The sequence below is a fragment of the Rhinoraja longicauda genome, chromosome 4 (genome assembly GCF_053455715.1).
Source record: "Rhinoraja longicauda isolate Sanriku21f chromosome 4, sRhiLon1.1, whole genome shotgun sequence".
NCBI lineage: Eukaryota > Metazoa > Chordata > Chondrichthyes > Rajiformes > Arhynchobatidae > Rhinoraja > Rhinoraja longicauda.
This window is the reverse complement of record NC_135956.1, coordinates 12,592,188-12,859,443: the sequence shown is the minus strand read 5'-3', so window position 1 is coordinate 12,859,443 and position 267,256 is coordinate 12,592,188. Positions and strand designations below refer to the sequence as shown.

The window sequence follows — 267,256 nt, the reverse complement described above, 5'->3', positions numbered from 1 at the left end:
TTAAAGATGTGAATTAAATGACTTTCCCACGCAGTTATGTTTCTGAAGCTTCGCAGTGGAATATTTATAAAGGTCATTCAATGTAAGTTAATTTTAGAGTGAAACTGTGAAGGACATTTCCTCACATAATCTTCTGAAATCTGAGCATTAAACCAATATTTTGGGTAGTGCTAGTTTTAAAAGTTCTTTGAGTTAAGTTTGATTTTAGCTTATTGTCATGTGTACCGAGGTACAGTGAAAAGCTTTTGTTGCGTGCTAACCAGTCAGCGGAAACTAAGACAGTACATGATTACAATCGAGCCGTCCACAGTGTACAGATAGATACATGACGAGGGGAATAACGTGAATAACATTTAGTGCAAGATAAAACCGGAAAAGTCCGATCAAAGATAATCCGAGGGTCTCCAATGTGGTAGATAGAAGCTCAGGACTGCTCTCTAGTTGTTAGTAGGATGGTTCAGTTGCCTGATAACAGCTGGGTAGAAACTGTCCCTGAATCTGGGGGTGTGCGTTTTCACACTTCTATACCTTTTGCCCAATGGGAGAGGGGAGAGGAGGGAGTGGGCAGGGTGCAACTCGTCCTTGATTATGCTGCTGGCCTTGCCGAGGCAGCGTGAGGTGCAGATGGAGTTAATGGAAGGGAGGTTGGTTTGTGCGCTGGTCTGGGCTGCGTCCACAATTCCAGTTGTCAAATGATAGTGATCTTCGCATACAATCACTGTGCAGCAAAAGCAGGCGTGGTTTTTGTCTGAAATGTTGCCTTTTTTGGAGACTGATGTGCCCTTTGAAAAAATCATCCATTGCAATTTCCCACAGCTGGCAGCAGTTAGTTACACAGCTGTGACCTCGGGACTCCAACCCTTCCAGGAACCCACACAACACACCCACAGCTGCAACTTGTAAAAATGCGGTATTGTGCTAAAAAAAAAAAAACAGCTAGGGGGAGATAATGTGAGGCAAGGAGCCTCCAGACTCACGGCTTGAAAACGGCCAATTCTGATAGAGGAGATTCCCAACAGAAGCATACAGTGAGTGGCACGATGGCGCAGCGGTAGAGTCACTGCCTTACAGCGCCAGAGACCTGGGTTCGATCCTAACGGTACTACTTGCTGCCTTACAGCGAATGCAGCGCCGGAGACTCAGGTTCGATCCTGACTATGGGCGCCGTCTGTACGGAGTTTGTACGTTCTCCCCTTGACCTGCGTGGGTTTTCTCCGAGATCTTCGGTTTCCTCCCACACTCCAAAGACGTACAGGTTTGTAGGTTAATTGGCTGGGCAAATGTAAAAATTGTCCCTAGTGGGTGTAGGATGTGCGGGGATCGCTGGGCGGCGCGGACCCGGTGGGCCGAAGGGCCTGTTTCTGCGCTGTATCTCTAAATCTAAATGTAACTACGGGTGCTGTCTGTACGGAGTTTGTACCTTCTCCCCGTGACCTGCGTGGGTTTTCTCCAGTATCCCTGGTCACGCTCCAAAGACGTCCAGGTTTGTCGGCTAATTGGCTGCGGTGAAATTGTAAATTGTCCCTAGTGTGTAGGATAGTGTTAGTTTACAGGGATCGCCGGTTGGCGCGGACTCAGTCGGGCGAAGGGTCTGTTTCCGCGCTGTATCTCTCAACTAAACGTAACAAAACAGGAAAGAATAGGCACAACGAACTGCAGATGCTGGTTTGCAAAAAGAAGAGACAAAGTGCCGGAGTAACTCAGTGGGTCGATTATCAATATGAGCAATCCAAAGCAGGGAGTTATAGGGAGAGGATAACCTTGATATCTACAGGCAGAACAGGACAGGCAATCATAAGTTCATGTTCATATGTGATAGGGACAGAAATAGGTCATTCGGCCATTCATACTCCACCATTCAATTGTGGCTGATCTATCACTCCCTCCTAACCCCATTCTCCTGCCTTCTCCCCGTAACCCCTCACACCCGTACTAATCAAGAATCTATCCATCTATGCCTTAAGAGTATCCATTGACGACCTCCAGAGCCTTCTGTGGCAATGAGTTCCGCAGATTCACCACCCTCTGACTAAAGAAATTCCTCCTCATCTCCTTCCTAAATGACCTTCCTTTAATTCTGAGGCTGTGACCTCTAGTCCTAGACCTGCACGTGGCTCCCGGGGATCTGCGGCGGCGAAGTCTCGTGGGTCGACCCGCGGTCGGTCGGTCGATGAAGGCGCGGGGGAACCATTGTGAGGGAGGGAGGGGGAAGAACAATGGAGGACCCGGCATGGGGGGGGGGGGGGGGGGGGGGGGAGGGAGAACGGGGGGGGGGGTGAGAGAGGAGAACATAGGAGGAGCCAGCGGGGGGTACTTTGTAACTTTGTCAATGCCCTTTGTGTGATGACTATTTGCATACCTTGGTTATGCAAGCAAAGGATTTCACTGTGCCTTGTCACATATGACCATAAAGTATTGCATTCCATTCCTTTCCACTTTCCCACTAAGTGGCTCATATTCCGAGATGTTCCCACCAGATTCCGGAATAGAAATTCCTGGGAAATGTCCGCCCTCATCATGTGCCCTTGTCAGCGTTCAGATGTTTGCATCAAATTAATAACATCTTCGCAAAGTCTCTCTTCTCTGCACTTCATCTGAATTTATTATTTGAAGAACTATTAAGTAGATACAAGAGCAAACTCCAAATTGAAACGGAGTGGAGGAGGGGGGTTGACGTTTGATCATCTATCTCCTCAGCGAGGCCAATGGGCAGTAGACCGAGTGGACCCGTTGGGCCCAAACCTCTCCTGCATTGGTCCAGCACCCTCTCCTCCCCCCATTCCCCTCCACTCCCTCTCCACTCACCCACTACATCCCCCCCTCAACCCCCCCAAACCACTCCTGCATTGGTCTAGCACCCTCTCCCCCCCCCACTCCCCCACCCCCCCACTTCCCCCCCCCACTCACCCACTCAATCCGCCCTCAAGCCCCCAAATCTCTCCTGCATTGGTATAGCACCCACCCCTCTCCCCTACTCACCCACTCCTTCCCCCCTCAACCCTCCCTTATCCCCCCCCCTCCCCTCCCCCCGCCCCACTCACCCACTCCTGCTAAATTCTAGGGATGACATTACAGTTTTTGCTTGAACAATCCACCTGAGAATATGAAACATGGCAACAGGCGTCCGAGGCCAAGATCAGTCCTCACTCTTAAGAACTTCAAAACTGCATTGAAACCAAAAACATGGTGACTCCTTGTGTACTGTCTCAGTAAAGTCTACTATTACGCCACAATCGTTGCACTTTTGTACTTATCTGCGCTGGTGCTTATCTGTTGTGTGATTTCACTGGATTGTATGCAAAACAAAGAATTTCACTGAAGATGGACACAAAAAGCTGGAGTAACAGTGGGACAGAGTTACTCCAGCTTTTTGTGTCTATTTTCTGTTTAAACCCGCATCTGCAGTTCATTCCTACACAAAGAATTTCACTGTAGCCAGGTACATGTGCCAATAAGGTATCGTTTTCTACCTTCTTCAATGTAATGTTTCATCTGCAATTTAAATGGAGATTAAATACCTGCCCCTTACAAGATGCTAACGATGGTTGGCACTAACAGAAGGATAAAAATCTATCAACGTTTTCACACTGCCCAGACAGCAAAGAGCCAGGTCCAGGTGTGTGTATGTTGGAGGAATGCCAACAAATATGTTGCAAAAATAATTCTCAGCTGCAGAATTCATTACTCCAATTCTCCAGACTCATAACTCCGTTCTACGATCTGTCTGCCTCAGCTTTCTCGGTAACGCCTTGTAATTTGAAGATCAACTTATCCTGGGCAGACCGTGCCTGTAAAAGCATTAAACGTGGAACATCATTGTGACTGGTCTCAGAGTAGGTTCAATGGTTCTTTATTGTCATGTATTCACAGTGTTGCAGGTACTATCGCAATGTTGAAGAAACATTTAGACAGGTACATGGATGGGACCATTTTAGAGGGATAAGGGTCAAAAGCAGGCAGGTGGGACTAGTGTGGCCAGGACATGTTGGCCGGTGTGGGCAAGTTGGGCCATAAGGCCACACTGTATGACTATGACTCTGAATCAGATGGGCTGAATCCACCTGTAGACACAAAATGCTGGAGTAACTCAACGGGTCAGGCAGCATCACGGGAGACAAGGAATGGGTGACGTTTTGGGTCGAGACCCTTCTTCAGACTGGTCAGACTAGCTGAATTCACCTGTTGGACTGACTTCTGTGCTGTCATTTCAAAGTCAAGATCACATTTATATTGCGCAGTTACTGCAATAAAATAGTCTTCAATTCATCATAGGTATATCATAAATGATTCCGAGAAATGGATTAATAATTGTAAAAATTGAAAGGGCATGATTTTTAAAATTATTGCCCAGAGTTCTCTCTCCTTCACTGCCCATTTCTTTGTGGGTATTGGAGTGGAAGGGGAATTAAAAGGCTACCACATTGAAGAAACATTTAAGGGCTTGTTCCACTTAGGCGATTTTAAGGCGACTGCCGGTGACTAGGCTGTCGCTGACAGTTCGCCGGGGTGTCGCGGGCAAGATCGTGAGGAGTCTTCCAAGAATAGTAGCGGATCTCGGCGCTTCGCTGAGAAATCATCCGGTTTGAAATTTCTCAGCAACAGCTGGCTTGTCGCCAGGTATCGTTGCTTATTGCGGGCGCTGTCGCATGCTGTCCCCAGGTTTGCTAGGTTCTCTTAGATGCAGTAGAAGCACATAATATTAAAATTAGTAAAGTCATTTCCAAATACCATAAAATGCTTGTGTTTAACCAGTTTATTTACCGTCAGGACATTTGACAGGTAGATTGGAGGCGACAGTTTGACGGTCAGGTAAGCATGGGAATTTTCACGATGTTTATGGCCATCAGCGATTACATTTAAAGTGGGCTCCAAACCCAGATATGCAACCCAGAAACCAGATATGCATCTCCCATACACTTTCAAAGAATGCCCACACACTTTTCACAAAAATCCACTGAACCACTTTAAAAAAAAAGTTTTTAATACTGCTATTAGTAAACTGGAAGTAAATCCAGTTTATGCCTTGTTACAGTGAAGCTTGGTTTTTAAGTAACCCATACGAGACGTTATAGTTCAAAACTCTCAAGTACTTACCGACTTGTCAGTGATTTCAGCGGAAATTAGGACGCCGGAGAAGCATTGACAGCGTGGGAATTTCCCGTTGTTTCCGAAGACGCTGTAATCTCGACCTGACTCGGCATTGTCGAGGTCATTGTCATCGGGAAAAGAACATTTTGGCGATCTGCTACGACTTTGACAGTCGCCAGCAGTCGCCTAAAAAATCGCCTAAGTGGGACAGGCCCTTTAGACAGGTACATGGATGGGACAGGTTTAGAGAGATATGGGCCAAATGCAGGCAGGTGGGACTAGTGCAGATAGGGCTAGTGTAGATGGGGCATGTTGGTCGGTATAGATGGGGCATGTTGGTCGGTGTGACCAGGCTGAGCCAAAGGGGCTGTTTCCACGCTGTAAGACTGTGACTCTATGACTCTATGACACAGTGAGATTCTGAAGTATGGAGTTTGCACATTTTCCCAGTGACCACGTGGGTTTTCTCCAGATGCTGTGGTTTCCTCACACATTCCAAAGACATAGAGGTTTGTAGGTTAATTGGCTTCTGTAAAATTGTAAACTGTCCCAGCTGTGTAGGATAGTGCTAGTGTACGGGGTGATCGCTGGTCGTTGCGGACACATTGAGCCCAAGGGCCTGTTTCTACGCTTTATCTCTAAAGTCTAAATATTTTTGAAGGCGGAAATTGATTCTTGGTTAGTACGGGTGTCAGGGGTTATGGGGAGAAGGCAGGAGAATGGGGTTGAGAGGGAGAGATAGATCAGCCATAATTGAATGGCGGAGTAGACTTGATGGGCCGAATGGCCTAATTCTGCTTATGGAACTTATGAACTTTATGTATGAAAGAGCACTTGAGTCATGATGTGCGTGTACATCGTGAAGACAGAATGTTTAATCTTACGGTGTGCTGATGGAGATTTCACTCTGCATCTTACCTCGCACTTGGAGTCCCATTTGCAGTCACTGACAGACAACTAGTAATTTGCTCGTTCCAGCGACTGTAATTATAGCTTCATGATGACAATCTTGCCATTTTTTCAGATCTTCAATTAACATTTGTTCAGCAAAATTGTCACAAGAACGTGACCGAACGATAGCAAGCGCGTCTCATACTCGACAACCGAAAAGATAATTTAGAGACAGAGGGCGGCATTAAGAGCGGCACGGTGGCGCAGTGGTAGTTAGTTGCTGCCTTACAGCGCCAGAGACCCGTGTTTGACCCTGACTACGGGTGCTGTCTGTACGGTGTTTGTACGCTCTCCCCGTGACCTCATGAGTTTTCTTCGAGTGCTCCTGTTTCCTCCCACACTCCAATGTCGTACAGGTTTGTCGGTTAATTGGCTTCTGTAAACTGTAAATTGTCCCTTGTGCCTAGGTTAGTGCTCGTGATCGCTGGTTGGCATGGACTCAGTGGGCTGAAGGACCTGTTTCCACGCTTTAAGTCTAAAGGCTAAAGTGTATAGGCTCATCCAGCATGGAAACAGGCCATTTGGCCCCAATTGACCTTGCCAATCAAGATGCCCCATCTAAGCTAGTCCCATTTACCTGCATTTGGCCCATATCGTAAGATCATAAGAGATAGATTAGGCCATTCGGCCCATCGAGTCTACCTCGCCATTCCGTCGTGGCTGATCTATCTCTCTCTGATCATACTGAGAAATGGATTAATAGTTGTAAAATTTGAAAGGACGTGATTTTTGTATTATTGTCCAGACTTCTCTCTCCTTTACAGCCCATTTTTCTTTTGTTTAGTTTAGTTTAGAGATAGTGCGGAAACAGGCCATTCTGCCCACCTTGTCCGCACCAACCAGCGATCCCTGCACATTAATACTATCCTACACACACTGGGAACAATTTACAATTATACCCAGCTGATTAACCGACAAACCTGTGCGTCTTTGGAGTGTGGGAGGAAACCGAAGATCTCGGAGAAAACCCACGCGGGTCACGGGGAGAACGTACAAACTCCGTACAGACAGCACCCTTAGTCGGGATGGAACCCGGGTTACTGGCGCTGTAAGGCAGCAACTCTACCGCTGCGCCACCGTGACGCCCTATTGCGGTTATTGCCGTAGGAGGAGAATTAAAAGTCTACAACTTTACACACTCCCTGCGGCTTCTGGTGAAGATAAAACTGACAGAAAGATGATAGCGCGTGGATAAAAAATGCTGCTTAAGTGAAGAAAATTCATCAGCTGACATATTTTTCTTCATAGGCATTCATCAACTCGATAAAATAGATCTGTTGTACAGTCCTGTCTTGCTAAAGAGGCAACAATTGAGGCCAAATTTTGATTGGAAGATTGGTGTGCAGGTGGTCACAAGAATTAGACACAAGAAGCACAACTAATTCAAACTTCTAAAAATTTGCAAACACCTACAAAGCCGCAAAACCACTCTCCAATTCCAGGGTTAGCATGGCCTGTGAAAATGCTCCTCTTATTTCCCCCGCTCGGCCTCAAGCAGTAATGTTCGAAATTTCTAAGAACGCTTCTTCAAAATACTATTGCAAGGCACCAATGTGTACTTTACTTGAACATTAAATTCTTCACTTTCAGGTAACTAACCAGGGTGGCGCAGCGGTAGAGTTGCTGCCTCACAGCGCTAGGGTCACGGGTTTGATCCTGACCACGGGTGCTGTCTGCGCGGAGTTTGTACTTTCTCCCCGTGACCTGCGTGGGTTTTCTCCGGGTGCTCCGGTTTTCTCCCACACTCCAACGATGTACAAGTTTGTAGGTTAATTTGCATGGTAAAATTGTAAAATGCCAACCAGCGATCACTAGTGTGTGTAGGATAGCGGGAGTGTACGGGGATTGTTGGTCGGCGCTGTATCTCTAAACTAAACTAAAAACTAAACTAAACTAAACTAAAATAGTAGCAACAACCCGTCTCCCCCTGTTTTCCCCTTCCCCCCTCCTTCCCTGTACCACACCTGGATTCACACCCATTTTCCCCACCTCCCTGTCCCCTTCCACCTATATTCATTCCTCTGGCTTCACAATTCGCACCCTTTCTATCCTTCTCTCACACTTTGTCCCTTCACCTCCAGACTACTTCTTGATTAGTACGGGTGTCAGGGGTTATGGGGAGAAGGCAGGAGAATGGGGTTAGGAGGGAGAGACAGATCAGCCATAATTGAATGGTGGAGTAGACTTGATGGGCCAAATGGCCTAATTCTAGTCCTATCACTTATGACCTCATGATCTTATGGACACCCAAGCATCTACCTATCAACCACCTCCCCCACCTTCACCTATATCGAATTATCACTTGCCAGAGATAGACACAAAGAGCTGTAGTAACTCATTAGGATAGGGAGCGTCCCTGGAGACAAAGAATGGGTGATGTTTTGTGTCGGCACCCCTCTTCAATTCTTTGTCACTTGCCAGGCTTTGTTCTGCCACAACCCCTCTTCCAGCTTTCTTCCCGGCCTGAAACGTCACCTATCCACGTTCTCCAGAGATGCTGCCTGATCCACTGAGTTAAGGGTCTGTCCCACTTAGGCGATTTTAAGGCGGCTGGCGGCGACTAGGCTGTCGCCGAACGTTGGCCGGGGTGTCGCGGGCATGATCGCGAGGAGTCTTAAATGAATCGTAGCGGATCTCGGCGCGTCGCAGAAACATTTTCCAGATAGAAATTTCTCGAGGACTGCTGGCTTGTCGCCAGGTATCGTAGCTTATTGCGGGCGCTGTCGCATGCTGTCCCCAGGTGTGCTAGGTTGTCGCAGATGCATTTAGAAGCACGGAATATTAAATTAAGAAAAGGCATTTGAAGATACCAGAAGATAGTTTTGTTTAACCAATTTATTTACCGTTAGGACATTTGACAGGTAGATTGGAGGCGACAGTTTGACGGTCAGGTAAGCGTGGGAATTTTGCGATGCTTCCGAAGACGGTGTAATCTCTTAGCCAGGTGCTAGTTTCACAAAAAAAAGTGACTTGTATCGACCTGACGTGGCCTTGTCGTGGTCATTGTCGTAGGGTAAAATAAAATTTCGGCGATCTGCTACGACTTTGACAGTCGCCGGCAGTCGCCTTAAAACTCGCGTAACTGGGACATCTTTTAATACTTCTACATGGTCAGTTTATGAAATCTCCACAATGCCAGTCAGGGATCATACGCAGCCACAGTTCGTAGGTTTACTACTAAAGATGACAACCTTACCCCATGCTTTGGAAGAGTTTTAAACAAGGGGGGCAATTTTTTCTTACTCTAATAATTGTAGGCATGCAATTATTATTATTATTATTATTTTTTTTTTTTCATATTTCAGAATTATAATCAAGGTTTGGAAATTGCACGAGAAAATGCTGCAAAATACTCTGACATTTAGGCAGCATTTGTGGGTCAGAGAAAGAAAAGATTAATATTTCAAGCCAATGTCCATTCATTAACATAACAATTATTTAATGGCTGTGTTTAATACAGATTGAGAGGTTTGCCAATATTGAACTGAGCGCGAAGCTTGGCATATTTGCTGTACAGTACACTTTCTTTGCACAAAATGCTGGAGTAACTCAACGAGTCTGGCAGCATCTGACCCGCTAAAGTTACTCCTGCACTTTGTGTCATTGTTTTGTAAACCAGCGTCTGCAGTTCCTTATTTCACTGTAAATATGTATAGGATTCCCATCTACCTTAGTACAATTTTTCCAATAGTGTTATTATTTAACAGCATTTAATAGACACTTGGACAGGGATATGGGCCAATGTAGGCAAATGGGACTAGCTTAGATGGGGCATCTTGTTCAGCATGGATGAGTTGAACCAAAGGACCTGTTGCTGTATGAATCTTTCAATCTTTTTCAGGTGTAATTTTCTCTATTTCCTCTACTCAGTTATGATGCTATTTTTACGCAGGTCAATTAGAAATATCTGATCTGTACACCCGACACTGGAAACTCAAAGTGATTCTTTATTAACCTGACAATTTCCGATCAATTTGTAGATGCAAAGAACTGCAGATGCTCATTTACAAACAAGAAGACCCAAAGTGCTGGAGTAACTCAGTGGGTCAGGCTCAGCATCTCTGGAGAAACTAAACAAAATCAAAACCAAAACCATAACTTAACTTAATTTTAGTATAACCTTGGCCCCATAGCAGAAGTGTCCATGTCGCGGGGCTGGAAGCTGGAAGTGTCTGAGCTAATTCTGCTACCACCATCGTCTACTGTACAAGTGATGGCTCCCACTGATTGTTCCGGAAGCTTGCGCCCTTTTCAGGACGGACGATGACAGTGATGTAACATTTGAATGATGGACACGAAAGAAGAAGCTTAACCTTAAGCTTAACTTTAACTTAAACTTAAACTAACATTTCAGGTCAGGATCCTTCATCAGCCTGATGAGAAATGTCACCTATCCATGTTCTCCAGGGATGCTGCCTGACCCACTGAGTTCTTCCAGCACTTTGTGTCCTTCATCAATCAATATGTAATTCTCAACTAGTATGAGGTACAATTATCAATTACATATGTGATAATCAAATATGTATTTGAGCCTCTTTTTCTACAATGTCTGAACACGATTTGGCCAAATGTTGGTTCCATAAATAATTCAAAAAACAATTTCTGACACAAATACACGACAAAATAATCATGGTTTGAACAATTTATAGCCTGTATTTTCCAGAAATATTTTTGAGTATTATTTCTGAGAAATATTAGTCTAATGCTAATGTTATGCACATATCAAATGTGACAGGACGGCACGGTGGCGCAGCGTTAGAATTGCTGCTTTACAGCACCGGAGACCCGGGTTCGATCCTGACTGCGGGTGCTTGTCTGTATGCAGTTTGTACGTTCTCCCCGTGACCTGGGATGGCGGGACTTTCATATGAAGAAAGACTGGATAGACTAGGCTTATACTCGCTGGAATTTAGAAGACTGAGGGGGGATCTTATAGAAACATAAAAAATTCTTAAGGGGTTGGAGAGGTTAGATGCGGGAAGATTGTTCCCGATGTTGGGGGAGTCCAGAACCAGGGGTCACAGCTTAAGGATAAGGGGGAAGTCTTTTAGGACCGAGATGAGAAAACATTTCATCACACAGAGAGAGGTGAGTCTGTGGAATTCTCTGCCACAGAAGGTAGTTGAGGCCAGTTCATTGGCTATATTTAAGAGGTAGTTAGATGTGGCCCTTGTGGCTAAAGGGATCAGGGGGTATGGAGAGAAGGCAGGTACAGGTTACTGAGCTTGATGATCAGCCATGATCATAGTGAATGGCGGTGCAGGCTCGAAGGGCCGAATGGCCTACTCCTGCACCTATTTTCTATGTTTCTGTTTCTATGACCTGCGTGGGTTTTCTCTGGGAGCTCTGGTTTCCCCCCACATTCCAAAAACGTACGGGTTTGTAGGCCAATTGGCTTGGTAAAAGTTGTAACTTGTCCCTAGCGTGTGTAGTGTAGTGTTAGTGTACGGGGATCGCTGGTCTGCGCGGATTCGGCGGGCCGGGGAGTCTGTTTCCGCTCTGTATCTCTAAACTAAACTAAACTAAAATCTACTATTAATTGTCCTCAGACAAAAAAAAACAATGCTGAGCCTATTTTGAAACATTTCATACCTCAAGATAGCATCCTTTCCAGGCAACAGTTCCATTCTCTGTAATTAATTCAACTCACCTTCCATCACCACACGCAAAATTTTCGATTTATTGTGAGTGATGTTTGGTTAGTTAATCACACCCTTTACCACTGCTGTACCTGCTAACATCTTCCAGTATTTTGAATTTCTGCCTCATCCCACTGTGCCTCAGCACGGTGGCGCAGCGGTAGAGTTGCTGCTTTACAGCGCCAGAGATCCGGTTCAATCCTGACTACGGGTGCTGTCTGTAAGGCATTTGTACGTTCTCTCTGGGTGCTCCGGTTTCCTCCCACACTCCAAAAATGTACAGATTTGCAGGCTGATTGGCTTGCCGTTAATGTAAATTGTCCCCAGTGTGTGTAGGATAATGCAAGTGTACGGAAGTGTCTGAAGAAGGGTCTTGACCCGAAACGTCACCCATTCCTTCTCTCCTGAGATGCTGCCTGACCTGCTGAGTTACTCCAGCATTTTGTGAATAAATACCTTCGATTTGTACCAGCATCTGCAGTTATTTTCCTACACTACATGCAAGTGTACGGGGATCGCTGGTTGGCGTGGAATCGGTGGGCCGAAGGGCCTGTTTCCGTGCTGTATCTCTAAGACTAGAACTAAAATTAATACTAATCCAAGACAGTGTTTTAAAGTTGACAATTAGAACTTCTATTCTGCTCTTAACACCAATGAAATCCCACTTTAATCAGTGCTTCAATGAGTCTAATTTTATCCAGATAGAAACTCAGTATTTCACATCAGAAGGAAGCTGGATTGATCCATAATGTGTGATGAATCCAATAATCACCATGCTCTTAAAACAGGCACCGGCATTTTTGCGATAGTGAGATTAATATCTAGCATTTCTAATCACTGTTCAGTCATTCATGCCTGTGTGCATGGCCATTGTTTAAAGGCAAGTATAAGACTTGCCTATGTAGTCAACCCTTAAAGTTTAGTTTGGTTTAGTTTAGCATGGAAACAGGCCCTTCGGCCCATCGAGTCCACGCCGACCATTGATTACCTGTTGACGCCAGTTCTATGTTATCCCACTTTCTCATCCCCTGTTTACACACCAGGGGCAATTTCACAGAGGGACAATTAACTTCCAAACCCACACATCTTTGGGATGTGGGAGGGAACCAGAGCACCCGGAGGAAACCCACGCAGTCACAGGGAGAATGCGCAAACTCCACACAGACAGCACCTGAGGACAGGATCGAACATGGGCCTCTGGCGCTGCAAGGCAACGACTCTGCCAGCTCCGCCACTGTGCCATTGGGAATAATGACTATCCACTCAAAAATCCAGTTCCACAGCAAATGGTGCTGACAGAACAAACTTTAGACTTTAAGTTTTACTTTAGAGAAAAAGGCCCTTCAGCCCACCGAGTCTGTGCCAACCAATGATCAGCCCCCTACACTAGCACTATCCGAAACACTAGTGACCATTTACAACTTTTACTGAAGCCAAATAGCCTACAAACCTGTACGTCTTAGAAGTGTGGGAGGAAACCAGAGCACCCGGAGAAAACCCACACGGTCACAGGGAGAACGTACAAACTCTGCACCGACAGCACTCTTAGTCAGGATCAAACCCGGGTCTCTGGCGCTTTCAGGCAGCAACTCTACCGCTGCGCCACCATGCTGAGCCTGGACTGATTCTATTTTCTCCGGGATGCTGGAAGTTGCTGCGAGACCTGACAGAAATATATAAAATTATGTGAGACATGCACAGGATAGACAGTCAGAACCTGGTGCCCCGGATGGAAATATCATCGAGGGGATAGATTCAAGGTGGGAGAGACAAAGTTTACAGGAAATGTGCCGGGAAAGACAATAGACAATAGACAATAGGTGCAGGAGGAGGCCATTCGGCCCTTTGAGCCAGCACCGCCATTCAATGTGATTATGGCTGATCATTCTCAATCAGTACCCCGTTCCTGCCTTCTCCCCATACCCCCTGACTCCGCTATCCTTAAGAGCTCTATCTAGCTCTCTCTTGGATGCATTCAGGGAATTGGCCTCCACTGCCTTCTGAGGCAGAGAATTCCACAAATTCACAACTCTCCGACTGAAAAAGTTTTTCCTCATCTCAGTTCTAAATGGCCTACCCCTTATTCTTAAACTGTGGCAAGATTGTTTCTTTGCACAGAGGGAGGTGGGTGCCTGGAATGTGTTGCCAGGGGTGGTGATTGAGACAGATATGATAGTGGCATTTTGGAGATTTTGGATATGCAAGGAATATGGAGGGATAAGGATGATGTGCAGGTAGATAAGGATTGGTCTTGACACCATGTTTAGCACAGGCACAGACACTGTGGGCCGAAGGGCCTGTTCCTGTGATGAATTGTTCTAACCTGGAGAAGCAGCTCCACAGAATCTCTGACATCATCCCAATTAGCCATCAGTGATCCTTCTCCTAAAAGCTTTATGACTTTTTTTATGGATAGGAGAGGGGGGGGGGGGGGGGGGGGGTGGGGGATGGAGTGCAGATGGAGGTAAAGGTCTACTACCTTGGAGGTAGTGGTCCATGAGTGCAACCACGGAGTGGAACCACGAACAGTAGAGTTGCTGCCTTACAGCGCCAGAGACTCAGGTTCGATCCAGACTACGGGTGCTGTCTGTACGGAGTTTGTACCTTCTCCCCGTGACCTGCGTGGGTTTTCAGAGATCTTCGGTTTCCTGCCACACTCCAAAGATGTACAGGTTTGTAGGTCAATTGGCTTGGTATAAATGTAAATTGTCCCTAGTGTGTGTAGGATAATGTTAGTGTGCAAGGATCGTTGGTCGGTGCAGAGTCGGTGGGCCGAAGGGCCTGTTTCTGCGCTGTACCTCTAAACTAAACTAAACTAAAATTGCTTCAGGATTTCCTTAGGCTGCAATTATTTTAAAGAGCTGTCCACTGCAACATAATAATGAAGGGTCTCGACCCGAAACGTTACCCATTCCTTCTCTCCCGAGATGCTGCCTGACCTGCTGAGTTACTCCAGCATTTTGTGAATAAATACCTTCGATTTGTACCAGCATCTGCAGTTATTTTCTCATACTGCAACATAATAATCAGCTGTCAAATTTAACACTTGTCAGAACTAAATGGAAGGCAAGACAAGAAGTATCACACAGTGTATCAGTATGGTGTGAAGTCGTTCAGTACACAAACACTGTGCCATTGTTATAATTCTGTATTCAACACTAGTCTACGACAGACTGGGACACAAGGAAGTGCAGATGCTGGAATCTTGAACAAAACACAAAGTACTGGAGGAGCTCTGCAAGTCACACAGCATTTGCGGAGGGAAGGGGCAGGCAATGTTTTGGGTTGGGACGCTTTGAGAAGAACTTTAGTTTTGCTCACTGTTCTGTGACAGACGTTATGTACATTTTACCCTTTTTTCTACCCACTAAAATACAGATCTTTGAATAAAAGATGTCATCACTTATATCTTGAATAGATGGACACAAAAAGCTGGAGTAACTCAGCGGGCCAGGCAGCATCTCTGGAGAGAAGGAATGGGTGACGTTTCAGGTTGAGATCCTTCTTCAGACTCGACTCGATAGGGTTAAACCAGTATCTGCAGTTCCTTCATACGCATCAATGTATATCTTAAATGATTATAAAATAATCAGTCTGAAGAAGGGTCTCGACCCGAAACGTCGCCCATTCCTTCTCTCCTGAGATGCTGCCTGACCTGCTGAGTTACTCCAGCATTTTGTGAATAAAATAATCATTAATCTTTATCTTCCTAATCTGCCCCGATTGTTCTTCCAAAGTCCTAACGCATTCCCACAGTCAACCATATCCCTATTTCGTGACATCTGAAAATGATAATACTGATAACTGTTTATACTTGAGTCAAGATTATATACATCAGGAGTAATAGTCTCAACAGTATTAATTCACTGAGTGGTAAAATCAGCCATTAAGAACTTTTTCTTTTTTTTATGATCTTTTTGCATTGTGCTTTACTTTGGTGTATTGTCACGTGTACCAAGGGACAGTAGAAAACCTTTTGTTGCATGCTAACCAGTCAGCAGAAAGACAATACATGATTACAAATGAGCCGTCCTCAGTGTACAGGTACATGATAAAGGGAAGAGCATTTAGTGTAAGATCAAGTCCAGTAAAGTCTGAGTAAAGATTGTCCGAGGGTCTTCAATGAGTTGGATAGTAGTTTAGTTTAGAGATGCTGCCTGTCCTGCTGAGTTACTCCAGTATTTTGTGTCTATCTTCGGTTTAAACCAGCATCTGCAGTTCCTTCCTACACAGTAGTTTAGTCTAGTTCAGTTTGGAGATACAGCTCAGAAACAGGCCCTTCGGCCCACCGTGTCCTTGCCAACCAACAATCCCTGCCCACTAACACTATCCTACACACACTAGGGATAACTTACAATTATGCCAAGCCAATCAGCCTACAAACCTGTACGTCTTTGGAGTGTGGGAGGAAACCGGAGATCCCGGAGGAAACCCAAGCAGGCCACGGGGAGAACGTACAAACTCCGTACAGACAAGTCAGGATCGAACAGAGTTATCTGGCACTATAAGGCAGCAACTTTACCGCTGCACCATCATGCCTCCTCTAATTTAAGAGTGAGAAATAATCTGAAAGCATTGCCTGGAAAGTTTCGTTTTATACCAGGTTACAGTTAAATTGTAGACAGTCATGAATGGTGCGTTATTTTTGTTTTGGTTCACAACCCTGGTCTTATGGTGGAGCAATTTAAAATGCTGCAAATAATCCAGACTATAAAAGACATATTAGCCGCCCTGGAACTATGTGTGTTGGACACCACTTCAGAATCAAAGCTACGCAGATATGCAGCTAACATTTCCAAATGCTCCATCTACCATAGCTTGAAGATAGACACAAAATGCTGGAGTAACTCAGCGGACAGGCAGTATCTCTGGAGAGAAGGGATGGGTGACATTTCATGTGGAGACCCGTCTTCAGATCTGCCATATCTTTAGAGCTGGATATTTTATTAACGGCAAAGGGAGATTCTATTTCATGGCAAGAGAAAATGACACTAGGCACTATCCAAGATGTGAGGCATTTAGCTTTGGGTGGTCGGTTTACCAGATGCCAAATGCACTCAGTACATGAGTAGCGTTTATGGTAGACCATAGGGTTTAATTACCTCCTTGTGCGAAGGTGTTTTTCTTGATCTGCTGGATGTCAAACATGATGAGAAACCTGTGACAATGATCAAGAGCTGCTGAACAAAAAAATAACCTATACCGCTGCCCAGCTTACTCTTGTTTATAGAGTCATAGAGTAATACAGTGTGGAAATAGGCCCTTCGGCCCAACTTGCCCATACCGGTTAACATGTCCCAGCTACACTAGTCCCACCTGCCTGTGTTTGGCCCATACCCGTCCAAACCTGTTCTATCCATGTACCTGTCTAACTGTTACTTAAACGTTGGGATAGTCCCAGTCTCAACGATCTCCTCTGGCAGTTTGTTCCATACACCCACCACCCTTTGTGTGAAAAGGTTACCCCACAGATTCCTATTACATTTTTTCCCCTTCACCTTGAACCTATGTCCTCTGGTCATCGATACACCTACTCTGGGCAAGAGACTCTGTGCATCTACGCGATCTATTCCTCTCATGATTTTATACACATCAGATTTGTTTACAGACATAGCATGGAAACAGGCCATTCAGCCCAGCGAGTCCACGCAGACCCGTACACTATTTCTATGTCCTACACACTAGGGTAAATTTACAGAAACCAACACGTCTACAATTAATCTACAATTAACCTATCTGCACGTCTTTGGGATGTGAGAGGAAACCTGAGCAACTGGAGGAAACCCATGTACAATATTATCCTGCACACACTCGGGACAATTTACAATGTTACCAAATCCAATTTGACCACTAACCTGTATGTCTTTGGAGTGTGGGAGGAAACCGGAGCATCCGGAGAAAACCCACGCAGGTCACGGGGAGAACGTACAAACTCCGTACAGACAGCACCCATAGTCAGGATCAAACCCGGGTCTCTGGCGCTGTGAGGCAGCAACTCTACCGCTTCGTCACCTTTGCCGCCCAAAAATGTAATTTCCCCAGCTGCCATGGTGAGATTTGAACTCATGGTCGTAGATCAATGGCCCAGAACTCTGGCTGCTGATCCAGTGCCTTAACCACTATGCTACCTCAAGCCTTTTAATTCACATTTCTTCTAAAACAAGCCACCTCAGATTGTAACTAAAAACCATCCGGGTTTTTGTGTTCAATGCGGTCAACCTACAACCTTCTTGCTTAGAGTCCTGATTTTCTTGCTTTTAGTTTAGTTTACAGATACAGTGCGGAAACAGGCCTTTCGGCCCACCGAGTCCGCGCCGACCAGCAATCCCCGCACATTAACACTTACCAAGGACAATTTTTCCATTTTTATACCAACTCAATTAACCTACAGACCTGTACGGCTTTGGAGTGCCTTCTGGGAGGAAACCGAAGATCTCGGAGAAAACCCGTGCGGGTCACGGGGAGAACGTACAAACTCAGTGCAGACAGCACCCGCAGTCGGGATTGCCTCTGGTGTTGGAAGTGCTGTAAGGCAGCAACTCTATGGCTGTGCCCACCGTGAAGCCCTTTTCTTGCCTTTCTCCCGGCAGTTATCAGACAACGGAACCGTCCTACCACAACTAGAGAACAATGCTGAACTACTAACCACCTCATTTGGAGATTCTCAGACTGTCTTTGATCGGACCTTACTGGCTGTCCCTTGCACGAACTGTTACTCCCTTATCATGTACCTGTACACGGCTCGATTGTAATCATGTATTGTCTTTTCACTGACTGGCTAGCACGCAACAAAAGCTTTTCACTGTGCCTTGGTACACATGACAATAAATTAAACTAAATAAGAGTCATAGATCCCTACTGCATGGAGACAGGCCCTTCTGCCCATCTTGTCCATGCCGACCAAGACATCCCATCCATGCTAGTCCCATTGCCCTCTTTTGGCCCATATATAGTAAAATTCTGATTTATTTAATAACTTCAATTTAAATTCTCTGATGGGTCCAGTGGGACGTGAACTCATTACCCTATCTATACCTCTCATTATTTTACATACTTCTATTAAGTCTCCCCTCAACCTCCAGCGTTCCACAGAGAACAATCCAAGTCTATCCACCTCTTCCTGTAGCTGAAACTCTCCGATCCAGGCGGTATTCCGGCAAACCTCCTCTGCACCCTCTCCAGAGCTTCCACATCTTTCCTGTAATGGGGGCGACCAGAACTGCACATGATATTCCAAATGCGGCCTAACCAAAGTCCTACAGAGCTGCATCGTGACTTGAAGGCAAGCGTACCATTTCCCTTCTTTGCCACCCTATCGACTTATGTTGCCACCTTCCGTGTGCTATGAACTTGGACTCCAAGATCCCTCTGCACATCGATGCTGTCAAGGGTCAAGTCAAGTTGTCACATACATATACAAGATGTGCAGTGAAATGAAAGTGGCAACGCCTGCGGACATCAGTCTGAAGAAGGGTCTCGACCCGAAACGTCGCCCATTCCTTCTCTCCCGAGATGCTGCCTGACCTGCTGAGTTACTCCAGCATTTTGCGAATAAATACCTTCGATTTGTACCAGCATCTGCAGTTATTTTCTTAAACAGAATAGAATTTTTTTTTAACACAAAAAATAAATTAATACAGTAAATTAAATTAAATTAACGGTCTTGCCGTTAACTGTGTACTCTCCCCTCACATTCAACATCCCAGAGTGCACCAGCCCACACTTGTTCGGGTTAAACTCCATCGGCCACTTCTCCGCCCATTTCTGCAGTCGATCTATACCCCGCTACAGCCTTCCCCACCGTCTGCAGCTCCTCCAATTCTGGTGTCGTCAACAAACTTACTCGCCAACGCATCTACATTTAAGTCTAGCCATTTACACACATAATCACAAAGAGCAGATCCCTGCGGAATGCCACTGCTCACAGACCTCCAGCCAGCATATCTACCTTCCACCACAACCCTCTGTCTTCTACGACTAAGCCTTTTCCAAATCAATACGACCAAGTCATCATGAACCCCATACATCTTAAAATCCCTGTCCTTTTAAATGGGCAGGACCCTCCTCATGGGAACTGGTTGTGGATCTAATTCATTTTGCATCCCTGATACCCAGTTACGTTCGTATCTGTGTAATTCCAAATACTACGGTGAGCAATCTTGGGCCCCATATCTGAGGAAGGATGTGCTGGCTCTAGAGAGGGTCCAGGGGAGGTTTACCAGAATGATTCCAGGAATGAGTGGGTTAACATTTGATGAGCGTTTGACAGCACTGGGCCTGTACTCGCTGGAGTTTAGAAGGATGAGGGGGGAACCTCATTGAAACACACCGAATGGTGATAGGCCTGGATTGAGTGGATGTGGAGAGGATGTTTCCACTAGTGGGAGAGTCTAGGACTAGAGGTCATAGCCTCAGAATTAAAGGACGTTCCTTTAGCAAGGAGATGAGAAGGAATTTCTTTAGTCAGAGGGTGGTGAATCTGTGGAATTCTTTGCCGCAGAAGGCTTTGGAGGCGGTCAGTGGATATTTTTAAGGCAGATAGATAGATTCTTGATTAGTACAGGTGTCAAAGGTTATGGGGAGAAGGCAGGAGAATGGGGTTAGGAGGGAGAGATAGATCAGCCATGATTGAATGGCGGAGTAGACTTGATGGGCCGAATGGCTTAATTCTTCTCCTAGAACTTATGAACATACCCAGCTAATGATAACATACAGGAATCCTGGTAAAGATGCCATCTGTGACAGCTCATGCCATGTAATGTCTAATAAACTGGGTAATCTGTTTTGCTCCTTAGTTCTAATTCTAATTGGTTTCCTCACGCAAATGCCTACTGTGTAATTTCTTTCCATTACACAAAATTAAATAAGTTATTCAAAACCACAAAAAGGCTCTGTTGCTTGGTATCAATTTACAGGAGCTGGGAAGTTTCACAACTTTATAACACATTTGTTTGCAAATGCCTTCTTCATTTTGGCTCGAGAATATGTAACAGAATATCATGGTTGGACAAGAAGAAGGTTATTGTAAGGAGAAGTGGAAAGAAAAGTGCTTGGATTTAGAGATACCTCAGTACTATACCACAGACAGAGTCTCTTGCCCAGAGTAGGAGAACCGAGAACCAGAGGGCACAGGTTTAAGATGAATGGGGGAAAGATTTCATAGGGCAGCACGGTGGCGCAGTGGTAGGGCTGCTGCCTAACAGCACCAGAGACCTGGGTGCTGTTTGTACAGAGTTTATACGTTCTCCCCGTGACCTGCGTGGGTTTCCTCCAACATCTTCGGTTTCCTTCCACCCTGCAAAGCATACAGGTTTGTAGGCTAATTTGCTTGGTATAAATGTAAATTGTTCCTCGTGTGTGTAGGGTAGTGTCAATGTGTGGGGATCGCTGGTCGGTGCAGACTCGATGGGCCAAAGGGCTTGTTTCCACGCTGTATCTTTAAACCAAAACTAAACTAAAAAAAAACTAAAGGAACCTGACAGGTAACTTTGTTTACAGAAAGTGTAGTGGGTGTATGGAATGAGCTGATGGAGGAGGTAAATGAGGCGTTTAGGTACATGGATAGAACAGGTTTAGAGAGATATGGGCCAAACGTAGTCAGGTGGAACATGTTGGTCAGTGTGGGCAAGTTGGTCAGAAGGGCCTGTTTCCACGCTGTAGGACTACACCAGGGGAGATGCAACTTTGATTTTTTTAAACCATTAATTTCAGTGAACGTTTGATAACATAATGCAATAAAGAAGTTTCTATTCTATGCACAAAGCTTGTTCGCATGCACCACCAGGCTCAGGGACAGCTTCTTCCCCTGTTATCAGGCTTCACAAAGATCCTTCCATACGTTTATGGTATTCACTGATTCATCTCCACCCCATTGCGGACATTGGAGTTTGTCTGTGGAACTATTCACAAAATGCTGGAGTAACTCAGCAGGTCAGGCACCATCTCGGGAGAGAAGGACTGGGTGACGTTTCGGGTCGAGACCCTTCTTCAGTCTGAAGAAGGGTCTCGACCCGAAACGTCACCCATTCCTTCTCTCCCGAGATGCTGCCTGACCTGCTGAGTTACTCCAGCATTTTGTGAATAAATCGATTTGTACCAGCATCTGCAGTTATTTTCTTATACTACTTGTCTGTGGAACTGTTGTGCTACAAGCTGAGAACTATATCCTGCACTCTGTACCTTTGCTCTACCTATTGTAGTTGAACTTGACTTGATTGTGTTTATGTAAAGTATATCTGATCTGGCTGGATAACATGCAAAAGAAAGCTTTTCACGGTACCTTGGAACACAAGACAGTAATAAACCTATTCCCTTTTTCCCTATCATTTATCTGTACACCGTGGACGCACGATTGTAATCACGGGGCGTCTTTCTGCTGACAGTTTAACACGTAACAAAAAGCTTTCCACTGTACCTCGATACACATGACAACAAACTAGACTCACTAAACCTAAACCTAGTCAGCCTCCGTTTAGCATTTCTAACACAAACCTTAGATTGTTTGTAAACAAAGACAAAATTCAGTTCATACTGTAAGTTATAGGAGCAGAATTAGGAATATTCAGGCCATCAAGTCTACTCCACCATTCATTCATGGCTGATCTATCTTTCTCTCTCAACCCCATTCTCCTTCCTTCTCCCCATAGCCCCTGAATATTAGAAGTTCCTTCTAATATTCATTTTTTAATTGACAATTGTGCTTCAATATTTTTAGTGAGCTGCAATTCAATTTGGAGGTGATATAATCTTCAGAGTAAACCAATTGGATGTGTTTTGAAAAAAGATACAGAAGACGGCACGGTGGCACAGCAGTAGAGCCGCTGCCTTACAGCGCCAGAGACCTGGGTTCGATCCCAACTATGGGTGCTGTCTATACGGAGTTTCTACGTTCTCCCTGTGACCTGCGTGGGTTTTCCCCAGGAGCACTGGTTGCCTCCCACACTCCAAAGACGTACATCTGTAGGTTAATTAGCTTCTGTAAAATTGTCCCTAGTGTGTGTAGGATAGTGCTAGTGCACTGGGATCGCTGGTTGGCGTGGACTTGGTGGGCCAAAGGGTCTGTTTCCGTGCTGTATCTCTAAACTAAGTTGAAACGGGTACAGCGAAGATTTATGAGGAAGTTGCATGGGATAGAGGGTCTGAGCTATAGGGAGAGGTTGAGTAGGCTGGGACTCTATTCCTTGGAGCGCAGGAGGATAAGGTGTAATCTTGTAAGAGGTGTATAAAATCATGGGAGGAATAGATCGAGTAGATGCACAGAGTCTCTTGCCCAGTGTAGGTGAATCGAGGACCAGAGGACATAGGTTTAAGGTGAAGAGGAAAAGATTTAATAGGAATCTAAGGGGTAACTTTTTCACACAAAGGGTGGTGGGAGTATGGAACAAGCTGCCAGAGGAGTTAGTGGAGGCTGGGACTAAGCCAATATTTAAGAAACAGTTAGGCAGATAGGACAGGTTTGGTGGGATATGGACCAAATGCTGAGAGGTGGGAGTAGTGTAGTTGGGACATGTTGGCCGGTGTGGGCAAGTTAGGCCGAAGGGCCTGTTTCCACGCTGTTTCACTCGATGACTAAACTAAACCTAAAAAAATTAAAAGTTCATCAGCCAATATTAAATTAAAACAATTAGCAGTTTCATTTCCTCAAACAAGATATAAATTACACTACATTAGAAGCGCAGGTAACAAATAAAATTTAAATGTTAAAGGATTGTTAGCCAGCCCTCCAGGAAGAGAGAATCCTCCCAGTTGGATTTTAGTTTTGTATGTCGATTGTACCTCTGTCAGTATACAGTGCAATTATTGATGTATGTGACCCAAAAGGGGAGTCATTATTGTTGTGACATTCAAACCTCTGAAGGCTGCAGAGAGAGCTTGGAAAGGACAAGATTCTCCTTCAAACCTTCGTTTCTAATTAAAAACCCGCGGCAGAAATCTCAGGCGACTTTTGTTGCTACTTCGAAATTTATTGGAATACCAATTAATATGCAGAAGCCTTTAGAATCCATAAACGGCTGGCACCTTACCTGCAAGTGGACCACAGTGTGAACAGTTCACCTCAATACGCAGTGGGGGGGAGGGGGGAGAATCACTAATCCCCACAAAGAAGTAAACCCTTTGGGTGAATACAGATATTAAATTTTTTATTACACAGTTAGCAATACAACAATACCTGAATCATACTTTAAAGATTCACAGGTTGACAGACCATACAATACAGTCCAACTAAAGAAAAAAAAAAGATAATCGAGGAACCACAGTTTAGACATAGTAGACTTAAAAGCTCAGAAATATGCTGACAAAAAAGCGTGATGTCTAGACACCCCCCCAAAAAGTTAGTCTACCGTTAACTTGTGGTACATGTCGGAATTACGTATTGCACAACAACTTTCACAACAAAGTTGAGGAACCAAAAATCTTACTTAAATCTGCATTTCAAATTCTCCACTTTTCTGTCCTTTCAGAAACCAGACAATATGGAGTCCCTTTCTTAAGTATTCCAGGCATAGGCATGCTTTGCATAAGTTAACTGGCCTTTGCTTTTTATTTTTTTCTTCCACCCCCCCTCCCCCGTTTTTTTTTTGTTCCACAACATGCACCTACACAACAAAGACAGGTTGTTGTCCTGTCACAAGTACGTCTCACAACAGAGAGGGCCCTCCCACCCCGTTTCTATCGGCAACCAACCTTTAAACTGTAATTAATGAAGTCATTTTATTTTTCCTCTCAATGCGTTTATACCTACAAATTATACTCTCACATAATCTGTATAAGTGACAAGCTTAAAAGGAAACTAACAAAAGTTCAGATATGAGGTCTGCATTGTTACCAAGTAGTGATATGGTTTGCAGCTGTATGAGCCTACTTTTGGTTTCCTGGTTCTTTTGTGCCCATTTGGTTTTTACTATTACCAGTTAATTTTATAGCTACTGGTACATGCTGTCAGAGGTAGAGTGAAACTTTGCCACTGAGGAGTCTGTAGCAAAACAGGAGAAAAGAGAAGAACTCTGAGAAATTGGTTTACAACAGGGTGCCCTGAAATAAATGTAAGTGGATCAGTAATGTGATGCACTAATCCTTTCACACACTAGTGTTAATAAAACAGTGCTGTTTTCACATACATCACAGCATCCGATATATACGAGTATGACATCTGTTTTTTTGGATTATACAATGAATTTACTGAAAGTTGCTGAAATAGTTTAACCTGCTAACTGCTTTGAAACAATTACTGGTGCTTTTTTTTCTGATTTTGGTCCATCTGGTTGACTTTGGCTGACTTCCCTTTGTTTTTTTTTTAATACTGTTTAATATCTGGCATTCAGCAGTGTTAAAGCTGTCAATCTACACCTCAGCATTTTGGAGTTTTTTTTTTTTTAACTTATCAAGATAAAAGTTTTAAAAAGTTTTAAAATCAGCAATACTTAATGACTTCGCAGTGATATGCATGCACTGTCCTCTTGTGTGATCTCGTCATATAAAATGCCACCCGTCGGAAAATGGCCGGTTTATCAAAGAAATGAATTTGACAGCTACTCTAATCTATAGCTAACTCTGCAAAATGGCTCTAGCATATTGGGAGTTTGCCCAAACAAGCATGCCTCAGGGAGTCATTTATGACAGTGCAAGGTACATTTACGTACATCCCCTCTTACAAAACACCAATATGGTAGCATTCCGTGACGCATGCTAAGTCTTATAAATCTTAAACAGAGTGAAATAGCAGCTCAGATAGATAGCTTTTTTTTTTTTAACCTTTTTCTTTTGAGGACAACAAAATAATCCCATTGTGTGAACTACCAGAGAAATATCACTAATACATACAGATATAAAGGCAGCATAGAAAGTTACAGGTCTATCACCAACTAGGAATAATAGCCTACATGTGGGGCATGGTTAGCTACAATGGGTCTTCACATTTTTCCAACACATTTACAAGAACATCATAGGGAATCTCACAGGACAGAAGTGTTTTAACACCAAGAGAACTACTTCAAATCTGAACAGATGGATGGGAACACGGAATGGGCCAGTGTTGGAGCTACCATTTTCATTATCAAAAAAATGAGCAGGAACAGACCTGATTGTCTTACTATGTGGAACCTTCTAATAGTGTAGAAATGCTCTATTGAGGGCAGTGGGTAGACAAGAGTCTGCCGGAAAAAAAAAAGTAAATCCATTGCAGGCTGTTTCTCGTTAGGATTGAAAGCCTCTTATTATAGCATTTTCTTTGTTGTTGTATTCATGTATCCCACAGCAAAAAAACAAAACAAACCACAGATTCAATTCTTCATTCTGTTGACCTGGATATTGTTCTTCTGGAGGAGCGGATGAACATCTGTGCTTGCTTCCAATCTGCTACACAGCTGTGCATTCTGTCATAGGTCTTCAGAGTTCAATCCACAGCCCATGGACGCCATTCATCTTCTTGTTAAAATGTCTCTGCCGTAGCCAGCATAGCCCGTGCCCTTGAGGGTTTTTGCGAGGGATCTATTTTTCATCATTGCAGGAAAGAACAGCGTGCCCTTTAATATTAGCATTTCGCTTTGTACATTAATTAGCAATCCCTTGGTCTGTCGTCTGATAAAGCATCTGTTTATGAGGTTACCTAGTTTTAATCCCAGCTACTGGAAAAATAACGAGGGAAGAGGTCAAATCTACTTTTGCGATGCTCTCTGCCTTCTCCGCAGATTACAAACAAGAAAAAAAGATGAACAAATAATATCTTTGTTTTTTCATAGTAAGTAAGTGTGACCCGTTTTATGGCCTTCGTAACTCACTACTACTCCAGATTAGTTTCTCCTTGGATAGTGTAAGAGTCTTGTTTTTTTTGTTTTATTTTCCCTTTTCATCTTTGTGTGACTGAGCCATTTTGTTATTTTTTTAAAGTTTTTTTTTGAAAAAAATCTTTAGCGAGGGGTCGTTTCTATTGTGGATGGAGTGGCCGGGGTGGTTGACCTGGAAGTAGTTGCTGGTGGTGTATCGACTGGACTTCCTGCGCCACTGCTGGGCGTTGCCGAGGAACCGCCCGTGGCCGCCTCGCCCTGTTGCTGGGCCTGAAGGGTTTGTCCGCACACATGGTGGTGCTTTTCCCAGTCCTTATGCTGGCAGAATGAGCCACAGTATCGCGCCGTATTGCACCCACTGCAAGTCTCGCTCGCCTTGCGTCCGCAGTTCCAACAACTCTGTGGGGGGAAAACAAAACAAAGCAACATTAACACAACATCAGAAGTTTGTACGTTCTACCCGTGAACTGTGTGTGTTTTCTCTGAGATCTTCAGTTTCATCCCACACTCCAAAGACGTACAGGTTTGGAATTTAAATGGCTGGGTATGAATGTAAATCGTCCCAAGTGTGTGTAGGATAGTGTTAGTGTACAGGGATCGCTGGTCAGTGCTGAAGGGCCTGTTTCCGCACTGTATCTCTAAACAAAACTAACCTAAAAGCTATCAATGGATACTGTCACACCTAATAAATGTAAACCAGGAAAAGATTACGTGAAGCCAAGAAGTTGAGACTAATCTGTTCAACTGCATCTTGGTAGGTGATCTCTTTTAAGTAGTGCATACCTCGGCTAAAATTTCAGCTTCTGACATGTCCAGACGGAACGTAGAACAGTACCGCACAGAAACAGGCCATTCGGCCCACAATGTCTCTGTTGAATACAATGCCTGTACGTGATCCATATGCCACCATTTCCCCATGCGGCCATCTACAAACCTCTTAAATGCCTCTAGCGTATCTGCCTCCACCACCCACCCCTGGCAGCGTGTTCCAGGCATCCACCCGCTTCTGTGTTAAATAAAACTTCACAAGTTCATACGTCATAGGAGCAGAATTAGGCCATTCGGCCCATCAAGTCTACTCCACCATTCAATCATGGCTGATCGATCTTTCCATCTCAACCCCATTCTCCTGCCTTGTCCCCATCAACTTTGATACCCTTACTAATCAAGAATCTGTCAGACTGTGCCTTAAAAATATCCATTGACTTGACCTCCACAGATTCACCGCCCTCTGACTAAAGACATTTCTCCTCATCTTCCTGCCACGCACATCTTCTTTAAACCTTACCCCTCTCACCTTAAAGTGAGACCTTCTCATCTTTCACATTTCCAGCATGGGAATAAGGTTCTGACTGTCTACCCTGTCTATGCCTCTCATTATTTTATATACTTCTATCAGGTCTCCCCTCAGCCTCTGACGCTCCAGAGAAAATAATTTAGGTGACCTCTAACAACCCCCTTCCTTCTTCCCATCCTCCCCCCCCTCCCACCAGGACACACCTAGACACATCTATTTCTCCCCTCCCCCCTCCACCCACATTCCTTCCTCTAGCTTCATAATTCACAACTCCTCAATCCCTTGGCCTCGTATTTTTTTCTTCCTATCTGGCCTTTGTCCAACCATCTATTTGTGAAACCCCCCCTTTGGATGTGATCACCTGTTACCTGTCATGCTTTGTTCTGTCCTGCTAGCTTTCTTCCACACCCCTCCCCCATCAGTCTGACCCGAAACATCACCTATCCATGTTCCCAGGAGATGCTGGGAGGATGTTGCCAGGACTAGAGGGTGTGAGCTATAGGGAGAGGTTGAGTAGGCCGGGTGGAGCGCAGGAGGATGAGGGGTGATCTTATAGAGGTGTATAAAATCATGAGAGGAATAGATCGGGTAGATGCACAGAGTCTCTTGCCCAGAGTAGGGGACTGGAGGACCAGAGGACATAGGTTCAAGGTGAAGGGGAAAAGGAATCTGAGGGGTAACTTTTTCACACAAAGGGTGGTGGGTGCATGGAACAAGCTGCCAGAGGAGGTAGTTGAGGCTGGAACTATTCCAACATTTAAGAAACAGTTAGACAGGTACATGGATGGGACAGGTTTGGAGGGATATGGACCAAGCGCAGGCAGGTGGGACTAGTGTAGGTGGGACATGTTGGCCGGTGTGGGCAAGTTGGGCCGAAGAGCCTGGTTCCACACCGTATCACTCCATGACTCCATGCTGCCTGACCCGCTGAGTTACTCCAGCAATTTGTGTCTTTTGTCCAACCTGTCTTTATTGCTAACACCCTCTAATCCAGGCAGCATTTTGGTAAACGTCCTCTGCACCGACTCTAAAGCCTTCACGTCCTTCCTGTAATGGGACGACCAGAACTGCCCGTAATACTCCAAATGTGGGCGAAATAAAGTCCTATATTGGCAGCAAATTCCTGTGATTTATATTGGCCGAGAAACAGATTTGGAGGGATATGGACCAAGCGCAGGTAGGTGGGACTAGTGTAGCTGGGACAAGTTGGCCGGTGTGGGCAAGTTGGGCCACTGTATCGCTCGATGGCTTGTAAGTGAGCTTCAGGCTTTTTTTAATATTCAACTGAGCACAAGTCAATTGTAACAGAACAATGTTAAATAATTATTTTACAGTTATTTAATAGTTGACTAACCCAAAACCTCAGTTCACAGGTATTTAAACACTTGAAAGCGCTGACTAATTCTGTAAGGGAACCTATCTGTTACAGACACAGACTGGTGCACAACTACTCTGGAATTACGCTGATGATGGCAGTGTATAAACGAGTGAATACTTGAATTAATTGCAAGCATATCAGTTTCTGTCAGATTAAATGCAGATGCATGGTAAAACAATTAACACAGAAAGATCCAATTACAGTAACCCCTTCAATGTTGGAATTTTAGATATGTCCTGAAAAATAATACATTCGGCTAGATTCACTTGAAGGGGATTTCAGGGTGAACCAGGATTAAAACAGTGTTACTCCTTCTCCATAGTGTCAATGCATAAGTCCATTTTGTTGGAACTTACAGGAGGTGGATGAGGCAGGGACTATCGAAAGGCTTAAGAAACAATTAAGACAGGTACGTGTCAGGGGTTATGGGGAGAAGGCAGGAGAATGGGGTTAAGAGGGAAAGGTAGATCAGCCATGATTGAATGGCAGAGTAGACTTGATGGGCCAAATGGCCTAATTCCTCTCCTATCGCTTCTGAGCATGAGATACATGGATAGGAGAGGTTCAGAGGGATATGGGCCAAATGCAGGCAAATGGGACTAGTGTAGATGGGACGTGTTGGTCAGTGCGTGCAAGTTGGGCCGAAGGGCCTGTTTCCACACTGTATGACTCTGTGACCCTGTACAACAGTCCAGCACAGGAACAGGCCCTTCGGCCCACAATGTCTGTACTAATCATGCTGCCAAGACCAAGCCTTATCTGCCTGCACGTGATCCATACACCACCATTCCCTGCATCTCCACATGTCTATACAAAGGTCTCGTTAATGCCATTGTTGTATCTGCCTCCACCACCATCCATGGCAGTGTGTTCCAGGCACCCACTACCCTCTGTGTAAAAAAAACAACTTGTCCCGCACATCTATATACTAAAACTCTCGTTTGTTATCTTGTTTGTGACTGAACGTCAGCCAAAACGGCACACGATAGCGCAACACTTCTAGGCCCACCTTACTCACCATTGTCACTTTAGTGATAATGCAAGTAGTTTTATTGAAATCGGTGTTATATTTTTCAAGTTATTCACATTTTAAAGTTTAAAAGGAAGGGAGGGGGAGGAGAGGAGGGAGGGGGGGAAGGGGGGAGGTTGAGGGGAGAGGGGAGGAGAGGGTGCTGCACCAATGCAGGAGAGGTTTGGGCCCAACGGGTCCATCTTGTCTAGTCTCCTTTAAATTTGTTCCTCTCACCTCAATGCTGTGCCCTCTAGTCTGTGATACTCCGACCTTGGGAAACAGCTTGTTCTGGATGCCCGCCCCTCCAAGACCACAATAGAATTAATTTTCTTCCCCTCGCTATTTATACTGGAAGATTTATATCAGGTTTGCTCAAGCTAATTCAAATCATATAATGATGGTTTAAAACACTTTTCTCTGAGAGCCTGCACCTTTTTTATAAACGGAATTACCAATTGGGAATGCACATTAAAGGAGTAACGTCGTAGAAAATTTAGCAACACCTGGAGCCGAGTGACCTTTTCCAGTAAGATTTCATTCATATTCTGTAGCGGGCTAATTTACACAGGATGAAAAGAAGCACACTTTATTCTCATCTCAGATTGGAAATAAGGAATTGGGTAATATTTTATAAAAGCTACTGCTCCCCGAGTCGTACAAATGAACGTTGTTCGGATTGAAATGTGCCTTTACTTTAGTCTTTAGAGATTTTAGTGTGGAAGCAGGCTCTTCTCCCACTGAGTCCGTGCCGGCCAGTGATGACCCCGTACGTAGCAACATAGAAACATAGAAAGTAGGTGCAGGAGTAGGCCATTCGGCCCTTCGAGCCTGCACCGCCATTCAATATGATCATGGCTGATCATCCAACTCAGTATCCTGTACCTGCCTTCTCTCCATACCCCCTGATCCCTTTAGCCACAAGGGCCACATCTAACTCACTCTTAAATATAGCCAATGAACTGGCCTCAACTACCCTCTGTGGCAGAGAATTCCACAGATTCACCACTCTCTGTGTGAAAAAAACCATTCTCATCTCAGTCCTAAAAGACTTCCCCCTTATCCTTAAACTGTGACCCCTTGATCTGGATTTCCCCAACATCGGGAACAATCTTCCTGCATCTAGCCTGTCCAACCCCTTAAGAATCTTGTAAGTTTCTATAAGATCCCCCCTCAATCTTCTAAATTCCAGCGAGTACAAGCCGAGTCTATCCAGTCTTTCTTCATATGAAAGTCCTGCCATCCCAAGAATCAATCTGGTGAACCTTCTCTGTACTCCCTCTATGGCAAGAATGTCTTTCCTCAGATTAGGAGACCAAAACTGCACACAATACTCCAGATGCGGCCTCACCAATGCCCTGTACAACTGCAGCAGAACCTCCCTGCTCCTATACTCAAATCCCCTCGCTATGAATGCCAACATACCATTCGCTTTCTTCACTGCCTGCTGCACCTGCATGCCTACCTTCAATACGCTAGCACTATCCTACACAATAAGGACAATTTACAATTTTACAAAAGCCAATTAACCTACAAACCTGTACATCTTTGGAGTGCAGGATCGATCCTGACTACGAACGCTGTCTGTATGGAGTTTGTACATTCTCCCTGTGACTGCGTGGGTTTTCTCCAGATGCTCCAGTTTCCGCCTGCACCCCAAAGATGTGCGGGTTTGTAGATTATCGTTTAGTGCAAGATGAAGTCCAGTAAAGTCCAGTTAAAGATATCTACCATTTAAACTCGAGCACTTTGTGTCTATTTCTAATTCATTTCTCCCTCTGCCAATTTACATGTAGCCTAGCATAACAGTCTTGAGGTTATAATCTTTGAGGTTATCGTCTTTAATTTGGCTTCTGTATATTTAGAATGCCTCTCTCAGGACTTTCAAAGAGAGTTCAATGTCAGCAAAATTATCCATTAGATAATCTAGTTTAGTTTAGAGATACCGTGCCGAAACAGGCCCTTCGGCCCACCGAGTGCGCACCGACCAGCGATCCCCGCATATTAACACTATCCTACACACACGTGGGACAATTTAGGTAACGTGCTGAGCTACCCCCTAGTCACATTGTTTGAATGATCAAATATGGCCAGGAAATGGAGGTAATATCTGACTCTTCCTTAATAGGTGGTAGTGGATCCTCTTCGGATCGTTCACCTTGTCGTGGTGAAGAGGTTTGCGTTCCCCCATGATTCAGAGAGCGATGCCGTGGGAAGCACCAGCTTCTGGTGGGGCCACCCATGGCGGTAAGGTCGAGGATGAGGGTCCGGACTAAGAACGATCCAACGTACAAGACCTCAACGGCGGACAAAGTTATCTTGAACTCAACGGCTGTGAAGGCGGATGAAGGCTGCAACAGATCCATCAGCTCCAATCATCTTGGTTCCCTTGCCATTGGAATTAGTTGATTGATTTGTGAAGGGCCGTGTGCTTCTTGGAGTGTAACATCAAGTACACGTTAAACAAACACACGCACAGGCGTCTTCGTTCTGTGAGAAGCACAAAACTTCACTCAAGACGGTCGGTGATCGGGGAAGGGCGAGGGGAGCAGGATACGTGATGTCTGGAAGCTCCTCGTCAAGAACCGGCACGGAAGCGGTGAATACTTGATTCAACCGCTACGACGGAACGTAGACCATCATCCTCGACCTCGAGGGATAGCCACGACAACGGTAGTGGATGTTGTTCCATACTCCCACCACCCTTTGTGTGAAAAAGTTGCCCCTCAGATTCCCAAAATCTTTTCTCCTTCGCCTTAAACCTATGTCCTCTGGTCCTCGATTCACCTAGTCTGGGCAAGAGACTCTGTGCATCCACCCCGATCTATTCCTCTCATGATCTTATAGACCTCTATAAGATCACCCCTCATCTTCCTGCGCTCCAAGGAATAGAGTCTCAGCCTACTCAACCTCTCCCTATAGATCAGACCCGTGTGCTTCCAGTTGAATGGTTAGCTGAAGCTTTGCGTTTTAACAGCTCTTCCAAGAACTGCCATACTCATCCCCAACCCGAAACGTCTGAAGGGTTCTAACCCAGAGCATCACCTGTCCATGTTCTCTAGAGTTGCTGCCTGACCCGCTGAGTTACTTCATCACTTTGTATCCTTTTATATTAAACGTTACTCACGTTGCAGCTGGCAATTTACTGCACAGAAAAAGGTCCTTCTTCAATGCTGACCAAGATGCCCCATCTATCTAAGCTAACCCCATTTGCCAACATTTGGTTCGCATTCTTCCACACCTTTCCTCTCCATGTACCTGTCCAATCGTTTTTCTAAAACTGTTATGGTACCTGCCTCAATGACCTCCTCTTGTAGCACGTTCCATATACCCATCACCCTCTGAGTCAAAAAATTGCCCCTCAAGTTCCTATTAAATCTTGCTCCTCTCACGTTAAACCTATGCCGTCTGACTCGATTCCCTCTACCCTGCATAAAAGACTCTGTGCATTCACCTGATTTATTCCCCTCATGATGTTATATCTCCAGAAGATCACCCCTCATCCTCCTGTGCTCCAAGGAATAAGGTCCTAGCCTGCCCAACCTTACCTGATCAATTCCCATCATCATTTTATACCTCAGAACTTTAAGATCATTAGGAACATACGTTTTCCAAAGCTAATGCCCCTTTCATGATAATATTCATTTCGGGCAGCACGGTGGCATAGTGGTAGAGCCCTACAGCGCCAGAGACCTGGGTTCGATCCTCACCACGGGTGCTTGTCTGCACAGAGTTTGTACGTTCTCCCCATGACCTGCGTGGGTTTTCTCAGAGATCTTCAGGTTCCTCCCACACTCCAAAGATACACAGGTTTGTAGGTTAATAGGCTTGGTGTAAATGTAAAATTGTCCCTAGTGTGTGTAGGGTAGTGTTAGTGTGCAGGGATCGCTGGTTAACGCCGACCTGGTGGGCCGAAGGCCTTGTTTTCGCGCTGTATCTCTAAACTAAATTTAATGCACCTTTCAAGACACTATTCATTCCGGGCAGAAGAACATCCTTCATGAAACTATTGTTGCTACTTGGACATTTTCTCAATTTTTAAAAGTTTTTTTTGTTTTAGAGATACAGTGTGGAAACAGGCCCTTCGGCCCACTGAATCAACACCGACCAGCGATCCCCGCACATTGACACTACCCTACACACGAGGAACAATTTACACTTACACCAAGCCAATTAACCGACAAACCTGCACGTTTTTGGAGTGTGGGAGGAAACCGAAGATCTCGGAGAAAACCCACGCAGGTCACGGGGAGAACGTGCAAACTCCGTACAGACAGCACCCGTAGTCGGGATCGAACCCGGGTCTCTGGCAATGCAAGCGCTGTAAGGCGGCAACTCTACCGCTGCGCCACCGTGGCCGCTCAATCTTGCCACTTGGTTCCAGTGTGTCCCAGGGCTGTAGGAAGTCACTTTTCCTTATGCCTCAGATGTCTGAGCCATGACCGAGGGCTATTTCAGTGGATATGGGCTGAACAGGCACGAGTGACTACACAGTCACAAGACCATCCACAGCCATAAACGGGGGAGTTTTGTTTTAATAAACATTTATAGCATCTCTGTGACACAATCAAGCGTTTCAGTTCAGTTTCGGTTTAGTTTTGTTTATTGTGACGTGCAGTGAGGTACAGTGAAAAGCTTTTGTTGTGTGCTAACCAGTCAGCGGAAAGACAACACATGATTACAATCGAGCCCTTTACAGTGTATAGATACATGATAAGGGAATAACGTTTAGTGCAAGGTAAAGCCAGTAAAGTCCGATCAAAGATAGTCCGAAGGCCACCAATGAGGTAGATAATAGTTCAGCACTGCTCTCTAGATGTGGTAGGATGGTTCAGTTGCCTGATAACAGCTGGGGAAAAAACTGTCCCTGAATCTGGAGGTGTGCGTTTTCACACCGGTACCTTTTGCTCAATGGGAGAAGAGGTACAAATCGATTACAAGACCTCCTTGTCAAACATAATTTTACAACTAACAATCAAATTGGCTATAAAGATCGGCAGAGTTTAGTTTAGTTTAGAAATACAGCGTGGAAACAGGCCCAATTAGTCCGTGTCAACCAACAATCACCCCTACACTAGTTTCAGATCCTGCACACTAGGGGCAATTTACAGAAGCCAATTAACCCACAAACCCGTACGTCTTTGGAGGAAACATGGAGCACCCGGAGAAAACCCACACAGTCAGAGGGAGAATGTACAAACTCCGTACAGGAAACACCCGTAATCAGGATCAAGCGTGCCTGTTGGCAATGTTAGGGCCACAAATTCAAACAATTCCCAGTCTCCATTGTGTAAGAAGGAACTGCAGATGCTGATTTACACCGAAGATAGACACAAAATCTTCGGTGACTCAGTAACTCAGTGGGTCATGCGTCATCTCTGGAGAAAAGGAATAGGTGACATTTTGGGTCGGGACCCTTCTTCAGATTGAAGTCAGGGGAGAGGAAGATACATAGATAAGGAAGTAAAGTGTGAAAATGGGACAAAGGGGATGGAGATCAAGGAAAATGTAGAATAGATAGATTCTTGATTCGTACAGGTGTCAAGAGGTTATGGGGAGAAGGCAGGAGAATGGGGTTATGATGGAGAGACAGATCATCCATGATCGAATGGCAGAGTAGACTTGGTGGGCCGAATGGCCAAATTCTGCTCCTATTCCTTATGACCTTACATTGAGATTGTTTGTTTTGCATACAGTACAAGTATGCAAAGGGTCGCCAGGTAAAGGGCACCGACAGTTACAAAAGTACTCAATATCGTCAGCATGTGAATATTTGACCCCTTTAGTGGAAAAACTGTTTTGAACTCAGTCTGAGCAGACACAAGTTTATACAGTTAGAAATCTCAACCCCTGAAAGTTTTGCCTGGTGCAATGCATCAAAGCATCCTTTAAAGAGTTTTTTTTTGCAATTTCACCACCATCTTGACAAGTCACAGCGAGCTGCAGTAATTATGAATCAACTCTGCTGCATTACAAAATAATTTTCTTCACTCCTGTGCAGCTGATATTATTAAAGGTCTTCTGGGGAAGAATGATAGGCAACATATTAAATGCTAATGCAAGGCAGATAACTGCTCTCCAGTCACGACAAGAAACTTTCATTAGCATCAGAGAGTCACAACTCTAATTGTTCATTTTCACCACGCACCTAATCACCCTGCACTGTCACTAACAGCTACTGGGCACCCTGCTGTTGTTGGTTGCTGGCTTTGCAGCGTCGTAGCTTTGAGATGCACTGAAAGAATGATTGTAGCAATGGTTACCGATGTTTATTTAAATAATGTAAATCGTAATTTTGTGTACAAAATCGTGAGAGGATTAGATCAGTTAAGGAAGGGCCTGTTTCCGCGCTGTATCTCTAAACTAAACTGAATGTAGACGTTGGAGTTTAGTTTATTGTCACATGTACCGAGGCACAGTGAAAAGCTTTTGTTGCTTACTATCCATTCAGCGGAAAGACAACACATGATTACAATCAGGCCATTAACAGCGTATAGATACATGATAAGGGTCTAACGATTAGTGCAAGGTAAAGCCAACAAAGTCCGATCAAGGATAGTCCGAGGGTCACCAATAAGGAACAGATAAGGTAGACACACAGAGTCTCTTGCACAGAGTAGGGGAGTGAAGAACCATACAAAGTTTAGTTTAGTTTAGTGATACAGGGCAGAAACAGGCCCTTCGGCCCACTGAGTCTGTGCTGACCAGCGATCATCCCGTACACTAACACTGTACTACACGCACTAGGAACAATTTACAATTTTACCCAACACAATTAACCTACAAACCTGTATGTCTTTGGAGAGTGGGAGGAAACCGGAGCACCCGGAGAAAACCCACGCAGGTCAAGGGGAGAACGTACAAACTCCGTACAGACAGCGCCCGTAGTCAGGATTGAACCTGAGTATCTGGCACAGTAAGGCAGTAACTCTACCACCGCCACTTTGAAATAAGAATGAGGTCTTGCCCCAGAATGCCCTAGCGGTTTTTGCCGCTGCAAGTAAGAAGTTCATTGTTCTATCTGGGACATGTGACAACAAAACACTCTTGACTCTTGACTTGACAGCTCGCTGGCACTTGAAGGCTTTCGAAGAAAGTGTCTGAAAGCTCTTCCATTAGGTAAGGGAACAGAAAAGTCCAGCATTGCATGCTGTGTCCCTGTCCCGGCCATCTTGTGCCAAGTCTTTAAGGTGCTAGTGCAGACATAAGAATCTGCAGATGCTGCTTCACAACAAAGAAAAACACAAAGTGCTGGAGTAACTCTGTGTCAGTCTACTTGATTCCCATGTGTAGGAAGGAACTGCAGATGCTGGTTTAAATCTAAGATAGACACAAAAAGCTAGAGTAACTCAGCGGGTCAGGCAGCATTTCTGGAGAGAAGGAATGGGTGACGTTTCGTGTCGAGCTGAAGAAGGGTCACCCATTCCTTCTCTCCAGAGATCCCGCTGAGTTACTCCAGCTTTTTGTGTCTATACTTGATTCCTATTGCAATTTAAGATCTTCCAACACATTTCCAACAGGAATGTTTTTGAAGTAATGTCACTAGAGACCGAGTATTAAATTCAGTTCATCAGTCATAGCAGCAGAATTAGGCCATTCAGCCCACCAAGACTACTCCGCCATTCAATCATGGCTGATCTATCTTTCCCTCTCAAACTCATTCTCCTGCCTTCTCCCCATAATCCCTGTCACCCTTACTAATCAAGAACCTGTCAATCTCCACTTTAAAAATATCCATTGAATTGGCCTCCACAGCCGTCTTGGCTTAGAGATACAGCACGGAAACAGGCCCTTTCGGGCAACCAGGTCCACGCCGACCAGCGATCCCCGCACATTAACACTATCCTACACCCACTCGGGACAATTTTTACATTTACCAAGCCAATTAACCTACAAACCTGTACGTCTTTGGAGTGTGGGAGGAAACCAAAGATCTTGGAGAAAACCCACACAGGTCACGGGGAGAACGAACAAACCCTTCCGTACAGACGGCACCTATAGTCGGGATCGAACCCTAGTCTCCGGCGCTGCATTCGCTGTAAGGCAGCAATTCAACCACTGCGCCACCTGTAGCAATTCCACAGATTCACCACCATCTGACTAAAGAAATTCCTCTACATCTCCTTTCTAAAGGCACATCCTTTTAGTCTGCGGCCGTGGCCTCTGGTCCTAGACTCTCCCACTGGTGGAAACATCCTCTCCACATCCACTCTATCCAGGCCTTTCACTGTTTGGTAAGTTTCAATGAGGTCCCCCTCTCTTCCTTAACTAGTGATCATTGCAAATCTAGCCTCTAATCTTGAGTGCCTGGTGTCAATACTAGGCCTACACCACAAACAATTGCCCACCTTCATTGTCAGAGATCGATGGTGCGCATTTATAACGATATTTGTTCAGAGCCCACACTTCCTGCATTTGAGTTAAGTGAAGAAGTGGTATTGAACTCAGTTGGAGCAAGCACAAGCCCACGCAGTTAGAGATCCCAACCTCTGAAAGAAGTTTGGAAGGGGAGCGTTAATTTGCCCAGATTACGGCACGTCAGGCTTTTCCAAGGTGCCATGGCCGCATGGCGCGCCCGAAGGCTCGTCGGTCAGCGTTACCGGGAGGGGCTGGAGATGTCGGGCGAGAGGAGCAAGGGCCGGCAGGAGGGAGAATGGGGGCAATACCTCCAGCGCCTTCAAGGTCGGCTGCAGGAGGCGCCACCGGGACACAAAGATGGCCGGGCGAGGAGAGAGACGACTGATCCAGTACATTGAGCGCGTTGGCCAATCGGACCACGCACTTTGAATAATGGCGGCAAAACATGGCGAACCCACGTGTGTGATACATGCAAAGAGAACTTCACTGTGCAGTTGAAATGTGCAGGAAGGAACTGCAGATGCTGGTTTAAACCAAGGATAAACACAAAATGCTGGAATAACTCAGCGGGACAGGCAGCATCTGTGGAGAGAAGGAAAGGGAGACCTTTCCTCAGTCTGAAGAAGGGTCTCGACCCGAAACGTCACCCATTCCTTCTCTCCAGAGATGCTGCCTGTCCCGCTGAGTTACGCCAGCATTTTGCGTCTATCTACTGTGCAGTTGCATACTCGACAAATAAATCACCATTGTCTATTGACTATTTCTCAAGAGAAGAATTGGAAATAACGGGAGATTCTACCTCACTGGAATCTTCCTGCTGGTTGATAATGGTCAGCGCGTCTTCAGCAGCTTGCCGCTTCGCATCGGCCACCGTGCGCTCCATCTTGGCCCTCTCCGTGGCAATCATGTCGTGGGCCTTCCTCTCCGCTTCCGACACGGCTTTCTGAAGCTCCGACATCGCCTGCCGCTTCACTTCATTCACCGCCTCCTCTGCAAAACATGGAATGCCAAACAGGTTACACACAGACCAACCTCCTTTCCGTTGACTCCATCAACACCTCAGGCTGCCTCAGCAAGGCCAGCAGCATAATCAAGGACGTGGAATTCTCTGCCTCAGAAGGCAGTGGAGGCCAATTCTCTGAATGCATTCAAGAGAGAGCTAGATAGAGCTCTTAAGGATAGCAGAGTCAGGGGGTATGGGGAGAAGGCAGGAACGGGATACTGATTGAGAATGATCAGCCATGATCACAGTGAATGGCGGTGCTGGCTCGAAGGGCGGAATGGCCTCCTCCTGCACCTATTGTCTATTGAGTCGCACCCCGGCCACACTCTCTTCTCCCCTCTCCTCGGGCAAAAGGTACAGAAGTGTGAAAACGCACACCTCCAGATTCAGGGACAGTTTCTTCCCAGCTGTTATCAGGCAACTGAACCATCCTACCACAACCAGAGAGCAGTCCTGAACTACTATCTACTATTTGATGACCCTCAGACTATCTTTGATCAGACTCTGCTGGCTTTACCTTGCACTAAACGTTATTCCCTTATCATGTATCTGTGCACTGTAAATGGATCGATTGTCATCATGTATTGTCTTTCCACTGACTGGTTAGCACGCGACAAAAACTTTTCACTGCACCTCGGTACACATGACAATGAAATAAACAGAACTACGTTGAAAGACTGGAGCGACTAGGCTTGTATACTCTGGAATTTAGAAGGATGAGAGGGGATCTTATCGAAACATATAGGATTATTAAGGGATTGGACAGGTTAGAGGCAGGAAACATATTCCCAATGTTGGGGGAGTCCCAAACCAGGGGCCTCAGTTTAAAAATAAGGGATAGGCCATTTAGAATGGAGATGAGGAAGATCTTTTTCACTCAGTTGTGAATCTGTGGAATTCTCTGCCTCAGAGAAGGCCAATTCACTGGATGCTTTCAAGAGAGAGTTAGAGCTCTTAATGATAGCGGAGTCAGGGGATATGGGGAGAAGGCAGGAACGGGGTACTGATTGTGGATGATCAGCCATGATCACATTGAATGGCGGTGCTGGCTCGAAGGGCCGAATGGCCGACTCCTGCACCTATTGTCTATTGTCTAAGTGAACTAAAACTGAACTGAAGCGAAGTTAACACATCTGGCCCAAAATTACGGGGGAATTGGCTAAATAAAATATTAACATTAATTGGTATAGTTACAGTGATAGCACACTCACTTCAGTTTCAGTTTAGCATTGTCACGTGTACTGAGGTACAGTGAAAGAAAATAACTGCAGATGCTGGTACAAATCAAAGGTATTTATTTCACAAAATGCTGGAGTAACTCAGCAGGTCAGGCAGCATCTCAGGAGAGAAGGAATGGGTGACGTTTCGGGTCGAGACCCTTCTTCAGACTGATGTCAGGGGGGCGGGACAAAGGAAGGATATAGGTGGAGACAGGAAGATAGAGGGAGAACTGGGAAGGGGGAGGGGAAGGGAGGGACAGAGGAACTATCTAAAGTTGGAGAAGTCAATGTTCATACCACTGGGCTGCAAGCTGCCCAAGCGAAATATGAGGTGCTATTCCTCCAATTTCCGGTGGGACTCACTATGGCACTGGAGGAGGCCCATGACAGAAAGGGCAGACTGGGAGTGGGAGGGGGAGTTGAAGTGCTCAGCCACCGGGAGATCAGAGCGAAAAGCCTTTTTGTTGCGTGCTAACCAGTCAGCGGAAAGACAATGCATGATTACAATCGAGCCATACAGTGTACAGTGTATTTAGTACAATGGGAATAACGTTTAGTGCAAGGTAAAGCTATCCCCACAATTGCTTTTCTCCATTATAAATTCCCTCACTTTCCAGAGCAAAGTGACAATGATGAATGTAATCTTTAATAGGACCTAATTATTTGGCTTGAATATTGCACAAATTAACACTCTAATAGAACTGATTATGCTATATTTTTATGGATGTGATTCACTATCTATTTAATAATTCTTGTACCATTTTATTGAATTAGTAAAACAAATGTATGTGAGAATTACTCGAATACCCTCAGTACAGAAAGTCTTGCTATAGCATTGCGAAAGTATTCAGACCCCTTCACTTTTTCCACATTTTGCTACGTTACAGCCTTATTTTTAAATGGATTCAATTGATTTTTTTAATCATCAATCTACACACAATACCCCAAATAAAAAAGCGAAAACAGGTGTTTAGAAATTTTTGCAAAGTAATTTTTAAAAAAAACTGAAATATCACATTTACATAAGTATTCAAACCCTTTACTCAGTGCTTTGTTGAGGCACCTTTGGCAGCGACTACAGCCTCAAGTCTTCTTGGGTATGACGCTACAAGCTTGGCACACCTGTATTTGGGTAATTTCTCCCATTCTTCTCTGCAGATCCTCTCAAGCTCTGTCAGGTTGGATGGGGAGCGTCGATGCACAGCTATTTTCAGGTCCCTCCACAGATGTTCGATCAGGTTCAAGTCCGGGCTCTGGCTGGGCCACTCAAGGACATTCACAGACTTGTCACAAAGCCACTCCTGCATTGTCTTGGCTGTGTGCTTAGGGTCATTGTCCTGTTGGAAGGTGAACCTCCGCCCCAGTCTGAGGTCCAGAATGCTCTGGAGCAGGTTTTCATCAAGGATATCTCTGTACTTTGCTCCGTTCATCTTTCCCTCGATCCAGACTAGTCTCCCAGTTCCTGCCACTGAAAAACATCCCCACAGCATGATGCTGCCACCACCATGCTTCACCGTAGGTATGGTATTGGCCAGGTGATGAGTGGTGCCGCTTGGTATTCAGGCCAAAGAGTTCAATCTTGGTTTAATCAGACCAGAGAATCTTGTTTCTCATGGTCTGAGAGTCCTTTAGGTGCCTTTTGGCAAACTCCAAGCGGGCTGTCATGTGCCTTTTACTGAGGAGTGGCTTCCGTCTGGCCACTCTTCCATAAAGGCCTGATTGGTGGAGTGCTGCAGATATAGTTGTCCTCCTGGAAGGTTCTCCCATCGACACAGAGGAACTCTGGAGCTCTGTCAGAGTGACCATCAGGTTCTTGGTCACCTCTCTGACCAAGGCATTTCTCCCCCGATTGCTCAGTTTGGCTGGGCGGCCAGCTCTATGAAGAGTCCTGGTGGTTCCAAAGTTCTTCCTTTTAAGAAAGACGGAGGCCACTGTGCTCTTCAGGACCTGCAATGCTGCAGAAATTGTTTTATACCCTTCCCCAGATCTGTGTCTTGACACAATCCTGTCTCGGAGGTCTACGGACAATTCCTTTGTCTTCATGGCTTGGTTTTTGCTCTGACGTGCACTGTCATCTGTGGGACCTTATATAGACAGGTGTGTGCCTTTCCAAATCATGTTCAATCAATTTAGTTTACCACTGGTGGACTCCAATCAAGTTGTAGAAACATCTCAAGGATAATCAATGGAAACAGGATGAACCTAAGCTCAATTTTGAGTGTCATAGCAAAGGGTCTGAATATTCATGTAAATGAGATATTTCAGTTATTTCTGTTTAATTACTTTGCAAAAAATTCTAAACACCTGTTTTTGCTTTTTTGTTATGAGGTATTGTGTGGATTGATGGTAAAAAAATGAATTTAATCCATTTTAAAATCAGGCTGTAACATAACAAAATGTGTATATAGTAAAGGGGTCTGAATACTTTCTGAATGCACTGTAGATTAAATACTTACAGCTATGCATTTATTTATTGATTATTTCAATTGTCAAGATTTAGGCAAGATGGGCATAGTTAAATGGCCATTTCATGCTATAGGAGCCGGATGAGGCAATTTGGCCGATCAACTCTATTCCGCCATTCAATCATGGCTGATTGGTAGTCGTTAATCACGGTGGCGCAGTGGTAGAGTTGCTATCTTACAGCACCAGAGACCGGGTTCGATCCTGACTACGTGGTGTCGACACAGAGTTGGTACGTTCTCCCTGTGGGTTTTCTCCGAGATCTCCGGTTTCCTCCCACCCTCCAAAACCGAACAGTTTTGTAGGTGAATTGGAAATTGTCCCCAGTGGGTGCAGGATAGTGCGAGTGTACGGAAATCACTGGTCGACGTGGACTCGGTGAGCCAAAGGGCCCGTTTCCGCACTGTATCTCTAAACTAAACTAAATTATCTTTCTCTCTCAACCCTATTTCTAACGGAGGTGGTGTTGGACACTTTCTTATATCACTACTGTCCTTCTGGTGAAGGTACACTCGTTGTTTGGCAAGGAATTTCAACATTTAGATCCAATGATGGAAAAACAATTGCCAATACATTTCCAAAAGGGGATTGTATGTCATAAGATCACAAGTGATAGGAGCAGAATTAGGCCATTCGGCCCATCGTCTACTCCGCCATTCAATCATCGCTGATCTATCTCTCCCTCCTATCCCATTCTTCTGACTTATCCCCATAACCCCTGACACCCGTCCTAATCAAGAATCTATCGATCTCTGCCTTAAAAATATCCACTGACTTGGCCTCCACAGCCGTCCTGTGGCATGGAGCAAGGCCACAAGTAGAGGCGTTCTCAAACACTTGCTCCTTCTGTGGTTACTTGCAGTGTGACGGTGTTACTGGAGTTCATAGAGTCCATGAGAATCATGCAGCATGCAGGCAGGCCCTTCAGCCCAACTCATTCCTCATCTAAGATAGTCCAATTTGTCTGCATTTGGACCACATCCCTCAAACATTTCCTCTCCGTGCACTTGTCCAAATATCATTTAAATGTTGTTGTGGTACCTGCCACAATTATCTCCCCTGGCAGCTCATTCCATATACCCACCACCCTCTGAATGAAAATGTTGCCTCTCAGGTTCTTATTAAACCTTGTTCCTCTCACCTTAAATTATGTACTCTGGTTCTTGGTTCCTCTACCCTGGGTATAAGACTTTGTACATTCACCCTATCGATTCCCCTCACGATTAGATCACCCACCCATCAGCCTCCTGTGCTCCAAGCAATAACGTCCTAGCTTGCCCCATCTTGTAGCTCAGGCACTCGAGTCCTGGCAATATCCTCGTAAATCTTCTCTCTACTCGACTCGCCCAAGAGAATAACTGCTATGCTTGTTGCTTCCACATTTTAAAGACAAGCCAGTTTGTAGGTTAATTGGCTTCTGTAAATTGCCTCTAGTGTGTAGGATGTGAAAGTGGTCTAACATAGAGCTGGCGTACAGGTGACTGGTGGTCAGCGTGGGCTCGGTGGGCCGAAGGGCCTGTTTCCTCATTGTATCTCTAAAACTACTTGAAAGTTACCTCCTCTTCCCATTCCCGCACTGACCTTTCTGTCCTAGGCCTCCTCCATTGTGAGACTAAATGCAAATGGGAGAAACAGCATCTCATATTTTGCTTGGGCAGCTTATAGCCCATTGGTATGAATATTGATTTCTCTAACTTCAAGCCACCCTTGCATCACCCCCTCCCTCCGTCCCTCCCCCACCCAAGTCGTACCAGCTTCAAAGTCGTCTTGTTGAGTCTCATTGGCTCCACTTGTTTTCACCTCGGCACAGCTAAAAATGGCCTGTTTCCTTTAACACCGTTACTTTTTTCCATATCTTTCATTCATTTGTTCTATCTCTCTCTCTCTCTATCACCACCCATATCTCTCGTTTCTCTTTCCCCTAACTGTCTGAAGAAGTCTCAACCCAAAACGTCACCTATTCCTTTTCTCGAGAGATGCTGCCTGTCCCTCTGAGTTACTCCAGCTTTTGTGTGTCTATCTTCGGTTTAAACCTATCTGCAGCACGCGCGCACACACACGCACACACACGCACACACGCACACACACACACTCGCTCTTACCAAAGTTGATAATCATTTCTGCACAGGTTGCACTGTCTTTGTTCAAGCAAGCTTGGCATAACACATTCATATCACAGACTAAAATTCACACTTTTTAAACATACATTCACCAGATGTAATACTCTTGCAGATCTACAATGACCCTGTCCTTCATTTCTTTACAAAATGGTACACTTTATACAGAAATATAACCTGAACGGATACTTCAATTAAATACACAGACAATGTGTGCAATTATAGACACGGTCGGTGCACACGAAGTTTGCACCACTTTTCAACATACGCAACATAATATGAACAGCACTATGTTACAAATATGGATTTAGTCTGCACATTCAAGAATGCTATATATTTTTTTTTAAATAGCTAGGTTCCTCTAATCTGTCAATTTAACGGTAAATATTCAAGGTGAATTGGAATTTTCACTCAACAGCAAAAACCAGAAAACAATTTTGCTTACGATCAGAACAGTAGCTTGACTAATTGTCTATGTAAATCAGGCAATTTATATTAAAATTATGCATTTCTTTTTGAGCCTCGCTAGCACATGGGATTAGTAAAGAGATTTGGTGGGCTGTCGGTAATGTGCCTGAATAATTCCTGCAAATTACAAACAGGCATTTAACTTTCCTTTAAAAACGGCAAAATCGACGGCTCCATACATCGGCAAAGTCTCGTTTTCCTAAAAATCAAAATTAGCCATGCGCCACTCCCCGACACTTTGGGTTTAAATGCCTCACGAAATTTTTTTTAAAAAATCATTTCAATCCATTGTCCGTCTGATTTGCGCTGTAAATAAGGACTATTGAAGGTATACACATTAGCTGTCACACTAAAAAAGATTTAAACTATTTATCGTCGAAGGAAAGGCAATATAAATAGAAATGAATGCAGAAACGTCTGATTATACAGCTACCTTCGCATCATCGTTATGCATACAATTACAGTGAAAAGGGCATATTAACACACCGTACTAGTCCTCCACCGGGTGTAAACATTCATCGTCACGCACGTACAAGATAAATATTTTAGAGGCAAGAATGTTTTATTGTCGTATGTATCGAAACGGAACAATGAAACTCTTACATGCGGTAGCACCACAATAAGGCGCAGAAATTACAAGCATATTTATGTTTTCTTTTACAATTCTACAAGCCTCGAGCACGGCACGGTGGCGCAGCGGTAGAGTTGCTGCCTTACAGCGCCAGAGACCCGGGTTCGATCCTGACTCCAGGTGCTTGTCTGCACGGAGCTTGTACGTTCTCCCCGTGACCTTTCTCCGAGATCTTCGGTTTCCTCCCACACTCCAAAGACGTGCATGGTTTGTAGGTTAATTGGCTTGGTGTAAATGTAAGTTGTCCCGAGTGTGTGTAGGTTGGTGTTAGTGTGCTGGGCGGCTCAGACTCAGTGGGCCGAAGGGCCTGTTTCCGGGCTGTATCTCTAAACTATAAACTAAGCTAAGCCTGTGTTGCCACCTCTCTCCCTTGAAAGTGGCAATTCACGAAGGTATTGAACGTTTTCTCGTGCTCCATGCAAAGCTGCCACGTTTCACTTGCAAGTCGGGGCAAGCTGTTCAAAATAGTTATCAGCTAACCAAGCAGAGACCGACCGTAGAACGGGGGACATCATGATCCAAAATGGCGTGGAGCTACGCCAGATGGTGGTGATACTCAATGAGCCATCAGAGAAATGTGGATGTAAATTATTGGGCAATAAATTAAAAATGTAATTTATGACAGTTTATGTTTCTTAATCTCGCAGGGTGAAAAATGGTAATTGTCTAGCTACCTTTTCAATGGGTTATTTCACAGTTTTTAGTTCGGCTCTATATAACATATGAATAATACGTACACCTTCGAGACATGGACAAAGACCACCTGGGATATTGCTTAAGGCTTGTTTCCCCCCCCCCCCCCCCATAAAAAGACACACAAATGATCTCGCCTCGCTTCACAGAATGACAAGTCCCAAAACAAACACATCCTCAGCTCTTTGTCTAAAAGCAGCAGCATTAAGAAACTTTGTATAAAGGAAGACTGCACACAAAAAGGTAATTGGATTGGAATTAGCACAAAGGAACAGAATAAGCAGTGAAAAATAAAGGAGACACCGAGATAAGTACTCCAGATAATTTTCTCTGACAAATGAAATTGACTTCTGCGGCAAAAAAAAAAGGGCCAACTCACCACCCAGTCAGTCTGCCTCGGCCTACGCGATCTCCCGGATACTAAACACTTTAACTCCCCCTCCCATTCCCACACTGACCTCTCTGTCCTGGGCTCCTCCACTGTCAGAGTGAGGCCCAAAGCAAATTGGAGGAACAGCACCTTATATTTCGCTTGGGCAGCTTACACCCCAGCGGTATGTACATTGACTTCTCTAACTTCAAGTGACCCTTGTTTTCCCTCTCTCTCCATCCCTCTCTCATCCCAGTTCTCCCACCAGTCTGACTATCTGTCCCCTTGATTACACTGTACCTCTGTGAGCTTCGTTGGCACCTTTTCCTCGCTAACAATCCTAGTTCTCCGACTAGTTTCACTGTCCTGATTAAATTTCACGGATTGTATGCCTTATTGTCACCTTCCCTTCAGCCACAATGATCCATTCTACACTCCTTGGATCAGCATCCCCTTTGATCTCTCATTTTCACACCTTAACCTTCCATATCTCTACGTCTCCCTCAGTATGAGGAAGGGTCTCAACCTAACACGTCACCCATTACTTCTCTCCAGAGATGCTGCCTGACCTGCTGAGTCACTCCAGCATTTTGTCTATCTTCACCCTAATACCAACTTGAAATGGTTTTCCAAAATCCATAGCCCTCACGTTGCACAAATTCTACACCTATGCAGACACTGGTAAAGAACAAAGGAGCATAGGATATAGAACAGTACACAATGTGTAGGAAAGAACTGCAGATGCTGGTTTAAATCGAAGGTAGACACAAAATGCTGGAGTAACTCAGCGGGACAGGCAGCATCGTCTGAAGAAGGGTCTCGATCCGAAACGTCACCCATTCCTTCTCTCCAGAGATGCTGCCTGTCCCCGTTGAGTTACTCCAGCATTTTGTGTCTACCATAGAACAGTACACCTTTCCTTGACCATTGTTGCTTTTTGCATATCTTTCATTCATTTGCTCCATGTACCATCTATATCTCTCTTTTCCCTTTCCCCTGACTCTCAGTCAGAAGAAGGGTCCCCATCCGAAACATCACCTATTCCTTTTCTTCCTTTGCTGCCTGACCCGCTGAGTTACTGCAGCATTACTATCTTCAGTGTAAACCAGCACCTGCAGTTCCTTCCTACACGTAGAATAGGACAGTGTGGAAGTCAAGGAACTGCAGATGATGGTTTACCAACAAAAAAAAAAGACAAAGTGCTGGAGTAACTCAGCAGGTCAGACACCAACTCTGGAGAACATGGATAGGTATCGTTTCGAGTCGGGACCCTTCTTCAGACTGATTGTAGGTGGGCAGGGGAGAAGAAAGCTGGAAAAGAAGAGTCATAGACTCATAGAGTGATACAGTGTGGAAACAGGTCCTTCGGCCCAGTTGCCCACACCGGCCAACATGTCCCACCTGCACTCATCCCACCTGCCTGCGCTTGGTCCAGATCCCTCCAAACCCGTCTTATCCATGTACCTGTCTAACTACTTCTTAAACGATGGGATAGTCCCTGCCTCAACTACCTCCTCTTGTTCCATACACCCACCACCCTTTGTGTGAAAAAAAGTTGCCCCTCAGATTCCTATTAAATCTTTGCTTTTTCACCTTGAACCTATGTCCTCTGAGGAGAGGCAGGACAAAGCCTGGTCGGTTGTAGTTTAGTTAGAAATGTAGCGTGGAAACAGGCCCTTCGGCCCATCGAGTCCGCACCGACCCAGCGATCCTCGCACATTAACGCTACCCTACACACACTCGGGACAATTTTTACACTATACCAAGCCAATTAACCTACAAACCTGTACGTCTTTGGAGTGTGGGAGGAAACCGATCTGGGAGAAAACCCCTCGCAGGTCACAGGGAAGACCGTACAAACTCCGTACAGACAGAACCCGGGATCGAACCCGGGATCGAACCCGGGTCTCAGGGGCTGCAAGCGCTTGTAAGGCAGCAACTCTACCGCTGTGCCACCGTGGCCGCCCCATTGTGGGGAGGGACCAAGGCTAGAATAGAAGAGGGGCAGGACAATGCCTGGCAGCTACAGCATAGCCACAGGCCCTTCTGCCCACATTGCCTATGCCAAAGAATTTTCTCGTCTACTGGCTACAGAGGTATATTATCAGTGCACATTCTGTCTTGCGGTAAACTCCATCCCTGAACCTCTGTCAGGGCAGTCCAAACGACAAAGTAGATCCATTGAAATATCAAAAGGCAAAGATCATAAGTGATAGGAGGAGAACTAGGCCATTCAGCCCATCAAGTCTACCCTGCCATTCTTCAAAATGAACAATAATTCTGTGAAACCCCATCATGTGAAAAATGTATGGCTACAAAAGCAAGAGATGGTGCAGATCTTGTGGTATTTTCATAAGTTTGTGTGACAGGAGCAGAATTAGGCCATTTGGCCCATCAAGTCTACTCCATCATTCAATCAAGGCTGATCTATCTTTCCCTCTCAACCCCATTCTCCTGCCTTCTCCCCATAACCTCTGACACCCGTACTTGTCAAGAATCTGCCAATCTCTGCCTAAAAAATATCCACTGACTTGGCCTCCACAGCCTTCTGTGGCAAAGAATTCCACAGGTTCAACACCCTCTGACTAAAGAAATTCCTCCTCATCTCCTTCCTAAAGGAATGTCCTTTGATTCTGAGGCTGTGGCCTCTGGTCCTAGACTCCCCCACTAGTGGAAACATCCTCTCCACGTCCACTCTATCCAAGCCTTTCGCTCATTTAATTTCATGTGCCTGTGGAGTGGAGGGAAATGGACAGACAACATTTTGGGTTGGGATCCTTCCTCAATGAAGTGATAAAAGACAGGTCACCCGTGCCTCCAGCGGGTCCTGAATCTGATGATGCCTCGTGTTAGTGTGATTCTGCTTGCAAATCCTTTTTACGCAGCACAGCACCTTTAGCTGAACTCCACTGCATGTTGCAGTTTACTTTCTCCTCTCTGCCTTCAGCTATTCAAAACATCTTTTCGACTGGAATTGGAAATCCAGGGTTAGGTGAAGCACCTCATAATTCGACACGGTGGCGCAGCGGTAGAGTTGCTGCCTTAGAGCACCAGAGAACCGGGTTCGATCCTGACTATGGCTGCTGTCTGTACGGAGTTTGTACGTTCTCCTCGTGACCTGCATGGATTTTCTCCAAGACCCTTGGTTTCCTCTCACACTCCAAAGACGAAGAGATATTTTAGGTTATTTGGCTTGGTATGGATGTAAATTGTCCCTGGTGTGTGTAGGATAGTGTTAGTTTGCAGGGATTGCTAGTCGGTGCGGACTCGGTTGGCCGAAGGGCCTCTTTCCGAGCTGTATCTCTGAGCTAAAAACTAGACTAAAACTAAATTCACGTATAAAGCCCTAAATGGACATTCCCCCCCCTACATCAAAAATCTTCTAACCCCCCTCTCTAACTCCAGGTCCCTCAGGTCGGCCGACTTGGGGCTACTCACTATCCCGCGGTCTAGGCTTAAGCTCAGGGGTGACCGCGCTTTTGCGGTTGCAGCTCCTAGACTGTGGAACAACATCCCTCTCCCCATCAGAACTGCCCCCTCCATCGACTCCTTTAAGTCCAGGCTCAAAACTTATTTCTACTCCCTAGCGTTTGAGGCTCATTGAGGAGGCGCTGTGAACTGTTTGCGTGCTACTGTATGTTTCATTTTTTTTTCTCCATTGGAACCTAATCAGATGTACAGCACTTTGGTCAACGTGGGTTGTTTTTAAATGTGCTATACAAATAAAATTGACTTGACTTGACTTGACTAAATTCGGGAAATTGCACTATATTACAGCTTTCTGCTGGGTTACATGCTATTAATACTTTGGCAAACAGCGCATTCTGTTCAGAAAAATGCACACAGAATTGTGAGAAACGATTCATTCATTGCAGTTCAGACTGGATAAAGTTGCAAATATTGACCGCCAATTTGAACGCCAACATCATAAGCAAAACTAACGTTTACCTATTGATAGGCACGTAATGCTGGGGTAACTCAGCGGGTCAGGCAGCATCTCTGGAGAAAAGGAATAGAATGAGAAAGGAATCCAGAGATGCGGCCTGTCCCGCTGGGTCACTCCAGCGTTTTGTGTCTATCTTCAGTGTTAACCAGCATCTGCAGTTCTTTCCTGACGTTTACCTATTTTTGGAATGTCTCTTTCTTATAGACAATAGACAATAGGTGCAGGAGGAGGCCATTCGCCCCTTCGAGCCAGCACCGCCATTCAATGTGATCATGGCTGATCATTCTCAATCAGTACCCCGTTCCTGGCTTCTCCCCATACCCCCCGACTCCGCTATCCTTAAGAGCTCTATCTACATCTTACATCTTATTTTCATTTCTTTGATATGATATGGCTTCATATCCCAATGCCCAAATCAAACAGAAAACACTTCTCTGGCGCTGTAAGGCAGCAAATTTACTGCTGCACCGCCATGCCGAATTATGAGATGCTTTAACTAAACCTGGATTTCCAAGTCCAAAGTAAACTGGGCGAAAGGTCTTTAGATTGATTCGCACTATGGTACGAGTTTCATAGACACTGATTTGTACTGGAGTACAGACCCGCACACCCACTCTCAAAGAAGGGTGACAGGCGAACAGATAGTCTTACGCTATATAGAGATCTGAAAAACACAGATCTTGAGTCCACACTCAAGGCGTTAAGAGTGGCATCGTTGCACAGCGGCAGAGTTGCTGCCTTACAGCACGTTCTCCCTGGGACCGCGAGGGTTTTCTTCAGGTGTTCCGGTTTCCTCCCACACTCCAAAGACGCGCAGAGCTGTCGGATAATTGGCTTCTGTAAATTGTCCCTAGTGTGTAGCGTAGAACTAGTGTACGGATGATCATTGGTCACCCTGGACTCGGTGGATAGAGGGGCCTGTTTGCCACGCTGTATATTTAAAGTCAACTAAAGTGAACCAAACACACTAGCCTATAAAATAATCTTTCCTCCCCATCATTTAAACCATAAGATAGACACAAAAAGCTGGAGTAACTCAGCATGACAGGCAGCATCTCTGGAGAGAAGGAGCGGGTGACGTTTCAGATCGAGACCATTCTTCAGTTTCGACCCGAAACCTTCTTACCCATTTGAACCATAATTTCTCTTTGAAAATCTAATGCAATCTAATAAAAATTAATAGAGCTGGATAAATCAACAACACAATGTATAATGGATGGCAGAATAAAGACTCCTTCTCCCTCTCTTTTACAATGAAGTAAAACATGACTGTTTTGGGGGGTTGCACGTTTATCCACACAAAGTACTGGTGGAACTCGGCAGATCAGACAGCAGCTGCTGAGTGAATGGAGAAACTAAGCATCCAGACCATTCTACTGACCCAAAATTCTTCCAGCACATTATATTTTGCTCCAGATTCCAACATGGAGTCCCTCGTGTTTCAACAATAAAGCACATCGTGTCTTGCACTATACCTTGTTCACCTTCTCCTCCAGCCATAAACTGAACAGCTTGATGGCAATCATGTGTTGTCTTTCCGCTGACTGGTTGGCATGTAACAAAAGCTTTTCACTGAACCTCGGTCCATGTGACAATAAACTACACTAAATAAGAATACTTGTACTGTAGTGAGCAGAGGTATATTTTTTAATCGTGGATGTGATCACAGAAAGATTAAGATGCTGCATGACCTGCTGAGTGGTTCCAGCATTTTCCAATTTTAATTTCAGATTTTCATCATCTGCAATCTTTTGAATTTAAACCAAACCAAAAAGACTATCTTCTGTTGAGTTTAGTTTTAGTTTAGTTTAGAGATAAAGCACAGAAACAGGCCCTTCGGCCCATCGAGTCTGCACCAACGAGCGATCCCCGCACATTAACACTATCCTACACACACTAGGGACAATTTTACAATTACACCAAGCCAATTAACCCACAAACCCGTACGTCTTTGGAGTGTACCGAACGTGGGAGGAAACCGAAGATCTCGGAGAAAACCCACGCAGGTCACGGGGAGAACGTGCAAACTCCATACAGACGGCATCCACGGTCGGGATCGAACCCGGGTCTCTGGCGCTGTAAGGCAGCAATTCAGGCAGTAGGGGAAAGCAAACAGGTCTTTCTTCCCACTGAGTCCTACTGCACCGACCAGCGATCCCCGCACATTAACCACAGCGATACCAGATACCCGGGTTCCATCCTGGCTACGGGTGCTATTCTGTACCGAAGTTCTCCCCGTGACCTGCTTGGATTTGCACCGAGATCTTCGGTTTCTTACCACACTCCAAAGACGCACAGGTTTGTAGGTTAATTGGCTTGCTGTAAATGCAAAATTGTCCCGAGTGTGTGCAGGATAGTGTTAGTGTGCGGGGATCGCTGTTCGGTGTGGACTCGGTGGGCCGAAGGGCCTGCTTTCCGTGCTGTATCTTTAAACTACACTAAAACGAAATATATACACACACACACATGCTTTTCGCAACCAACCCTGTCCCCACCCATTTCCACAGAAATATTTACCAGCTTTTTTCCATATTTCCTCTGGCAAATGACCGGATGGCCTGTGAAGGAACTCCCGATGGGAATCTGGAGAGGAAAATAAATATATTGTGAGCCCACCTACTTCTGGGTAACTTTGAGCATCTTTACAGGGGTTCACTCTGCAGTCAGAAGCTTTGCAGGACAAGTGAAAGTGTGGATTGTGGCAAGCATTTCCAGTCAACGTCCAGTGTTTTATTGTCATATGTCCCAGACAGAACAATGACATTCTTACTTGCAGTAGCACAACAGAATATGTGAACATAGTACACTGTAAATAATATAATACAGAAAACAAGTTACATATAAATAACCGTGTATATATAAATAACACACACATATACAACATTATATATACACACCATGAACAATATAAAGGGAAAAAAGCTATATATATATATATATATATATATAACTTATTTAAAAGTTTAAAATATATAAAATAAAAAACGTTATTTCATTACCTCATTTTCATACTGTATATATGTAACATTTTTTTTCACATAGCTTGTTTTCCTTCACTATGTGGTTAACAGTGCACTATGTTTACATATTCTGTTGTGCTGCAGCAAGTAAAAATTTCATTGTTCTGTCTGGGAGACATATGACTATGTCTATATATATATATATATATATATATATATATATATATATATATATATATATGTGTGTGTGTGTGTGTGTGTGTGTGTGTGTGTGTGTGTGTGTGTAGGAAAGTGCAGATGCTGGTTTAAATCGAAGGTAGACACAAAATGCTGGAGTAACTCAGCAGGTCAGGCAGCATCTCTGGAGAGAAGGAATGGGTGACGTTTCGGGTCAAGACCTTTCTTCAGACTCTGACCTCTGGAGAAGGGACTCGAGCCGAAACATCACCCAATCCTTCTCTCCAGAGATGCTGCCTGTTCCATTGAGTTACTCCAGCATTTTATGACTGTATGTATGTATGTATATATACACATATATATATATATATATATATACATATATAAACATAGCACAAAAAGTAAGGAAATTTGTGTTTGGTAGATTATTTCTTTGTTGTAACAATGCTTCTTGGCAATAAATCTTATACCGTTGGAAAGCCTGTTTATTTCCCTTTTAAATGGTGCCACATTTGTAAGGAACATGCATTTGTGGGATGAGCAGCAGAGCTGAGTATATGGGTTGCGCCCATGAAAAATTTGCCAAATCTCTGCCAATGCCAAACAGCTTATTCTGCCATTGACTCTTGTTCGGTGTTGTTTGGTGGATTGGATGATTGAAGTCTGAAGAAACAAGACATATTGGCAATTTAACAATTTATTCATTTAATAAACAGGAGCCACAGTAGCGTGTGGAAGAACCATACACAGCCATAACAGCCTGGCACCTCCTCCTCATGCTGGTCACCAGCCTGGTCACACACTGTTGTGGGATGGCATCCCATTCTTGTCAGCACCTGGGGGTACCAGAAGCTCAAAACAAGAGTCAATAGCAACAGCAGAATAAGCTGTTTGGCATTGGCAGAGAAGATTTGGCAAATTTTTCATGGGCGCAACCCATATACTCAGCTCTGCTGCTCATCCCACAAATGCATGTTCCTTACAAATGTGGCACCATTTAAAAGGGAAATAAACAGGCTTTCCAACGGTATAAGATTTATTGCCAAGAAGCATTGTTACAACAAAGAAATAATCTACCAAACACAAATTTCCTTACTTTTTGTGCTATGTTTATATATATATATATAACTACAATAAATGAAAAAAAGTTATATGTATGAAGAAGTAATTAAATAACTTTTTTCTTTTATTTATGTATATATATATTGTCATTTATTATATTGTCATTTATTATAACAGAATATGTAATCATAGTAGGCAAACCTAGTACTGTAAACAATATAATGAAAAAAGTTATACATATGAAAATTAGATAATTAAATGTAACTTTTTTTCATTTGTCATATTGTTTGCAAAGTAATATGTTTACACACTATCTTTACATATTCACTTGAGGGCATGTATATATATTCTGTCATGAATATATAGCTTTTCATTTATTTCATATATTTCATTATCTAATTTTCATATATGTGTGCATTATATGAATACATATATGTATTCATACAATGCACACAGATATATATATATATGAAAATTAGATAATGACATTTATGAAATAAATATATATATAAAAGTAACGCACACACATATATATATATATATATTCATATAATACAAACACACACTCACACACATAAAAACAAACCAACAATAATTGCCAGATGACAGGGGTTCCACAAATAATACCAGTGATTCATGCATGCTAAGATAATCACACGGACTGTGGCGGTGGGCTTTCTTACGTTGTACTAATTCTCCAGCCAACATTGACTGCATTTGTCAGGCTCAGAGGGAGGTGCAACACAACATGTCCGCCTGCTCAGCTGACTGCAAACGTCTCCATCTGTCAGCCACTACTTGTTGGCCAGCCGATGTTCAGAGGTGACGGGGAACTAGACGTTGGATATCTCAAGGCCAATGACATTGCCAGCTGTTTACTGGAGCTAACTCACACACATCCACTCACTGACACTGTCACATGCTGACACTGTGACACGCTGACACATTCTCACACGCTCTCACGCGCTGACACGCTCTCACGCGCTGACACACTCTCACACGCTGACACACTCACACGCTGACACACTCACATGCTGACACACTCACACGCTGCCACACTCACACGCTGACACTGACACACTCACACGCTGACACACTCACACGCTGACACACTGCCACACTCACACGCTGACACACTCACACACTGACACTGTCACACGCTGACACACTCACACGCTGACACACTCACACGCTGACACACTCACACGCTGACACACTCACACACTGACACACTGACACACTCACACGCTGACACACTCACACGCTGACACACTCACACGCTGACACTCACACTCGCTCACTCTCACACGCTCACACTCTCACACGCTGACACTCTCTCACACTCTGACACACGCTGACACTCTCTCACACTCTGACACACGCTGACACACTCACACACAATGACACGCTCTCACACACTGACACGCTCACACACGCCGACACTCTCTCACACTCTGCATCATCAGGTAAACCAATTGTGGATCCGGCCACATTAGACTTTCAAACGGAAACACCCTGACATTTGTATATAAGATTATGAGAGGCATAGATAGGATAGACAGTCAGAACCTTTTACCCCAGAATGGAAAAGTCAAACAGGAGAGGGCATATCTTGACGGAGGAGAACTTCTCCAACATTAGGCATACCTTGAGGACTTCAAAATAAGCAAATAGTCAGGACTCGCTGAGTTACTCCAGCATTTTGTGTCTAACTAGAGGACACAGCTTTAAGAGGCGACAAAGTTTAATGGAGATGTTTGGGGCAGGTGTTTTTAAAAATATTTTATTTTATTATACTAAATAGCGAGTGGTAAGTACCTGGAATGGGATGCTGGGGATAGAGGTGGAGGCAGATACTATAGTGGCATTTAAGAAACTTTAACATAGGCTCAAAAAGCTGGAGTAACTCAGCGGGACAGGCAGCATTCTCTGGAGAGAAGGAATGGATGACTTTTTGGGTCGAGACCCTTCTTCAGAAAGGTCTGAAAGGCCTCGAAGTCACCCATTCCTTCTCTCCAGAGATGCGGCCTGTCCCGCTGAATTACTACAGCTTTTTGTGTCTCTCTTCGGTTTAAACCAGCATCTACAGTTCCTTCCGACACGCTTTAAGATACACACATGGATATGCAGTGAATGGAGGGATATGGATCATGTGCAGGCAGATTAGAGTTGGTCTTGGCATCATGTTCAGCACAGACCTTGTGGGCCGAAGTGACCGTTCTTGTGCTTTACTGTTCTATGTTCTATATTGACCGGTCTCATATAATCCATATATACCAGTCTGATGAAGGGTCTCCACTCAGCGCTGAGTTATTCTAGGATTTTGTGTCTATCCTTTTTGTGTAACCCTTGCATCACCTCTCTCTCTCTCTCTCTCTGTCCCTCCCACACCCTCGTCGTTGCAATAGTTTCACTGCCATCCTGTTGAGTTTCACTGTCTGTATAACTCGTTATCACCTAGCCCACAGCCAACAATGGGCCATTATGGGCTCCACCTTTCCATGACCACTACTGCACTTTGCATATCTTTCATACATTTGTTCTAAGCGCCGTCTATATCTCTCGTTTCCCTTTACCCTGGCTCTCAGTCTGAAGAAGGGTCTCAACCCAAAAAGTCACACATTCCTTCTCTCCAGAGATGCTGCCTGACCCACTGAGTTACTCCAGCATTTTGTGTCCATCTTCTATATCGGAGCCCGATTTACATTCCTCTAGAGCCGGCACCAAGTGTACAAGATACCAGCAGCATTATAAGCTTCATTATCATATCATCATATCATATATATACAGCCGGAAACAGGCCTTTTCGGCCCTCCAAGTCCGTGCCGCCCAGCGATCCCCGTACATTAACACTATCCTACACCCACTAGGGACAATTTTTACATTTACCCAGCCAATTAACCTACATACCTGTACGTCTTTGGAGTGTGGGAGGAAACCGAAGATCTCGGAGAAAACCCACGCAGGTCACGGGGAGAACGTACAAACTCCTTACAGTGCAGCACCCGTAGTCAGGATCGAACCTGAGTCTCCGGCGCTGCATTCGCTGTAAAGCAGCAACTCTACCGCTGCGCTACCGTGCCGCCCTATTGCACAACATTATACAGCAGGTTATGTCACCCAAATATGTACACATAGTTTGTAAAGATAGTTCTCTGTAAACAATATAATCAATTTAAAAAAAAGTTGTATTTCATTAACTCAGATATATATAACTGAGTTAATGAAATACAACTTTTTAAATATATATATATATATAAAACAGAATACACGTAGTATGTAAATATAGTACTCTGCAAAAAATATACTAATGAAAAAAAGTTGTATTTCATTATCTCATTTTCATATATATATATATATGAAAATGAGATAATGAAATACAACTTTTTTTCATTAGTATATTTTTTGCAGAGTACTATATTTACATACTACGTGTATTCTGTTTTATATATATATATATATTAATACACACACACACATATATATGAAAATTAGATAATGAAAAATATGACATAATTAAATATATATATACATTTATTTCATATACTTCATATATGAAGATATTAATAAATGAAGATATATTATTAAGATATATATATTCATTTATTTCATTATCTAATTTTCATATAATAATAATAATATATTCCTTTATTCGTCCCACACCGGGGAAATTTACATTTAATATATATTTTTTAATTCATATAATACACACACTCACACACATATATATATATAAAAGCAAACAAATAAACAACCTGTAGTTGTCAGATGACAATTATTACCAAGTTGGGCAGGCTCGGCATTTACGGGACTCTGTTGTCTGGAGTGGCTGCTGGTGCCGCTGCCTTTTTTAATATCCTCCGCATCGCTGTATCGTCGGATCCAGTAATTAAGCTCCTCTCGATCAGCCTCCTGACATCGCCGAAGGACCGTAAGTGACCGCCTTGTCTTCTCCACCATATCCATGATACAGTTCAAAAGCTGCAACAATGCCAGGATGCATTAGTGAGCGAATACTCCTGGTCACCTACCTCCGCATACAATAAAGTGTATCATTAGTTTAGTTCAGAGGTACAGCGCGGAAACAGGCTCTTCGGCCCACCGGGTCCACGCCGACCAGCACGTTAACACTACCCTACACACACTAGGGACAATTTTTACATTTACCAAGCCAATTTACCGAAATACCCGTATGTCTTTGGAGAGTTACTTACATTTAATAAGCACTAGTTCTGAAATGTTACTAATTTCTCTATATAATATTCACATCCAATAACATTACTTACATGCTAGTAGTAGTTCTGAAATGTTACTCATTCCCCTGTACAATATTCACACACAATAACATTACTTACATACAAGTACCAGTTCTGAAATGTTACTCATTCCTCCATATAATATTCACGTACAATAATGTTACTTACATATATCAAGTACTAGTTATGAAATATTACTCATTCCTCTATACAATAACATTACTTAGATATAATAAGTACCAGTTCTGAAATGTTACTCATTCTTCTATATAATATACACATACAATAACATTACTTATATATAGTAAGTACTAGTTCTGAAATGTTACTCATTCTTCTATATAATATACACATACAATACCATTACTTACATATAAGTACTAGTTCTGAAATGTTACTCATTCCTCTCTGAACAATATTCACAAACAATAACGTTATTTGCACACAATGCCTTAAGTATCAGTTTTGAAATATCACACATTCATCTATATTTCCATGCTCAAAGTAAACACTCAGTCCAATTTTAAATTTTGGAAAAATGAAATAATGCAGATTCACCCTTTCATAACTGAAAAAATATCTTTACATAAAGTTAGTGTTTACATTGCCAAGAGGTTTACCGAATCTAGCTATACGACATACATTGTGTTCTTAATCATTTAGAGTTTTAAAAAGAGTAAGCATAAACTCTGGCAAGGTGCATGTATAAAATTGCAGTGGATTCCCCTCAGGGAAGCTTTTCGGTAAATTGATCGGTTTCCTTACATGATCAAGGTGCTTCCATTCTTCTGCCCACTCCCTGTCCGTTAGTCTATGATCAATCACTTCTTCTTGACGGGTGCCATGCATCCCTGCCAACAGTGGAACACAATTTCAGACTTCCAAAGCTATTCCGCTGGAAAACATGCCATTTTTTTTCACATTATCCATCAAGTAGCTTATTGCCACCGCTCCGACACGCATCACGGACATTAACAGCCACGCCGCGACCATCCTCCAACAAAGCCCGCCGGTTTAACCGCACCAGTCCATCGGCAAGCTCTAGCCCATTGCACTTGCAATGCTCTGGTAACAATAAACAGACATCATCTCAACGCACGGGTGCATTATGGGTGCCTTTGGCAGATCGGCTGGCAGTAAATCAGTCGAATGGAAGGGCCATTTTATGGAATGTGTAGGAAGGAACTGCAGATGCTGGTTTAAACCACAGACGCACGCAAAATGCTGGAGTAACTCAGCGGGGTCAGGCAGCATCTCTGGAGAAAAGGAATAGGTGGTGTTTCGGGTCGAGACCCTTCTTCAGACCGAGTCAGTGGGAAAGGGGAACGAAAGATGTAGAGGATACACAGAACAAATGAATGAAAGGTATGCAAAAAGCAACAATGATCAAGGAAAGGTGGAGCCCACAATGGTCCATTGTTGGCTGCGGTGTAGGTGATAACGACAGTGAAACTCAACAGGATGACAGTGAAACTAGTACGATGACTAGGATGGGGAAAGAGGGAAATAAGAGAGGGGATGAATTGATGGGCCGAATGGCCTAATTCTGCTCCTATCACTGACGACCTTATGAAAGGGTTGCTTGAAGTTAGAGAAATCGATATTGATTTTGTGGACGTTAAGGCATGCAGCTTTCCACTGTCCCTCGGTACCAACGTGACAATAGGCTAAACCGAAACTGGCGGTGCTGCGGCTGATACTCACCGAGAGGTCTGTTCCTGTCCCTGAGGTCTCTGTGGTTGGGATGTCTGTATGAATCCCTGTAGTGGTGGGCCATGGCCATATCATCCAGACGGTAGTGCTGAGGTGGGGGTGGTGTTGGGTGAGGCAGGCCATTGGGCTGGTAGGATAAGCCATTATTTGGACTAAACCGTTGGTTGGGACTTATAGTGCAGGGCCGCTTGCTGTGATGCTCTGAGTGCAAAGGCTCACGATCGTAGCCATTCTCTTTGGTTCTGCAAAAACAGTGGGCACAATCAGGCAACTGACAAGAACATGTACACAACGCTTCTTCCCTGCGGCTATCAAACTGTACAACCCCCTCCCCCTTCTGTCGTGGGGTAGACTGAGACTGACTCCCCCACTCCCCGATCTTTGCACATCCCCCAAGCTTTTCCACTCATCACTTTAATTTCATGTTTCATGTATTTTGTGTTTTTAAAGACTGTTGGCAGATCAATTTCCCTCCTGGGATAAATAATGTTCTATTGTATCGTATTGTATCGTATCGTACCAACAACAGTCCTAAACTACTGGGCGGCACGGTGGCGCAGCGGTAGAGTTGCTGCCTCACAGCGCCAGAGACCCGGATTCAATCCTGACCACGGGTGCTTGTCTGCACGGAGTTTGTACGTTCTCCCCGTGACCTGCGTGGGTTTCAGACAATAGACAATAGGTGCAGGAGGAGGCCATTCGGCCCTTCGAGCCAGCACCACCATTCAATGTGATCATGGCTGATCATTCTCAATCAGTACCCCGTTCCTGCCTTCTCCCCATACCCCCTGACTCCGCTATCCTTAAGAGCTCTATCTAGCTCTCTCTTGAATGCATTCAGGGAATTGGCCTCCACTGCCTTCTGAGGCAGAGAATTCCACAGATTCACAACTCTCTGACTGAAAAAGTTTTTCCTCATCTCAGTTCTCCGAGAACTTTGGTTTCCTCCCACACTCCAAAGATGTACAGGGGTTTGTAGCTTAATTGGCGGTATAAAAACGTAAAAATTGTCCCTAGTGTAGGATAGTGTTAATGTGCGGGGATCGCTGGTCGGTGCAGACTATGTAGGCTGAAGGGCCTGTTTCCTTGCTATATCTCTAAACTAAACTAAACTACTATTCACCTCACTGGAGACCCTCGGACTATCTTTAACCAGACTTTATTGGCTTTATCTTGCAACTCAACGTTATTTCCATTATTCCCTTTTTCATGTATCTGTGTACTGTGGATGGCTCAATTGTAATCATGTATTGTCTTTCTGCTGACTGGTTAGCACGCAACAAAAGCTTTTCACTGTACCTCGGTACACGTGACAATAAACTAAACTCAAACGTCCACATTCAGTTTAGTTTAGAGATACAGTGCGGAAACAGGCCCTTCGGCACATCGAGTCAATGCCAACTAGCGATCCTTGCCCACAAAGCCTATTAGCCCACAAACCTGCACGTCTTTGGAGTGTGGGAGGAAACCCAAACAGCCGGAGAAAACCCACGCAGGTCACGGGGAGAACGTACAAACTCCGTACAGACAGCACCCGTGGTCAGGATGGAACCTGGGTCTCTGGAACCATAGAAAGTATCTTAACGGGATGTTTCCATGCTCTATCTTTCAATCAATCAGTCAATTGTAGAAAGCATTTTATCGGGATGCATCACAGCCTGGTTTGGGAACAGCTCCATCCAAGACCACAAGAAATTGCAGAGAATTGTGGATGCTGCCCAGACCATCACACAAACCAACCTCCCTTCCATTGATTCCATCTACACCTCACGCTGCCTCGGCATGGCCAGCAGAACAATCAAGGACGAGTCTCACCCCGGTCACCCCCTCTACTCCCCTCTCCCATTGGGCATAAGGTACAGAAGTGTGAAAACGCACATCTCCAGATTCAGGGACAGTTTCTTCCCAGCTGTTATCAGGCAACTGAACAGCCCATCAGCTAGAGTGCAGTCCTAACCTCCCATCATCCTCACTGGAGACATTTGAACTATCTTTAATCTGACTTTACTGTTATATCTTTGCATTTGTTGTTGTACATTTTGTCTTTAATCTGTGAACAGCTTGATTGTAATCATATATGGTCTTTTCTTTGACTGGATAGCATGCAAACGAAAGCTTTTCACTGTACCTCGGTGCACGTGACAGTAGTAAACAAAACTAAATGATCGGCAAAGATGCCGTTCTGCAGGAGTCAAACCGTAGAGGGACAGATCTTTCCTCATTAATATTATGCTTGTCTACACCAGTATGGCCAAATCCCATTACAAACAGCGGCCATATTTATGCACGTCAGGTTTCTGACAGGTACGATGACTGACACACCCCTACATTACTGCAGAAACAGAACCATCCTTTTAATGAGCTGTTTTAATGAACTCGGAACTTCATTGCCATCCACTCATCCATAGCTGACCATATGCAGAAATAAAAACAGCAGCGGAAAAAAAGCAGCAGCAATACTGTCATGTTTCCCCTGAACCAGCATTATCTCGGTTACTCATCTCATGCAATCATATAAAGATTAGCGACAGGATTAAACACAGTTCCATAGGTTCATTAATTAATTCAGCAAAGGAGGAAAGGGGAGGGGGGGGGGGGGGGGGGGAAACCTTGCTGACTCAGAATTAATTTTCGCCGTTGACAACAAGCTGTAGTGATTTAAGGATGGAGCAGCAACAGTCATGGTGCACCTTTAGACTTTAGAGATACAGCACGGAAACAGGCCCTTTGGCCCACCAAGTCCGCGCCGCCCAGCAAACATCCCGTACACTAGCACGATCTAGCACTGCACTAGCACAGTGGATATTTTTTAAGGCAGAGATAGATAGATTCTTGATTAGTATGGGTGTCAGGGGTTATGGGGAGAAGGCAGGAGAATGGGGTTAGGAGGGAGAGATAGATCAGCCATGATTGAAACATAGAAACATAGGAAAACAGAGGTGCAGGAGTAAGCCATTCGGTCCTTCAACCCAGCACTGCCATTCAATATGATCATGGCTGATTGTCCTAAATCAGTGCCCCGTTCCTGCTTTCTCCCCATGTCCCTTGATTCCGTTAGCCCCAAGAGCTAAATCTAACTCTCTCTTGAAAACGTCCAGTGAATTGGCCTCCACTGCCTTCTGTGGCAGAGAATTCCACAGATTAACAACTCTCTGGGTGAAAAAGTTTTTCCTCATCTCAGTCCTAAATGGCCGACCCCTTATTCTTAAACTGTGACCCCTGGTTCTGGACTCCCCCAACATCGAGAACATTTTTTCCTGCATCTTGCCTGTCCAATCCCTTAAGAATGAACAGGGTGACACGGTGGTGCAGCGGTAGAGTTTCTGCCTTACAGCAAATGTAGCGCCGGAGAACCGGGTTCGATCCTGACTATGGGTGCTGTCTGTACAGAGTTTGTACGTTCTCCCCCTGCTCTGCATGGGTTTTCTCCGTGATCTTCGGTTTCTTCCCACATTCCAAAGATGTACAGGTATGTAGGTTAATTGGCTGGGTAAATGTAAAAATTGTCCCTAGTGGGTACAGGACAGTGTTAATGTGCGGGGATCGCTGGTCGGTGCGGACCCGGTGGGCCGAAAGGGCCTGTTTCAGCGCTGTATCTCTAAACTCTAAAAGTAGACTTGATGGGCCGAATGGCCTAATTCTGTTCCTATCAAGTATGTACTTGCAAACCTATCCCACACACACACACACACCCACCAACAATTTAGCATTTACCAAAGCCAATAAACTTACAACCATGCACATCATTGGGATGTGGGAGAAAACCCAAGTGGTCACCGGGAGAATGGGGATTCTTGATGAGCAAGGGGATTGAAAAGTCCCAGGGGTTAGGAATATTGCAGAGTTGAGGTTACAATCATGCCAGCTATGGTCGCTGAATTGAGTAGTGGAGCAGGGGTGAGTGGGCTTCTCTTGTTCTCAGATTGTACACTAATATGCAAGAACATGGGAGAGGAAAAAAGTTTAGAGGTACCCACCGAGTCCATGCCAACCAACGATCGCCCATACATTAGTTCTACCCTATACATGCTTGGGATAGTTTAGAGAAGCCAATTAACCTACGAACATATAAGATTATTAAGGGGTTGGACACATTAGAGGCAGGAAACATGTTCCCAATGTTGGGGGAGTCCAGAACCAGGGGCCACAGTTTAAGAATAAGAGGTAGGCCATTTAGAACGGAGATGAGGAAAAACTTTTTCAGTCAGAGAGTTGTAAATCTGTGGAATTCTCTGCCTCAGAAGGCAGTGGAGGCCAATTCTCTGAATGCATTCAAGAGAGAGCTGGATAGAGCTCTTAAGGATAGTGGAGTCAGGGGGTATGGGGAGAAGGCAGGAACGGGGTACTGATTGAGAATGATCAGCCATGATCACATTGAATGGTGGTGCTGGCTCGAAGGGCCGAATGGCCTACTCCTGCACCTATTGTCTATTGTCTTTGGAGTGTGGGAGGCAACATTATGACCTAATCCGGAGCAGCTGGAGAAAACCCACGTGGTCACAGGAAGAATGTGCAAACTCCATACAAACAGCACCCGCGGTCAGGATCAAACCCAGGTATCTGGTGCTGTCAGGCAGCTGCACTACCGCTGCGGCACTGTGCCGCTGTACCGCTCTCTATGGCTGTGCTTTGCCCAGGGTAGGGACCCTTCTATTCAACAGACATGTTGGCTGGCGTGGGCAAGTTGGGCTGAAGGGCCTGTTTCCACGCTGTTTGACTCTATGTGTAGGAAGGAACTGCAGGTGCTGGTTTAAACTGAAGATAGACGCAAAATGCTGGAGTAACTCAGCGGGACGGGCAGCATCTCTGGAGAGAAGGAATGGGTGACGGTTCGGGTCGAGACCCTTCTTCAGATTGAAGGTCCGAAGGACTGGAATGACTCCCAATCTGAAGAATGGTCACCCATTCCTTCTCTTTAAGAGTTAGATTTTAGATCTTAGGGCTTAATGGAATCATTAGATCTTAATGGAATCAAGGGATATGGGGAAAAAGCAGGAACGGGGCACTGATATTGGATGATCAGCCGTGATCATATTGAATGGCAGTGTTGGCTCGAAGGGCCGAATGGCCTACTCCTGCACCTATTTTGCTGTCTGCAAGGCTCTGTGACTGTGAGAAGTTGCAACCATTTGCCTCACCTGTCTGGAGTTCGCCTTTTCCCATTTTCGTTGACATCAAGCAGCAGCTCGGAGGAGTCGACAGGTGAGGTGGTGCTGGCGTCCAGCAGCAGCTGCTCGTGCTGAGCGAGGTACTGCGCTGGGTTCTGCTTGGCCAAGCGGGCGCAGTGGAGGAGCTCCCTCTGCAGGAGGGGCAGGTTGGCCTGCAGCAAGAGAGGCACAACAAACAGCATCTCCGTCAGTCAGTGCTGCCGACACACAGAGAGATCAGGTGCCCGACCGAGCTAACCTGCACGGCGAACAATTCACCAAGTAACAGCCTGACCACACAGCTGCCCTTGGAAGGTGCGATCTTGCCCAGTCTGAGGAGGGGTCCGTAGATCAACCGTATTAGATCGCCTTCACTATATCTACCATCACACTTATTATGCGTGCTGCACATTCTGTGTATGGGTCTGATTGAACAACAGGGTCTCGACCTGAAACATCACCCACCTGTGCCCAGTCTAACGAAGGGTCTTGACCCAAAATGTCCCCTACCCATGCACAGTCCAAAGAAGGATCTTGACCCGAAACGTCACCCATCTATGACCATTCTGAGGAAGGGTCTCGACTCACAACATCACTTATCTATTCCCAGTCAGAAGAAGGGTCTCAACCCGAAACGTCACATCTCTATGCCCAATCTGAAGAAAGGTCTTGACCTGAAGCATCACCTATCTGCCCAGACTGAGCAAGGGTCTTGACCCGAAATATCACCCATCTATGTCTAGTCCGAAGAAGGGTCTCGACACAAAACATCACAGCATGGTTCAGGAACAGCTCAATTCGAGGCCGCAAGAAATTACAGAGTTGTGGACATAGCCCAGGCCATCACGCAAACTGACCTCCCTTCCATTGACTCCATCTAGACTTCACGCTGCCTCAGCAAGGCCACCAGCATAATCAAGGATGAGTTCCATCCGAAACATTACATATCTATGCCCAATTAGAAGAAGGGTCTCGACCCGAAACGTCACCCATTCCTTCTCTCCAGAGATGCTGCCTGCCCCGCTGATTACTCCAGCATTTTGTGACTACCTCCGATTTAAACCAGCATCTGCAGTTCTTTCCCACACATGAGTTCCAGCCCAGACACATCCTCTTCTCCCCTCTCCCATCAGGCAAGTGGCACAGAAGTGTGAAAACACACACCTCCAGATTCAGGGACAGTTTCTTCCCAGCTGTTATCAGGCGACTGAACCATCCTACCACCAACTGAAGACGTACCATCGACTTCATTGGAGACTCTCGGACTATCGATAATCGGACTTTATCTTGAACGTTATTCCCTTTATCTGTACACTGTGGACGGCTTGATTGTAATCATGTACTAGACCAAGTGGACCCGTTGGGCCCATTCCTCGTAGAGGGGGAACAGGGGAGAGGGTGTCACTGAGTGAGCCCTGGACCCAAAGCCTCTCCTGTATTGGTGTAGCACCCTCAACCTCCCCCCCGCCCCCCGACTCAATCCGGCTTATCTCCCCCTCCTCCCCTCACTGACCCACTCCATTCCCCCTACCCCACCTCCACTTGTCCCTTGTCTGCCCCCACCCCCACTCCCCCAGCCCTTCCTCCACCTCCATTCCCCCTCCCCACCCCTATTCATCCCTCCCCTCCCCTCACCACCACCTCGCTCCCCTCCCCTCCCCCCACCCCACTCTCCCCACCCCCACTCTCTACTGCCGCCCATTGTCCCCCTTCCCCCCCACCCCCACCCTTGTTTTTACAATTTTGGCTCGTTCTTTCCAAAGTGATGGAATGCTTAGGAAGGAACTGCAGATGCTGGTTTACACTGAAGGTAGACACAAAATGCTGGAGTAACTCAGCGGGACAGGCAGCATCTCGGGAGAGAAGGAATGGGTGACGTTCCGAGTGGAGACCCTTCTTCAGATGGAATGCTGGTTGTTATGCATCGCAACTGCAACATGCTGCAATGGACTGAATGGCCTAATTCTACTCCTATCACTTATGACCTTAAAGCGCAGATTGCATTTGTCTGCATTTCCACATTGGAGGTGAAGCCAAATGAGCACGGAAAAGCGCAGCGACCATGTTTAGCTTCCGTTTAGGTCAGAGAAACAGCGCAGGAACAAGCCCTTCGCCCACCGAGTCCGCTCCGACCACCCACCACCTGGTTTACCAACACTCTCCTACACACACTATGGACAATTTACAGTCTTTACCGAAGCCAATTAACCGACAAATCTGTACATCTTTGGAGTGTGGGAGGAAACCGGAGCACCCAGAGAAACCTATGTGGTCACAGGGAGAACGTACAAACTCCGTACAGAAATCAAAAAACAAATTTTTGTCACCCTAGACAATAATAACTAGGAATCAATCACTGAATACGGAGTTTGTACGTTCTCCCATTGACCTGCGTGGGCTTTCTCCGGAGGCTCCATGGGTGATGGAATTTAATACAGAGAAGTGTGAGGTGTTGCATTTTGGGACGTCTAACAAGGGCAGGACCTACACAGTGAACGGTAGGCCTCTGGGTCGTGTTGTAGAGCAGACGGATCTAGGAGTGTAGGTGCATGGTTCCTTGAAGGTCGAGTCGCAGGTGGATAAGGTGGTCAAAAAGGCTTTATGCACATTGGCCTTCATCAGTCAGAGTATTGAGTACAGAAGTTGGGAGGTCATGTTGCAGTGTGTATAAGATGTTGGTGAGACCGTATTTAGAATATTGCGTTCAGTTCTGACACCATGTTTTAGGAAAGATATTGTCAAGCTTGAAAGGGTACAGAGATGATTTATGAGGATGTTGCCAGGACTAGAGGGTGTGAGCTATAGAGAGAAGTTGAGTAGGCTGGGTCTCTATTCCCTGGAGCGCAGGAGGATGAGGGGTGATCTTATAGAGGTGTACAAAATCATGAGAGGAATAGATCGGGAAGATGTACAGCGTCTCTTGCCCAGAATAGGGGAATCGAGGACCAGGGGACATGGGTTCAAGGTGAAGGGGAAAAGAATTAATAGGAATCCGAGGGGCAACTTTTTCATACATAGGGTGGTGGGTGTATGGAACAAGCTGCCAGAGGACATAGTTGAGGCTGGGACTATCCCAACCTTTAAGACACAGTTAGATAGGTACATGGATAGGACAGGTTTGGAGGGATATGGACTAAGCGCAGGCAGGTGGGACTAGTGTAGCTGGGACATTGTTGACCGGCGTGGGCAAGTTGGGCCAAAGGGCCTGTTTCCACACTGTATCACTCTATGACTATTTCCCTAGGACTGTGGTTGAAGCACTTTAAGATCATCTGGAAACGTAGAGCACAGAATCAGGCCCTTCTGCCCAGAAGATCATCGGCTGCTCACTGCCCTCCCTGGAGCACCTGTTCAGCCTACGCTGCCTCAGTAGAGCAGGCAAAATAATAAAAGATCCATCCCACCCCGGCCACCGTCTGTTTGTTCATCTGCCCTCTGGTCGACGTTTCAGGTCGATCAAATCCCGAACAAACAGACTTAAGAACAGTTTTTACCCCAGGGCCATACGAGAACTGAACACTACCTTCTGCACTACGCAACACTGTTAAAAAATCTTTGTACTTAATATAATTGTATTTATTTGTTTTTGCATTTATTGCATATATGTTTGTACGCACCGTCAGGATTGGCTATTTTTTAATTTCGTTGTACTCGTTGCAATGACAATAAATGAATATTATTATTATTATTATTATTATTATTATTACAATGTCAGTGCCGAACACAATACCAGGCTAAACTCATCTCCTCAGCCTGCACTTGATCCAAATCCCTCCATTTCCTGCCACATCTTAAAGTCCCTAGAATGCCACTTTTTAGTTTAGTTTGGAGATACAGCGCACAGAAACAGGCCCTTCGGCCCACGGAGTCCACACTGACCAACGATCCGGGCACATTAAAACTATCCTACACACACTAGGGACAATTTTACTTTTTTACCGAGCCAATTGACCGACAAACCTGTACATTTTTGGAATGTGTGAGGGAATCGAAGATCTCGGAGAAAACCCACGCAGGTCACGGGGAGAACGTACAAACTCCGTACAGACGGCGCCCTTCGGCAGGATCGAACCCGGGTCTCTGGCGCCGTCCCACTATGCCACCGTGCTGCCACTACCACATCTGCCTCCACCACCAACCCCTGGCAGCACGTCCCTGGCACCCACCACCCTCTCTGTGACATGACGTGCCCCATTTTCTAATTTAAACATTAACTTGTTTCAAAAAGTTTTCAGACTTGCATATGACGCAAAGCAAAGAGGGGTAGCAGACACAGTGATGGGACATAGGAACTGCAGATGGAGATTTGTCGAGCGGATACAAGGAACGGCAGATGCGGGTTTGCAAAACACGATACAAAGTGCTGGAATAACCCAGCGGGTCAGACAGCATTTCAGGCAGTGTTGTTGAGTACTGTGGAATATTTAACAGCTGACAGAACAACCAGAAGACATTGGAGCAGAGTTAGGCCACTCGGCTCATTGAGTCTGTTCTGCCATTCGTAAGAGACTTTAGAGATGCAGTTCGGAAACAGGCCCTTCAGCCCACCGAGTTCATGTCGACCAGCTAATACTGTCCTCACCCCACCCCACCCCCACCTTAAACAAATGTCCTCTGGTTCCTGGTTCCCCTACTCTCGGAAAAAGATTCCGTGCCTTGTAAACGACTGTGCAAATAATACGTTATTGAAATAGTACGAAGGATTGGAGAGATTGAAGTATTTCAGACCAGAAGCCGAAGTCTGAAACGTGCTATGGTACATGTTTAGTAAACTGGGAAGTACTAGAATTTTAGATTTAGTGCGTCACGGTGGCGCAGCGGTAGAACTGCTGCCTCACAGCACCAGAGACCAGGTTCAATCCCGACGAAGGGCGCTGTCCGTACAGAATATGTACGTTCTCCCCGAAACCACGTGGGTTTTCTCTGGGTGCTACGGTTTCCTCCCACGCTCCAAAGACGTACAGGGTTTGTAGGTTATTTGGCTTCGGTAACATTGCAAATTGTTCCTAGTGTGGTGAGTTAGTACGTCGGGCTGAAGGGGCTGTATCTCTAAACTAAACTAAACTTTGGAGATACAGCGCGGAAACAGGCCCTTTGGCTCACCAGGTCCGTGCTGACCAGCGATCACCCCGTACACTAACACTATACTACACACACTAAGGACAAATTACAATTTTACCGAAGCTAATTAATCTGCAAACCCGTGCGTCTTTGGAGTACGGGGGGGAAACTGGAGCACCTGGAGAAAACCCACGTGGTCACAGGGAGAACATACAAACTCCATACAGACAGCATCCGGAGTCAGTATCGAACCCGGGTCTCTAGCGCTGTAAGGTAGCAGCTCTACCGCTATGCCACTGTGTCGCCAGAAAATTGTACTGTAAATTTAAGATGAGAATGTTATAAAATACACTGTCATAGAGTCTTACAGTGTGGAAACAGGCCCTTCGGCTCAACTTGCCCACGCCGACCAACATGCCCCATTGACATTAGTCCCACCTGCATGCGTTTGGCCCATATCCCTCTAATCCTATCCTATGCATGTAACTGACTAAATATATCTTAAACATTGTGATCGTACCTGTCTCAACCACCTCCTCTGGCAGCTCGTTCCATGCACCCATCACCCTTTGTGTGAAAAAGTCACCCCTCAGATTCCTATTAAATCTGTGCCCTGCGGTTCTCAATTCCCCTACTCTGGGCAAGAGATTCTGTGGGTCGAGAGGAATACAGGCTCTAACAATAAAGAAAATCACGGACAGAGATCACACAGGCTTGGTCAGCACCGGCCTACACTCCCAGCAGTGGAGGCAAAAGCTCTGGAAACGTTTAAGAAATAATTGAATGCTGGAAAGGGGGATAATTTAGGATTTTCCTGGATGGATGAACTTAAAAATCAGCTTCCTTAACCTGTAATTAACTGGTGAACTGATTGGAGGCAAAGCAATTACAGGAGTGTCCAGCATTTCAGAGTTACACAGAAGGAAAGCAGGAGGATTTATGACTGCTTAACAGAGGGCCAGATGGGCCCGAACAGTCCACAAGGCTCGGCGGTGAAAGGAGATTGTAACCTCTCCTGTCTGGGCTCACAGAGTTAATGAATGTTTGGGCAGTCGCTATCAACTACCTTACCAGAAAAGTATTCTCGCCGGACTGGGAATGAAGCAGATATCAAGTGAGAACAAAAAGAAAAGGCGGAACAAAAGAAAGTGATCAATAGACAATAGACAATAGGTGCAGGAGTAGGCCATTCAGCCCTTCGAGCCAGCACCGCCATTCAATGCGATCATGGCTGATCACTCTCAATCAGTACCCCGTTCCTGCCTTCTCCCCATACCCCCTCACTCCGCTATCAGGTTTAGTTTAGTTTAGTTTAGTTTAGAGATAGAGCGCGGAAACAGGCCCTTCGGCCCACCGAGTCCGCGTCGACCAGCGTTCCCTGCGCAATAACACTATCCCACACACCAGTGGCAATTTACAATTTTTTAACCAATGCCAATTAGCCTACAAACCTGCACAGTACGTCTTTGGAGGATGGGAACACCCGGGGAAAACCCACGCAGTCACGGGGAGAACCTACAAACTCCATACAGACAGCATCCGTATTCATGATCGAACCCGGGTCTCTGGCGCTGCAAGGCAGCAACTCTACCGCTGCGCCACCGTGCCGCCATAGGTGAAGCAAGATCGCGAGGCCAATGTTAAGTAAATGCCTCATTTTAGAATACATTGCAATTCTTTCTTGCCTGCAAACAAATGAGGGGGGGGGGGGAAAAACACTTTTCCGCACTCAGGAAAACAAATTCCACGTTGTTCTAAAATCTAAGCTCAACTCTGATTTCCTAGTAGCATCAGATTTTTAAAAAACGCTTAAACATCTGAAAGAAAAGCTGCACAAAATTAATACGAATGGTACAGATGTGACACATCTTGCACCCAGATGTCCTTCTGCACCAACAACAAAAGTAATTATTATTCACTGCTAGATTTCAAGCAGTAACCCAAGAATATGAGATTAATTGTGCTGATTTTGCATTTCAATTCTGAACCGATTAAAATAAGACTTACTTTCTAATCTGTGACTAAAATCTACATTCTGCCTTCTTCTTTAATGTAGGGTGGTTTATAGTTCCCCATTCCTGTCGACATCATTACAACTGGCCCAAAGACCACTAGCGACACAGCGGGTAGATCTGCTGCCTCACAGCGCTGGAGACCTGGGTTTGATCCTGATCGCTGCCCGTGCAGAGTTTGCACGTTCTCCCCGTGACCACTTGGGTTTTCTCCCACGTGCCAAAGGTTTGTAGGTTAATCGGCTTCGGCAGATTGTCTCTGGTGTGTAGGATAGAACTAGTGTTCACTGAAGGGAACGAAGGGCCTGTTACCGTGCTTTATTTCTAAACTAACTTGAACAGAAAGTGCACATTGAACATTATGACAACATAGCCCTAGTTTGTCTACCCAGAGCAAAACACGAGCTCTGGTGCAAGACATAAGATACAAGACCAGAATTAGGCCATTCGGCCCATCGGGTTACCTCTACCATTCAATCTAGGCTGATCTATGTTTTACTCTCAACCCCATTTTCCTGCCTTCTCCCAATAACCTTTGACGTCTTTACTAATCAAAAATCAAGAATCTCCACTTTAAAAATAACCAATAACTTGGCCTCCACAGTCGTCTGTGGCAATGAATTCCACAGATTCGCCACCCTCTGGCTAAAGAAATTCCTCCTCATCTCCTTTCTAAAGGTACGTCCTTTTATTTTGAGTCTGTGCCCTCTGGTTCTAGACTCTCCCACTACTGGAAACATCTTCTCCCCATCCACTCTATCAAGGCCTTTCATTATGCTATGGAGGGATAGACTGGGGGTCATGTCAGGTCGGTATCCTTCCTCAGTCTGAAACGTGGCCTATCCATTCCCCCACAGACGCTGGCCGACCCACTGAGTTACTCCAGCTCAACATTCCAGCATCTTCAGTTAACATGGAAAATAGGTGCAGGAGTAGGCCATTCGGCCCTTCGAGCCAGCACCGCCATTCAATATGATCAAGGCTGATCATCCAAAATAGGTGCCCCGTTCCTGCTTTTTCCCCATATCCCTTGACTTCCTGGTGTCTCCACTTATCCACCTAGAGATACAGATAAAACATCTGGAGTTCTAAACAAACAAACCAAGCAACAAGAAACATGAAAATCTACCACAAAATCTGCGGCTTTAAGTTAATCTCCGAGACCCACTGATTTTGATTGCTCTTTAACGGCCACAACTTCCTGCATTCTACCCCAAGTGCCCCGGAAAATAAATCTGCATTTTATTTTCGTTCAATCATGGGAGCTTGTTAATAAGGCCTGGTTTTGTTTCCCCCTATCCGTGCTCGCTTCACAAAGACTGTCTCGGAAAAGAGTCAACGATATTGTTGAAAATTCAGATTTCACATGGATTTCACAAAGCAGATTTTGGCAGGTAAATGCCCTGCAAGTAAAGGCAGATGGCAGGTAAAGAGCTGGGGGCCTACCAGGATTGGGAACTGCTCCAAGTAGACTGAGCGTGCGGGCAGACCGGACTTTGGCCTGTGGAAAGGGAGCCAAAAACATGGCAGCACCCTTGTGTGTAAATACACGAATATAATTTCACTGTGTAGTTAGTTGCACACGAGACAAATAAAACACTATTGAAAGCAGCATTGAACTACTGAGATTTCCCTTCCTAAGAATATTTAGTTTAGTGTAGTTCAGTTTAGAGATGGAGCACAGAAACAGGCCCTGTAGTCAGGATTGAACCCTGGCCTGTTTCCATGCTGTGTGCTTCTTTGTTGCTTGACCAGTTGAGTTACTCCAACACTTAGTGCCCTTTAATGTGATTTAACAGCCCAGTTGGCTGCTTCGTTATAATTGCAAAACGCTTATGTCGAAGAAATTTAAATTTTTGAAAAACAAAACCTTATGCATCCCATTACTTGTTATATAAATGTAATGTGCTGCACAGGTGGCACCTATTCACAAATGAGGAGGATTTTTTTTAGTCCAAAGGTAGTGAATCTGTAGATTTCATTGCCACAGAAGGATGTGGAGACCAAGTCAATGGATATTTTTAAGGTAGAGATTGATGGGCTCGTGATAAGTACGGGTGTCTGGGATTATGGGGAGAAGGCAGGAGAATGGGGTTGAGAGGGAAAGTTAGATCGGCCATGATTGAATGGCGGAGTAGACTTGATGGGCCGAATGGCCTAATTCTGCTCCTATAACTTATGAACTTGCTCACCCTTGCTCAGTTTGAGTTTTAACAGGAATACTTAGCCTCATTCTTCTTCCCAGCCTTGGTGTGGATTAAAAAAACTTCAAGTTCAGTGCCTAAGTGCCAGACCGAGATATCAGGGCAGCATTTGACCAAATGTGGCATCAGAAAGCTCAAGTGAAACTTGTCATTGGCTGTCAAGGGGAAAGCACCCCTCGAGCCAGGGTCAGATCTCCCACAAGGGGGAGTGGTTGTTGGAGGTCAATCTTTCCACCCTCTGGATACAGGAACTCCTAGGCCTGAATTCCAGACCTAATCACTTGCAGCTACTTCATCAGTGATTTTCCTTCCTCATAAGACATAAAGTAGGGGTGGCACAGCGGTAAAGTTCCTGCCTCACAGCACCAGAGACCCGGGTTCAATCCTGACTACGGGTGCTGTCTGTACGGAGTTTGTACGTTCTCCGCATGCCTGCGTGGGTTTTCTCCAAGATCTTCGGTTTCCTCCCGCACTCCAAGTACAGATTTGTAGGCTAATTGGTTAGGTATAAATGTTTAAATGTAAAATTGCCCCTGGTGTGTATAGGGTAATGTTAATTGTGAGGTCACAAGGGATAGTAGAATTAGGCCATTCGGCCCATCAAGTCTACTCCGCCATTCAATCGTGGCTGCTCTATCTCTCCCTCCTAACCGCATTCTCCTGCCTTCTCCCCGTGACCTCTGCCACCCATACTAATCAAGAATTAATGTGCAGGGATCGCTGGTCGGTGCGGACTCAGTGGGCCGAAGGGCCTGTTTCTGCGCTGTATTTCTAAACCAAAATAAACTAAACGAGGGATGTTACCTAACGATTATCAGAACCTTTTTCCCCAGGATGGAAAAATCATATACTGGAGGGCATAGCTTTAAGGTGAGATGATGCAAAGTTTAAAGGGATAGTAGAATTAGGCCATTCGCCCATCAAGGCTACTCAGCCATTCAATCGTGAATGGGTGGGTCAGCATTTTTGAATGGAGATATGGATCATACTCTGGCAGATAAGAGATGGTCTTGGCATTATGGTCGGCACAGACATTGTGGGCTGAATAGGCCGCTTTTCTGCTGTACAATTCTATGTTTCATTGCACAAGGGTCGGTTCACCTCTAACCTATTGCGGACATTGGACTTTGTCTATGGATCTGGTGCACAACAACTGTATTTTGCATTCTGTATCTTCCCCTTTGCTCTACCTAGTTGCCCTTGAGTTTGGCTTGATTGTATTTACGGATGGTGTTATCTGCTAAGCATGCAAAACAAAGCTTTTCACTGTACCTCGGTACACATGACAGGGAAACGGGGTCAGGCAGCATCGTGGAGAAGAATGGACAGCGCCATTTTGGGTTTTCAGGCATTGGAGTAGGGGGGAGGATGCTGGGAGAGTGGTCGGGACGGGACAATGCCTGGTGGGTGATAGGTGGATACGGGCGAGAGGGGTTTAAATTGGCAGATGGGTGGGACAAAGGCCAAAGTTTTTGTCTGGGATGGCGTGGTGGCGCACCGGTAGAGCTGCTACCTCACAGCGCCAGAGACCCTGGTTCGATCCTGACTACGAGTGCTATGTGTACGGAGTTCGTACGTTCTCCCCGTGACGGCGTGGGCTTTCCCCGGGTGCTCAGGTTTCCTCCCACACTCCAAAGATGCACAGGTTTCTAGGTTAATTGGCTTACTGTAATTGTAAATTGTCCCTAGTGTGCGTCGGATTAGTGTTGGTGTGCGGGGATCGCTGGTCGGTGCGGACTCGGTGGGCCGAAGGGCCTGTCTCCACGCTGAATCTCTGAACTAAACTAAACTAAACAAAATCTCAAGGCAATAAAAGTAGTTTGGCTGACTGTGGGCAAAATTACGAAGGTAGGCAGCTAAAATAATGAAAATAACTGAATCCTAGCTGCAGATCCAATAGGTTGTCCAATTTGCTTGCAAGGATCAAATAGATTTGGGAAATGTTGCCCCAGGTAAAATAAATTGGGAACAGATGTGTGTGTTCTGCATCCAGACCTTTAATGTAATTCACAAGCAGAAAGACTTGATAGGGCCTGCACAGTGGATTAAGCGTTGTCCAATGGAAATGCTTCACCTGCACTTCATGCTGCATTGGGAAAGCAGCCAACATAACCAATGACCTTTCCCACGCCGGTCATTCCTTCTTCTCCCTGCTCTTGTTGGGCAGAAGATACAGCTCTTGTTGGGCAGAAGGTACAGAAGACTGAAAGTGTTCAGTTTAGTTTAGAGACACAGCGCGGAAACAGGCCCTTTGGCCCGCTGAGTCCGCGACGACCAGCGATCCCAGTACACTAGCACGATCCTACACACACCAGGGACAATTTACAATCTTTACCGAAGCCAATTCACCTACAAACCTGTACGTCTTTCGAGTGTGGGAGGAAACCGGAGCACCCGGGGAAAACCCAGGGTCACAGGGAGAACTTACAAACTCCGTACAGACAGCACTCGTAGTCAGGATCGAACCCGAGTCTCCGGCGCTGCAAGGCAGCAACTCTACCGCTGCGCCACAGTGCCGCCCCCGTTTGTACTATCAGACTCAAGAACACCTTCTTCCCTTCTGTTATTAAGCATCTGAACGGTCCTTCCGTAAGCTAAGATACAGTCCAATTCACCTCCACCCTAATGCAGACTTTGTCTCTGAAACTATATTCTGCCCTCTGCATCTTTCCCTCTGCTCCACCTACTGTACTTCAATTTGGCTTGCTTATACTTATGAATAGTATTATCTGATCTGACTGGATAGCATGCAAAAACAAAGCTTTTCACTGTACCTCGGTACATGTGATAATAATAAGCCTGGAGCTAAGCTATCGGTATTTACTCTAGTTTAAGTAGAATTCAATCAAACTTAGAACAGCTGCCTTAAAGTATAGAATAGCCCGATTCAGATGTGTTTATCAGTTTGAAACATTTACAGAAAAAAAAATTTGGGGAGATTTATTTTAAACCATGGAAGTTCAGCACATAAGGAGTTAATCTCAATTTAAATGCTTCACTAAGCTAAGGAAGTGACAACACAAAATAGTGGGGGAGGGGGAGGGGGGGGGGGTCACTAGTACCAATGCAAGTAATTATAATGGTGTGTAATATCTTTCCTGTAAATGATTCCCCATAACATGAAATAGAATCAAGAATCTGTGGCTTACATTAGCCTAATGAAAACAAGACTTTAATGCATATTGTTACAGCTGGGATTGAATGCAGTTATTAAGGTCCATGTTCCCACAACCATATGGTTTTTTTGTCATTAATGTCTCCTTTGAGGAAAGGCACTAAAATTAGAAAAAAAAAATTGCATCTTTGATTCCAACAGTCCCCTATGAAATGATATTGCAGCCATATGGCGGCGAGCAGCGAAAGAAGATTCTGAAAGTGTCCTTGTATGCTTTTTGGAAATTTTATTTTTCCACCACTAACCTCCCCCTACAGGGAGCTGTTTCCAACAAGAAAAGAAAAAAACCCAACATTCACAAAGGAAATGGCATTTGCATGATGCAATTCAAACGTCGAGCTTATAACTGCTATGCCGAAAGCAAGCAATTATTATGTGCTTTTTTTATTAAATTATATATATTTAAAAACGTAGCCTTAAGCTTGCACAAATGAATTACACAAAGGATTGATTGGAGTACAAGCAAATCCCATTGGCTGCATTTTAATTTCACCGGAGATTTCTTGAAAATGGCAAGCACCTCATGAAAATATAGATGTACGTTAGAATGCTTCCAAGCCTGAAGCCACTTCGAACAAAACGAGCAGCACCGCAGCTTTCAATGCCATTATCCCATCCAAGCTCATCTCCAAACCCATGGAACTTGGAGTCAGCACTCGCCTGAGTAGAGTAGCTGGATCCTCGTTATCCTGACCAACAGACCACAGTCAGTGAGGGTAGGGGGACAAATCATCCTCTACGATAATCCTCGACACTGGTGCTCCGCAAGGATGCGTTCTCAGCCCCCTACTCTACTCCTTATATACCCACGACTGTGCAGCCAAATACAAATCCAACTCAATTTACAAATTCGCAGATGACGCCACCGCAGTGGGCCGGATATCAAATAATGATGAGACGGAGTAACATAGAAAATAGGTGCTGGCCCTTCGAGCCACCACCGCCATACATTGTGATCATGGCTGATCATCCACAATCAGTAACCTGTGCCCAACTTCTCCCCATATCCCTTGATTCCACTAGCCCCCAGAGCTCTATCTAACTCTCTCTTAAATTCATCCAGTGATTTGGCCTCCACTGCCCTCTGTGGCAGAGAATTCCACAAATTCACAACACTCTGGGTGAAAAAGTTCCTTCTTACCTCAGTTTTAAATGGCCTCCCCTTTATTCTAAGACTGTGGCCCCTGGCTTATGTACAGGAAGGAGTTTGAGAACCTCGTAACCAGGTGCCAAGACAACAACCTTTCCCTCAAAGTCAGCAAGACAAAGGAGATTATGATCGACTTCAGGAAGCGAAGTGGTAAACATACCCCGGTATACACTGACAGCACCAAAGTAGAGATGGTTGAAAACTTCAAGTTCTGAGGAGTCAATATCACCAGCAACTTATCTTGGACCAGCCACATCAAAGTAATGGTCAAGAAACCACACCAACGCCTCCACTTCCTTAGAAGTCTCAGGAAGTATGGCGTGGCTCCAACAATTCTCACCAACTTCCACAGATGCACCACAGAAAGCATTTTATCAAGGATACATTAGCGCACCATGGTTTGGGAACAGCTCCATCCAAGACAACAAGAAATTGCAGAGGTTTGTGGACGCAGCTGAGCATAATCAAGGCCAGCAACATAATCAAAGACGCGTCTCACCCCGGGCACTCCCTCTTCTCCCCTCTTCCCTGATGGAGCTGTTCCCAAACCATGGTGCGCTAATGTGTCCTTGATAAAATGCTTTCTGTGGTGCATCTGTGGAAGTTGGTGAGAATTGTTGGAGCCACACCATACTTCCTGAGACTTCTAAGGAAGTGGAGGCGTTGGTGTGGTTTCTTGACCATTGCTTTGATGTGGCTGGTCCAAGATAAGTTGCTGGTGATATTGACTCCTCAGAACTTGAAGTTTCCAACCAGTTTCTTCCCAGCTGTTATAATGCAACTGGACCATCCCATCACCAACTCGAGAGAAGTTCTGACCTACATCTACCTCATTGGAGACCCTCGTACTATCTTTAATTGGACTTTACCTTGTGCTGATTGTTATTCCCTTTTATCCTGTATCTGTATCTGTGCCCTGCGGATGGGTTGATTGTAATCATGTATAATCTTTCCGCTGCCTGAATAGCACGCAAAAAAACATTCTCCAAACTTAAAAAATTGAATCATTGTATTACGTATGATATATTTCAATGTTATCCTCAATGTTATCCTCTAAATTACCAGCAATTAGACTTTCCGCACAAACTATAGACTTCATAACATCAGGATCAGAGTTTCTAGGATTATAGTAGATGAAAAATGCCACAATTACCTTTAAAAACGGTATAACAAAAGGTCGGAGAGGGAAATTTGTAGCTTCTTGTAATTTGGAATGGAATTCTTCAATTGTCAAGGTAGAATTCTGCAAAATAAATTTGAACGTCTTGAAAATAATTTACTGTTCATCATCATCAAACATCTAAACAAAGCACATTTCTCCATTAGAGTCATGGAGTGATACAGTGTGGAAACAGGCCCTTCAGCCCAACTTGCCCACACCGGCTAACATGTCCCAGCTACCCTAGTCCCACCTGCCTACCCTTGCTCCATCACCCTCCAAACCTGTCCTATCCATGTACCTGTCGATCTGTTTCTTAAATGTTGGGATAGTCCCAGGCTCAACTACCTCCTCTGGCAGCTTGTTCCATACACCCATCACCCATTGTGTGAAAAAGTGACCCCTCAGATTCCTGTTAAATCTTTTCCCCTTCACCTTGAACCTATGTCTTCTGGTCCTCGATTCCCCTACTCTGGGCAAGAGACTCTGTGCATCCACCCGATCTATTCCTCTCATGATTTTATGCACATTCTATTACTAGTAAAAGTAAGTTGATGAAAGAAAATACTGAATGAAGATCTAACAGCATACACCGATCAGCCAAAATATTATGACCACTGACAGGTAAAGTGAATAACATCGATTACCTTGTTACAATGGCACCTGTCAAGGGGTGGGATATATTAGGCAGCAAGTGAACAATCAGTTCTTGAAGTTGATGTGTTGGATGCAGGAGAAATGGGCAGGAGTAAAGACCTGAGCGACTTTGACAAGGGCCAAATTATTATGGCCAGACGACTGAGTCAGAGCATCTCTGAAACAGCAAGGCTTGTGGGGTGCTCCCGGTCAGCAGTGGTGAGAACCTACCGACAGTGGTCCGAGGAGGTGACAGGGTGTTGGGCGCCCAAGGCTCATCGATGCGCGAGGGCAACGAAGGCTATCCCGTCTGGTCCGAACCGATAGAAGGTCTACTGTGGCACAAGTCACAGAAAATTTTAATGGTGGTCACGGGAGGAATGTGTCATAATACACAGTGCATCGCACACTGCTGCGTATAGGGCTGCACACGGAGGACCAACAGCATATTAGGCAGGTGGTTGTAATGTTTTGGCTCATCAGGTCATAATGTTTTGGCTGATCGGTGTATATTGAATGTGGCCCAAACAGCAGTTGTGGACATTGAAGCCATGTGTCCTTTGTACTCGCATTTTCACTTCCCGACAAGAAACAACTGTGAACAAAAACATCTCTTATCATAAATTTGTTTTGCTGAACACCTTTGCTCAGTCTGCCTGGACCTACCTGATCTCCCGGTTGCTAAACACTTTCATTCTCCTCCCCATTCCCACATTGACCATTCTGTCCTCGGCCTCCTCCATTGTCAGAGAGAGGCTAAATGCAAATTGGAGGAACAGCATCCCATATTTCGCTTTGGCAGCTTACAGCCCAATGGTATGAATTATGATTTCTCTAACTTCAAGTAACCTCTGCATTCTCTCTCTCATTCATTCTCTCTCTCATTCTCTCATTCTCTCATTCTCTCATTCTCTCATTCTCTCATTCTCTCATTCTCTCATTCTCTCATTCTCTCATTCTCTCATTCTCTCATTCTCTCATTCTCTCATTCTCTCATTCTCTCATTCTCTCATTCTCTCATTCTCTCTCTCTCATTCTCTCTCTCTCTCTCTCTCTCTCTCTCTCTCTCTCTCTCTCTCTCTCTCTCTCTCTCTCTCTCTCTCTCTCTCTCTCTCTCTCTCTCTCTCTCTCTCTCTCGCTCTCGCTCTCGCTCTCTCTCTCTCTCTCTCTCTCTCTCTCTTCCTCTTCCCCCCCCCCCCCCCCCCCCCCCCCGTCACACCTGCTTTTCATTCTCACCTCACTACAGTTGACCCGTTTCCTTTATCGTTGTTACTATTTTGCATACCTTTAATCATTTGTTCTATATCTCTCTACATAAGGTCATAAGGAATAGGAGTAGAATTAGGCCCATCATCTACTCTGCCATTCAATCATGGATGATCTATCTCTCCCTCCTAACCCCATTTTCCTGCCTTCTCCCCATGACCTCTGACACTATCGTCTATATCTCTCGTTTCCCTTTCCTGTGAATTTCAGTTCGAAGAAGGGACTCGACCCGAAACGTCACCCATTCCTTCTCTCCAGAGATGCTGTCTGCCCGCTGAGTTACTCCAGCATTTTGTGTCTCTCTTCAGTTTAAACCAGCATCTGCAGTTCCTTCCTACGCAATAAATTCCATTGCTTGATGTCATTACTGCCTGGGGTGACTAAAATGCAGATGTTCGGGGATTTGAATTCTCCAGAAAGTTCACCGTCTTTATAGCTTAACCCTTCGATTACTGACAAAACAGTATGACGGGTGATCTTATAAAGGTGTATAAAATCACGAGAGGAATAGATCAGGTAGACACACAGACTCTCTTGCTCAGAATAGGGGAATCGAGGACCAGAGGACACAGGTTTAAGGTGAAGGGGAAAAGATTTAACAAGAATCTGAGGGGTGATTTTTTCAGACAAAGGGTGGTGGGTGTATGGGAGGAGGTAGTTGAGGCAGGGACTATCACAACGTTTAAGACACAGTTAGATAGGTACATGGATAGGACAGGTTTAGAGGGATATGGGCCAAACGCAGGCAGATAGGACTAGTGTAGCTGGGACATGTTGGTCAGTGTGGGCAAGTTGGACTGACAGGCCTGTTTACACGCTGTATTACTCTGTGAAAACAGGTTCCTGCATTAACCATGCTTATATTTGGCTTTATATTTGGAAACTATTTTATAGAAAAGTACAGACCTGAAATTCACAATATAGAATATTACTCCCAATGAAGGCTTAAATATATAAACATAGCACAAAAAGTAAGGACATTTGTGTTTGGTAGATTATTTATTTGTTGTAACAATGCTTCTTGGCAATAAATCTTATACCGTTGGAAAGCCTGTTTATTTCCTTTTAAATGGTGCCACATTTGTAAGGAACATGCATTTGTGGGATGAGCAGCAGAGCTGAGTATGTGGGTTGCGCCCAAGAAAATTCTGCCAAATCTTCTCTGCCAATGTCAAACAGCTTATTCTGCCATTGACTGTTGTTCGGTGTTGTTTGGTGGATTGGATGATTGAAGTCTGAAGAAACAAGACATATTGGCAATTTAACAATTTATTCATTTAATAAACAGGAGCCTCAGTAGCGTGTGGAGAACCATACACAGTCACAACAGCCTGGCACCTCCTCCTCATGCTGGTCACCAGCCTGGTCACACACTGTTGTGGGATGGCATCCCATTCTTCAACCAGCATTTGTCGCAAGTCAGCCAACGTGGTTGTGTTGGTCACTCTGGCACGAACAGCACGCCCAAGCTGATCCCACAAGTGTTCAATGGGGTTGAGGTCAGGACTGCTGGCAGGCCATTCCATCCTCTCCACTCCCAAATTCTGGAGGTAGTCTCTGAGAAACCCTGCTCTGTGGGGGCGAGCATTGTCATCTTGGAGGATAGAGTTCGGTCCCAGACTGTGGAGAGATGGGATTGCCACTGGTTGCAGAATCTCATCTCGATATCTCTGCATTGAGATTGCCTCCAATGATGACAAGCCTCGTTTTTCCAGTGAGGGTGATGCCGCCCCACACCATCACACTGCCTCCACCAAAAGATGTTACTCTATCGGTGCAGCAATCAGTATAGCGTTCTCCGCGTCTTCTCCACACTTTGACCCTATGATCCAACTGCCGTAGGCAGAATCTGGACTCATCGCTGAACATAATGTTCCTCCACATGTTCAGGTTCCAGTGCATGTGTTGCCGACACCAGCGCAAACGGGCCTGACGGTGAAGGGCAGTCATGGCAGGCCTCCTGGCAGCCCTATGAGACCGGAGATCGGCTGCGTGCAGTCTGTTCCGAATTGTCTGGGCAGAGAGCCGTCGGCCATATCGTCCTGCAAACCTTGACTGCAAATCTGTAGAAGACAGCCTACGGTTCCTAAGTGCTGACAGGGTGAGGAAACGGTCTTCTTCGGGTGTCGTCTTCTTGGGACGCCCACTTCGCGGCCTGTCTCTGACATCCCCCATTATATGGAACTTGGCCTTCACTTTGGAGATGGTACTAGGGCTCATTCCAAATAATGCCGCAACTTGGTTTTGCGGAACACCAGCTTGAAGTTGCCCTATCGCACGGGCCCTATCCAGATCAGTCAAACGTGGCATGCCGATTCTTGGAGCAGACACCTACTGACCACTGTAGCAGGGCCCATGCTCACAGATGCTGCCAATCAGGTGCCAATCAGGCACCTGATTGTCAGCACCTGGGGGTACCAGAAGCTCAAAACAAGAGTCAATAGCAACAGCAGAATAAGCTGTTTGGCATTGGCAGAGAAGATTTGGCAAATCTTTCATGGGCGCAACCCATATACTCAGCTCTGCTGCTCATCCCACAAATGCATGTTCCTTACAAATGTGGCACCATTTAAAAGGGAAATAAACAGGCTTTCCAACGGTATAAGATTTATTGCCAAGAAGCATTGTTACAACAAAGAAATAATCTACCAAACACAAATTTCCTTACTTTTTGTGCTATGTTTTATATATTTTAAATTGTTACTTCAATTTTTGGCAGAATATTAGCCAGTTTAAAGTAAATGGCTTAAATTCTTTTGGTAAGATTGCAGATGAGAATTTCAAGCAAACCTTATAAATATTTGTATTCCAGTATCAAATTCAAAAGCAAAATACCAAGTAATGTAGAATTCTGATAGGTTAACTTCTTTAGTTTAGTTTAGAGATACAGCGCAGAAACAGGCCCTTCGGCCCACCAAGCCCGTCGACCAGCGATCCCCACACATTAACGCTATCTACACGCACTAGGGACAATTTATAATTATACCAAGCCAATTAGCCTATAGACCTGTAAGTCTTTGGAGTGTGGGAGGAAATTAGAGCACCCGGAGAAAACCCATGCCGTCACAGGGAGAACATACAAACTCCGTACAGACAGCACCCGTAGTCAGGATCGAACCTGAGTTTCTGGCTCTGTCAGGCAGCAACTCTACCACTCTGCCCTAGTGCCGACCACATTTTTTGAAAGATGAAATATAATTTTCATTTTGAAACTGAATATTGGCATCCATCCGTGGTTACAATTGGATAATCATATCAGCTATTCATTTGTCGTATTTGTAACAACTTACGAATTTTAAGGCAATATGTTGGTTTTAAAATTGAAAATAAATTAGTAAATGCATTCCCACAGTTCTGTTGTTTTTCTCAATTTAAACCTTAATGATACTTCATATGCATCTGCATAAATACACACACTGTTTTTGTTCCTGAGATCCTGATACCAAGAATACAAATATGTAGCCTGAAATTTATCTTGCACATTCACATATTGATAAAGGAACAATAATAATGAAAATTCTCAAGATACATAGAGCAACTTCAATCAGCAACCGATTAGCTACTACATGTGGAATAGACCTCTTGTTATAGTTTAGTTTAGTTTAGAGATGCAGCTAGGGTTGCCAACTTTCTCATTCCCAAATAAGGGACAAAAGGTTATGTCACCTCACCCAGCCAGCGGCCACATGATCCCTCTCCACCAATGGCGGCCACCCGGGCTGGGGGGCTGGATGCTATGCAATCTACGTTAGGCGAACACACTCGGCCCCGCTCTACCCGAACACACTCCGTTAGCCTACACTGTCCGGGCCTACAGCAGTCCCCGGCCTACAGTGTCTGGGGCTACATTGGCTCCCGGGCCTAATACGGGACAAGGGCGGTCCTGTATGGGACAAACCAATTTAGCCCCAAAAAAACGGGATGTCCCGGCTAATACGGGACAGTTGGCAACCCCAGATGCAGCACCAAAACAGGCCCTTCGGCCCACCGAGTCCGCACGGACCTGCGATCCCCGCACACTAACACTATCCCACATTTTTACATTTATATCAAGTCAATTAACCTACAAACCTGCACGTCTTTGGAGTGTAGGAGGAAACCAGAGTACCTGGAGAAAACCCACGCAGGTCCCTGGGGAGAACGTACAAACTCTGTACAGACAGCACCCATGGTCAGGATTGAAACTGGGTCTCTGGCGTTGTAAGGCAGCAACTCTACTGCTGCGCCACCGTGCCACCCTGTTATGCAATATTGAAGGAGCAAGGTCGGTAGGAGAGGGAACCGCGGAATGGCCTACCAGGCCATCCAGGTCGGTAGGACGGGCGAGGAGAGGGACGCGAGTTCACTGGTTGACCCATATGTCCAAAAAAGGCGATGGCTGGAGGCCCTGCAGCAGCCTGGGGCTCGCCTGGATCAGGCACCACTCATAACAACTAGAGCGCGGACTGGACCTTGAAAATGGAGCCAACGTGTGGTTCCTCTTGCATGTGGGCTCAGTGGACTACTTCTGTACACTTTGCTAATCGGGGATTGTGCTTGGGTATGACAATACTCTACTGGACGACTTGGAAGAAAATAATTTCACTGTGCATTTGCACATGTGATAATAAAGCACTATTGAACCAAATGAACCACCACAACCCTCCTGGGGAGAGAAATCCAAACGTTCACTACCAATAGGTGAAGAAAAGTCTTCCTCATCTCCGACCCCAATGGAAGGTGCCTCACTTTGAGATCACTTGACCCCTACTGGAGTAACTCAGCGGGACAGGCAGCATCTCTGGAGAGAAGGAATGGGTGACGTTTTGGGTCGAGACCCTTCTAAGTCTGAAGAAGGGTCTCGACCCGAAACGTCACCCATTGCTTCTCTCCAGAGATGCTGCCTGTCCCGCTGAGTTACTCCAGCATTTTGTGTCTATCTTCGATTTTAACCAGCATCTGCAGTTCCTTCCTACACCCCTAGACTCCACAGCCAAGGGAAACCAATCTCATCTCTACCTTGTCAAGTCACTTGATTTTGTACGTCCAGGAAAGACTTGAGGCAGGTACTATCACAACATCTAAAAGATATTTGGACAGGTTCATGGATAGAAAGGTTTAGAAGGATATGGGCTAAACACCTAAGTAGGTGGGACTGGTGAAGATGGGGCATTTTGTTCAACCTGGGCAAGTTGGCCTGAAGGGCCACATGCAGCATGAAATCTATCTTGTCATCAGTCAGAGTATTGAGTATAGAAGTTGGGAGGTCAAGTTGAAGTTGTTCACGACGTTGGTGAGGCCGCATTTAGAGTATTGGGTTCAATTCTGGGCACCACATTATAGGAAAGATGACGTCAAGCTTGAAAGGGTACAGAGAAGATTTACGAGGATGTTGCCAGGACTGGAGGGTGTGAGCTATAGGGAGAGGTTGAGTAGGCTAGGTCTCTATTCCATGGAGCGCAGGAGGATGGGTGATCTTATAGAGATGTACAAAATCAGGGGAGGAATAGATTGGGTAGATGCACAGAGGCTCTTGCCCAGAGTAGGGGAATCCAGGACCAGAGGAAATAGATTTAAGGTGAAGGGGAAAAAAATTTAATAAGAATCTGAGGGGTAACTTTTTCACACAAAGGGTGGCGGGTGAATGGAACAAGCTGCCAGGGGAGGTAGTTGAGGCTGGGACTATCCCAACATTTAAGAAACAGTTAGACAGGTACATGGATAGGACAGGTTTGGAGGAATAGGGACCAAAAACGGGCAGGCGGGACTAGTGCATCTGGGACATGTTGGCCGGTGTGGGCTAGTTGGGCCGAAGGGCCTGTTTCCACGCTGTATCACTCCATGGCCTGTTTCAATGCTGTATAACTATGTAACAGTGCATTCATCGGAGTTTGGGGCCAGTGCGAGCGAGGATTCCTTAAACCCAAGGAGAAATCCATAATCCCAGGAATAAACCTGCTTAGTTTTTGCTGCACGCATGTATATCCTTCCCTGGGTCTGGCAGTCTGACCCACGCAGATGCAATCTCCTCCTCAGTAATTAAAGCAAGACATCTCTCGTCTTGTACTCAGATCCTTGTGTAATACAAGTCAACATCCATTGTTTTCCTTATCGCTTACTGTGACTGTGTGCTAATTTCCAGCAATTCATGCACAAGGATGTCTACATCCCTCCGAACATCAACATCTTCCAAACTCTCACATTGCCACAGTGGATGACTTCACAAGCTTGGTCAGAGACATTGTAACAACAGCCAAGTTAAAGGGAAAGTCTGTGCTGAAAATAGTGCCAACACCAACCCTTATCTACCTGCTCATCTAATATCCCGGCTAAGCCAACATCTGCTAATCCATATCCCTCCATTTTCTGCATTTCTATGTGCCTATCCCAAAATTCCTATCCTATCGGGCGGCACGGTGGCGCAGCGGTAGAGTTGCGGCCTTACAGCGAATGCAGCACCGGAGACCCGGGTTCGATCCCGAATACGGGTGCTGTCTGTACGGAGTTTGTACGTTCTCCCCGTGACCTGCGTGGGTTTTCTCCGAGATCTTCGGTTTCCTCCCACAGTCCAAAGACGTACAGGTTTGTACGTTAATTGGCTTGGTAAATGTAAAAAATGTTCCTAGTGGGTATAGGACAGTGTTAATGTGCGGGGATCGTTGGGCGGCTCGGACCCGGTGGGCCAAAAGGGCCTGTTTCCGCGTTGTATCTCTAAACTAAACTAAAATCTCTCAAGTCCCACTATTGTATCTGCCTCAACCACCACCTCTGACACCGCGTTCAAGGCACTCACCACCCTCTGTGTAAAAAAACATCTGCACACCTCCTTTAAACCTTGCCCCTCTCACCTTAAAGCTATGTCCTCTAGCATTTGATTTTTCAATCCTGGGAATAAAAAGGTTCTGACTGCCTACCCTATCTATGCCTCTCATCATTTTATAAAGCAAAACAATCCAAGTCTGTCCAACCTCTCCCTCCAGCTAATCTTGACCGGTGAACGGATATTTTGATACTTAACAAATATTCAATTCTTTGGGCTTGTGAAATTCACATTTATCTACGTTCTCTCGTAAAATGCACAGACTTCTTAAACCCAATCATTGGATCGACTGGGCTTATATTCACTGGAATTTTAAAAGGATGAGAGGGATCTTATAGCAACGTATAAAATTCTTAAGGGATTGGACAGGCTAGATGCAGGAAAAATGGTCCCCATCTTGGGGGAGTCCAGAACCAGGCATAACAATTTAAGAATAAGGAGTAGGCCATTTAGGACTGAGACGAGGAAAAACGTTTTCACCCAGAGTTGTGAATCTGTGGAATTCACTGCCGCAGAAGGCAGTGGAGGCCATTTGACTGGATGTATTCAAAAGAGAGTTAGATAGAGCTCTTAGGGCTGATGGAATCAAGGGATTATGGGAAGAAAGCAGGAACGGGGTACTGATTCTGGATGATCACCATGATCATATTGAATGGCGGTGCTGGCTCGAAGGGCCGAATGTCCTACTCCTGCACCTATTTTCTATGTTTCTATTTAAGAAAATAAGGACAAAAAAACTGCACAAATTTCCATTGCAGGGCCACTACTTCACCAGGATGGCAACACTTCATTGGATGGATGAACGCATATGGAGATGGATGAATGTGCCTGGGATCTTCGTCCGACACCAGAAACCCATGGAGAGGATTCTGCGAGGCGGCCGAACTCCACGTGTTTGCCAAAGGGCAGCCAAGCTCCAACGGCCATGAATCATGAAATGCTTGGACAGAGTAGATATGGGGAGGATGTTTCCACTAGTAGGAGAGTCTAGGACTAGAGGTCATAGCATCGGAATGAAAGGACGTTCTTTTAGGAAGGAGACAAGGGAGGAATCTCTTTAGTCAGAGGTTGGTGAATCTGTGGAATTCTTTGTCACAGAAGGCTGTGGAGGCCAAGTCAGTGGATATATTTAAGGTAGAGGTAGATAGTTTCTTGATTAGTACAAGTGTCAGAGGTTATGGGGAGAAGGCAGGAGAATGGGGTTAGGAGGGAGAGATAGACCAGCCATGATTGAATGGCAGAGTAAATTTGATGGGCCGAATGGCCTAATTCTGCTCCTATTACTTATGATCTTATGATCTCATTTGGAAGCTTTGGGTACAGAAGTGTGAAAATGCTCACCTCCAGATTCAGGGACAGTTTCTTCCCAGCTGTTATCAGGCAACTGCATCACCCTGGGATGCAAGGGATATGGGGAGAAGGCAGGAACGGGGTACTGATTGTGGATGATCAGCCATGATCACAGTGAATGGCGGTGCTGGCGCGAAGGGCCGAATGGCCTTCTCCTGCACCTATTGTCTATTGATCTTATCATCCCCTTTCTCCTCCGTCGCCCACGACTGGCTCAGCCCACAAGCTGTCATCCCTCTCTTCTCCTCGCCCAGCCATCTTGTGCCCCGCGGGTAACCTCCTGCAGCCTACCTTAAAGGCATTACCCCGGTTCACCCTCCGACCGCCCTTGCTCTCTACGCCCAAAGTCCCCAGCTACTCCACCAAGGTATTCCACCTCCAACGAGCGTTCGGGCAGTTCTGCGTCCGAGGAGCTCAGTTCAGTTTGGTTCATTGTCACGTGTACCGAGGTACAGTGAAAAGCTTCAATTGCGTGCTGTCCATCCAGCAAAAAGACAACACATGATTACAATCGAGCCATTTATAGATACATGATAAGGGAACAACGTTTAGTGCAAGGTAAAGCCAGTCCGATCAAGGATAATCCGAGGGTCACCAAAGAGGCAGGTAGTAGTTCAGGACTGCACTCAGGTTGTGGCAGGGTGATGCAGTTGCCTGATAACAGCTGGGAAGAAACTGTCCCTGAATCTGGAGGTGAGCATTTTCACACTTCTGTACCCAAAGCTTCCAAATGAGATCATATGATCATAAGTGATAGGAGCATAATTGGGCCATTCGGCCCATCAAATTTACTCTGCCATTCAATCATGAACTCGGTGAAATGGCACCAAACATGGTGGCGCCGACATTATACGCAAAATGAAATTCACTACGTAATGGAATGGTCTGGAATGGAATACTTTATTGTCACAAGTGACAAGGCACAGTGTTTACTTTTATGTGACAATAAATATCCAATAAAAGCCAGTTAATGGGGTTTTTGATGGAGGTTCCAGTGAAGACATGGCGAGAAAAGTTCAGGTTGAAACCTGAAAAGGGAGAAAGCTGCCTGTTACAAGGAATGGGAAATCCTAAAGGATGCATCACTCTTCAGAACAGATCAAAATCAATAGGCCCAGAGATCAGACACCTTATGTGGAGGAAAGGAACTGCAGATGCAGGTTAAAACTGAAGATAGACACGAAAAGCTGGAGTAACTCAGCGGGTCAGGCAGCATCTCTGGAGAGAAGGAATGGATGACTTTTCGGGCCGAGACCCTTCTTCAGACACATTACATCCGTTCCCTTACCCCTCACAAAGTGAGGGAGTTTAGAAGGATGAGGGGGGGACCTCATTGAAACTCACCGAATAGGGCAAGGCCTGGATAGAGTGGATGTGAAGAGGATGTTTCCACTAATGGGAGAGTCTAGGACCAGAGATCATAGTCTCAGCATAAAAAAAAGACGTTCCTTTAGAGAGGGGATGAGGAGAAATGACTTTAGTCCAAAGGTGGTGAATCTGTATTTCATTGCCACAGATGGCTGTGGAGACCAAATCATTGGATATTTTTAAGGTGCCGATTGATAGATTCTTGATTAGTACGGGCGTCAGGGGTTGTGGGGAGAAGGCAGGAGAATGGGGTTGAGAGAAAGATAGCTCAGCCATGACTGAATGGCAGAGTAGACTTGATGGGCCAAATGGCTTCATTCTGCTCCTGTAACTTTGTGTTACTCTAGCACTTTGTGTCCTTTTTTTGTAGGACCAGCATCTGCAGTTCCTTTTTTCTTTCGTAACAGAGCAGATTTTTTCAGAGAATTAAAGCCAAAATATCCTCAGTGAAAGGCCTCCATCCTGGATGTGGCACGGTGGCGCAGCGGTAAAGCTGCTGCCTTACAGCACCAGGGTCCCGGGTTCGATCCTGACTATGGGTGCAGTCTGTACGGAGTTTGCACGTTCTCCCCGTCACCTGCGTGGATTCTCTCTGGGTGCTCCGGATTTCCTTCCACACTCCAAAGACATTCAGGTTTGTAGGTTAATTGGCTTTGGTAAAGATTGTAAATTGTCCCTTGTGTGTGTAGGATAGCGTTAGTGAAGGGGGGTCGCTGGTCAGCACGGACTCGGTGGGCCGAAGGGCCAGTTTCCGTGCTGTATCTCTAAACATCCTTAATTGCTTATGTGTTTCATAGATTCCTCCAGCAGCTTTTGCTGGGAAGACCAGGCCAGAGAACCATGGGTGATTGCTCGTGATGTTGTATGTACATAGAGACATAGAAAATAGGTGTTGGGGTTGGCCATTCGGCCCTTCGAAACAGCATCGCCATTCAATATGATCAAGGCTGATCATCCAGAATCAGTACCCTGTTCCTGCCTTCTCCCCATATCCCTTGATTCCATTAGTCCTAAGAGCTATATCTAACTCTCCCTTGAATAGATCAATACACACAGCTGGCTGGAAGGGCATGTACTTCTCAGCTCTGGCCCACCTTCCAAACATATGGGAGAAAACCAGAGCACAGATGCATCCTTGGCTGTTATCAGCAAGTTGGTCTGGCCTGCTGCCTAACAGCAACATTCAGAGGCCTTTAAACAACCCTGACGTGAGGGACAGACTACGTTAATAAGGATGTAAGAACTGCATGTTTGCCAAAGGTTCTCCAGGGGCTCCAAGACACTGACTTCACCAGGCGTCAAATAGAAATGGATTTGGAAGGGTCAAAGCACCCATTCTATTTATCCTCACAACAATCTAGTTACAAATCTAGGCCATGCACCATCCCTTGGATAGGCAAGGTTTCAGGTTTGGGACTCTAAGGAAAGGATGTATTAAGCTGGAAAGAGTGCAGGGAAGATTTAGTCATAGAGTCATAGAGTGTGGAAACAGGCCCATCGGCCCAACGTACCCACACCGACCAACATGCCCCGTCTACACTAAGTATAAGAAAATAACTGCAGATGCTGGTACAAATCGATTTATTCACAAAATGCTGGAGTAACTCAGCAGGTCAGGGAGCATCTCGGGAGAGAAGGAATGGGTGACGTTTCGGGTCGAGACCCTTCTTCAGACACTAATCCCACCTGCCTGCATTTGGCCAATCTCCCTCTTAACCTGTGCTATACATGTAGCTGTCTTAATGTTTCTTAAACGTTCATGAGTTCTCGGAGCAGAATTAGGCCATTCAGCCCATCAAGCTGATTCTGCCATTCAATCATGGCTGATCTGTCTGTTCCTCTCAACTGCATTCTCCTGTCTTCTCCCCATAACCTCTAACATTGCGATAGTACCTGCTTCAAATAGCTCCAACCAGCAACTCGCTCCATACACCCACCACACTTTGTAAAAAAAAATCACCCCTCGAGTTCTTATTAAATATTTCACCCCTCCCCTTAAGCCTGTGTCCTCTGAGTCTTTTGCCCAGTAGGAAAATCAAGAACCAGAGTCTGAAGAAGGATCCTGATCTGTAACATCAGCTTTCCTTGTTCTCCAGGGATGCTGCTTGATCTGCTGAGTTACTCCAGCATTTTGTGTTCTTCCTTGGTAAACCAGTGTCTACAGTTTCTTGTTTCTACAAATCTGGGACATTGGCTAAGCAATCCGGGTAGGATTCTCGGAAGTAAATAAGAATCTGAAGAAGGGTCCCGTTTAGAGACGTTGCCTATCCATGTTTAGGGAAAATTTCCATCCCCACTCCTTCCCCTAACTCACAGTGCCTGATTATGGGTAGCAAAGAAGAAATGTTACGAGATGGAGCTTAAAATTATTAGTGAGCCACACAAACCCCTTATTACCAAGCCCTTTGGCGAATAACTACCACACTGTTCCCATTCAAGTAGTGTTTAAAGTAGCACTGGTTTAGTCACTTGGTAAGTCTATGACAATTAAACCAAACAAGATATAGACTCATAGCTTCACACAGCATGGAATCTGGTCCATCGGCCCAACTTGCCAATGCTGACCAAGATTCCCCATCAACACTAGTCCCATATGCCCATATTTGGCCCACACCCCTCTGCACTGTTTCTATCCATGTACCTGCCCAAATGTCTTTTCAATGTTGTTATAAGAAAATAACGGCGACGTTTCGGGTCGAGACCCTTCTTCAGACCCGATTCTTCAATGTTGTTATGGTATCTGCCTCAACTACCTCCTCTGGCAGTTCGTTGAAACTATCCACCACCTTCTGTGTGAAAAATATGTCCCCTCAGTTCCTATTAAATCTTACTCCTCTCACCTTAAAGCCATGTCCTCTGCTTCTTGATTCCCCTACTCTGGGCAAAAAGACTCTGTGCATTCACCCTGTCTATTCCCCTCATAGAAACATAGAAACATAGAAAATAGGTGCAGGAGTAGGCCATTCGGCCCTTCGAGCCTGCACCGCCATTCAATATGATCATGGCTGATCATCCAGCTCAGTAGCCTGTACCTGCCTTCTCTCCATACCCCCTGATCCCTTTAGCAAAAAGGGCCACATCTAACTCCCTCTTAAATATAGCCAATGAACTGGCCTCAACTACCTTCTGTGGCAGAGAATTCCACAGACTCACCACTCTCTGTGTGAAGAAATGTTTTCTCATCTCGGTCCTAAAAGACTTCCCCCTTATCCTTAAGCTGTGACCCCTGGTTCTGGACTCCCCCAACATCGGGAACAATCTTCCCGCATCTAGCCTCTCCAACCCCTTAAGAATTTTATATGTTTCTATAAGATCCCCCCTCAGTCTTCTAAATTCCAGCGAGTACAAGCCCAGTCTATCCAGTCTTTCCTCATATGCAAGTCCCGCCATCCCAGGGATTAATCTGGTGAACCTTCTCTGTACTCCCTCTAAGGCAAGAACGTCTTTCCTCAGGTTAGGAGACCAAAACTGCACACAATACTCCAGGTGCGGTCTCACCAAGGCCCTGTACAACTGCAGCAGAACCTCCCTGCTCCTAAACTCAAATCCTCTTGCTATGAATGCCAACATACCATTCGCTTTCTTCACTGCCTGCTGCACCTGCATGCTTGCTTTCAATGACTGGTGCACCATGTCACCCAGGTCACGTTGCATCTCCCCTTCTCCCAATCGGTCACCATTCAGGTAATACTCTGCTTTCCTGTTCTTGCCGCCAAAGTGGATAACCTCACATTTATCCACATTATATTGCATTTGCCCACTCGCCTAATCTATCCAAGTCACTCTGCAGCCTCCTAGCATCCTCCTCGCAGCTAACACTGCCACCCAGCTTCGTGTCATGATCTTCCTACAACAGGGTGAGCAAAACTGAACACATTCTTCCGAATGCAGCCTCACTAACATCGTGTACAACTGTAACATAGCAAGTAGGTGCAGGAGTAGACCATTTGGCCCTTCAAGCCAGCACCACCATTCAATATGATCATAGCTGATCATCCAAAATCAATGTTTCAAGGTCAGTTTATTGTCACGTACCAATTAAGGTACAGTAAAATTCGAATTACCATGCAGCCATACTAAAGAAAAAGCAACAAGACACAAAACTACATGCTCCTGCTTTTTCTCCATCTCCCTTGATTCTGATAGCCCGAAGAGTTATATCTAACATATGATAAAAAATCCATTATCTTTACAATCTTTTTTGAATCTAAAGTCTTGTTACTGAAACGCCCCTTCATTCAATTATGGAACAAGTCAGCTGTTTGAATTTTGAAAAGATATTACAACATCATAAAACATTTTTTTTTAAATGAGTCCTGCAGCATTGGACATTTCTAAGCCAGATATTCTTGGAGTGGCTTCTCCATAGGTGTTTGAAGCATTAGGTTATCATGCGAGAAATTATACGTGGACTTGGAAACAAAGCAGACACAAAGAACAGCTTGCAGCTGGATAAACCGCCTGGGCGCCCAGGCCACGTGGGGAATGGTTCAGATAGTCTAGGCTTGAAATACGAAGTTAACACAAGCCAATTGCTCTCTCTGGATAATGGCCATTAAGAGTGCAAAAGACATTCTGCAGCTTGGAGGTCTCCTGAGCGAGCACTTCAATAAGCACACACTAATTAACTTCATCGCTAAACCACTTCCCTTCTTCAAATTTCTCTCCTTCGTTCCACTTTTCCAGAAGACACCGAAACAAGCTGGGGGAAGAGTTCCACCGACCGGTCCGCCGGTAATTAAACCAACTTAATTATCAGTAATAGCTCACCACCCAGCTGCACTGGCTACTGGACAGAAGTGCTTGCGCTCAAAGCCACCGCAGGCATTTGCAGTAGGCGCTCCTGTTGTGGGGAATCTGGGCTGAAACTTCCCCAGCATCAGGGAAACCATCAAATAACAGGCCCTGTGTGTAAGAAGGAGCTGCAGATGCTGGGGTTTAAAGCGTAGACACTAAAAGCTGGAGTAACTCAGCGGGACAGGCAGTATCTCTGGAGAGAAGGAATGGGTGATGTTTTGGGACGAGATCCTTCTTCAGTCTGAAGAAGGGTCACGACCCCGAAACGTCACCCATTCCTTCTCTCCAGAGATGCTGCCTGTCCCACTGAGTTACTCCAGCTTTTAGTGTCTAATAATAGGCCTTAATTGCTGTCCAAGCTGCCATCAGCTCGTCCAGCACTAAAGGTTCACATCTTTCTGCCAAACACTGGAACAGTTACTGATTGAGTGCTTTGTAAGTTTGATTGAAATTGGTGCACTAATTGCTGAGAACTATATTCTGCGTTCTAGTTCAGTTTAGAGATACAGTGCGGAAACAAGCCCTTCGGCCCATCGGGTCCGCGCCGACCAGCGATCCCAGCATATTAACACTATCCTAGGGACAATTTACACTTATACCAAGCCAATTTGCCTACATACTGTACGTCTTTGGAGTGTGGGAGGAAACCAAAGATCTCAGAGAAAACCCACGCAGATCACGGGGAGAACGTACAAACTCCTTACAGTGCAGCACCCGTAGTCGGGATCGAACCCGGGTCTCCGGCGCTGCAAGTGCTGTAAGGCAGCAACTCTACCGCTGCACCACCGTGACCGTCCTCAATCTTCCCCTTCCATCAGCCACGGTCCTGTCCGATTCAACCTCTAGCACATTGTACTTTGTCTATGGAACCGGTGCAGTCCAATGCTGAAAACTAAATATCTTTGTATCTTTCCCTTCATTCTACTTATTATACTTCAGTTTGGCTTGATTGTATTGATGTATAATATTATCTGATTGGGTTGGACAATAATAAAGCTAAACCTAAACCTTAATCCAGAGCCAGAGGACACAAAGTGCTGGAGCAACTCAGCAGGTCAGGCAGCATCTCTGGATACATGGATAGGAGAACATGTTTCGAGTCGGGTTCCTTCATAAGTTATATGTGAGAGGAGCAGAATTAGGCCATTCGGCCCATCAAGGCTACTCCACCATTCAATCATGTCTAATTTATCTTTCTCTACCTTCATTCTCCATTCTCCTGCCTTCTCCCCATAACCTCTGACACCCGCACTAATCAAGAATCTATCTATCTCTGTCCTAAAAGTATCCACTGACTTGGCCTCCACAACTTTCTGTGGCAATGAATTCCACAGATTCACCACCCTCTGACAGAAGGTATTTATTTCACAAAATGCTGGAGTAACTCAGCAGGTCAGGCAGCATCTCGGGAGAGAAGGAATGGGTGACGTTTCGGGTCGAGACCCTTCTTCAGTCTGAAGAAGGGTCTCGGCCCGAAACGTCACCCATCCCTTCTCTCCTGAGATGCTGCCTGACCTGCTGAGTTACTCCAGCATTTTGTGAAATAAATACCTTCGATTTGTACCAGCATCTGCAGTTATTTTCTTACACCCTCTGACTGAAGACTGATCCTACAGACTGACTGTAGAATGGAAGAAGAAAACTGGAAAAAGGGAGGGGCAGGGCAGGGCAAAGCGTGGCAGGTAATAGGTCGACAAAGATCTATCATATCATATCATATCATCATATATATACAGCCGGAAACAGGCCTTTTCGGCCCACCAAGTCCGTGCCGCCCAGCGATCCCCGTACATTAACACTATCCTACACCCACTAGGGACAATTTTTACATTTACCCAGCCAATTAACCTACATACCTGTACGTCTTTGGAGTGTGGGAGGAAACCGAAGATCTCGGAGAAAACCCACGCAGGTCACGGGGAGAACGTACAAACTCCTTACAGTGCAGCACCCGTAGTCAGGATCGAACCTGAGTCTCCGGCGCTGCATACGCTGTAAAGCAGCAACTCTACCGCTGCGCTACCGTGCCGCCCTGAGGGGGGGGTGGTTGGCTAGGCAGATGGTTGGAACAAAGGCATGAGATATGGCACTGAATTAACCAACAATGTCACATTGTCACATTCTGCTGTAAATAGCTTAGCAAATACACAACTGGGAAGTGCTAGTACAAGGCAGGTAGTTCTGCTATTACACAATACTTGCATTCCTATGAAAGCTGTCGTTATAGAAAATTGTATAATGAAACAACAGGTGCAAGCGGAGTTTGAGGCTAGAGAATGTAGAAAGGAACTGCAGATGCTGCTTTTTTTTAACTGAAGATAGACACACAGTGCTGGGGTTACTCAGTGGGTCAGGCAGCATCTCTGGAGAAAAAGAATGGGTGACGTTTCAGGTTGGTGACCCTTCTTCAGTCTGGTGACATTTCAGGTCGGGACCCTTCTGAATGTCAGCCATCCTTTGCCTCCAGAGATGCTGCCTGACCCGTTGAGTTACTCCAGCACTTTCTATCTATCTAGGGGCTAGTGTTTCAGACTCATAACAACAATGTCTTTCTCCCACCACCCTCCCCCCCCCCCCCCCCACCCACCAAACAGATTAAAAAAAATAAGAATTGTATTTTTAATAGGTACAAGTTTATTTAGTTACTGAAAGCTAAAAATATGAAATGCTGCCTGTTACATTGTTTAATAGAGCCACATTGTACAAGTGTCAGTAGGTGATAGCTTGTTAATTTCAATGGCTACCCATCGTTACATAGAAATATAGAAAATAGGTGCAGGACTAGGCCATTTGGCTCTTCGAGCCAGCACCGCCATTCAATATGATCATGGCTGATCATCCAAAATCAGTACCCCGTTCCTGCTTTCTCCCCATATCCCTTTATTCCGTTAGCCCTAAGAGCGATAGAGGTTTGGAGTGTGGGAGGAAACCGAAGATCTCGTAGAAAACCCACGGAGGTCACGGGGAGAACGTACAAACTCCGCACAGACAGCGCCCGTAGTTAGAATCGAACTCGGGGTCTCTGGCGCTGCAAGCGTTGCAAGGTAGCAACTCTACCGCTGCGCCACCGCGCCGCTCCCAATTGGTCAAACACGATTTCCCTTTCAAAATTGCACACAGAATTTGCCTGATTGTCTTAAATCTTTCCAATTGCACAACATATCATCCTCAATAACCAACATGTTCATGATGACAAGCTATCTGGCCTGTTCCCTCACCTTTTGACTAGATGAGCTACTTCCAATTTAATAGCACCTTCCCGAATCCTCCAAAGTTTGGAAAAATAAAATCATCAGACATGGTTAAATCCATTGGACGGATTGATAAATCCATCAATTTATATCACCAGCCACTTCCTCGACGTCTAAGATCACCAAGGTCCAGGGAATTTTAGTTTAGTTTAGAGATATGGCGCGGAAACAGGCCCTTTGACCCACCGAGTCCGCGGCGACCGGCGATCACCCCGTACACTAGCATTACCCAACACACACTAGGGGACAATTTACGATCTTTACCGATGCCAATAAACTTACAAACCTGTACGTCTGTGGGAGGGAAACGGAGCACCTGGGGAAAACCCACGCAGGTCACGGGGAGAACGTACAAACTCCGTACGGGCAGCACCCATAGTCAGGATTGAACCCGGGTCTCTGGTGCTGTAAGGCAGCAACTCAGAGAGTTGTGAATCTGTGGAATTCTCCGCCTCAGAAGGCAGTGGAGGCCAATTCTCCGAATGCATTCAAGAGAGAGCTGGATAGAGCTCTTAAAGATAGCGGAGTCAGGGGGTATGGGGAGAAGGCAGGATCGGGGTACTGATTGAGAATGATCAGCCATGATCACATTGAATGGCGGTGCTGCCTCGAAGGGCTGAATGGCCTCCTCCTGCACCTATTGTCTATTGTCTATTGTGTACCGCTGCATCACCGTACCGCCCGTTATTGTTTGCCTGCAAATTCCCCAACAGTTTTCTAAGCGTCCCGCACACCTTTTCAACTCCTGATATTTCAGGAATCTTAATTGTGGTTTCCCAGTAGCAAAGATATAAGCAAAATACCTCCCATCTCGTTGTATCCCTTTATTAATTCCACTCACTTTCTATACGATCAATGGTCACTTTGTTAGCTCTCCTGTTTATAAGTGTTCATTCAAACTTTCAAGTCTGAAGAAAGGTCTCAACCCGAAAACGTCACCTATTGCTTTTCTCCAGAGATGCTGCCTGACCCGTTCAGTTACAGTCGCCTTTTGTGTCTGTCTCCCCTTAAACTAATTTACCAGTTCATTTTATCTGGCACCGCTTCCATAACTTCATAATCATCCATATTTAAGTTAAACCACTAATCTTGGGCCTGTTGCTCGTTCCCTCAAGCCGAATGTAAAATGTAATCATATTATGATTGGTGCCACCGGGGGACACCTTTACAATGAGGTCATTAATTAGTCCTATTTCAATGCACAATGTAAGGTTTAATAGAACCTGCTCCCTTCTACTTTGCTCTATGATGCTTTGTTCTAAGAATTTATCCCAAAGAATCATCATCCAGGTTACTTCTGCCCATCTTATTTGTCTTTAGTTTAGTTTAGAAATGCAGCACGGAAACAGGCCCTTCGGCCCACCGAGTCCGAGCCCCGTTTATGCAACCACACACGAGGGGCAATTTACAATTTTTACCAAAGCAAATTAACCTACAAACCTGTACGTCTTTGGATTGTGGGAGGAAACCGGAGCTCCTGGAGTTAACCCACACAGTCACGGGGAGAACGTACAAACTCTGGACAGACAGTACCCGTAGTCGGGATCAAACCCGGGTCTCTGGCGCTGTAAGGCAGCGACTTTACTGCTGTGCCACCGTGCCGCCCCTAATGTCTTGTCTACGTGTAGGGGAAAATCCCCCATAATTATTGCCAAAACTTTCCGATAAGTTCTCATTGCACACTATCCATTGGAAGGTTATTGCGAGAGGGCATATACACCACTCCAACAACCAACCATGCTTTCATTATTAGACACAAAAAGCTGGAGTAACTGAACTAGCATCTCTAGAGAAAAGGAATGGGTGACATTTCGGCTTGAAACCCTTCTTCAGCTCAACCCGAAACGTCACCCATTCCTTCTCTCCAGAGACGCTGCCTGTCCCACTTAGCTACTCCAGCTTTTTGTGTCCATCTTCGGTTTAAACCAACATCTGCATTTCCTTCCTACACGTTTTCATTATTTCTTTTCTCGACTCAAACTGCCTCCATACCCTGGTTTCCTGAACACAGATTACCCAGACAGATTTTTTTTCTGGAATAGATTGGATGAATTAAGATTTATGAGGATGTTGGCAGGACACGAGGGTCTGAGCTATAGGAAGTCAGGTTGGGCAGTCTAGCTACTTTACTCTTTGGAGCAATGTTTATTCCTCAGAACAATGGCATCATTGGTAGACGTGGGGGCGGTCAAAAAGGCTTTTGGCACATTGGCCTTCATCAGTCAGAGTATTGAGTATAGAACATGGAAGGTCATGTCACATTCATTACACAAGACAATGGTGAGGCCGCATTTAGAGCATTGTGCTCAGTTCTGGGCGCCATGTTATAGGAAAGATGTTGTCAAGCTGGAGAGTGTGCAGAGAAGATTTATGAGGATGTTGCCAGGACTCGAGGACCTGAGCTGCAGAGAGAAGTTGGACAGGCTAGAATTTCATTCCTTGGAGCACACAGGAGGCTGAAGGAAGTGTATAACATAGATAGATAGGGTGAATGCACAGTCTCTTATCCAGGATAGGGGAATCACACATCAGAAAATATTGGTTTAAGGTTATTAGGGGAAAGATTTAATAGGAACATGAGGAGCAACCTTTTCCACACACAGTGTTGGGTGTGTAGAATGAGCTGCCAGGGGAGATAGTTGAGACATGCACGACCACAACATTTAAAAGACACTTGGACTGGTACATGATGGATAGGGAAGGTTAAGAGGGATATGGGTCAACTGCAGGGAAATGGGACTAGCTTAGATGGGCATCTTGGTCAGCCAGGATAGGTTGGGCCGCAGGACCTTTTTGACTAAGAAGCTATCCCTATCCCATGGTGTTGATTCAAGGCCATCATTAACTAACACACCCACTCCTGCATCGCCTCATTCTCTCCTGTACGAGACGTATCATCAACAATAAAATCCCAATCCACATCTTCGTCCTTTCCCTGTCTCCCTTTCGTCATTTCTCACATTAACACCCCTCTCTCCAGCCACGCCTTTGCTCTTTGAATCTTGCTCCAATATTTAGTTGAACATTTCGATTTAACAGGAACCCGAGGGGTAACTTTTTTTTTCACCAAAAGGGTGGTGGGTGTATGGAATGAGCTGCCAGAGGAGGTTGCTGAGGCAGGTATGATCGCAACGTTTAAGGAAACTTTAGACAGGTACATGGATAGGAACGGTTTAGAGGGATAAGGGCCAAATGCAGGCAGGTGGGACTAATGTAGATGGGACATGTTGGCCGGTGTGGGCAATTTGGGCTGAAGGGCCTGTTTCCACGCTGTATGACTTTTATGACTCTGCCACCATAGTTGTGCAGACTTTTTCCACAAATATATTTAGATCCTTATTGAAAGTTACTTTTGAAGTTACTTTCAGTATCCTACCAGACACGACAAAACAGATCCTACTAAATACAAAATGCTATGTCGTCTTCCCTTGGGTTCTTTCATCGGTCTGTGACCGATTTTCCAATCAATAAAAAACTTTCTATTGGAAACCGTAGGAAACATTTTTGTGGAATGTCAGATAACTTGACTTTAGAGAAACAGTGGGGAAGCAGGCCCTTCGGCCCATCGAGTCTGCGCCGACCAGCGATCGTTAGCACTGTCCTACACACGAAGAGACAATTAACAAATTTATCGAAGCCAAGTATTCCATTCCATTCCAATTGACTTACAAAGCTGCAGGTCTTTGGAGTTCAGGAGGAAACGGGAGCACCCAGAGAAAAATCAACCCAGGTCACGAGGAGAACGTGCAAACTCCGTGCCTGTAGTCGGGATCAAACCCGGGTCGCTGGCGCGGTAAGATAGCAACTCTACCGCCTATTTGAAGTGCAGAACAAATAGTAAGCGCCCGTGAACTGAACGCAAGGATTAAGGTCGTGGCGCAGGGAAGCCACTCTTGGCTGTGCAAACACGTAGAGCTGGAAACTAGTCACTGAGGGTGACACTGATCTTGAGAATGGTGATAGCGAACCAGCAGCTCATTTTACACTTCGTCCAACTTTTCTTTTCCGTCTGGGGGCTAAAAGTGCTGATTCGCGACCGTTCACATATTTCACCGCTGTGAACTTCAGGAAAGGGAAGTTGGGATGGTGAGGAGCAGAGAGATTCACTGGAAGGCACCCGTGGCTAGTTTAGTTTAGTTTCGAGATACAGCGTGGAAACCGGCCCTTTGGCCCACCGAGTCCGCACCGACCAGCGATCCAAGCACATTCACGCAAGCCCCTGCGCAGCGGTAGAGTTGCAGCCTTACAGCGAATGCTGCGCCGGAGACTCAGGTTCGATCCTGACTACGGGCGCCGTCTGTACAGAGTTTGTACGTTCTCCCCGTGACCTGCGTGGGTTTTCTCCGAGATCTTCGGTTTCCTCCCACACTCCAAAGATGTACAGGTATGTAGGTTAATTGGCTGGCCAAATGTAAAAATTGTCCCTAGTGGGTGTAGGACAGTGTTAGTGTGCGTGGATCGCTGGGCGGCGCGGACCCGGTGGGCCGAAGGGCGTGTTTCTGCGCTGTATCTCTAAATCTAAATCTAAAATCTAAATCCTACACACACTAGGGACAATTTACACTTATAGCAAGTAAACACAAACCCAAGCCAATTAACCTACAAACCTGAATGTCTTTGGAATGTGGGGGGAAACAGATGATCTCTGAGAAAACAAACGTCGACACGGGGAGAACGTACAAACTCCGTACAGACAGCACCTGTAGTCAGGAGCGAGCCCGGGCCTCCAGCGCTGCAAGTGCTGCAAGGCAGCAACTTTACCGCTGCGCCACCGTGCCACCACATTAACTGTATAACATCATGAGGGGAATACACAGTTATACTTTGACTGGCTCAGTGCACAGAATAAGGTGCAGACTGAATGGGTGTTTCTCATTCATTTCCCATGCATTATTGGTCTGGAACCATAACCTAGTTTATTTGAAATGATAGGTGTATATATATATATATATATCATTGCGATACTGGTATCTCAAAGGATATACTCTTTACTTTGTCAAAACTGCTTTCCCCTTTGCAACAGGTAGTTACGAGGATGTTGCCGGGACTTGATGCCCTGAGCTTATAGGGAGAGGTTGAACCCTAGAAGACTTTATTCCTTGGAGCGCAGGAGGCTGAGGGATGATCTTATAACGGTGTCTAAAATCACGAGGGGAAGAGACAGAGTGAATGCAGAGGAGTCAACTTCTCTACATCGGTGAAACCAAACGCAGGCTCGGCGATCGCTTCGCTCAACACCTTCGCTCAGTCCACATTAACCAATCTGATCTCCCGGTGGCTGAGCACTTCAACTCCCCCTCCCATTCCCAGTCTGACCTTTCTGTCATGGGCCTCCTCCAGTGCCATAGTGAGGCCCACCGGAAATTGGAGGAACAGCACCTCATATTTCGCCTGGGCAGTTTGCAGCCCGGTGGTATGAACATTGACTTCTCCAACTTTAGATAGTTCCTCTGTCCCTCCCTTCCCCTCCCCCTTCCCAGATCTCCCTCAATCTTCCTGTCTCCACCTATATCCTTCCTTTGTCCCGCCCCCCTGACATCAGTCTGAAGAAGGGTCTCGACCCGAAACGTCACCCATTCCTTCTCTCCTGAGATGCTGCCCGACCTGCTGAGTTACTCCAGCATTTTGTGAGTGAATGCAGAGTCTTTTACCCAGGGTGGAGGAAATCAAGAACGCAGACGTAAGGTGAGAGGGGAACGTTTTAATAAGAAACCGAGGGTCAACTGAGAAGGTGGTGGGTACATCATAAGGTCATAAGGGATAGGAGTAGAATTAGGCCAATCAAGTCTACTCCGCCATTCAATCATGGCTGATCTATCTCTCCTAACCCCATTCTCCTGCCTTCTCCCCACAACCTCTGGCACCTGACGTCAAAAATCTATTTATCACTGCCATAAAAATATCCACAAACTTGGCCTCTACAGCCTTCTGTGGCAAAGAATTCCACAGATTCACCACCCTCTAACTAAAGAAATTCCTCCTCATCTCCTTCCTAAAAGAATGCCCTTTAATTCTGAGGCAATGACCTCCAGTCCTAGACTCTCCCACCAGTGGAAACAAACTTCCAGAAGGAAGTAGTTCAGCTGGTCCTATAACTGCATTTAAAAAGACACTAGGGCAGGTACATGGACAGGAAAGGTTTAGAGGGATCTGGGCCATACGTGGACAGGTAGGATTGTGTAAATGGGGCATCTTGGTCAGCATAGACGTGTTGGGTTGAAGGGCCTGCTTCTATACTGTATGACTCTGTAACTTATATTATTAAGTGTCAACAATAATAACAAAAATGGGACAAAAATTAACACACCAATTTCAGTCTCAGTCTATCACTGATTTTCTGTAAACAAACTTAACTTATGATGCACAGAGTCTAACATCTCTTACATCATGAGCCATGCATCCTCATTCCCCCATGTACCTGTGACACAGGGCTGCAGCATTAAAGCCTTAAGTATATATGTATAAGTGGATATCATTGCCACAGACTGTAGTGGAAGCCGTCAATTAATATTTTAAAGGCGGAGATGGACAGATTCTTGATTAGTACAAATGTCAGGGGTTATGGGGAGAAGGCAGGAGAATGCGGTTGAGAGGGAAAGATAGATCAGCCATGATTGAATGGCGGAGTAGACTTGATGGGCCAAATGACCTAATTCTGCTGCTAGAAGTTATGAACTTATTTGGTACAGAATTTGGTAAGAAATGCAATTCTTAGCGGCACGGTGGTGCAGCGGTAGGATTGCTACCTTACTGCGCCAGAGAGCCGGGTTAGATTCTGACGCCAACCCTCTTTGGAGTTTGTACGTTCTCCCCATGATCTACGTGGGTTTGCTCCAGGAGCCCCGGTTTCCTCCCACACTCCAAAGACGTACAGGTTTGTAGGTTAATTGGCTTGGGTTTGTGTTTACTTGGTGTAAGTGTAAATTGTCCTGAGCGTGTGGGATAGTGCTAGTGTGCAGGGATCGCTGGTCGGCACGGACCCGGTGGGCCAAAGGGCCTGTTTCCACACTGCATCTCTAAACTAAACTAAAAAGAATCGACATAGAAGTGTACAATGTGGACAAATATAAAGTAGCCTGTGTGACTATGAATATAAAGTAGTTTCATATCTACGTGTATCTAGCTGGGACATGTTGGCCAGAGGGGCCTGTTTCAACCCTGTATCAATCTATGGCCATTGCAAGCACGGTGACAAATGACCCGGACAAGGAGCACACATACGGGCACACCGACCGCTACGTTAACGTGAAGTGTGCACGATAGCAAGATGGGAACGGTGTCTCCTTTCCATACCGACCACTTACTCACCTTCTTGGTCACGTCTTCAAAGGACTCAATCAGATTTGTGAGAGACGACCTCCCACGCACAATACCATGCTGACTGTCCCTAGTCAGCCCTTGCCCATCCAAATGCCTGTATATCCTATTGCTCAGAATACTCTCTAGTAACTTTCCAACTACGGATGTTAAGCTCACCGGCCTATAGTTCCCAGCATTTTCCCTGACAGCCTTTCTTGAACAGAGGCACAACATTTGCCACCCTCCAGTCTTCCGGCACCTCTCCTGTATTTAAGGACGGCTCATAAATGTCAACCAGGGCTCCCGCATTATCCTCTCTAGTTTTCCCGCAATGTCCTCGGATACGCCTGACAAATATAAAGCAGCTTGTTCCCGTGCCGTGTGACTCTATGAATTTATAGCAGTTTCGGATCTATGTGCACCTGGCTGGGACATGTTGGCCAGTGTGGGCACGTTGGGACGAAGGGGCCTGTTTCCACGCTGTATCACGCCAATGGTCACTGCAAGCGCGGTGACAGAAGACCCGGTCGAGGTGCAGGCGTACGGGCGCGGCGCGTGAGGTGTGCGCGCGGCAGCACGACGGCAACGGTTCCTCCCCCTTTCCACACTCACCACTAAACCCAGCACCAAAGTGCGCACCCTCTCGCCAATCTCGGGCGAGATGTCGTTGCCGAACTGCTGCAGGGTGGTGAGGAACCTCTTCAGCTTGCTGAGCTGCCGGGCTCCGCACGCCGGCGGCAGATGCTGGTTGGCCAGCGTGGAAGAGGCAGACGAGGAAGTCCCGTTGCTGAATCCGTTTGGAGGAGACGGAGCCCCGTTCAGCGCGGTGGGGGAGTGACTGTTGCCGTTGGTCACTGCATCAAAACACAACGGGAAGGAAAAAAAATAACATTAGGCCACGCACGCGCCTGGCGAGAACGGGTAATAACACCACTCACATCAAGAGCTACCGATAACACGTGACGTTATAAAAGCAGTAACCTTGCAAACAATGACAAGGGAAGCTTCTCCCACCATACGTCAAGCAGGCCAACAGCAACTGCGTGCCCTTTAGCATGTCTCAGCTACGTTTACGGAAAAGCCTCGCAGAAAACAAGAATCGTACTTCTTACATGTGCTGGGCAGCACCGAGTAAACCCTGGCAGGATTCTACTTTATCTTTTGCTTGGGGAGATGCATACGGCATGGAAACATCTGAAAATAGCATTGTCAGTCTAAAGTAAAACAGGTGTACTGGCCAACACTAGGCCAAGTGCGGAGGTTATATTTATCCACGCACCTGCCAGTAGAGCTCCAGCGAGACGGTCAGGGTTAAAGCACAACGGGACGAAAATAAATAAATACATACGTCCAATCCCACAGCCACAGCCAAAGTTGCTTCAGTGAGTTTGGGCCATCTGACTAATTCACAATATTATTTTGGAAGATTCTTGCAAATTTTACATTTTTAGTTTAGAGACACAGAGCCGATTGTTAACTTTCTCCACCGCCACCCTGCCTTACTTTAGTTTAGTTTAGTTTAGTGATACAGCACGGAAATTGGCCCTTTGCCCCACCGATCCCGGGCCGAACAGCAATCCCCGCACACTAGCACTTTCCCCCCACACACACACACCCAATTTACAATCTTTACCGAAGTCAATTAACCTACAGACCCGCACGTCTTTGGAGTGTGGGTGGAGACCAGGGCACCTGGGGAAAACCCACGTGGGTCACGGGGAGAAAGTACAAGCTCCGTACAGACAGCACCCGTTGTCAGGATGGAACCTGGGTCTCGGGCGCTGTAATGCAGCAATTCTACCGCTGCACCCATTTGGAGCCCACTTCTCATACGATCGACCATCTGGCAGGTCTCTCTCTCTCTCTCTCTCTCTCTCTCTCTCTCTCTCTCTCTCTCTCTCTCTCTCTCTCTCTCTCTCTCTCTCTCTCGAGTTTTGGAGTTCAGAGTTTAGGGATACAACATGGAAATAGGCCCTTTGGCCCACCGAGTCCACACCAACCATCATTCACACATTCGCACTACTTCTATTTTCTCCTACTTCCTCAACAACACCCGACATACCAGGGGCATGTTTTTGTTCCTTCCCAACAGAGGCCAATTAACCTGCACTTCTGCACGTCTTTGGTATGTGGGAGGAAATCAGGGCACCCAGCGAAAGCCCACGTGATCACAGGGAGAACGTACAAACGTCACACAAACAGGTCGGGATGGAACCCGGGTCTCTAGCACCGTGAGGCAGCAGCTTTGCCAGCTGCACCATTGTCCTCTTCTTCTTTATCCCCCTCTGACTAAGATACCTTCTGTGATACTAGTGGATGTTTCCACAAGTGGGAGAGTCAAGGACCAGAGCCCATAACCTCAGAATAAAAGGATGTACCTTTAGAAAGGTGAGGAGGAATTTCTTTAGTCAGAGGGTGGTAAATCTGTAGAATTCATTGCCACAGAGGGCTGTGGAGGCCAAGTCAATGGATATTTTTGAGGCGGAGATTGACAGATTCTTGATTGGTACGGGTGTCACGGGAGAAGGCAGGAGAATGGGGTTGAGAGGGAAAGATAGATCAGCCATGATTGAATCATGTATTGTCTTTCTGCTGACTGGTTAGCACACAGTGAAGCTTTTCACTGTACCTCGGGTCACGTACAACAAACTAAACTGAACTGGCTGGAGTAGACTTGATGGGCCGAATGGGCCCAATTCTGCTGCTAGAACTTCTGATTGTAGGCACAACCGGACGGGAATCACACGGACCAGACGGAACACAGAAATAATATTACCAATAAAACTAAGAAGCAAGATTTCCCCTTACATGTTGTTGGTGTGAATGAGCTGGTTCGAGGTGCTCCTTGGTTGTTTGGTGGGGGTGGCATTGTTGGAGGTGTCAACCTGGTTTGTGTTTTGACATCAGCAGGGGAGTCTGGCATCGTGAAGTGCTTCTCAGTGTGACCTGCCAGAGGCAAAAGAGCATCGGAGTTATTTCATGGCTTGAAGCAACAGTGAAATATTATCATTCAAGTCACCACCCCTCTCCCCACCCCTCATAACCCCCTTCAAAGAAAAATAATAGCAGCCATCCTGTACAGAATTGTGAGAGGAACAGATCGGGTAGACGCACACAGCCTCTTGCCCAGAGTAGGGGAAATCGAGAACCAGAGGACATGGGTTCAAGGTGAAGGGGAAAAGAATTGATAGGAATCCGAGGGGCAACTTTTTCACACAAAGGGTGGTGGGTGCATGGAACGAGCTGCCGGAGGAGGTAGTTAAGGCAGGGACTATCGTAAAGTTTAAGAAAGATTTAGACAGGTCCATGGATCGGACAGGTTTAGAGAGATGTGGGCCAAATGCAGGCAGGTGGGGCTAGCGTTGATGGGACAAGTTGGTAGGTGTGGGCAAGTTGGGCTGAAGGGCCTGTTTGCACATTGTAAGACTCCATCACTCTCTGTGACTCAAACAGTAGTCTCATCTTTCATATGATACTTTTGATCTATATGCATTTAGGATGTCACAGATTTAGTTTAGTTTATAGACACAGCGTGGAAACGGGCCCTTCAGCCCACTGAGTCCACACCGACCAGCGATCCCCGCACATTAACACTATCCTATACACACTAGGGACAAATTTCACATTTATACCAAGCCAATTAGCCTACAAACCGATACGTCTTTGGAGTGTGGGTGGAAAATGAAGTTCTCAAAGAACATCCGCACAGGTCATGGGGAGAACGTACAACCTCTGTACAGACAGGCACCGGTAGCCAGGATCGAACCCGGGTCTCTGGCGCTGTAAGCGCTGTAAGGCAGCAAATCTGCCGCTGCGCCACCGAAACTTACAAGATTCTTAAGGGGTTGGACAGGCTAGATGCAGGAAGATTGTTCCCGATGTTGGGGAAGTCCAGAACGAGGGGTCACAGTTTAAGGATAAGGGGGAAGTCTTTTAGGACCGAGATGAGAAAGTTTTTTTTCACACAGAGAGTGGTGAATCTGTGGAATTCTCTGCCACAGAAGGTAGTTGAGGTCAGTTCATTGGCTATATTTAAGAGGGAGTTAGATGTGGCCCTTGTGGCTAAAGGGATCAGGGGGGTATGGAGAGAAGGCAGGTACAGGTTACGGAGCTTGATGATCAGCCATGATCATATTGAATGGCGGTGCGTACAGGCTCGAAGGGCCGAATGGCCTACTCCTGCACCTATTTTCTATGTTTCTATATGCAGGGAATGGATCACGTGCAGGAACATTTTGGGTTGACGAGCCTGTTCCTGTGCTGAACTGTTCCAAGTTCTATGAATGTGTTTCATTTAGAAGGGCAGCTACATTAACGATACACAACAATTAATTCATGCACACCATCGACTATTTCAATGCACTACATTTTTGATACCCTAAACTAACTTTAAAACAAAACTAGACCAAGTGGACCCGTTGGGCCCAAACCTCTCCTGCATTGGTGCAGCACCCTCTCCTCCCCTCCCCTCTCCTTTCTCCCCCTCTCTCTTCCTCCCCCCCTCTCTCTTCCTCCCCCCCCTCTCTTCCTCCCCCCCTCTCTTCCTCCCCCCTCTCTTCCTCCCCCCCTCTCTTCCTCCCCCCCTCTCTTCCTCCCCCCTCTCTTCCTCCCCCTCTCTTCCTCCCCCCTCTCTTCCTCCCCTCCTCTCCCCCCTCCCTCCCCCTCCCTCCCCCCCCTCCCCCCCCCCTCCCCCCCTCCCTCCCCCCCTCCTCCCCCCCCTCCCTCCCTCCCCCCCCTTATCCTCCCTCATCCCCGCCTCCTTACCTCCCCCCTCCCTTCCCTCCCTCAACCCCCCTTATCCTCCCTCATCCCCCGCCTCCTTACCTCCCCCCTCCCTCCACCCCCCTCCCTTTCTCCCTCCCTAGGAGATAGATTTAAACTTTAAAATGTGAATAACTAAAAATATAACACCGATTTCAATGAAACGTTCTTCCATTAGCACCAAAGGGACGACGGTGAGTAAGGTGGGCCTAAAATTGTTGTGCTATCGTGGATTGTTTTGGCTGTGGTTCAGGAACAAAGTATATAGATGTCATATCTGAATTTTCAATTTCAATCAAGCAATACGAGAGAATTCACAAGTAACTTTCTTCAATCTTTGAGTTCTTCTTCTGCACAAATATTTAAAGGAATACATTATGATGTTAATCAGGAGATATCCCTGGAAATTTTGAAACAAAGATGTACTTCCTTTTCCTACCTTTTCTTCTTAAGATCATAAGGTTATAAGTGATAAGAGCAGAATTAGGCCCATCAAGTCTACTCCGCCATTCAATCATGGCTGATCTATCTCTCCCCTCCCAACCCCATTCTCCTGCCTTCTCCCCAAAACCCCCGACACCTGCACTAATCATCGTACTATCTTCAGTGTGATAGTGTGTTTCACTTTTACTCAATCACCTCATTTTACATACTTATTGTCTGAATTTCTTCCATTGCAGTCCTTTTCAACTTTGACCTAATCTATGATTTTCTCATTTCCAGAACTGAAGCAGTCATTTTATTTTGGCTTAATAATGAATGTTGTGGGAGAGAAGGGACTTAGTTGTGGAAAGGAAGCCAAGGACTGGGATTTAAATGGGTCCAAGTACAGGCAGACACTATGATCGGGACCTGCGCAATGTTTGTTTACAATGTTATTTCTTGTCTTTGAGTGTTTGAAGGCACTGGGCCTGAACTCGCTGGAGTTTAGAAGGATGAGGGAGGACCCTCATTGAAACTTACCGAATAGTGAAAGGCTTGGATAGAGTGGATGTGGAGAGGATGTTTCCACTTGTGTGAGAGTCTAGGACCAGAGGCCACAGCCTCAGAATAAAAGGACGTTCCTGTAGGAAGGAGATGAGGAGGAATTTCTTTAGTCAGAGGGTGGTGAATCTGTGGAATTCATTGCCACAGACGGCTGTGGAGGCCAAGTCAATGGATATTTTTAAGGCAGAGGTAGATAGATTCGTGATTAGTATGGGTGTCAGGGGTTATGGGGAGAAGGCAGGAGAATGGGGTTAGGGGGGAGAGATAGATCAGCCATGTTTGAATGGCAGATTAGACTTGATGGGCCGAATGGCCTTATTCTGCTCCTATCACTTATGATGTTACACCATTATGTTCACCATTTACATATGAAGCACGGATATATAGAATCTTTCGAATCAAAAAACAGCTTTCACTAAAAACAGAGAGTTTCCGATCTTGAACGACAGCTCACAGCTCATGAAGGTAAAATAGGAGTTTGTCAATCGATTAGACGATTACCTTAAAATGTTCTTTAATTTCTGTTTATTTCAACAATTCAAAGGTTGCGCACCACCACATTACCGGAAACGAAGTAAAGTTTAAAGTACAAAATATAAATATAAATGTACAAAGATTCATCAGTGCACGCACCAAGATACATATGATGCTGGTTTGCAAATCGGTATTAAATAAAAATACTTAGAGAACAGAAAGAACCCGTGCTAACATTGGAGGGGGGAAAAAAAACAACCTCCAAATACCATAAATGTCTCAACTTATTGGTAAATGTAATTTTTTTCCTCCCAGAATATTAGGATCACAAAACAAAATTAAAAAAAAGAGTAAAATGGTCTTTCAGGTTTCATCACTCATTTATCCAAATAGGTTTTGTTCTTGAAATAGTTTACTTACATTTCAGATTGTACGGAAGACCAATAATCAGGTTGGTATCTGAGACCCGGTCATTCTCCAGCAGTGCATCCTGTCTATTCACCTCACTACCTGATCAAGCGTTGGGAACCACATATATTTTTCAGTCCCCTAAAACCTAAAACTAACAGCCACATGTTACTCCAGACAGAACGCCGAAGTCAGTCTCTCCAAAATAAAAGGAAAATATTCCTGACATGCCGAGGTGGAGTGCTTGCCAGGGCTGGTTGGAAGATAACAGTGGGAAATGCAAGCCCATCTGGTTCCAATTCTGCTAACACTCACGCTGTACTGTTAAAAAAGACTGGCCAGATAAACCAGCTCCAAAACACTAGGGAGAGAAGCCTGTAGAATTAATCTGTTACTTATACAAGAGGCTCATATCCCTCATGCTTAAATAGCACAGCGTTCTACAAGTACTGAAGCATAAACTGTAATTATATAAATCAGAAATCCTGTTACTTCTGTGTATCGCCACACTTTAGCACACACAATTAGTCCTAATGCTGAACTTCCTCGCCGAATCTTGAAAGCCATCCAAAATAGTCACCCGTGTGCAGCGTGGCTCTGCGAAGGATTAAAATTGCCTCCCCTCCCCCCCCCCCCCCATACCCAACCCGACCGACACATGCTTCCACTATACTGACAGCTTGGTGTCAGCCAGGCTCCACGCTTAGCCAACCTACGCTGGATCGGAGATGGAGCCAATGCAGAGACATCCACCAAATTAAATGTAACGCCACCATCTGCAACTCATTCTGTGCTGTTTAGCACAATCAATTCATGATGGAGATAATGTCGAAATAATGGGCCAGTCCTAATCCATATCCCCCCCTAAAAAAAAAAAGCAAGCTCCCAGTAAAGTTAGTGACTTGATGTAAACTCGGAAAATATGGTTCCAGTCTTTGTAAATCAGTTCCATTCATTCTAGGTAGCAGGCTCATTTTGAATGCCTACTTTTTTTTAAATGCTCACAAAAGGATCTTTTCAACTGAATATCTGTCGGAAATACTATATTTTTTTTAATTTAAAAAGCATAATTGCGGGAAAGTTGACTTCATTTTGCTCTCCCTGAGTGATACAAATTAATTGCAAAAATGAATTTTTATTTTTTTTAATGTAAAGAAAGAATTCGATTGATGATACCATACAACTTTAAAATCAAAAGCTTCATGATCAATAGAAACAAAAGATTTGCGAGCAAAAATACAGAATCTGCCCCCCCACTTCTCCCTCTCCCCCACCTCTCCCCCCATCCCCCCCACAGAAAGATGGTGAATACAGGACAACTTTATGTTCGAGGTGCTTAAAGACCACTAAAAGACAGCAGAAAAATATATAAATCATGCTTGCTGCAGCTTTAAAAAATATTATCTATGTTCACATATGAATGGGTGCCAAATTCCTTTATCCAACAGTCTTCACTGTTGTGAAAATCCTCAGTGTATGGCACAAAATAGAGCAAATGAAATTACTTCAATGCACGCTGGTTACATTAATGATTCAGTCCATTTGAAACAAGGTGTTCTTTCATACAAGGTGATGACTTGGGTGAGGTTGGGTTTCCACGGATTTCACATGGCGTGAAGTGTATAAAGTAATGCTCGCATATCTCTCCAAAAGCAGACAGGTACAGTTTTCCACCCACTCCTTCTCTCCAGAGATGCTGCCTGTCCCGCTGAGTTACTCCAGCATTTTGTGTCTATCTTCGGTGTAAACCTGCATCTGCAGTTCCTTCCTACACAATGAACTAAACTGAAGTGATACAGTGTGGAAACAGGCCCTTTGGCCCACAGATCTTTCAATCCATCAAATGCATAGCTCTGAACTGATAATTTTCTTTATCATGTTCCTTCCTACATAGCTTTTGACTGCTATGTCAAATAACTCAAGGAATCTTATAGAGGTGTGTAAAATCATGAGAGGAATAGATCGGGTGGACGCACAAAGTCTCTCGCGCAGAGTGGAGGGAAATCGAGAACCAGAGGACATTAAGGTGAAGGGAAAAGATATAATAGGAATCTGAGGGGTAACTTTTTCCACACAGAGGGTGGTGGGTGTATGGAACAAGCTGCCAGAGGAGGTAGTTGCGGCTGGGACTATTGCAAAGTTAAGAAACATTTAGACAGGTACATGGATAGAACAGGTTTGGAGCGATATGGGCCAAACGCAGGCAGCTGGGACTAGTGTAGATGGGACATGTTGGTAGGTGTGGGCAAGTTGGGCCGAAGGGCCTGTTTCCACGCTGTGTGACTCCATCTCACAAGCATTTGCTGAAATATTTCAGATTACTCAACCTGACTGCCACAGATTTTCTGGGTTTAACTGGTTCAGAGGAATAACAGCATATCTTCATTACAAAATTAACGTTGTTTAGAAACGTTATCACCTACCAAGGGGGAATAATTGGAAATGTCCTCACATACAATCAAAGCTTATGGTGAAATCTGAAGCCAATGTGTCAAGTTATGCCAAGCACTGAGCACGATGATGCTTCTGGGCCTCTGTAAATAACTGGGTGCTTCACAGCGAAAAGCTAGCTGCGAGCCAAGAGGCTTGGCATGATGGCTCTGTAACCAATGCTGAAAATGTCTGCTCTCGTGACCCGTGACCCGTCCCCCCTAACTCACGCTGTTTGATCGCAATTATCTCCGTAATTAGAGGCCGGGACGGGAGGATTGGTTTATGGTTCTAACAAGCCACGCTCGCAAGTCAGATTTACAATCCGGCCTTTTGTGCGTGTTTACACAAATAACACAGGTCCCGGCTACTGCAGCAGATGCTTAGAGTCCACGTCTCTCGTGGCGCGTGTGTGAGCGCGCGTGTGAAATAAAAAGACGCTTGTCCCCTGGAACACAGGTGGAACATGCAAGGCAAGATCGTCAAGATTCAAATGGCAGTCTTGGGAAGGAGAGCTCGCAAGGTATGCAGGGGGAGCTGCTTGTCTTGAATACATTATCAACTTGCAGCAGGCTAATATGCCATGCAATCATAAGCACCAGATGGAACAGTATGCCATACATGTCCCATCAAACCTCCGCTTGTCAAGAAGATGTATTAGTGTCCCTGTGCTGGGGTTTGTTTCCCTGCAATCCCCCTGTTGTCCCCTTAGATTTTCACATTTCTTTGCATTCGGTTCCTCGATCCCTGAAGTGCAAGTCCCAGGGGCTGCCTCATCTGTACAAGGTGGTTCCTGGAGCAGTGTTATTCCATTATATTAAATAAGGTGAGGGCTAAGAGACTTCAGCAGGCAATCTGCACAGTGCCTTTGGGGAGAGAGAGAGACAGAGAGGGAGAGAGACGGAGGGAGAGAGGGGGGGGAGGGGGAGGGGGAGGGGGAGGGGGAGAGGGAGAGGGAGAGGGAGAGGGAGAGGGAGAGGGAGGAGGGAGAGGGAGAGGGAGAGGGAGAGGGAGAGGGAGAGGGAGAGGGAGAGGGAGAGGGAGAGGAGAGGGAGAGGAGAGGGAGAGGGAGAGGGAGAGGGAGAGGGAGAGGGAGAGGGAGAGGGAGAGGGAGAGGGAGAGGAGAGGAGAGGGAGAGGGAGAGGGAGAGGGAGAGGGAGAAGAGAGAGAGAAAGCTACCAATTGCTGAAGCACAAAAGCTCGTTCACATATTGTTTTAAAGACAAGGTCAAAAAGGCCTCTTAGTTTAATTCTAACATTAAAATTAAAAAAACAAAAAGATGGTAGAATTACATTTTTTCTTCCAAGTCCGTTCTTCTAATTATATTTTCGTAACACAAATCTGAAGGAATTCCCTGCCTTAAAAAACCCATGGCTGGTTTTTAAAGAAAGTCAGAGGGTTTCAGCCACTCCAGTGCCAAAATACTTGGCCCTATATTTATTTTGTTGTATCGCACTTTGCATTAATCAAGCTGGATTTTACACCATAGAAGCTGCTAAAACCCTATGATTTTACAGTTTTCAGGCAGCATTTATTGCGAGTACATTTGCTCGCCTTGGAATAACCTAGGTAACGCTGTTAAACCCAGCATTATCTAACATTACATGAAACATTTTAGACCATAAAAGGATATTTAAACATAAAGCAAAAATAAATGCATAGGACTTGATGCAAAAACGATAAGTAAAGGATAAAATTGCTCCTTAGTTTTTTTTTAAATAAGGAAAAAACGTGACGTTGCAGAACATGCTTAGATTTCCGAAAACGTAAATGTTTTATATGGAAAGGACTTGGACTATATTCAGATGCTGCCTGCCTAAAATGCCACATGTGACCCTAATGAGTTACGCTTTAGGGTTCCTTCGAAACAAAGGTGCCACAGCATACGAGGTCTAGGCGACCACAATATGAAAATCATTTGTTTCGTTAGAGTGGACCATCAACAAAAAGCCAAAGCTTTTATTTTGTGTTTCGGGTGACTGGTGGTATTCAAGAACTTCATTTCAGAAAAACTTTTTTCTTTTTAAAAAACCCCACTATCTTTAACCCACAAGGGAAGAACATGATTCAAACGTGATTCCAAACTCACAGATTAACTAATTTTAGATGAAAGCATTTTTTTTACACAGAAATAACAGAGAGAGAGAGAGAGGGGGGGGGGAGAGAGGGGGGGAGGGAGAGAGGGGGAGAGAGAGAGGGGAGAGAGAGAGAGGGGGAGAGAGAGAGGGGGAGAGGGAGAGGGGGAGAGGGAGTGGGAGAGGGGGAGAGGGAGAGGGAGAGGGAGAGGGGGAGAGGGAGAGGGAGAGGGAGAGGGGGAGAGGGGGAGAGGGAGGGGAGAGAGAGAGGGGGAGAGAGAGAGGGGGAGAGAGAGAGGGGGAGAGAGAGAGGGGGAGAGAGAGGGGGGGAGAGAGAGGGGGGGAGAGAGAGGGGGGGAGAGAGAGGGGGAGAGAGAGAGGGGGAGAGAGAGAGGGGGAGAGAGAGAGGGGGAGAGAGGGGGGGAGAGAGAGGGGGAGAGAGAGGGGGAGAGAGAGGGGGAGAGAGAGGGGAGAGAGAGGGGGAGAGAGAGGGGGGAGAGAGAGGGGGAGAGAGAGGGGGAGAGAGAGGGGAGAGAGAGGGGGAGAGAGAGGGGAGAGAGAGGGGGAGAGAGAGGGGGGGAGAGAGGGGGGGAGAGAGGGGGGAGAGAGGGGGGGAGAGAGGGGGGAGAGAGGGGGGGAGAGAGGGGGGAAAGAGGGGGAGAGAGGGGGAGAGAGGGGGAGAGAGGGGGAGAGAGGGGAGAGAGGGGGGAGAGAGGGGGAGAGAGGGGGAGAGAGAGAGAGAGAGAGAAATAAAAATAAAAAACTCTGACTTCTGTCGCCTCTCAAAAATACTAAAAGATTCACTCTTGCCCTCTACAATACAATTTGGAACCATGTAGACAAAGCACAATCTGCTGTCTATTCATATTTGTCAAAACATAACAACTACTTGATATTCTCCTTAACTTTAAATGGACATTTGCCGACTGTAAAAAAAAAAGTACTCATTGAATTTAATTGAAAAGCCATCCAAAAACCAGCCCATTGCTTATTTGAAGCATTTTGAACCATAACCTAGAAATCCGTGTTAAAATAATGTTTCTTCTGCAAATAAAATGCAGGTATGTCTCTTGTACTTATTTTTTATAAATGTTCTGGCGGCAGGGTGGCTGTTTATTTCTACTGGGACTAGCTCAGCGCTGTCTGCAAGTGTTTTGAAAATATCACATGACATAACCATGTGTTAAAAATTACAGCCAGTTAAGTTCTCTGCTAAGAAAAATATGTGGACAATTTATGAAATGCGCCCTAGGATGGAGATGTACTAAGTGGAACCAGACTTCGAAAACAGAACCAATTTTGAAATATAAAGGAAAAGAGCTGTGGCCACATCTGGATAGCAGAAGTTAAGAGGGTGGTCTGACCTAATGCCAGGCCATTTCTAATAGAACAGTATCATTTTGTACTACAATGGCCGTGATCACCGATGGTCTTTTCACGGAAATGACCCTGAGCAATACCAGATGCATCGAGGGTGCTGTATTTATAAGCCTGCGTCTGTTCTTTCCAAGTACTGTACAGAGTTCACAAGATTTGCTTTGTGAAACTGTACACTATAGTAGCCTCCCTCACAAACACTCTCCTGTGTACAACCAGCCTGACAGCTTCACCGCATGGATATTCATGGGCAAACCTCATCGGGGAAGAAAAAAAAACCACGACTTTTGTTCAACCTTCATTGAAACGTACAACTTTGCAATCTGCAACTTAAAGCGCGCACAATTCACACAAATATTTGCTTACACCAACGAAAATCTTACTTCGTTTTTGTTTCCCTTTAAAAGGTTCCAAGAATGTTGGGAGCGTGAGAGAAAGACGGGATTAAGTGGAAATCCTGAAATAAAGTGTGCGTGGTCTTTTTAATTTATTGAAACAGTTCGGTTGTCCACTTTGCCCTACTCAGTGCAGTTATGTTTAAAGGAAATTTCTCGTGATTTATAGTTGGTCCCTTAACTTTATTAATGTTCTGCAACACTGATAATGATGGCTAGCTTTTGCTTTCACAGGGACTTGTGGAAATAGATCATACCGGGATTCCTGTGCTTATATTGATGTTCGATCACGGCATCCCACATGTACATCTCATGATCAAAGGGTCTATGTAACTAAAGCATCACTCCAAATAATTAAGGATAAAAGCTCATGGCATATCTATCCATATTAGAGTTATAAAATGTCCTTTAATCTCAATAACATTTAGAAAATAGTCTAAAGTAGTTAGAATATTTTTCCACCCAAACTAGTTTCAGTTTTTGCAGTTATACAGTTACAGTTTAGTTTATTGTCACGTGTACCGAGGTACAGTGAAAAGCTTTTGTTGCGTGCCAACCAGTCAGCAGAAAGATAATGCATGATTACAATGGAGCTATTTACACAGTGCAGATAGATGATAAGGGAATAACGTTTAGTGCAAGGTAAAGCCAGCAATGTCCGATCAAGCATAGCCCAATGAAGTAGATAGTTTAAGGATCCAACTGTGTGTGGTTTTTTTTAAACAAAAAAGATAAAAAGCTTATTCTCAAAGAGATGGAAATCTAATGACAGTTGGAGGGGGATTTCTGAACACCATCCCAGCCTATTATAGTACAAATGGATATCAAATAAACGGTCAAGTGTCAGATATGCTCAAAAAAATTAAAGGCCACACATGCCGTGGTTACACACATCTGTTATTTGCTGATTACGCACGTTACAGGGACTGACAGGACAGCACAACATCACCAGCTTCCACATATCACCGAGTAAACATTACAGTGCAAAGCAGCTACGCACAGGCAGAAAGCATAGCCTGAAACCCATGAACACAAATGTGTTGTAAACACAGGGGGTGCCAGCTAATAGCTCAATATGATGGTCAGAGATGTCTTCAATCACTCCCCACCAATTTTTAAAAAAAAATACCTACACACAGCAGAGCAGACACGCATATAGAGTTTCAAAACACCATCTGTGAAGTGTGCTCGTCTTAAAACAGCAGCCACTTCGGGACTTCCAACCAAAAATACTCTGGCAAACGAACAACTAACTGTGCACTTTCAGTTTTTTCCCCCGATACATATTTTTCATCTGACTTTTTAAGACAATGCAACACCGTGGGCCACATGGCCCGACAATTCACGGGGTGGCGGAGTAGAGCTAACCAAAACAAAAGGGGTTGACATGCCGCATTCAACACAAGACCCAGTACAGCGCGACAATGACAATCAACGGGTTACATACAGTGGGAAGGAAGGGAGGGCGGCCACTTCCAAAAGCAAATGTATCCTCTCAACGTTATGACTCGCGGCCAGCGAATAGGGGGACATTTCCACGCCACTCACCTGACGTTAGTAACTGAGCTACTACACACCTTTACACTCTGCTTCTGCTGCTGCTGCTGCTGCTGCTGGTGCTGCTGCTATAAGAAAAAGAATGCATAAACACAGGAGTGGAGTCAGTGCACTTACTGTCTCCCTGCTGTGGAATGAGAGGGGGAAGCTGACAGCCATAAGGCCGGCTGGGGGACCCTAGCTCCGGGCAGGAGAGTGGGTACGTGCCTTTGCCAGGCATTAACAGACGGAGGGAGGGAGAGCTGACACTCCAGATTGCACTTGGAGCAGAGAACGTGAATGATGGCAGGAGCGGCGCATGTGGCCCTTTGCACCAAGTCCGTCCCCCCCTGTCTCCGCAGACAGAACAATGACATTTGATGTGTGCACAAATGATCACTGCCTCAGCCCCCTCTCGTCTGATCATTTTCTCTTACTCTATCTCTGCTTACCAACGCAGGGGAGGGAGGGAGGGGAGGGGAGGGGAGGGGAGGCAAGACAGCAGCCAAACAGGGGGGTGGAGGGAGATGAGGGGGGAACAAGAATTTTCTTCAGCAGACCCTCACACAAGCTGTGCCCTCGCCAGAGATTTACATTAAAAAAAAAAAAAAAAGCAGAAAGATAAATCTTTTGATTTGTTTGCGCCCTTACTCGTTGCAATCTTTCCACCACGATGCCTGGAGTATTTCCTTCAGCCTTCTGCACAGTCTATGATTCACATGTTTGTCTGCATGTAGATTCCACCAGCTCCCAGCTTCTGTCAATGCAAATGCATTTTTTTCTCCCCCATCTCCTGTAACCGCCTTAAACCGCTGATGAAATCCATGTGGGAACAAGAGGGGAAGGAAAAAAAACTGACCCTTTTTTTCCCTCTCCCCCTCTCTCTCCCCCTCTCTCCCTCTCTCCCTCTCTCTCTCTCCCTCTGTGAGTGCGATGAATATGCTCAGTTCACATGTGGATCAATCCATGCCTCTTGGACAACTGTTGTCAGTTAACAAACACTCACAGCAGTGCTGTAGCCAAGAAGCTATTTCCTAATGTAATGATGTGCTGTAAAGGAGCGAGTGGGGAGGGAGGGAGGTAGGGAAGGGAGGGGAGGGGAGGGGACCAATGTAGTCAGCAACACTTCAAAGGATTATGAATGGCAATAATTCTCCAACCAAAACACCACAGCCGGCGAAGGATTACACAATAGGCAATTATTATTTTTTAAATTGTTTTGTTTCATTGTCCTTTCGTCTCGCAAAGGCCTCCCTTCCAAACGTATCCTCCAAACGGTAATTGTGCCTTCAAATTGATCCACATTAACATCAACCAATTCCTCTGGGATTCGCATCCTGGCGCTCCATCAGTGCAAGGAATGACAAGACGGGGATGCTTATGCATCCGAAAGCTGCTCCTCTGGTGTTTTCTGTGGCCATCAGCTGCACCAGGGCTTTATCTCCACGTTATTTAATTACAGGAAGAGGTGCCACAGACACACGCACACACGGCTGGATCTCCTTCCCTCCCCCCCCCCCCACCCCCACCCCCACCCCCACCCCACGTTACTTTAATCCGAGCGACTGTAATTTGCAATTCCGTGCACCTCAACTCCTCTCGGTATTAGTGGCAAGGAAAATCGTCTTTTCGCTGTGGGAGATATAAGTGACAGGAGGAGTATTAGGCCATTCGGCCCAACAAGTCTACCCCGCCGTTCAATCATGGCTGACCTATCTCTCCCTCTCAACCCCTGCCTTCTCCCTATAACCCCTGACCCCCGTCCTAATCACAAATCTGTCTATCTCTGCCTTATAAATATCCTTTGACTTGGCCTCCACAGCCTTCTGTGGCAATGAATTCCACAGATTCGCCACCCTCTGACTAAAGAAATTCCTCCTCATCTCCTTCCTGAAGGAACGCCCTTTAATTCTGAGGGTACGTCCTCTGGTCCTGGACTTTCCCACTAGTGGAAACATCCTCTCCACATCCACTCTATCCAGGCCTTTCACTATTTGGTAAGTTTCAATGAGGTCCCCCCTCACCCTTTATCCTTCTAATCGCCAGAGAGTACAGGCCCAGTGACATCAAACGCTCATCATACATTAACCGACTCATTCCTGGGATCATTCTCGTAAACCTCCTCTGGACCCTCTCCAGAACTAGTACGTCCTTTCTCAGATATGTGTGTGCACAAAATCTGTGTGTAAATTCACAAGCGCTCAAAAAAGGGCACAGTCTTAAACAGTGACGAGGTCAAACCAGGTGATCAGATTTGCACCACTTTTAATTCAAGGCAGTAGCAAAGCTCACGACGAAGTCTGCAACCTAAATAGCAGTGGATTTAGTTACAATCAGAAAGATCAGTATCGTTTTAGTACTTTTAATTCTTTTTCAACTGCAGCATAATTTCAAATGAAGAGATTCAAAAGCATAGCCAATTATAGGCATTGGCTGTGGACATTTTTAGCCTCCATGTAGTTGTTCCATGTGACAATACAACAACAACATAACCACCACAAAGTTCACCTACAACTTAAACTGGAATTATCACACATGCTTTAAGATTGAGCTTCCAATTCAAACATGTCAGGATGAAATAATGCCTGTACTATGCAAAGAAAGGAGATGAGATGGACACACATGTTGAACGTATGTTAGACATTGAAAGAAAAGGAGAAAAAACAAATTAAAGTCGTTAAAATCTGTCGCAAATTTTTTCTCCCCTCAAACTTTAAATTCACTTTCGGATCATGCTACCTGCATGAAGATTTGTCCGTATGTTTCCCTATCTATTCCCGACTATAAACTGCCACCACACATCCAATACACCGAATCTGTGCTCACACAGTGGGTATTAAGTGAGTTAATTCAAAAGAACTGAAACCTCATTGACAGAAATTGAAAGCAATACTCCCAGCCAAGTAGTTTTATACCCCATCTGCTCCTGCTCCTAGCTGGGCTTTCTTTGAGGAATTAATAGTTTCATATATTCAAACCACCAAATAAAAGGACTCATTTAAGTTAGACTGCATTAACAAAAGAGGAAAGAGGATAATAATAAACAAAAAAGGGCAAAATGCATTCACATAAAAGCATTTTACTCTCAGAGTTCTGCTTTAACAAAGTTCAGCGGAGCCTTTTCTGACTTTTGTGCAAGACTTGATAAACTGAATAACATCGCACTCAATGATCAGCCAATGATTAAATTGATGAATGGTTATTAAGCCCCCCTTATCCTACGGTGGGTCTCACTACAAAATGCCACACCAGCTTGGAGGGCGGACGCACCAATGTACAAATTTCCCCGCTTGCTTGTTTCCCTTTCATTCTCGGACCACTGGCTATCAATTGGGCTGACATATTAGAAAATAATCTTTTATGGCCCAAATGGTGGTGAACAGAAATGAAGGCATCAGCCTGCTTTGAAATTCAAATCTCCCATTTCTGACTCTAAAGGATCTGATTTTCCACACAGCTGGAAGCTATTAGTGTTTTCTTAAAGTCCCCTGCTGGCAGGGCTGACCCACCCATGTGGAATCTGCCGGGGAGGGACCACTCTTGCACCTCTTCAGAAACCGCCCAAAAGAGTTCACTTTCCTTGCGCTTCTCTGAGGTACCGTAGCAGAAGCATTTCCCTTCAAGCCCGGTCGTTCCTCACTGTTTCCTCCCCTCCCCTCCCCTCAGCCCTTCATTATCTTACTGATGTAGAGCTGGCTCTGTTGAAATGCAAGGATGACAGCTTATGCTTCAATTCACTCTCTTTCCACGGCGCTGGGAGACAAAAAAAAAAAATCATAAGGCTTCGTATGTTGGCTACCATCTGGACCACTCACTGAAAGCAAGGCTCCCACTCTCACACACACTCACACACGCACTCTAACTCACACAAGCACTCTCCCTCACATACGCGCGCACACACACACACACACTCTCTCTCACACCATCACACACACTCACACACGCACTCTCTCACACTCTCTCACACACTATCACACTCTCACACACGCACTCTCTATCACATACGCACACACATTCACACACACTCTCTCTCACATACGCACACACACACACACACTCTCACACCATCACACTCACACACGCACTCTCTCTCACACACTCTCTCACATATGCACACACTCACACACTCACACATGCACTCCCTCACACTCTCTCTCACTCACACTCAGTCACACTCTCACACACGCACTCTCTCTCACAAACGCGCATACACACACTCTCACCATCACACTTTCTCACACACGCACTCTCCCACACTCACACACACTCACTCTCTTATTATCACACACATGCACTCTCTCACATACACGCGGTCTCTCACGCACGCTCTCTCTCAAGCACGCTCTCTCACAGGTGCGCTCTCACGCGCACGCTCTCACAGGCGCGCTCTCACTCGCATGCACGCTTGCACTCTCACACACTCATGCGTTCTCTCACTCGCACTCTCTCTCATGCACTCGCACACTCACGCTCTCACTTTCTCTCTCACTCGCACTTTCTCTCTCACTCGAACTCTCTCACACACTCACATTTTCTCACTCACCCTCTCTCACTCACACTCTCTCACATTCTGTCACACTCTCTCACTCACCCTCTCTCACACTCTCTCACACTCGCCCTCTCTCACTCTCTTTCACACGCACTCTCTCACATTCTCTCACACTCTCTCACACTCTCTCACTCGCCCTCTCACACTCTCTCTCACACTCGCCCTCTCTCACACTCTCTTTCACATGCACTCTCTCACATTCTCTCACACTCTCTGTCTCGCACACATACACGTCAAGGCCTTTCCTCGATCTGTTAGCTGTGAATTAAATTCAGATTTTTTGCTTGTTTACACTCAGCTAAAATCACCATGAATCATCTGTATGGTACAAAAGACTTCTGCAACATAAAGATACAACTTTCGTTTGTGTCCTTTCTTTCTACATGCACATTTACTCAAACAATAGATGTTTCAACAGGTATATGGATTGGAAAGGTTCAGAGGGATATGGGGCCACACGCAGGCAGGTGGGACCAACCTAGATAGGGCATCTTGGTCAGCATGGGCAAGTTGGGCGGAAGGGCCTGTTTCCACGCTGCACGACTCTAGTACTCTAATTAAAGATTTCCCAAGGACTACTTCAGTGCGTGCATAGAAATGTTTATCGTTAAAATGCCAATTAATGGCACAGTTAGATCCAAAAGATTACAAATCACATATTGATTGTCTACAACCTGTGAGTAAAAGAAAACGGCCTCAGTGGTGTTTTAAGCTCAGTGGTGTATATATATATACACACACACACTCACACATATACATACACATATATACATGTACATATACACACACATATATACATGTACATATACACACACACATATATATATATATATATATACACATACATACACACATTTATATACACATGCACACACACATATATATACACATGCACACATATATATATACACACATATATACATATGCGCGCACATATGTATACATACATGCACACACATACACACATATACACACACATATACCCATACACATATACAAACACACGCATATATATATATATATATATATATATATATATACACACACGCCGATCAGCCAAAACATTATGACCTGATGAGCCAAAACATTATGACCACCTGCCTAATATGCTGTTGGTCCTCCGTGTGCAGCCCCATGCGCAACAGGGTGCGATGCACTGTGTATTGTGACACATTCCTCCCGTGACCACCATTAAAATTTTCTGTGACTTGTGCCACAGTAGACCTTCTGTCGGTTCGGACCAGACGGGGTAGCCTTCGTTGCCCTCGCGCATCGATGAGCCTTGGGTGCCCAACACCCTGTCGCCGGTTTGTGGTTTGTCCCTCCTCGGACCACTGTCGGTAGGTACTCACCACTGCTGACCGGGAGCACCCCACAAGCCTTGCCGTTTCAGAGATGCTCTGACCCAGTCGTCTGGCTATAACAATTTGGCCCTTGTCAGGTCTTTACTCCTGCCCATTTCTCCTGCATCCAACACATCAACTTCAAGAACTGACTGTTCACTTGCTGCCTAATATATCCCGCCCCTTGACAGGTGCCATTGTAACAAGATAATCAATGTTATTCACTTCGCCTGTCAGTGGTCATAATGTTTTGGCTGATCAGTGTGTGTGTGTGTATATATATATATATAATATATTTGTTTTAAATATGCCACGAGAAACGTATCAAAGAGGCCACCTAATCCACCAAGATCATTCCACTAGGTGGAGCTAGTACATAAACTGCACATAAACAAAATGTGGGCATCAGCTGTTCAGAGTGTTACAGAACTGCTCAGAAAACTGCCAGCAGGCTCATTAGCTATAAAACATTTGGGTTTTTTTACACACACACACACACAGGTAACTATACTTATTTATAAGACCATAAGGAACAGGACTAGAATTAGGCCATTCGGCCCCTCAAGTCTACTCTGCCATTCAATCATGGTTAATCTATCTCTCCCTCCTAACCCCATTCTCCTGCCTTCTCCCCATAACCTCTGACACCCGTACTAATTAAGAATCTATCTATCTATCTATCTGCCTTAAAAATATCCACTGACTTGGCCACTACAGACAGCCTCCTGTGGCAAAGAATTCCACAGATTCACCATCCTCTGACTAAAGAATTTCTTCATTCCATACCAATGCAAGTTGAACACGTTTTTATTCACTTAAGGAAACATTGGGGAGGGAACGTGTACAAATTTAAGCAATTTTAAACCCAGGAAAAAAAATATACCGACAATGTATTTCCTTCCTTGTTTACTTACCACTATTTTATTTGGTGGAAAATTAAAGTTCTTAATTTCTGCACTACCTGCGTGTTGGTTGGGGAAAGCGCAGGTTTTACGTGGCTTTTTGTTGTTTAATAACATGCTGAAGATGGTGCAAACGTTAAACTCAGACGAGAAGAGGAACAGAGGGAGCCACAGAGCCAATTCCCTTTGTCCACAACAACAGGCATCTGTCAGTTGCTTGAGGGGGGGGCTGGGAGAAAGCAGGAACCCGAACTGCTGGCCAAGCCCTCTTTGACACAATGAATTGTGAATGAGAGGAACCCAGGCTGGGCAGAGATAGCGCGGTGTCAGGAACCGGGCCTGGACACTCGTGAGAGGACAGGGTCCAGCTCGCAGGATGTCAGAGCGGCAAACTGCTGCTCGAGATACAGACTTTTCACACAGTCTGCCGCAGGGTGTTTTTGCTCCGCAGGTTGCTGAAGACGGAAGCAGGAATGCCGTGTACGAGCCTGACCCAACCTCCGGGCTCCACACAAACTCCGACCTGCTTCCGCTGCGACTGGCTGGGATATCAACAGAAAAGTGTTTTCATTTCCCCCCCCCCCCCTGCACCACCCATTAGAGTTTACTGTGCTTAAACCACAAAATGCACAACAACAACATTTTTTTTTCTCTCTTTTAAAGTCTGAAATGTCACCATATTCTTTCGGGACAACATATTCATTCAAGAGGTGGTCATTGATATCATATTTACAACGTAGATTTTGATATTTTTAGAAGTCGGAAGGGGGAACGATTTGATTAGTACGGGTGTCAGGGGTTATGGGGAGAAGGCAGGGGATTGAATGGGGTTCGGGGGGAGAGACAGATCAGCCATGATTGAACGACAGAGTAGACTTGATGGGCTGAAGAGCCTAATTCTGCTCCTATCACTTATGAACTTATGTGGTATCTGAGGGGTAGCTTTTCCACACAAAGGGTGGTGGGTGTACGGAATGGGATGCTAGAGGAGGTAGTTGAGGCACATACTAGTGCAATGTTTGATAAACAATAAAACAGATTCATGGATAGGACAGGTTTGGAGGGATATGTGCCAAATGCAGGAAGGTGGGACTAGTGTAGATGGGTCATGTTGGCCGTTGTGGGCCGAAGGGCTTGTTTCCACGCTGTATGACTCTATGACTTTAAGTAAACATGACAAAGACGTCTAGGTTTGTAAGTTAATTGGCCTCTGCACATTGTCCTTAGTGTGTAGGGAGTGGATGAGAATGTGGTATAACATTGAACTAGGCCGAAAAGGTGATTGATGGTCGGTGTGGACCCGGTGGGCCGAAGGGCCTGCTTCCGTGCTGTATCTCTAAACTAAACAAAAAAGACACAAACACGATCCTCTTAAAGTCATCTGCTTGGGGAGGAGCTCTCAGAAATATTATTTTTACGATCAAATCATTCATAAATATAGAGTATTGATGTTTTTTTAAAAGCTTTCCCAGGTTTTGCAAAGAAACCTTGAATCAAAGTCATTTATTGAAGCACAAAGACAAGTTCTCAATGCATCTATTTTCCTGCAATGCTGAGAACTATATTCTGCACTCTATATCTTCCTCTTTGCTCTATCTATTGTGCTTGAGTTTGACTTGATTGTAATTATGTCTAGTATTATGATCTGATTGAATAGTATGCAAAACAGTTTTTCACTATACCTCGTTACATGTTGACTTTGAGTTTAGTTTATTGTCACTTGTACCGAGGTACAGAGAAATGATTTTGTTGCATGCTAACCGGTCAGCGGAAAGACAATACATGATTACAATCGAGTCATCCTCCGTGCGACTTTAATAAATCTAAACTGAAACGTAAAAAACCTAAACATGATGCCTAAAATATTTTCAGATTGCACTCACTGACACCCATCACAATAAAAATATTCCTATAAATGTTTAAAAAATCTTATGCAATGCCATAACAATGCCAGAGCAAAACAAATATAAAATGGCAACTAAAGGCATGTTTTATAAGCTTGGGTGCTCTTCACATAGTGAAATTGTACATGGAAAAGTTCAATAGACAATAGACTATAGGTGCAGGAGTAGGCCATTCGGCCCTTCGAGCCAGCATCGCCATTCAATGTGATCATGGCTGATCATTCTCAATCAGTACCCCGTTCCTGCCTTCTCCCCATACCCCCTGACTCCGCTATCCTTAAGAGCTCTATCTAGCTCTCTCTTGAATGCATTCAGAGAATTGGCCTCGACTTAGGAGACACAGAGTGAAATTAGGAGACACATAGTGAAATTGTACATGGAAAAGTTCTTAGTGTATCTCCCACATTCTCATCCGCTCCCTACACACTAAGGGCAATGTACAGAGGCCAATTAACTTACAAACCCAGACATCTTTGTCATGTTTACTCCCAGGAAAGATCTGGGACATCATCATATATATTTAATAAATATTTTAAGGTTTAAAATATCCTGACATTTTTTTGGGGGGAAACAACTGAAGTGTAATGCAGGGTAGTCGATATGTTGAGGGTGTTAATGAAGGAACAGCCTTCTTTAGTCAGACGGTGGTGAATCTGTGGAATTCATTGCCACAGACGTCTGTGGAGGTCAAGTCAATCGATATTTTAAAAGCAGAGATTGACAGATTCTTGATTTGTGTGGGCGTCCGTCCGGGGTTATGGGGAGAAGGCAGGAGAATGGAATTAGGAGGGAGTTAGATCAGCCATGATTGAATGGCGGAGTAGACTTGATGGGCCGAATGGTCTAATTCTACTCCTATCACTTATGAACAGGGACTAAATAGTACATTTCTGAACCGTCAATAGAAGCGATAGGACAAAACTCTCTTAAGTTACATCTTACCAGGCAATGCAGAATATCAATAAAGTCCACCACTCTTCAGCAGTCTGACTTAATTAATACCACATTTAAACAATCTTGTTTATTTTTCCCACTCTATTAGACTGGATTAATACCAAAAAAGTCCATGGGTGGCATGGTGGCGTAGTGATAGAGCTGCTGCCTTACAGCGCCAGAGACCCGGGTTCGATCCTGACTACGGGCGCTGTCTGTACGGAGTTTGCCCATTCTTCCCGTGACCTGCATGGATTTTCTCCGAGATCTTCAGTTTCCTCCCACACTCCAAAAACGTGTAGGTTTGTTTGCTTGGTATGAATGTAAAATTGCCCCTAGTGTGTGCAGGGTAGTGTTTGTGTGCAGGGATCGCTGGTTGGTGCGGACCTGGTGGGCTGAAGGGCCTGTTTCCGCGCTGTATCTCTAAACTAAACTAAACATTTTAATGAACCGATATCTTGTCATGAATAATTAGATTCCCAAACTTCATAACTCTTCTTTAATCATAGCCCTACGCAATGAAGTAGACCGATCACTTTTTTGTGGGTTTGGCAAAAATCTCAAAGGGTTAAAACATTCAAAACTACAAACACTGCATTCCTCTGGGCGATACAACAGCTTGTACAGATTTACCAAACACCACTGAATAAAAATAGTACAAATGAGTAACTCCAATGCAATGAAATGCACTGTATGAATCTGTCCCTGCAACTCCCCCATCACTGATTAAAATAGTTTTCGTTTTTTTTAGTTTTGGAGATACAACGTGGAAACCTTCGGCCCACCAAGTCCGCACCGACCAGCACATTAACACTATCCTACACACACCAGGGACAATTTACATTTCTACCAAGCCAATTTACCTACAAACCTGTACGTCTTTGGAGTGTGGGAGAAATCCGAAGATCTCGGAGATCTCCCACGCGATCACGGGGAGAACGTACAAACTCCACACAGACAGCACCCCTGGTCGGGATCGAACCCGTGCCTCTGGCGCTGTAAGGCAGCAACTCTACCTCTGAGCCGCCCTTTGACAGATCCATGCAACAGAGCCCAATCATGGTCAGCTCTGATGCGATCAAATCCTTCTTCGGTTCAAAAGATTTCCCCGTTTAAAATTATTGGTAACATCCACAGGTAGGATAAGTCCTGAAACAATGCAGATTGGTTTGCGATCAATGCTTCTGAATGGATCTGCCTTCCCATTAACTGTTGCCAAGTACAACAGTTCAATATTTGGAAACATTCTTTGAATATGTTTTGCTGATAGTCGTTCTTGTGAAGGCAACAAAGACCAAGAACTTCAATTCTAGAAAAGCAGCAGAGGGCTGGAATTGTGTATCGGAGTCATAGAGTCTTACAGCGTGAAAACAGGCCCATCTGCCCAACTCGCCCACACCGGCCAACGTGTCACATTTACACTCGCCCCACCTGCCTGTGTTTGGCCCATATCCCTCTAACCCTGTCCTATCCATGCACCTGTCTATTGTCCACTGGCGGGAAGCTCTAAAATGGGAACATGGGACTGAACCCCAAGTTCCAGATATTCCAACCTGTCTACAGCGATAGAAGCACAAATGCTGGAGGAATCACGGGCAACACGGTAGAGTTGCTGCCTTACAACGCTTACAGCGCCAGAGACCCAGGTTCAATCTTGACAATGGGTGCTGGCTGTAAGGAGTTTGTACATTCTTCCCGTGACCTGCGTGCGTTTTATCCGAGATCTTCGGTTTTCTCCCACACTAAAAAGAAGTGCAGGTTTGTAGGTTAATTGGCTTGGTGTAAATGCAAGTTGTCCCTAGTGTGTGTAGGACAGTGTTAATGTGCAGGGATCATTGATCAGCGCAGACTTGGTGGGCCGAAGGGCCTGTTTCCGCGCTGTGACTCTGAACTAAACGAAAGTAAACTAAACTAAACTCAGCAGGTCAGGCAGCATCTCTGGAGAAAATAAGTAGGTGCAGAGATAGATAGATTCTTGATTAGTACAGGTGTCAGAGGTTATGGGGAGAAGGCAGGAGAATTGGGTTAGGAGGGAGAGATAGATCAGCCATGATTGAATGGCGGCGAATGGCCTAATTATGCTCCTATCACTTATGACCTTATGATCTTAAGAATACTTCAAAATGTAGTTTATTGATGGCAAATGATTGCTAACTGGTGTAACTAAATCATAGAAATTAACGTTTAGATAACAATTAGATTCAAGTTGATGCTAAGAACAATTTTCTACATTTCCTCCAATATATATGACCTGTATTAGTGTCATGGAGTCATACATCATGGAAACAGGCCATTTGGCCCACCTTGCCCACACCGACCAACATGTCCCTTCTATACTAATCCCACCTGCCTGCATTTGGCCCATATCCCTCTAAAACTGTCCTATCCATGTACCTGCCTGAATGGTTCTTAAACGTATCTGCGATAGTACCTACCTCAATTACCTCCTCCGGCAATGCGTTCCATACACCCACTACCCTTTGTGTAAAAAAGTTGTTTATTCCAATTAAATCTTTTCCCCCCTCACCTTAAAGCAATTTCCTCTGGTTCTCAATTCCCCTACTCTGTGCAAGAGACTCTGATCTATTCCCCAATCTATTCCTCTATGATTTTGTGCATCACTACAAGATCACCCCTCATCCTACTGCAATCTAAGGAATTGAATCCTAGCCTGCTCAACTTCTCCCGACAACTTAGGCCCTTGAGTCCTGGCAACATCCTCGTAAATCTCCTCTGCACCCTTTCCAGCTGGACAAGGTTCTCTCTGAGATCTTCTGCTTCCTCCCGCATTCCAAAGACCTACAGGTTTGTAAGTTAATCGGCTTGGTGTAAACGTAAAATTGTCCGTAGTGTGGGTGGGGTAGTGTTAACGTGCGGGGATCGCTGGTCGGTCAGTGCGGGCCCGGCGGTCCGAAGGGTCTGTTTCCACGTTGATATATCTAAACTAAACTAAACCAAACTGCACGCAATAAAGTATTCCAATCTAATATGTTCAATGAAAAAAAAATATTCCTTTCGACATTCCTTCCATTCTTTGAATAATAACCGTACATTGACGTCGGCCACTTGATAAGAATCAACTTTATTTTTCTTCTTAAGAAAGCACAGTGGGAAAATTTGCAGTGGGTCCGATTGTAACGTGAACTCTTCCCGAGAAGAGTTTCTCAGGCCCACGTCATGGTATATCTGCAGTGCACTGTCTAGAATGGGAAAGAAAAAAAATTGCTGAAGAAGCATGTAATTCACAGCAGCATCTGCTTTTATTTTGCTGCTCTTTGTTTTGCTCATTTTTAGGAAGTAAGAAGTTCATATCCAGGAATTTGAGATAATCACTGCAGGCAGACAATGCCCCAAGTCAGAAATAGCAGCTGAAGATACAAAAAAAAAACACACTTTTCTTTGGCTACCTCCCCAATGTTCTATTCAAATGAAAGTTCCTTTCTCTCTTCCACTGACCTTCCTATTCTACTTGATGAATTCCAATTGTTTTTTTTCTGGTTACACCAGACAGCATTCTGGCAGTCCCTCGCCCAATTTCCTTCGTCTTCTGCAAGCTACAGATGACTTTGGCCTCTACCCTGGTTATCAATCTCTATCCTGACAAAAGGGTCCAAATGAAAACCAAATAATAAGCACTCCCCTCCCTCTCATGATCCGGATGCTTCCCTGATTTTACAAACAGGGATGCATTTCAGTTAACTTTCGCTTCCATTGGTAACCAAGAACATCATTGTGTACATTTTTACATTTAACGATACAAAAGAGCCAAACGGCTTGGAATAAAGGCGACGGAGACCATTTCCTAAATGGGGCGGGAATCCAGAAATCGGAGGTGCAAAGGGACTTGGGAGTGCTGATGCACGATTCCCAACAGGTTAATCTACAAGTCATATCATATATATACAGCGCGGAAACAGGCCTTTTCGGCCCACCAAGTCCGCGCCGCCCAGCGATCCCCACACATTAACACTATCCTACACCCACTAGGAACAATTTTTTAAAAAACATTTATCCAGCCAATTAACCTACATACCTGTACGTCTTTGGAGTGTGGGAGGAAACCGACGATTTCGGAGAAAACCCACGCAGGTCACGGGGGGAACGTACAAACTCCGTACGGGCAGCACCCATAGTCAGGATTGAACCCGGGTCTCTGGTGCTGTAAGGCAGCAACTCAGAGAGTTGTGAATCTGTGGAATTCTCCGCCTCAGAAGGCAGTGGAGGCCAATTCTCCGAATGCATTCAAGAGAGAGCTGGATAGAGCTCTTAAAGATAGCGGAGTCAGGGGGTATGGGGAGAAGGCAGGATCGGGGTACTGATTGAGAATGATCAGCCATGATCACATTGAATGGCGGTGCTGGCTCGAAGGGCTGAATGGCCTCCTCCTGCACCTATTGTCTATTGTCTATTGTGTACCGCTGCATCACCGTACCGCCCGTCACCCACGCAGGTCACGGGGAGAACGTACAAACTCCTTACAGTGCAGCACCCGTAGTCAGGATCGAACCTGAGTCTCCGGCGCTGCATTTGCTGTAAAGCAGCAACTCTACCGCTGCGCCACCGTGTCGAGTCGGTAGTAAAGAAAGCAAACTCAATGCAAACATTTATTTCGAGAGGGCTTGTATACAAAATCAGGGATGCAATGCTGAGGCTCCATAGGGCGCAGGTCAGGCCACATTTGGAATATTGTGATCAATTTTGGGCACCATATCTGAGGATGTGTTGGCTCTGGAGAGGGTCCAGAGGATTACAAGAATGATCCCAGGAATATGTAGGTTAACATATGATGAGCGTTTGATGTCACTGGGCCTGTAATCACTGGAGTCTAGAAGAATGAGGGCGGACCTCATTGAAACGTACAAAAAGTGAAAGGCTTGGATTGAGTGGATGTGGAGAGGATGTTTCCACTAGTGGGGGAGTCTAGGACTAGAGGTCACAGCGTTAGAATTAAAGGACGTTCTTTTCGGAAATAGATGAGGTGAATCTGTGGAATTCTTTGCCACAGAAGGCTGTAGAGGCCAAGTCAGTGGATGTTTATAACACAGAGATAGATAGATGTTTGATTAGTACAGGTGTCAGTATTTATGGGAAGAAGGCAGGAGAATGGGGACAGGAGGGAGAGATAGATCAGCCATGATTGAATGGCAGAGTAGACTTGATGGTCTGGATGGCCTGATTCTATTCCTGTCGCTTATGACCTTATGAATGGTGGACTAGACTTGATGCACCGAATGGCCTAATTCTGTTCCTATCACTTATGATCTTATAACTTGAGGTTAAACAGAAACTTTGCCAGAATGACCAGTTTCGAGATCATATACAACGTGCAAAAGCATTTGTCCAAGAGAATTTGCCAACGATGCAAATTGTAGTCACTTTCAGATTAGCATTTTGCAGGATTAATTTCCACTGCTGATGCAACTTCAGTTACATAGAAACATAGAAAATAGGTGCAAGAGGAGGCCATTCGGCCCTTCGAGCCAGCACCGCCATTCATTGTGATCATGGCTGATCATCCACAATCAGTAACCTGTGCCCAACTTCTCCCCATATCCCCTGATTCCACTAGCCCCCAGAGATCTATCCAACTCTCTCTTAAATTCATCCAGTGATTTGGCCTCCACTGCCTTCTGTGGTGGAGAATTCCACAAATTTACAACTCACTGGGCGAAAAAGTTCCTTCTCACCTCGGTTTTAAATGGCCTCCCCTTTATTCTAAGACTGTGGCCCCTGGTTCTGGACTCCCCCAACATTGGGAACATTTTTCCTGCATCTAGCTTGTCCAGTCCTTTCATAATTTTATATGTCTCTATAAGACCCCCTCACGCAAACATGCAAGGAGGGGCAGGTATACAAGTGGGAAAAGAACACAAAGCTTTTGCAGGGGACCTTTAGAGCAAAAGTCATAGAAACATAGAAAATAGGTGCAGGAGTAGGCCATTCGGCCCTTCGAGCCAGCACCGCCATTCAATATGATCATGGCTGATCATCCACAATCAGTACCCCGTTCCCGCTTTCTCCCCATATCCCTTGATTCAGTTAGCCCTAAGAGCTCTATCTAACTCTCTGTTGAAAACATCCAGTGAATTGGCCTCCACTGCCTTCTGTGGCAGAGAATTCCACAGATTCACAACTCTCTGGGTGAAGAAGTTTTTTCTCATCCCAGTTCTAAACGGCCGACCCCTTATTCTTAAACTGTGACTCATGGTTCTGGATTCCCCCAACACCGGGAACATTTTTCCTACATCTAGCCTGTCCCTTAAGAATTTTATATGTTGTCATCTCACAAGAATTTTCAGAGGAGGAAGATATCAGCTGCAGAGACACCAGAAAGTTTTGAAAAGTTGCCCAGAAACGTAGAGTCCAAACTATTTTAACTTCTCACAGTTTCATTCAACTGCTGCAATATCACCACACTACATTAAATCTCAACAATTCATTGAAAGAAGCAACCAGTTAAACAAGCAACTGTCCATGATCACAAAAAGACTTTGCATTCAAAACACACCTTTCACCACTGGAGATTGTTTCAAAATGCCTCACAGTCAATGAAGTACAGTCATAGAGCGACACAGCGTGGAAACAGGCCCTTCGGCCAAACATGCCTACATCGGCCAGCATATCCCAGCTACACTAGTCCCACCTACCCTGCGTTTGGTCCATATCCCATCAAACCTGTCCTATCCATGTACCTGCAAGGGTCTCGACCCGAAACGTCACCCATTCCTTCTCTCCCGAGATGCTGCCTGACCCGTTGAGTTTCTCCAGCATTTTGTGTCTACCTGCCTTAAATGTTTCTTGAACATTGGGATAGTCCCTGCCTCATCTGGCAGCTTGTTCCATACACCCACCACCCTTTGTGTGAAAAAGTTACCCCTCAGATTCCTAATAAATCTGTTCCCCTTCACCTTAAACCTATGTCCTCTGGTCCTCAGTTCCCCTACTCTGGGCAAGAGACTCTGTGCATCTACCTGATCTATTCCTCTCATGATTTTATACACCTCAATAAGTACTTGAGAAGTACATTCACTCTTGTAACATCAATGACATAGCATCAATTCCTGCACAGCAAAATCCCATAAACACTAATTTGTTAACAGCCAGATAATCTGCTTTAATTATGTTGATTAAAGGATAAGTATTAGACAACACATCAGGGATAACACTGTTGCTCTTCATCAAAACAGTATCCTGGGATCTTTTACATCACCTGGTAGTGCAGAAAGAACCTTGAAAAAAGATAATGTTGTTCTTCCTAACTTACCATTCATTACTAACCATTCTTGGCAAAACAGACACAAGTTACATTACATTTGTAAACAGCTTCAAAATATTTCCTAGACTTGTCCAGATATAAAGTCAAGGTGCACCACCCACATCTAAAATTTAGGATTATAGTTAATCAAATCAAGAATAATGATAGACGCAAAATGCTGGAGTAACTCAGCGGCACAGGCAGCATCTCTGGAGAGAAGGAATGGGTGATGTTTCGGGTCGAGACCCTTCTTCAGAATGATGATTATAAAAATTAACAACTGACCATTTAGCTTTTACACCAGTAGACAAGGATGAAACTGCAAGGCTGCGGACTCATAAAGAAATACCTGTATCTTGTACTTAAAAGGACACCTAAAATGACTATAAATATATGAACATACCTCTGAGATTTCATAAAATTGAAATAGAACAGAAGGGATTGCATCTAATATACATGACATTAAAATGGTTGGAAACCCTTTGCTCAATTCCTGTTGCATTGTTGCCATGTAAAACCAGGCAACTCCATTGCAGTGAACACAAGGCAGACCAGATAGAAGCACGAAAGGCCTGGATAGAATGGATATGGAGAGGATGTTTCCACTAGTGGGAGAGTCCAGGACTAGAGGTCACAGCCTCAGAATTAAAGGATGTTCCTTTAGGAAGGAGATGAGGAATTTCTTCAGTCAGAGGGTGGTGAATCTGTGGAATTCATTGCCACAGACGGCTGTGGAGGCCAAAGCAATGGATATTTTTAAGGCAGAGAATGATAGATTCTTGATCAGTACGGGTGTCAGGGGTTATGGGGATAAGCCAGGAGAATGGGGTTCGGAGGGGGAGATAGATCAGCCAATGAATGAATGGCGAAGACGACTTGATGGGCCGAATGGCCTAATTCTTCTCCTGTCACATATGAACATGCAAATTATGAGTTGGTCAACAGTGAAAGATATTTTCCATTGGTTTTCGAAACATGAGAAGGTAAATATCAAATGGTTGTATCTAATCATAACCAAATTATTAAATGTCATCTTGCCACAGTTCATGGAAGCTTGCCTTGAATCAGATTCAATGCCTCGTTATAAACTAAACCAATACTCCAAAATGTTGTGGAAGTGCTGCTCACTAAGACTGTCTTTCACATGATAGAGATAAGGAAAGAGTCCTAATCTGCCTACACAGGTGGACATAAAAGATCACAACAAATAATCCTAAAGACGTACAGATTTGCAGGTTAATGGCCTTGGGTAAAAATTGTAAATTGTCTCTAAGTGTGTAGGATAGTGATGGTGTACGGGGTGATCGCTGATCATGGAAACTTAGACAATAGGTGCAGGAGTAGGCCATTCGGCCCTTCGAGCCAGCACCGCCATTCAATATGATCATGGCTGATCATCTAAATCAGTACCCCGTTTCTGCTTTCTCCCCATATCCCTCGATTCCTTTAGCCCTAAGAGCTAAATCTAACTCTCTCTTGAAAACATCGAGTGAATTGGCCTCCACTGCCTTCTGTGGCAGTGAATTCCACAGATTCATAACACTGGGTGAAAACATTTTTCCTCATCTCAGTCCTAAATGGCCTACCCCTTTTTCTTAAATTGTGACCCCTGGTTCTGGACTCCCCCAACATGGGGAACATTTTTCCTGCATCTAGCCCGTCCATTCCTTTAATAATTTTATATGTTTCTATAAGATCCCCTCTCATCCTTCTAAATTCCAGTGAATTCGGCATGGATTTGATAGGCCGAGGGCCTGTTTCTACAATGTATCTCTAAACTAAAATCTAATCATGAGAGGAATAGATATGGTGAATGTACGGAATCTTTTACCCAAAGTAGGGGAATCGAGAACCAGAGGACATAGGATTAAGGTGAGGGAGGAAAGATTTAATAGGAAGCTGAGGGGCAACTATTTTTACACAAAGCGTGGCATAGATATGGCATGAGCTGCCAGAGGAGGTAGTTGAATATCACAACATTTAAACACATTTGGACAGGTATATGGATAGGACAGGTTTAGAGAATATGGGCCAAACGTGGGTAGGTGGGATTAGTGTAGATGGGGCATGTTGGTCGGTGTGGGCAAGTTGGGCCGAAGGGCCCGTTTCCACGCTGTATGACTCTATAACTACTATTTGGAAGATGAAGAGGGAGTTTTGTACACTCCCAAACTATGTTCTTCCTTCAGTCAAAAACAGCTGTGATAATAATTAGGTTCTGCTATTTATTGGTGCTCTAAACAGCGTACTTTTGCCAACGAGAACTTTGGCAAGAAAAATAATGAGATTTGCTAAAAATGTTGAAAAGATCTCCACGGTGTCTTGAAAACAGAATCCTGTCGCATTAAACGACCTGCCTAGTCCCAATAGAAGCAGCTCTTCAAGCTCCCAGTTGCTGTATATTATAGCTTTAGTTTAGTTAAAGATACAGCGCGGAAACAGGCCCTTCGGCCCACCAAGTCCGCACCGACCAGCGATCCCCGCACATTAACACTATCCTACACACTCTCGGGACAATTTACACATTACACCAAGCCAATTCTCCTTCATACCTGTACGCCTTTGGAGTGTGGGAGGAAACCGAAGATCTGGGAGAAAACCCACGCAGGTCACGGGGAGAAACTCCGTACAGACGGCACCCGTAGTCGGGATCGGACCCGGGTCTCCGGCGCTGCAAGCGCTGTAAGGCAGCAACTCTACCGCTGCGCCACCGCGGCGCAGTTTTAGTTTCAGCTTAGTTAGAGATACAGCATGGAAACCGGACCTTCGGCCCACTGAGTCCATGCCGACCATCGATTATCTGTTCACACTAGTTCCATGTTATCCCACTCACTCATCAATTCCCTGTACACTAGAAGCAATTTTACAGAGGGCCAATCACCCTACCAAGCCGCATGTCTTTGGGACGTAGGTGCAAACCGGAGCACCCGGAGGAAACCCACGGGGCCACAGGTAGAAAGTGCAAACTCCACCCGAGATCAGGATTGAACCCGGGTCGCTGGCACTGCCTGCAGCGGGTGATCACTGGAAGAAAAGCAGATATGAAAGAAAATCTTTCACTAGCTGCCACAAACATCTATCTGCCTACTAGTCTGGAGAAGACAGCGAATCGGTTCGCACCACGGGAGAACATGGACAAGCAACGCCTTGGGTCGAGGTCCTTCTTCAGTCTGAAGAAGGGTCACGACCTGAAAGGTCGCCCATCCATGTTCTCCAGAGATGCTGCCTGACCCGCTGAGCTACTCCAGCACTCTGTCTTCTTTTGTAAACTGGCATCTGCAGTTCCTTGTTTCTGCACATCAGGCTGCCCTGCACACGAGGGGAAAGGCAAATGGTTCAATGGTTCAATGGTGCTTTTTCTGTCACATGCGCAAATGCATATTGAAATTCTTTTCTTACATGCACTCCAGTATGGTATTCCCATACCAAAGCATATCCTCGATTAGCAAGTGTGCAGAAACATTCTACCGAGCCCGCTAGTAAGAGGCACCATGTTTTGGCGTCATTTTCCAAGTCCAGCCCGCGCTCTGATTCTTATGAGTGGTGCCCGATCCTGGGCAGGCCCCAGGCTGCTGCAAGACCTCCAGGCATCGCCTTCCTTGGACGCGATGTTCCCCCTCCTCGCCCACCCACCTTTGTGCAGTAACACACCTACCTTTTGTGAGGGTTGCCATTTCCCCTACCACCCCTTCTGGTCGTCCTCAATCAAATCCTCGGCCACTCAATATTAAGGGCGGCACGGTGGCGCAGCGGTAGAGTTGCTGCCTCACAGCGCCAGAGACCCGGGTTCAATCCTGACTATGGGTGCTGTCTGTACGGAGTTTGTGTGCTCTCCCTGTGACCTGCGTGGGTTTTCTCCGGGCGCTCTGGTTTCTTCCCGCACTCCAAAGAGATACAGGTTTGTAGGCTAATTGGGTTGGTAAAGATTGTAAATTGTTCCCACCCTGTAGGATCGTGCTAGTGTGTGGGGATCGCTGGTTGGCCCGGACCAGGTGGGCTGAAGGTTCTGTTTCCACGCTGTATCTCTACATGTGAATGCCAAATATGTGAATGCCACAATGATCAGAAGTGGCTCTGATATACAGGGTGCATAAAGCTTCAGTGGTGATGGGTTGAAGTTTGAAGTCATGAAGTTTGAGGCTGGAAGAGGTTTTGTGTAAGTGATGTTAGCAGGCCCAAATGTAGACCTTCAAATTGATATCTCACTGGCGATCTCGGTCCAACTTGCTCCTCGTTTGTCAATACTCAATACTACTTCATTGTAAAAAAAAACTACACACGGTGAAACTCTTTGTTTTGCATGCAATCCAGTAAAGTCATGCTATACGTCAGCACAATCAAACATAAGTACAAGAGTGCAATGATTGTAGAGTATAAATAGTAGACTTCTTCTGAGAAGGACACAAAACGCTGGAGTAACTCAGCGGGTCAGGCAGCATCGCTGGAGAACGTGGATAGCTGACGTTTTGGGTTGGAACCCTTCTTCAGATTGAGTGTGGGGGGAGGGGGGTTTGAAAGCTGGAAGAGAGGAGAGCAGGACAAAGCCTGGCAGGTAATAGGTGAATACAGGCTTGCACAGACAAACCTTGCTACCTATTACCTGCCGCGTTTGTTCTGCCCCTCCTCTCTTCCGGCTTTCTCTCCTCTCCCCCACCAACCATCAGTCTGAAGAAGGGTCCCGACCTGAAACGTCACCTATCCATGTTCTCCAGAGATGCTGCCTGACCTGTTGAGTTACTCCAGCACTTGGCATCCTTCTTTGTAAACCAGCATTGTTTCTCCACTTCTAGACTTCTTCTGAGGCTGTACACAAAGAGTTGCCACGTTACTATCGCCATCTTGTAGTCCATAGTGCACAGTTACAGGATAAAGGGAATAACGTTCAGTCCAAGATAAAGATAGTCCGAGGGTCTCCAATGAGGTAAATGATAGGCCATGACCGCTCTCCAGTTGGTGATAGGATGGTTCCGTTGCCTGCTAACAGCTGGGAAGAAACTGTACCCGAATCTGGAGGTGTCTGTTTTCACACTTCTGTACCTCTTGCCTGATGGGAGAGGGGAGAAGAGGCCGTGACCGGAGCGAGACTCGTCCTTGATTATGCTGCTGGCCTTGCTGAGGCAGCGTGAGGTGCAGATCGAGTCAATGGAAGGGAGATAGACACGAAAAACTGGAGTAGCTCAGCGGGACAGGCAGCATCTCTGGAGAGAAGGAATGGATGACGTTTCGGGTCGAGACCCTTCTTCAGGCCCGAAACGTCACCCATTCCCTCTCTCCAGAGGTGCTGCCTGTCCCGCTGAGTTACTCCAGCTTTTTGTGTCTATCTTTGGTTTCAACCTGCATCTGCAGTTCCTTCTTACACAATGGGAGGGAGGTTGGTGTGTGCGATGGTCTGGGCTGCGTCCACAATTCTCTGCAATTTCTCGTGGTCTTGGATGAAGCTGTTCCCAAACTATGCTGTGATGCATCCTGATGAAATGCTCTCTGTGGACGTTGGTGCGAGTTGTCGGGGACATACCGAACCTCCCAAGCCTTCTAAGGAAGTAGAGTCGTTTATGTGCTTTCTTGGCCATTGCTTCGATATGGACAGTCCAGGACAAATTGCTGGTGTTTTTTCTCCAAGGAACTTGAAGCTTTCAACCATCGGCACCATGAATGTATACCACAGTATGTAGGAAAATAACTGCAGATGCTGGTACAAATCGAAGGTATTTATTCACAAAATGCTGGAGTAACTCAGCAGGTCAGGCAGCATCTCAGGAGAGAAGGAACGGGTGACGTTTCGGGTCGAGACCCTTCTTCAGACCAAGGTATGTGTACAGCTTCACTTCCTGAAGTCGATCACAATCTTCTTTGCCTTGGAACGGTGGTTGGCTTGGCACCAGGTTATGAGGTTCGCAATCTCCTTTCTGTACTCCGTCTCATCATTGTTTAAAATCCGGCCCGTAATGGTAGTGTCGCTTGTAAATTGAGTTGGATTTGTATTTGTAATTTGTAATTGGATTTGGAAAGCATGGAGCGACTGGGCCTATATTCACTGGAATTTAGGATAAGAGGGGATCTTATAGAAACATAAATTTCTTAAGGGGTTGGACAGGCTCGATGCAGGAAAAATGTTCCCCATGTTGGGGGAGTCCAGAACCAGGGAGGTCACAGTTTAATAATAAGGGGCAGGCCATTTAGGACTGAGATGAAGAAAAACGTTCTCACCCAGAGAGTTGTGAATCTGTGGAATTCTCTGCCACAGAAGGCAGTAAAGGCCAATTCACGGGAAGTATTCAAGAGAGAGTTAGATATAGCTCTTAGGGCTAACGGAATCAAGGATATGGGTAGAAAGCAGGAACGAGGTATTGATTTTGGATGATCAGCCATGATCATATTGAATGGTGGTGCTGGCTCGAATTGCCGAATGGCCTACTCCGGCACTTATTTTCTATGTTTCTATGTATTTGGCGGCACAGTCGTGGGTGTACAAGGAGTGGAGAAGGGGGCCAAGAACACATCCTTGCGGAGCACCAGTGTTGAGGATTGTCGTAGAGGATGATTTGTCCCCTATCCTCACTGATTGCGGTCTGTTGGTCAGGAAGGTGAGGATCCAGTTACAGAGGTGAGTGCTGACTCCAAGTTCCACGAGTCTAGTGGTGAGCTTGGATGGGATAATGGCACAGAAAGCCGAGCTGTAGTTTATGAATAAAAGCCTGATGTAGGCGTCTCCCTTATCCAGGTGTTCCAGGGATGAGTGCAGCTAGGGGGATAGCATCAGCCGTAGACCTGTTGTGGCGGTAGGTGAACTGCAGCGGGTCGAGGGCCTCAGAGGGCAGTGGAGGCCAATTCTCTGAATGCATTCAAGAGAGAGCGGGATAGAGCTCTTAAGGATAGCGGAGTCAGGGGGTATGGGGAGAAGGCAGGAACGGGGTACTGATTGAGAATGATCAGCCATGATCACATTGAATGGCGGTGCTGGCTCGAAGGGCCGAATGGCCATCTCCTGCACCTATTGTCTATTGTCTATTGGTAGACTGGATTTAATGCGTTCCATAACAAGCCTCTCAAAGCACGTCATGATGGTAGATGTCAAGGCCACTGGGTTTTTAATTTTCGATTAGTACGGGTGTCAGGGAGAAGACAGGAGAATGGGGTTGAGATAGTTCAGCCATGATTGAATGGCAGAGTAGACTTGATGGGCCGAATGGCCATATTTTTCTCCTAGAACTTATGAACATGGGCTAACAAGCTAATAGGTCCATGTTTTCAATGGCCATAAGACCATAAGACATCAGAGCAGAATTAGGCCATGTGGCCCATCGAGTCTGCTCCACCATTCGATCATGGGTGATCTATTTTTCCCTCTGAACCCCATTCTCCTGTTTACTCTCCGTAATCTTTGATGCTCTTACTAATCGAGACCCTACCTACATGAGGTACTACTTGCAGTGAAATATTTTCTGTACAAAATGAAGCCTACATTATACTGTATCTCACGGTAACATCAGAAAACGTTCAAGTCAAGAATCAAGAGTATTTTATTGTCTTACGTCCTGAAATGGATCAATTACATTCTTACTTGCAGCAGCACAACAGATATGTAAACAAGAGACAATAAATGACCAATTTGTAGTTACAATTTCTGATAAATATGATCATAAATTCCTGTCTGTTCTCTGATATTCATCCCTCTATGACATTCTAGACACTGCAGATGCTGGTTTACAAAAACAAAACTCAAAGTGCTGGAGTAACTCAGCATCTCTGGATGCTGCCTGGCCTACTGAGTTTCTCCAGCACTGGGACAATTTCTTCCCAGCTGTTATCAGGCAACTGAACCATCCCACCATAACAGTGCTGAACTACAATCTACCTCATTGGGGACCCACGCACTACCTTTGATCGGACTTTACTGGCTTTACCTTGCACTAAACGTTCTTCCTTATCATGTATATGTACACTGTGAATGGCTCGATTGTAATCATGTTTAGTTTAGTTTAGAGATACAGCACGGAAACAGGCCCTTCGGCCCACCGAGTCCGTGCCGACCAGCGATCCCCGCACACAAACACTATTCTACACACACTAGGGACAATTTATATTGATACCAAGCCAATTAACCTTCAAACCTGTACATCTTTGGAGTGTGGAAAGAAACCGAAGATCTCGGAGCAAACCCACGCGGTCACGGGGAGAACGTGCAAACTCCGTACAGACAGCACCCGTAGTCAGGATCGAACCCGGGTCTCTGGCGCTGTTTTAAGCAACTCTACTGTTGCACCACTGTTGCACCCTGCATGGTCTTTCTGCTGGCTGGATAGCACGCAGCGAAAGCTTTTCACTGTACCTCGGTACACGTGACAATGAACTAAAGTGAACACTTTGTGTTTTTTTGACCCCACCATGAACATGAGATGGACCGGAGCACAAGGAACACAACAGATCGCCAAACTCCTCCAAGTGGGAAAAACACCTCCACAAATCAAACACAGCATAAACTGCTCGCCTGCCAACGTATCGTAACCGAAAGGAATTAATCACCAACACCAAATGCCTCACCAACAAATGTGACCCAGTGACCAAACAGGTCCATCAAAATGCCCAACTTGTAGAAACCAACCCAAAGATTTTTTGTTTTCTTTTTGTAAATATAAACTGTAAAAATAACCGAATGTTTGTCTGAAAATGGGAACAAATTAAAGCGTTGCCATTGCAAAGTACGACAGCGTCAGTTTTCGTACTGGCTTGTGAACTGAGGAGGACCATATGTTTCCCAGAGATTCAAGCCCAAGTCTCTCCTTTTCTCTATAACGGACGGGAGCTGTGGTTGTTGTTTTTTTAAATAAAATGATTCCTGTGTTACTGACATTATGTTAAAAAAAATATGCCAACTGAGGACTCTTTATGGCAGATGGTAATGTTATCAGCTGCACGCACAAGATATTTCTTGATTGATTCCAACCATATGCTAAAATGTACTTGTTTCGAAAAAGCCTGGCTTTGCCAGAAAAGAGGGATTTTTAAATCATCCACGCCATTGTATATATAATTTAGTTCAGATGCATATACATATTAGCTACAGTACTGGCCAAATTGATTTTTTATTACAGTAATAAAATTTGGAAAAAAAAAAAAATGTAGACATTGTTATTTTTTTTCGATTCCATAAATATGAAGGAATCCACTCATTGACTGTCTGCGATGCACAGCGCTTAAACCATGAATACGGTTGCTTTGTGCAAATTTTTTTCTCATCCGATTTCATCTGTGAGAGACTCTCCCCAGAGGATGTGGAAGAGAGAACCAATTATATCCACAGGCTGAGTTTTCAAAAAAAAAAAAAAAAAAAAAAAAAAAAAAAATGAAGGCATCTGTTTCATGCCAGTAACCTCCACATGCAAGAAAATATAACTTTGAAGGCATCTGTGTTCATGCTCTATAGTCACAGATCTTGGGCACCATTGTAATTGCCCAGCTGCAAACATGATTTTCTGATTTCATCTGTAGAGCATCTGAGCATGAAGGCAATGTAGCAAACCAAGTTTTATTTTTTTTTAAAGGCCTCCAGGCAACTCTACAACAATTAAATGCAAAAAAAAAAAAATCATATATTTTGTGCGTTTCACATTGCTTTGCACTTATGAATCTCACCAAACCTGCCTTCCCCCCACCCCCCCACCACTCCCCACCTCCACCTTTCAGAACAGTTTCTACCGAATGTGTTTCAACAATACCTGTACGGTTCATTGCTGTGGTCGGGATTGTGGATTTTTATTTGATAACATGCACTGCTGAGGCAATTAGTGAACTCTACCGCAAACCGAGATGCCTGCACGTGAGCAAGTGCACCAGCATTCAATGGGAGATGGACACAAAGAGATGGAGTAACTCAGCGGGTCAGGCAGCATCGCTGGAGAAAAAGGAATAGGTGACGCTTTTCGGGTCGAAACCCTTCTTCGGACTGAGAGTCGGGGGAAAGGGAAACGAGGGATGCAGACGGTGGTGCAGAGAGATATAGATCAGAAGATCATGTGAGAGGAGCATAATTAGGCCATTCGGCCCATCTAGTCTACTCCGCCATTCTGCTGATCTATCTCTCCCTCCTAACTCCATTCAACCTGCCCTCTCCCCATAACCTCTGATAGTCTGACAATATAGAACAAATGAATGAAAGATATGCAAAAAGGGAGCGATGATAAAGGAAATAGGTCGCTGTTAGCTGTGGCCTAGGTTACTCAACAGAGTTTGGTTATTTTACAGGACGTTTCGGACATTTCTTCACCTAAAATAACGTTTCGCCTTGTTACCATTTTATCACCCACCTCTGATCATTTTGCAGCATAAAAACTTCACAAATGCCACTTCGAAATCAAATAAACTGCTCTGTGTTCCTAATTAAAAATATACGTGTTTCAATGTGTTGGGGTATAAAGATACTGAATTTGACTATTTTAAAAATTAAATGCCACTTCCAAATCAAATAAATTGTTTTGTGTTCCTAGTTAAAAATACGTGTTGGGATGTAAACATAGAAAAATAGGTGCAGGAGTAGGCCATTCAGCCCTTCAAACCAGCACCGCCATTCAATATGATCATGGCTGATCATCCAAAATCAGTACCCCGTTCCTGCTTTCTCCCCATATCCCTTGATTCCGTTGGCCCTAAGAGCCCTAAAGATGCTGAATTGGCCTATTTTAAAAATTAAACTGGGAAATTGTGTGATATTACAAAATGTACATGTCATTTAAAAGGTGCAAATTAAAACTTTATTTTGTTTTATTTACAGGAGGAAGAAGTGCCCTTTAATACCTGTGGGGGAAATTAGATTTTGGAGTCAGATGTATTTTTATTTCTTTGTGTTGTTTGCACTAAGGTCGTGAAATTCAATAAAATTGTTTACAGACACACGAGGTGAATGTCACAAGGCACATGTGCCGCGTGAGCTTCCAATAAATCAAGGGTGGAATCCATTTCAAAAAGCATGAACATGGAAACGCCACTTTAAAACGCAAACAAGGGACACAGATAATCCACGTGCTCGCTTGCAGCTTTGATTTTCGAAGTTAAATGCAACATTTCTGACAAACTGCAGCGTTATATTCCGTCGAGTCTCAATCAAAAAAGTGCTTCCACCACTTTCAGAACTTCTCCCCTAATTACCAATAATTGCTAAGAAAATGTCAATTACTACCAAGGTTGGGCAGGAAATATTTTTGCCCCAATACATTTTGTTGTTGTTGTAAAATCCAGCTATTTTGACCAATAAAAAGCACTTTATTTATAGGGGGCTGGCGTTAAAATATCCAAAATGGAACAGATGTGGCAGTTTAGCAGAATACCTCTTCAAACTATGCCCAAATTGAAAACAGAAAATGGATTGCTCTTTCTTTTATCACATTCATTTTCAATCGACACGTTTTCCCCTTGAAATAATTTGTGCACCGTTTCATCTCAGCGGCACCTGCCGATCAAACAGAAGCTGGACAATTTGGGTGAAAATAACACTGTATTCTTAAAAGCCATCCACATGCCCACAATTGGCAGCCGGGTCCTTCAGATGGTCCGAGATTAGGCTGGGCTTTAAATGTAGTTTACTGGATGGTAAAATGTACGGATTAATTAAAGAAGCTTTAAATTGTTACAAGGCCATTTATTTGCATCCGAGGTAACGTGATACCTTGTTTAAATAATAGCCCCCTAGGAAGATCTGACAAACATCAATTGGGTTGTGTAAGTACATAAAGGTCAACCACAGTGATACTTGTGTACAGTAATCAGTCACATCCTAAAATATCTGGCCACACACTGGGCCAGCTACGCACGCAAAATTCCAATATGCTCACGAGTAAATAATGGGTTCTATTGTGTCAACCTATCGACTCGTCACAATCGTTCCCCCCGAAACAAAAATACTTGCAGCGTGCAAAAAAAAAAAAAACCAAACAAAATCTTCAATTCAGATTCTTTCTTGTTCTGTCGCTGAATCTCTACGTGTGTTGCTGGCTATTTGAGCAACACAGCCTACATTTCAACGAGCCCACAACAGTCTCTTCAGCCACGTAACACGAGAGAGAGAATGAGAGAGAGAATGAGAGCGAGAGAGAGAGAGAGAGAGAGAGAGAGAGAGAGAGAGAGAGAGAGAGAGAGAGAGAGAGAGAGAGAGTGCTATCAAATGTATCCCATCAACAAAAAAAAGACAAAGGCTTTCTGCCTCTTCATTTCAAGAGCTTTATTGGGTTATTTTTCTGTGAGAGGCCAGACTATTTTCAGACAATTTACACATAATGAAATAGCAAATCAAGTCATTATCCTGACCATATTCTTTAGTATTCTAATGGTCATAAAGCCACATCAATAAATAATGCTTTGTTCTCCATTATCATCTCTCAGTACTTACTTTTGCACTGCAGAAAGCAGTCCCAAGATGGAATGCTGAACCCAATTAAAGATAACGACTCTAGTAATCTCACCTTTAGAAGTCCTGCAGAAACGGTTTAGGTGATGTCAGATACTGTCAAGACCAGGAATGATACCTAACCTTGTCAAAAGGCAGCTTTTCTTCGCTGTTAATCTTTAAATGTAAATTCACTGCCAGCAAGAGGAGCAGCAGATAACAGGTTACATCTTCACTCCCAGCCTTATCGATTTATGCATCTCCTCCAAACACTGAAAGCACCTATTCACAGAGATTACCTTCTGGCAGAGTGCACACCAGCACAACCGGGTTTGTATTCATTAAACACACTTCCTCGGCTTATCTGAAATAAAAGGCTGCTCGCGATGGCACATTGTGTGTGAGGGGAAGGCAATGTGCATTAGAGTGATTACAATATCAGCACGGCCCAGATGGATCCAGGAGAATAAACACAGGGTGTGTAAGAAGTTAATTGGCAACTCAAAGGGAAAACACGGACAGAGGATTAGAGAAAATGGACTCGCAGCCAACTGCAGCCTGGCAGGGCACCTGTCACCTGCTGCAAAGCTGCTCGGATTGTCAGAGTGCCGCGATGACAGTGGAACGAGTGGAACTGTAATAAAGGGGAGTAAAGAGCGGACGGGAGAGGCAGTGACATGGGTGTGAGCTATAGGGAGAGGTTGAGTAGGCTGGGTCTCTATTCCATGGAGCGCAGGAGGATGAGGGGAGATCTTATAGAGGTGTACAACATCATGAGAGAAATAGATCGGGTAGATGCACAGAGTCCCTTGCCCAGAGAAGGGGAATCGAGGACCAGAGGACACAGGTTCAAGGTGAAGGGGAAAAGATTTAATTGGAATCCGAGGGGTAACTTTTTCACACAGAGGGTGGTGGTGGGTGTATGGAACAAGCTGCCAGAGGAGGTAGTTGAGGCAGGGACTATCCCAAGGCTTAAGAAACAGTTGGACAGGTACATGGATAGGACAGGTTTGGAGGGATATGGACCGAGTGCAGGCAGGTGGGACTAGTGTACCTGGGACATTGTTGGCCGGTGTGGGCGAGTTGGGCCGAAGGGCCTGTTTTCACACTGTATCACTCTATGACTCTATAACATTGCTATCAACGTGCGCAGCCTCGGCAAGGCCAGCAGCATAATCTAGGACAAGCCGCACTCCGGTCACTCCCTACTCTCTCCCCTCTCCTCTCCCATCGGGCGAGAGGTAGAGAAGTGTGAAAACGCACACCTCCAGATTCTTTCCCAGCTCTTATCAGGCAACTGAACCATCCTATCAACAACGAGAGCAGTCCTGAATTACTATCTGAAGGGTCTCAATCCGATACGTCACCTATTCCTTCTGTCCAGAGATGCTGCCTGTCCCGCTGAGTTACTCCAGCATCTACGGTCTACCTCATTGGAGAACTCCAGACTATCTTTGATCAGACTTTACTGGCCTTATCTTACACTAAAGGTTATTCACGTTATTCCCTTTGGCATACATCTGTACACTTTGAATGAATCGATTGTAATCATGTACAGTCTTTCCACTGACAGGTGAGCACGCAACAAAAGCTTTTCACTGTACCTCAGTACACGTGACACTAAACTAAATATGGCAGATAAAATAGGCTCTGTTGCAAAACCCTCAACTAATCCTATAGCATGAAAGCCTTGTTTATAATTCTATGGACATGGCAAACTTAAATAATATTTAAGTTAAAGAAGTGACTTAAGTTGGGGAATTGAGAACCAAAGACCATAGGTTTAATGTGAGGGGGGGGGGGGGGGGGAGATTTTGTAGGAACCTTCCTGAGGGGTAACTTTTTGATGCAAAGTGTGGTGGGTGTGTGAATCGAGGAGGTAGTTGAGTCAGGATTTAGAAACATTTAGACAGGTACATTTGTAGGACAGGTTTAAAGGGATATGTGCCAAAATCAGGCAGGTGGGACTAGTACTGCTGGGCATATTGGCCGGTGTGGGCAAGTTGGGCTGAAGGGCCTGTTTCCACACTGGATGACTCAAGGACTGTTAGAATAATTTCTCAACAGACCAATTAGTGTTGGAAGGAATTGCAGTTGCTGGTTTAAGACATAAAAGCAGGGGTGACTCGTATGTTATTCATGATAATAAGTAGTCTGAAGAAGGGTCTCGGCCCGAAACATCACCGATTCCTTTTCATAAGTTCAAAAGTGATAGGAGCAGAACTCGGCCCATCGAGTCTACTTTCAATCATGGCTGATCTATCTTTCCCTCTTCACCCCATTCTCTTGCCTTCTCCCCATGACCCTTAACACCCGTACCAATCACAAATCTATCTATCTCTGCCGTAAAAATATCCATTGATGGCCTCCACAGCCTTCTTTTCTCTGGAGATGCTGCCTGACCAGTTGAGTTACTCCAGCTTTTTGTGTCTATCTCACAGTAATTATTATATAGCCGGAGTGTTTCTTTTAAATTCCTAAAAAGCAAGCAAGTCACAAACGTTCATTTTCTAGAAGAGTTAATTGCTGACATTGGCTGGTTATACAGTATTTCATTTCTTTGGCCCTAATGTATAATAGGTGTGTATTGACAGGGGTAAGGCCTCCATACTCACAGCTAGCTACTGAAGCTAGCCAGTGGCCTTGTTCTGTTTGATCACCATGTAAATATGACCCCATTCAACACTTAGCTTAAACAATTGCCCAGAAATAAATTGAACTGATGTCTCTCCAATTAAATAACTCCCATACTCATACCAAACCCATCTATTGTTGGTAAGACGTATATAAAATAAATGTGTAGGAAGAAACTGCATTGGCTGGTTTAAACCGAAGATAGACCACAAAAAGTTGGAGTTACTCAGCGGGTCAGACACAATCTCTAGAGAGAAAAGGAGTAGGTGAGGTTTCAGGTCGAGACCTTTCTTCAGACTCAAGTCAGACCCAATCTGAAGAAGGATCTCGACCCGAAATGTCACCTATTCCTTTTTTGTAGAGATGCTACCTAACCGCTGAGTTACTCCAGCGTTTTGTGTCTTTTTGAGTCATAGTGATACAGTGTGGAAACAGGCCCTTCGGCCCAACTTGCCCATACCGACCAACATGTCCCCGCTACACTAGTCCCATCTGCTCGCGTTTGGTCTATATCCCTCCAAACCTGTCCTATCCATGTACCCGTCTAACTGTTTCTTAAAAGTTGGGATAGACCCTGCCTCATCTACCTCATCTGGCAGCTTGTTCCATACACCCACCACACTTTGAGTGAAAAGGTGACTGCTTAGATTCCTATTAAATCTTTTCCCCTTCACCTTAAACCTATGTCCTCTGGTCCTCGATTCACCTACTCTGGGCAAGAGACACTGTGCGTCTACCCCGATCTAATCCTCTCATGATTTTGTACACCTCTATAAGATCACTCCTCCTGCGCTCCAAGGATTAGAGTCCCAGCCTACTCAACCTCTCCCTCTAACTTTGTATATAAAAGTTTGGGATGGCAATATTAAACTCATTGTTGATGTGTACTTCAGTCCTTAGTAATAATCCAACCTTATCCCCATTTCAGTGGGGCATAAAAAATAAATTTGTTAAAATTTAGAACCATTATTACCATTAGAGTTTAAACAAAACATTTGTATTTAACATTACACATTTAAGGTGAAGGGGAAAAGATTTAATAAGAATCTGAGTAGTAGCTTTTTCACACAAAGGGTGGTATGGAACAAGCTGCCAGAGGAGGTAGTTGAGGCAGGGGACTATCCCAACTTTTAAGAAACAGTTGGACAGGTACATAGATAGGACAGGTTTGGAGGGATATGGACCAGGTGCAGGCAAGTGGGACTAGGGTAGCTGGGACATGTTGGCTGGTGTGGGTGAGTTGGGCCGAAGGGCCTGTTTCCACACTGTATCACTCTATGACTCGATTCCTCTGCTTATACGGAACTTCATTGGATTACACAAAGTAATGCACAATGGGACTGCTCTGCAGATTGAAGGATTGTTGAACAGACTTGATTTTTTTTTAAAGTGATACAAGTCAAATAGTATTTCCATAAATGTAACTCTGGATGAAATGTAATTTTGCTTTGTCTTGCAGAAGTCAGACTTCCAGCACGAGCTCCTCACTAGGGGTTGCTGTTCCTTCTCCTTCAACATCCACATTCTATTACTGTATCCTGCACAGCTCCATAACATGTGTAGGAAGGAACTGCACATGCTGGTTTAAACCCAAAGATAGACACAAGAAGCTGGAGTAACTCAGCGGGACAGGCAGCATCTCTGAAGAAGGGTCTCGGCCCGAAACGTCACCCATTCCTTCCCTCCAGAGATACTGCCTGTCCTGCTGAGTTACTCCAGCTTCTTTGTGTCGTCTAACAGCCTCATAACTTGCAGTATTTATAAACATCGAAAATCTGCTCAGTGTCGGCCAACACGTTTAGCGATGCAAGCAGTCGAAACCACGTCAATTGCTGTAAAAAAAAGTCGTGCAAGAAAAATAAATGCTCTCAGCTCCCAAAAAATGATGAAAAAACATTTAAATGAAGATCCCCACCCAATAATTTCTGTGGAGGTTTGTTTCATAAAGTCCGACTTATTTCATAGATTTTCTGTAAGCTGCAAGTCTAAAGCCAAATTTTGCTGTGATATTTTTCACTTTAAAAAAAATTAGTAAATGACATGTACCTCCAGTTTCCCTCCTCCCTTAGTTCCCAGTCTGAAGAAGGAAAGGGTTATGAAGTTAGAGAAGTCAATATTCAGCTCAGTCTGAAGAAGGGTCTTGACCCAAAACATCACCTATTCCTTTTCTCCAGAGATGCTGCCTGACCCACTTAGTTACTCCAAAATGTTGTGTCTATCTTCAGTGCAAACCTACATCCACAGTTCCTTCCTACACAAAGTGAATGACCACTGCAGGTATTTTAAAATTTGGGTCCCATTTTTACATTTTTTTTAAAAAATTGGACAATTGAGTGAAAATTTATTATTTGAGATATGCATCTCTGGAGAAAGAAATTTATTCAAACATTTGGAATAATAGCAACAATAAAGGAGGCCTCTTAAAAACGACACACATTCTTTAAAAATAGTGCAAAAGCAAACCATTTAAAAAAAAATTAGTTCTGCAGTATTTTCCTGTCTCTGTGACCAGCAATGAGCTACTGATCCGAAGAAACAGAAACAAACTTCATTGAAATGTTTTCGGATGCGACAGGTGGGAAAGGTTCGATGGGCTGATAAATGGATTTCAATACAAAATGTGTTCCAGTAATATCATTATCCCAAAATAAAAAGCTACAAAATAAAAAGCTACAAAATAAAAAACTTCTTTCATACAAAATGCATTTTTGAATTTGAACTAATTGAGCCAATTAGTGGAAAACATTAATTAGGCAAAATAAACATTGAAAATGGAAAACAAGTGCAGAATTTCAAAAAATGTATTTCCCACCACTATTAGATAATAGACATAGAAACATAGAAAATAGGGTGCAGGAGTAGACCATTCGGCCCTTCGAGCCAGCACCGCCATTCAATATGATCATGGCTGATCATCCAAAATCAGTACCCCGTTCCTGCTTTCTCCCCATACCCCCTTGATTCCGTTAGCCCTAAGAGCTAAATCTAACTCTTTCTTGAATACCTTATAATGCTTATCTAAGATGTATCTAGTGCTTATGTATAGTGATACTTGTACTGAACTGTACACAGAAATAAATTTCACTGTACCTCGGTACATGTGGCAAATAAAGTACCATGATTTTTAATATAATTTCCATTATGCAGCATGGCAAATCTAATGTCCATTAAGAATAATATTCTCATTATTTTGTTCACAGGCTGCCAAAACATAAACCTCAGGTTCTAATCCATTTCCATCCTGTGGCAATGATCATGAGAACTAGCCTCCCCAAACCTGCATGTTCTAAGTCACCTTTTATTTAAGTGATAAGAGGATCTTGATCACAGCACATGACAAGTTCCCACACGACAAAGACCCCGGGCTTATAATTGAAATCCGAAGCTTCAAAACAATATATTAACCTCCCATTTAACAACCAAAAGATCTCCATTAATGAACTGCACGGGGAGGGTGGGGGGGGGGAATCATCAAAGTGGATCAAAAGATGATACTGACAATTGTGACAACTTATGTTTTTCACATGCAAAACTCCAGATGCCAACTTTCTTTCAGTTTGAGCTGCTCGCCACTAATGCGCTCACCAAGGATCGCAATGAATTGGCCTTTGAATTGAAAGCTCTGCATTTTAGAATGCATCTCTGGTAAAAGGGGAAAACAGGATTTGACAGGAAAGGGTGGTCAGAACTAAGTGCCCTGCAACTCGCTCTCCAGGCGAGGCAGTTTCCCCAATGCCCCTACTATTCTCTCACCACTACATTGCATAATTACAAACGCCAAAACAAAGCGTCCTGGCTAACAGGATTAGGCGCTGAGAATCGATCCAACAAAAGGTCCAGCGCCGAGAAAGTTAAATATTAGTTGATAATCAAATCCCATCGAGATCAAACAAGTCAATTGAGATTCCTCACACGGCGTGCCAGCATTTTGCAAGTGAAATTTCTAATTTTTTATTTGTTGCAAAAGCCCAAATAATGACCAGACAATTAATTTTGACAGTGGGACGGTGGTTGACAACAGACCCACCGATTGCACTCGAAAGATCAAATTACCCCAACGGCACACAATCTACAGAATCACCTGCAGAAGATTTAGTGTTAGTGTGTAGCACACAATGGCAGTTTTCTCTGGGGAGGGTTTTTAAACGCCTTTCTTCAATTTCACCAAAGATTAAAGACATGACTTTAAGTCAGAATTGCACGATTTGATTCCCCTCCTCCCCCCCCCCCCCCCCAAATAATAAATAAACGACCAAGGCAAATGCAAGACCACTGAAGACAGGGAGAGAAACGCCACACTCGTTATTTTGCAGCTTGAAACGCCCCGGGGAAGTGAAAACCGACGCCGGCGGTGCTTTTTAAAGAGAGTCGAACACACAAAACAATTTTTTTTTGAAATGGCAAAGAACTCATCATACATACTCACGTTGGTAAGGTGCAGAGATTCCAACCATTCGGTACAGGACTTCCAAGGGCTCGACCCACAAAATAAACAAGCGGAAATCAACACACACAAGTCTCTTCCCCGCAGCTGAGCAGATCCAAGTGGACACCAAGGGCTGGAAACTTCAAATCTCACCAGCTAGAAGAAGAACTGTTGCCAACTTCAGAGACGAGAGGGCTGAATCTCTTTGCTTTTGTTTCAATATATATATATATATATGTGTGTGTGTGTGTGTTTTGTACACATATATGTATATATGTGTGTGTGTGTGTGTGTGTTTCGTACACATATATGTATATATGTGTGTGTGTGTGTGTGTCTTGTACACATATATGTATATATATGTGTGTGTGTGTGTGTGTTTTGTACACATATATGTATATATGTGTATATATGTGAACGTGTTCTTCCTTTGGATGCCTGCAACACGATTGTGGCCACGATGTCAGATCAATAGCCCAACTCCAGGCACCCGCCCTGCCTGGATGTGCACACACACACACACATATACACACATATACACACACGAGATACTCTTGTTAGCAGCCAGCAGTAGCAGCGACAAGTCCTGTACGACAAGCAGCTCGTCTCTGGAGCCCGGTTCCTCGCTCCCCAGGTGCTGGGTGGGTGGGGTTTTAGCCGGGGAGGGGGGGTCGGGGAGGGAGGGAAGGAGGGAGGGAGAGTTGCAAAGAGGTAGAGCAGACAGAGAGAGACACAGAGAGATGGATATCTGCGCGGCCAAGCGAGTCAGGAGGTCAAAGCCATGTTAAACAATGAACTGGCGGAGTGTCATCTGCTCGCTCCCTCCCCTCCTCCTCTCTTTCTTCTCCCTTCCCTTTGGGAGCCGAGGGGGGAATGATGATCCCACTGTGTGTGTGTGTGTGTGTGTGTGTGTGTGTGTGTGTGTCTGAGCCCGGCTGCACGGTGTTCAGAGGCGACTAGCCGCTGCCTCCCCTCTTATTCCTCCTACTGCTGCTGCTGTTGTTGCTGCTGCTGTTGTTGTTGCTGTGCATCTTCCTCTTGCAGCATTCGGGCTGGGCTGGAGCACTTTCCTTCTCTGCCATCTGTTCCAGCGAGAGTGAGTGAGTGTGAGAGAGAGAGAGAGAGAGAGAGAGAGAGAGAGAGAGACTGCTTCCCTTCCCAGTGCCTTCTCTGCTATGAACACTGGGCTTTTTCCACAATCCAGCTCCTCCAATTCTGCACCATAATCTCCCTGCTGTTGGCTTATTTCCAGTCTTTTAGGGTTTCTTTTTAAATGCTTCTCCTAACATTCAACCAGCTTCAACGGCTGCATCCATGCTACATTTTCCACTCTGATTTTATTTTTTAGGGGGGGGGCGTTAATTTTCCATGCAAAATATAAAACGTGCACGATTTAAAGCTTGAAAATTGTCTTTTATGGGTGTCTTTTACATGCATGCTTTTAATTTTTTTATTTTTTAAATTTTTTGCACAGTTACCTCAGCTATGCGAGGAATTTCACCGAGGATAATTCAGTGTGGAGGCTGTGGTTTAATGGTTTAGCTGGAACAGCGATAGGGTGCTGGGCTGGGAGAGAGAGAGTGTGTGTTATTAGCTAGGCTGTATCTGCACTCGTCCCAGCCCGTCAAGGGAATCTAATGCCAGGCGTTTCAGTCTCTAACCCCCCCCCCCCCCCCCCCACCTCCCCTTCTTTTCCCCTTCCATAAGTTCATAAGAATTAGGCCACTCGGCCCATCGAATCTACTCCGCCATTCAATCATGACTGATCTATCTTTCCCCTCCTAACTCCATTCCCCTGCCTTCTCCCCAGAACCTCTGATACCCGCACTGATCAAGAATCTATCTCTGCCTTAAAAAATATTAATTGACTTGGGCCACCACAGCCGTCTGTGGCAAAGAATTCCACAGATTCACCACCCCCCTCCCCTCTCCTCCCTTCACCTCCCATCCCTTCCCTTCCATCCCCTCCCCTCCCCTCCCTCCCTTCCCCTTCCCTTCCTTCCCCTCCCCTCTCCTCCCTTACCCTCCCCTCTCATCCCTTACCCTCCCCTCTCATCCCTTACCCTCCCCTCCCCTCCCTTCACCTCCCCTCCTCTCCCTTCCATCCCTTCCCACCCCTTACCCTCCCCTCCCTTCACTTCCCCTCCTCTAATTTCACCTCCCCTCCCTTCACCTCTCCTCCCTTCACCTCCCCTCCATTCCCTTCCATCCCCTACCCTTCCCCTCTCCCCCCTTCCCCTCCCCTCCCTTCACCTCCCTTCCCCTTCCCTCCCTTCACCTCTCCTCCCTTCACCTCCCCTCCACTCTCTTCCATCCCCTACCCTTCCCTTCCCCTCCCCTCTCCTCCCTTACCCTCCCCCTCTCCTCCCTTACCCTCCCCTCTCCTCCCTTCACCTCCCCTCCACTCCCTTCCATTCCCTACCCTTCCCTTCCCTCCCCTCTCCTCCCTTATCCTCCCCTCTCCTCCCTTCACCTCCCCTCCCTTCACCTCCCCTCCACTCCATCCCCTATCCTTCCCTTCCCCTCCCCTCTCCTCCCTTCCCCTCCCCTCTCCTCCCTTCCCCTCCCCTCCTCCTCCCTTCACCTCCCCTCTCCTCCCTTCCCTTCCATCCCCTCCCCTCCCTCTCCTCCCCTCTCCTCCCTTACCCTCCCCCTCCTCCCTTCACCTCCCCTCCCCTCTCCTCTCCTCCCCTCCCTTCCCTTCCATACCCTACCCTTCCCTCCCTTCCCTTACCCTCCCACACATTCTATCTACACTCTGTCCCGCTGATCCCCACGGACTGGCGTGGGATAAACGCCCTGCAAGTACAATACCCCTTGTGGCATATTCACATATTCTGTTGTGCTGCTGAAAGTAAGAATTTCATTGTTCTATCAGGAACATATAATAAAACACTCTTGACTCTTTTGGCATGCCAAGTCTTTGCAAATGCAACCTCCGCTGCAGCCTCTACACACCCGCCCTGTCTCCCTAAGTATAATTGCAGCGCATTCATATATGTTTTGTTTAATCATTATGTGTACTGAGGTACAGTGAAAAGCTTATGTTGCGTGCTAATCAGTCAGTCAAAAGACCCAAAACATCATCTATTCCTTTTCTCCAGAGGTGCAGCCTGGCCCGCTGAGTTATCAGACACATGCTCTGTTCAGTCTGAAAAGGGTTCCGACCCAAAACGATTGGTGTAGATCTACTCATGTAGATGGACATGTTGGACGGTGTGGGGATGTTGGGCCGAAGGGCCTGTTTCCACGCTGTAAGCCTCCATGACTCTATGCGGCAGACATTTGACTAATGACTAGTGAACCAATTAACGTCACAATCCCTTGCCAATATTCAATTCTGTTGATTCCATAATCAATTCACGTATGTTTATTGTGCAATGACTTCCTTGCCTTGGTTTGCCTAAGATAATGAATGTCAAACCCCACAAGGAGACTTTCTTCATGCGTATGAAAGTTTCCCGTATTTTCAGAGAATCCTTCTTAATCTTATTGATAGTCAAAGTCTTCTCCACCTCTCCCTCTGGATCAGGCCCTGGACTCCTGGTACATCCTTGCAAATCTTATCCTTTTCAGTTTAGTTTAGTTTAGGTTAGAGGTATAGCGCGGAACAGGCCCTTCGGCCCACCGAGTCCGCGCCGACCAGCGACCCCCGCATATTAACACTACCCTACACACACCAGGGACAATCTTACATTTATACCAAGCCAATTAACCTACACACCTGTACGTCTTTTGAGTGTGTGAGGAAATCGAAGTTCTCGGAGAAATCCCACGCGCTCACGGGGAGAACGTACAAACTCCGTACAGACAGCACCCGTAGTCAGGATCGAACCCGGGCCTCTGGCGCAGTGAGGCAGCTCAGAAGGCGGTGGAGGCCAATTCTCTGAATGCATTCAAGAGAGAGCTAGATAGAGCTCTTAAGGATAGCGGAGTCAGGGGGTATGGGGAGAAGGCAGGAACGGGGTACTGATTGAGAATAATCAGCCATGATCATATTGAATGGCGGTGCTGGCTCAAAGGGCCGAATGGCCTCCTCCTGCACCTATTGTCTATTGTCTAACTCTACCGCTGCGCCACCGTGCCACCCTGTCGATATAGTCAGTAAGAATATCAGTAAAAATTCATCACCCATAAAGAATTTTCTAAAATAACACTTCAAGATTGCAGATCTTATTTAAAAATGTATTAATCTGAATATTAAACAAATAATTACTCTGACAATGATAAATAAAACATTAAAAACAATCCCTACTGTATATTCACATGGTTTTGAAACAGTCTCGACCCGAAACGTCAACCATTCCTTTTCTCAGCCTGACCCACTGAGTTACTCCAGCATTTTGTGTCCATCTCCGGTATAAACCAGCATCTGCAGTTCCCTACACATTCGGCCTATGGAGCCTAGTTAAAGAGACATAGGTTATGTTATGTTTTTTTCAAAAAGTACGTCATGTTTTATTTTCTTTGACATTATTGATTTCAAATTAAATATCGTCGTGAACATAATTGGCAGCTAAAGTGGGTTCTACTCGGTTTGCACTGTTGTCTCAAAGGTCCCAGAGCCAACCCTTCATTGGGTGAGGGGAAGAGATGTAGGGTTACTGGTTGTCGATGGTCATGGTGCCTGTGGACATTGCTGCAGGTATCCCTCAAGGTGCTGCCTTAGTGCGGCCATCTTAAGCTGCTTATTCCCTCACCTTCCGTCATAAGGCCGGGATGGGTGTCACTAATGTTTGCAGCGTTCAGTTGTCCTTGTCACGGTTTCTCCCGAGCCGCTCCGTAACAGAGGACTCTCTGATTTACGGGCTGTTCCCAGGGACGCACTCGGAGACGGACATCTAAGTGCCGCTGCAAGACTGTCAACTCCGTGAAAGACGCTCTTTGGTCGGCCCGAAACGTGCTGGTCTCCCAGCAGAGCGAGATGCTCCAGACTGCAGGAGGTGGTGCTGATGGATTCTGACCTACAATCCGGCATGTCTTTGGGATGTGGGAGGAAACCTGAGCACCCGGGGAAAACCCACGCGGTCACAGGGAGAACGTGCAAACTCTGTACAGACAGCACCCGTAGTCGGGATCGAACCTGGGTCTATGGCGCTGTGAGGCAGCAACTCTACTGCTGCGCCACCGTGCTGTACTAATCATTATTCTCCCAATCATGGATCCACACAATGTGGATGACTCAATTGCAGTCAGGTGTAGTCTTTCCACTGACTGGTTAGCGCGCAACAAAAAGCTTTTCACTGTATCACGACACACGTGACAATAAGACAAAACTAAACTAGGCTAATAGGAATCTGAGGGGTAACCTTTCCCACTCAGAGCTGATGGGTATATGGAATGAGCTTTTTAAAGGCAGGGATAGATTCTTGATTAGTACGGGTGGCAGGGGTTATGGGGAGAAGGCAGGAGAAAGGGGATAGTCGGGAGAGATAGATCAGCCATGTTTGGTGGAGCAGACGTGAATGGCCTAATTCTGCTCCTATCACTTATGACCTTATGAGCTGCCAGAGGAGGTAAATGAAGCAGGTACTAAAACAACATTTAAGAGACACTTGGACAGATACATGGAGAGAAAAAGATCAGAGGGATTTTTTTAGTTTAGAGATACAGCGCAGAAACAGGCCCTTCGGCCCACCGAGCCCGCGCCGACCAGCGATCCCCGCACATTAACACTATCCTCCACACACTAGGGATAATTTACACATTACACCAAGCCAATTAACCTACAAACCTGTACAGACAGTGTGGGAGGAAACCGAAGATCTCAGAGTAAACCCACAAACTCCGTACAGACAGCACCCGTAGTCGGGATCGAACCCGGGTCTCCGGCGCTGCAAGCACCGTAAGCCAGCAGCTCTACCGCTGCGCCACCGTGGCCGCCCACGGGCCAAATGGGGGCAAATAGGGCGAGCTTAGATGGGGCATCTTGGTCAACATGAACGAGGTGGGCCGAGGGGCCTGTTTCCCTGCTGTATGGCTCCGTCTAATTATCACTGCAGAATCCTTTGCCATCAGAGGTCTGGTGTTATTATTGAGCAAAACCCAAACTGAGTCAGCGGCATTAATAATGTAGCGAGAAGAGTAGGTCAGAGGCTAAGTATTTCGTGATGACTGACTCACCACTGAGTCCACAAAATAAAAACCCTTACTGCTGTCTTCAACAGGCAGAAGATAAGAATCAATTGACTACACTCCACTTGGCTAATTCAACAACACCTACAAAGCTTATGAACATTCTGAAGAAAAACGAGCCAATTTAAGGCCAAGCCAAGCACTGAAAAACAAGCCAATTTAAGGCCAAGCCAAGCACTGAAAAACAAGCCAATTTAAGGCCAAGCCAAGCACTGAAACAGGCCCTTCGGCCCACCAGGTCCGCACCAACCAGCGTTCCCCTTACGCCTGCACCATCCTACACACACGAGGGGCAATGTACAATCTTTACCAAAGCCAATGAACAGACAAACCTACGCGTCTTTGGAGTGTGGGAGGAAACCGGAGCACCCGGAGAAAACCCACGCAGGTCACGGGGAGAACGTACAGACAAGGGATCGAACGGGGGGTCTCTGGCGCTGTGAGGCAGCAACCTCTACTGCTGCGCCACCGTGCCATGGTTGATTGGGAAATGCTGGCCCTGGAGGTCGACAAGTGGGAAGGTGCCAGCAGGCACATGGGACGGTGTAGGAAGGAACTGGTCTGGAGAAGGGTCTCGACCCGAAAGATTATTTCGTAGGTTAATTAACTTTGGAAAATAATTGTAAATTGTCGCTAGTGCGTGTAAGATAGTGTTCGTGTGCTGGTTGGCGCGGACCCGGTGGTCCAAAGGGCCTGTTTCCATGCGTATCTCTAACGTCTCAAGTAAAGTCTTGTGTCGATGAGTTTAGCTTATTATTGTCAAGTGTACAGTGAAAATCTTGTTTGTTGCGTGCTATCCAGTCAGTGAAAAGATTTTACATGGTTACAATCAAGCCGTCCACAGTGTACAAATACAGGATAAAGCATCCATGTTGGTAGAAGAGTCATTGGTGTATGGAACTCTCTTGAAGAATAGGTATGAGTTGCTGGAGTAACTCAGCGGGACAGGCAGCATCTCTGGAGAAAAGGAGTAGGAGACGTTTCAGGTTGAGACCCTACTTCAGACTGGACCCAAAACGTCACCATTCCTTCTCGCCAGAGATGCTGCCTGTCCCGCTGAGTTACTCCAGCATTGTGTGTCTATCTTCGGCACATGGGGCGGTCCTATTAGGGCAAGGCAATAGCTGGCACAGAACCAGTTTGGTGCCGGCCAAATAGTTAAGCTTATTACCACCATCCACAAGCCTTGCATCCCAGGGGAGAGGCAGAGCAATCTGCCCCAGCTGCCAACTCCGAACTTTGGCATCAGTTAGTGAAAGGATTGAGATTCACCAGATGCACCCCTAGGACATTCCTGAGAGTGGGAACGTGTACGTGGGAATGCCAATATTGAGGAGAGGTATCACAATTTTAAGGACAGAGTTTGGGTTGAGGTGAGATGAATTAGTTTTAGTTTGCATTAGAGTTCAGAGACACAGCGCGGAAACAGGCTCTTCGGCCCACTGACTCCGCGCTGACCAGCGATCCCCGCACACTCACAAGATCCCACACGCACTAGGGACAACTTTACATTCATACCAAACCAATTAAACTACGTTGGAGTGTGGGAGGAAACCGAAGATCTCGGAGAAAACTCACACAAGTCAAGGGGAGAACGTACAAACTCCGTACGGACGGCACCCGCAGTCAGGATGGAACCCGGGTCTCTGGCGCTGAAAGGCAGCAGCTCTCACCACTGCGTCACCTTGCCGACCACAGTGGGGAATGATAATGTCAGTTCACAAGAGTAACTATCAGGCAGCCTTAGATTACGTGGTGTGGAAGTACAGGTGCTCCCCGACTTACGATGCTTCGACTTACGATATTTCGACTTTGCGATGGTACAAACGGCAGCGACCCGTAGCGAGCTCGCTTCCGGCGACATGACCAGGTGTATTAAATGCATTCGACTTACGATATTTCCGGTTAACGATGGGCTTCTCAGAACGTAACCCCATCGTACGTTGAGGAGCACCTACCTGCATTGGGCTTTGGAGGGATGCTCAGGTGGATAAAAAAAAAGTGGGACTATCCATATCCATTCTTCTTTGTAGAGAGAGTGTCACAGTGGCGCAGCGGTAGAGTTGCTGCCTTACAGCACCTTCAATCCTGACCAAGGGTGCCGTCTGTACAGGGTTTGTACATCTTACCTGTGACCGCATGGGTCTTCTCTGGAAGCTCCACTTTCCTTCCACGCTCCAAAGACACACAGATTAGTTGGCTTCGGTTAAAAATTGTAAATTGTCCCGAGTGTGTGTAGGATAGTGCTGGGGTGTGGTTGGTGGTCGCCACGGTTCCACTGGTCGGTGGGCCGAAGGGCCTACTTTCGTCCTGTCTCTCCAAAGTCCCAAAGAGCCGGCGTCATAGGATACTGAGGGTGATCTTATGGAGGTGCATGAAATCACGAGGAGCAGAGGGCCTATCCTCTGGAGGGTCGATTTAAGGTGCGAGGGAAAAGATTTAATTGGAATCTGAGGGGCAATTGCCTCACAGAGTGCAGTATGTAGAAGGAAGCAGCTGCCAGAGGAAGTGAATGCAGGCAGATAATATAACAACATTTAAAAGACAAGTTCACAAGTTGTAGGAGTAGAATTAGGCCATTCGGCCCATCGAGTCTACGCCATTCAATCATGGCTGATCTCTGCCTCCTAATCCTATTTTCCTGCCTTCTCCCCATAACCCTTGACACCCGTTCTAATCAAGAATATGTTTATCTCTGCCTTAAAAATATCCACTGACTTGGCCTCCACAGCCCTCTGTGGCAATGAGTTCCACAGATTAACTACCCTCTGACTGAAGAAGTTCCTCCTCACCTCCTTTCTAAAAGAGCGCCCTTTAATTCTGAGGCCATGACCTCTGGTCCTAGACTCTCCCACCAGTGGAAACATCCTTTCCACATCCACTCTATCTGTACCGTTCATTATTCTGTAGGTTTCAATGAGGTCCCCCCTCTAACCTAAACTCCAGCGAGTAGAAGCCCAGTGACTTGGACAGGTACAGTAAATGGGCAGGAGAGGTTGTGAGGGATGTGGGTCTTGGCGTGATATGATATATGATATGGCGTGCAACTGGGACTTGCTTAGATGGGCATCTTGGTCGGCAAGGGTGAGTTGGACCTGTTTCCGTGCTGTATGACTCTATGATTAATAGCAGGATTTCCCCAGTGTATAGTAGCCCAAGATTGTGTGGCATGGGCAGTGCGGTTTAGCGCGGTTTAGCTGAGGGTGGGACAGCACTGACAACACATACCCGACAACAATCCTGAAGGGCAGCCAGCAACAGCCAAAGGGCAGCCTAGGAGGAAGTTCTCATCCCTCGAGATCCCTCAGAGAGTGGCGTCACGGGTAGACAAGGTGTTCAAAAAGGCTTTTGGCTCATTGGCCTTCGTCAGAGTATTGAGTATAGAAGACGAGAGGTTATGTTGCAATCGTATAAGACATTGGCGAGGCCGCATGTAGAGTATTGTGTTCAGTTTTGGTCACCTTGTTACAGGAACAGTGTTGTCAAGCTGGAAAGGATGCAGCGAAGATTTATGAGGATGTTGCCAGGACTCAAGGGCCTGAGCTATAGGGTTGAGCAGGCTAGGGCTCTATTCCTTGGAGCGCAGGAGGATGAGGAGCGATTTTATAGAGATGTGCAAAATCGTGAGAGGAATAGATCGGGTAGATGCACGGAGTCTCTTGCCCAGAGAAGTCAAATCGAAAACCAGAAGACATAGGTCTAAGGTGGGGGGGGAGGCGGGGAGATTTAATAGGTACCTGTGGGGCACCTTTTTTTACACAAATAGTGGAGGGTATATGGAACAAACTGACGGAATTTGTTCCATATACCCACAAACTGTCTTTTGTAAGACATTTTGACAGGTAAATGGATAGGACAGGTTTAGAAGGATACATGCCTATATGGGCCAAATGCAGGCAGGTGGGACTAGTGTAGATAGGGCATGTTGGTCGGCGTGGGCAAGTTGGGCCAAAGGGCCTGTTATCCACGCTGTATCATTCTATGACTCTAATAGCATTAGAGCCCATCAATCAACTAGTAGTATTAATAACAAATGTAAGATGTGAAACAAAAGGGAATTTACAGTTTTCAAGAATATGAGTTAATATCAACTGAATTGTATTTAATGGCCTTTAATTTCATATTAAATGTTTTTACACAAAGGGCACTGATAAAGGCACAGATTTTAACATTTTTCCCATAGCAGGCATTTATACCTCATAAGTTCATACGTTCTTGGAGCAGAATTAGGCCATTCAGCCCATCAAGTCTACTCCACCATTCAATCATGGCTGATCTATCTCTCCCTCTCAAACCCATTCTCCTGCCTTCTCCCCATAACTCCTGACACCCGTACTAATCAACAATCTGTCAATCTCCATCTTGGCCTCCACAGCCTTCTGTCGCAATGAATTCCACAGATTCACCACCCTCTGGCTGTAGACTTGCTGCCTTATAGCGCTTAGACAATAGACAATAGGTGCAGGAGTAGGCTATTCGGCCTCGAGCCAGCACCGCCATTCAATGTGATCATGGCTGATCATTCATAATCAGTACCCTGTTCCTGCCTTCTCCCCATACCCCCTGACTCCCCATACCCCCTGTTTCCGCGCTGTACCTCCAAACTAAACTATGAACTAAACTCTGACTAAAGAAATTCCCTCTCATCTCCTTTCCAAAGGTATATCCTTTTATTCTGAGGTTATGACCTCTGGTCCTATACTCTCCCACGAGTGTAAACATCCTCTCCACATCCACTCTATCCAGGCCTTTCACTATTTGGTAAGTTGCAATGAGGTCCCCCCTCATCCTTCTAAAATGAATTTGCAGAATGCAATCTGTGCATGTATTCCTGAAAAACATTAGTGGAGTTCAGCCAACTGTTCTGATGAATGACCTTTCTTCCCTCCCACTTTATCATTAGTGATAGGAGCAGAATTAGGCCTTGCAGCCCATCAAGTCTACTCTGCCATTCAATCATGGCTGATCTATCTCTCCCTCCTAACGCCATTCTCCCGCCTTCTCCCCATAGCCCCTGACACCCGTACTAATCAAGAATCTATCTATCTCTGCCTTAAAAATATCCATTGACGGCCTCCACAGCCTTCTGCGGCAAATAATACCACAGATTCACCACCCTCTGACTAAAGAAATTCTTCCTCATCTCCTTCCTCCATCATTTCCTTACGCGAAATCATTTTGAACGAGCAAGAAAACAAATTTCACAAGCTTCATCAGAGCGAAATGCGAAATGATTGATTTCTTCAAGGTTGCATAATGCAAAAAAAAAACACCAACATTTTTGTTTGAGGTGAGATTAAGAGGGAAAAACACGGCAGGTGTTCCAATTATGTACCTGTGGCTTCTTCTGTTCTTTGTTCGATAAATTTCAAAAACATACACTTAGCTACGAACGTTGGGAGATAATGAAATCAGAGGAAAACATAAGTTGGAATGAACACATTTTATTAGTTTTAATAGAGAAATGACGAAAATGCACAGGCACTTTAAGAGGCTTCTGTGGAGAGAGAGGTTTTCAGGATGGTAATCTTACATTTTCTTGAATTTTCAATAAAGAGAGGTGAATTTTAAACCAATTATTTTTCTTGCTTGGAGTGTAAAGAGCTGAAAACGAAATAGTTTTTTTTATAGAGGCATAAGGTGCTGGAGTAACTCAGCGGGTCAGCCAGCATCTCTGGAGAACATGGATAGGCAACGTTTCAGGTCGGAACCCTTCTTCAGACTGATTGCAGGGGGGGGGGAGAAAGAAAACTGGGAGAGAGGAGGGGCCGGACAGAGCATGGACGGTAATAGGTCAACACAGGCAAGGGGGTTATTTGATAGGCAGATTGTTGAAAGTACCGTTACAACCGGTAGAGCTGCTGCCTTTCAGTGATCAGTGATCCGGGTTCGATCCTGACTACGGGTGCCGTCTGTACGGAGTCATAGAGTGATACTGTGTGGAAACAGGCCCTTCATCCAACTTGCCCACAATGTCCCATCTACACTAGTCCCACCTGCCTGCGTTTGGTCCATATCCCTCCAAACCTGTCCTATCCATGTACCTGTCTAACTGTTTCTTAAACGTCGGAATAGTCCCAGCCTCAACTACCTCCTCTGGTTGAGCAGCTGGTTCCATACACCCACCACCCTTTGGGTGCGTTTGTACGTTCACCCCGTGACCTGCGTGGGTTTTCTAGATCTCCGGTTTCCTCCCACGCTCCAAAGACGTGCGTACAGGTTTGTAGATTAGTTGACTTGGTGTAAAATGTAAAATTATCCCCGGTGTGTGTAGGTTAGTGTTAATGTGCGGGGATCGCTGGTCGGTGCGGACTCAGTGGGCTGAAGGGCCTGTTTCCACGCTGTATCTCTAAACTGCACTCATATTTAACGCATCTTTCATGACCTGCACTCTCTTCATGTCCCTTGGGTTCCTGCTCCCTCTTGTCCATCACGCCTGCTTCTGTCTCCAGCGATCAGATGAAAAGAAGGCAGGTGTTCCTTGTTTGTGTTTCCTGCAATTAAATTGTTAGTGGCTGACTGGCTCCCTGGGTTTGCCTGTGATGATGAGAAGAAGGTGAGTCATTATGTTTAACCTGAGACCCAATGTTTCCACTGGCTGCCGCACTGGGCCGGTACACAGACGCAGGTGTCCTTGCTTACTCGCACCACCTGTGGCCCAGTCCACCTGGAGCCCAACCCTGCCTTTGCAGGCAGCTCCACTACCGTCGCTCGATCTTTTAACTGCGTGAGTGTGGCCTTCTATCCTCTGCAGAAGCAAATGCACCAGGGCAGCAGAGCAGTAGAGTTGCTGCCTCACAGCGCCAGAGACCCGGGTTCGATCCTGACCCCGGGCGCTGTCTGTACGGAGTTTGTACGTTCTCCCTGTGACAGCTGGTTCCATACACCCACCACCCTTTGGGTGAGTTTGTATGTTCATCCCGTGACCTGCGTGGGTTTTCTAGGAGATCTCCGGTTTCCTCCCACACTCCAAAGACGTACAGCTTCGCAGGTTTGTTTACAAGAATGATTCCAGGAATGAGTGGGTTAGCATGAGATGAACATTTGACAGCACTGGGCCTGTACTCGCTGGAGTTTTTGAAGGTTGAGGGGGGGACCTCATTGAAACTTACAGAACAATGAAAGGCATAGATAGAGTGGATGTGGAAAGGATGTTTCCACTGGTGGGAGAGTCTAGGACCAGAGGTCATAGCCTCAGAATTAAAGGGCGCTCTTTTAGAAAGGAGGTGAGAAAGAACTTCTTTAGTCAGAGGGAGGTTAATCTGTGGAACTCATTGCCACAGAGAGCTGTGGAGGCCAAGTCAGTAGATATTGTTCAGGCAAAGATAGAAACATAGAAACATAGAAAAATAGGTGCAGGAGTAGGCCATTCGGCCCTTTGAGCCAGCACCGTCATTCAATATAATCATGGCTGATCATCCTGCTTTTTCCCCATATCCCTTGATTCCTTTAGCCCTAAGAGCTAAATCTAACTCTCTCTTGAAAAAATCCAGTGAATTGGCCTCCACTGCCTTCTGTGGCAGAGAATTCCACAGATTCACAACGCTCTGGGTGAAGAAGTTTTTCCTCATCTCAGTCCTAAATGGCCTCCCCCTTATTCTTAAGCTGTGACCCCTGGTTCTGGACTCCCTCAACATCGGGAACATTTTTCCTGCATTTAGCCTGTCCAATCCTTTAAGAATTTTATATGTTTCTATAAGATCCCCTCTCATCCTTCTAAATTCCAGTGAATACAAGCCCAGTCGATCCATTCTTTCATCATATGTCAGTCCCGCCATCCCGGGAATTAACCTGGTGAACATGCACTGCACTCCCTCAATAGCAATAATGTCCTTCCTCAAATTAGGAGACCAGAATTGCACACAATGCTCCAGGTGCAGTCTCACCAGGGCCCTGTACAGTAGGACCTCCTTGCTCTTAAACTCAAATCTTCTCGCAATGAAGGCCAACATGCCATTAGCGTTCTTCACTGGCTGCTGGACCTGCACGCTTACAAATTCTTGACTAGAACGGGTGTCAAGGGGAGAAGGCAGGAAAATAGAATGAGGCAGAAATCAGCCATGGCGGAGAAGACTCGATGGGCTGAATGGCCTAATTCTACTCCTATAACTTGTTCATTGGTTTCGGTAAAAATTGTCCCTCATGTAGTATAGTGCTGGTGTGCGTGGATCACTGACCTGTGTAGTATCGGTGGGCCGACAGGCCTGTTTCCGCGCTGTATCTCTAAACTAAACTAAACTAACCTCACAAAAGTTGAGGCGTGGATTTAAAAAGGTTTTCCCCAAAGCAGGGATTTTGACTGGGCCAGCCAGACCAGACCAAGTTGAGAATTGAACTCACAAAAGCTTTTCAGTGTGTCTCGGTACACCTGACAATAAACTAAACTGAAACTGAACTGAAAGAGTTAATTTGAACAGAGTTTCATACCTGGAAATAAGCAAGGGAAAAATCAATTATTTGTTATGATGCTTCAAATTATTCACTGCAGATTTTAATCAACTTATAACAAATGGTGATTTAATTGCATACTTTTTATAATCTCAATTCTATAAAACAATTGTTATTTATTTTTTAAGAGATTGACAGGTTCTTGATTGGTAATGATGTCGGGGGTTATGGGAAAAAGGCAAGAGAATGGGGTTGAGACGGAAAGATCGATCAGTCATGAATGAAAGGCCTAATTCTGATCCTGAAACTTATGAAAGAAAGGCCCCAACCCGAAAGGTCACCTAGAGTCTGAAGATGGCTCCCAACCCAAAACGTCAATATCCCTTTTCTCCAGAGGTGCTGCCTGACCCTCTGAGTTACTCCGAAGGTAGACACAAAATGCTGGAGTAACTCAAAGGGTGGGGCAGCAACTCAGGAGAGAAGGAATGGGTGACGTTATGGGTCGAGACCCTTCTTCAGACTATTACTCTGAGTTACTCCAGCACTTTGTGTCCACCCTCTGTATATAAAGCCTACCAGCTTTGACAAGAGCTGAATCTCTGTCCCCAACTTCTTCTCTTGTTAATAATTGTCAAGGTGTCCCACGTCTCAATGGTTTACCAGGTTTGAAAGTCCATTCAATAGTTCATAGTTCATTCTCTGCCTGGCCTGGCTACTACAGGATCAGAGAGGTGGATCTCCAGTATATTGGGTGGCACGGTGGTGCAGCGGTAGAGCTACTGCCTTACAGCGACACAGATCCGGGTTCGATCCTGACTGCTTGTCTGTACGGAGTTGGTACGTTCTCCCCGTGACCTGCATGGGTTTTCTGCAAAATTTTCAGTTTCCTCCCACACTCCAAAGACGTGCAGGTTTGTAGGTTAATTGGCTTGGTATAAATGTAAAAAAACTGTCCTGAATGTGTGTAGATGGGCCAAAGGGCCTGTTTCCACGCTGTATTTATGAACTAAATTAACCTAAACTAAACCCTGGCTTATACCCTCCTTTGGTTTAGGTTAGTTTAGTTTAGAGATGCAGCGCGGAAACTAAACTAAACTAAACTCAGCTATCCTCCAATAGTTGCCATTTACTTGTTCTATTTTCATGGTTGAAACTTGGTTTCAGGATAACTAGGCTATCGGAGTGAAATCAAAGATAGACACAAAATGCTGGAGTAACTCAGCAGGACAGGCAGCATCTCTGGAGAGAAGGAATGGATGACGTTTCTGAAGAAGGGTCTCGACGGTTTAAACCAGCATCTGCAGTTCCTTCCCTGCACATTTGGAGTGAAATCAAACCTCTCTATGTATCTCATTAAACAAAATCAGTCTCTGTTCCCCTTATTGAATTCACCTGGGGCAATGTTTGTGGCACATTGCCCTGGGTGTAAACTGTTGACTTAAGAGACCGGTTACAAATTATACCCTCTGGAAAAATGTTTCTGATTTGAAAGAATAGCAAGATAAACAACATGGATGCTGCCATTTGACTGCACTAATATCTATGCATAGAAATGACAGTCAATTATTTTGAGGATAGAAACAAAAAGCTGCAGTAACTCAGCGGACCAGGCAGCATCTGTGGAGAAAAGGAATAGGTGACGTTTCGGGTCGAGACCCTTCTTCAGACTGAGAGTCAGGGGAAAGGGAAACGGGTGATGGAGAGAGGTGTAGAACAAACGAATGAAAGATATGTAGAGAAGTATGATGAGAAACCAGCATCTGCAGTTCCTTCCTGCATATAAATTATTTCAGAGTAATAAATAGTTAATTCAGATTAATGAATATTTCTGCTGAAGGAAATTGCACATGTCATCAATGTGTGTCTGGGTAGTTTCAGCCAATTCTAATCAACATGTAGATGAAAGTGAAGCACTAGAGAGAGGTGAGGAGGACACTTAGGACGTTTCACGACGAGCTGATGAAAGTAGACTTTAGTTTAGTTTGGTTTAGTGATGCAGCGCGGAAACAGGCCCTTCGGCCCACCGAGTCCGCGCCGGCCCGCGATCCCCGCACACTAACGCTATCCTACACACACTAGGGACAATTTACCTTTACACCAAGTCAATTAACCTACAAACCTGTACGTCTTTGGAGTGTGGGAGGAAACTGGAGATCCCGGAGAAAACCCACGCAGGTAACGGGGAGAACGTACAAACTCCGTACAGACAGCACCCGTGGTCAGGATCGAACCCGGGTCTCTGGTGCTGTAAGGCAGTAGGTCTACTGCTGTACCACCATGCTGCCTTTACTATAAGGGACCATAATACATGTCAATGGAACAAGGCATAAATATGGCTATATATATATAGAGCTGAGTTTATATATATATCATTAGCCATGACATTAACAGTTGCAATGAATTTCATATTTGTGTTTGAACATATGTGTGTGTCTGTGTATTTATTCATATATATATATATATATATATATATAGAGCTGAGTTTATATATATATATATATACATATAATATATATATATATATACATATACATGAATAAATACACACACATACATATGTTCAAACACAAATATGAAATTCATTGCAACTGTTAATGCCATGGCTCCTGGAATGATGAACACTGCCTCAGTAAGTTGTGAAATTGTCCCTTGTGCGTGTAGGATAGTGTTAATGTGCGGGGATCGCTGGTCGGTGCGGACTCGGTGGGCCGCAGGGGCCTGTTTCCGCGCTGTATCCCTAAACTAAACTGAACTAAGATCAGCCCTCGTCCTTCTCTGCCTTTCATACACTTTGACCAATTGTAAGATGGTTTTGACAGTAAGAGTGGGCTTCGGAAGCCCCTAACTCCACGCCGTATCTCTGAAGTCTCAAGTAAAACAACACCATGTCCACACTGTAGGTCCGTTGAAATATTTCGGCCACATCACCTTTCCCGACACCAGAGGGAAAAATCTGCCGGTTCTCTCCAATACTTTAACACCAGTTATAAATAGGGGAGATTAATGCAATGTAGGAATTAGGTAAAATTGCAAGCAAATTTTCACATTCCATGTTAATTGCTGCTTAACAAGCAGTTAGCAAGCAAAAAAAACATTAACGCAGCCAGAGTGTTACCGTACATTAGAAATATTTATTCCCAGGAGAAACTTTAGGAGTGTAGACAAATGTTAATGCCGATTCAATTAACTCAAAATCACAAAATGATCATTCTTTTATTCACAATTAGCATGTATGGTTAGCCTAATGCATTGAGTAGTTTCAACTCCATCCACTCTTCCTCATTGAAACACCGAATAGCGAAAGGCCTGGATAGAGTGGATGTGGAGAGGATGTTTCCACTAGTGGGGGAGTCTAGGACTAGAGGTCACAGTCTCAGAATTAAAGGACGTTCCTTTAGGAAGGAGACGAGGAGGAATTTCTTTAGTCAGAAGGTGGTGAATCTGTGGAATTCATTGCCACAGAAGGCTGTGGAGGCCAAGTCAATGGATATCTTTCAGGCAGAGATGGATAGATTCTTGTTTAGTATGGTGTCAGAGGTTATGGGGAGAAGGCAGGAAAATGGGGTTAGGAGGGAGGTACAGAATCAGCCACGATTGAATGGCGTAAACTTGATGGGCCGAATGGCCTAATTCTGCTACTGTCACTTATGACCTTACTGTCTAAACCATCTTACATTTGGTCAAGATGTGTAGGGAAAAAAGTGCAGATACTGGTATAAATTGAAGGTAGACACGAAATGCTGGAGTAACTCAGCGGGACAGGCAGCATCTCAGGAGAGAAGTATATGAAAGGCCTCAGCCTTGAAATGTTGGTGCTTAATTTTAGTTTAGTTTAGAGGTACAGTGTGAAAACAGGCCCTTCGGCTCACCGGGTCCGCGCCAAACAGCAATCGCCACACGTTAATACTATCCTACACTGAGGACAATTTGTCACATTTATACCAAGCCAATTAACCTACAAACCTGTACGTCTTAGGAGCTTGGGAGGGACCCAAAGTTCTCGGAGAGAAACACAAGCAGTCATGGGGAGACTGTACAAACTCCGTACAGACAGCACGCGTAGCCGGGATCGAACCCGGGTGTCTAGCGCTGTAGGCAATAGACAATAGGTGCAGGAGTAGGCCATTCGGCCCTTTGAGCCAGCACCACCATTCAATGTGATCATGGCTGATCATTCTCAATCAGTACCCTGTTCCTGCCTTCTCCCCATACCCCCTGACTCCGCTATCCTTAAGAGCTCTATCTAGCTCTCTCTTGAATGCATTCAGAGACTTGGCCTCCACTGCCTTCTGAGGCAGTGAATTCCACAGATTTACAACTCTCTGACTCAAAAAGGTTTTCCTCATCGTTCTAAATGGCCTACCCCTTATTCTTAAACTGTGGCCCCTGGTTCTGGACTCCCCCAACATTGGGAACATGTTTCCTGCCTCTAATGTGTCCAACCCCTTAATAATCTTATATGTTTCGATAAGATCCCCTCTCATCCATCTAAATTCCAGGGTATACAAACCTAGCCGCTCCAGTCTTCCAACATATGACAGTCCCGCCATTCCAGGAATTAACCTAGTGAACCTACGCTGCACGCACTCAATAGGCGCTGTAAAGCAGCAACTCTACCGCTGAACCACCGTGCTGCCCTGCTGGTCACCACTTTACAACATCTACAAAACCAAGGTCCCCTACTGTGCTGCACCTCTACCGCACAACAGACTGTCCTCTTGAGATTGTAAAGGTTCCACTGGCATGTGCTTTGCATTACTGACTGGTGTTTACTGTGGTACCACTGGGACAACACAGCACCGTGCGCCAAACAAACTCCCACACAGTAGCGTGAGGAACACGATTGGAAACTGGGCCCATGTGGCAGTGAAGTTACCCGCACAGCGAAGCACAAAGTGCTGGAGGAACCCAGAGGGTCAGGCAGCATCTGCAGAGGGAGTGGACGGACAACGTTTTGAGTCTGAAGAAGGGTCCTGGAAAGAGGGTCCCAAATGCTGCCTGACCCATTGAGTTCCTCCAGCAGTTGGCCTTTTGGAGTCATAAAAGACATACAGTGTGGAAACAGGCCCTACGGTCTAACCTGCCCACACTAACCGACATTCACAAGTTCATAAGTTATCGGAGTAGAATTAGGCCATTTGGCTCATCGCGTCTACTCTGCCATTCAATCATGGCTGATCTCTGCTTCCTAATCCCATTTTCCTGCCTTTCCCCATTCCCCTTGACACCCGTTCTAATGGGGCATGTCCCATCTACACTAGTTCCACCTGCCTGCTTTGGCCCATATCCCTACAAGCCTTTCCGATACATGCACCCATCTAAATATTTCTTAAACATCACGATAGTCCCTACCTCAACTACCTCCTCCGGCAGCTTGTTCCATACACCCACCACCCTATGTGTGAAAATATTACCCCTCCGCTTCCTATTAAATCTTTCATCCCCCCTCACCTTATACCTGTGTCTTCTGGTTCTCGATCCCCCAACTCTGGGCAAGAGACTTTGTGCGTCTATCCGATCTATTCCTCTCATGATTTTGTACACCTCTATATCATCACCACCTCATCCTCCTGCGCTCCCAGGAATGGAGTCCCAGCCTACTCAACCTGTTAGCTTAGTGCAAGGTTGCCTTTCTGTGCTGGGCTTTTGAAGTTGTACCACTGGGTCTCCATCTGATCAGGTGAAGGAGGAGAGAAGCCAAATAGGTGACAAAGCCTGAAGGGCGAGGAGCAAAAGAGGCCACACTCCCCCCACCAGCTTTCAGTGGAGTAAGACGGGACAGTGGGGCAGCAGGTAGTGCTGCTACCTCACAGCGCTAGAGACCCTACTCACTGCTAACCTCTCCCCATTGCTCAAACCTTCTGGCCCTGGCAAAATCCTCATCAATCTTCTCTGCACCCTTTCCAGTTTGGCTCAAGATTGCTCAAGATTGCAGCATCTGTGGTTCCTTATGTCTTCATGTACCTGCGCAGCACTTGTATTGAAGGACGGAAGAATTTCTAGCTCATGACATGCTTATTTTGCTGAAAATTCCTATCAATCTGTTCTCCACACAAAATGGCAGGTTCCGGACTAGCACTAAACTCAATGTATAGTTTAGAGGTACAGCGCGGAAGCAGGCCCTTCGGCCCATCGAGTCCGCAACGACCAGCGATCCCCGCGCATCTACACTACCTTACACACACTGGAGACAATTTTACATTTAGACCGAGAAAATTAACCTACAAACCTGTGTAAGAAGGAACAGCAGACGCTGGTTTATTCCGAAGATAGACACAAAAAGGTGGAGTAACTCAGCTGGATAGGCGCCATCTCTGGAGAGAAAGAATGGGTGACGTTTCGGTTCGAGATCCTTCTTCAAACCTGTACGACTTTGGAGTGTGGGAGGAAACCAAAGATCTCGGAGAAAACCCGCGCAGGTCACGGGGAGAGTGTACAAACTCCGGACAGACAAGCACCCGTAGTCGGGATCGAACTCTTGTCTCTGACACTGTAAGCGCTGTAAGACGGCAGCTCTACCGCTGCGCCACCGTGCCTTGTTGAATGGGAAATACATCATGGATCTCCCCAATCTGTGCGGTCCATGAATTGGAAATTTCCCTCAAAAAGGTTCCACATTGGCGGTAATCATTCCTGCAGGCTGCTCTAAGCTTCGAATTAATGATCCTTCCAAGAATGTGACATTTGTGCCCATCAGATTCAAGAACGGACACAGGAATTTGGAAGTATCCATAAAACTAATTTTCAGACTATGAAGTGCCCTGAAGTGAAACAGATCTTTTATATATTAGCAGATTCCCTCTGTTCGTCTTGTGGCGAGCCAGAGGTTAAACTGTTATCCAGATAAAGAGCAGAAATATGCAAGTGGGAGAGATGCACTTTGAGTGAAAGAATTTGGGAGAAGCCCATAAGATTTTGGATATAAAGGCTATGAAGCAATTGTTTTTTCAATGGGTCTTGAAAAAGCCGATGGAATATTTTTCTAACAGATTGCAGCAATGATTAGGCTGTTTCCTTTCTGCGGTTAATATTAAGACCTGCAAATATTGGACTTTAGACTTTGGAGATACAGTACAGCGCAGAAACAGGCCATTCAGTCCACCGAGTCCGTGCCGACCAGTGATCGCTCCGTACACTAGCACTATCCTACGCACACTAGGAACACACTATCCTACACACACAAACTCTGTACCGACAGCAGCTGTAGTCAGCATCAAACCCAGGTCTCTGGCACTATTGCCGTGTACAGATACATGATAAAGGGAATAACTTTCAATGCAAGATAAAGTCCAATAATAGAAACATAGAAAATAGGTGCAGGAGTAGGCCATTCGGCCCTTCGAGCCTGCACCGCCATTCAATATGATCATGGCTGATCATCCAACTCAGTATCCCGTACCTGCCTTCTCTCCATACCCCCTGATCCCTTTAGCTACAAGGGCCACATCTAACTCCCTCTTAAATATAGCCAATGAACTGGCCTCAACTACCTTCTGTGGCAGAGAATTCCACAGATTCACCACTCTCTGTGTGAAAAAAAACTTTCTCATCTCGGTCCTAAAAGACTTCCCCCTTATCCTTAAACTGTGACCCCTTGTTCTGGACTTCCCCAACATCTGGAACAATCTTCCCGCATCTAGCCTGTCCAACCCCTTAAGAATTTTGTAAGTTTCTATAAGATCCCCCCTCAATCTTCTAAATTCCAGCGAGTACAAGTCGAGTCTATCCAGTCTTTCTTCATATGAAAGTCCTGCCATCCCAGGAATCAATCTGGTGAACCTTCTCTGTACTCCCAATGTCCAATTAATGATAGTCCGAGGGTCTCCAGTGAATGAGATGGTAGCTCAGGACTGCTCTCTAGTTGTTGATAGGATGGTTCAGTAATAATTTTATACTTTTATCGTAATACTTTATAGTGTGTAGGAAGGAACTGCAGATTCTGGTTTACACCGAAGTTAGACACAAAATGCTGGAGTAACTCAGAGGGTCAGGCAGCATCTCTGGAGAAAAGGAATAGGTGACGTTTCAGTTCGAGGCCCTTCTTCAAACCTGTACGACTTTGGAGTGTGGGAGGAAACCAAAGATCTCGGAGAAATCTTATCGAAACGCATAAGATTATTAAGGGGTTGAACACGTTAGAGGCAGGAAACATGTTCCCAATATTGGGGGAGTCCAGAACCAGGGGCCACAGTTTAAGAATAAGGGGTAGGCCATTTAGAACTGAGATGAGGAAAAACTTTTTCAGTCAGAGAGTTGTGAATCTGTGGAATTCTCTGCCTCAGAAGGCAGTGGAGGCCAATTCTCTGAATGCATTCAAGAGAGAGCTAGATAGAGCTCTTAAGGATAGCGGAGTCAGGGGGTATGGGGAGAAGGCAGGAACGGGGTACTGATTGAGAATGATCAGCCATGATCACATTGAATGGCGGTGCTGGCTCGAAGGGCCATAAGGCCTCCTCCTGCTCCTATTGTCATTGTCTAAAACCCACGCAGGTCACAGGGAGAATGTACAAACTCCTTTTTTCAGGCTCAGACTCAGACTAATACCTTTAGTGAACTGTGTGCAAAAAAGGATTTTATAGTACATGTGACACTAAAGTACCACTGAACCATTGAATCATTGAGTCCAGGGCACAAATCCTCATTTGCTGAGGCTCAAAGAAGAGTATGGCAGGAATAGGAATTTTAATGTAGTTTAGTTTATAGATACAGTGCTGAAACAGGCCAGGCCCTATGGCCCACCAAGTCCACGCCGACCAGCGATCCCCGCAACCTAACACTGTCCTACACACACACACTAGGGACAATCTACAATTATACCAAGCCAATTAACCTACAACCCTGTACGTCTTTGGAGTGTGAGAGGAAACCAGAGCACCCGGAGAAAACCCACGCAGGTCACGGGGAGAATGTGCAAGCTCCGTACAGACAGCACCCGTAGTCAGGATCGAACCTGGGTCTCTGGCACTGTAAGGCAGAAACTCTACCACTGCGCCACCATGCCACCCCTAGACTAGACATAGTAATGTGAAGGCTGGACAGAGATAATCAGCCCCCTAATTAACAGGGTAAAATATTAAACCAGAGGACATAGAAACATAGAAAATAGGTGCAGGAGGAGGCCATTTGGCCCTTCGAGCCAGCACCGCCATTTATTGTGATCATGGCTGATCATCCTCAATCAGTATGCCTGCCTTCTCCCCATATACCTTGATTCCACTAGTCCCCAGGACATTGGTTTAAGGTGAAGGGGAAAAGAGCTAGTATGAATCTGAGAGGTAACTTTTTCACACAAAGGGTGGTGGGTGTATGGAACAAGCTGCCAGAGGAGGTAGTTGAGGCTGGGACTATCCATACGGTGAAGAAACAGTTAGACAGGTACATGGATAGGACAGGTTTGGAGAGATTTGGACCAAATGTGGGCAGGTGGAACTTGTGTAGCTGGGACATTGTTGACCGGTGTGGGCAAGTTGGGTCGAGGGGCCTGTTTCCAAGCTCTATCACACTCTGGTGCACTCCTGTAGAAAGCACTTGGTAGGTACAATGGCGAACAATGAATGTGCCAAGGCAGGGTAACTCCAGTGGGTGCCCATACACCTCAGTGACTGTCGAAACCAACACTCGCAAAAGAGAAGTCTGATTATTTGTCACCATACTTCACCAGCAAGTGATGAACGGATAATCCACCTCACCCGCCCGCTGAGCTGAAGCATTATCACAGAAGCCAGTGTTCGGCCAATTCAATTCAATTCACACAACACCAAGAAGTGCCTGGATAGAGTGGATGTGAGAGGATGTCTTCACTAGTGGGAGAGTCTAGGACCAGAGGGCATCGTCTCAGAATAAAAGGACGTACCTTCAGAAAGGAGTTGAAAAGGAATTTCTTTCGTTTGGTTTAGTTTGGGTTATCATCACGTGTACCGAGGTACAGTGAAAAGCTTTTGTTGCGTGCTAACCAGTCAGCGGAAAGACAATACATGATTACAATCGAGCCATTTACAGTGTACAGATACATGATAAGGGAATAATGTTTAGTGCCAGGTAAAGGCAGCAAAGTCCGATCAAGGATAGTCCGAGGGTCACCAATGAGGTAGATAGTTGTTCAGCACTGCTCTCTGGTTGTGGCGGGATGATTCAGTTGCCTGATAATTTAGTCAGAGGGTAGTGAATCTATGGAATTCATTGCCACAGACAGCTGTGGAGGCCAAGTCAACGGATATTTTTACGGTGGAATTTGACAGATTCTTGATTGGTACGGGCGGGTGTCAGGGGTTATGGGGAGAAAGCAGGAAAATGGGGTTGAGAGGAAAAGATAGATCAGCCATGATTGAATGGCGGAGTAGACGATGGGCTGAATGTCCTAATTCTGCTCCTAGAACTTATGAAATGCCTGAGTGCACTGGACACAGAGGCTCCCAGCAACATCCCGGCTTTGTGTTGAAGTATTCCTCTCCACAACCAGATGTTGTTCTAACCAGTCTCTTTCAGTGCAGCAATACATGGACATCTGCCTGCCACAGGACAAAGATTTCCCAAGTATGTTCTACTTATTAAACGGGGTTAAATCTTACCCATCTTATTACCATTGTCTGTCTACAATCTGCTGATTTAGTTTAATTTAGTTTAGTTTAGAGATACAGCTTATCATATCATATCATATCATATATATACAGCGCGGAAACAGGTCTTTTCGGCCCACCAAGTCCGCGCCGCCCAGCGATCCCCGCACACTAACACTATTAACACTATCCTACACACTAGGGACAATTTTTACATTTACCCAGCCAATTTACCTACATACCTGTACGTCTTTGGAGTGTGGGAGGAAACCGAAGATCTCGGAGAAAACCCACGCAGGTCACGGGGAGAACGTACAAACTCCTTACAGTACAGCACCCGTAGTCAGGATCGAACCTGAGTCTCCGGCGCTGCATTCGCTGTAAAGCAGCAACTCTACCGCTGCGCTACCGTGCCGCCCGTACCGTACCGTACTTAGACACGGGTCCTTCGGCCCACCGAGTCCACGCCGTCCACCACACTGCCTGTCTACAATCTTCTGATTTAGTTTAGTTTAGTTTAGAGATACAGTGCGGAATCAGGCCCTTCAGCCCACTGAGACCGCACCAACCAGCGATCCAGAATCTCTGGAGAAGAAGGAATGGTGACGGTTCGGGTCATAACCAGTCTTCAGACTGCCATCTGTTCAGACTTCAGTCTAAAGAAGGGCCCCGAACCGAAATGTCATCCATCCATTTTCTCCAGAGATGCTGCCTGACTCGCTGAGTTACTCCAGCACTTTGTGTCCTTTTTTTGAAAATCAGTATCTGCAGTTCCTTCTCCCAAAGTTTAAAAGGTACAAGGACAAGAAAGGTTTGGAGGAACACAGGCCAAATGCAGTTTTGCGGCTAGATTTGCAATGTACTAAACATTTGATTTACAATCGAATGTAAAAAAAGCCTTCAATTTTCTAGTTATGAAGTTCTGCTGGTACTTTGCCAATTGGCATTCAAACAATGTTCAAAAAAAAACCTCATGCTCTTTAGTTGATTGTGTGTGTCTGTTTTTAGATTTTTTTTTCTGAAATAATTAGTGCTACCATATGGCATTTCTGTTTTTCTGAGAGACTGACAAAGGCAGGCATTTAATTAATAAATAATATAACTCTTCTGCTTATTAACTAAGATCCACTACTCACAGTTAACTGTCTTGTGTCATCCTGACGAACAATACAGAAACCTCGCTGATCAATCTTTTCAAGAGAGCGTTAGATTTAGCTCTTGGGGCTAAGGGAATCAAGGGATTTGGGGAGAAGCAGGACCGGGGTACTGATTATAGACAATAGACAAAAGGTGCAGGAGTAGGCCATTCGGCCCTTCGAGCCAGCACCGCCATTCAATGTGATAATGGCTGATCATTCACAATCAGTACCCCGTTCCTGCCTTCTCCCCATACCCCCTGACTCCGCTATCATTAAGAGCTCTATCTAGCTCTCTCTTGAAAGCATCCAGAGAATTGGCCTCCACTGCCTTCTGTGATGATCAGCCATGATCATATTGAATGGCGGTGCTGGCTCGAAGGGACGAATGGCCTATTCCTGCACCTATATTATATGTTTCTATCCCCACTCATAACATTGAAATTGTACCAAAGCTCCCTTTGTTAATCACCTTAAATATAATCAAAACACCAAATGTTGTGGTAACTCAGCGATCGTTTCGCTGAACACTTTCGCTCGGTCCACCTCGGCCTACTTGATCTCCCGGTTGCCAAACACTATAACTCCCCCTCCCATTCCCACGTTGACCTTTCTGCCCTGGGCCTCCTCCATTGTCAGAGTGAGGCCCAATGCAAATTGGAGGAACAGCACCTCATGTTTCGCTTGGGCAGCTTACACCACAGCGGTATGAACATTGACTTCCGTAACTTCAAGTAAACATTGCATCGCCTCTCTCTCTGTCCCTCCCTCACCCTTGTCATCCTACTAGTTTCACTGTCGTCCTGTTGAGTTTCAGTGTCTGTATAAGTTGTTCTCACCTGTTCCACAGCCAACAATGGATCACCGTGTATCTCTACGCTGTAAACGGCTCCATTGTAATCATGTGCTGTCTTTCTGCTGGCGGGTTAGACGCAACAAAAGCTTTTCACTGCACCTTGGTCCTCGATTAGCCCACTCTGGGCAAGAGACTCTACCCGATCTATTCCTCCCATCATTTTGTACACCTCTACAAGATCACCCCTCATCCTCCTGAGCTCCAGGGAATACAGAACCAGCCTACTCAACCTCTCCCTGTAGCTCACACCCTCTAGTCCTGGCAACATCCACTGTCAGTGCCTTATGACTCACACACACCATGTCCTCATTTTGTCTCTCTGGCTGATCAGCTGATCAATGACTTGCAGGTACAGTGTGACCCGGAGTTATTTTTTGCTCAGCGTTGCAGGTCAGACGCCAATGTTGAGTCTGTGCAGTGTTCAACCTGCTGCTTGTTAAATTCCCTCCAAGGTAAACTCAATCAGATAAGTTAAAATTCAAAAGGCAGAGAATGAGGGAGCTTTGTTAAGCAAACACACATTGTCTCTTCAGTGCAGCAGCCATCAAATTCCATGGTCTAATGAAACATAAAAACATCGAAAAATAGGCGCAGGTGTAGGCCATTCGGCCCTTTGAGCCAGCACCGCCATTCAATATGATCATGGCTGATCATCCAAAATCAGTACCCCGTTCCTGCCTTCTCCCCATATCCCTTGATTCCATTAGCCCTAAGAGCTATATCTAGCTCTCTCTTAAATACATCCAGTGAATTGGCCTCCACTGCCTTCTGTGGCAGAGAATTAAACAGATTCACAACTCTCTGGGTGAAAAGGTTTTTCCCCATCTCAGTCCTAAATGGCCGACCCCTTATTCTCGCACTGTGATCCCTGGTTCTGGACTCCCCCAACACCGGGAACATTTTTCCTGCATCTAGCCTGTCCAATCCCTTCAGAGTGAGTGAACAAAAAAAACAATAGGAGTGAAAAAGTACTGGAAAACTGCATGGAACTAAATTCTGCCAAACTAATGGTGGGCCACATCCTTGCATTCTAAAAGTTCATAAGTCCATTAGCTCATAGGTCAGAGGAGTAGAGTTAGGCCATTCAGCCCATCGAGTCTAATCCACCATTCATTCATGACTGATCTATCTTTCTCTCTCTACCCCATTCTCCTGCCTTCGCCCCATAACCCCTGACACCCGTACTAATCAAGAATCTGTGAAACTCCACCTTAAAAATATCCATTGATTTGGCCTCCACAATCGTCTGTGGCAATGAAATCCACAGATTCACCACCCTCTAACTAACTTATCAGGCAACTGAATCATCCCACCACAACCAGACAGCAATGCTGAACTACTGTCCACCTCATCGGTGACTCTCGGACTATCCTAGTCCTGCCTTCTCCCCATAAGCCCAGGCAAATGGGTGAACGGGGGGGGGATTGGCATATGGTTGGGTAAATGCCTCCACAGCCTTCTGTGGCTAAGAATTCCACAGATTCACCACCTTCTGACTAAAGAAATTCCTTCTCATCTCCTTCCTAAAGGAACGTCCTTTAATTCTGAGGCTAGGACCTCTAATCCTAGACTTTCCCACTCGTGGAAACATCCTCACCACAAGCATTCTCTTCCAAGCCTCCTTTCTTTCACTGTTCGGTACGCTTCAATGAGGTCCCCCCTCATTCTTCTAATCTCCAGTGAATAACTCGATCATATAGTGTATTTTTTCTCTTTAGGTCGTTTTCTGATTTGTTCGGTCAAATTTTAAAGTTTCTTGTTTATCAGTTATCAAGTGCAGCATCTCTTTCATAACAGGGATGGAAAACAGATCAAGGAATCTAATTCATGCCAAATTGTCATCCAGAAATGCTCTATCCATTGGGAAAATAATCACAATCCACTCAATCTGTACCCGTATCCTCAGCTTGCAACAGTGAATACAGACTCGTGCAGTTTTGAAATATGCTTAAGTAACTGTGTAGGTTGGAGATGTAATTAATTTGCTTTACAGAATCATTGAAGATTATTTCAATATTTTTGGAAAGTACTTGCATCTGCAGCGATAAGTTAAATGCTTGATGGATTGCTAATGTGTTTCTGACTTTGACAATTGAAGTGTAATATCAAGTTGACAATGCTCTGGGCATAGTGCGTGTATATTAATCTAAGTTCACTGCTATCAGCGATAGAGTGCAAAGCATTAAATAATCCACTGAATCTAAAACACTATACAGATTCCATTTATAGATAATATCGATGCGTGATCATTTCTGTTGTATGCTTGGTGTCAATCACATACATTACGAGAATGATTCCAGGAATGAGAGGGTTAACATATGATGAGCTTTTGATGGCACTGGGCCTGTACTCGCTGGAGTTTAGAAGGATAAGGGGGGGGACCTCATTGAAACTTACCAAATGGTGAAAGGCCTGGATAGAGTGAATGTGGAGAGTGCGTTTCCACTAGTGGGAGAGTCTAGGATCTAGGATCTGCCTAGGAGTCTAGGATCTGCCTTAGCCTCAAAATAAAAGGACGTACCTTTAGGAAGGAGATGAGGAGGAATTTCTTTAGTCAGAGGGTGGTGAATCTGTGGAATTCTTTGCCACTGAAGGCTGTGGAGGCCAAGTCAATGGATATTTTCAAGGCAAAGATAGATAGATTCTTGATTAGTACAGCCATCAGGGGTTATGGGGAAGAGGAAGGGGAATGGGGTTAGGATGGAGAAATAGATCATCAGCCATGATTGAAAGGCGGTGTAGACCCGATGGGCCGAAAGACCTCATTCTGCTGCCATCGCTTATGAATTGATGAACAATGGATCTTACATCTGCCTCATCAGCCACCTTCCACCGCCTCACAAATGACTTGGAAATAAGTCATTTCCAAGTCATGTTAATGGAACCTGAGGGATCACCTAAGAAGAAGAAAACAAAAAAAATCCTATTTCACAAATGACTCGCAGAGCTCATTAGTATACACGGAGCTTAATCTCCTGACCTATTTTTAGAACAGGCAAGTGTTGGAAATGTGTGAGTCAATTTAGAATTTATTGAGTGTAACTGAGAATTTTCAAATATTATTTTCTTTGGTAATAGTGTTTGCCTGTTACTGAGTCAAAGATGATCCGCGTTTAAATTACCGGAGTGCTAATATATCTTTTCAAAATGATTTAATGTGTAACAAATGATCTTTAAACACAAAACTGTTTGAAACAGATATGATTGATGGTCCGTCATTCCTAATTCAGTATTTATACTGTTGGTGTGTCTGTTGGGAAAATGTTTCATCCATCAGGGTATTATTGAATTCAAAGAGCATGTGGCACCTTCATTTTAACAAACTAAGGGGGAAAAGCTAAATGGAAAAAAATTAACAATCAGCCATGATTCTATGATAATGCAATTAGGTCTTATCTCTCCTGAGATACATGTAATTGACAAAACAACCACAGCCTGTAGGTCATATATTCATTTTCACATTTGAAATAACAATGATGTATCTATAATTTGTTGTTTGTTTGTTCGCTACCATCTTTACCATTTATTTAGTTTCAGTTTAGAGACACAGCGCGCAAGTGGGCCCTTCGGCTCACCGAGTCCGCGCTGACCAGCGATCACCCCGCGCGCGCACACTAGGGACAATTTACAATTGTACCGCGCCTGTACGTCTTTGGAGTGTGGGAGGAAACCGGAGCTCCCGGAGAAAACCCAGGTGGGTGGTGGGGAGAACGTACAAACTCCTTAGAGCCAGCACCCGTAGTCAGGATCGAACCCAGGTCCCTAGCGCTGTAAGGCAGCAACTCTACTGCTGCGCCACCGTGCACATCCCTAATTGCCCAGGGGCGAAGGAGGCCGTAAAAGGTCAACTACAAAGTCAAAGTGGAGTCATGTGAAGGTGAGGATAGAGACCAGGGTTCGTTTCCCCCAAAGGAAAGTGATAGACAATAGACAATAGACAATAGGTGCAGGAGTAGGCCATTCAGCCCTTCGAGCCAGCACCGCCATTCAATGCGATCATGGCTGATCACTCTCAATCAGTACCCCGTTCCTGCCTTCTCCCCATACCCCCTACTCCGCTATCCTTAAGAGCTCTATCCAGCTCTCTCTTGAAAGCATCCAACGAACTGGCCTCCACTGCCTTCTGAGGCAGAGAATTCCACACCTTCACCACCCTGTGACTGAAAAAGTTCTTCCTCATCTCCGTTCTAAATGGCCTACCCCTTATTCTTAAACTGTGGCCCCTTGTTCTGGACTCCCCCAACATTGGGAACATGTTATCTGCCTCTAATGTGTCCAATCCCCTAATTATCTTATATGTTTCAATAAGATCCCCCCTCATCCTTCTAAATTCCAGTGTATACAAGCCCAATCGCTCCAGCCTTTCAACATACGACAGTCCCGCCATTCCGGGAATTAACCTAGTGAACCTACGCTGCACGCCCTCCATAGCAAGAATATCCTTCCTCAAATTTGGAGACCAAAACTGCACACAGTACTCCAGGTGCGGTCTCACCAGGGCCCGGTACAACTGTAGAAGGACCTCTTTGCTCCTATACTCAACTCCTCTTGTTACGAAGGCCAACATTCCATTGGCTTTCTTCACTGCCTGCTGTACCTGCATGCTTCCTTTCATTGACTGATACACTAGGACACCCAGATCTCGTTGAACTCCCCCTCCTCCTAACTTGACACCATTCAGATAATAATCTGCCTTTCTATTCTTGCTTCCAAAGTGAGTAACCTCACACTTATCTACATTAAACTGCATCTGCCATGTATCCGCCCACTCACACAACCTGTCCAAGTCACCCTGCAGCCTTATTGCATCTTCCTCACAATTCACACTACCCCCCAACTTAGTATCATCTGCAAATTTGCTAATGGTACTTTTAATCCCTTCGTCTAAGTCATTAATGTATATCGTAAATAGCTGGGGTCCCAGCACCGAACCTTGCGGTACCCCACTGGTCACTGCCTGCCATTCCGAAAGGGACCCATTATTTTGATCTACATTATTTTGGGCGGCACAGTGGGTTCGGGTGGCACAGCGATAGAGTTGCTGCCTTACAGCGCCAAAGACTTGGGTCCGATCCTGACTACGGGCGCTGTCTGTACGGAGTTTGTACGTTCTCCCCGTGACCGCATGGGTTTTCTGCGAGATCTTCGGTTTCCTTCCACACTCCAAAGACGTACAGGTTTGTAGGTTAATTGGCTCGGTAAGAATGCAAATTCTCCCTAGTGTGTGCAGGATAGTGTTAGTGTGTGGGGATCGCTGGTTGGTGTGGACTGGGTGGGCCGAAGAGCCTGTTTCCACGCTGTATCTCTAAAACTAAAAATCTAAGCTGCTGCCTTACAGCACCAGAGACCCGGGTTCGATCCAAGAAAGCACTTCCATGCTTCTAGTTACTTAGGAGATTGGGGAAATTCATCATGTCTCCAATGACTCTAATACACTTGTACTGTTGTGCCATGGAAAGCACCCTGTTTGGTTTTGGAACAGGTCTGCCCTGTTGTACTTTGTGGTCCGGTACCTGTTATACCTTTGTTATGACTCTGGACGGACCACAAGTACACGTGTTTAAAAGGTTTAAAGGCTGGAGATTAAATCCAGGCTGTTTATTCCACGGCCACCTGGAACCAGAGTGACCATCAAATCACTTCATTCTCTCATATACATGTTACTACCCAGGGAAACAAAATAGTCCTTGTGATACAACAAGGTAGTCCTTGCAATATCACAACATGCCCAAGACTGTAAGGAATTGCAGAGAGCTGTGAATGTAGCCACACCTCCCGCCATTGACTCCCTCTGCACCTCACCCTGCTTCAGTAAAGCAGCCAATATAATGAAAGACTTGTCCCACCCCAGTCATGTCTCCTCCTCCCCGCTCCTGTCAGTCAGAAGATACAGAAACTTGAAAGCGCGCACCACTGGACTCTGGAACAGCTGCTTCCCCTCTGTTATCAGGCTTCTGTACGGTCCACCCATAAGCTGGGGGACTGTCCGATTCACCTCTACCCCATTGCATGTAAATTTTCCCTAGATTATATGATAGAACTGGTGTATGGGGTCGTCGCGGGCTCGGTGGGCCGAAGGGCCTGTTTCCGCGCTGTATCTCTAAACTAAAACTGCAAGCAAATGCCCTGACTCAGGCAAAAAAATATGGTGTCATTTTTGCAGGACAGCAACTTTGCTTCCATTAAAATCTCTTGGGCTTTGGAAAATTCTCAGGTTGCAGCATTCTTCCAACAAGCCGCCCGAGATTCCCGGTGAGCAGCTGTGCCTGCTGGGACCACAATCGCTGTCTGACTCAGTTTCTCCAAATCAGCTCTAATTCTCTTCCTCAGAGCCACTGAAATGAGCTTTGGTGGATGGAGTTTAGTTTTAGAGACACCACGTGGAAACAGGCCCTTCGGCCTACCGAACCCACGGCGACCAACCATCACCAGCCTGGTTTAGTTTAGTTGAGTGATACAGTTTGGAAACAGGCCCTTCGGCCCACTGAGTCCGCGCCGACCAGCGATCCCCCCAAACATCAGTTCTATCATATACTTTAGGGAAAATTTACATGCAATGGGGTAGAGGTGAATCGGACACTACCCTAGCTTATGGATAGACCGTACAGAAGCCTGATAACAGAGGGGAAGAAGCTGTTACACCATTTCTATGTTAGAATCACTTTCTCGTCCTATAGACAATAGACAATAGGTGCAGGAGTAGGCCATTCAGCCCTTCAAGCCAGCACCACCATTCAATGTGATCATGGCTGATCATTCTCAATCAGTACCCCATTCCTGCCTTCTCCCCATACCCCCTGACTCCGCTATCCTTAAGAGCTCTATCTAGCTCTCTCTTGAACGCATTCAGAGAATTGGCCTCCACTGCCTTCTGAGGCAGAGAATTCCACAGATTTACAACTCTCTGACTGAAAACGTTTTTCCTCATCTCCGTTCTAAATGGCCTACCCCTTATTTTTAAACTGTGGCCCCTGGTTCTGGACTCCCCCAACATTGGGAACATGTTTCCTGCCTCTAACGTGTCCAACCCCTTAATAATCTTAGATGTTTCGATAAGATCCCCTCTCATCCTTCTAAATTCCAGTGTATACAAGCCTAGTCGCTCCAGTTTTTCAACATATGCCAGTCCCGCCATTCCGGGAATTAACCTAGTAAACCTACGCTGCACACCCTCAATAGCAAGAATATCCTTCCTCAAATTTGGAGACCAAAACTGCACACAGTACTCCAGGTGCGGTCTCACTAGGACCCTGTACAACTGCAGAAGGACCTCTTTGCTCCTATACTCAACTCCTCTTGTTATGAAGGCCAACATTCCATTGGCTTTCTTCACTGCCTGCTGTACCTGCATGCTTCCTTTCAGTGACTGATGCACTAGGACACCCAGATCTCGTTGTACGTCCCCTTTTCCTAACTTGACACCATTCAGAGAATAATCTGTCTTCCTGTTCTTACCACCAAAGTGGATAACCTCACACTTATCCACATTAAACTGCATCTGCCATGCATCCGCCCACTCACACAACCTGTCCAAGTCACCCTGCAACCTCATAGCATCGTCCTCACAGTTCACGGGGGACAATTTACAATTTACAAAACCAATTAACCTACAAATCTGCACGTGTTTGGAGTTTGGGAGGAAACCGGAGCACCTGGAGAAAACCCATGAGGTCACAACTCATTGGTTTCAGCTGCATAATTCCAAGTCTGATGGTTTGCTTGAGACGGACATTACAGTTGCTCACAAAATGGTTGAAAGATTGAAGATTTTCACTAGTTGGCCTTACACAAACACGTAGGTTCAGCTACAACTAAACACCTATGTTTTCCTATCAACTTCTTTCGCCCTTGTTACACCTGCACTCAGCTGTCACTTTGTGTATGATCCTGTCTTTGTTCCTGAATTATTCAATTAATTCCTTCCTTGGCCTTTCGATGCTGTTTCCATTGCAAACTGGGTCAAAGAAAACCAGTCTGACTGCCCTCCTGATTAAATTTTATATCTGTGTGCTTCGTTACCACCTTCCCCTAGCCAACAATGATCTATTCTACATTTTCCTTGATCCTCGTCCCTTTTTAGCAACATAGAAACATCGAAAACAGGTGCCGGAGTAGGCCATTCGGTCCTTCGACCCAGCACCGTCATTCAATATGATCATGGCCGATCATCCAAAATCAGTACCCCGTTCCTGCTTTCTCCCCATGTCCCTTGATTCCGTTAGCCCTAAGAGCTAAATCTATCTCTCTCTTTGATGTCTCGTTTTCACACCTTAACCTTCCATATCTCTGTGTCTCCCTCTTCCCTGACCCTTCATCCAATATTTTATTTAATATAGGTTGCTGCTGCTTCCACTCCCTCCTGCCCAACCCCATCTGGCCCGAAGTCCGAAGAAGGGTCTCGACCCGAAACGTCACCCATTGCTTCTCTCCAGAGATGCTGCCTGACCCGCTGAGTTACTCCAGCATTTTGTGTCTCTCTTCGAAAGAAAAATGTCCGTTCCACATCAAGCACATTTTTGTTTCCAAACGCTGAATATTTCTCTCTCTCTCAGCTCCACAATACTTGTAACACTTAAGCCATCCTGACTGTGATTTCCCTGATCTGCCTTTTCCCATGCACTTCACTGCCTCTACTTGATGTGGTGAGACTCTGTCTCACTTATTAGTCATTCCCCCGGGTGGGAGCCCTGCTCACCACAATCAATCCGATCTATGATCAGCACCTCCCTCAGAACTGTCGTTACCTGCTAACTATCTTATTTCTTATTAAGTGGATGTCAGGGGATTTGTCCTGCTTTGATTTCAAGTAAAGTTCATCAGTTCATAAGTTCTAGGAGAAGAATTAGGACATTCGGCCCATCGAGTCTACTCCGCCATTCAATCATGGCTGATCTATCTCTCCCTCCAAACCCCATTCTCCTGCCTTCTCCCCATAACCCGGGTCATGGTCAACTGTTTTGTTGGACTGCAGCATCGTGGCATCACGATGGTGCAGCGGTAGAACTGCTGCCTCACAGTGCCAGAGACCCGTGTTCCATCCTAACTACAGATGCTGTCTATACGGAGTTTGCACATTCTCCCTATGACCACGTGGGTTTTCTCTGGGTGCTCCGGTTTCCTACCACACTCCAAAGAATTCCAGGTCTGTAGATTAATTGGCTTTTGGTTAATTGGAAATTGTCCCTAGTGTGTAGGATAGAGCTAGTGGACAGGGTGATTGCTGGCCGACACGTACTCGGTGGGCCGAAGGGCCTGTTTCCATGCTGTATCTCTAAAGTCTAAAGACCGGGTGCAAAAGGCTTGGATGGCCATAGTTTGCTTGGTGTATACAAGAAGGTTTCTTGAAACAGCATGCGGATAGCCCAACTCAAGGGGGGGGGGGCCCAAAGTAGACCTTGTATTGGGAAGTGAGCCTGGCAGGGTGACTAGGAAAATAACTGCAGATGCTGGTTCAAATTGAAGGTAGACACAAAACGCTGGAGTAACTCAGCGGGTCAGGCAGCATCTCAGGAGAGAAGGAATGGGTGGCGTGACCCGAAACGTCACCCATTCCTTCTCTCCTGAGACGCTGCCTGACCCGCTGAGTTACTCCAACGTTTTGTGTCTACCTGGCAGGGTAACTGGTGTTTTAGTGGAAGTGCATTTTGAGAACAGTGATCACAACTCAAGTTTTAAGATGGTAGGATAGGTCTGGACCTTGATGGGAAAGTACTGCATTGGGGTAAGGCAGATTTCAACATCCTTAGGCAGGAGCGAGGGAGAATAAATTAGGTGTAGCTGTTGTTGGGTGAATCTACATCAGACATGTGGGAGATAGACACAAAATGCTGGACAAATTCAGCGGGACAGGCAGCTTCCCTGGAGAAAAGGAATGGGTGATACTTCAGGTCGAGACCCTTCTTCAGGCTGAGAGTCAGGGGAGAGGGAAACTAGAGGCAAGTAAAGGTTCAGAACATATCAGAGCCGGCACAAATGACCAAGGAAAGGTGGAGCCCACAATGGTCCATTGTTGGCTGTGGAAGAGGTGATAATGAAGGGATATATGGGTGTGAACAGTGAAACTAGCAGGACGACATGGGAGGGCGAGGGACACAGAGATATGGAAGACTAAGGTGTGAAAAAGTAACATCAAAGGGGATGCGCCTCAAGGTGAATGTAGAATAGATCATTGTTAGCCAGGGGAAGGTGACAACGAAGCATACAGAGATAGGATTTAATGGAGGGGACAGTCAGACCGGTCGGAGAACTAGGGTGGGGGAGGGATGGAGAGAGAGGGAATGTAAGGGTTACGTAAAATTAGAGAAATCAACATGCATACCGTTGGTAGACATAAAATGCTGGAGTAACTCAGCGGGACAGGCAGCATCTCTGGAGAGAAGGAATGGGTGACGTTTCGGGTTGAGACTCTTCTTCAGACTGATGTCAGGGGAGTGGGCGGGCCAAAGATAGAATATAGTCGGAGACAGTAAGATTAGTGGGAGAACTGGGAAGGAGAGGGTGGATAGAGAGGAAAAGCAAGGGCTATTTGAAGTTAGAGAAGTCAATGTTCATACCGCTGGGGTGTAAACTACCCAAGCGAAATATGAGGTGCTGTTCCTCCAATTTGCGCTGCGCCTCACTCTGACAATGGAGGAGGCCCAGGACAGAAAGGTTAGATTGGGAATGGGAGGGGGAGTTAAAGTGCTGAGCCACCGGGAGATCAGGTAATTTCAGACGGACTGAGCGGAGGTGTTGAGCGAAACGATCGCCGAGCCTGCGTTTGGTCTCGCCGATGTAGAGAAGTTGACACCTGGAACAGGGGATACAGTAGACGAGGTTGGAGGAGATGCAGGTGAAGCTCTCCCTCACTTGGAAAGACTGTTTGGATCCTTGGATGGAGTGGAGGGGGGAGGTAAAGGGACAGGTGTTGCATCTCCTGCGGTTGATGGGGAAAGTACCAGGGGAGGGGGTGGTTTGGGTGGGAAGGGACGAGTTGACCAGGGCGATTCGGAGGGAACGGTCTCTGCGGAAAGCAGAAAGGGGTGGAGATGGGAAGATGTGGCCAGTGGTGGGATCACGTTGGAGGTGGCGGGAATGTTGGAGGATGATATGCTGTATATTCATTCTATTCATACCGCTGGGTTGTAAGCTGCCCGAGCCAAACATGTTCCAGTGAGGAGGAGGAATAAGGATGGCAAAGTAAGGGAACATGAGATGACCAGAGAGGTCCAATCTTGAGAGGTTGTTATTGGCCTGAAAACCTAATGGCTCTGGCAGCCTTATTTATTCCATGGATCATACAGCTCTCTGTTCTCAGCACACATGCATGCATAATCAACATTGGGAGCAACCTTGGCCAGCATTTAATACTCAGGTTTAAGTACGGCATCTCAATTTCACCATTTAATCAACCAGCAACTCTGACATTATTTTACAGTGTCAGCCTCTAATATTCTGAAGGATAAGTTAAACATATGAATCATTTTGTGCAGGAAGGAACTGCAGATGCTGGTTTACACCGAATATAGACACAAAATGCTGGAGTAACTCAGCGGGACAGGCAGCATCTCGGGAGAGAAGGAATGGGTGACGTTTCGGGTCGAGACCCTTCTTCAGACGGAGTCAGGGGAATCATTTTAGTAAACACATAGAGAAATACCCATGATTACTCTGTGACCTCTCCCACACACGGACAAGCAGGCTATCTTAATGCAACGAGTGAAACACTCTGTAAATCTCTCTTTAAATATTGTTGTTATGTACACACTGAGCTTTGTCACATGCTACGTACAAAACCTTGAGGGGTTCACATGAAAGATTGAATGAGCTGCTTCTCTCTCTCAGTGCACAATTGGCAATCTTTAGAATTTAGACTTTTGAGATAGTGTGTGGAAACCAACCATTCAGCCCCCCAAATCCACTCAGACCAGCGATCACCCCGCGCACTAGCACCATCCCACCCACTAGGGACAGTTCACAATTTTACAGAAGCCAATTGACCTACGAACCTGCACGTCTTTGGCATGTGGGAAGAAACCGGAGCACCCGGAGAAAACCCACGCAGGTCGCGGAGGGAACGTACAAACTCTGTGCAGACAGCCCTCGTAGGTGGGATCGAACCCGGGTCTCGAGCTCTGCAAGGCAGCAACTCTACCGCTGCGCCACCGTGCCGGCCTGTCACCGCATCTGTGAAAAGATTTCCTGCTTATTTATAGATTCTACATTGGGACAGAAGAAAAACGGCATTTGTTGACTATCCTGTACTTTTCTGAAATGGTGGTGCTATGGCAGTTTCTTGACCCACTCGAGTTAAGTTTAGTTTCGAGATACAGCGTGGAAACAGGCCCTTTAGCCCACCAGGTCCGCACTGACCTGCGATGACCCCATACACTAGCACTATCCTACACACACTAGGAACAATTTACAATTTTACGAAGTCAATTAACCTGCAAACCTGTACGGCTTTGGAGTGTGGGGAGGAAACCGGAGCACCTGGTGAAAACCCACGCAGGTCACGGGGTGCTGTCTGTACAAACTGTACAGACAGCACCCGTAGTCAGGATCAAACCCACTAAAGCAGCAACTCTATCGCTGCGCCACCGAGCCACCCTAGTTGTAGCCATTTGAAACAACCAAACAACTTGGTTCTTCTGTGAGCAGTTTAAAAAAAACGTCCCTTGCCTCCCCTCAGGCAGGAGGTATCGAAGTGCAAAAACGTACACCTCCAGATTTAGGGACAGTTTCTTCCCAGCTGTTATCAGGCAACTGAACCATCCTCTCACCTACCAGAGAGAGCAGTCCTGACCTCCCATCTACCTCATTGGAGACCCTTGGACTAACTTTAAGCGAACTTTACTGGACTTTATCTCGCACTAAACGTTATTCCCTTTATCCTGTATCTGTACATTTGGACGGCTCGATTGTAATGATGTATAGTCTTTTCGTTGATTGGATAGCACGCAACAAAAAGCTTTTCACTATACCTAAACTAAACTAAACTAAACTAAACTAAACTAAGGTAAACTAAATTAAACAGAGATAAACCAAACCTTACTAAACTAATCTAAACTAAACAATAAACATTAGGGACATTAATTTCATGGACAATCCACAAGTTTCCTGGTTATTTTTATTGATATCACTTCAGGAAGTATTTCTTGGCAAAGATATAGATTTGTAAATCATTTGTGTTTCATCTATAATGCTTTTGAGTCTTTAGTTGAGTTCACTGAAATCAGGGATTGGCTCCAGAGGTTCTGCAGGCTCCAAACCACAAGGTAAATGATCTCTTGCCTGACATTTCCCAGTTTTATTGGCTTTGGCTCTACTGCTCTTAACTCAAAGTGTTTTGGGTCACGGTTCAGAAATAAGCGTAAAATCGAATTGGTACCACAGGGCCGCATTGTTTGAAGTGTCAGGTACTGGCTTTGGGATAGGTTTATTAAACCAAGTTCCCATATGGCTTCTCAGTTGGAAGTAAGAGATCTTAAGTCATAAGGTCATAAGTGATAGGAGTAGAATTGGGCCATTCGGCCCATCAAGTTTACCCCGCCATTCAATCATGGCTGGTCTATCTCTCCCTCCTAACCTCATTCTCCTGTCTTCTCCTCATAACCTCTGACACCCGCACTAATCAAGAATCTATCTATCTCTGCCTTAAAAATATCCACTTATGGAACTCTTTGGTAAGTGCAGGGGCCATGTGGGCAAAATTTATCCTTCAAGTAACAATAGCGGTAGAGTTGCTGCCTTACAGCGCCAGAGACCCCGTTTCGAACCTGCCTATGGGTGCTGTCTGTACGGAGTTTGTATGTTCTCTCTGTGACCTGCGTGGGTTTTCCCCGAGTGCTCCAGTTTCCTCCCACACTCCAGAGACGTAGAGGTTTGTCGGCAAATTGGCTTGGTAAAATAGTCCATTGAGTTAGTGTGTGGGGGATCGCTGGTCGGCAAGGACTCGGTGGGCTGAAGGGCCTGTTTCCGTGCTGTATCTCTAGACTAAACTAAACTAAATGAAACTAAAAGTACCAATAGTGAAAGGCCTGGATAGAGTGGATGTGGAGAGGATGTTTCCACTAGTGGGAGAGTCTAGCAGAGAGCACAGGCTCAGAATAAAAGGACGCACCTTTAGAAAGGGGATGAGGAGGAAGTTCTTTAGTCAAAGGGTGGTGAATTCTTTGCAACAGAAGGCTATGGAGGCCAACTCAATGGATATTTTTAAGGTGGAGATTGAAAGGTTCTTGATTAGTATGGGTGTCAAGGGTTATGGGGAGAAGGCAGGAGAATGGGATTGAGAGGGAAAGATGATTGAATGGTGGAGTAGACTCGATGGGCCGAATGGCCTAATTCTGATCCTATGACTAATGAACATGAATATTGAATTTGCTTGTTACATCCGTTTGTGGAACCTAATCACACACATTCTGTTTGCTACACTCGTTCTATTTCACTTGAAAAGAAAAGGACAACTCCTTGGAAACATAGAAACATAGAAAATAGGTGCAGGAGGAGGCCATTCAGCCCTTCGAGTAGAACCGCCATTGAATATGATCATGGCTGATCATCCAAGATCAGTACCCCGTTCCTGCTTTCTCCCCATATCCCTTGATTCCGTTAGCTCTCAGAGCTAAATCTAACTCTCTCTTGAATACATCCAGTGAATTGGCCTCCACTGCCTTCTGTGGCAGAGAATTCCACAGATTCGCAACTCTCTGGGTGAAAAAGTTTTTCCCTCATCTCAGTTCTAAATGGCCTTCCCCTTATTTTTAAACTGTGACCCCTGGTTCTGGACTCCCCCAACATCGGGAACATTTTCCCTGCATCAATCCTGTCAAATCCCTTAATAATTTTATATGCTTCCGCATTGTATCTGTAAACTAAACTAAGCACTGCTTTCATGAATAAACTGAAAATGATCAATTATGGACATATTTACACACTACATTGAAGAAGACACCAAATGCAGGAGTAACTCAGGGGGTCGAGCAGCACCTCTGGAGAACACGGATCACTGACGTTTTGGATTGGGACCCTTCTTCAGGCCGAAGAAGACCTCCTGAGGCTGATAAATGGTCCCGACCCGAAATGTCACCTATCCATGTTCTCCACAGGTGCTGCCTGACTTGCAGAGTTACTCCAGCATTTTGTGTCTTCCTTTGGTATAAACCAGCATCTGCAGTTCCTTTTCATTACATTTTCTAACAATTGACATCTTACTTCCAAAGGCAATGTCAAGTCAGTGAGAATTTCTTCAAACGTCACCTATCCATGTTCTCCAGAGATGCTGCCTGACCCGCTGAGTTACTCCAGCGGTTTGGTTCTTCTTTTGTAAACTAGCATCTGCAGTTCCTTGTATCTAAATTGAAGAATTCTGTGAAGGCATAACTCGATAGAAACAGGAATTGGAGTATTTGGCACTAGCAAGTGAGTCACTAAAACATTTGGCCCCCAGTTTTTCTGGTTACAAATTTCAATAGATGACAAGTTATTTACTCTAGAACCCTTTCACTGACTCAGTAGACCTAATAACTTAATCCCAGTGTGATTTAATGCAGGAATCGTTGGATTAGAATGAGCCCAGGTGCCTGCCCACAAAAGAATTCGCCCTTGCAATAATTTGTCTTGTTTAGTTTAGTTTAGAGATACAGCGTGGAAACAGGCCCTTCGGCCCACTGAGTCTGCACCGACCAACGATCCCCGCACATTAATACTACCCTACGCCCACAAGGGACAATTTACACTTATACCAAGCCAATTAACCTACAAACCTGTACGTCTTTGGAGTGTGGGGGGAAACCGAAGAACTCGGAGAAAACCCACGCAGGTCACAGGGAGAACGTACAAACTCCGTACAGACAGCACCCAAAGTCAGAATCGAACCGGGTCTCCGGCGCTGCAAGCACTGTAAGGCAGCAACTCTACCACTGCTCCACTGTGCCGCCCTTATGATGAGGCCAGGCAAGCCCATATTTGGAGGATCATGGCAGAATTTTACAAAGGCAATTAGCACAATGATCATTATTTGTATGGTGGGGAGAGGGGTAGGATCCCATTGTGTTTTCGTTTATTTAGTTTTAGTTTTAGGATACAGCGTGGAAACAGGTTCTTTGGCCCAGTTACTCCAGCATTTTGTGAATAAATCGATTTGTACCAGCATCTGCAGTTATTTTCTTATATCTTTGGCCCACTGAGTACATGCCAACCAACGATCGCCCGTTCACACGAGTTCTACATTATCCCACTTTTGCAACCTACATACTGGGGGGAATTTACAGAAGCTAATTAACCTGCATATTTGCGCGTCTTTGGCGTGTGGGAAGAAACCGGAGCACCCGGAAGGAAACCCTATCCCACGCACTACGAACAGTTTACTATTATTTTTTTTACCAAAGCCAATTATCCTACAAACCTGTCGGTCTTTGGAGTGTGGGAGGAAACCAGAGGAAACCCATGCAAACTCCACACAGACAGCACACGTAGTCGGAAATCGAACCTGGGTCTCTGGCAGCCGCTTACGATGCCACGCTGGAACGGGTACAGAGAAGATTTATGAGGATACGAGGATGTTGCCAGGACTAGGGAGTCTGAGTGATAGGGAGAGGTTGAGCGGGCTGGGACTCTATTCCCTGGAGTGCAGGAGGATGAGGGGTGACCTTATTGAGGCGTACAAAATCATGAGAGGAATAGATCGGGTAGACGCACAGAGCCTCTTGCCCAGAGTAGGTGAATCGAGGACCGTAGGTTTAAGGTGAAGGGGTTGGAGAGGACAGGTTTGGAGGGATATGGACCAAATGCAGGCAGGTGGGACTAGTGTAGCTGGGCTGTTGGCCGGTGTGGGCAAGTTGGGCTGAAGGGCCTGTTAATGGGCAAGTTGGGCCGAAGTTCGGCACGGTGGCGCAGCGGTAGAGTTGCTGCCTTACAGAGAATGCAGTGCCGGAGACTCAGGTTCGATCCTGACTACGGGCGCCATCTGTACGGAGTTTGTACGTTCTCCCTGTGACCTGCCTGGGTTTTCTCCGAGATCTTCGGTTTCCTCCTACACTCCAAAGACGTACAGGTATGTAGGTTAATTGGCTGGGCAAATGTAAAAATTGTCCCAGTGTGTGTAGGATAGTGTTAATGTGCGGGGATCGCTGGGCGGCGCGGACTCGGTGGGCCGAAGGGCCTGTTTCTGCGCTGTATCTCTAAATCTAAAATCTAAAATGCACTATATCACTCTATGACTCTATGAGTCTACCTTTGTGCCACCGTATCTTACATGGTTGGTGCTCTTACATTTTTACAGTGTTTCCTCACTCACATAGTTCCGGTACATTCCCGTCATGATTTATGTGTTGTGCTCAGAGAACATATTGTGAGCAGGGTAGGAATAGGATTTCCTAAGCAGCTGCACATCCTGTTCATAGAAAAGTTTGAAATTAGTCATTTTCATTGTACTGAGATGAACTGGGAGCCTGTTAATATGTACCCTGCATCCAGCGAGAGTTTAGACGGCAAGCATTGCAACAACATTTGGAAATCAAACAAAAGGGAACAAATGCCACTATTCAAAAGTGATAAGTAATGGTATAATAAATTCTGAAGAAGGATTCCAACCCGAAACGTCATCAATTCCTCAGAGGTGCTGCCTGACCCGCTGAGTTGCTCTTTAGTCTGAGGGTGGTGAATCTGTGGAATTCATTGCCACAGACGGCTGTGGGGGCCAAGTCAGTGGATAGTTTTAAGGCAGAGATAGATAGATTCTTGACTAGTACGGGTGTCAGGGGTTATGGGGAGAAGGCAGGAGAATGGGGTTAGGAGGAAGAGATAGATCAGCCATGATTGAATGGTGGAGTAGACTTGATGGGCTGAATGGCCTAATTCTGCTCCTATCCCTTATGAACTTATCAACTTACTCCAGCATTTTGTGTCTATCTTTATTATAATAAAACTAAAATAGGCACAGAGACAAAAAACAAAATTAATATCACCAAAGGGTTAGGATTAGCAATTTGAAAACTATTTTCAATTAATTTATGTTTTACATTTAAACCAAGTCAATTAACATACATACCTGCGCGTCTTTGGAGTGTGGGAAGAAACCGAAGATCTTGGAGAAAATCCACGCAGGTTGCGGAGAGAACGTTCAATCTCCGTGCAGACGACGCCCGTAGTCAGGATCGAACCCGGATCTCTGGCGCTGTGAGGCAGCAACTTTACGGCTTGCTCCACCATGCTGCCAGAACTATACTTCCAGTGTCACCCATTCCTTCTCTCCTGAGATGCTGCCTGACCTGCTGAGTCACTCCAGCATTTTGTGAATAAATACTTCCAGTGCGCTCTTCCTTAAAACTGGTGTACGTACATATCTCAGGGATCGAACCCGAAGAAACATCACCGAACAATGTTCTCCAGACATGCTTGTGTAAGAAGAAAATGCAGATGCTGGTTTAAACTGAAGGTAGACACAAAAAGGTGGAGTAACTCAGCAGGACAGGCAGCATCTCTGGAGAGAAGGAATGTGTGACGTTTCGGATCGAGACCCTTCTTCAGAGGTGCCTGACCCTCTGAGTTATTCCAGCGCTTTGTGTTCCTTTGTGTAAACCAGCACCTGCAGTTCCTTGTTCTACGTATCCCAACTCGTCTTTTTGCTGTGGGAGATAAGTGACAGAAACAGAATTAGGCCATTCGGCCCATCGAGTCTTCCCCGCCGTTCAATCATGGCTGATCTATCTCTCCCTCCTGACCCCATTCTCCTGCCTTCTCCCCATAACCCCTGACACCCGTACTAATCAAGAATCTGTCAATCTCTGCCTTAAACATATCCATTGACGGCCTCCACAGCCTTCTGCGGCAAAGAATTCCACAGATTCACCACCCTCAAACTAAAGAAATTTCTCCTCATCTCCTTCCTAAAAGAACGTCCTTTAATTCTGAGGCTGTGCCCTCTGGTCCCAGACTCTCCCACTAGTGGAAACATCCTCTCCACATCCACTCCATCCAGGCCTTTCACTGTTGGGTGAGTTTCAGTGTGGTCCCCTGCTCGTCCTTCTAAACTCCAGCGAGTCGAGACACAGTGGCTGTCAAGCACCAGCAGATGGAATCCGAATTTCACTCCCATACTTTCTAAAACAGAACAACTATTTTCCTTCCCTGTTTAATTTGCTGCTCAATGTTCTATTTTAATGTCACAAAGAGAGAACACTCTGCAAGCAGCATTGAAAGTGACAGTTCATGTTTTGCCGGTCGTTGCTGGCGTTATGATTCTTCGTGTTCGTTCAGGCTTCCACATTACTTTCCTTGACAGATACGCCCCTGATACTTCCACGTTTTTTGCTTCTAATCTTCAAATACATTAGTTATAAATGCTGCCACAGCTGAGAAGCTGGCAACACGGAAAGGTCCATCAGCCAGCGAGCCAGCTGCCTTGGACACACAAGGCTCACTTATCTGTGATTGTGATTTGCTCTGATGTCTCTTCATCAGTGCCAGAACCTCAGGTGGTCAATCACTTCGCACTCATTACTTGTCGGAACATCAGAAGCAGTAACTTATTCAAGGCTGTGGGAACCGTGATTGATATCTGGCGGCTCTATTGCTTCTGGACCGCACCGTCGTCCCACATTAAGTTTAGTTTAGTTTGGAGAAACAGCGCGGAAACAGGCCCTTCGGCCCACCGGGTCCGCGCCGACCAGCGATCCCCGCACACTAACACTATCCTACACACACTAGGGTCAATTTTACATTTGCCCAGCCAATTAACCCACAAACCTGTACGTCTTTGGAGTGTGGGAGGAAACCGGAGATCTCGGAGAAAACCCACGCAGGTCACGGGGAGAACGTACAAACTCCGTACAGACAGCACCTAGTCGGGATCGAACCCGGGTGTCTGGCGCAGCTAAAGTTGCAAAAGAACAACTCGGTGAAGTGCAGGGCACAGCTAATGAATGAGCAGAAGGTGCAGGTTTAGGTTTGTTATTGTCATATGAACCGTGGTACAGTGAAAAGCTTTGTGTGTTGGCATGCTACATCCTCTAATACTGTACATAAATACAATTAAGCCAAACTCAAGTACAATATGTACGGTGATGGGAGAGATACAGAGTGTGGAATATAGTTCTCAGCACTGCAGTTCCAGAGAAAATGTCCCAGGTCTGCAATCAGGTTGAATTGGACTGTGTCTTATCTTATGGAACGACCATTAAGGTGGCGCAGCGGTAGAGTTGCTGCCTTACAGCGCTTGCAGCACGGGTTACTGATTGTAGATGATCAGCCATGATCACAATGAATGGTGGTGCTGGCTCGAATGGCTGAATGGCCGCCTCCTGCACCTATTTTCTGTTTCTATATGTGGCATACACACACACACATATATATATATATATATATATATATATATATATACACACACACAGTGATGTAGGATATGAAGATTATAGATCAGTAATCACACACACATATATATATATACATGTGTGTGTACACGTGTGAGTGTGTGTATATATATGTGTGTATGTATATATATATACTTGTCTGTGTGTGTATGTATGAAGATTATATATATGTGATATAATATAATATTTAACATTATATACATATATGATATACAGATATGAAGAAAATATATGCATACACTCACTCACACACACACACACATATATATCTTTCTATATGTTTGAAGAAGGGTCTCGTCCTGAAACATCTCTCCAGTGATGCTGCCTGTCCCGCTGAGTTACTCCAGCTTTTTGTCTATCTTATATATTTCTATAACATTGGCACCTTTCACTACATAGTGACATTGCAGAATCTTAAACGCATGTGTTGTGAAGTAATCAGAATGGCCTGCGTGCCCTTTGTTACAGGGTGAATCAACTGGCTTCCTGTTCTGGGGAAGTCAGCTGCACCTGGCTGTGTTCACACTTGCAATATGCATCACATACACACACCTGCAAACCTTCACAGCTAAAGTTGCAAAAGAACAACTCGGTGAAGTGGAGGACACAGCTAATGAATGAGCAGAAGGTGCAGGTTTAGGTTTGTTATTGTCATATGAACCGTGGTGCAGTGAAAAGCTTTGTGTTTGGCATGCTACATCCTCTAATACTGTACATAAATACAATTAAGCCAAACTCAAGTACAATATGTACGGTGATGGGAGAGATACAGAGTGTGGAATATAGTTCTCAGCACTGCAGTTCCAGAGTAAATGTCCCAGGTCTGCAATCAGGTTGAATTGGACTGTGTCTTATCTTATGGAAAGACCATTAAGGTGGCGCAGCGGTAGAGTTGCTGCCTTACAGCGCTTGTCGCGCCAGAGACCTGGATTCGATCCCGACTGTCTGTATGGAGTCTGTATGTTCTCCCCGTGACCGCATGGGTTTCCTCTGAGATCTTTGGTTTCCTCCCACACTCCAAAGGTGTGTAAGTTTGGCTTAGCATCAATATAAATTTGACCCTAATGTGTGTGAGATAGTGTTCGTGCGCGGGGATCGCTGGTCGGCGCAGACCCCAGTGGGCCAAAGGGCCTGTTTCCGCCCTCTATCTCTAAACTAAACTAAACTACAACTCTCCGCAATGTCTTGTGGTCTTGTGCAGAGCTGTTTCCAAACCAAGTTGTGTTGCAACCCGACAGTATGCCTTCTCTAGTGCACCTGCAGAAGTTTGTAAGAGTTGTTGGAGACATGAAGGAATATAAACTTTTGTAGATAAAATGCACGAGTGTTCTGGTATGCCAGGTATTCCTCCAGTCATTAATATAAGTAATCTTCATATTCAGGATGTGAAGCAATGCACAAGATATATAGAAGACGGCCAGTGCTCTAGCTTGTGGAGGTAACGTTCAGAAGCCTGATAACAGAGGGGAAGAAGCTGTTCCTGAATCTGGTGGTGTGCACTTTCAAACCTCTGTATCTTCTGCCTGACAGGAGTGGGGTGGAACAAGTGTTTGATTATGTGTGCAGGAAGGAACAGCAGATGCTGGTTTAGATCAAAGATAGACACAGAATGCTGGAGAATGCAGCGAGTCAGGCAGCATTTTTCTCTGGAGAAAAAGAATAGGTGACGTTTCAGGTCCGAACCCTTCTCCAGACTATGATTATGTGGGGGCTGTAAGATCTTATAGGTACATAGATACGTAGATACATAAACAATAGGTGCAGGAATAGGCCATTCGGCCCTTCAAGCCAGCACCGCCATTCAATACGATCATGGCTGATCATCCAAAATCAGTACCCCGTTCCTGCATTCTCCCCTTGATTCCGCTAGCTGTATCTAACTCTATTTTGAATGCATCCACTGAATCGGCCTCCACTGCCTTCTGAGGCAGAGACCTTCCCCTGAGGCCTTCCCCTTATTCTTAAACTGTGGCCCCTGGTTCTGGACTACCCGAACATCAGGAACGTTTCCTGCATCTAGTGTGCCCAATCCCTTAATAATTTTATATGTTTCTATAGGGTCCCCTCTCATCCTTCTAAATTCCAGTAAATACAAGCCCAGTCGCTCCATTCTTTCATCATATGACAGTCACGCCATCTGGGGAATTAACCTTGTGAAACTACGCTGCACTGCCTAACATAAAGTTAGGGAGGGACACAGTCAGAGAGAGGTTTGATAAAGTGGATGATAATTTGTAAAATTAGGGGTTGCAATATGCACTTCTCTATATATATATATATATATATATCTATAGCACTTTTTAAGAGAATTCAATATTGGATGAGAATGTAATTATCTTTATTATGTGGGAACAATTGCTTATTTTTAAAAACTGATTTTCTCCCATTCTTTCTCACTATTATTATCACTTTACCCTCCACTTCTGCCACTGGGGAATAAACCTTTAGGATTAGTGGAAACTTAAACTTAATAAATTTATCTTTTAAGAATAAGGGGATCTTATCGAAACGTATAAGATTATTAAGGGGTTGGACACGTTAGAGGCAGGAAACATGTTCCCAATGTTGGGGGAGTCCAGAACAAGGGGCCACAGTTTAAGAATAAGGGGTAGGCCATTTAGAACTGAGATGAGGAAAAACTTTTTCAGTCAGAGAGTTGTGAATTTGTGGAATTCTCTGCCTCAGAAGGCAGTGGAGGCCAATTCTCTGAATGCATTCAAGAGAGAGCTAGATAGAGCTCTTAAGGATAGCGGAGTCAGGGGATATGGAGAGAAGGCAGGAACGGGGTACTGATTGAGAATGATCAGCCATGATCACATTGAATGGTGGTGCTGGCTCGAAGGGCCGAATGGCCTCCTCCTGCACCTATTGTCTATTATTGACAGGTACATGGATAGGACAGGTTTGGAGCGATATAGGCCAAATGTAGGCAGGTGGGACTGGTGTTGCTGGGACAGACGTAATGTGGAGGAAAGAAGTGCAGATGCTGATTTATACCAAAGATAGACACAAAATGCTGGAGTAACTCAGCGGGACAGGCAGCATCTCTGGATAGAATGAATGGGTGACGTTTCGGGTCGAGACCCTTCTTCAGACTCTGACTTCTGAGGAAGGGTCTCGACCCAAAACGTCACCCATTCCTTCGGTCCAGAGATGCTGCCTGTCCCGCTGAGTTACTCCAGTATTTTGTGTCCATCTTCAGTGTAGCTGGGGCACGTTGGCCGGTGTGGGCAAGTTGGGCCGAAGGGCCTGTTTCCACGCTGTCTGACTCTGCAACTCTATCTCTGCCAGTACTATACTATCCTCTGAAGGAGTGCAGAGGGTTTTGCGCTGATTGGCATTGTCACTATCCATTCATCAAAGGGAAGCAGGCTCGCAGAATCATTTACCAGATGGGTCGGCCCGTCGGTTTAAACACCTGATACGAAGCCATCCGTCATCTGATAACTGGATCCTCTGCAGACAGCTGCTTCCACACACACACACACACACAAACACACACACATAGGCTGACTGCACATGCGATGGACTCCAGCCAGCAAAAGCCGGCTGCGCTCCCTTGATGGGATTTGCAGACTTCCACTGGACCATGGAACAGGTGGGAGCAGAGAGAATGGAGAGAGAGGGGATAAAAACCGCCATGTGTTGCAGGGATTAGAGAGCACTCATCACTTCACGAGAATACCAATGAAAGGACAAACTTGATCCCCGCGAAAGTATAAATGATAATTAATTTTTTAAAAAAAAATTAGACAGCCTGAAAAAAAGAGTTGAACCCATCATACCGTCTTCAAATGCTTTAAAATGCATGCCTTAATATTGCTAGAAAGCATATGAGAACTCATAGCCAGGATACAGCTGCCAAATCTTTCAAATAGCATTGTAATATTTTACAAGAAGCATTGTAATATTTCTTTCTGCCAAAAATGTATTTGACGTTTACATTTTTTTTGTTTTAAATACATCGCAGCTTGTGGAGGATTTTTTTGACCCCCCGAAGATTTGGGGGGGGGGGGGGGTAAAATGTTTCTGAATCCACAGAGGCCTGAGATTGAGATGTGGGCCTCATTGACATTTTACTCACGAGCGGCTGGCAATTGTCGTGCCTTCACTGGATGCAAACATCACGTATCTCCTCGAGCTGCTTGTCTCTTAGCATCTGGACAGAGACGTGTTCGGGGAGAAAGGGCTGGGAAGGGCAACACAGCTCGGGATGGCAGTCACGTCGGTAGCACGCTCACAGGAACATTCTTGTCCCTCATCACCCCCACTAGAAGAATTAAACGACGCTCTGTTAGGAAGGAGATGAGGAGACATTTCTTCAGTCAGAGGGTGGTGAATCTGTGGAATTCCTTGACACGGAAGGCTGTAGTGGGCAAGTCAGTGGATATTTTTAAGGCAGAGATAGATTGGTTTTTGATTATTACAGGTGTCAGGGATTATGGGGAGAAGGCAGGAGAATGGGGTTAGGAGGGAGTGATAGATCAACCATAATTCAATGGTGGAGTAGACTTGATGGGCCAAGTAGCCTAATTCTACTCCTATCAGTTATGACCTTATGACTAGAAGTTTCCTGAATCTAGAGGTGTGCGTTTACACACTTCTGTACCTCTCGCCTGATGGGAAAGGGGAGAAGAGGGGGTGACCTTGGTTCTGTCCTACATACTGGCCCATTGCTGACTGTTTTTCCGTGAAAGAATACAAAACATGTATTATTTAGCTGCTAATTTCAATGGCTAGAAATTTATCAATGGTCAAAATGTTAAATGCTATATTGTAGTAAATTGCGTTCTAATTCTGATATTTGGAGACATCATACAATACAACAGAGGGCAGCAAGGTGGCGTAGGGGTAGAGCTACTGCCTCACAGCGCCAGAGACCTGGGTTCGATCTTGACCGTGGGTGCTTGTCTGTGCGGAGTTTGTACGTTCTCCCTGTGACCTGCCTGGGTTTTCTCCGAGATCTTCGGTTTCCCCCTACATTCCAGAGGTACAGGTTTGTAGGTTAATTGGCTGGGTTTTAGTGTAAACTAGAACAGGGTGGACCCGTTGGGCCCAAAGCTCTCCTGCATTGGTGTAGCACCCTCCCCTCCCCCACTTGCCCCCTCCCCCCCATCAACCACTCCATCCCTCCCCTCCCCCCCCCTACCTCCTCGTTTTAGGGGCTCTCCTGCACTCCCCCCTTCCCCCCGTTCCCTCCCCCCTCCCCCCTCCTTCCCTTCCCTCCCCATCCACTCCATCCCCCCTCAACTCCCCTTACTATGTTGGTGATGGTCCGGGGCACTGGGGCCGGGCAGGAGCAGCGACTACACCTCCCGGCGGGCAGCGCGATGGTGGGAGCCGAGCACAGGGTGGCAGAGCGGGAGGAGGAAGAGAAGGAGAGCAGCCACAGTGTGTGTGTGTGTGTGTGTGTGTGTGTGTGTGTGTGTGTGTGTGTGTGTGTGTGTGTGTGTGTGTGTGTGTGTGTGTGTGTGTGCCGTGCTGCCCGCTGGGGATTGTAGTCCGGTGAAGGTCCGGGCGCTGGGACCGAGCGGGAGCGGGGACTACACCTCCCAGCGGGCAATGCGACACACACACACTCACACACTCGCACATGCACACACACACACACACACACACACACACACACACTCGCACATGCACACACACTCACACACACACACACACACACACACACACACAAACCTCTTGGCGAATGGCGGTGAAGGGTGGTGAACGGTGGCGGCCATCTTGTTGGACCCTCTGCCGCCGCGCTGCACCACGGGAGGAAGCTCAGGCGTGGGGCACGCCGGGACGGATGCCGGTCCTCCTGGTGGGGAGGGGGGGGGGGGGGGGAGCGCATTTATTAAAGTTAGCAGCAGCTCGTTGACTCAGTCACCCCTCCCCATTGGCCGCCACTCCCGTCACTTGGGCGGGTCCCATTGTGACTTCGAACGCTGAAGAAGGCCATGGGAAATGGAAAAGTAATTTTTAAACTTTAAAATGTCTATAACTTTAAAAATATAAGACCAACTTGAATGAAAATTGATACTATAGACCCCAGGACAATGGTGAGTAAGGTGGGCCTAAATAATGCATTTATTAAAGTTTATTAGGTAAATTGGTTTTAAAAAGTAACAAAAGTTGATTTATTGACACCGCGGGGGAATGGAGAGCAGGGTAGGCCTAAAATTGTCGCGCTATCGTGTACCGTTTTTTCTGGGTGAAAACGGCACAAGGAAACACACGGGACAAATATACGGGACAAACAAACATACTGGAACAGGGGAACAAACAAGATGAGAGTTTTAGTAATATTTAGGTAGATTGTCCCCAGTGTGTGTGTAGGGTAGTGTTAATGTGCATGGATCGCTGGTCGGTGCGGTCTCGGTGGGCCGAAGGGCTTGTTTCCGCGCTGTATCTCCCAAACTACAGAACTAAAAAAACTGAAATACACAGACGCTCCGAGGAAATGGTGCCAACAGAGTGAATGTCTGGCCATTATTGTTCGTAAAAGTCCATCACCCAAACACCTGAAAAATAACTCAAACCAATTTCTGGCCAGCCATTTCTCAGGCATCCGTGGGACTTTGGCATCATTTTGGATTAACTTGTGCACAGTGAGTTCCAATTTTTTTACCACAATTCCTTTTTAAAAAAACTTTACTTTACTTTTGCATTCTCGGCACGTGGAAACGACTGAAAAGTATAGCTTTCATTCTGCTTTTCCCCCTGAGAATTTGGCGTGTCTTCTTGAATTAAAGTTGACTGCACAGTGATTAAGATTCAGTGATGCTGTAGCTTTGCGAGTTCAAAATGTTCACCCGACAACCATGGATGAATTGGTGAGACAGAGCACAGAGCTGAGAAAAGGTCGAGCACAGGAACAAGGCCTCAGCCAACATGTCCGTACGATTTAGGAGCAAAATTAGGCCATTCGGCCCATCAAATCTACTCAGCCAATCAACCATGGCTGATATATCTCCCTCTTAACCCCATTCTCCTGTCTTCTCCTCCTAACCCCTGACACTACACGTCAAGAATCTTTCTATGTCTGCCTTAAAATTATCCATTGACTTGGCCTCCACAGCCTTCTGTGGCAATGAATGCCACAGACTCACCACCCTCTGACGAAATAAATTTCTCCTCACCTCCTTCCAAAAAGGTATCACAAAATGCTGGAGTAACTCAGCAGGTCAGGCAGCATCTCTGGAGAGAAGGAATGGGTGACCTTTCGGGTCGAGACCCATCTTCAGACTACTACCTTCCTAAAGGTACGTCCTTTTATTCTGAGGCTGTGGCCTCTGGTCCTAGACTCTCCCGCTAGTGGAAACGTACTCTCCACATCCACTCTATGCAGGCCTTTCAATATTCGGTACGTTTCGATGATGTCCCCCCCCATCCTTTCAAACTCCAGCAAATAGAGGCCCAGTGCCATTAAATGCTCGTCATATGTTCAGCCACTAATTCCTGGGGTCATTCTCGTAAACATCTGTGCCGAACATGATGCCAAGATTTTATCTCTGGCCTTTGTTCCAACTATCTGCCCATTAAACCCCCTCCCCCTCCATCATCACCTGTGTCCACCTATTACCTGTCCTGCTTTGTCCAGCCTCTCTTTTCTCCCAAATTTCTCCCCCCCCCCCCCTCTAATTAGTCTGAAGAAGGGTCTGGGCTACGTCCACAATTCGCAGCAATTTCTTGCGGTCTTGGATGGAGCTGTTCCCAAACCAAGCTTTGTCACTGAGCTGAATACAACAAACAAGTTTCACTGTACTTCGATACACGTGATAATAATTTACCGATGAACCATTGAAGTAAGTTTGGTGAGTTACTGCAGTACGTTTTGTAGTCAATAAATAATTCACCCAACAACATGCCAACAGCAGAGGAAATGAATGCTTAAGATTCCTTTAAATAAAGGTGATAAAGATGAGGAGGAATTTCTTTTGTCAGAGGGTGATGATTCTGTGGAATTCATTGCCACAGACGACTGTGGAGGCCAAGTCAATGGATATTTTTAAGGCAGAGGTATATAGGTTCTTGATTTGTACGGGTGTCAGGGGTTATGGGGAGAAGGCAGGAGAATGGGGTTAGGAGGGAGAGATGAGGTCAGCTACGATTGAATGTCGGAGTAGACTTGATGGGCCGAATGGCCTGATTCTGCTCCTATCACTTATGAACATGAAATAAACTCCAACCGAGTGGATCTCAGTTCTTGGTCATGTTGCACCATCTTCCATTTGCTGGGATTACAATTTCCTGAAGGTAATTGAAAACAAAATCACAAGTGTTCCCACTCTCATTGGCACGGTGGCGCAGCGGTAGAGTTGGTGCCTCACAGCGCCAGAGACGTGTGTTGAATCCTCACTACGGGTGTTGGCTGGACAGATTTTGTACGTTCTCCCTGTGACCACCTGGGTTTTCTCCGGGTGCTCCAGTTTCCTCCCACACTCCAAAGACGTACAGGTTTGTAGATTAATTGGCTTGGTAAAATTGTAAATTGTCCCTAGTATGCAGGATAGTGTTAATGTGCGGGAATCGTTGGTCGGCATGGACTCGGTGGGCCGAAGGGCTTGTTTCCGTGCTGTATCTCTAAATTAAACTACGCAAGTTGGGCCTGTTTCCACATTGTACGACCCTCGGTCTCTATAGCTCTATGTTTACTTCTTACATGTGAATAAAGGATGTCTGCTACACTGCTCCCCGGTCGTCTCTTGTTCTCTTTGTCTTCTCGGATATTCTTTTTAAATTTCCCATCCATTGTATGTTCCAGGCTAGAAAGCCCTCCTGCAGGTTATTCTAATTTGTTTACTTTTGCTCGATTGCAAAACAAAGCCTTGCACCTCACGTTGTCAGCATTAAATGGACCATGAATCACAGTGGATCAGACTCATAAAAGCAAACTCCTGTGAAGTTCCTCTTGTTCCCTGCTCCTTATGGAAAATGGCATATTTTCTCATTGTGTATTGAAGTTGAACAAAGCTCCCTCTGCTTGCGAGACAATTGCTTCAGAAGCTCTGACAACAAGCATATATAATTTGTATCAGAAGATCCAATATACCTGTAACAGACCTTTCAGGTGGGGCAGAGGTTCACTTGCACCTCCTCCAACCTCATCTACTGCACCCGTTGTTCAAGATGCGGACTCTTATACATCGGCGCGACCAAACGCAGACTGGGTGATCGTTTCGCAGAACACCTTCACTCAGCCCGCCTGAACCTACCTGATCTCCCGGTTGCCGGACAATTTAATTCTCCTTCCCATTCCTACACAGACCCTTCTGTCCTCGGTCTCCTCATTGTCAGAGTGAGGCTAAACGCAAATTGGAGGAACAGCATCTCATATTTCGCTCGGGCAGCTTACAGCCCAGTGGTATGAACTGATTTCTCTCAGTTCAGGTAGCCCCGGCATTCCCTTTCTCTCTCTATCCCTCCCACACCCAAGTCACTCTAGCTTCTCATTTTCACCCTACAAACAGCTTACATTTGTTCTTTATCTCTCCACATCGTCCATATCTCTCATTTCCCTTATCCCTAACCAGTCTGAGGAAGAGTCTCGACCCGAAACGTCAACCATTCCTTCTCTCCAGAGATGCTGCCTGAGTTACTCCAGCTTTTTGTGTTGGCTGTCTTCAACATATAACCTCATTGTCTGCAACTCGTTTTCACCTAGCCCACAGCTAACAATGGCCTGTTTCCTTTATCATCGTTACATTTTTGCATATCTTTCATTCATTTGTTCTATATCCCTTTATATCACCGTCTATTTCTCTCGTTTCCCTCCCCACCTGTGTCTCAGTCTGAAGAAGGGTCTCGACCTGAAAAGTCACCCGTTCCTTCTCTCCAGAGATGCTGCCTGGCCCGCCGAGTTACTCCAGCTTTTTGTGTCTCATCTACTTTATCCGCTGCTCCAGGTGTGGACGGTGTACAGCGGCGAGACCAAGTGCAGGCTCGGCGATCGTTTCGCTGAACACCTCCGCTCAGTCCGCCTAAACCAACCTGATCTCCCGGTGGCTCAGCACTTCAACTCCCCCTCCCATTCCCACACTGACCTTTCTGTCCTGGGCCTCCTCCGTTGACAGAGTGAGGCCCAGCACAAATTGGAGGAACAGCACCTCATATTTTGCTTGGGTAGCTTATACCCCAGCGGTATGAACATTGACTTCTCCAAGTAGCCCTTGCTTCCCCTCTCTCTCCATCCCCTCCCCTTCCCAGTTCTCCCACCAGTCTTACTGTCTCTGACTACATATTATCTCTGTACCGCCCCCTCCCCTGACATCAGTCTGAAGAAGGGTCTCGAGCCGAAACGTCACCCATTCCTTCTATCCAGAGATGCTGCCTGTCCCGCTGAGTTACTCCAGCATTTTGTTTCTATCCAGGTTTGTAGGTTAATTGGCTTCGGTAAAAATTGTAAATCGTCTCTAGTCTGTAGGATAGTGCTAGTGTACAAGGATCGCTGGTCGTCGCAGTCTCAGTGGACCGAAGGGACTGTTTCTGCACTGTATCTCTAAAACTAAAATTAAAATTATGTTTATGGCCGATCTTTTACCACAGTGGTGTCAAGTTAGGAGGAGGGGGAGTTCAACGAGATCTGGGTGTCCTAGTGCATCAGTCAATGAAAGGAAGCATGCAGGTACAGCAGGCAGTGAAGAAAGCCAATGGAATGTTGGCCTTCGTAACAAGAGGAGTTGAGTATAGGAGCAAAGAGGTCCTTCTACAGTTGTACCGGGCCCTGGTGAGACCGCACCTGGAGTACTGTGTGCAGTTTTGGTCTCCAAATTTGAAGAAGGATATTCTTGCTATGGAGGGCGTGCAGCGTAGGTTCATTAGGTTAATTCCCGGAATGGCGGGACTGTCGTATGTTGAAAGGCTGGAGCGATTGGGCTTGTATACACTGGAATTTAGAAGGATATGGGGGGATCTTATTGAAACATAGAAGATAATTAGGGGATTGGACACATTAGAGGCAGGAAACATGTTCCCAATGTTGGGGGAGTCCAGAACAAGGGGCCACAGTTTAAGAATAAGGGGTAGGCCATTTAGAACGGAGATGAGGAAGAACTTTTTCAGTCAGAGAGTGGTGAAGGTGTGGAATTCTCTGCCTCAGAAGGCAGTGGAGGCCAGTTCGTTGGATGCTTTCAAGAGAGAGCTGGATAGAGCTCTTAAGGATAGCGGAGTGAGGGGCTATGGGGAGAAGGCAGGAACGGGGTACTGATTGAGAGTGATCAGCCATGATCGCATTGAATGGCGGTGCTGGCTCGAAGGGCTGAATGGCCTACTCCTGCACCTATTGTCTATTGTCTATTGTCTATTGTCTATTGTCTATTGTCTATTGTCTATTGTCTATTGTCTATTGTCTATTGTCTATTGTGCCACTTCTTGAAACAATCCTGCTTACCTTGATTCCCTTCCTTTTTAAACATTGCAAAGGCATATTGAAAATGACTAAAGATAGACACAAAAAGCTTGGGGTAACTCAGCGGCTCAGACAGCATGTATATTGGTATCAAAAGTAATAAAAATAACAAGGACCACAGTGCTATTATTCCAGCTAATACCAACCGGGAATTTCTTTGGCAAGGAAAGAAGTATTTTCTGCATATTCTTGGCGAGCTCTCTGATGTGATTGTGAGCTCTTTTTTCAACTGCACATAACGTCAGGTTTGCAATTAATCATTCAGAGACATGGTGCGTTTGCTAACACACATGTATCTTGTTTATTGCACTGATACATCTTCCTGATACATGTGTATCTTCCTGATACATGTGTTACTACATGTGTTACTACACCACAGATAGTCACCACATATTTACATGTGCCACCATTCCCAAGTTAATTTCCAAACAATCCTGAATGGACTGAACAGGGAATGGACATTTCTACATCAGTTTAGTTTTAGTTTAGATTAGTTTAGTCGCAACATAGAAACATAGAAAATAGGTGCAGGAGTAGGCCATTCGGCCCTTCGAGCCTGCACCGCCATTCAATATGATCATGGCTGATCATCCAGCTCAGGAACCTGTACCTGCCTTCTCTCCATACCCCCTGATCCCCTTAGCCACAAGGGCCACATCTAACTCCCTCTTAAATATAGCCAATGAACTGGCCTCAACTACCTTCTGTGCAACGAGAGCAGTCTTGAATTATGATCTGCCTCATTGGTGACCCTCGCGTTATCTTTGATCGGACTTTGCTGGCTTTACCTTGCACTAAACTTTATTCCCTTATCACCTATCTGTACACTGTCAATGGCTCGATTGTAATCATGTATTGTCTTTCCGCTGACTGCTTAGCACGTAACAAAAGCTTTTCACTGTTCCTCGCTACATGCGACAATAAAATAAAGTTTAGCTTAGAGATACAGCGCGGAAACAGGCCCTTTGGCCCACCGAGTCCGCGCCGACCAGCGATCCTCGCACACTAATGATATCCTACTCACACTAGGGACGATTTACAATTATACTACAAGCCAATTAACCTACAAGCCTGTACGTCTTTGGTGTGTGGGAGGAAACCGGAGAATGCAACGCAGGTCACGGGGAGAACGTACAAACTTCGTACAGACAAGCACCTGTAGTCAGGATGGAACCCGGGTCTCTGGCGCTTTAAGGCAGCAACTCTACCGCTGCGTCACCGTGTAGTTTCAGCAAGGAAACGGGCCCTTCGGTCCACCCAGTCCATGCCAACCATCGATCACCCATGCACACTGGTTCCATGTTATCCCACTTTTGCATCCACTCCTTACACACCAGGGGCAATTATTTTTGCAGAGGTCAATAAACCTACAAACCCGTGCGTCTTTGGGAGTGAAGGAGGAAACCGGGGCTACCGGAGGCAACCCACGCGGCCACTGGGAGAACGTTCAAACTCCACAGAGACAGCACCTGAGGTCAGGGTCAGACCTAAACTAAACTAATCTAAACTAAACACAACTCAACTAAACTAATCTAAACTAAAATAATCTAAACTAAACACAACTAAACTAAACTAATCTAATCTAATCTAAATTAAAATTAATCTAATCTAAACTAATCTAATCTAAACTATACTAAATGAAACTAAACTAAATTAAACTAAACTAATCTAAACTCAACTAAATAAACGAAACGAAACTAAATTAAAACTAAACTAATCTAAACTAAACTAAACTTAGCTAAAATAAACCATTTGTTGACAGCCATGAAGGTGCATTGTCTGTGTCTGGCTGAGCAGAAGTACAGAGCTTGTAGGGTCGTTCAATTGATTTTTTTAATGATTATTACTGCTGACTTAAAGTCCACTTGAGTGTGTGCTGCATGACATTGAATTCCATCATACAGTAGGAAGATTCTCTTCTGGTCTCTGGTGACTATGAAGTTACACACAGTGACGTTATCTCCAGTCTTTCCTCCCCATGCAGAGGTGAGTTACAAGCTCCTGACATTTTCCCCTTCTTTCTCCCACAAGGAGGAAATGGTGGCACCGTACGATGGCAGCCCTGCCAACAATCTGCCTCATCCTTTTCCTTCTTTGTTGTTTTTAGTCTGTTGTTAAATGTATGCTTTAGTGTATCTGTAGTTTTGCATTATGTGGGGAGAGCGGGGGGGGGGAATTAAAAAAAATCTCTTTCCTCGACGGAGATGCAACTTTTTCAGTATTGTATCTCTATCCGCACTGCGGCCTAACATCGTGGAGCTGGCGGCCTCTGTTGGCGATCGACTTCGGGAGCTCCAACCGTGGGAGCCTGCGGACTTAACATTGTGGAGCTCGCGGTCCCTTGGTTAGGGATAGACTTCGGGAGCTCCAAGCCCACAGGAGCTTCGACTGCCTCGATCGCAGGAGCTTTGATCGCCCCGACGCGGGAGCTTCGATCGCCGGTTGCGGGAGCTTTGATCGCCCCGATGGTTCGACTGCCACGTGCACGGTAGAATAAAGAGGAAAGAAGATCAGACTTTATTGGCTTCCATCACAGTGGGGAATGTGGATGTTTCTGTTAACTTTTATATAGTTGTGTGTCTTGTTGCTTTTTTGGTATGACTGTATGGCAAATCAAATTACTTGTATGTTTTTACACACTTGGCTAACAAATTAATTCCAATACAATACAATACAATAGATGAGTGTAGTCATGGAGTCATAGAATCATACAGCATTGAAACAGGCCCTTCAGCCCACCTTGCCCATGCCAACCAAGATGCCCCGTCTGAGCTAATGCCACTTCCCCGCGTTCGGCCTAAATCACTGTAAATGTTTCCTCTTCCACGAATAAGAACTGTAAAGGCAGCCAAAGTTTATCCCGAGGTGAAGTAGTTCAAGCACATTTAGCTTAGTTTGGTGAATTCGGAAGTGGGGGCTTTAGGAATTGCAGATGCTGGAATCTTGAGCAAAGCACAAAGTGCTGGAGTAACTCAGCGGGTCAGGCAGCATCTGGACAGATGACGTTTTGGATCGGCACGATGGCGCAGCAGTAGAACTGGCTGCTGCCTTACAGCACCACAGACCCGGGATCCATCTATCCTGACTACGGGTGCTGTCTATACGGCATGTGTAAGTTCTCCCCATGACCTGAGTGGGTTTTCTCCTGGTGCGTGCAAACCAGCACACCAACACTATCCTACACGCACTTGGGACAATTTACAATTATACCAAGCCGGTATAATTGTGCGTCTTTGCAGTGTGGGAGGAAACCGGAGCACCCGGACAAAACCCACGCAGGTTACGGGGAGAGACTCCGTGCGGACAGCACCCGTAGTCAGGATAGAACCCGGGTCTCTGGCGCTGTAAGGCGGCAACTCTACCGCTGCGCCACCGTGCCGCCCTTTAGCAAGCGGGGATCGACAATACCATTGCTAACATCTGTGGCAACATGCAGCGTTGGCTTCTCTCGGTCATTGGCACGGTTCCCCTCACTGTAATCAGGTTGTGGGACTCACTGTATTGTCGGCAACTGGGTGTTCCTCTGTTCTGTTTTCTCTTGCAAGCCCAGCCAAAGTGCTGAATCTATTGGAAGATATGTTTGCAATTTGCTCCAAAGTGGCGTAATTACAACTAGAATTATCTCCATGTTTGCCATGTTTCTCTGAGCCTAATTGATGGGCTATCAGGCAATGCTGTCAATGCCTTGGCTGCATTAACTAACGCACTGCAGACTATTTGCCTCTATTGATTATTGGCAGCCTCTTCCCTGCCCTTAACACTCTGAGAGGAGAACACTCATCCCAGGCAACTGCTCAAAGTATGTACGAACAAAGAACTGTAGATCCTGGCTTAAACCACAGAGAGGCACAAAATGCTGGGGTAACTCAGCGGAGAGAAACATAGAAACATAGAAAATAGGTGCAGGAGGAGGCCGTTCGGCCCTTCGAGCCAGCACCTCCATTCAATATGATCATGGCTGATCATCCAAAATCAGTACCCCGTTCCCGTTTTCTCCCCATATCCTATGATTCCATTAGCCCTAAGAGCTACATCTAACTCTCTCTTGAAAACATCAGGCAGCATCTCTGGAGAAAGAAGGGAATGGGTAACGTTTCAGGTTGGGACCTTTCTTCAGACTCGCCTGACGTCTTCAACGGTCTGAACAAAAGTCTCTCTCAGTGCTGCATTGTCTCTTAGTGTACAAAGATCATGAGACGAATAGATCGGGTGAATGCATGACAAGGTGCGTTTTTTAGCCCAGAATAGGGGACATAGGTTCAAGGTGAGGGGGGAAAGATTTAATAGGAACCAGAGGGGCAACTTTATTCTCTTTCAATAACTCTTTCAAGGGAGAGTTACATATTGCTCTAAGGGCTAAAGGGATCAAGGGATATGGGGAATAAGCAGGAACGTGGTACTGATTTTAGATGATCAGCCGTGATCATATTGAATGGCGGTGCTGGATCGAAGGGCCAAATGGCCTACTCCTGCACCTACCTTTTCTATGTTTACACAAATGGGTGGTAGACAAATGGAACGAGTTGCCGGAGGAATTAGTTGATACAGGTACGATCACGCTAAGCAAACATTCAGACAGTTATGTGGATTGGACATGTTTAGAGGGATTCAGGGCAAACGCAGGCAGGTGGGCCTAGTGTAGATGGGGCATGTTGGTCGGCATGGGCATGTTGTGGGAGAGAGCCTTGCACTGGAGGGCACAGCCTCAAAATAAAAGAAGGCACACTTAGACTGAAGATGAGGAGGAATTTCTTTTTAAATGTGGAATTTAGATTTAGATTTAGATTTAGAGATACAGCGCGGAAACAGGCCCTTCGGCCCACCGGGTCCGCGCCGCTCAGCGATCCCCGCACATTAACACTATCCTACACACACTAGGGACAATTTTTTTTTAACATTTGCCCAGCCAATTAACCTACATACCTGTACGTCTTTGGAGTGTGGGAGGAAACCGAAGATCTCGGAGAAAACCCACGCAGGTAACGGGGAGAACGTACAAACTCCGTACAGACGGCGCCTGTAGTCAGGATCGAACCTGAGTCTCCGGCGCTGCATTCGCTGTAAGGCAGCAACTCTACCGCTGCGCCACTGTGCCGTAATTCATTGCCACCTACAGCTGTGGAGGCCAAGCCATTGGGTATTTTTTAAATGGTGATCCCTAGGTTCTTGATTTGTAAGGGTGGTAAAGGTAATGGGGAGAATGGGGTTGAGAGGGAAACATAGATCGGCCATGATCGAATGGCGAGGCAGGCGCGATGGGCTGAATGGCCTAATTCTGCTCCTTGCTCTTATGAACTTCTGACATGACATTGAGACCCAACTCTGAAATTCAGCAGAACCTGAAGGGAGATCAACGAGGCTCAAAGTAAGCCTGAATACTAGACACAAAAAGCTGGAGTAATTCAGCAGCTCAGGCAGCATCTCTGGAGAAAAGGAATAGGTGACGTTTTGGGTCGAAACCCTTCTTCAGACCATTTCATAAGACCAGTCAGAAGAAGGGGTTCGACCCGAAACGTCACCCATTCCTTCTCTCCAGAGATGCTGCACTGTCCCGCTGAGTTACTCCAGCATTTTGCGTCTACCTTCGGTTTAAACCAGCATCTGCAGTTCCTTCCAACACAATACTAATTAGACCCTTGCTCAACACTACAGCAGTTCCAAGTTAAAGCAAATTCACTGTTGATCCAATAGGTCATTACATCATGTTTGAACTCTTTGAACTCCATTTCAGAGGCACCGTTGGCTTGCTTTTATTTTTCTGTACTGCGTAGTTTTATTCCGCTGCGCTTACAGATCAATGCAGCTTGTGAAACCCACTCAGCAGGTGGTTATTTCCCACACAAAGACACATTTATGTTCATCTCCAGTTCCTGGCCCTGATTAGCTCCTGTGCTGTAAATGTTGCCGTTACCATGACGATATTATTGTTTCCACAGTATACAGATTATGCAAATAGTGTATTGTTTTTCCCCCCCCAAGGTTGCGGATGGTTAGAATGGTATCTGCATCCGATTTTAACATAGCTACTATTCTACATAACCCGCTCAGCGCTGAAGCACTTGCTAGTTGATCTCAATGTTAATTATGATATATTAAAACCTTCTGAAGACAGACGCAAAATGCTGGAGTAACTCAGTGGGTCAGGCAGCATCTCTGGAGAGACGGAATGGGTGACGTTTCGGGTCGAGACCCTTCTTCAGACTGAAGAAAGTTCTCGACCCGAAACGTCACCTATTCCTTATCTCCAGGGATGCTGCCTGTCCCACTGAGTTATCCCAGCATTTTGTGTCTGTCTTTGGTTTAAACCAGCAGCTGCAGTTCCTTCCTAAACATTTGGAGTGAAATCAAACCACTTTACATTTCTCATTTTTTTAAATCAGTCTCTGTTTCCCTGGGTGACGTTTCGGGTTGAGACCCTTCTTCATGGGATCACCCAGTCTGCAAAATCAGAGAGAAACCTTTTTAAAATAACACAATTTGGCTTTTCAAATATTTTCCTGCATTACAAGATCTTAGACAATAGACAATAGGTGCAGGAGTAGGCCATTCGGCCCTTCGAGCCAGCACCACCATTCAATGTGACCACGGCTGACCATTCACAATCAGTACCCCGTTCCTGCCTTCTCCCCAAACTCCCTGACTCCGCTATCCTTAAGAGCTCTACCCAGCTCTCTCTTGAATGCATTCAGAGAACTGGCCTCCACTGCTTTCTGAGGCAGAGAATTCCACAGATTTACAACTCTCTGACTAAAGAAATTCCTCCTCATAGAAACATAGAAAATAGGTGCAGGAGTAGGCCATTCGAGCCTGCACCGCCATTCAATATGATCATGGCTGATCATCCAGCTCAGTAACCTGTACCTGCCTTCTCTCCATACCCCCTGATCCCTTTAGCCACAAGGGCCACATCTAACTCCCTCTTAAATATAGCCAATGAACTGGCCTCAACTACCTTCTGTGGCAGAGAATTCCACAAACTCACCACTCTCTGTGTGAAGAAATGTTTTCTCATCTCGGTCCTAAAAGACTTCCCCCTTATCCTTAAGCTGTGACCCCTGGTTCTGGACTTCCCCAACATCGGGAACAATCTTCCCGCATCTAGCCTCTCCAACCCCTTAAGAATTTTATATGTTTCTATAAGATCCCCCCTCAGTCTTCTAAAGATAGGTCTTTTTATTCTGAGGCTGTGTCCTCTGGTCCTGGACTCTCCCACTGGTGGAAACATCCTCTCCACATCCACTCTATCCAGGCCTTTTTTGGGGGCCCATCATCTTGTGACAATTAGACAATAAACGATAGGTGCAGGTGTAGGCCATTCTGTCCTTCGAGCCAGCACCGCCATTCAATATGATCATGGCTGATCATTCACAATCAGTACCCCGTTCCTGCCTTCTCCCCATACCCCCTGACTCCACTCTCTTTAAGAGCTCTATCTAGCTCTCTCTTGAAAGCATCCAGAGAATTGACCTCCACTGCCTTCTGAGGCAGAGAATTCCATAGATTTACAACTCTGTGACTGAAAAGGTTTTTCCTCATCTCCGTTCTAAATGGCCTACCCCTTATTCTTAAACTGTGGCCCCTGGTTCTGGACTCCCACAACATTGGGAACATGTTTCCTGCCTCTTATGTGTCCAATCCCTTAATAATCTTATGTTTCGATAAGATCCCCTCTCATCCTTCTAAATTCCAGCGTATTCTGGCAATGTTTTAAATGAAGCAGCAAATTATATTTTTCTCGATTTGACTGAGAAGCTACCTGTGACCTCCTTGTTGCCAAACACTTTAATTCCCCTTCTCATCCCCACAGTGACATTTCTGTCCTCCATTGTCAGAGTGAGGCCCAGCACAAATTGGAGGAACAGCACCTCATATTTCGCTTGGGCAGCTTACACCACAGCGGTATGAACATTGACTTGTCTAACTTCAAGTAACCCTTGCATTCCCTCTCTCCCTATCCCTCCCCCTTCCTAGTTGTCGTACTAGTTTCACTGTCGTCCTGTTGAGTTTCACTGTCTGTGTAACTTTTATCACCTTCCCCACAGCCAACAATGGAACATTGTGAGCTCCACCTTTCCTTGAGTACCGTTGTTTCTTTCCATATCTTTCATTCATTGTTCTATGTAATGTCTATCTTTGGAGTGACTTACTTAGAAACATAGAAAATAGGTGCAGGAGGAGGTCATTTGGCCCTTCGAGCCAGCACTGCCATTCATTGTGATCATGGCTGATCATCCACAATCAGTAACTTGTGCCTGCCTTCTCCCATATCCCTTGATTCCGCTAACCCCTAAAGCTCGAAATAACTCTCTTTAAAATTCTTCCAGAGAATTGGCCTCCACTGCCTTCTGTGGCAGAGAATTCCACAAATTCACAACTCTCTGGGTGAAAACGTTTTTTCTCACCTCAGTTTTCATAATGACTTCTGAGAGACAATAGACAATAGAAAATAGGTGCAGGAGAAGGCCATTCGGCCCTTCGAGCCAGCACCGCCATTCAATGTGATCATGGCTGATCATTCTCAATCAGTACCCCGTTCCTGCCTTCTCCCCATACCCCCTGACTCCGCTATCCTTAAGAGCTCTATCTAGCTCTCTCTTGAATGTATTCAGAGAATTGGCCTCCACTGCCCTCCGAGGCAGAGAATTCCACAGATTCACAACTCTCTGACTAAAAAAGTGTTTCCTCTGAATCTACAATTATAATTAGGACCTATGAAGTACTCAGTTTTGAGGTAATTTTTAAGTTTGTTTTCCAAGAGCCATGTTTTGAGCTTGACCTGATACGTCACCTGTCCGTGCTCTCCAGCGAATTATTTTGGGCGGCACCGTGGCGCAGCGGTAGAGTTACTGCCTTACAGCACCAGACCCCTGCATTCAATCCTAACTGCGGGTGCTGTCTGTACGGAGTTTGTACGTTCTCCCCCGTGACCTGCGTGGGTTTTCTCTGGAGGCTCCGGATTCCTCCCACACTCCAAAGATGTACAGGTTTGTCGGTTAATTTGGCTTTGGTAAATATTGTAAAATTGTCCCTAGTGTGTAGGATAGTGCTAGTGTCCGGGCGATCGCTGGTTGTCACGGACTCGGTGGGCCGAAGCTCCTGTTTCTGCGCTGCATCTCTAAAGTGTCTTTGCTGCACATTCCTCCGATTCCACTTTTTTGTCTTTGCTCAGTAAGCCTGACAGCATCTTTCCATCAGAGGTGCTTTTACCCAGCTGACTACCACGAGAAAGATGCAACAATTGTACCACTGAAACTGTGACATTAGGGCGGCACAGCGGTAGAGTTGCTGCCCTACAGCGCCGGGGACCTGGGTTCGATCCTGACTCCGAGTGCTGTCTGTACGGAGTTTGTACGTTCTCCCCGTGACCGCGTGGGTTTTCCCCGGGTGCTCCAGTTTCCTCCCACACTCCAAAGATGTACAGGTTTGTTTCAGTTCAGTTTCAGTTGAGTTTATTATCACGTGTACCGAGGTACAGTGAAAAGCTTTCGTTGCGTGCTGACTAGTCAGCGGAAAGACCACGTATGATTACAATCGATCCATTTACATTGTGTGGTTTAGTTTAGTTTAGTTTAGAGGTGCAGCGTGGAAACAGGCCCTTCGGCCCACTAAGTCCATACCGACCAGCGATCCCCACACATTAACACTATCCGACACACATTCGGGACAATTTACACATACACCAAGCCAATTAACCTGCATTCCTGTACGTCTTTGGAGTGTGGGAGGAAACTGAAGATCACGGAGAAAACCCACGCAGTCACCGGGAGAACGTACAGACTCCGTACAGACAGCACCCGTAGTCGAGATGGAGCCCGGGTCTCCGGCGCTGCAAGCGCTGTAAGGCAGCAACTCTACCGCTGCGCCACCGTGCCGCATAGATGCATTACAAGGGGATACGGTATCTCTCCTGAGGCAAAAACTGAGGTAATAGCATCAGTCACGTCGAAAGAACTGGTCAGGCCCAGCTCTGTACTTCTGTAATGCTTTCAGGTTTGCCTGCCTTGACAAATGCTTCATCTTTTCTTTGGAAGCTCACATTTACTTTCGGCTGAAGATGAAAACGTCTTTCAGTGCCTATGGAGACTTGCCCCTTTTGAGCTTTACAGTTGAATAGTTGTCTGAGCACTTGCATTGCTGGTAGATTTTCTTCTTTAGTAGCTGCACATGCCATTGTGATGGCAGGGACAATGATCCTTTGCCTTTCAGAATCGTGTCCATCGTAGATTCAAAGATCTTCAATTACAATCTCACAGCTTAAAATACTCCTGTGTAGGAGTGAGGACTCTTATACATACATTAATAGTCAGATAATTCCCAATTTCAGCATCCACATTTAGCTGAGCAAAATGCACATTAGACTCACTTTTGTTTAGTGAAAACTTTGGCTTAGTTTAGTTTAGTTTCGGAGTACAGCGCGAAAACAGTCCCTTCGGCCCACTGAGTCCCTGCCCAGCAGCGAATCCCGCACACCAGCACTATCCTGCACACACTCGGGACAATTTGCAATTATACCAAGACAATTAACCTACAAACCTGTACATCCTTGGAGTGTGGGAGGAGACTGGAGCACCCAGAGGAAACCCAAGCAGGTCACGGGGAGAACGTACAAACTCCGTACAAGACAGGGCCCGTAGTCAGGATTGAACCTGGGTCTCCAGCGCTGTAAGGCAGCAACTCTACCGCTGCGCCACCGTGCCACCCTTTCAGAAGTTCATAAATTCTAGGAGCAGAATGAGGCCATTCAGCCCATCAAGTCTACTCCGCCATTCAATCGTGGCCGATCTATCTCTCCCTCCGAATCCCAATCCCCTGCCTTCTCCCCATTACCCCTATCTTCTACCTACTTTATACCCTATGAAGTAGGCAATAGTTACTGTTCATTGCTAATTGCATGGTTCTATATAATCCTGCAATCGTCACAATGACCAACTAAACCAGTTGTCCCTCTCTTCCCCTCCCCCTTCCCAGTTCTCCCTCTATCTTCCTGTCTCCACCTATATCCTTCCTTTGTCCTGCCCCCCTGACATCAGTCTGAAGAAGGGTCTCGACCCGAAACGTCACCCATTCCTTCTCTGCTGAGATGCTGCCTGACCTGCTGAGTTACTCCAGCATTTTGTGAACTAGACCAGTCTTGTCTGCTTTAGACTCTACTTCCACTGTAGGTTATTCTGGATTGTTTTCTTCAGATTTTCATTTCATTTTCACTTATCCTCCTCCACATGACTCTTTGTCACCAATGGGGCTCCCAGTACATTGGGTTTCCACTTGGTTTTGTACAAAATACGAGCAGTAAAACATTTAATACTTAGGGTCAAAGTCATAGAGTCCTAGAGTGATACAGCATGGACACAGGCCCTTTGCCCCAACTTGCCGACACCGGCCAACATGTCTCACCTACACTGCCTGCATTTGGCCTATATCCCTGTCCTATCCATGTCCCTGTCTAAATGTTTCTTCAATGTTAGGATAGTCCCAGCCTCAACTACCTCCTCCGGCAGCTTGTTCCATACACCCATCACCCTTTGTGCGAAAAAGTTACCCCTCAGATTCCTATTAAATCTTTTCCCCTTTGCCTTAAACCTATGTCCTCTGGTCCTCGATTTCCCTACTCTGGGCAAGAGACTCTGTGCATCTACCCCGATCTATACCTCTCAGGATTTCATACACCTCTGTAAGATCACCCAATCTAGAAGATCAATATTTGTATTGATAAGTACCTGGTTGTGCTTGTATGCGACCAGCAAAAGCTACTGCAAACTATTAGAAGTACCAAAATTAATAGGTTGGCCTTTATTGCAAGAGGGAAGCGTAAATATGTCTAACTGTAAATAAATAAGGCCCTGGTAAGATAGACCCTAGCTTCCTCCTTTTCTGCTATTTCGAATATTGCAGATAATTCAATGTAAACCTGTTGGCCTTTTACTCAGTTGGCCATTAATATCTCACTATTTCCTCAGCCCCATCCTGGTTGCAAGCTGGAAAGGGTGCAGAAACGGATTTACGAGGATATGGATGTTCGCCTCGATGGCACTCAAAGAGCAAAACAACTCATGACAATGTCCCACCGAGCCATAGAGTCATACAGCGCAGAAACAGCGCCCTCAGCCTAACTTACCCACACCGACCAACATGCCCCACCTGCCTGCGTTTGGCCCATATCCCTCTAAAGGGCCTGTCCCACTAAGGCGATTTTAAGGCAACTGCCAGCGCCAACAGTTCGCCGGGGTGTCGCGGGCATGATCGCGAGGAGTCTTCAAAGAATCGTAGTGGATCTCGGCGCGTCGCTGAAAAATCATCAGGTATGAAATTTCTCGGCGACAGCTGGCTTGTCGGCAGGTATCGTTGCTTATTGCGGGCGCTGTCGCATGCTGTCCCCAGGTTTGCAAGGTTGCCGCCTGTACTTTATCATGACATCTCATTCAAAGATTCTAGTCGCATTCATTTTGACCATTAAAATCAAACGCTGACACACGCGCTGTGCTAGGAGAACTCTTTACATTCATTCATTCAGATCAATGAGGCAAACACATACACAGGCATTTCACTACGTTTATTAAAGGCCAAAGCTCACACATGGACAGACACTACTAACACAAAGATAAACTGAGTTTTACTGATATGCTGTTTGTAGGGGGTATGCACACCTGACCATAAAAGACAGCAAGGTCCGGCCAGACCATTTCACACGTCACTGTCCTTTATGGTCAGGTGTGCATCAAGGTCAGCAGCATCATCAAGGACGACCCTGGCCACTCCCTCTTCTCTCCCATCAGGCAAAAGGTATAGAAGTGTGAAAACGCACACCTCCAGATTCATGGACTGTTTCTTCCCAGCTGTTATCAGGCAACTGAATCATCCTACCATCAACTAGAGAGCGGTCTTGAACTACTATCTACCTCATTGGTGACCCTCGGACTATCCTTGATCAGACTTTGCTGGCTTTACCTTGCACTAAACGTTATTCCCTAACGGCAGCGGCTGACTAGCAGTCTGTCCGTCTTTTTTTTGTTGAGTGTCGGTGTTGGGATGATTTTTATATATATTTTTTTGGTTGTGTATGTGTGGGAGGGGGTGGTGGTGTGTGGGGGGTGGGTGTGGGGGGTGGGTGTGGGGAACTTTTCTCTTCCTCACGGCGCGGGGTGCGGCTCGGCTGCGGGGCCTAACATCCCCCGGTGCGGCTCGGCCGCTGGACTTTACATCCCGGTGCGGCTTGGCCGCTGGACTTACATCGCCCGGTGCAGCTCGGCTGCGGGGCTTAACACCGCCCGGTGCAGCTCGGCTGCGGGGCTTAACACCGCCCGGTGCAGCTCGTCTGCGGGGCTTAACACCGCCCGGTGCAGCTCGGCTGCGGGGCTTAACACCGCCCGGTGCAACTCGGCTGCGGGACTTAACACCGCCTGGTGCAGCTCGGCTGCGGGACTTAACACCGCCCGGTGCGGCTCGGCTGCGGGACTTTTCACCGCTGGTGCGGCTCGGCTGCGGGACTTAGCTGCGCAAGGCTTGGTCGCGGGCCTTTCATCGCCCGGTTCGGCCGCGAGACGTTTCAGCGCCCGGTGCGGGGACTGTGCGGGTCGGTCGGGGACGAGCTGTCTGTCCGTGGGCGTGGGGAAGAGAGTGGAAGTTTTGTTGCCTCCATCACAGTGAGGGGGTGTTTGGAGTCACTGTGATGGACGTTTGTGTTGGGGTCATGTGTCTTGTGTTCTTTTTTTTTTTCTATGACTTCTATGTAGTTTCGTTCGGTACTTCGGTACCGAACGACAAATAAAGCTCTGTTATACTGTTATACCTGTTATGTATCTGTACACTGTAAAGGGCTCGATTGTAATCAAGTATTGTCTTTCCGCTGACTGGTTAGCACGCAACAAAAGCCTTTCACTGTACCTCGGTACACGTGACAATAAACTACACTGAACTGAACAATGGAACAGGTGCAAGAGGCTAACTGCTCTTTCTACTTCTCATCTTCTTAGGTCCAGTCAACGTGAGCTGGCCCAGACAGTTTTCTTTAATTTAGTTTAGTTTAGAGATACAGCATGGAAACAAGCCCTTCAACCCACCGAATCTGCACCGACCAGCGATCCCCGCACACTAGTTCTATCCTACACACTAAGGACAATTTACAGCAGCCAAACAACCTACAATCCTGTACGCCTTTGGAGTGTGGGAGTAACTGGAGCACCCGGAGAAAACCCATGCAGGTCATGGGGAGAACGTACAAACATACAATACTGACCACGGGCGCTGTCTGTACAGAGTTGGCACGTTCTCCCTGCGTGGGTTTTCTCGAGGTGCTCCAATTTCCTCCCACACAGCAAGGACATACAGGTTTGTAGGTTAATTGGCGTCAGCAACGGGGAGAACGTGCAAACTCTGTACAGACAGCACCCGCAGTCGGGATCGACCCCGGGTCCCTGGTGCCGTAAGGCAGCAACTCTACCGCTGCGCCACCGTGCCGCCAAGTACAAAATGGAAATGCTGCAATCCATTATTTAAGGAACAGTTATTTAACCTGGCAACTGAAACCGCCAATTAAAATAACGGTTGCCACATCAGGGTCTGTGGTACATCAGGATTTTATAATGAAGAGACCACCACGTGTGTTAGTGGGCAGCTCAGCTCCACTTGGCGAGCTGTGTTACAATTAATTGAATTGTACTTACTTTCATTAAGTGCTGAAATGCAATAGAATTGCTGCCTGACAGCTCCAGAGACCCGGGTTCAATCCTGACTACAGGGCGTACTGTCTGTATGGAGTTTGTACGTTCTCCACGTGACCGAATAGGTTTTCCCTGGGTGCTCCAGTTTCCTCCCACACACCAAAGACATGCAGGTTTGTAGGTTAATTGGCCTCGCTGGTCGGCATGATTGCTTTTTCAGTCAGAGAGTTGTGAATCTGTGGAATTCACTGCCTCAGAAGGCAGTGGAGGCCAATTCTCTGATGCATTCAAGAGAGAGCTAGATAGAGCTCTTAAGGATAGCGGAGTCAGGGGGTATGGGGAGAAGGCAGGAACGGGGTACTGATTGAGAATGATCAGCCATGATCACATTGAATGGCAGTGCTGGCTCGAAGGGCCGAATGGCCTCCTCCTGCACCTATTGTCTATTGTCTATTGGCATGGACTTAGTCCTGTCTCCACGCTGTATGTCTAAAGTCTAAAGCCTAAAGTATAGTGTAAAGGCTCAATCTTCCAAATTAATTTGATTTCAATACACGGTCAGAATACGCAAGTTCCTGGCAATTTAATCCATCAGAAAACTTCAAAGCAAAGATACTCATAAATAACTAGTTTCAGATGGAAATATTTGACCCTTGTAATTCAAAAAGCTCTTCCTGGTTACTCTAGATTTTGGCCTTTTGACTCAACAATCCTTTACAAATTTCTGTGTATTTGTCAAAAAGATTTATTAAATCACCTGTTGTAAATGATTGTAAGTGAGATTTCCAAGGGGAAAGGAAAAGGAGCTTTTGACTGCAAGATCTGTTAATGTGAGTTGATAATTTCTGCCACATTAACTTGCCAGATAAAGGCCGACCCCAGGTCATTTGCATTCATTATTTGTCACACTGAAAACACTGCCGACTCGGAAAAGCACCTGCCGACTGGAGGAGATAGTGAGTTAAAGTGTATGTGCGTGAGACGATGAGTGAGTGTGAGAGGGAGAGAGAGAGAGAGGGAGAGTGAGAGAGAGAGAGAGGGAGAGAGAGAGAGAGAGAGAGAGAGAGAGAGAGAGAGAGAGAGAGAGAGAGAGAGAGAGAGAGAGAGAGAGAGAGAGAGAGAGAGAGAGAGAGAGAGAGAGAGAGAGAGAGAGAGAGAGAGAGAGAGAGAGAGAGAGTGAGTGAGGGAGAGAGAAAGAGAGAGAGAGAGAGAGAGAGAGAGAGAGAGGGGAGAAAGAGACAGAGAGAGAGAGAATAAGAGAGAATAAGAGAGAGACTGAGATAGAGGGTGAGAGAGTGTGTGAGAGAGAGAGGGAGGGAGAGTGTGAGCAAGAGTGCAGGTGAGAGCAAAAGTGAGAGAGAGAGTGAAAGAGAGAGCGTGAGAGGGTGAGAGAGAGAGAGAGAGAGAGAGAATGAGCAAGAGTGGGTGAGAGTGAGTGAGTGAGGGGGAGAGAGAGGGAGAGGGAAAGAGAGAGGAAGAGAAAGAGGAAGAGAGAGAGAGAGAAAGAGAGTGAATGTGAGTGAGTGTGAGTGCGTGAGTGAGTGAGCAAGCAGATGAGGGTGAGTGAGAGTGTGTGAGTGAGAAAATGCAAGATATAAAAGCAGCCAATCTAAATTTTCAAGCAGAGCCCTAATGTATGAATAAATTCCAGCCTTCCTAATTTAAGACCACTTCACTCGGCCACTTATATTTTATGTGCAGGGAGGGACTGCAGATGCTGGTTTACACTGAAGGTAGCCACAAAATGCTGGCGTAACTCAGCGGGACAGGCCGCATCCCTGGAGAGAAGGAATGGGTGACGTTTCAGGTCGAGACCCTTCTTCAGACTGACGTGGTCAGGTGTGTGTGGGGGAGGGTTTGTAAAGCTGGAAGTGAAGTGGAGGCAAGACAAAGCCAGGTGAGTGATAGGAGGATACAGGGGGGGGGGGGTCTCCAGCATTTTGTGTCTAATTTTTTATAATTAATTTTAATATTTAATTTTAAATTTAATTTAATTTAATTTTGAAAGATTTAATATTAGTTTAGTCTAGAGATGCAGCGCGGAAACAGGCTATTCAGCCCATCAGGTCCGCACCAACCAGCGATCCCCGCACACCAACACTGTCCTACACACACGAGGGACAATATTTACATTTACACCACGCCAGTTAACCGACAAACCTGTACGCCTTTGGGGCGTGGGAGGTAAGCGAAGATCTCGGGGAAATCGTCACGCAGGTCACGGGGAGAACGTACAAACTCCGTACAGACAGCACCCGTAGTCAGGATCTATCCCGGGTATCTAGTGCTGTAAGCGCTGTAAGGCAGCAACTCTACCGCTGCGCCACCGTGCCGATTACTCCAGCATTTTGTGTCTAACTTATATTTTAATACAGGTTAAGATTTAATATAGGTTAAGATTTTTTTGCAATGTGAACCAATATTACGATTGGCATTTTAACAAAGTCATTTTTACCAACATCTGACGGGAACTCACCTGGTTAAACCATGGGTGCCAGGACTGTATAAAATCATGAGAGGAATAGATCGGGTAGACGCACAGTCTCTTGCCCAGAGTAGGGGAATCGAGGACCAGAGGACATGGGTTCAAGGTGAAGGGGAAAATATTTAATAGGAATCTGAGGGGGTACCTTTTTCACACAAAGGGTGGTGGGTGTATGGAACGAGGTGCCAGAGGAGGTAGCTGAGGCTGGGACTATCCCAACGTGTAAGAAACAGTTAGATAGGTACGTGGATAGGTCAGGTTTGGAGGGATATGCGGCAAACGCGGGCAGGTGGGACTAGTGTAGCTGGGACTTCTTGGCCGGTGTGGGCAAGTGGGGCCGAAGGGCCTTTTTCCACACGATATGACTCTATGACTCTGTGACGGTGTACCTGATTAACCCATTAGCTCATGCCAGTTCACAGTTATGGGGCAACAGACCAACATTACCCTGACTCGATATTTGACGAATTACAGCCAGTGCTAATTGTTCTGTTCATTGGCCGGATGCAGTATTAGGGAGTTAATATCCTGAGCGGCTGACGCATATTAAAGATCATCTGTGCTGCCTAAACCTGGATTGCAACTCTTAAAGGGCCAGTGCAGTATAGCTGGCAAAGGCATTGACAGCTTCAGTTTAGTTTAGGTTTGAGATACAGCGCGGAAACAGGCCCTTCGGCCCACTGAGTCCGTGCCGACCAGCGATCCCCGCACACTAACACTATCCGACACACACAAGGGAGAATTTACAATTTTACCAAAGCCAATTAACCTACAAACCTGTACGTCTTACAAGTGTGTGAGGAAGCCGGAGCACCCAACTGTTTTCTAGGTGAATCTGATTTTTTGGGGTTTAGTTTAGTTTAGTTTAGTTTAGTTTATTGTCACATGTACTGAGGTACAGTGAAAGGCTTTTGTTGCGTGCTAAACAGTCAGCGGAAAGACAATGCATGATTACAATCGAGCCATTCACAGTGCACTGATACATGATAAAGGCAATAACATGGATAACGTTTAGTGCACGATGAAGTGCAGTAGAGTCTGATTAAAGATAGTCTGAGGTTCTCCAATGAGGTAGATAGTACCTCAGGTTTGCTCTTGGAAATAGTGGGAATGCAGAATATAAAAGAGATTGGACTGTAAGGTTTTTTTTTTACAGTAGACAGTTTTCATGATGAAAACGGAGAAATGTTGATGTCCAGGTTTCAGAGAAGCCTATGATACCATAGAACATGGAGCATGGAACAGCACATCACAGGAACAGGCCCTTCAGCCCACGATGTTCATGCTGAACATGATGCCAAGATGAGCTGATCTCATCTCATTGAGTCGTAGAGTCCTGCAGAGTGGAAACCTTTGGCCCAACTTGCCCACACCGACCAACATGTCCCATCTACACGAGTCCCACCTGCCTGCGTTTGGCCCACGTCCCTCCAAACCTGTCCTATCCATGTACCTGTCATCTGATTCACATCCCTCCATTCCTTGTTGCATGTCCACCTGCCCATCTACCACCATCTTAAATGGCATCAGCGTATCTGCCTCGACCACCAACTCTGGCAGCATGTCCGAGGCACTCACCACCCTCTGTCACCACCCTCTGTGAAAAAAAACCTGCCCCGCACATCTCCTTTAAACTTTGCCCCTCTCACCTTAAAGCTGTGCCCTCCAGCCTCTGCCATTTCCACCCGGTGGAAAAGGTTCTGATTGTCTACCCCTCAGAAGGTTCTGACTGTCTACCATATGTAGGCACCAAAAGCTGGAGTAACTCAGCATCTCTGGAGAGAAGGAATGGGTGACGTTTCAGGTGGAGACCCTTCTTCAAACCCTTCCACCGCGTGTGACGTCTTCACTATCACCTCTTCCCCCATCCCACCCTTCCCGCTGCCAATGGCTCCTGCATTCATTTGTGCAGGTGCCGGTTCACACCGAAGACAGGCAAAAAATGCTGGAGTCACTCAGCGGGCTGGGCAGCGTCTCTGGAGAGAAGGAATGGGTGACGTTTCGGGTCTGCAGACTTCCACACCAGACAGCGGTCCTGAGTTCCTATCTACCTCATTGGACACCCTCAGCCTATACTCTAATGGGATTTTAGTGGACTCTATCTTACACTAAACGTTATTCCCTTTATCATGTTCATACGTGATAGGAGAAGAATTAGGCCATTCGGCCCATCGTCTATTCCACCATTCATCATGGCTGATCTGTCTCTCCCTCTCAACTCCATTCTCCTGCCTTCTCCCCATAACCCCTGACAACTGTACTAATCAACGTCTTTCTGCCGACTGGTTAGCACGCAACAGAAGCTTTTCACTCTACCTCGGTGCACGTGACAATAAACTAAGCCGAACTAGAACTGAAGAAGGGTTCCGACCTGAAACGTCACCTATCCTTTTTCTCCAGAGATGCTGCCTGACCCACTGAGTTACTCCAGCGTTTTGTGTCCGTCTACTGCATTCATTTGTTCCATTCTCTCAGCCATGAGTCATCCTTTCATGAATTCCTTTTCACGCTCCTGTGCCCCAGAACAATTTATCCAAAGACCTTGAAGTTAGCAAATGTCACAATGTACACCTTAACACAACAGTACGGGTGGCGCAGCGGTAGAGTTGCTGCCTCACAGCGCCGGAGACCCAGGTTCGTTCCTGACTACGGGTGCTGTCTATACAGAGTTTGTACGTTCTCCCCGTGACCCGCGTGGGTTTTCTCCGAGATCTTCGGTTTCCTCCCACACTCCAAAGACGTACAGGTTTGTAGGTTAATTGGCTTGGTACCACTGTAAATTGTCCCTGGTGTGTGTAGGGCAGTGCTAGTGTTCGGGGATCGCAGGTTGGCGCGGACTCGGTGGGCCGAATGGGCCTGTTTCCGCGCTGTATCTTCAAACTAAACTAAACTGTTGGTCGATGTGCAGCAAGAGGCAGGAGAAATGAACCTGCAAGTAAGTATAATTAGTGGATGGTCGGTTGTGGCTGTCCCTCGAGGTCGAGGATGATGGTCTAGAACAGAGACGCCTGTGCGTGTGTTTGTTTAACGTCTACTTGATGTTGCACTCCAAGAAGCACACGGCCCTTCACAAATCAATCAACTCATTCCAATGGCAATGGAAGCAAGACGATTGGAGCTGATAGATCTGTTGCAGCCTTCATCCACCTTCACAGCCGTTGAGTTCAAGATAACTTTGTCCGCCGTTGAGATCTTGTAGGTTGGACCGTTCTTAGTCCGGACCCTCATCCTCGACCTTACCGCCATGGGTGGCCCCACCAGAAGCTGGTGCTTCCAATGGCATCGCTCTCAGAATCATGGGGGCACGCAAGCCTCTTCACCACGACAAGGTGAACGATACAAAGCGGCCAAATGATGAATCCCTTTAAGAAGCACATTCAGGGTTACTCTCCCCTGTTGAATGTACATTCAGCCACGCGGGGTTAAAAGGTTGACCGGAGCTTCCAGCTAAAAAACGCCAGTGTTGATTAAGGTCACAGTCTGAATGCTCTGCATACCTCTAGTACGTACCCTTCCTCGGTATTTGACGCTGATTATACCAGGTGCGATTGCTAAGTTGAGGCAAGCATTAAACTCACACCTGGGGACATTCTAGAGAACCACATTGATTCATAATATAGGTCAACACTTCCATCGAAAAGCCATTGAACCAAAGTGTAAATTCTGAATGATTTTGCCTGATGTGCCACAGGTGTGTATCATTTAGCTTGTAGTTACTCAGCTGGTCAGGCAGCATCTCTGGAGAAACTCTAGGGGCGGCACGGTGACGCGGCGATAGAGTTGCTGCCTTACGGCGCCAGAGACCCGGGTTCGATCCTGACTACGGGTGCTGTCTGTACGGAGTTTGTACCTTCTCCCCGTGATCTGCGTGGGTTTTCTCCAGGAGCTCCAGTTTCCCCCACACTCCAAAGACGTGCAGGTTTGTAGGTTAATTGGCTTGCAGTAAATGTAAATTGTCCCCAGTGTGTGCAGGGTAGTGTTAGTGTGTGGGGTTCGCTGGTTGGTGTGGATTCAGTGAGACGAAGGGTCAGTTTCTGTGCTGTTTCTCCAAAGCTAAAACTAAAAAAAAACTAAAAAGGACAAGGCGACGTTTCAGGTCGAGCCCCTTCTTCAGACAGAGAATCAGGGGAAAGGGAAACGGGAGATATAGACGGTGATATAGAGAGATATTAAACAAATGAATGATGGATAAGCAAACAGCAACGATGATCAAGGAAAGGTGGAGCCCACAATGATCCATTGTTGGCTGTGGGGCAGGTGAAAATGAGTTATACAGGCAATGAAACTCAACAGGAGGACAGTGAAAACTGGTGTGATGACTGGGGTGGTGGAGGGACGGAGAGAGAGGGGATGCAGAGTTACTGGAAGTTCGTGAAATCAATATTCATCCTGCTTGATTGTAAGCTACCCAAGTTTAGTTTAGTTTTGTTTAGTTTAGTTTAAAGATACAGCCTGGATACAGGCACTTCAGCTGATCATTGATCCCCATTCACACTAGCTCTAGGTTATCCCAATTTCTCATCCATTCCCTACACACAATGGGCAATTTTCGGAGACCAATTAAACTATAAGCCCACACGTCTTTGGGGCACCCAGAGTGAGAACGTGCAGACTCCACACAGACAGCACCCGAGGTCAGGATCGAACACGGGTCTCTGGCGCGGTGAGGCAGCAGCTCTACCCGCCGCACTCTGAAATTAAATCAGATTTCAACATTTGCGGTGTTTGCCCTTTAGTTCAGTTTAATTTATGGCCCTTCGGCCCGTCGAGTCCACGCCGACCATCATGTATGATCACCCGTACACTAATTCTGTCCCGCAGGCTAGGGACGGTTTACAGAGGCCGATTCACCTGCAAACCCGCACGTCTTTGGGACGTGGGAGGAAACCGGAGCACCCGGAGAAAACCCACGCGGGTCACAGGGGGAACGTACAAAACTCCACACAGAAAGCACCCGTTGTCGGGGATGAACCCGGGTCTCTGGCGCTCTAAGGAAGCAACTCTAGCACAACAGGTTTGTAAACACAGCGCTCAATAGAAAATATAATAAAGGTACAAAAAAAAAGAGTGCAATAAATAAATAAAACTATATAGTGCAAAAACAAAACATAGCCTAAAGTTCCTCGTGCAATCCAGGCAGTTCATAGTTCCGTGTTTAGTTGGAGCTTGTAGCGTTCAAGAGCTTGATGGTTATAGGGAAGAAGCTGTTCCTCAACTTGATCCTTACAGTTTTCAATAGACAATAGACAATAGGTGCAGGAGGAGGCCATTCGGCCCTTCGAGCCTGTACGCACCGCCATTCAATGTGATCATGGCTGATCATTCTCAATCAGTACCCCGTTCCTGCCTTCTCCCCATACCCCCTGACTCCGCTATCCTTAAGAGCTCTATCTAGCTCTCTCTTGAATGCATTCAGAGAATTGGCCTCCACTGCCTTCTGAGGCAGAGAATTCTCTGACTGAAAAAGTTTTTCCTCATCTCAGTTCTTAATGGCCTACCCCTTATTCTTAAACTGTGGTCCCTTGTTCTGGACTCCCCCAACATTGGGAACATGTTTCCTGCCTCTAACATGTCCAACCCCTTAATAATCTTATACGTTTCGATAAGATCTCCTCTCATCCTTCTAAATTCCAGTGTATACAAGCCTAGTCGCTCCAGTCTTTCAACATATGAAAGTCCCGCCATTCCGGGAATTAACCTAGTAAACCTACGCTGCACGCCCTCAATAGCAAGAATATCCGGCTCCTATACCTTCTTCCCGATGGTAGGAGTGAAATGAGAGTGTGGCCAGGGTGGTGTGGGTCTCTGATGATGCTGGATGCCTTTTTGAGACAGCGACTCTTATGATGATCAATATACAAATGGCAGAAAAGTCCTTTGTGGGAAATGTACTTGAAGCCAGTGTACACAAAATGCTGGAGTAACTCAGCAGGACAGGCAGCATCTCTGGAGAGAAGGAATGGGTGACGTTTCAGTTCGAGACCCTTCTTCAGACTGATTATGGTTGACATTTCGGGCCTGAACATTGAAGGCAGTATACTTTGAACTAGATCATCCTTATAAAGAGTAAAGAAACAGGCTCTGACCAAAGGTCCTGACATGAAAGGTCACCTGTCCATGTCCTCCAGAGATGCTGCCTGACTCGCTGAGTTCCTCCAGAACTTTGCAGTTTTCTCAAGATTCCAGCATCTGCAGTTCCTATCTCCACATAATCAGAGTACTGCTTTTGATCATAGCGGGGTATTTTACATTTTCAGTAGTCTTTATTCTACAAAGATAAATCTGAGGGTTTATAAATAATTGTTCAAACAATAACAACAGGCAATGAATTTATAGAACTGATGTGGAAAATATTGAGAGCAATTTTGGGCATTATATCTGAGGAAGGATGTGCTGGCTCTGGAGAGGTTTACAAGAATGATCCCAGGAATGAGTAGGTTAACCTATGATGAGCATTTGTCAGCACTGGGCCTGTACTCGCTGGAGTTTAGCATTTAGAAGAATGAGGGGGGGACCTCATTGAAACATACAGAATAGTGAAAGGCTTGGATAGAGTGGATGCGGAGAGGATGTTTCCACTAGTGGGAGAGTCTAGGACTAGAGGTCATAGCCTCAGAATTAAAGGAAGTTCTTTTAGGAAGGAGACATTTCTTTAGTCAGACAGTGGTGAATTTGTGGAATTTGTTGCCATAGAAGGCTGTGGCAGCCGTCAGTGGATATTTTTAAGGCAGAGATAGGTAGATTCCTGATTAGTACTGGTGTCAGAGGTTATGGGTAGAAGGCAAGAGAATGGGGTTAGGAGGGAAAGATAGATCAGCCATGATTGAATGGCGGAGTAGACTTGATGGGTTGAATGGCCTAATTCTACGCCTATTCCTTATGACCTTAATATGGCCATTTTACATTTGAAAACACCTCATCAAATGGTCCATGAGCTAGAAGTGAAACATGGAGAAATAAATAAACCAGAGTCAAGTAAGTAATCCCAATGAGGGGAGGGGAGGAGAGAGGGATGTGAACTTCCTCTTTGGTTTCAATGCAAAGACATCTTAGGAAAACAAAATCAAGAGCGGTACAGTGGCATAGCTGATATAGTTGCTACCTTGCTGTAGAGTTGCTGCCTTACAGCGCTGGAGAGCCCGGTTCGATATTGACCAACGGTGCTGTCTGTACGGAGTTTGTACGTTCTCCCCGTGACCTGCGTGGGTTTTCTCCGGGTGCTCCGGTTTCCTCCCACAAGCCAAAGACCTGCAGGTTTGTAGGTTAATTGGCTTCGGTATAATTGTAAATTGTCCCGGGTGTGTGCAGGATGGTGTTAGTGTGTGGGGATCGCTGGTCGGCGCGGACTCGGTGGGCCGAAGGGCCTGCTTCCGCCCTTTACCTCTAAACGAAACTAAACTGAACTAAATACGCACCAAGCTGTTGTGTTAAAGCCTGCACAGGCATTTTCTGTAACACGTAGGTTAGTGGCATATGGTTTTATGCTATTGAATGGACTTATCTACAGGAGATCGACACAACAGCCTTGAAAACCTCTGCAGATCAAACAAAACAGTGGTATAACAACCAGCATTAGAAAACGCAAGACAGGATTTGCTATATCTGTAAGGTTTCACCCAAAGTTATTTTGATTCGGAAGAAAAAATGAATAAATATTAAAGTGTCCAGGTACAAATATAATGAAATGAATTAGATTTCACAGCTATTTCTTTCAATTAGAATTTTTTTCAAAATGTCAGCTGTTAAAAGAGGCTAGTTTAGAGAAATCCCTTGTACTCTGCATTGTGCAGCTTAAATATATTTTATTAAATTAATTACTGTCATTTACAGAATAAATAAATGGAATGGAAATTAACAGTCGAGGCTTTGTATCAGACGAGCCGGAATTGTTAAATTAATTTATGAGTGTTTCTCTTTGAAGTTTTTGGCTTCAGTGTTAAAGATAATCCTCCATCTTAGAGCGAGATCTTCAATATGCAAATTTAAATGGTTCCAAGATAATTACAGTAAACCTATTCATTTGTATGCAAGTCACTACGAAGGAGCGTTTGTGCATCGACATCCTAAATCTGCCGCGGACTTTTAATGTTGTCAATACGGATTATGACTGAAAAATGCCAGAGTACCAAACATTGAGAGGCCACACTCGAAACACTGATTTGCAAGGGCATAAAAAAAATATTCATGCAATCAGCAAAAGATATAGCACTAATAATAAACCTGAACGGACCCTAAACCTAAGACCAGAGGGAAAATGAAGGAACTGTTTCATACATTTATATGGTAATGCACCCACACAGTGCCGCCACCTTCACACGGTGATTCCTAAAGTAAATGCTGTATTTATTGGCGCATAACTTGGTAGTGAGAGGTCAGAAGTTGAGATAAGTAGAATGATTTTGGAAATAGACACAAAATGCTGGAGTAACTCAGCGGTTCAGAGACAGCATCTCTGGAGAAAAGGAGTAGGTGACGTTTCGGGTCGAGACCATTCTTCAGACCTCTCGCCCAATGATATTGGAAACATTGTTTGCGGAAATTTTAGTTTGAGTTTAGTTTAGTGTATTGTCACGTGCACCGAGGTACAGTGAAAAGCTTTTGTCACGTGCTAACCAGTCAGCAGAAAGACAATACATGATTACAATCGATCCATCTACAGTGTATAGATACGTGATAAGGGAATATCAAAATAAATATCTTGGTATGTCTCAACAAGCTATAGATCCAATTATTTTTCAATTATAGTAGATAATGTGTGGAAATACAATAACCATTTTGTGAACAAGATGTCGTCTACAGCAATGAACACAAAATGAGCTGTGATTGGTTCTGATTATTGGGCTGAGAGCTGTATATAAAATTATGAGATGTATAGAAAGGGTAGATGGTTAGAATTTTCTTCACAGGGTGGAGATGTCAAATACTAGTAGGGCGGCACGATAGCGCAGTGGTAGAGTTACTGCCTCGCAGCGCCAGAGACCTGTGTTCAATCCTGACTATGGGTGCTGTCTGTGTGGAGTTTGTACGTTCTCCCTGTGACTGCGTGGGCTTTCTCCAGGTTCTACAGTTTTCACCCACGCTCCAAAGACGAACGGGTCAGTAGGTTAATTGGCTTCTGTAAATTGAAAATTGTCCCTAGTGTGCAGGATAGTGCCAGTAGTGTGTTCGCTGGTCAGCGTAGACTTGGTGGGCTGAAGGGCCTGTTTCCATGCTGTATCTCTAAAAACTAGAGGCCGTAGCTTTAAGTTAAGAGAGGCAAAGGTTAAAGAAAGTGTGCAGGACAATTTTTTTTTCTCTACATAAAGTGTGGCATGTGCCTGGAACACACTGCCAGGGAGCAGGTGAAGGCAGATGGTGAAACCAAGCTTTTCACTGTACCTTGGCACACATGACAACAAATGATAAACCTAAACCTAAGATATGATAGCGGTGTTTAAGAGGCTTTTAGCTAGGCACATGGATATGCAGGGAATGTAGGGATATGGATCATGTGCAGGCAGATGAGATGAGTTTAGCTTGGCATTATGTTCAGCACGGACATTGTGGGCCGAAGGGCCTGATCCTGTATTCTACTTTTCCATCCTCCATATTCTATGATTAATGATTGAGTGATTGGGTGGCACGGTAGCGCAGCGGTAGAGTTGCTGCTTTACAGCGAATGCAGCACCGGAGACTAAGGTTCGATCCTGACTACGGGTGCTGCACTGTAAGGAGTTTGTACGTTCTCCCCGTGACCTGCGTGGGTTTTCTCCGAGATCTTCGGTTTCCTCCCACACTCCAAAGACGTACAGGTATGTAGGTTAATTGGCTGGGTAAATGTAAAAATTGTCCCTAGTGGGTGTAGGATAGTGTTAATGTACGGGGATCGCTGGGCGGCACGGACTTGGAGGGCCGAAAAGGCCTGTTTCCGGCTGTATATATATGATATGATATGATATGATTAATATTTACCAATACTATAGAAAATCACCACTGTTCTCCAACAGGTGATGCTAAGCCACAGACTCATACAGAGTGGAAACAGGCTCTTCGACCCACGCCGAGCAACATGTCCCATCTCCGCGAGTCCCACCTGCCTACATGTGGCCCATATCCCACTAAACGTTTAAACCGTTGTGATAGTGCCGGCCTCAAATACATCCTCTGCTGAAATAATGCACAGTCGGCTACAAGGAGCCAGGAGTCAAGGGTCAGGGATGGTTCCTTGTCTTATGTACCAAAACGGAACCATGAAATTCTTATGTGCAGGAAGGAACTGCAGATGCTGGTTTACACTGAAATTAGACACAAAATGCTGCAGTAAGTCGGCGGGTCTGGCAGCATCCCTGAAGAAAAGGAATAGGTGACGTTTCGGGTCGAGACCCTTCTTCAGACTGAGAGTCAAGGGGGAGGGAAAGGAGAGATATGAAAAGGTACAAAGGACAAATGAATGAAAGGTTTGCAAAGGGACGAAGCCAGAGAGCAGGAGGAGTCACAAAGGGGGTGCAGTATGGGAAGGACCAGCAGACGATGATTTCCCTACCGCCCAACAGAGCCAGAGGCCCGGGTTCGATCCTGGCTACGGGCATTGTCTGTACTGAGCTTGTACGTTCTCCCCATGACCACGTGGGTTTTCTCCAGGTGCTCCAGTTTCATAGAAACATAGAAAATAGGTGCAGGAGTAGGCCAATCGGTCCTTCGAGCCATTCAATATGATCATGGCTGATCATCCAAAATCAGTACCCCGTTCCTCCTTTCTCCCCATATCCCTCGATTCCGTTAGCCCTAAGAGCTATGTCTAACTCTTGAATAAATCCGGTACATTGGCCTCCACTGCCTTCTGTGGCAGAGAGTTCCACAGATTCACAACTCAAAAGACGTACAGGTTTATAAGTTAATGGGCTTCTGTAAATTGTAGAAGTAAGGAAATGCAGGTGCTGGTTTGTACCAAAGATAGACACAAAATGCTGGAGTAACTCAGTGGGTCAGGCAGCATCTCTGGAGAGAAGGAATAGGTGACTTCTCGGGTCAAGACCCTTCTCCAGCGATGCTGCCTGACCCGCTGAGTTACTCCATTAAAATGTTTTACTTGCAGCCGCACACCAGGTTTCTAAACACGGTGCTCAACAGGCAATACACCAAACAAACAGAAAAAAGTTCAATCAATAAAGAAAAACAATATTGTGCAAAAAAAACACAGCCCATAAAGAGCAGAATAGAAATTGCTATTGATGATAGAGCAACAAGCACTAATGAATTTAGTTTAGAGATACAGCGTGGAAACAGGCCGTTCGGCCCACCCAGTCCGTACCGACCAGCGATCCCCACACCCGAACACTATCTTACACACACCCGAGAGAATTTTACATTGATACCAAGCCAATTCACCTACAAACCTGTACATCCTTGGAGTGTGGGCGGCACGGTGGCGCAGCGGTAGAGTTGCTGCCTTACAGCGAATGCAGCGCTGGAGACTCAGGATCGATCCTGACTACGGGCGCCGTCTGTACGGAGTTTGTACGTTCTCCCCGTGACCTGCGTGGGTTTTCTCCGAGATCTTCGGTTTCCTCCCACACTCCAAAGACGTACAAGTTTGTAGGTTAATTGGCTGGGCAAATGTAAAAATTGTCTCTAGTGGGTGTAGGATAGTGTTAATGTGCGGGGATCGCTGGGCGGCGCGGACCCGGTGGGCCGAAGGGCCTGTTTCTGCGCTGTATCTCTAAATCTAAAATCAAACCAAAGATCTCGGTGAAAACCCACGGGGAGCGCGTGCAAAGCCTGTACGGACAACACACATGGTCGGGATCGATCCCGGGTCTCTGGCGCTGTGAGCGCTGTAAGGCAGCAAATCTACCGCTGCGCCACCGTGATACGAGAATCCTCCATCTCCTATTTTAACCGGTGTTAACAAGTAGGTTAATAAATCCATTATTACAGCAGACGACTGCCATATGAACAGCCTCGCACTGCCTGATAACACAGCCAACACTGCCTTCCACTCTGCATCGTCTCGGTGTCTGGAATTTCTACCAGATGCTCCTGTTATCAACAACATATGAATGAACATTGTTGGACCCAATAAATCAGTCGGTGTCAGAACAAGGGGTTAAGATGATCTGTCCTGGCCGTTTTCAAAAGCCACGTCTAACTGAGTGGAGCAATGAAGTTGACAAATGAAGCGTTATGGCCCCTGCTACCACGCTGTGTAGTAAATCTGAGCGACAGTTACCTGAAGGAGTTAGCAGACCCCTTTAAAGAATAACCTGCCCATGACAGATAAATTGTGTTTCATTGTGGAGCGTATATGACAGAACGACATCCACTATAATTAAGCTGATGGTGGGTATGATGAATAAAAGACCAATCATACGGATTTAATTATACACAGCCAGCAATGTGAAGTGCGCAAAATGGAATTAATGAGCACAATAAAGTTTAAATGTCTCTCTACATCATCTAAATCAGTTGGTAGAAAGCTGTTACCCACAGAATAGCCCGCGCCATTATTTAGAGCTGAGGCGTAGAAATTAGCGCTTGTTTTTAATGTACGAATCTGCATAAAAGTGACTTATCCAGAAGCAGATCTCATTGGGGTTTACTTTAGTTTAGAGTTTTAGTTGTTTAGAGTTTTAGAGTTACAGCGCGGTGCAGGCCCTTCGGCCCACCGAGTCCGCGCTGACCAGCGATCCCCGCACACTAACACCATCCTACGCACACTAGGGAAAAGTTACAATTATACCGAGCCAATTAACCTACAAACCTGTACATTTTGGAGTGTGGGAGGAAATCGAAGATCTTAGAGAAAACCCACGCAGGTCACAGGGAGAACGTACAAACTCCGTACAGACAGCATCCGTAGTCAGGATGGAACCCGGGTCTCTGGCGCTGTAAGCGCTGTAAGGCAGCAACTCTACCGCTGCACCACCGTGCCGCCCCGGTTTAGTTTAGAGACACAGTATGGAAACAGATCCTTCGGCCTACCAATTATAAACACAAATACTCGTTCTATCCTGCACACTATGGTAAATTTACAATGTTTTATATTTGCCGAAGGCCAATTAACCTGCAAACCCATATGGAATGACGGCCATGGGGAAATTAATCCTGGTTTCCCTGTGTGGTTTTGTACACCTTGTGATATCACAGCTTGCACCTTGCTTATTTCCACCCTGTAAATTGAATCTTTGCGTGCCACTTATAAAATAAGGGCGGCACGATGGCGCAGCGGTAGAGTTGCTGCCTTACAGCGAATGCAGCGCCGGAGACTCAGGTTCGATCCTGACTACGGGCGCCGTCTGTACGGAGTTTGTAGGTTCTCCCCGTGACCTGCGTGGGTTTTCCCCGGGAGGTGGCAGGGGTTATGGGGAGACGGCAGGAGAATGGGGTTAGGAGGGAGTGGTAGATCAGCCATGATTGAATGGTGGAGTAGACTTGATGGGCCGAATGGCCTAATTCTACTCCTATTCCTTGTGACCTTATAACTAAACTAAACTAAAAATCTGACAATCTCAGTCAGATAATTTGATATAGTCTTAAAATCAGAGGATGCCTTTATGTAAGATAAGATTTTATTAATGTAAATTATCAAAGTCGATCAATAATGTACTTCAAGCCATGTATCCCATTTTAACCTGCTGGGCTGAATGGCCTAATTCTACTCCTATTCCTTATGACCTTATAGACACAAAGTGCTGGAGTAACCCAGTGGGTCAGGTAGCGTCTCTGGAGAAAAAGGATGGGTGATGTTTCGGGTCAGAACCCTTCTTCAGACTGGAAGTAGAGGGGAACATAGTTCCAGTATGACACTTGAACTCATATTAAACAACCCACAATAAACGATAAGCCCACAATAAACAACGGCCGAACGGCCTAATTCTGCTCCGAAAACGTATGAAATTATAAGTCGGAGATTGACAGATGCTTGATCAGTGCGGGTGTCAGGGTTATGGGGAGAAGTAGGAGAATGGGGTTGAGAGGGAAAGATAGATCGGCCATGTTTGAATGGCAGAGTAGACTTGATGGGCCAAATGGCCTAATTCTACTCCTATAACTTATGAACATGAACAAGAAAAAAGTTGATATAATTCAACGCCTACATGTAGGTTGCAGTGTTTAATAGCCTGATGGCTGTGGGGAAGAAGCTGTTCCTGAACCTGGACGTTACAGTTTTCAGGCTCCTGTGCCTTCTTCCCCATGGCAGGGGTGAAATAAGAGCGTGGCCAGGGTGGTGTGGGACTCTGACGATGCTGGCTGCCTTCTTTGAGGCAGTGACTCCAGTAGATCCCTTCGGTGGTGGGGAGGTCAGTACCGCGATGGGCCGGGCAGTGTTCACCACTTTGTGCAATCTCCTTCATGCCTGGGCGTTCGAGTTGCTGAACCAGGCCTTGGTTCAACCAGTCAATAGGCTCTCTACTGTACACCTGCAGAAGTTCAAGAGAGTATTCACTGACAGTATGACGATGCTGGCTGCCTTCTTTGAGGCAGTGACTCCAGTAGATCCCTTCGGTGGTGGGGAGGTCAGTACCGCGATGGGCCGGGCAGTGTTCACCACTTTGTGCAATCTCCTTCATGCCTGGGCGTTCGAGTTGCTGAACCAGGCCTTGATTCAACCAGTCAATAGGCTCTCTACTGTACACCTGCAGAAGTTCAAGAGAGTATTCACCGACAGTATCAATTTGCTGTGGCCAGGACAGTTCTTCAGAGGTTCGCACGCCCAGGAACCTGAAGCTTTTGACTCTTGATGTGCAGAGACCCAGTTTTTAGATTTAGATATACAGCGCAGAAACAGGCCCTTCGGCCCATCGGGTCCGCGCCGCCCAGCGATCCCCGCACACTAACACTATCCTACACCCACTGGGGACAATTGTTACATTTGCCCAGCCAATTAACCTACAAACCTGTACGTCTTTGGAGTGTGGGAGGAAACCGAAGATCTCGGAGAAAACCCACGCAGGTCACGGGGAGAACGAACAAACTCCGTACAGACGGCGCCCGTAGTCAGGATCGAACCTGCGTCTCCGGCGCTGCATTCGCTGTAAGGCAGCAACTCTACCGCTGCGCCACCGTCAGCTTGGTCACCAGCTTGGAGGGGATGACGGTATTGACCGTCGAGCTGTAGTCGAGATGTGTATGCCTATAAACGTATGACGCATGTGTTTTTATTATCCAAGTGGGCCAGTGCAGAGTGGAGCGCCAGTGAGATCATATCCTCTATTGCACGGTGGAGCAGCGGTAGAGTTGCTGCCTTACAGAGAATGCAGCGCCGGAGACTCAGGTTCAATCCTGACTACGGGTGCTGTACTGTAAGGAGTTTGTACGTTCTCCCCGTGACCTGCGTGGGTTTTCTCCGAGATCTTCGGTTTCCTCCCACACTCCAAAGACGTACAGGTATGTAGGTTAATTGACTGGGTAAATGCAAAAATTGTCCCTAGTGTGTGTAGGATAGTGTTAATGTGTGGGGATCGCTGGGCGGCGCGGACTTGGTGGGCCGAAAAGGCCTGTTTCCGCGCTGTATCTGAAATATGAAAATAATATAACATGACATGTTGTGGTGGTAGGCAAACTGTAATGGGTCGAGGTCCTTGTTGAGGTAGGAGTTGATATGCATCATAACCAACCTCTCAAAGCACTTCATCACCACAGACATTACTGCCACCGGTCGATAGTCATTGAGGCATGTCACCATACTCTTCTTGGGCAAAGTTAAAACAACAAGTGTGACTTTAGACCCCAAACAGCACCCATACAACTGGACCGACTATGCAGCCTCTGCTAGCAAATATCACTTGTTTTCTTATTCATTAAGTTTAGTGTAGTTTACTTTTACTTCAGTTTAGTTTCGGGATACAGCACGGAAACAGGCCCCTTAGCCAACAGAGCCCGTGCCGACCAGCGATCACCTCCTACACTAGCACTATCCTACACACACTAATGACAACTTACATTTTTTTATCGAAGCCGTTTCACCTACAGACCTGTACGTCTTTGGAATGTGGGAGGAAACCAGAGCACCCGGAGGAAACCCACTCGGTCACAGGGAGAACGTACAAACTCCGTACAGTCAGAATGCCCTGTCGTCAGGATCAAACCCGGGTCTCTGGCGCTGTTAGGCACTATATTGCATTTCAGCACTTAATGAAAGTAAGTACAATTGAATTAATTGTAACACAGCTCGCCAAGTGGAGCTGAGCTGCCCACTAACACACATGGTGGTCTTTTCATTATAAAATCCTGATGTACCACAGACCCTGATGTGGCAACCGTTCTTTTAATTGGCAGTTTCAGATGCCACGTTAAATAACTGTTCCTTAAATCATGGATTGCGGCATTTCCATTTTGTACCTAGCGGCACGGTGGCGCAGCGGTAGAGTTACTGCCTTACAGCACCAGGGACCCGGGTTCGATCCCGACTACGGGTGCTGTCTGTACGTATCTGTACGAACTCCCCGTGACCAGTGTGGGTTTTCCACGGGAGCTCCAGTTTCCCCCCACACTCCAAAGACGTACAGGTTTGTAGGCGAATTGACTTGGTAAAAATTGTAAATTGTCCCCAGTGTGTGTAGGATAGTGTTAGTGTGCTCTGATCGTGGTCGGCCCGGACTCGGTGGGCCGAAGGGCCCGTTTCCGTGCTGTACCTCTAAACTAAACTCCTTGATTCAAAGATTGTTTCGTTAAAAAAGGCCTTTGATGGCATGAATCATCGTGTGTTAATATATGACAACTAAACCCAATGTTTCAATTTGAATTAGAAATTAAATATATTCAAAATAATTTCAATAAAACCCAACTAAACCCAATACAAAATGAATATTCACCTAAAAAGCTCTCAATATATCAAGCAAATGTTGTATTGCCTTGATATATTAAGAGCTTTTGTAAGTGTTATTCATTTTACATTGATGATAGACACAAAATGCTGGAGTAACTCAACAGGTCAGGCAGCATCTTTGGAGAGAAGGAATGGGTGACGTTTCAGGTCGAGACCCTTCTTGATCAGTCTGAAGAAGAGTGTCGACCCGAAACGTCACCCATTCCCTCTCTCCTGAGATGCTGCCTGACCTGCTGAGTTACTCCAGCATTTTGTGATACCAGCATTTTGTGTCTATCTTCAATTTAAACCATCTGCATTTCCTTCCTATTCATTTTACATTGGGTTCAGTTGGTAGCTATTGAAATTATTTTAAAGATTTTTGTTTCAAAATAGCACAAATTGAAACATTTGCGATGAAATAGACAATAGATAATAGACAATAGGTGCAGGAGGAGGCCATTCGGCCCTTCGAGCCAGCACCGCCATTCAATGTGATCATGGCTGATCATTCTCAATCAGTACCCCGTTCCTGCCTTCTCCCCATACCCCCTGACTCTGCTATCCTTAAGAGCTCTATCTAGCTCTCTCTTGAATGCATTCAGAGAATTGGCCTCCACTGCCTTCTAGAACTCTCCCGTGAGATTTCTGCAACATCCTCTGTCTCCAACTGCAGTGATTACTGGAGCAGTAACCCTCACAAGTTGAGAATTGGCGCGGGGAGGGTGGGGTGGTTTGTGCGAAGACGTTCGTGCAGCAAGCAACAATGTCACAGGTTGGGAGCTTTCATATGCTCTGGCTAGGACATATGCCAGGCAAAAAAAAACAAAAAACAGCAGGCACTTAACTCTGCCAAAGGTCACAAGAAGACAGCAGAGAGAAGAGTGCCACAGAGACAGTGGCTCTGGACACCAGCTGTCTCCCTTCTTTGCTCCGCATGTTACTGGATGTTAACCGCTCCGACATCAGGGGGGGGGAAATAACCTTCACCAAGGTACTACAGCTATGTCATGACATGACGGCGTGGTGGGCTGAGATGACAAGCGGGGGAGCTGCTCCTCACTTTGATACCTCCAATGTTGAGCCGCTTGAGCCTGAGGGTAATCAATGGCTACAGTAACTACAGCTCCCTAATCCTCCATCCACTCCCACCTTTTGTATTCCTAACCAAATCCCACTGAAGCGGCGTACGCGCTGAGATATGCCCTCCACCCACCCACCCCCCACCCTCTGGAGGAAAGAAATGGGTGACGTTCCGGGTTGAGACCCTTCATCAGACCCCTAAGAGTATTTGTTTTAACAATAAAGCACACACAAAATGCTGGAGTAACTCATTGGGACAGGCAGCATCTCTGGAGAGAAGGAATTGGTGATGTTTCGGGTAGAGATGTCTTCTTCAGACTAGTCAGGAGAAAGGGAAATGAGAGATATAGACAGTGATGTACTGAGACATAGGAAAAATGAATGAAGAAGGATCTCGACCCGAAACGCCACCCATTCCTTCTTTCCAGAGATGCTGCCTGTCCCGCTGAGTTACTCCAGCATTTTGTGTCTACCTTCAGTTTAAAGCAGCATCTGCAGTTCCTTCCTATGCTGTTTTCACTATAATTTTGCTTTAAACTAAAATAAGTTTTTAGCTATCAGCAATTGGGCAGGAAATATATGAAACAAGATGCAACAATAAATGGAAACAAATATATATTTTCCAGCGTGATTTTTCAAGTTATTTCATGAAATAGGGAGTAAGGGCTTTTAAAAAAAATATGAAGGGTGACATTGCTCCAGTGAATGAAAGTACTTCAAAATGTGATTCTTGTTTTAACAGCGTGGAAACAGGCCCTTTGGCCCAAGTGCAGGGATCTTACTGAAACATATAAAATTCTTAAGGGATTGGATGGGCTAGATGCAGGAAAAATGTACTCCATGTTGGGGGAGTCCAGAACCAGGAGTCACGGTTTAAGAATAAGGGTTAGGCCATTTAGAACTGAGATGAGGAAAAACTTTTTCACCCAGAGTTGTGAATCTGTGGAATTCTCTGCCACAGAAGGCAGTGGGGGTGAATTTACTGGATGTATTCAAGTGAGAGTTAGATATAGCTCTTAGGGCTAATGGAATCAAGGGATATGGGGAGAAAGCAGGAACGAGGTACAGATTTTGGACGATCAGCCATGATTACATTCAATGGCGGTGCTGACTCGAAGGGCCGAATGGCCTACTCCTGCACCTATTTTCTATGTTTCTATGTAACTTGCCCACACCGACCAACGTGTCCCATCTACACTAGCCCCACCTGCCTGCATTTGGCCCATATCCCACCAAACCTGTCCTAACCTAACCATGTACCTGTCTCAATGTTTCTTAAACATTGCGATAGTACTTGCAACATACTCACAAATGTGAGATTCTACGGATTTTGTGATAATTTTATCCCATAATTATGTCAGTCTTGGCATAAGCTCTGCAATACCAAGCTTGAAAAGCGATTCAGTTTAGTTTATTGTCACGTGTATCGAGGTACAGTGAAAGGATTTTGTTGCGTGCTAACCAGTCAGCGGAAAGACAATACATGATTACAATCGAGCCATTCACAGTGTACAGACGCATGATAAAGGATTAACGTTTAGTGCAAGGTAAAGCCAGTAAAGATCATGAGATCATGTGATCGGAGCAGAATTAGGCCATTCAGCCCATCAAGTCTACTCCGTCATTCAATCATGGCTGATCTGTCTCTCCCTCCTAGCCCCATTCTCCTGCCTGCTCCCCATAACCTCTGACACCAGTAAAGTCCGATCACAGATAGTCCGAGGGTCACCGATGAGGTAGATAGTAGTTCATGACTGGTGTAGCAGTACAATTTAAAATGACTGATTATGGTAAATCTTTAACTTTTCTGGCAAGGTAATGCAGATATCATTGTATAAAGACAAATTGTACCAACACACATGATACATGAAAAATGATACGGAAATATTACGGAATGATACGGAAATGATACGGAAATATACAGGTATGTAGGTTAATTGGCTGGGTAAAATGTAACAATTGTCCCTAGTGGGTGTAGGATAGTGTTAATGTACGGGGATCGCTGGGCGGCACGGACTTGGAGGGCCGAAAAGGCCTGTTTCCGGCTGTATATATATGATATGATATGATATGATATTAGAGTGTAGTGCATTTGAATAAATATAATCAAGTTTCATTAAAAGCACTATCCGTGCTGAGATGTGAAATCAAAGTGGTGCAGGAAGGAGTGCCTATAATTGATATAAAAAAAGAACTGCAGATGCTAGTTTACAGAAAAAGGACATAAAGTGCTGGAGTACGTCATTGAGACTTACAGAATAATGAAAGGCGTAGAGTGGATGTGGAAAGGATGTTTCCACTGGTGGGAGAGTCCAGGACCAGAGGACATAGCCTCAGAATTAAAGCCCGCTCTTTTAGAAAGGTGAGGAGGAACTTCTTTAGTCAGGGTAGTCAATCTATAGAACTCATTGCCACAGAGGGCTGTGGAGGCCAAGTCAGTTTATATTTTTAAGGCAGAGACAGACAAATTCTTGACTAGAATGGGTGTCAAGAGTTATGGGTAAAAGGCAGGAAAATGGGATTAGGAGGCCGAGATCCGCAATGATTGAATGGCGGAGTGGAGCTGATGGGCCGAATGCCCTAATTCTACTCGAACTTGTGAACTCAATGGGTCAGGCAGCATCTCTGGAGAACATGGATATGTGATGTTTTGGGGTTGAGACCCTGCTTCAGATTGATGCTATACAGAGAGAGACAGACATTCATTTATGCAGTATTAGGTTTCGTTAAATTTAGAGATACAGCATGGACACAATTACTTCGTCCAGCACGCCCATGTGAACAGGCAGACACAAAATGCTGGAGTAACTCAGCGGGACAGGCAGCATCCATCTCTGGAGGGAAGGAATGGGTACTGTTTTGGGTCAAGACCCTGCTCATGTGAACCATCGATCAGCCGTTCACACTAGTTCAATGTTATCCCACTTTCTCATCCACTCCCTACACACTTAGGCCAATCAATTCACAGACCACTCAGGACAACAAATCTACAAATCTGGCACGTTTTTGGGATGTGGTGGGAAACCAGAGCACCTGGAGGAAACCAATGCGGTTTCGGCCCAGCTTGCCGACACTGACCAACAACATGTCCCATCTACACTAGTCCCACCTGCCTGCGTTTGGTCCAATTCCTCCTAAACCTGTCCTATCCATGTACCTGTCGAAATGTATCTTAAATGTCGTGATGGTACCGACCTCTAATCCACTGTTACTCTTTAACTCAAGTGATCCATATATCACTGCCCATTATCCTCCCTGAGCTGCAGAGCTGGTCACTCTCAACAGTTACCTCACTGCATCACAGCGCCGGAGACCCAGGTCATTTTAATGTATTGTCACGTGTCCCGAGGTACGGTGAAAAGCTTTTCCAGTCAGCAGAAAGACAATACATGATTACAATCGAGCCATTTATAATGTACAGATACGTGATAAGGGAATAACGTTTAGTGCTGGGTAAAGTCAGTAAAATCTGATCAAGGAGAGTCGAAGGGTCACCAAAGACGTAGATAGTAGTTCAGGACCGCTCTATAGTTGACGGTAGGACAATTCAGTTGCCTGATAACAGCTGGGAAGAAACTGTCTCTGAATCTGGAGGTGTACGTTTTCACACTTCTATACCTTTGGGAAAGGGGAGAAGAGGGAGTGGCCAGGGTGCGACTCGTCCTTGATTACGCTGCTGGCCTTGCCGAGGTACAAATGGAGTCAACGGAAGGGAGGTTGGTTTGTGTGATGGTCTGGGCTGTGTCCGCAATTGGCTGCAATTTCTTGCGCTCTTGGATGGAGCTGTTCCCAAATCCAGCACTGGGTTCGACCCTGACCTCCGTTCCATGTGCAACAGTTCAACGGAATGGAGCGACGGGGAAATAAAGGTTAACACACGGAAAAAAGATCACAGTTTGTGCAAAGAGTGAGCATAAACGCATGGAAAACCAGACAGATCCCGAAACGGCAAATGATTGAATTACAAAACGTCTGAGTAATGTATCATTTGAGTCTGGTTAAAAATTCCTGCTTTCCCCCCTTCCGTGACCTCCAAGCTTTGGTTTCAGTGTGGTTCGGAGACCTCCATGAATAATCCATGAAGTCTGATGCAGAAATATTTGCAGAAAGTCAGTGAACAGTGCACTTGGACAGGTTTACCTCCAGCACTTCAGCTGAATGTTCAAGTATTCCTGTCAGATCACGATGCAATAATATCCATTGGCTAACTGCCAGGGTTAAGTACCTTCCTGCCTTCTTGCCTCTCAGGATGTCAGGTTAAAATGGGATTAATGGCTTGAAGTACGACATCGATCGACGTTAATCATTTACATTAATAAAATCTTATCTTACAAAAAAGGCATCCTTTGATTTTAAGAAGACTATATGAAATTCTCGGACTGAGATAGTCAGATTTTTAGTTTAGTTTAGTTTAGGTATAAGGTCATAAGGTCATAAGGAATAGTAGAATCAGGCCATTCGGCCCATCAAGTCTACTCCACCATTCCATCATGGCAGATCTATCTATCCCGCCTAACCCCATTCTCCTGCTTCTCCCCATAACCTCTGATATCTGTACACAGTTCGGAGATGCAGCGCGGAAACAGGCCGTTCGGCCCACCGAGGCCATACCAGCCAGCGATCGCCGCCATCTAACGCTATCCTACACACACTAGGGACAATTTCACATTTACACCAAGCCAATTAACCTACAAACCTGTACGACTTTAGAGCTCATATAAAGATGCCCTTATAAAGTACGCTGCCTTTGGATGTTAAAAATATTTCTGACGGAACACTGTGTAGATTATTATAGACGGCTTATTGAGAACATTAGCATGGGAAGTAATTTGGGGCTCCTATTTCAGATTAATCCTTCAATGGAAACGGTGCCAACAATTTTAAGAACCATGAAATGGAAATGATGAATGATGGAAGAATGCTTCTAAATACACTAGAGAGAAAGATCAACGGAAATCACAATTCTTTTTTGAAGAAAGTAGTAAAATTTAATTCCTGAAGCAAACAAATGAATGGCCCATAACACAATGACAATAAAAATATAAAGTCTGAAGAAGGGTCTCGACCCGAAACGTCACCCATTCCTTCTCTCCTGAGATGCTGCCTGACCTGCTGAGTTACTCCAACATTTTGTGAATAAATACCTTCGATTTGTACCAGCATCTGCAGTTATTTTCTCATAAAAATATAAAGAGCTACAGTTTTTTAAAAAAATAACGGATTAAGATGTCAAGAGCAGAAAGGAGCTTGATAGAAAAAAGTTATTATTAAATTAAAGCTTTGTGTCAGTTCTTCTATGAACATCCAGTCTCGCCACTAAATGCCTGAGTAAATGAAGAAGTTAACTTCATTGCAACAAATGTAGAGAATTTTGATTTGGTTGTGGTAATGTCAGAGACAATCAAAAAGATTCCATGTTTGGCATCTTTAAGCTGGAAAGATTGTTCAGTTCAGTTTAGTTTATTATCACGTGTACCGAGGTTCAGTAAAAATCCTTTGTTGCGTGCTAACCAGTCAGCGGAAAGACTATACATGATTACAATCGAGCCATTCACAGGGTATAGATGCATAATGAGGGAGTAACGTCCGTAGATGTTGGTGAGAGAACATTGCAGAGAACGGGCGTCATGGTGGTGCAGTGGTAGAGTTGCTGCCTTACAGCGCCAGAGACCCGGGTTTAATCCTGACTCTGGGTGCTGTCTATCCGGAGTTTGTACGTTCACCCCGTGATCTGTGTGGGTTTTCTCCGGGAGCTCCGGTTTCCTCCCACTCCAAAGACGTACAGGTTTGTAGGCTAATTGGCTTGGTATAATTGTCCAATAAGTTGTCCCCAGTGTTCCTGTCCCTTAGAGGTCCATATCTCTCTAAACCTGTCCTATCCATGTACCTGCCCAAATGTTTCTTAAACATTAAGATAGTACCTGCCTCAACTACCTCGTTCCATACACCCACCTCCCTTTGTGTGAAATTGTTACCCCTCAAATTCCTGTAAAATCTTACCCCCTTCATCCTTAATCCTAGGCCCAGTCGTTCCCGATTCCCCTACTCTGAGCAAGAGACTCTGTGCATCTACCCGGTCTATTCCACTCATGATTTTATACATCTCTATAAGATCACCCCTTATCTTCTTGTCCTCCGGGGAATAGAGTCCCATCTTGACCAACCTCTCTGTGGTACTTAGACCCTTGAGTTCAGGCTCTTCTCTGTACCCTTTCCAGCTTGACAACATCTTTCCTATAACATGCTGCCCAGAACTGAACACAATACTCTAAATGCGGCCTCACCAACGTCTTATGTAATTGCAATATTAGTTAGTTTGGATTAGTTTAATTTAGTTTAGTTTAGTTTAGTTCAGATTAGTTTAGTTTAGTTTACTTTAGTTTAGTTTAGTTTAGTTTATCGCCCTGTGCACAGCTACAATGTTTAAAAGACATTTGGACTGGTGCATGAGTAGAAAGGTACTGGGGGATATGGGCCAAACACAGCTAAATGGAGGCAGAAGGAACTGCAGATGCTGCGTTATAAAAAAAGACACAAAGCATAAGATGCTGGTGAGACCGCATTTAGAATATTGTGTTCAGTTCTGGGCACCATGTTATAGGAAAGATATTGTCAAGCTTGAAAGGGTTCAGAAATGATTTACGAGGATGTTGCCAGGACTAGGGGGTGTGAGCTGCAGGGAGAGGTTAGGTAGGCTGGGTCTCTATTCCTTGGAACGCAGGGGGATGAGGGGTGATCTTGTAGAGGTGTACAAAATCATGAGAGGAATAGACCGGGTAGATGCACAGAGTCTCTTGTCCAGAGTAGGGGAATCAAGGACCAGAGGACATAAGTTCAAGGTGAAGGGGAAAAGATTTAATAGGAATCTGAGGGTTAACTTTTTCACACAAAGGGTGGTGGGTGTATGGAACGGGCTGCCAGAGGAGGTAGTTGAGGCTGGGATTATCCCATTGTTAGACAAGTACATGGATAGGACAGGTTTGGGTAGGGATATGGACAAAGCACGGGCAGGTGGGACTAGTGTAGCTGGGACATGTTGGCCGGTGTGGGCAAGTTGGGCTGGAGCGCCTGTTTCCACACTGTATCACTCTATGACTCTAAGTGCTGGAGTAACTCAGCGGATTAGGCAGCATCTCTGGAGAAAATGGATAGGTGATATTTCAGGTTGGGATGTTTCTTCAAACCGATTCTGGTAGTGGGGGAGGAGGGGGAAGCTAAAAGAGAGGTGGGGGCAGGACAAAGCCTGGCGAGTGATAGGTGGATACAGGTGAGGGGGACGTTTGATGGGTGGATGGTTAGATAAAGGCCAGAGATGAAGAAACAGTAAGTGTGAGATAAGGATAGATGTGTGAGTTGTGAAGCCAGATGATGGAATGTAGGCAGAAGGGGAGAAATGGGTGTGAATACAGTTTGTTGGGCCAGTATAAATGAGTTGGGCCAAAGGGCCTATTTCCATGCTGTATGATGCTGTGATTCTAATAACCTGAGTGTTTCATGGACTTTGATCATCGGATAAAGCACATGATCCAGTCTCTGTTCACCCATTTTGGTTTAGTTTAATTTAGTTTTAGTTTAGAGATACAGCTTTGGCCCACCGATTCCTCACCGACCAGCGATCCCCGCACACTAACACTACCCATTTACACATACACCAAGCCAATTAACCTACAAACCTGTACGTCTTTGGAGTGTGGGAGGAAATCGAAGATCTCGGAGAAAACCCACGCAGGTCACGGGGAGAAAGTACAAACTCCGTACAGACAGCACCTGTAGTCGGGATCGAACCGGAGTCTCTGGCGCTGCAAGCGCTGTAAGGCAGCAACTCTACCGCTGCGCCACCGTGCCGCACAAAATATGGCAAGATTGTTTTGCAGACAACACGAGACGGGGAAAGCCCGATCGCATTAACGATTAGGAGGCAGGATCTCACAGTGTCATTTATCTCTGCACTGGTTGATTTTCTCTATGCACGGGGTGCTAAAATCCTGTAGGATCTGCGGCTAAATTGGATTAGGGAATTGAGGATAATTAGACCAGGGCATGCCGAAGTTATTTAAACCCATTTTACATTCATGTATTCTGTCTTTATCTCTGCATAATACCTCAAATTGAAATCAATATTCATCCCTTCCCTCCCCTCCTCCCCCCCCCCCCCCAACCCCTGCATTATTTCTATATTATTCCCCATCTAAGCACTTCTGCCCTTCTCCTTCCACTGATGTTAGATCTCAGCCATTGCAAACTGTACTTTTGACAATGCCAGCACTTATAAGGAGTTATGATTTATAGTTCACTTGAATTTATAATTTATGGTTTTCAGAACACTTTTAAATACACATTTTCAAGTGAATGATATAATCCTGCATTTTGCATAAGCCAGAGCAACTCAGTGGGTCAGACAGCATCTCTGGAGAAAAAGAATAGCTGACGTTTAGGGACGAGTCCCTTCTTCAGACAGATAGTCAGGGTCGTAGAGTCATACAGTGCGGAAACCGGCTCCCTGGCCCAACTTGTCGATGCTGACCAAGTTGCCTACCTGAGCTCGCCCCATCTGCCTGCGTTTGGTCCATATCCCTCTAAATCTTTCATATCCATATACCTGTCCAAGTGTCTTTTAAATAGACAATAGACAATAGGTGCAGGAGTAGGCCATTCGGCCCTTCGAGCCAGCACCACCATTCAATGTGATCATGGCTGATCATTCTCAATCAGTACCCCGTTCCTGCCTTCTCCCCATACCCCCTGACTCCGCTACCCTTAAGAGCTCTATCTAGCTCTCTCTTGAATGCATTCAGAGAATTGGCCTCCACTGCCTTCTGACGCAGAGAATTCCACAGATTTACAACTCTCTGACTGAAAACGTTTTTCCTCATCTCCGTTCTAAATGGCCTACCCCTTATTCTTAAACTGTGGCCCCTGGTTCTGGATTCCCCCAACATGGGAACATGTTCCCTGCCTTTAACGTGTCCAACCCCTTAATAATCTTATATGTTTCGATAAGATCCCCTCTCATCCTTCTAAATTCCAGTGTATACAAGCCTAGTCGCTCCAGTTTTTTAACTGTACCATTTCCTCATTCCATAATACTGTAGGAGCAAATGGAAAGGCCAGGCGGGGTTGGTGTTCGAAGTAACGGGCGATTTATTAAACCTGGTGCGCACCAGACCATTCAATGCTGATCTCCTGAGTGTGACTTTGGTACAGCTTTAATATTCTCAGATATCAAGGTTACAGAGAAACCTGATCCCAGGAATGAGTAGGTTAACCTATGATGATTGTGAGTCGGCACTGGGCCTGCACTCGCTGGAGTTTAGAAGAATGAGGGGGGTCCTCATTGAAACGTACAGAATAGTGGCTTGGATAGACTGGATAGAGGTCATAGCCTCAGAATTAAAGGACGTTCTTTTAAGAAGGAGATGAAAGAGAAATTTCTTTAGTCAGAGGGTGGTGAATCCGTGGAATTCTTTGGAGTAGAATTCCATGATGGCTATGGGGGCCAAGTCAGTGGATATTTTTAAGGCAGAGATAGATAGATTCTTGATCAGTACGGGTGTCAGGGGTTATGGGGAGAAGGCAGGAGAATGGGGTTTAGGAGGGAGAGATAGATCAGCCATGATTGAATGGCGGAGTAGACTTGATGGGCCGAATGGCCTAATTCTACTCCTATCACTTATGACCTTATGACCAGTAAAACAAGATCCTGATTACAGAATGGAGCGAACAGAAAGACGTAATCAGGTAACAAACAGAATAAAATGCATCATTAAGCTGAAGAGGATTCATCAAAGATTTAGAAGAATGAAACTGGGACTATGGGGGCTTGAGTTACAAGGAGAGGCTGGATAGATGGGGATTTACAGAATAATGAAAGGCATAGACAGATAGGGTGGATGGGGAAAAGATGTCTAACTTAGATGACAGTAGATCCAATTCTCGGTGACAATGGTGTATGCACGCGAGGACAAAATCAATGATGTTGCTAAAGCTTGGGTGTCGTCACCACTGTATTCCTCGTCTCTACCTTTAGGCTTTGTCCGCGGTTCCCTGTCACCACGATAGCACAATCCACATCCATACCCACTAGTTATTAGCCCTCACTATTCTTTCCCCTACAACACTCACCACTATCTGCGTAAAAATGCCTTGAACCTGTATAGAAGTATAGAAGTTGGGAGGTTATGTTGCAGTTGTATAAGACGTTGGTGAGACCGCATTTAGAATATTGCGTTCAGTTCTGGGCACCATATTATAGGAAAGATATTGTCAAGCTTGAAAAGGGTTCAGGAAAGATTTACGAGGGTGTTGCCAGGACTAGAGGGTGTGAGCTACAGGGAGAGGTTGAGTAGGCTGGATCTCTATTCCATGGAGTGCAGGAGGATGAGAGGTGATCTTATAGAGGTGTACAAAATCATGAGAGGAATAGATGCACAGTGTCTCTTGCCAGAGTAGGGGAATCGAGGACCATAGGTTCAAGGTGAAGGGGAAAAGATTGAATAGAAATCTGAGGGGTAACATTTTCACACAAAGGGTGGTGGGAGCATGGAACAAGCTGCCCGAGGAGGTACTTGAGGCTGGGACTATCCCAATGAAACAGTCAGACAGGTACATGGATAAGACAGGTTTGGAGGGATATGGGCCAAGTGCAGGCAGGTGAGACTAGCTGGGATGTGTTGGCCGGTGTGGGCGAGTTGGGCCGAAGGGCCTGTTTCCACACTGTATCATTCTATGACTCTATGACCTGTCCCCCTTCATCTTAAATCTGTGCACTCTATTTGTGGACCCCCCTACCCTGTGAAAACGAACACAGCCAGCCATCCTATCTACGCTGCTCATAATTGTACACTTCCATCAGGTCACAGCTCGGCTTTCCAGGGGAAACTGGAAGGAAGGGAAATGTTTAGAACAAATCAGAGCCGGCACCGATGACCAAGGATAGACAGAGCCCACAATGGTCCATTGTTGGCTGTGGAAGAGGCGATAACGAAGGGATATACGGATGCGAACAGTGGGACTGGCAGGATAACTAGGGTGGGGGAGGGGCGGGGAGAGAGGGAATGCAGGGGTTACTTAAAACTAGGGAAATCAATATTATACCACTGGGATGTCAGCTGCAGTACCTTCTTACACTTCCTCTCCTACACATTTTGTCACTTGCCAGGCTTTGTGCCATACCCCAGCACTCTTTCATTCTATATCTCTCTACCTCACCGTCTATATCTCTTGTTTCCCTCTCCCCTGCCTCTCGGTCTGAAGAAGGGTGTCGGCCCGAAACGTCACCTATTCCTTTTCTCCAGAGAAGCTGCCTGACTCGCTGAGGTAGTCCAGCTTTTTGTGTCTGTCTTAAACTAAACTAAAGAGGGGTGCAATTGGCTATCGTTGTTCGTTCAGTTTAGTTTAGTTTATTATTGCACCGAGGTACAGTGAACATGTTCGTTGTTGTGTGCTACCCTGTTTAAACCAGCATCTGCAGTTCCTTCCCACACCCTACACAGGTATGACTAAAGCTCGAAGTATTCTATTTACTTTAGTTTAGATACAGCTCTGAAGCAGGCCCTTCGGCCCACCGAGTCCGCACCGACCAGCGATCCCCGCACACTGACACTACCCTACAGTAGGGAGATTTTTTTTTCTCACATTTATACCAAGCCAATTAACCTACAAACCTGCACGTCTTTGGAGTGTGGGAGGAAGCCGAAGTTCTCGGAGAAAACCCACGCAGGTCACCTGGAGAAGGTACGAACTCCGTAAGGACAGCACCCGTAGTCGGGATCGAACTCGGGTCCCTGGCGCTGTAAGCGCTATAAGGCAGCAACTCTACTACTGCTGCGCCACCGTGCCGCCCGTAATTTAGGTAAGCAGAATGTTGCAATGGCAGAGAACATGCAGCAGATGAGACGCTCGCAAATGTAAGCAGAGCAAATCCCGTCAGGGAACTGACTCTCAACTCCTCCACGGTGTCATTTGACACGGTTGAGTAATTGTTTCCCTTGAGATGCACAGCCTCCATTGACAGTACTCTTATGTGTCAGTCTCCGGCACCATACTATGGCTCTGAACTTTCCCTCCCTCAAAACACGTTGCACCTCCTGAGCTCTGCGGACCCCTGCATTTACATCTCAGCTCAGTTCCTCCCGTTCAGTTAAGTTTATCGTCATGTGTACCGAGGTACAGAATATAGAATAGCTTTTATTGTCATTCGTTTTACCGAACTAAATTAATTTTCCAGCAGAACAAAAAAACAAAAAAACACAAGACACACGACCCCAACACAAACATCCATCACAGTGACTCCAAACGCCCCCTCACTGTGATGGGGGCAAAAAAACTTCCTTTCTCTTCCCCCACGCCCACGGACAGACAGCTCGACCCCTACCGAGGCGACTGACCCGCACAGCCCCCGCAAGGAGATGGAAAGTCCCCGTGGCCGAGCCGCACCGGGCGCTGTTAAGTCCCGCGGCCGTACCGGGTGATGGAAGGCCCCGTGGCCGAGCCCCACTGGCGATGGAAAGTCCCGCGGCCGAGCGGGAAAAGCTTTTATTGCGTGCTAACCAGTCAGCAGAAAGACAACGAACAATTACAATTACAATCGAGCCGTAACGCAGTGTGTAGAGACGCGATAAGGGAATAACGTTTAGTGCAAGGTAAAGGCAGTAAAGTCAAAAGGTCATAAGGGATAGGAGTCGAATTAGGCCATGCGGCCATCATGTCTACTCCGCCATGCAATCCTGGCTGATCTATCTCTCCCTCCTAACCCCATTCTCATGCCTTCTCCCCATAACCTCTGACACTTGTACGAACCAAAAATCTGTCTACAGTATCTCTGCCTTAAAAATATCCACCGACGGCCGCACAGCCTTCTGTGGCAAAGAATTCCACAGATTCACCACCCTCTGACTGAAGAAATTTCTCCTCATCTCTTTCCTAACAGAACGTCCTTTAATTCTGAAGCTACGACCTCCAGTCCTAGACTCTCCCACCAGTGGAAACTCTCAATCACGGATAGTTCAAGGGTCACCAGTCTCCCGTTTATTCAAACTGTCACCGGATAAGACGATAACTTTTTCGCCGGGAAGTGTATCTACCTTGCTCGGTCTCTAAAGCAATCATGTCAGCGGGATCAGCTGGAAGCCGGATGAGTAGGTGACAAATCCCCTGCCCTCCTGCCTTAAGAAAGGAGTGCATGGCTGCCCACTTCAATTGGGTCACATTCTCCCAATCCTCCAGATGATGAGTTTAATTAGCAGCGGCTTTTCCGACCCATTTACTGCGGTGAAAACAGGTGTCAGAAACTTGCAACCTCTGCTCCACGATGGTCAATTATCTCCAACGTCGTCGTGCTGTTTCTGAGTGTCAGTTCGATTGGTGAAAACCAGCCTCCCTCCACCCACTCTTTGTGGAAAGAAAAGACATAATTCAGATGGGCAATTCTGTGTCTAACAACGGAACAATAGAGTAAAATTAAATGGAGCACATGAAATAAATTGTTGACCTAATGGGAATTAGACTTTAAACCCACGGGTTCTTATTCCAGTGGGCCATTTGTGACGCTATGCTGTTTATTTTACTTGAGTTTAGAGATACAGCGTGGAAACAGGATCTTCGGCCCACCGAGTCAGCGTTGACCAGCGATCCCCGCACAGTGGGCAGCAGCGGTAGAGTTGCTGCCTTACAGCGAATGCAGCGCCAGGGACTCAGGTTCGATCCTGACTACGGGCGCCGTCTGTACGGAGTTTGTACGTTCTCCCCGTGACCTGCGTGGGTTTTCCCCGAGATCTTCGGTTCCTCCCACACTCTAAAGACGTACAGGCATGTAGGTTAATTGACTGGGCAAATGTAAAAATTGTCCCTAGTGTGTGTAGGATAGTGTTAAATGTGCGGGGATCGCTGGGCGGCGCGGACCTGGTGGGCCGAAGGGCCTGTTTCCGCGCTGTATCTCTAAATCTAAAATCTAAAAAAAAAATTAACACTATCCTACACACACTATGGACAATTTATACTTATACCAAGCTAATTAACCTACAAACCTGCACGTCTTTGGAGTGTGGGAGGAAAACGAAAATCTCGGAGAAAACCCACGTGGTCACATGCAAACTCCATACAAACAGCACCCGTAGTCGGGATCGAACCCAGTTTCTGGTGCTGCAAGATCTGTGAGGCAGCAACTCTACCGCTGCACCACGTGGCCGCCATGTTCGAGATTATAATTTTATATGTACACTAGACGGGCATGGACCCGTTGGGCCCAAACCTCTCCTGCATTGGTCTAGCACACTCCCATCCCCCACTCCCTACCTCCCCCCCTTCCCCTCCCCACACTCCCCCTTACCCACCCCCTTCCCCTCCCCCCTTCCCCTCCCCCTTCCTCTCCCCCCCCCCCCCCCCCACTCACCCACTCGCCCACTCGCC

At 45.7% G+C, this 267,256-nt stretch overlaps 1 protein-coding gene across 7 annotated transcripts; it reads right to left on the bottom strand.

Moving 5' to 3' along the window:
* Positions 1-23,830: 23,830 nt before the first annotated feature.
* runx1t1 (RUNX1 partner transcriptional co-repressor 1) lies at positions 23,831-160,180 on the bottom strand. 7 transcript variants are annotated; one of them, XM_078397204.1, is made up of 11 exons: positions 159,023-160,180; positions 111,065-111,202; positions 108,869-109,110; positions 81,485-81,574; positions 66,721-66,902; positions 61,574-61,824; positions 60,635-60,720; positions 59,369-59,594; positions 53,932-53,997; positions 39,303-39,493; positions 23,831-26,860 (listed from the first exon to the last, which is right to left on the bottom strand). In XM_078397204.1, the coding sequence occupies exons 1-11, from the start codon at positions 159,048-159,050 to the stop codon at positions 26,585-26,587; spliced, it is 1,776 nt and encodes a 591-aa protein (XP_078253330.1). In that variant the 5' UTR covers positions 159,051-160,180; the 3' UTR covers positions 23,831-26,584. The 7 variants fall into 7 exon arrangements, with proteins under 7 accessions (XP_078253330.1, XP_078253332.1, XP_078253326.1 ...); XM_078397206.1 differs by lacking the exon at positions 159,023-160,180 and adding an exon at positions 152,039-152,284; XM_078397200.1 differs by lacking the exon at positions 159,023-160,180 and adding an exon at positions 122,839-123,007.
* Positions 160,181-267,256: the final 107,076 nt, after the last annotated feature.

Bases quoted from the DNA above. Each gene is read 5' to 3' on its own strand.
- runx1t1 (XM_078397200.1), bottom strand. From the start codon at position 122,941: ATGCCTGGCAAAGGCACGTACCCACTCTCCTGCCCGGAGCTAGGGTCC. The intron at 81,575-108,868 runs GTGAGTGTGGAA...TTTATTTTGCAG, and splicing joins CTTTGGTGCTGGGTTTAGTG to AATTCTACCTTGACAATTGA. The intron at 26,861-39,302 runs GTAGAATCTCCC...TTCCCCCCACAG, and splicing joins AGCAGGAAGATTCCAGTGAG to AGTTGTTGGAACTGCGGACG.